The sequence below is a fragment of the Arvicanthis niloticus genome, chromosome 10 (assembly GCF_011762505.2).
Source record: "Arvicanthis niloticus isolate mArvNil1 chromosome 10, mArvNil1.pat.X, whole genome shotgun sequence".
Classification (NCBI taxonomy): domain Eukaryota; kingdom Metazoa; phylum Chordata; class Mammalia; order Rodentia; family Muridae; genus Arvicanthis; species Arvicanthis niloticus.
The window spans coordinates 37,210,338-37,498,695 of record NC_047667.1 but is presented as its reverse complement, the minus strand read 5'-3'; the positions used below and the strand labels follow the sequence as shown (position 1 = coordinate 37,498,695).

The following is a 288,358-nucleotide window of genomic DNA, read 5'->3' as shown; positions in this document are numbered from 1 at the left end:
CACTCCACCTAATTTAGGTTAATGTATTCTTTCATTTGTTCATTTTTCTGAGGCAAGGTTCAAGTCAGGCAAATTGTTCTCAAACTTGCTACATAGCTAAGGATGACCTTGAACTTCGGATCTTCCTGCTTTTTCTTCCTAAAGGCTAGAATTGTAAACATTTGCCTTCACAGTTGGTTTATAATATATTAAAGATCAACTCCAGTGTTTTTTTCAAGGTAGGAAATCCCTGTTCAAACTGATCTATATCTCCAATCTCAGACATGTTTATTTTTAGAACTCTTATCTTTATGCCTGAAAAATTAGTTACTTTTCTATTGTTGTCATAAAGCACCACTGCCAAGGCAATTTACAGAAGAAGTTATTTAAGCTTAAGGTTTCAGAAGGCTTGTTGGTGTCCATAAAAAAAGTGTGGAGGCAGAAGGCTTGGTGGCCAGAAAAGCCAATTTAGAATTCACATTTTAAACTAAAGCGCAAAGTAGAGTTTAAATGGTTTGAGGATTTGAAACTTCAAAGCCTGCTCCCCACCTTCCAGTGATAAACTTCTTTTAAGCAAGGCCATATCCCAAACAGCAGGAGAGTGAAGGGCTCTAACAAGCCAGAACATGGCAAATATATGACTGGCAGGTCTGCCCTTTCCCCTTCCCTCACGCTGGCTAACTATTAGATTACATTCCTAAAGCTAGTCCCCAAGACCTAGTCCCTTATTTGACCACTTCCTCATTCCTGAGACAAAACACCAAGGCCCAGCAATCAGAATTCATTTCTTGGCTACACTGGCTAACCTGTCCAACCAGGGCTTACTAACTCACCCTACTGCAGTCGTTCCCTTTTCTCCTTAAAAATCACACCTGCAGAAACATCTACTGGCTGCCTTTGTCCAACCCAGAGGCAGCCCACACCCCTTATTGTCCCTCCTGGGTAATAAATCTTCTTTGTGCTGAGAATTTGGTGTCTGGATGTGGTTTTTTTTTTTTTTTTTTTCCAACTACAGATACCCCTCCCAAGATACCTAGTGTTCAAATGCCTGAGCCTGTGGAGGACAGTCTCAGTCAGACCACCACACTGAACTGTGCTATTCTTGCTCCATGTGGGATTGCCTTAGCAGAAATTTAATATTATGTGAATGATTTTCAGGCAGGACTTTTCATAAAAACCAAGTAACACCTCTCTGGTCAATCCTCAATTTTTTTACGTTTCTTTGTTTTTGAAACAAGGTCTTGCTCTACAGCCCAGGCTGGTCTAGAACTATGGATCTTTCTATAGTAGGGTTAGGTCAACTATTTTTTTTTAAATTTTAGTTTCTTTTAAATTTTTCCAATATTTATTTTTATTATTATTGAAAACTTTATTGATTCTAACTGTAATATCACCCAAGCTCCTGAAGCATCTTGGGTATTTTGTAATAAATAATAAGTAATAATATAAGATTTGTGTTTTAGTTCCTGGCATACTTTCCTATTTGAAAGTGTTGAGAATACTGTATAGTGATCAACAGAGGAGAGGTCCTAAATAATATCATGACTTAAGTCTATTCACCAGAAAGATCACTGGTTCTCAACCTGTGGGCCACAACCCCTTTGAGTTGCTTAAGACCATAGTAAAACACAGATATTTTACATTATGATTCATAATGGTAGCAAAATTACAGTTATGAAGTATCAACAAAAATAAACTTTATGGTTGGAGGTCACCACAACATGAGGAGCTATATTAAAGGGTCGCAGCATTAGGAAGGCTGAGAACCACTGGGATAGATAGAGTTAGGGACTTTCAGTCTCATTTCTCAGCCTTTGGGAAGTGAAGAAGGCTTGATCAGCAATGACCAAGGATGTAATTAAGCAGTATGGTGAAGCCTTTATAAGTCCCTAAAAGAAAGGGACCTTCTAGATTGCTGGAAACCCCCAACCTCTCAGAGTTAGAATCTATCAAGAACCTTTCCAGTTTCTCCTATGCCTGCCTTATCTGACTCTACAAGACAGTGGCTTGCAAGAATGGTGACTAACCAGAGAGGTACCTGCCTTCCTCTCAAAGGAGGACTAAATCAAAGAAAAACAGTAAGCAAACAATAAAAAGCTAAACAATGAGAGTCATTAGAGCTTCTTTAGTGCAGTGTTTGAGGCAGCCAGCTATACCTCAGAAGGGATGCGACAGAGATGTTGAACACAAAATGGGTGAAAGAAAACCTAACAGAACTACCCAGTGTTCTCCAGCAGACACGTGGACTTTATGCATGCAAAGCTGAGCTATGGTACTGGAGAGTACTCTGTGCTCCTACTTCTGTTTCCAGGTCAACAACAGGACAACTTGCTCTGCATTTCCTGGTTGTGAAGGCAAAAATAGGAGGATGAGCACACCTAAAATTTCAAGCAATTGGAAAGTCAGATGGGAATTATCAGGGATTCAATGTCATCCTTAACTACACAGTGAGTTTGAGGCAAATTCCTGTCCCTGTTGCTGCTGATTCCCTTTCAATGTTAGAGAATCCACTCTGCCTTTGGTTCATAACAACAAAATAACACAAAATCATCACACACACACACACACACACACACACACACACCCCAAAACAAAGAAAGAATATCATTGAAAAGTGCCATGAAATAAATATATTTTCACAGATAAAATACACAATTGTTGGCTTGGAATGTTTTACCAACCGAATTACCCAGATACCTTGAAAGCTGCTGTTATTTCATGGAACTGTGTTAAAGTAGATACATTCTGTTCAGATTTGTTAGGAAACTTTCATATGCATCCATAGTTGACATTGTCTTCATTCTTCAACTGAACTAGGAATCAATAGCAGGTGTATAGACTTGGCCAGACACAATGTGTGGTAGTCCTGTGTCAGTGTGCTGAATCCTGGGCTTATAAGAATATACCACCATGATCTTGTCAGTGGTCACATACGCCTTCAATCCCAGCACTTGGATGACAGAAGCAGGTGGATCTCTGTGAGTTCAAGGCCAGCATGGTCTTAAGAGCAAGTTCCAGAACAATCAGGGTTACATGCAGAAACACTGTCTCAAAAAAGAAAAAGAATATATTGCCATGACTAGCACCTTTTATAATCAAAATTTTTGTTTATAGTTTAAACTAGAGAACACTTCATATAATTTACATATTTATATTTATGGGTCTATTTACACTTGGTATTGTGAAAATTATATTGTTTTATGAAACTAGATATCATAAAATTATCTATGTCTTACCCTATAAGAAGACAATAACAAAAGAGTCACCAGGTATGGTGACATATGTCTTTAATCCTAGCACTCAGGAGTCATAAGCAGGCAATCTCTGTAAATTTGAGGGCATTTTGATCCATACAGTGAATTCCAGCACAGTCAAGGTTATCAGATAGTGAGACTCTATCTCCAACCAAACCAAACCAAAAGTAATGACAGTAATAGTCTACATTTATAATCTCAACACTTGAGAGCTTGAAGCAGGAAGATTTCCAGTTCTGGGCCATCATGGGCTACAGTGGAGCACCCCCACTGTGTGTGTGTGTGTGTGTGTGTGTGTGTGTGTGTGTGTGTGTATGTGTGTGTGTGTGTGTGTGTGTGTGTGTATGTATGTGTGTGTGTGTTTGTGCATGCACGTGCGAGAGAGAGAAAGAGAGAGAGGGAGGGAGGGAGAGAGAGAGGGAGAGAGAGAAGTTTTAGCTCAAGTGATACAGTGACTATAGAATACATATAGAGTATACAGATACACTTCTGGCTTACTGCTGGTCTTAGAAAGCTAGGCAACTTAGAGAAAACTCTTGCTTGTTTGTGTATCATTTCACAATTCAAGCAGAGAAAATAGATGTTTGTAGTCCTGGCTGGACTGGAATTTACAGAGTCCTGCCTGCCTCTGCTTTCCACACGTTAAGATTTAAGGCATGCATCACCATGCCCAGCTGAGAAAAAGGAATTTTAAGATGCTTATCAATATTTCTAGAAAAGAAATCATTCCCCTCTCCTCCAAAAATACTTTTATTAACCTTACTCATTTCATCTCATGCATACATTTTCTGTAAAAGTAAACGTTTTTCAGGCTATCAAACAGTTCAAGACATTGGGTATCTTATTTTATAGCCCTGACATTAGAACACTCCCAAGGCACTTCAGCTTTTCTTCTTGAATGCCCAGGAATCACAGTGACTCACATGACTGTATTTAGAACACTGTGTGATAGCAATACCTTGAAAGGCATTTAAAATGATGGGACCTCCTTCTCTAAGCTATCTTTCCTGAGCTATGCCTCTTTCCTAAGGTACAAGAACACTAAGAAATAGTAAAGGGCCCTGAAGCTGGAAAGCCCTACCATGCTGTGTATGCTATGTACAAAGGAATTCTCCTGCAGAGAAAGTAGAGGACTGTTTATTTTAGTCTCTCTCCCCAGATTGAGCAAATCCATGCTCTTTCTGTGTGTTCTCATTTCCTCTTCTCTCTGGGGAAAGAGACCAAATGAACAAGCTCTCTCTAGAGTATCTGTGAGAAGACTTATGGTCCCCAGATAGTCATGACACAGATTAGAGTGTACACAGCAAATTTAGGAGGACAGAAACATCTGGTCTATATAACTGCAACACTCTGAGCTTTATAAAATAAAAACGAAGCAAGGCATGATGATATGCCCCATGTAGTGGGACAGGCCTGTGACATTAGTACTTGGAAAGTGGAGGTTGGAAAGGCCAAGATTCCATAGCATGTCTCAAAACAAATAAAAAACAAACAAAAACCCCAAATCAAAACCAAAACATCAAAAAACAAAAAACAAACAAACAAACAAAAACAGCAAAAAAGAGGAAAACAAAACAAAACCTCCACCACCTCTACCGCTGCAGCCACCTCCGCAGCCACCACCAGCCCAGCAGCTACCACCATTACCAGCAAAAGAAAGCTAGGGATAGTTCTGAATTCTCATTCTTTTCTCATATTTTTACTAAAATCTTTCAAGAGACTTGAAAATGTGAGTTTACAGTAAAAATCATGTTTCAGGGGCTTCTCAGTTGAAACCTTTTCCCATATCTATGGCATTCTTAGTCTCTGGAGGCAGGGGTTTCTCAGTTGAAACCTTTTCCCATATCTAAGGCATTCTTAGTCTCTGGAGGTACATACTTCTCCTTTCCCTGTTACTGCTGATGAATCCCCTGCCTTAGCTTCCTAAAGCAGGCCATGTTTAAAGGCCCTGGAATGAGGTTCCATGAGGATATTTGAGTTGTCTGTCCAGATATGTACCTTTTTGCAGAGTCTCACAGCCTGTAACGGTAAAAGTTTAGTGGAGCGCTGTGGCTTGTTCCTATAATACAAACTAATACCAACAAAGGAAAGCCATGGTGGTCAGGGATCTCCACAAAGTCAGGGTAAGCCAAGCCTGTGAGCTTAGTACGTATTAAACCTGACAGCAAGCCTGACGACCCGAATTTGATCCCTGGAAAAGCACAAGATGAACTAAGAGTTGTCCTCTGACCTCCACAATACAACGTCACATGTGTGCACACACACAACATAATAATTATTTTAATGTCTATTTGCCTTGAGTTACAGTTTGAAACAGAAAAAAAAAATGAGACCAGCTGCTTCTGACTGGACAGAACCCTTGGGATTTCAGACACCGTCACTGGTGTCTCTACTTTCATTTTTATTTACTTTTTTAGGGTGATCAAATATTAGCAAACATTTAGTTCACTTAAGAAATTGAATTGAAATAAAGATTTTTAAGAGTTGTCTGTACTCCTCGAACAAGAACCACTTTCCTAATCACAGAAAAATAACTTATTATCATTATGTTTTCTGATATATCTCATTCACCAGGCTAGCCTCAAATGAGCTAGGTCTTCACCTGGAGAACGTGTAGGCCATCTTGGATTACAGGTCCGTGCCACCACAACGAATTTCAAGCTCTAAACTGAGGGTGGGACACACGGCTTCCTACATGCTGAGCAGACACCGCCAACCTAGCTTCATCTACATTCCCTATTTTGCCTTTTAAAGATGAGGAATGTGGGTGTTTTATTTACCACTAGAAATGGGAAGAGCCAGGGCAAACAGGCTGTCTAACTGCAAAGTCTGAGCGCTGGGAACCCAGGGCACCGCCATGTTTTCATAAAGGGAATTTGCATGTATAGTGTCAGAATTGGCCTAGAGACGCACCATTACTGTCTCTCTCTAGTGATTTCAAATAGTATCCCAAATTGCTAAACATAAATACAATTTCTACTCTAAATTAACCTATCTATGTAAATTTATTTTAAGAATATTTATGGCATATAGCGCTTTGTAGGTGAACAAAGAGAATTTAAAAAAAATATTCATGGCAATTTATCCAGTTTGAAACTCCCCCAAATTGGAGATTTTATACAAGTATATTTAATTTTACTTATTTTTTTTAAAGTCAGAGTCCAGCTGGCAAAAACAAAAACAAAACAAAATAGCAACAACAAAAAACAAAACTTGAAAACAAAAAGCAAAAAACAAACAAACAAAAATCCCAAAACCAAACCAAAACAAAAACCCCAAAACAAAACCAAAAAACTCAAAATCCTAGCCTCGTGCCTCTGCGGCACCACCTGCACCTGACCCGATTGTTCAAGTTCTTTCTTTCCAAGCAGGGTCTCCTACAAATTAAGGAGTAGTTCAAAACCTCAGCAATGAGAGTATTACTTACTATAGATAAATCAAGTCTAAATAAAATATAGCATGATAGTGTTAGAGAAATTTTGCATTTTAAAGGGGAGGTTTCAGGGTGTGGGCGAAAGAAACATTCTTGCCCCGTGTGTCATTACCACCCTTTTTACTGCTCAAGGAGCAAGAGTGTTTACCCATTGGCCCCTTTTCTTAGCCTCTTTGAGAATACTAAGTCAGTGCAAGACACTCCCTCAGGAGCATACCTCTCCCTGTGTTTGTGAATGTCGTCATCATGAACATTGTTTTGGTTAATAGCCAGGGTAAAGTCACGCAATTCTACCATATCACCTACTGGGTACAATAGGGACCATGAAAGGCAAGGGAACTCCATCCGCACAGAGACCACATGATGGGAGGTCCTGAGAGAGAGAGGTAGTGATGGAGGCCCCAGGGTACAAGGGTAGCTGAACTGGCTGCTGTTGTTTGTGATCATCTAGGAATGATACCAACTGGGGCGTGAACTGAAGGTGGCTTGGTCTGTGTTCTTAATTTTGTGAAATCATGACTTTTTCTTGAGCACTTCCTGGAAATTTGGCTTTTATGTAATTTGAGCACTTATTTTTGACAGCAAATGTACATGGACCTCTCCAGTGTAAAGTACTGCTTGGGTATCTTAACTCACAACTGCAATCTGAGCATTTGCAAGTGTGAGGCAGAAGGATTGCCTTGAATTGAAGGCAATTGAAGGCCAGCCTAGGCTACATGGTGAGTTCCAGAAGTATGCTATCCAAAGCACTTTTCAGATAACAAACCACAAGAGCTGATATCCTAGTTCAGAAGATGTGGTGGGATGAATGAAAATGGCTCCTGTAGGGCAATAAAGAGTGGCACTATTAGGAGATGTCATCTTGGAGGATGTGTGTCATTTCAGGTAGGCTTTGGGGTTTAAAATGTTCAACCCAGACTAGTATCTCTGTCTTCCTGCTGCCTGTCCACCCAAATATAGAACTCTCAGCTTCTCCAGCATCATGTCTTCCTGTGCCCCAGCCATGCTCCCACCTTAATGATAATGGACTGAACTTCTGCACTTGTAAGCCAGCTCCAATTAAAGTCCCCTTATAAAAGTTGCTGTGGTCATGGTTTCTCTTCACAGCAATAACCCCCTAACTACCACAGTGGTAAGAGCACAAGTCTGATAACTTGAATCTAATGTCCAGAACCCATGTGGTAGAATGGGAAAGAGAATCAACTCTGGCAAGTTTTACACACACACACACACACACACACACACACACACACACACACACGCTAGAAAGATGGCTCAGTGGGTGAGTTATAACTCCAAGGGATCTGGTACCCTGTTCTGTCCTCCATGGCCACCTTCACCTTTGTGACATTCACTTACGACAAACACACACACACACACACACACAAACACAGAAACAAAACCAAATAAAAACAAATCTTAAAATTAAATAAACACCCCCCCAATAAAAAATGGATATAGTGATAATCTCTGCACTCAGGAGGGAGAGGCTGAGGCAAGAGGATTTCTGTGAATCTAAAGCTAGCCTGGGCTACATAATGAATGTCAGGTAAGCAAGGGCTATTCCAAAAGACCCTATCTCAAGCAAGCAAACAAACAAACACAATCCACTTACAACTTTGAAAACCAATCTATTCCTTCAGAGGACTTTACAAAGAAGGGGGGCTAAAGGAACTGCAATTCACATCTCCCAAAATGCTGACATCTTCATAACTAGAGTATGGCAAACCCAGGAGACTGATGCTGGCACAACCCACCTAGCTTACTCAGATTTGGCCACTTTCACCCACTAGTCAGAAATATATATGTTAATGTGTTTTGCTGTTGTTACTATAGAAGAAAATGGCAGACCTTCCCAGAGAGGGTACCTCGGCTGGCAAATCTGTTGCTATTTCTTCACGAGTCACTTCACGTTGTTTCTTTTATAAAGTCTCTCCTTATACATCTTTCATATGTTTTTAATCACTTTTAAATATATTTAGTGTTCTTAAAGCTATGAATAACTCAGACAAGATCATTTCCCACCCCCACCTCCCCCAGGCATGAATGTCTAGAATGAGAACACAGGAAACATAATAGTGTCAGATAAGATTACAATGAGTGTAAAAAAAATAAACACAGAGTGGGGGGGAATGTGAGGGTGGGGATGGGGTAGTGGGGGGGTAGGTGCAGTCACTGCCTCATAGAAGCATGAGGAGGGGGATGGGATAGAAGGTTTCTGGGTGGTGGGAGGAAGTGGGGTAAGGGTATAAAATCTGAAATGTAAATATTACAATCAATTTTTAAAAAGGGAAAAAAAAAAAGAAAAGTTGTTAGAACCAACATCTTTAAAAAAATGTCAGGCCCCTGGGGGTAGGAAATTTTTTTTTTCTTGGTACTAAAACTTGTTCTGAGAGTTGTATATTGCAGAATACACAGCCTTGGTGTATCTACTCATCAAGCATACTGAGCAGACCTGCCCAAACCTCCAATGTCCTGGAATTCCATCTGGATTCAGTGAAGACACAGCATCAGAGGCTTATCAACTTACTCTTCCCCTCACCCCTCTTCTAATATCTCAACGCCCTTAATCAGCTTGAAGAAGTTAAAGAAGAGTCAGCACCCCTATTCCCTGGGCTTGGGGACTAATGTGGTTAATAATGGTCTGTCTTTCTAGGGAAAAGTATTGGTTTTGTTGGAACCGGGAGGATTAGCTAGGACTTATTGCATAGCCATAACCTATTGGTAGAAATCTGTATAATTATTATCAAGATGAAGTTACAATTTCTTAAATGATACAAAATTTACTCTGATTTCAAATTTAAGGTTTTCATTGGTACAAGCTTCTTATTAATATAAAAATGAGATGAATATTGATACTCTCATGGGCATTGTGCCTGTATAACACATTTAGGAATACAAGGCTTAGACCCAGCCCTTTTTTTAACTTTTTTAACTGATTTGGGACGGTTAACCTATGAGTTAAGGGACTATAGCAAATTCATGGCTTTGAGTTTATTGTTAGGAGATTTCCCATATTTTATTTAGAAATAGCTGAGAGGAGTGAACAGACAACAGTCCAGGTTACCTTACATGGATAGTTGGTTTTCAAAACGTCAGAAGTTCATAGAATTGATGCTACAAATATTTATATATTAATGTCCATTCTGATTAGAGACCTGTCTGCTCCTGAAAGCTTCCTGTTGTGGATTCTAAGAAGAAATTGAGCATCCTTGGAGTTACGCCAGTTGTGTGGCGACAGCCACTAGGCAAGAATTGCCGCTTTCCATCTACAGACAAATTACTGTCCAGAAAAGGACACACATGCAGAATAGTCGACTGATTATATCTGCCTAGACAGAGTAATCAGCCCTTAATAATCCTGCATCACTAAGGTCTGTCAGATGACTCTGGGCCAGAAGGCTGAAGATTTGATGCTCCAACGTTCAGTAGTATAGGGGCTTTTCAGGTGTTCAGCAGTCTCTATAAATTGGCTAAGTTTTAGAAGCTATGTTTAGTGCTTCCCATAACTTCAGTTAACTCAGTCATTCTGGATTTCTGACGGGGTTGAAGACCTATAGTCTCATAGCCAATCCTGGCTATTTACTTTGAGAGAAAAGATCTGAGTAGATGGTTTTCAGCTGACATTCATTCTAAAGCCAAAAAAAAAAAAAAAAAAAAAAAAAAAAAGCCAGGATCAAAAGTGTTTTAGTTAGAAGAGATGACAGAGGTTCTGGTTAGTCAACAAAATGATGGACTGGGTATTAGGACTATCTTATACCTCACTAGTACAATTAGGAATAAGTATGCTCTAATTGTATTTTGAGAGAAAAGTTTTACTTTAACAGGAAGAGAGATATGTAGGAGGAGCTAAGTGGGAAGGAGTACTGAGAGGAAGAGATGGAGTAAGGAGAGAAGATGAAGGAGAGGAGAAGCTAGGTGATGAGAGAAAGAGAGAGGGGGCATGGAGGCAGATGTTCACATGTCTCCACCAGTCAAAGATAGTTTTTATATCTAGGTTGGGTATTGGGTTACGCTTCTGATTGAGCATTACCAAACTTATAAATCCTTTGATTAACATTTAAAAAAATTGTATAAAAGCAAAAAGGAAAGGGGGCATGGGACAGGGGTTTTCTAGGGAGGGGAAATGGGGAAAGGGGATGGCATCTTAAGTAAATAAAATATAAAATAAAATTAAAACAACAACAACAAAATAGAATTTAGATGGGAAAAGGGGAAAGGGGAGGGGGAAGAATGTAATTATAATATAATCTCAAAAAATATAAGAAATCATGCCTTGACTTCCAGTACCAGATATGACTTTCCTATTGTTGGATGGGCCTTTAGGCCAATTAGACATCTTTGGTTATCACCAAAGAAAGCCCATTACTACTGCCCCAGGGTTAATATGCCATGACAGTCATTGTTGTGACTATTAGATTTTTATTTTTAAAAATTAAAAAGTTTTAAGAAAAAAATAGATTACAATGAGCTCTATGAAGAACATTTAGAGGAAGACTTTCTGAAGAGGAGAAACATGAACTGAGATTGACTGTTGAGAAGGCGGACCCAGGTGAAAATCTTCAGAAAAAATTCTGAAGAGTGTCATCATCTTGAGAATTATTGCTAATAAAGCAAATCACAAGAAGGCCATGTGACCAGAGTAGGAAACTTGGGTGTGCCTGTGGTCTAGACATGACTTGTTAGCAAAACTCATGTTGAAATATAATTGTCTGTAAACATTATTGCAAGGTGGATAGGTGCTTCAGAGGTTTTTGGATCACAGGGGCTTTACCATTAAGAAGGGATTAATATACTTCCCTACTCCACCATGACTTAGCAAGGCAGCCATGTCCTTCCTCTTTCCACAGCCGGTTTGCCCATTTTTTTCTGGGTCAGTTGATGCATATGGGGTCAAAGCACTCTATAGAAGCTCCACAGTTTTAGGCCACTTAGCTTCCAGCCATGAGCAAATTACCCAGTCTCATGAACTCTGACACAACAATAGAAATATGACAAGTACGGGAAGAACAGTAGATGGTTGAGAAAGTCCCTATGGCATAGGATAAGAAGCTTATATGGATTGCAGTCTAAGAAGTCACTAGAAGATTTCAGACACAGGAGAGCCATGATTTGGTTGATATTTAAAACATGCAAACTCTCATGATCATAAGAAGAGTGTTTTGGTCAAAAGGAAGGATAACAGGATTGCCCATTAAGAGTCTACTGCCCTGACTAGGTTGATACTGGTGGGGTTGGGGAGGAAATCAATAGAATTCTGCTTTGTGTGGAATGCTGTCAAGAGGATAGCTTCTAGGGAAGGTATGGGAGACAAGACAAAGCCTTTGCTTCAAACTAGAAGATGCTGATTATCTAAGTAACATGAGATAATTACTGCTTGGCCTAGATGGTGCATGTCTTGTTTAGACAGATATGGAAAAACGAATGATGGCATTTGTAAATTTGAGAGGAGGGTTGCTAATTTCCAATTAGAAGTTAATTCTGAAAATATAAACTTGGGAGTGATTCTTGTCTGAACTTAACACTGAGTCTGAGTGAAATTAACATGAAAGCTATTATGATATGTTAATGTATAGATATAGCAGAGGAAGGGGGTACTCTGTGCAGATAAGAAATACCAGGAGAATAACACTGTGTGCTATGGTGTATGTTTGTGTGTGTGTGTGTGTGTGTGTGTATGTGTGTGTGTGTAAGGCCCTTGGGCTGATAGCTACTGAAGCACCAAATAAGGAAGGAGTTAAGCCAGCATTGGAGCATTATCTATAATACCAGAACTTGGGAAGCTGAGGTGGGATTGTCACAAGTTGATGGTCAGCCTGGGTTACAATACAAGACTCCCATTTTGAAAAATAACAAGACATACAGCACAAAAAGAAACATGTAGTTGGGCCATGACATAGTGCAAGCCTTTGATTCTAATACTCAGAGGTAGAGCAGGTGATATCTGATATCTGCCGAGTTAAGTTAAGCAACTAAGTTAAGTCAGGCGCTGAGTCTTGGTAGGTACACTGACATGTTGGTAAGTCGAGGAGCATGCTGAAAACCAAGGGCTTTGAAGTGGTAAAGCAAGTAATAGGGATGAGGTCAAGATGTAAGGCTAGAGGGATATTGTGGAGAAAGGTACCAGTGGGATGGAGAATGCCAAGGGTCAGCAAGGGCAACAAAAGTGTGAAACATGAACTGTGGAGCTGTAGAAATTACCAAGATGCCAAAAGCAGGGAGACAAAAGGAGCCATGTATAATGCTCTAACGATTTGCCCAGCTCAGTATAATGTTTCTGTTTGAACTTCTGTTTTGTTTGTTCACTAGTTTTTTGGTATTTTGTTTTATTTTGATAGAGTCTCACTATGAAGCCCTGGCTGGCCTGACTATGTAGAAAAGGCTGGTCTGAAGTTCACAGAGATCCACTGTCTTTTGAGTGCTGGAGTTAAAGACGTGTACCAGTATGCTGGTCTGACTTTCATTCCCCTCTCTTCTCCTCTCCTCTCTTCTTCTCTCCTCTCCTTTCCTTTCCTTTTCAATCCCTTTTCTCCCTCCACTGCTTTCTTTTGAACTTCCTTTTCATATTTTGTACTTCCTATGTAACACAAATCTTCGTCTTTGCCTTTTAAACAATAATTAAAGTATATTTACTGTGTGTGTATGTGTGTGTGAGAGACACACACACACACACACACAGAGAGAGAGAGAGATAGAGAGAGAGAGAGATAGAGTGATAGAGTGAGATAGAGAACTCATGAGAGTCAGTTTTCTCCTTCCACCATGTGGATTTGGGGATTGAACTGAGGCCATCAAGTTTGAGGGAAAGCACGTTTCCATCCTGAGCCATCTCACATGCCTGCTCTACCTTTTGTATATTATATTTACTTCTTCTAGATTAGGCAGTGAAAACACGCCTGCTGATGTCTCTGTAGTACACAGCACATATTTTAACAGTTCTTCAGCAACTGAGGTAGTAAGTAGACTCTTGTTAGAGTCCATAGGAGCAAGAGAAGAGCCATTTCTTTAAGGGACAGCCTAGAGTTTTCTTATTCAGTGCTGAGGCTAGAACCCCGGGGCCTCCTAAACATTAGGCAGCTGCTTTACCATTAAGGTACATGCCACTCTTATTGTAGATGAAAGAACATAAGATAATGGTTTAAGAGTCATGATTCAGAGATATCAATGCCATGATATAAAGAAACAATCAAACTTTATTTTCAGAAGTTTTTGATTCTTAAATAAGTATAAAAATAAGCATTTGTTCTAAGATTTTCTTTTTACATGAGTTAATTTAAATACAAATTTCTCTGAGGCACTGTAGCAGTCACATACTTAACCTGAATGTCCAGGTTCAGTCAGCAGGTTTATATTCACAACAATCATGTTGGCTTTTTTTTTAAATCAATGACATTAACAATTTTTATACATTTTTTTCTAAAGTTGATTATTTTCTGATCTTAAACTTTTAAAGCATATAATCTTCAAAATGTTTCATAATTTCTTTGTAATAAAACATATTTCTTCGTAAGATAGAGTTTTCAGTTATTTACATTAATTTCAATATTATTTTGTAATCAGTTTTTGATGCACGAATTCTAATGCCTATAGTGCTTTGGATATATTTTTTTAATAAATTAAGTTCTAACTAATTAATAAAGCACCTACAGGGCCTTCAAAATGTCTAAAATGTTAGTCTTTATACCATGCATAAGTGAGTCAACATTGGTTTTATGCAGTCTGCTTTATGTGTAAATTCCAACGGCCTAAGTTCTAATTTTAAACTTTTCAATAAAATACACTAGTTTTCTTAAAATTTATCCATGAACATTAATCTCATTATTTTTTGATTGCTTATACAGTATTTCAGAGAGGTAATCATAAAAAAGGTACATCAATTCTGACACAAGGCAAAAAGAAACACTTTTAGTAGACTTAAACATGGTTTATAACAATAATGTCTGAAAGACATAACTATCTTCAATAAATTCAGTAATATACAGTACCTCAGCTGATAATGAGATGTAGAAAATGATCATCATTATTGTTTCATATTTATTCCTATTGCCCAGAACTACCCACTAACTGACTGTTTTTAAGTAAGAAAGCAATTCTTCAGAACAAGAATGTGACTTTCTTGTCAGGAACCCCTATATTTCTAGCATCTTGGTAGGGCCCTTCCATATAATTATAAATAAAATATATTTTTAAATTTTTTTTTGCCTTTTGCCTAAAGTAATTCTTTTCCTCCAAAGGGAAGCTATATAGTAGTCCTGAGCCGAGGTTTTCCTGAATGTAAAACTTCAAGTAGAGAGAATGTTAATAGAGGTTAAAGAAAGAATGCTCCTGATACTAAAAACCCGGAACACAGCAGCGGAAAATCAATCAGCAGTTTCTCATAGTAAAATGACTACAAGAAATGGAACTAAGAGGAGCAGCATGCTGCCATCCAGGCTGAACTCATACATTGCATGGGGCCTACAGCAGTCCAGGTACCATGAGCTGGAAGACATTTCAAAATTTTGAAGAAGCTCATGAGGCCACTGGTATCTTTTGCATTGAGAGATGGACTGTTACGTCATACAGTGCAACAGAAAAACTGTTTAAAGTACAGCCTGGTGAGTCTTTAACCTCACAGCAAAAACCTGTTGAGTACCAGGCCAGCATCACATCTGAAGGATCAGAAAATTCCCTTCAGAAGTTTAACCCCAGATGTGATCTTTAATTTGGAATCCTTCTTTGTTCTTGGTTATTTTGTTTGTAGACTTTTGTTGCTATAGATTTTGCTGGCTACCACTCATAAACAAGTTTTAAAGCTCAGACCCATAGTTTAAGACAGAATAGCACAGGCTCTACCACCTTCCTATGCCAGCATTTTGACATGCAAGGAAGGTCTGATTGTCATAGTAAGTAGCTTTTCACTACTCCTGAGAAAAGAAAATCCCTGATGTATCTTAACCATTAATAACAATAATATAATTTCTACTAGTTTTGGAGGTTTATGTTTATGATAGCTGTTTAATTGGTGTGGGTACAAACTTGGCAGCTTAAGAAAGTAAGACCTTTTGAAAATGATTCAAACTCCCAATTTAGAAATTTCAAGTTATTTGTTTCAAGATTGCTTTTAAAAATGAGAGAGTTGCCAGTATCCACCTTAAATGCTCACTTAAAACTGAACTTGTACCCCTTTGTTTGATGAGATAAAGATATGCAAGATTTAAAAGAAATTCCACATTACGTGCTCCTAACATAGAAGGAGGACACGGTCATAACCAACAGTGTTGATACCTGCAGCATTTTTCATCTTGTAATAGCACTTAAATATTCATATGTCTTTCCTTTGCTCTTATTAAGCTAGTCATGAGCTGAAATTCAAGTATAAAGATATCAAAATCCATTTCCCTTCTCACTGGCTTATGCAGAAAAATGAAAGCTGTTTTTCCCTTTCACTTTTGGGTAACACATATTTAAAGTACAAACACGGGAATCTTCACAAATGTGACATTGTTCAAGAACATCGCCTTCTGTTATAGAAGATGTTAAATGAAAAAAAAGCACTCAGCATAAATATTAAATAATTAAATTAAATCGTTCTTGTAAATAAATAAATATGGTCAGTAGACTTTTACAGCTCAGTGGAACGCCTTTTGATTAGTACTGTAGGGTTAATGTCATCTAGTCTGGAGTGGGAGGCACTCGCATTGATGGTGGCTGTTTTGGTAGGCTGTGGATCTTGCACATTGAATGAAGTGAAGGGACACCCCTTCACATTATTGCAGATGAGAGACTGGATTGAGGCAGTGTTGATGATTTTAAAACCCACTTCTCCTCCGAAGGTGCTCGGCTTCCAGTATTGAGGAGAACAGATGGGATTACCCATAAGTCCTTTCAAGGAGAATGGTGCTCCAAGTTCTACCATGGTCTCCCCAAAGATAGCATCTGGACGAGGCTTTTCCACCAGCAGGGCGGGATACAGTTCCATGGCATCTATGTCACTGTAGAGGGCTTTCAATTCTGCAGCCATTTCCTTCTCTCCTGGAAGGTACCAAAGATAAGAGATACAGGTATATCAAGCTGGGAATGGCTGAAAGTAGTCCTGGTTGTTGAACACAGGCTTTCCCCTGCTCACTAGCCAACCCCCATTCCCACTCCTCTTTCTCAATAAACTGGATCCTTTCTATTTCCAGAAGAAAAAATGAGGAGGATGATGAGGAAGAGGAAGATAGTTTATCCCTTCACTAAATTCCCTCTCACCTTCTTTTTTCCCATTTAATCCTCAGTCATTTTGGAAATTTCAGAAACCATTCTCACCTGTAAGTTCTTCAAATGATGTGTAAGGCTTCAGGGAGAAGCGTTTGCGGTACTCATTGAGAGACTGGTATTTCATCTCTCTGCTCTGGTCAATGGAAGCCTTTGCCACTGCTTGTACAGCAACTGGAACATTCCTACCCCCAGCAACCTGAGTAAAGCAAATAATAAAATGAGATTCTTGGGCATATTCCTGTAGTCCTATGTCTTGGCCTTATCGCTTCCAGTCTGTAAGGAACGGGCCTTTTATGATTATAAAAAAAAATAATAATCTGATAGACAAGTCTGAATAGTTACTTCTGTAATCTATAAGATGACTGCAGTATTTTAAAATATTAGTTTTAAGATAGACAGGTGTTATTTGCTTGATCATTTTAGACAAACACTGTAGCCTTTTCAAAAACCTTCCAGCTACTGTGTTTCAAGAACCAGCAGAACACCTGACTATTCGTTTAGTGAAAGAAAAAAAAAAAAAAAAACAAAACTGTCTCTATGACAAAAATCCTAAAGCTACTGGCCAGCCAGGTGTTGCTTTTCAGGAACAATGCTTACCCGGCCAGCAATCTGTCTGGTGAATGACTCAACAAACTGAGCGAGTCCGTGTTCGAGGAGGATGGAGTTGTTGTAGAGAAACTGTTTGAAGGTATACTTCTGGTCCTCAATGTTGAAGGTGTCGGGCAGCAGGGGGTGCCAGTGATAGAGTGTGTTGAATTCAGAGGCAATGCGGTTCTGATACTGGAACTGCTGGTTAAAAAGGAGCTCTGGGTCAAACTTGAGTTTGAAGTGGTAGCCGCTCAGGTGTTGCACGTAGTCTTCGATCACTATCTTGATAGTCTCTCCTGTTGTACAAGACAGAGAGTTTATTTTCCGTACAACAAATGGTAGGTATGTTACCAGATCACATTCACTCTCCTCCTATACAAGAAGGAATCAAATATATTAGGGGGAGATGGTCTTATTCACTTCTATCTCTCTTGCTCACCTATGAGTATGAGTCTGCTGGTTTGGAACAGCCGCTCATCATCCCACTCAGGGTGCTCCTGTTTGAGGATATCACACACTCTGTTGTGCTCCCGGAGCCAGATTGTAGCATACATCATCAGACCAGGCACCAGACCAAAGACTTCCTGCCCCACAGCAAACTGCAGGTGCTCAGGGATGTGAGGAGGGTAGATCATTTCTGCCTGAGTGTCTTTGACTGTGGGAGGATACACCTCTTCACCGATGACCTAAGTCACAACAGTAATAACAGAGTTAAAAAAAAAAAAAAAAAAGAAAAGAAAAAGAAAAGCCACAATAGTTTCAAAATTTAAGTCTAAATTTTTAAACTGCAAGGGAAATACCTGATATTTCAATTTTCCATCCTTGAAAAGGCGCAGTTTATGTTGTCTGTCTAGAGTCTCACCGTAAATGTGATTTAAGTCCACCTAGAAAATTAATTATGAAGAAATTTCAATTTACTGATTTCTTACTATCATTTCTTATTAAAAGTTGGTGATTTTGTTGGCTTTAAAATTCAAAAAGTGATTTTTTAAAGATTTATTTTATATGCGTGAGAATTTGCCTGTCTGCCTGCCTGTATGTATGTATGTATGTATGTATCTATATCATGTGCTTGCCTGGTACCCTAAAATGGTTGAAGAAAACATCAAATCCCTAGAACTGGATAGAGTTATAGATGGTTGTGAATATATTTCTGTGTATGTATGCTCATTTTTACTAAACCAGCAAATGAAAAATGGAAAGCTCTATTATGGTTTTAGTAGACATGACATTTGGATAATAATAAAAAAAAATGGGCGTGATTTGTTTGGCATGGTGAGATGTCATCATTTCCTAAGGATTTGCTTTAAATCTGAGTTAAGCCTACTTACTCCATGGCCCAGTCCTCGGGTGAACCCAGGTCCTCGCTTCTGATCTGTCTTGAAAAACTGATGAGTGAAGTGCTGGGCAAAGAATGCAAACATCATATTTGAGCCTTGGGGATCAGGGATGAACTCTCTCCTTAGAAGAACCTTTTCCAGCACTTGTTTTGAATCAGGGAGCTCCTTATTTCCTAGAACATGAAAACGCTACAGTAAATATCTATCCATTCACATATTTGTTCAAGCAAACAGATGACCAATTCATGAGCGCATCCACCACAGAGAAGCACGGTCTCCAAGAGGATCACAACATTAATAAAACTGTGCTTTGAGGCATGAAGTGCCATGCTTGTACCCCAGGCTGGACCAAAACTCACTCTCTATCCCAGAATGGTCTTGAGTTATTGGTTAACCTTTACCTTAGAGATAACAGGCAATATGCTTTCCTGCTCAGACTATAAATTCAAGTTTTAAGATACTGTGAAGGGAAGACTTATTGAACAGTTCTATCAATTTCAACTAACATCGATTCTATTTAGCATAATGTACTAATGTTAAGACATTATATCAAAATGGAGATTTACTTTCATATAATAGATCTGCCCTTTTAATAAGCCTCTGTGGGTAGCCATACCAAAGACAAAACTTACAGCTTCAAATAAAGGACAATGTAAAGTCAACTTTTCTAGATACACACCCAACTCTTGATATAATTGCAACATCTGTATTTCTTTGCACTCACCTTTCACACCTATGGGAGTTGGACAGTCATCAGGTACTGGAGGAAGAGCCCTGGTGTAGTAGGAGAGGTTGGAGAAGGCTTCCCAGCTTTTGTAACCATAGTGGACATTGTAAGTTGGTGGACTGTCAATCAAATGTGATCTGGCTGCAGTTTTAAAGAAAAAAAATTATTGGACCTCATATGAAGAAGCAACAAGGGAAATGTCAATCATCATTGTATAATGTAGCAAGTACAGAGATTGGATTTCATTCAGACAAAGATACCCTGCTTTACAATGACTAAACTTTAAAAGGGCACTGAAAATACATCTTCAATAAAGCTTAGGCTTTACACAGGACATTATGCTCCAGTAGTCTTGACTTTTCAGCTACTGCTCCTCCCTGTTCCATAGCTGATGACAGATACAGTTGGGTATGACCCTCACTTAGAACTATAGACAGCTATTTTCCCTTCTGACCCAAACCCTGAGCAACCATTTGTTTTAAAGGGTGCTGTGTGTTCAGAACAATTCCTGCAAGCCCTGGGTATTCAATGAAAAAGTGAACCACACTTCCTCCACAGGAATGAAGGACAGGGGTCATAACTAGGATCCAGATTACATGTCATGTAATGACAGTATTTTAGACATTTCGGGGGGGGGGGGGGCGCAGAATGGAAAAGGTATACTTCAAGCTGTTTTGAAAAGGTTGGGGATATTTTTTTGGGTTGGGTTTCTAGTGCATAGTTTTGTTGGAGGATGCTGGAAAACAAGGGAGGGTTGTACTTACATGTCAACACATATCTCATGATTGAACTTCGCAGGAAGGGAATGTTGTTTACAATGTTCCAGACTCCCTTGAAGTGGGTCAGGATGTAGTGTACTGTGTTTGGGGTGGGCTTCAGCAGTAATCTGATTCTTGTCAGAAACTCAGCTGGAGAGAGACAAAGCAGGAGGAAGAGCTGAGCAGGCGCCCCCCCACAGGACACAAATGTACAAAATGATGGTAACCATATGTGGCCCCATTCCAAAAGAAGATAACTCAGGAAAAACTTACGTGTAGTACAGTTTTCACCGTAGAATCCAGTCCGGGTACAGTCACACTTATACTGGTCAAATCCAATGCTTATACATTCACCGCGGTTTTGACACGGGTTGGAACAGCAAGGATTTGCTATATTAAAAAAAAATAAGACAGCCCGTCAGTCACTCTTGGTTGTCTTCATCTTAACTTAAGGATTTAGTTGTGTCACTATGGGTCAACTCTACAATGATATGTTTGACATACACACATGTAGTCCCAGAAAAAAAAAGGGTCTTTATTTTAGTTAAGTCTGTCTCATCAAATGGTTGTAATGTAGAAATAGCAACTTTCTATTCTTAAGCAAGAAAAGCAGAGGACCTAACTTCATAGCTCACATCACCAACATTTTCAAAACAACTTGGATGCTCAGACTAGAATTATTAAGTGGCCCTTTCAAAATTAAAATGGGCCAACCTAGTACATTTGTCAAAATTTAGTGTAAAGAAAATCAAAGTAAACCAGACAAGTTTTAACATTTTGAACATATTTTTTAAAATGTATTCCGGATTTTCCTGTGGTCAGAGGAGATCCGACAGGTATGTAAAGCAATCACTCCTGTTCATTTGCCCACACACATGCTTTTCATAAGTATTGATCAGATTCTGTCTTACCATAATGACAACCTGTAAACCATTAAGACTGTTGGTTTTTAACAAATGAGAGTGGTTCTCTGCTCAGTTGAGTAATAGCCCACAACCTGAAAGCGGGCTGCAGTTCCTTCGGTTCAGGCTCTTTGCCAATACACAGCCTATCCCACACAGCCAGTCCCACGCTCCTAGAAAGGGGGTCTGAGCCTGAGGAGTCCAGGGGCGCCTAGGGCACAGAGCCTCTCACTCACCTGCGTGGCTGAGCGCCAGGGCGGCGCAGATCAGCACAGCTCGGAAGAGCATCGCAGAGGTGGCGGCGGCGGTGGCTGCAGCGGGAGTCAGCGGAGCTGGCGGCGGAGCTGGCGGCAGAGCTGGCGGCAGAGCTGGCAGGACACCGCGCTGAGTTCCTTCGTGAGCAGGGTCGTGACACTCCTGAAGCTCTTAGCTCGGCAGTTTGACAACTGGCTGCTAACGGGGAGAACCTGGCTTTTAAGTCTGTGAAGCGGCCTCCACGTGACGTTGTGGTGACGGCGTCTTTCCGCCTCTTCATTCCCCCAACCCGCAACAGCTTTCCCCCGTCTCCGCTTCAGCGAGTTGCGCAAGACCCATAGGGGCAGGCTTTTTACCCACGCAAATGAGAGACGAGGGAAGCCGGGAAGCTGCCCTCGGCTGCCCCAGGTGGTGCCAAGAGAGCTGCGCCGGCCTCCCCATCCCTCCAGGCGCCCCGTGGTTCACTGTGCCTGCGCCTAGGCTGGCTCTCTTTGGGGGTCTCGGTTTCCTCCTAGTCCAGCATCCAGTGGGGGCCGAGGAGCGCGAAAATGCCACAGCTTCCCCTCCCGAGATTCGAGGTCCTAACTAAGGGAATCCCCTCGCCTCTCCCCACTAGGGCGCAGTCTGACGTGCTCGCTGCTCAGAGCACGCACACAGCTACCGGCTTATTTAATTTATTCTATTTTTAAAGAAATGAGAGGGCTGTTGTCAGGGTCCACACATGTATTGATGGAGGTAGGGTGAAGTCTTTCACGGAACTGCCCTCCAGGCTCCGCAGTCCTATTGAGCCCTCGGGCACTCGCCTTTCCCAGGGACAGAGGCTGAGCTCCACTTCATCGGAATGCTAAGTGTCCACGGCATTGCTTTAAGGTATTTTCCCCCTGCTGTTTCATAGCTTTTAGCATTTTGATCAACAAAGACAAGACGTAAACTAAAAAGAATGTGCTTTCAAATGTACCTTTAAAAATTTTTTTCTGTCCATGTTTACAAGAAGGTATGTTATGGTAACGGATCAAAAGATACTAACTTTTCGATAACTGGCCTTATTCTCCATAACCTTAAAAAAATCCACTTCATTCTGAAACATTGTTTGATAAAAGAATTAATTGCCTAGAGAGGTGATATTTTGACAGTGCTGAATATCTTTCTACTGTGTTTGTGTTGGCTGGGGAGGGGGATGTGAGGATGGAGTCGTGAAAAACCAGTGAAAGAAGAAAAGGAGGGAAACTAAAATAGTCAATTAAAGTGTACGTTCTTGGCACGAATGAAGAAAAAAAATGACACAGAATCTGAAATTAAACTATGTTCTCAGTAAAGTTAAGTCAGGAAAATGGTTTGAAGGAGGCTGAGCAACACAGCAAGACCCCTGCTCAAAACAAAACAAAACAAAACAATACAAAAATGTAAAGAGAGAAGATCCAAGGTGGGGGAATCAAACCATGAGAAACGGCACTTAGGAAAGAAACTCTACCTAACACCTTACTCTGTGGAAGTCTCCCGGAAAGTAAGAATACTCGTGGAACTTTTTTTTTTTTTTTAACTCTTTACTTCATGTACATGCTAACTTGATTCTACATGAGACATGGTGACTAAAATTCCATGTCACCCAGAGCCTTTGTTCTAGTCATGTTTAATCATTTCACGCATGGCACTCCCAACCTCTTAAGCAGAGTCCTATGGGAAATTTCAACTGAATGCATGCACAGACTGTGGTTTTTTTTGTTTTGTTTTGTTTGTTTGTTTGTTTTTTTGGGGGGGGGAGACCCTTGAAGTAGTTCTTGTTTTCTGTTTTATTTTAAATGAGTGAAGTGCATGGGCTCAAACTGTAAGTTTATTAGAGCTCCTAATACTAACTTCAGCTAGGAATCATATAAAAATTCACACTCTTGACAGTCTACTCAAATCCTATAATGAAATCTTCAATTGACCTTGAACCACCGCATCCTCTCTCCTTATATTAGTTGTATACCTATTATGTAGAGAGGTATATGCTGATATTTTAAGAGATTATGGTAAAGGGTGGGGAGGAATGGTGGTATTGGCTCTTAATTCCAGCACTGAGGGAGAAGAGGGAGCCGAGGCAGATTTCTGAGGCCTGCCTGGTCCACAGAGCAAGTTTCAGGACAGCCAGCTATACACAGAAACATCCAGTCTCACAAAAACAAAAAGAAAAAAAAAAAAAAAAGAAAACATTATGAATAAAAGTGAGAGGGAAGAACAAGGCATAGAGAATAATTACCTTCAGACTACTTGAAAGTTTTAAAGACATTCAACACAATCACAGAGGAAATTCAAATAAACTATCTGTATGGTTCAGCTGGCTGACTTAATCTGCAACTTCAAATGGAAGGTAAAGAGACTCCTTATATGACAGTTACACAAGAACTCAGGAAGAAACTTAGACCTTGAAGAAGAGCAGTTTTGAAAGGAAGGCCAAATAAGGAAGTAAGGGAAAATCATCTTGTAATTGGCTGCTTTTGAGAAGTCTGGGGTGCCAGAGCACAGGACACAGGCACATTGTGAATGCTGGTTACAAGGGGGATACTAACTTTAATCCCAAAGCAAATCAAGGTGGTTCAACCTGTTCTGTATGGCAAAGCACAATGGTAATGGTGCTCCTTAGTAAGATTTTTATTATATAGCAAGTATATTGATAAACTGGGCAGAACTTTGGTGTTTATACATTTGGGCACATATAAGTGTCTGCTGTACAAAATACATCTTGTTAGCATATGAAGGCTTTTTGAGAAACTAAAAAAGGGAAATAAGGAAACGTATTAACCATCTTCCAGAACATTCTGTTGAGTTTTACTGCCCTCTTCTGCTGCTTGAATTTTCAGCAACTTTTTTCTCCTGAGATGCCAGGTAGACTGTTAGGTAGATTTTGGTTCTAATTTTATAATGTTCTTACATAATCAAACATATAGTGTTGATATTAAATTTAAAGTTCATGCATGTACTGGAAATAAATGACATTTTTTGTTTTTGTAATGGGTAAAAGGAGGAGGAAGAGGAGAAGGAAGGGGAGGAGGAGGAAAGGAGGGAGAGAAGGGGAAAAGAAAAAGAGTAAAGTGAATCACTGATATCTGGAAAATTCCCAAATAGCTGGATATCACATTACATTTTAATAACATAGGGCTCAAAGAGGAAGCTCAGAGGATATTAAAAAATATTTTGGATCAAATGAAAGTATAACTTGAGATGTTTAGAATTCAGAGAAAGCAGCACAGAAGGTTATAGCACCAAATTCATGGATGAGCAAAGAAGACTGAAAGCCAGACTTCAAGGCTCCCATGTCATCAGAGTAGAAAGAAAGATCAATTAAACTCAAAGTAAACAGAAGAACAGAGACAACCAACATTTAAAGGACTGTCAATGAAACTAAAACCAGGAAATTAATAGAGTCAGTACAAACAGGGCACTTTTGAAAGGCCAATAAAATTAATGTCCCTAGCCAGTCCAACTAAGAAAAAAATAAGATAAAAATTGACCTAATCACAAAGACTTTAGGAAGATGAAGCCATCACTACAGAAACCACAGACATTTGGGAGGATAATAAAAGTATACTCTGAACAAGAGAGACAGGGATAGAGGACTGTCACATGTTAGAAGCTTCCCCCCCCCCCCCAACAGTCTACATAGGGAGTTCAGCCCAGCCAATGTCAACATGGCAAGAAGAGATACACTATTAAAATTACTATTCACTGGATTTATGGTCTTAATTGAATGTATCAATTTCTGGTTTCCCTGAATTCCTTCTCTGTGTATATGGTGTATGTGTGTGGTGCCTAAAATTTAAAACTGAGTGTGGAGATTCCTCTTGCATGCATTTGGAGGTCAGAGCAGATTGGTCCTCTTTTGGAGGTCAGTGCAGGATATAAATGCCTTTCTCTATTGCTCTCCATCTTGTTGCCTTAAAACAGGGTATTTAACTGAATGAAAAGATGCTTTCTGGGCTAGGTTGACTGTCCAATGAGTTCTTACATCCTCCTGTCTCTGCTCTGCAGTACAGGTTACTGGTACATGATTGCCCATTTTTTTTTAATGTGGGTGCTGGAGATTCAAATTCAAGTCCTCATGCTTGCCAAATAAGTATTCTCATGCACCAAACCACCTCCCCAGCCCTTGTACCAGTTCTTTCATCTATCTATCTATCTATCTATCTATCTATCTATCTATCTATCTATCATACATCATATTATTTTATTTATTATATATGTACATATATTTTAACACACATATATGTGTATATATGTTTACATTTATTTATTTATTATTTATTTAATGTGTATGGGTGTTTTGTCTGCATGTATCACTGTATACTACTTGCATGATGGTTGTCTGTGGAGGCCAGAAGAGAACATTATATCCCCTAGAACTGTAGTTACAGAAGGTTATGAGATGCCATGTTTGTTCAGGGAATTGAACTGGGGTCCACTGGAAGAGCAGTCAGTACTTTTAATCACTGAGCCATTTCTGTAGCCCCATATACCAACTTTTTGAAAGCAAATTTTATAAAACCTCATGTAAGAATAAAACAATCTAAGGTGGCCTTTATCTACTAAACATTGAACCAATATTACCTTGCCAAACATAAAAAAATTAGGGTTATACAGGCTTGCTGGTGAACTCTACCGAACTTTTAAAGAACATGTATCACTTCCATATAATCTGTATCAGAAAACGGGAATAAACGTGTTACTGCCTGAGTCTATGAGGTCAGCATGACCCTCACACTAAAAGCAACAAGCAAACTACAGCATAGTATTTACCATGAATATCCAAAGAAGATTTAAACACGTGGGCTGGAGAGATGGCTTTAAAGATGGTACAGAGGACCAACTGTTCATCCCGATGGCTCAGGTTTGATTCCCAGGACTCACAAAACTTCTCACAATCCTCTGTAACTCTACTCCAGGTGATTCAACATCTTCTTCTGACATCTGAGGACACTAAGGACACACATGTGTTACACAGACAAAACATAGGCAAAACCACAATGCAGGTGGATCTAAAATAAATAGACTTAAACACATCATTTAAAAAAATCAAGTCAAGCAAGCAGTGTGCAAATATAATGAGCATGCAAATATCACGACTAAGTGGAATTTATCTCTGGTGTGTAAATTTGTGTCACCATCCCAAATTTATATAGACAACCTTAAAGGAAAAAAAAAAAAAGACAATAATCATACACTTGGGTAATTGGAAACAGAAGATAAATGTCTTCAGTTCTGCCAAGATATACCCCAAAATCGAAGCTAATACCATAACTGATAAGGAATTTAGAAAAGTTTCCAGGAACATCAAAACAAGACAATTTTGTCCCAGTTTGCTATTGTTTTAAAAATATTATTTGTTTGTTTGTAGATGGATACATAGGTATGTGAATGAGTTTATGTCCCTGTGTACTTCTAGAGACTAGAAGAAGATGATGCCCAACTTATTATTTCAATGCTGGGATCTAACTCCCTTCTTCATGAACAGCAAGCTTTCATAACCACTGAGCCACCACTCCAGACCCACTCCCTTGCTGCTGCTTTTAAACTGTATACCAGCCAGATATGATGCTGCATATATGTAATCCAAGCCCTTGGGAATAGAAGCAGGACAACTGGGATCCCAGTTATTCTCAGCTCATAACAAGTTCAAGGCAAGCCTTCTCAACATGATATATTGTCTCAAAAAATAAAAATAAAAAAACATAAAAAAATAAGTGTGTATGAGGTTTTGTTTCTTAACAGTAGAATAACAGAGAGAGAAATAAAATCATCTTTATAGGTATTTGCTCTTTTGTATGGAAATTCCATAAGAATCATCAGCAAAATCTTTCTGCAATGATTGGTGGGTGTAGGGGAATTTTAATCCAGCAACATGGCTGTTCTAACAAGGGATTACATCCAAAGATTACATTCAGATGGATGTCTGTGTGATCTGACTAGAATACAAACATGCCCTTAGTACATGCCTTTAATCCCTTTGGCTGGAGTATTGACACACCTTTAATTCCAAACAATGAAGGTAAAGTTAGTTTGTAGAAGGAAGCAGCAATGTTTGAAAATGGTGTCTAATTGAGAGTCAGACAAAGTGAAGAATCAGAGAAAGGTTTAACAGAATGAATGAGAGATAATATATGCCCAACTCTCAGGAGAACAGCCCAGGAAAGAGAAGTGACTTAGGAGGTACATGGGGGAAGGCAGTTCAGTGAGTACAGTTCAGTTGAGTTCAGGCAACGCAGTGGAGTTCAGTTGAATCAGTTCAGTCAAAGAAGTTCCTGCAGTGCAGTCGACTTCAGTTGAGTTTGTTCATGAGTTCCATGCAGTGTATGAGGTTCATGTAGGTCAGCAGAGGCAGCTGAAGCCAGAAAATGAGAAGGACCAGAAGATTAGAACAAATTGCCAGAGGTAGTTTAGGCCAAACGGTAATTCGGTGAAAAGCTGAGAGAAGCTAATTTGAATCAGTCAGCTTGAAGAGGGAGTTTGAGCCAGAACAGCTGAGTTGAAACAGCCAGCCATTGTTCAGGAAGAATCAGAAAGGGTGAACTTATTCAGCTGTAAGCCACAGAGTCGTCATTAGTATTGTTTTGGCTGTCATCTCCTTCAGGGAATTGGTTTAGCAGACATTGAAGGAATATTTTCCTCAGTCAAAAGTTTCACAGTCTGTTGACACCCTCTAAGGCTGGTACTTAAACTTTCTTTGTAATTTTAGTCAATGGTATAATGAAGGTTTTGGCTTGATTTCTACAACCTGAGCTCTTTGAGTGTTAGAGAGAAGATTCTCTTCCAGAGCACATTTGGAAGCCTTAAGACTGTTTATTTGGAGCCTGTCAGTTTTATCACTGAGTTTATTGTTGCCCTTCACTGTATTCTGAGATGCTACAAACTGATTAATTTTATCACAGAGCTTGTTTTTTTTTTCGATGTCAATCTATTCAGAGATGATAAAAGCAATCAGCCAGCAACATTATTTTTCTTATTTTTCCACAAATTGTCAAATTTTTGTGTACACAAAATCCATTGCCTTTCACAATTGGTAAATCAGGATAAGCACTGCATTTGTCCAGATAAGTTTGTAAAATAGTTCACACTATGGGCTATCAATACTCTCCAAGCTTCTAGAAGAGGCGTTGGTAACTGTAGTACACATTGGCAAATTGGAAAGCATCCAGATACTTTAAAAAATTCATTGCTGTACTTTCGTTGTTCTAGAGCCACTTCTGTTGCCAAAATCTGTATTAGTAAGGATTTTGTAGAGAAATAGACTGATAGAATCTATCTATCTATCTATCTATCTATCTATCTATCTATCTATCTATCTATCATCTATCTCCATCCATCGAAGGGATTTATTAGAATGGCTTATAGGCTGTGGTCCTGCTAGTTCTCCAACATCTGTCAGCCAAAAGAAACTTGAAGAAGTCCCATTGTTGTTCAATCTGTAAGACTGGATAGACTGGATGTCTCAGCTGCTCTTCAGCATAAGCATCCTGAAGAAGTAGGCTCCAATGCCAATGAAGGAGTGGACTTGCCAGAAAGAAGAAGAACATTGACAAGTGGGGAAGGAGAAAAACTTTTTTTTTTTTTTGGTTTTTTTCGAGACAGGGTTTCTCTGTGTAGTCCCGGCTATCCTGGAACTCACTCTGTAGACCAGGCTGGCCTGGAACTCAAGAAATCCGCCTGCCTCTGCCTCCCAAATGCTGGGATTAAAGGCATGCGCCACCACTGCCCTGAGAAAAACTTTTCTTTTTCAATGTCTTTTATATAGGCTGCCATCAGAAGCTGTGGCCCAGGTTAAAGATGGATCCTCTCACCTTAACAAATACAGATTAAAAGTGTGTGTTTCCACTTTTAGTTAATTTCTGCTATTTAAGGGGAAAAAAAACTCTCCCAGGTATACCCAGCTGCTTGGTTTCAGTTCATTCTAGATACAGGCAGGCTGACAATCAAGATCAGCCATCACAAGTGTAATGAGAATTTTTAATGCTATGTTAAGAGATTGATCCATTAAGAAATGTAATAATCGCCGGGCGGTGGTGGCACACGCCTTTAATCCCAGCACGTGGGAGGCAGAGGCAGTTGGATTTCTGAGTTCGAGGCCAGCCTGGTCTACAGAGTGAGTTCCAGGATAGCCAGGGCTATACAGAGAAACCCTGTCTCGAAAAAACCACCCCCCCCCCCAAAAAAAAAAAAGAAAGAAAGAAAGAAAAAAAAAGAAATGTAATAATCTGGATTTCAGTGAAATTAAAAATTTTCAGCTTTACAAAGGATGGTAGGAGAATGAGAAGAAAAACATAGGGAAAAATATTTGCAGAAAGCATCAGATTTTATCCCCCTGCAAAATGTAAAACCTCTTAAAAGTTAAATAGTCCTACTGACAAATGAATCAAAAACCTAAACAGACACCTAGACAAATAATACATATACATACATATATACATGTATATATTTGTATATATATATACACACACATACCCTTGTGTAGTGCCTCACATCTGTAATCCCAGGTTTCAGGAGGCTGAGGCCCGGGAACTACTGAGTTTCAGACCAGCTTGAACATCATAGTGATCTCAGGGCCAGCCTGAGCTACTTAAAAAAAACTTTGTCTTGAAACAAATAAATACACAAAAGATAAAAACAAATCTCTCAAGCACAGAAGATAAAAACTTAAGTAAAATGAACCATGTTATCTGTAAGAATGGCACGCACTCAGTGTAATTACAACAGCAAGGCTGCAGAACAAAGAGAGCCCCCCCTCACTGCCAGTGTGAATGAAGAATGGTCCAGCATGTGGGAGAGACTTGCAGCTGTTGCATTCTCCTTTCACAGAAGTAAACAGACCCTTACTATGACTTGGCAGCCATGTGGCTGGATATTTACCAAAAGACCAAGCTGTGCACAGATGTTTACAATTTCATTCTTCATTGCCCAGACTTGGAAACAGCCAAGACATACTTGAAAATTGGAACTATTAGACCATGGTCCTGGGGTATTATTCAGACCTAAGAGGAAATGAGATCTCATCCATGAAAAGAGAATGAAGAATCTGAATGCATATTAATTACTAAGTGAATGTGGATGCAAAATAGCTCATACCTTAAAGGGGAAAGGGATTGTTTATTCTGAGCCCAATATTCATGACCTGGTCTTATACTAACAGGGATTCAGGTTACCCTTGAATAGCCTGTACTATAGAGGTAAGTACATGAAACTATTAGCTTCCAGAACAAAGAGAGCCATAAATCCAGGCTTCTTATCTAATTGTGAGGGCCCAAAGATAGGTGGCTTAGGCAAGGCAAGGCAAGGGAAACTCTAACTACAGGTTTTAGATGTGACCTAATGATACTCCTAGCTTTGGGATTGGTGGAAACTGGGGTCCTGCTAAGAACACATTTGAACAGGCTTTATATGACAGTCAATGGTATGTTAGGGTGGTGCCCACAAGGATGGACAATGAATGGCTATTAAAAAAACTAAAAGTGGTCCAGATAACCTGTGAGATTCTAACTACACAATGGGGAAGTTCTAATTTGCCTTCATCCTTGTAGAATCAAACACAACATGGTGCCTCTTTTTCTTTTTTTTTTTTCTTGAGAACTTTTGACACCAATATGAAAGGCAGTAGTATACTACAGAATTTCAACATGTGGCTGGGGAGAAGTCATTGTGTATTTGAGAAATGGTATTTTTAACTGTAGAGTAAGCCCTACCGTGTGTGATGGATTTGGGTCCCAGTGTGTGCGTTCATTGATGACAACAGTAGAAGGACTCAGGCAGAAGTTGTTGCTAGGAGACTGCAAGCAAATAGGTACTGAGACTATCTAGCTACTCTTTATTTCCAGACCCCAAGTAAGTTTATTTTAAAATTAACTTCAGCCTATAAGTGATGCCTTCTGACGTTGGCTGTTCATTATTACTGATTGATCCCATCTCTGCATCTGTACTGCTGTGAGGAAATGCCTTCACTTAAGGCATTGCGTGTTTGTTTGCTGGCTCTTTACAATCACTGGAGAAAATCTTCAAGGTGGAATGCAGTCGTTTTAAACAGTGTCAGCTGCTTATGCTCTGAGCACAGATGGGAAGTCTATTTCCGTTTTGGCCAGATCCTCACTCTGCCCTAAGGGCAGACACTTGAAGACCGTATTCCTCCTAGGTCTCTTCTCACATCCACAAAGGACTTACCAGTGAAGCCACCTTCTCACCTCTTCTTGAATTATTAGCCCCAGTCTCCCAGGTTTGCATCCCTTCCATGATGTCAGAGCCAATTCACAGAACCTCTTCTATCCTCTTACATGACTCTCAAAAGTCACATGTCTGTCGGGCAGTAGTGGCGCATGCCTTTAATCCCAGCACTTGGGAGGTAGAAGCAGGCGGATTTCTGAATTCGAGGCCAGCCTGGTCTACAGAGTGAGTTCCAGGACAGTCAGGGCTACACAGAGAAACCCTGTCTTGAAAACACACACACACACACACACACAAGTCACATGTCTAATTTACCCCTGGATCAGACCATATTAAATACTCAACTTACTCTCTTTACGAAAACAAAACAAAACAAACAATATATGTCCATTTTGAGGGTCCTTGAGTTTTGTCAGAGATAGAAAAGGACCAGGGTCTCATCTTTGTGAGTGTGGGGGAAGGAGAAATGCTAAACATTTTTACATGTTTAAGTGCACCAAATCAACATAATTAAAACACAAACTAAGGGACAAGCAATAAAATAATGTCATGGGATACCTGAAGAGAAAAACTCCTGAGAGAGTCCTTGAATGTGTCGAATGAATGGAGCCTTTATTGACCACTGGCAGGACTGTCCCAGGCAGATTAGCAGGAAAAATGCAATGATGCTGTATACAGAAAGACAGCTCTGGACATCTGCAACAAGCAAGCCTTGTTTATAGAAGTGGAGTGAAAACAGTGAAATGGTCAGGCAGTCATCTTTAGCTCTGGATCCCATCATAAAGGAATTTAGGACTGGTCTAGAGAGGCCAGCTTTACTCAAGATAGTTTTAGCATTTGAAGTATTCTTAGGAATAATTTATGAGATGGCATAACTATAGTTTAATAGCCTACTACATTAATACATGTAAATGAATAAAAATATCAGTCTGTAAATATGTGTTGAGGGATGAGTTCTATTTCATACTAAAAATGGGCCAGCTAGATGGTGAAGGTGCTTACTACCAACCTGGTGACTTCGAGTCTGGAATACACAAGGAGGGAGTTTGAAAACCAGCTCCCACAAGTTGTACACACACATACCCATAGCTGTGCATACGAAGAAATAATAAATGTAAAACAAATATATACATTTAGTTGCTAAGAATGCCTAATTCTTTTTACTTTACCTTTTAAACCACATTCTAAACAATTTATCTAGTAAACCTATACTTAGGGCTGCTTTTGGCCCCTGTATCCACTTCACTTGCTCCAGGTATAGGGGCAACATGGCCTAATGGAGCCGACCATCACACAACAGCCTAGAGCTGTAACAATGATGGGTTTAACTACTTCATCCACCACAGCATCTGTTGAGTCTTTTCTCACCATGCTCTGGTGCTGGGACTCTACTGTCACTGTGGACTCAATGAGAGGTAAAGGTCATAGCCTGGAGATGGAGACGGAGACGGAGACGGAGACGGAGACGGAGACGGAGACGGAGACGGAGACGGAGACGGAGACGGAGACGGAGACGGAGACGGAGACGGAGACGGAGACGGAGACGGAGACGGAGACGGAGACGGAGACGGAGACGGAGACGGAGACGGAGACGGAGACGGAGACGGAGACGGAGACGGAGACGGAGACGGAGACGGAGACGGAGATGATGGAGACGGAGATGGAGATGAAGAAATAGCTGAGTACCTGAATGGTGGCTGTCAAGAAGACAGCATCCTTTGAGTGCTCTGCTGTTCCCTGTTTTATCTTGAGGTCCAGGCCACCATCCATCAAGGATCTATCCTCAGTGAAAGGTGCCTGAGCCATCGACCTCATAGAGAGGTAACTGGACCCATATACTGCCATACTAAAGTACAGTGACATCCAGGCCCCAAATGAAGCAGATGAGTAGAAGAACACCAAAGTTGCAAGGCTGTAAATGGCAAGATACACAGGTAAAACCTCAGAGTTGCTTCTTTCTCTTTGAATATCTACTTCTTCCCTTTTGTACTCACTTTGCCCTGGGCACCACAGAACTAAACAAATACTCAGCCATGCGACGAGGGCAAGTAACCAGAATTGTGGTTAGTAGACACTACTTTGGCATCCCATGCACATCTGGATCCTTAAAATACTCTCAGATCAATCTTTGGGCTGATGGTAATTAGGGGGGAAAAGTACCCTCTTCAGAGATTATCATTGCCAAAATTTTCATCTTGGATAGCCAGAACATGGATGTTTAATGTATTTCGTCATGATTCCATTTTGGTGTGAAGGTTTGCAAACATTGCTTCTCTCTCTCTCTCATCTATCTATCTATCTATCTATCTATCTATCTATCTATCTATCTATTTTTCTCTCATACACTACATCCTGAGATGTACATTCCTATTCCCTCCTCTCCTCCCAGATCCTCCCAGATCCCCCCACCTCATCTTTTACCCCAGATCCACTTCTCCTCTGTTTTCCTTTAAAAAAGAGCAGGCCTGCAGGGGATATCACCCAAACATGGCCTAACAAGCTACAATAAGACCAGGTACATATCCTCATATCAAGGTTGGATAAGGCAACCCAGTAGGAGGAAAAGGGTCTCCAAAACAGACAAAAGAGTCAGAGACAGCCCCTGCTCCCACAAGAGCACCAGGCTATGCTTTTAAATTTAGATTTTTCAATTGACATTTTAGTAAAAGCTGGCTGTGCAAATCAGCTGTTTTCACTTATAAGCATTGAATGTCATTTATTTTAGCAACGAATGGAAAAATTTTATTTACAGAAGATGTCAACCTCCCACTTGTAAGTTTCTTATCAAATATTTTCACTTAAGAATTAATTTTGAAGCCTGGTGTGCTGACGTATGTCTGGCATCCCAGCCTTTAGGGGTTTGAGGAGGCAGGAAGATAAAGAACTCAAAGCCATTCTCAACTACATAACTAGTCCTAAGTCAGCCTGGCCTATAGGAGACCCTGCCTCAAAAACCAAAACAGCAAACAATGACAACAAAAGAATTTTAAAAATTAAGAGTTATAAAAAAAACTTAGTAGGTACACTTAATAAATTTAATTTTTAAGCTATGTGGAGATAAAATATTTCCAAAATTTAATCTAAAGTAATCCTCATACATTCGGCTAACTCTTTTGTACAGTCTATATTTCTTTTTTAACTGCTATTATTGTGAAGGGGCATAGAGCACAGTTCCTGGCCTGTATATAAAGGTCAGAGGACAACTTCTTTGAAATAGAGTCAGCTCTCTCCTTTCACCTTTGTGTGGGCTTTGAGAATTGAACTCAGGTTGTCAGGATTTATAGCAAGTGCTTCTACCGGCTGAGTCATCATGCTGGACTCCAGTGTGTGTGTGTGTGTGTGTGTGTGTGTGTGTGTGTATGCATGTATATGTGCATATATATGGGTGTATGTGTGTATATATGTATGTATATGTGAATATGTATGTGTGTATGTGTGTATGCATGCATGTATGTGTATTTATATGTGTATATGGGTGTGTATGTATATGCATGTATGTGCGTGTATATATGTATGTGTGTATAGGGTGCATGTGTGTATATATGTGTGTGCGTCTGTATATGTGTGTGTGTATATGTGTGTGCATCTGTATATATGTGTGTGTGTATGTGTGTATATATATGTATGTGTGTGTATATATGTGTGTATGTGTGTATGTATATGTGTATTCATGTGTATGTGTGTATGCATATGTGTGTTTGTGTGCATGTGTATGTGTCTGTGTGTGCCATACGCATGGTATACGTGTACAGGTATACCTAGCACTCACAGGTGTGCATGCCGAGGCCAAGGGAGGACATGAGGAATTCTGCTTTACTTCTCTGCACCTTATTCCCTGGAGGCAGGGTGTTCCAGTCAGTCTAATATAACAACCCATGTCATAAAACATTATTTCTTCTTTTATATTGTTTGACAGGAAGGAATGGGGAGGGAGGGAGGGAAGGAGGGAAGGGTAAATGACAGCATAAGCATTTAATCCCTTTTTTCTTTGGCATGGCCACTCTTACACCAATAATTGTTAATACAGAAAAAATAACTGGTATCAACTGTTTGCTGTAGTCCACTAGCCAAAGACAACAACACTGCAGTGCCTCATGATCATTGTTTTCTTCATTAAATTCACAGCACTGATAAGTATCAACTGCTGAAGGAAGGCATGCTGGGGGGGATTAAAGGAACCTTCTCTCTGACAGAAGTAAGGCCACACCCCTAGTGAATTGCAAACAGAAAGTTTAGGTATTTACTGCTTTCTTTTGCCTACACTGTTTAGTAGTAGGAACCTGTGTGGTTAGGACGCTCTGTGTTCAACTTCAGCTAATGTCTTGTTGCTTGGTCTGGGAAAAAGTACCTGAGTGCTTTGTGTTCTAGTCTTCTGGTTTTTAGTGGGACTAATGTAGGACAACACAGGTGAGACACCCAGAATACTTCTAGCCATACAAACTTCTCATAATTGTTGGGTGTTAAATGTATGTAGGTATTAAACACTAACAACAGATAACAAATATTTTACATTTTGGTATCTAACTCCTGTGTGAGGCAACCCTGTATATTTAATTTTCTTAGGGGGAAGGTTGACCACATCTTTTTCATTTTTTTTTTAATTTACTTATTTTTTTTTTTTTTTTGTCGTAATGAGGACCAAACACAGGGTTTTCGAATACTAGAGACCACTCTACGACTGAATTGTATCTCCAGCCCCTCCCCCATGTGTGTATTAATGTCCTTTATATTACTGATTTGGGAATCAGGGTAGGTTTCTCTACATGAAATATCTACACACTAAATATTTAAGTACATATGACTGGTACACTCTTAGGTAGCAAAGATTTTGGTGCTTAAACCTCATGCTGTTAAGAACTTGGAGTCATCTTCCTTTCTCAGTCATCCGAGTGCTGGTGCAAGCTGCCGTGCCCAGCAAAGAGGAGTCTTTTTTAAGACAAGAGATGTAAAACATCAATTTAAGCCAAAGAATGCATTGATATTTTGAATATGGAGATGATGATGCTCAGTGCAGAGAAGCACTTTTCACTGAGCCTGATGACCTCATCTGATACACACACAGTTGAAGGAGAGAACTGACTCCTACGCCAAGGTGAGCACACACACACACACACACACACACACACACACACACACACACACTTTTAAAATGTAAAAGTAAAACCAGATGTGTTGACATACTTTTAATCACAATTCTTGGGAGGCAAAGCAGGGAGATCTCAGGCCAGCCAGTGAAGGCTACACAAGACTGTCTCAAGATAAAGAAGTAAGAAAGTAAGAAAGAAAAAAAAAGAAAGAAAGAAAAAAGAAAGGAAAAGGGACAAAAGCATGTGAATGTAAAGTACATGATAATACAAAGTTTAAAGCTGTGTAGTGGTGGCACGTGACTTTAATTCCAGCACTTGGAAGGCAGAGGCAGGCAGTTCTCTTGAGTTTGAGGCTTACAAACATCCAGGACTGCACAGAGAAAACCCCTCTTGCAAAACCAAATCACCACCAACCCAACCCAACCCAACCCAACCCAACCCAACCCAACCCAACCACACAAAACAAAAAATTGTAAAAATCAATAATCATTACAAAACTGAAAACAATACTAATTAATGAACTAATTATATGTTACATGTTTTTCTTGCAGATTTTGCTTCATACTATACATTTTAAACATTTCTTTTTCTTTTTTAATGATTTTAGGGTAACTCTTTAAGAAACATTGTTTTTGAGGAGGCTGGGTCACACAGTGTAGCCCAGGTGCTGACCCTGAATTGTCTTCTATTCCCTGCCTTGTGGTTCCCAGTGCTGGGATTACAGGCATACACCACTATCCTTTCCAGAACTGGGTTTTGTAAAGACAGGATCTCACCATGACTTTCTCACTGGCCTTCATGTAGACAAAGCTGGTCTTAAACTCTAGCGGGCCACCAGTTTCTGCCTCCTGAGAGCTGGGAATAAAGGCATGCACTATTATATCATGCCTTTTTTTTAAAAAAAAAAAAAATTGACACATGGTTTCCTGTAGCCCAGGCTGGCCTTGAACTTGCTGTATAGCTAAGAATGACCTGGGTTCCTGATCCTGATAAAGTTTCAGGCACGTGACAAGATGAGCAGCTGTCAATAATAGTTTTTTCAATGATCAGATATTCTATTTTGATCCTTCCTTCCTCCATCCCTCTTCCTTCCTTCCCTTCTTTCCTTCCTTCCTTCCTTCCTTCCTTCCTTCCTTCCTTCCTTCCTTCCTTCCTTCCTTCCTCCTTCCCTCCCTTCCTTCCTTCCTTCTTTCCTTCCTAAAATCTAAGGCAGTCTCCTGTAGCTCATTCTGGCTTTGACCTCACTGTATAGCCAAGTATGACCTTGAATTCCAGATTCTCCAGCCTCTTCCTACGAAAGACACACATCACATTCCTTCCCAAACACTCTCATTTTATCAGGTACTTTACAGATAAAGACACAAAGGCATGAGAAAAGTCACGCAATTTGCCTAAAGTCAAACTGAAATTTGAGGCAGATAAGTATGAAGCCTTCATTGTTGAGCTAAAACCAAAGGACAAAACCATCCTGCTTCTGGCTCCAGAGTGCTGCGATTACAAATGTGAGCCACCATCCCGGCTTAGTTACTTCTTCCTCTACCTCCTCTCTACCTCCCTCCTTCTTTCTTCCCTTCCTTTCATTTCTTTCATTTCTCTCCTCTCCTCTCTCTCTCTCTCTCTCTCTCTCTCTCTCTCTCTTTCAGTTGGGGTATTTTGGGGTATTACTAGGCTGGCCTTGTATTCTGGGTAATGGATGATGACTCTGAACTCTGACCTTTCCTTCACTTCCTAAGTGCTAAGATTAGAGACATGAGCCTGGTATAGGGTTCATTGTTTTCTTTTCTTAGTTATTCAGTTCTTAAGAAACCACAGTACCTGACATTAAGGTAGTAGATGTATGTGGTTATTTTATTCTCGATGTTAATGGAAAAGTCCCTGTAGCATCCCTATGAGTATGATGCAATTTGATCTTGAAATAAGCTATCTGAGAAAGACCCTCTTCTTCCAGCTATCCAAAAGCTTTATTAACTAACCAGCGGGCAGTTAATGTTAATTTCTTTTGGCATTGTACACGATTAAATGGCTTATTTCCTTTGACCTTTTAATTATGTTCATTATACCAATAGATTTCTTAATGCTGAAAGCACTTTTTTTTTTTTTTTTTGGAAAACCCCTATGAGTCATGGTGAATTGATTTTTTTTTTTTTTTTTTTAATTTTTGGTGTCATTCTATCCTACTAAGCAATTGTCCGCTAACATTGATGGTCTTAGGGAAGATGGCTATGTCCTGGATTTCATGTGTTTTCTTTGTTTGAGACATGGGTTTGTTATGTTCCCACATTTAGTCGATTCTCTGTAGATCAATGTGGCCTTCAACTCATTGTACTCCTCCTGCCTCAGCCTTGAGACTGCAGTTTTAGATCATCTCTTTGTCAGAATTTGCTACTACAGTTCGTGTGTTAGCCTGAATCCTCATTTGGAAGAAACAAAAACAATTTCCAGCTGATGAAAATGGATTCAGACCAAGGGTGTATCTTAGGATTACTGTTACTGTGATGAAACTGTGTGACCAAAGCAAGCTGAGGAGGAAAGGGTTTATTTAGCTTAGGTTCATCTACTGCTCATTGTTGAGGTAAGTCAAGACAGGAATTCAAACAGGGCAGGAACATGGAGGCAAGAGCTGATGCAGAGGCCATGGAGGGGTACTGCTTACTGGCTTGATCCTAAAGGCTTTCTCTCCTAAAGGCTAACTCATCTTGCTTTCTCATAGAACCCAGGACCACCAGATCAGGGGTGGTACTAGCCACAATGGTCTGGGCCTTCCCCCATCTGTCACTGATTAAAAAAAAAAAATACCTTATAGGCCTGCCTACAACCTGACCCTATAGAGCCATGTTCTCAGTTGAGGTTACGTCATCTCTGATGACCCTACCTTGTGTCAGGTTGACATAAAATATCCAGTACAAGTATGGCACTCACAATCTCAGCACTCTTGGATCAAAGGATCACTGGGTTGAATTGGAGGCTAGCCAGGACTATAGGACCCTGTCTCAAAAAAAGAAAAGAGAAGAAAAAGAAGAAGAAGGAGATGGAGGAGGAAGAGGAGGAGGAGGAGGAGGAGGAGAGAAAGAAGAAGGAAAGGAAAGGGAAGTAGAGAGGGGGAAGGAAAAAAGGAAGACATTTGGAAGTTCATGGGAATACAAAAAACTAAACTGGGAGGAGGTAGCACACTTAGGATCTTCCTCAGTGTGAAGACCACAGTGTTTTTGCCACTACCAATCACCACACATTTAGGCATTACTCTGTCAGTGCACCCAACAGAACCCCATGGTACCTCAGAGCTGTGACCTCTGCTGTCTCTGGAGACCAGAAATGAATACAAATGATTCATCTGTCAGGCCGCTGGGCACAAGCTCTGATCCTGAATGGCTAACTGATTCTTACTGCGTGGTGACCACATCTGACTTGTGGAGCCTGAATTTTTTGCTTAACCCTAGGTGCAAAGAGTCGGGGAAAGCAAATGCCTCTGAGCCACTGATCTGAGGATAGGAGAATTCTTTATTCAATGTGGATGGTTCAAGTGTTTGAATACACCAGACACTCAAACACAGGGCAAACTAGGATGGTTTGAAAAAATGAGGTGGAGGAGTCTGAATAATTTGTAGGGTGGAGATAAGTTAAATATCATTGGAGTTATTTTGTTAAAAATATATCCCTCTTACTGTGTGTTTGAATGTATTTTGAGCCTGCAAGCACACATGGAGATCTGAGGACAAATGGATGGAGAGAGTCAGTTCTCTTCTCCTTTCACCAGGGCCTCATCTCAGGTCCTCAGGTTTGGCCACGAGTACCTCTATTCATTTTGAGTAAGCAAGTAGTTTGTCTGTGAAGCTATAATAGATATTTACACTTCTTTAGGAGCTAGGCCTTTGGCCACTGGCTCAGTTTTCCCCCCTAATAATATACATTCGTCTGAATTTCTTGTTTAATTTCTTTTTTTAGTATTTATGTTTCTAAAAATAATAGAGATTTCTTTCAGATATTTACCTTTTTGAGTCAAGTGGAACACGAACATAACTTTGTTCATGACCTTGGAGGAGAGAGGTGGCTACACCCAGACTGTCCTCTGGTTTTCCATTGTTTTGTGGGGACTTCTGCTTTTTGTATTTGATTAGCCATGTTAACTAAGGGTTAGCATATTAATTAGTTTTTGCTAATTCACTTACAAAAATAGTGCATGAACTCACTATTTTATTTATTTTCACCCCATTAGATTTGGGGAGACACACACACACACACACACACACACACACACACACACACAGAGGCACACACCCCATACATAGAAAAATTATGGAACCAGTTCGTGAAAAGTATAGGTGTTGAAAAATCCTACCATACATCCTGTGTAAGATGGAGCACAGAAGCCTCATGCAGTGGTACATATCTTTAATCCAGGCATTTAGGTGGCAGAAGCAGGAGGGTTTCTGTGAATTCAAGTCTATGCAGAGAGTTCCAGAACAGCAGAACTACAAAGACAGTTGGAAGTTTCTGGAAATATGAAAAATCAAACTGGGAGGAGAGTAGGCTGCCCACTTAGGTTCCTCCTCAGCACGGAGACAACCTTGCTCTTGCCACTGCTGGCCACCACACATTAAGGCATTACACTGTCAGCTCACCGAACAGAGCTCCCATAATACATTAGAAAAACAAAACCAAAGATGGAGACTTGCCAAGACCTCCAGGGTCAAATTGGCAGAAGTCCCAGCTCGTGAAGGGGAGAGGGCGTCCTCCCTCTGCATTCTCTAGGAGAGAGGGCGTCCTCCCTCTGCATTCTCTAGGAGAGAAGGTGTCCTCCCTCTGCATTCTCTAGCTGGGCTGTCCATGTACTGGATGATGGTCACTCAAATACTGAAGGCAACTGTTCTTAACTCAGCCTGCTGACCCAGATCTTAAGCTCTTCCAGGAAAACCCTCCCAGACACACCCAGATATCAGGGCATCCCTTGGCACAGGCAAGCTGGTACATGAAATGAACCATCTGTCAACTTGTGCTTTGGTCCTCCCTCCCTCCCTCCCTCCCTCCCTCCCTCCCTCCACCTCCTTTCTCTTTTCTTTCTTAGACAGCAACTCATGTCACAGGCAGGCCTCAGACTCCCTATAGAGTGGAGGATGACTACTATGCCCAGTTCGGAAAATAAACCTAGGGCTTCGTGCAAGCCAGGTAAATACACCATTGACCATGCAACATCCCCAGCAGGCTAGAGTTTCTTTCTCCCTTTCCTTACATCTTTCTTTCTTTGTATCTTCTTCCTTTCTTCCTTCCTTCCTTCCTTCCTTCCTTCCTTCCTTCCTTCCTTCCTTTCTTCCTTCCTTTGTTTCAAATATGTTGTTTATCTTCTTTCTATTTTTTTTTTAAATTTTGCTATTAGTCTTGTGCTAAATTGCTGGGGTTTTTTTGTTTTTTTTTTTTTTTTTACATTCATATATTTGAATTACATTTTTCCTTGTTTATTTGGTTTCTTGAGACAAGGTCTGATATAGCCCAGGCCTTAAACTTGCTATACAAGGCACACACATACCACAAAATAAAGATTTTAAACATAACTTTTTGTAGTATAATGGCTCTAAGATTATGTTTGTGTGACTAGTATCTAAGAACCATAATTTACTGTTTAATTTTTAAAATATTTTCAAGAAGCATGACTTTTTTTATCTAACAAGAGTCTACCAAGATACCATTATTTACAAAGATTTATGTGTTTTATTAGCTATAGATTATTTTAACAATTAAATATATGCATATACACAAAGCAATTAAATCCAATGTACTTAAAGCATGGAAGTAAGGTGAAGTATACAATAGATTTTTACAGTTTTTCAGATCTTGTGGTGATTAATCTCAATTATTCACTTGATAAGGTATGAAATCACCTTGGAGATGGGTCTCTGAGCATACCTGTGAGGAGACAATCTTGACTGAGTTAACCAAAGTGACAAGACCTGACCACTGTAGATGGTATCATTCCTTGGGATGAGTTCTAGGATCCACATAAAAAAGAGAAAGTGAGCTGCACTTGGAAATCCATGTCTCTCTGAATCTGAGTATGGATGCCACATGACCAGCTAACTACTCTAAGCACTGACTACTCTGATTCCCCTGCTTTCATGGACAAGACCCTTGGACTGTGAGCTGAAATAACCCCCATCTCGCTCAATTGCTTTTGTCAGAATGTTTTATCACAGCAACAGGGAAAGGAAGTGTAGCCTGGCATTTAATTTATCAGCAGTAAAGGTTACTGGCAATTGTCCTTTCTTATCAAGCCTAAGTCCGAACACATGCTAGACAAGCACTCGCCTTCCAAGTTGCCCTCCCTTCATTTTTCTGTAATACTTCTGTGGCATTTCTCCCCAGCTCCCAGTTTTCTTATTTATACTTTAAGGGTCTTCTTTCCCTCTACCAGTTTGAGTTTTTCTCCAAAATGGCCTTTTGCTATCTTTTCTCAATTTTTTTTCTTCCTATGCCCAATTGTACCCAAATAATGCAAGCACTCGAGTTTCTATTTGGATGTCTTATCTGAGCTCCAATGTCAGTATCTGAAGGGCTGCATTATGTCCTTTGTACATTTCAGTGATAAGTCATATGCAGTATGTCCAAAATAGATGTCGTGTCAAACCCCTCCTTCCTCTTCCCTCATCTAATCTGCTTGTCTTTGGTTTCCTTTCCAGTAAATTAATCATACCTTTAAGTATCTGTATAAAACAATGAAAGAATCATAGCATGATACTTTCTTTATTTTATTTTCAACTATTGCATTTGTGTAATTTCTCTTCTCTATACTACCTGAATCAAGCCATGATCTCACTTTGTTACATCTTCTCTTCTTCCTTCTGGTTTGTTCCCCATTTCATCACAAGCAATTATTTTTAGTGAAAACTTGACAAACCGTCTTTGGCTTAAAACTCTTGAATGCTTACAGATAACTCTAGGATAACAGGAGAAAAAAAGTATTATAATCATAATACTTAGGAGACTGAGTCAGGAGGTTTATCAGGAGTCCCACGCCAGTATAGGCTTCAGAGTGAGACTCTGTCTCTAAAAGTAAAATAAGGAGCTAGATAGATGGCTTAGGGACTAAGAATACATGTTCCTCTTATAGAGGATCTTTTATGTCCCAGCAACCACATGGTAGCTTGTAACCATCCATAATTGCAATGCTAGGAAGTGATCCCAGGTTCTTCTACAAGATCAGCAAGTGATCTTAACAACTAAGCAATCTCTCCACCTCCATTTCTACTATTTATTTATTTATTTATTTACCAAATGAACAATTTTCAACCTTTAAGTATCTGTATAAAAGAATGAAAGAATCTCAATTGTAACTCCTATGTAGTTGTATACTTTTCCCTTTCCCTTTCTTTTAAAGGATACACTTATTTTTAATGTATGTATGTATGTATGTATGTATGAGTGCCTGCATGTATGTGCATACACCATATGCCTGTCAGACACCTGAGGAAGCCAGAAGAGCATATCAGATCCCCTGGAGCTAGAATTACAAACAATTCTGCTACCATGTAGGTGCTAAGAACCAAACCCAGGTCCTTTCAAGAGCAATAAGCATTCTTATTGCCTGAAGCATCTGTTTAACCTCTGTATACCTTCTTAAGGGTTCCATGATAGTTGTACTTTATATTATTGTGTGAATACTAGAATGCATGCTTCATGAAAAAGACCCTCCTCAGTCTAACACAAAATTCTGTAGGTATCCAAAGCTGGCTTCAAATATGTAGCTACCCTCCTAGAAGCCACTTCAGTGCTAGCTTTGTAGGAACCTCTCTCTGCATATAGAGATAATCTTACTGGAAGAAGTTGAGCTGTAGAATCTTATGTTTGAAAGTTACATTGGCATAAGACCATTAGGGAAGAGATGATTCATGTCAGTTCAATGGTCAGTATTCGGAAGTCCAGGCTTGAGAAATAAGTAAACAATGGTGGCCCTTAAAAAGATATCAAATATCTTCCACAATGCTGTACATTTCCACTCTATTCATCGTGTGTTGCATTAATCTGAACCAACAATTTATGGTTCAGAAGCACGTCATTGCCATAATTGCATTAACTGTAAAGACAGTTCAGTGGCAACATGCCACGGCCACAGACAAAGCAAACCTGTGGATAGCATAGTATACAGTATAGCAGATTGCAAAGCTTCAGGCAGACTTAGATGAGGGTCTGGCTCTCTGGCAGTCTTCTTTAGCTTAGGAAAAATAACATCTATCTCCTAGTGCTGTGGTGAGCAGTTGTTATCAATGTAGACTGAGTTTCCTTCCGACCAATCACATTTATAGAAACCAGGTTTTTGAAGCTCTCCATGTGATAGCTGGTACAGAGCCAGTGTTTTCCATCTCTGCCTTCTTTGTAACTGTCTAGTTCACTGAGTCTCCGGTTGGGCCAGTGTCTTCACTAATCAGTCATTCCTCAGCATTTCTGTTGTACACAAACATTAATTTGTCTAAGGTCCTAGAAGTAGTGGGTTTGGGAGATAGAGTATGAATTAGGTTTTTATAGATCTTAAAGGTCTTTTTTGATGTAATATCAATATCTCCAGTCATTCAAAAATATCTCTTTTTTTATGTTTTGCTCAAGTTCTGTTTCTAGGATGATATGGATGCCTTTTTCATCCATGCACTCAGGAACATGGGCTTGCCTGTGTGATGTGAGCAGCTCTGGCTTCTGGGTAGAAAGTCAGGATAGTCTTATCCCTAACATCTTAGCTTCATAGCTCTGTTTATATGTCTGGATTTCAGCTTTTCTCCCTTGAGAAGCATAGATGATACACAGGATAAGAATTTTTATATGAGGCTTATAGTGATAATTAGAGAACCTGATACAGAAGACAGTGTGAATATAAGTTGGCTGGTGTTACACCTCAGCCCATGAAATCTGTATTTGCCTAATTCTCATTCATTTGGGAAGTAGTGAGAAAGGCATCGATGTTGAACAAAATGATAAACCCAAACAACATGCATGGCTCCTAATACATAATTCCATTCATACTGCCATCACTCCAGTACAGGAATAGAAAGAAGAGCCGAACATGTAGCTCAGTTGGTTGAGTGTCTGCCTGGTGTACACAGCTGGTGTCTGGTCTTTGGCACCATCTAAATCATACATGGTAGTACATTCCTGTCTATCCCTCAGGCAGTGGAGGCAGAGGAATCAGAATATCAAAGTCATCTTCAGCATCATAAGGGCAGTGGAGGCTAGTCAGTTGAGACCCTGTTTAAGCAAAGCAACACAAAATAAAAAAGTAAACCAAATACTTGTGTGTGTACACACAGTTTGGTTTAGTTTAGACTTTAGTTCAGAGTTTTCCATTCTTTCATCAACAAACATTTCTAAAGATGTTACTGAGAAACAGATTATTTAAAGAAATATAGCAGACTATTTGAAGGAATGTTTAAGTAGATCTTCGAAATTCACTACATACTGGCCAACTAGTCTCAAGAGACAGTGAACAACTGTAATCCCAGAATTTAGAATGAATCAAGAGGCTTGTTTAGAGTTCTAGGATATCCTAGTCACCTATACTAAGACTTATTCTTAAAAACAAAACACAAAACAGGCAGTGGTGAGTGGTGGTGCACATCTTTAATACCAGTACCTGGGAGGCAGAGACAGGCAGATCTCTGAGGTTGAGGTCAACCTGGTCTACAGAGTGAGTACCAGGACAGCCAGGTATATACAAAGAAACTGTCTCAGAAAACAAATAAGCAAACAAACACCACACACACACACACACACACACACACACACACACACAGAGAGAGAGAGAGAGAAAGAGAGAGAGAGAGAGAGAGAGAGAGAGAGAGAGAGAGAGAGAAATAACCACACCAAAGTAACAAATCACCATATACCAATATACCACTCCCTTTCAAAGAGCTAAGCAAAAAGTAAGATATAAAGCAAAACAGTAATTTAAAATTCCCATTGTGTGCTGAAATAAGGAGAGGTAAGGATGCTTTATCTATGGCAACATTAGCTGATAATCAAAAGCACAAACCACATCCTTCCTAGAAAGTGAATGCAGAAGGAAGTGAGCTGGGAAGGGAGTGGGCAGTGAGCATTTTATATTAGCTGTTAAAGTACCAACACTATATGCTCTGACAGAGGTACATCTTTGACTAAGATTATCATCATTTTGCTAGGTGGTTAAGAGTGCTTGCTGCTCCTGGAGAGAATGTAAGTTCCTTTCCCAGTACCCACCTTGGCTGGCACACAATTGACTGTAATTTCAGCTCCACAGTATCTGACACTCCTTTGGCCTGGTCAGGCACACACATGCAAATTCTTGTACACAGATACATAAACACATAAATAAATAATGTAATAAATCGTTAAAAAGGAAACAGTCTGGTGTGGTGGCATCCGCCTTCAATTCTAGCACTCAAGAGGCTGAGACAAGCAGATCTCTGCAAATTCCAGGCCAGTATGGTTTGTATATTGTACTAAAGTTCAGGCCAGCAAGGGCTAAACAGTCAGACTATGTCTGAGAGAGGGGGTTGGGGGGAGAATCTTTCTTTTGTGGTCTGTTTAGTGAAAGAATCAGTTTGATGGACTTAAAAGGATTAGAATCCTCTCTAAAGAAAGCTGGTTTTGCCAACATTTCTAAGAATATAATCTGCTTATGAAGTTTAGAGCTATGAAATGTTTAAAGAGACTTCTTTTTTTAAGCTTCAAATCTTCTTACCCACTAACAGTGTTTGTCAAGGTTCTCTAGAGAAGCAGAATTGATAGAATGAATACACCCCCTTCCCCCCACACACAGGAGAAATATTACAGTGCTGTACAGGCTGGGGTCCAGCTAGTCCAACAATGCTTATCTACCAACGAAAGGGCCAAGAATCCAGTGGTCGTTCAGTTCATGAGGCTAGATGTCTTAGCTTCTCTTAGTATATACAGGGACCCTGAAGAAGTAGATTCTAATGTCAGTGAAGGAAGGAACTTCCCAGCAAGAGCAAGGGCATGCAAGCAAGGAGTGCAAGCATCCTTCTTCCATTTCCCCTTCATAGGTTCTCACCAGAAGGCATGGCCCAGATTAAAGGTGGATTTTCTCACTTCAAACGATATGAACTAAAGTTGAATCTTCACACTTCAGATGATTTAATTAAGAAAAACACCTGACAGGTGTGCCTAGCCACTTGAGTTTTAGTTAACCCCAGATGTAATCGACCACCGCCACGAGTAATCATCTCACCAACACAGCATACAACCTTCTGTGACCATTTGTAACTCCAGCTCCAGGGGATCTGACACCTCTGGCCTTTGTGGTCACTTGCACTCGTGTACACATACCTACATGTAGCCACACATATCTGCACATAATTAAAATTAATGAACATAACTTTTTTTTTTTTTTTTAAATGCTGTTCTTGGTGGCGCACATTTGTAATTCCAGCTCAAGGTTGACGGAAACATTAGGCCAGTCTGGTCTTCAGGGAGCTAAGGGGCGGCCAGTACTATACGGTAAGAACCTGCTTCAAAAGATCAAACCCAAACAAAAAGTAATTTTCATTGTGTATGAAATTTGTTTATTTATTATTACCTCTACAAAATCTATCCATGTGCTATTATTGTTTAATATGGTGAGAAATATTTTCCAGGGTGGGTAGTTAAGATAGGGTCTCACTTGACAGGGGTTCTGGTTAGTCAACAAAATGATGGACTGGGTATTATGACTATCTTGTACCTCACTGGTACAAATTGGTATAATTATGCTCTAATTGTATTTTTGAGAGAAAAGTTTTATTTTGACAGGAAGGGTGATATGTAGGAGGAGCTATGGTGAGAGGAAGAGAAGGCCTAAGGAGAGGAGGAGAAGAAGGCGAGGAGAAGCTAGGTGATGAGAGAGAGAAAGAGAGAGAAAGAGGGGGGGACATGGAGGCAGATGTTCACGTGTCTTCACCAGTCAAAGATAGTTTATATATCTAGGTTGAGTATTGGGTTACACTTCTATTGAACATTACCAAATTTATAAAGCCTTTGATTAACATTTAAAAAAATTGTATAAAAGCAAAATGGAAAAGGGGGCATGGGATAGGGGTTTTCTAGGGAGGGGAATTGGGGAAAGGGGATGACATTTGAAATGTAAATAAAATATCCAATTAAAAAAAAAAGATAGGGTATCACTGGCTAGCCTGGAACTCACTGGAATATCTAGGTTGACCTTGAACTTTTGATACCTTTTCTGTTTCTGGCTATTCAGCATTGGGACTGGAAGTGTGGATGTATCATCATACCTGGTAAAAGAGCTGGCTTTGTGTTGGTTCTGGCTTTGTGTTAGTTGGTAACTGACTATTAAATAGTGTATACCTTTTATTTTCATTTTTCAGTTCTCTTATCTTGGGGCATGTGGGTGGGCATGAGGGTGCCATTACGGGATCCTGACTGGCTTGGGACTCACCTTGAACTCACAGGGATTTACCTGCCTCTGTCTCCTGAGGGCTGTGAGTCTTTTCACAATCTTAAGAGTTGTGCAATCTTAAGAAATTTAAGAAAGAAGTAACTGTTAATCATAATCTTTTTTTTTTTTTTTGGTAAAGTGATCATTCCTATAAAAGAATATTTTGAATATTAACTTTTATGTGAAAACTACCTAGTTTTTTCCTCAAATAATGTTTGACCTGGCCAGATTGGTATTGGTGAGTGGACAGGGGGAAGAAAGACCTTGCAACATTGAAGATTACTCAAGTCTTTATTTCAGAGCATGAAATAAAGACTCTAGAAGGAACTCAAAGGCAAAAAAAATGTACTGCCCAGGTACAGTTACGTGTACACAGTCTCCTTATTCCAGCTTTCTACAGTCTCAACACTAATCCTCATTTACATTTATATATCACCCTTCCTGTTGAAGGTGATAAAGCCTTAGTGGGTTATTTCATGAAGGCTCTGCTGATAACACTAGAGCTCTTGTGAGAGAAACACAAGAGCTTGGTAAACTACCTCAGCCAATAAAGATGCCTGCTACCAGACCTGACAACCCAGAGTTTGGCCCCTGGATCCCACATGGTGGAAGAAGACAAGTGATTCCTGTAAGTTATCTTCTCACAGGGTGTGTGTAAACACAGACACTGGCAATGTGTACTATTTAGACACACAAACACACAAACACAACAAATAAACTGGGGGAGGGGGGAGACAGAAGGAGGCAGGGAAGAAGGAGAGAGGGAGGGCCAGAGAAAGGGAGGAAAAAACAAAGGAGATTCCTGACCCTTTTTCCCCCACAGAGAAGACATCATTTATGAGCTAGGAAACAGGAACCCTCTAGAATGTAAAGTCTACATGCTGAATGTTGATCAGAGGCTTCTTGTCTTCCCGAAGTAGAAGATGTAAACTATTATTTGTCCTGGTAGTTTTATCAACTTGACAGAAGCTAGAGTCCTCTGAGAAGAAAATATCAATTAAGAAAACACCTCTATTATACTCCATATATGGGGAATTTTCTTGACGAATGACTGATGTGGGGAGGCCCACATCATACTATACTGGGTATAGTGCCATACCTGGACAGGTGATCCTGGGGTATATAAGAGAGCAGGCTGAGAAAGCCAGGGGAACTAGCCAATAAGGATTATTCCTCTGAGACCTCTGCTTTAGTTCCAGCCTCTAGGTTCCTGCCTTGAGTTCCTGTCCTGACTTCACTTATTATGGCCTATAAATTGTAAACTGGAATAAACCTTTCCTCCTCATGTTTACCACATCAGCGAAAAGAAAACACTCCCAATGTTTGGCTTGTTTGTTTGTTTTCATTGTTGGCTGGTTGGTAGACTGGAGACATGTTCTCACTCTGTAGCCTAGGTTTGCCTCAAACTTGTAAAAACTCTCCTCTTAGTTTTAGGTTTACAGGCATGTTTTATGGTGTCTATGTCTATGGCTGAGGATATTTCTTTTAGGATGGTATTCATTCCTTCTATGACAAAGGACCACTTGGAATATTTATTTAATATTAAGTTCTAGAAAAAAAATTCCCTAAGCAGTGTTATAATTTTTCCATTTGGCTACAAGAGTCCCAAAATTTATCCCATATCCCTTTTAACTTGGTCAGTAACTTTTAGTCAGATGTGAACTCGGAAAAATGTGGATTTCATGACTACTAGGGTTTGTGATTATTTTTTTTAATTTTTATCTTCTGAGAAAGGCTGTCTCTATATCTATCCATAGGCTCCCAAACGACTTTATTCTCCTGAGTACCAGGATTACAGGCCTGCAGCAATATGTCAGCCTGCATACCTGACATGGCATACTGTTGAATTAATGTATACCAGATTTTTATTAACCTGGTTTGCATTAAGTAATTTGTTTCTTTAATATAGTGTTTGTTTGTTTATAAGTTTGTTTTAGTGGCTTAGGCTGGATTTAACTTTTACTATGTAGCTGAAGATGACTTTGAACTTTTGATCTTTCTGCTTATACCCTCTAAGAACTGGGATGATAGGTTTGTGCTTGCCCTTGCTTTTTAAATGTCAGTAAGAGACTGAAACATTGAAAGCAACGAAGACTTATGCTTAAACACATGAAAATATTCTAATTGGGAGGTACAGCATTCACTAGCCTTTGCCACAAGAGTAAGCTAGATCTCTGCTTTATTTTTTTTCATATTTTATTCTTAGGATTTGGTACCATTCTTATTACCAAAATGCTTACTCTTTGGTAAATGTATAAGTCACACAAATTAACTCTAGCTGAAAGTAGCCCTCACTTTACCCATATTGAGTGATAACTCATTATCTCTATGAAGAGGCTGGTCTGTGTTTTTCCATCCTTATTTGAACATGGTGAAAACTTGTAAAATGGAAAATTCCAGATCTCGAGAATGTGTTTAAAGAACATTTCATTAATAAAAATCATGTACTTTTAGTAATGTTAGTTATAAACTTATTCCACTGACATGTTCTCATTTTTGCTTTGTAAGTATGGAGAGTATGTTTAGAGATTTTAACTGGGCATGGCAACATGCATCATAATCACAGCACTGGGGAGACTGAGGCAGGAAGATCATGAATCTGAGGCCAGCCTGGGATTTTGCTTAATAAAAGAAACTCCACAGCCAAAAACAGATTAGCAGTGAATGGGGTGGTAACTGACATCCATGCCCTGGAGATTTGCTCATATCCTATTCAGATTTCTTCAGTGTGGTAGAGTTGTGGTGGCGTTGCCTTCTGTCTCACTTCCTGCCATTACCTTGGCTCCCACAGGACTTTACTTAAGGATTTTTGGTCTTTGTTTACTTGTATTTCTGTTAAGAATCTTTTTTGTGTAGTTGATTATGAGAAGTTCAGGCTGATTTGGTACTCATCCCTGGACTGGCCTCAAACTCATGGCAATCCTCTTGTCTCAGCTTCCTTAATGCTGGAATTATAGGAGTTGATCACCACTTTTAGTGTCTTGAGAATCTATGACTTCAAAAGTCTCTACAAACACACACACCTGCTTATCTATAAGATGGTGCTTATGAAAAGAACCTTGGTTATTGAATGTTTGTCTCCTGAAACTCTTGTTTCCTTTTGGGTTTTTTTTTTTTTTTAAAGGTCTTGGTATCTCTTCATGGGTGACACAGGATTTATTTTGTGGGTCAGCCTGGCCTTAAACTTGCATTAATATACTTGCTTCTGCCTCGAGTCCTGGGATTACAGAAGTATACCTCCACCCACTTGGCTTAATAAGGGTATAAAATGCTTTTGAAGCCCTTAAGAAGTCATTGCAATAACCTAAACTGCACCCAATCTTAAATGGAAATTTGTTTTTAATGCATTGTTTCTCAGTATCCTTCCTCTGAGTTAGCATTTCATTCACATTTTTGAGGAAGGTTGGCCAAGAACTAGAGGTATTTTCTCTCAACTTTTTTTTTGACATTAGAAAAAAAACCACTATGTAGCAAAAGTCTTACAAATGTAAATTTCCAGTTTGTTCACTGGTCTATGATACATCTACGAAGCATTTACTTGACATCATCCACTGCCCTTTCACCTACCTCCAACTAACGCAAGAATATTAATTCTTTAAACATTCAATTAAAATGTCAAATTGTTATGTTTTCTTCACTGCCCCCACCTCCTCTTTTTTGATACCTTTTTCTTTTCCTTTGAGACTGTCTCAGGCTACCCTAAACAAAGTCAAGAATGACTCTGAACCTCTTAATTCTCTTGTCTCTGCTTCATTAATGTTCCTGTGTTGGAGACTGACCCCAGAGTTTTGACAAGTACCCTACTAATTGAGATATATCTCCAGTCCATCAATAGATGTACTGATAAAAGTTTTGATTATTGAGAAAAAATTTTTTGGTTTGATGTTGTTTTTTGACAAGATCAAGCTATATAGGCTAAAACTCCACTTGTAGCCCAAGTAGGTCTGTATCAAAAACTCTCTTGATCCTCTTGTGTCAGCCTCCTGAGTGCTGAGATTCACAGCTCTTTGCCATATGTTAACCATATGTGGTTAGTATTTTATACTAGAGACTAATGTAATATTGTGGCAATTAACTTTATAGTAGTGACCAGGAAGAACTGAAAGGGGATGGCACTAGAGATGAATGATTGTCCCAGAAAGTGTGAACATAGGCTGTATCACCAGCAAATTGACAGGAGTAGAGATATAAATGTAAGACAGGTGGTAGGATTGCACGAACCAGGGAAGGACGAAAATGGCAGATACTTGGTATAATATATCCCTTAGGCAGCAGACTAGATTGCAGGAGGAAAGTTCACTCTTAGTTTGTGGGAAACTTGGAAGAAGTTTCATCACATAGGCTGCTTCTAAGTCAAATACACAAAGCTTATTTGTTCATTCTCTGAATTTTATCTTAGGCTTTTCTTTGAGACGGTGTCTCACATTTTTAAGTCAAGTTACATTCAAATTCACCATGTAGTCCATGCTGGCCTTGAACTCTTAGGAATTCTCCTGCTCCCCGGCCCCCCCTGCTCCAAGTGCTCTGTTACTGGAATGAGCCACCATGCTTGACTAAATCGTGGTTCTTAATTTTAGAGTAGCTTCTTTCTTTAAGAACATTTAACCAATATGTTAGTAATTTCACTAACATATTACTAATTGGTAGTTAGTAACTACCAATATGTTAGTAATTTCACTAAGTATTCCAAATAAAAGACAGAGAACTGGACAATATATATATATATATGTGTGTGTGTGTGTGTGTGTGTGTGTGTGTGTGTGTGTCTATATATATCTGTGTACTGACTCTAGGATCCTACATATGCTAGACAATACTCTACCACTGTGCTATGGCCCAGTCTTTCTTCACTTTTATTTTAAGACAAGTTATCAAAAATTGCCTAAATTGGCCTTGAACTCAACTTAGTAGCCCAGGCTAGCACAGAGCTTTAGATCCTCCTGCTTTGGCTTACTTCTTTGTTTGTTTGTTTGTTTTATTTTTGTTTTTATTCTTTTTTATATAAGTTCTCTTCTGATAGCCTTTGGTCCAGATTCAATATGTAGACCAGGCTGGCTTCACACTCGTAGTAATCCTCTGCTTCATCATGCTGGGACTGAATGCATGAGCCATCGTGCCTCACAGCCCTGGCAAGGTGCAAGTCTAAGATGACCCCTGCCTGGTGACTCAATCCTGAGACCACTCGTGAGATGATCTCAGATACCCCCAGACCCCAGGCACAACTCAGATGAATAAGACAACGGGGTAGAGAAGGAAGAGAAAGAGGGGCAGAAGGATGTGTGCACCATGAAGAAAGGCAGAACTAGAGATGCGAGGCAGTGAGGAGCAGTCTGTTGTGAGTAGCTGGCAATGGCACTTAAAGCCACGATGAGGTCCTGGCCTGTGCTGCCACCAAGGGCCATGTCTGGGTCCTTGGCTGTGCAGCAGCGGGGGTCTGTTACCACCAAAGGCCAGGTGGATATTTCTGGTCTGGGCTGCTACATGGGACCATATTGATGTCTGAGGGCTGTGCAAAACTGGCTCTACCTCTCACCTAGGCATCAACGGAGAGCTGACCTTATCCCTCTCCAACTGTAGTACTTGGGAGAACAGCCACACACCTCACCCAAGAAACACACCATAGAGCTGGCCCTAGTTGCAGGAGTCGCAGGTGCGCTGGCCTCAGAGTGTAAGAATGGGAGACCTAGCTCTGCCATGGAGTGCCATGAGCAGGTGAGGGAGAGGTGCCCTCCCGCTCTCACCACCTGCGGCAAGTAGGAGAGCTGGTTTTGGGGTCATGAGAGTGGAAGAGCCGGCCTTGAATCTCACCGGGTTCAACACTTGGGCTGTGTACCTCACCTGGGCAGCACAGTAGAGATGGCCCTGGTTGTGAGGATTGTGGGTGAGCCAGCGCTGAGGCATGTGATCTGGAGAGCTGGCTCTGCCCCTTGTTGGTTGGAGTGTTGGATGTTAGATAGGCTAGCTGTGTCAGTGCTGGAGAGCTCACCCTGGTGGTATGGGTGCTAGAGACTTGGCAGGCTGACCAGCTCAGATACCACCCAAACCCCAACCCAAGGCTTTGATTTGACTGTGTTCACCCCAACATCTACCTATATAAACTGCTGGAGTACAGAAGGGTCCAGTCCTACAAATCCCAACCTGCAGGATCTCCATGACACAAGCCAACAACAGAATACCTGAGAGAAGTCCCAGTGAGGAGCCAGCATTAAAAAGAAGGTAGAGGCCAGAGGCCTCAAACCAGACCTATTGCAATGAACATTTGCAAGCAATGAAGTGTGGATAAAATGTCTATTGTGGGCCACACACTAAAACACTGCAGCTTCTACCATGAAATTTTATTTTTCTTTTGGAGGGAAGGTTGCAGGGTTGAGGGCAGGTACAAGGGAAAGGGGAGATGGGTGGGATTTGGGTACATGGTGTGAAATTCACAAAGAATCAATAAAAAGTTAAATAAAAAGTCACCCTTATTATAAAATTAGACAGAAATTATATAAACGTATGTATTTCAACTGGTAACATAAAGCAAAAGAAAAAAAAATAACAGAAGGAAAATGGGAGCAAGAGAAAAATCGATTACATTTTCTTCAACAAAGCCCCAAACCCCTTTGTGCAGAGTAAAGATCACACCATAGTTTGCCATCTTTATCCTCAAAGAATTCTAATGGAAGCAACAATGATACCAGGCATTGTACGTTCAAGTAGTTAAAATTACGTCCTGTTTTGGATGAAGACATTTGAGTGCCTGACATTTAATAGCATCATGGTAGCATCTGGGGACATAAAAGATGTAATGAAGAGCCATGTAAGGATTTTGGAGTCAGCTCTACACTGGACAAACATCATATAAAACTGGTAGTGACGCTGGGAGTGGTGGCACAGCCTGATATCCTAGCATTTGGGAGCTGGAGGCAGGAGAATCATAAGTTCACGGCCAATCTTGGGTTACATAGTAACTGATGGCCAATTTGGGCTAGGTCATACCCCCTTTCAAAAGACCCAAACTAAACCAAAACAACAATGAGGAGAAGAGAAAATTGACTCCATACTCTATGGTAGTAGGGGGATTAGCTTTGTGTTTTCCATGGCTTAAAAAGCAAATAGAAAAAAAAAAAAAAAGATGGATTGCTAGCAGCAAGATCTGCCTGAGGATTGAGAGTTCTGACACATGGAGTCACTGACAGATATTAGGCACTCAATAGCTGGTTCTTAGAATTGCCTGTTTCACCATGTAGAAATTAGGCCCAGTCAACAAGTATGGGTTTAAATAATTTTCTCTGCCTACATGATAGGCCATAGCATAGATTACCATTGTGCAGTATAACCTGTATTGATATAAATTATCCACACTCTACCACTGGTCATGCCAAGGGTTATCATGACACATAGAGTGAATCATAAGGACCAGTCTTGTCATGCAGGTACAGAAATGATTTAATAATTGGAGTATGAATATATTTCTGGCAAGCTGAGAAAACTTGGGAAGCCCCTCCCAACCACACCTTACATGGCAACATTTTGAGTGATTTGTGACAGTTCCTTTATTTCTGGTTTGCATGGTGTAATGCCAGTGAGTGATGGGCAGAACTGAGAAGGGTGGTTTATGCTTAGAGGAGTAGAGACTCTCTACTTCCTTAATTCCCATCTGTGTCTAGATTTATATGGTTGAATTTGGGCTAAGTTCTTTTTTCTCTTTAATTATTTACTATTCTTTATCTACTGCTTAGATTTAAAATATAATTATCTAGTATTCAGATAATTAATTCCTGGCCTAAGTTCATCTTCCAGATCACTCTATCATATTCTTTCCAACATGCAATGCTTAATCTTTTCGCAATACTCTTATCCAAGGCAAGAATTAGTCTTTCATCCATCTCTGCTTAAATTTTTCTCCAAGCTCTGGAAGATACTGTTTTCCCCACAGCTTTCCCTGTGACCCACAGTAGGAGTCTCAGCTAGCTCTATACACCACAAATGCATCCTGACTTCTTGTATGTGATGGATGGATTTTTGGAGCAAAATCCCCTGTTGAATATACGCTTGTTGAGAACAAGGTATGTCCAGCATTCTGCCTTGATCCACTTAGAGCTTGATAATGCTTAAACAAGTGAATGAACGAATAGTGAACAAAGAAGATGATGACAAGGTGATTGTCCTGTGAGGTGGACTCACAAGAATGCAGGTAGGAGGAACATGACCATCCTTTGATTGATTCACTCACAGCTAATTAGCTGTGGCCACTGGTAACCATGGAAAGTGTGAGTGGCTCTTGGAATATCAGAAGTATAAAAATAATCAAGTTAACTGTATTAGTAAGAGTACTTGAAATGGACAGAACTAGGGTATGTGTGTGTGTGTGTGTTAAAAATTTTTTTACAGGCTATTCCAAGTAATTCAATGATAGCTTGTCTTCAGACAGAAAGGTCATAAAATTGGCACTTATAAGTCGCACTCTGTTGCTGGAGTCCTGAAGTTTTTTAGAGAGGAGCTAGTCTCTAGTCTCCATTGGAATCTTGAAGAAGTGGGTTCTAATACCAGTGAAGAAATGCTTCAGTAGCAGGATGGATAACTGCCAGGGAGAGAGAAGGCAAGCAGATAAAAAGTAAATCTTTCTTTTTCTATGTCCTTTTATGTGGGCTGACACCAGAAGGTCTCCGGTGGATCTTCCAACTTCAAATGATCCAATCAACAAAGTCCCTCAAAAGAGCATGCCCAGCCACTTGAATTTTAGTTCATTACAGATGTAATCAAGTTGACAACCATGATCAGCCATTGCATTAACTTAGCTTACAAAACAAGATGTTAAATATATGTATTTAACTTGTATTAATTATCTTACACAAATACCCTTCTCCATATTTAAGAGAAAACAATTCTAGAAGTAGGCTAAGTCTACCAAAGTGATGGGAAATATTTTTTTGATCTTTGAATTTGCCTAAGGTTATTCATTTTAGTGCTTTTCTTTGTGTATTTTTCTGTGTATTATGAATTGTATTTATAAGGTATTTGTTGCATGTCTGAAGTAGTTCATTACTAGAGCCTCCATTGGTATATGGCGTAGTCTGTCTGTCTTTATTTCATTCTCTCGTCTCTTTCTTTCCTTCCTCCTTCTCTTCCTCTTTATCTTCTTCCAATATGATCTCACTGTGTAGCCTCTGCTGGCTTCTACCTTGAAGTTTCAAGCTGATTTTTATATAAAGGGGAAAAGAACAGAACATTGGGAGGTGTTTAGTAATTACATACACTTAGAAGAATGAAACCTTTAGTAGCAATGATTAATTCAATGGAAGCCATCCAATTAAAGTCATTCACACTGGAGTATAAAGTGTCATTCTAGACTGCGAAGTGCTTGAACAAAAATGCACACATCCATCTGAATTCTTGGCTCCTAAATATAAAATTGGCATTTAATAAATGTTTGTCGAATCAGTGATGCATGAGCAAATGAAAAGGTGAAAGAATGAACTCTAGAATTTCTTGCTGATTCCAGAATTGGAAGGGGGCACACCTAATAATTAAATACAACAATAAGCATCAACTCTAACCCTTGATTGAAGTTTCAATTCAGGATGTAATAGGACCTGCTTCAGTGAATTTCCCAATGGCTTTTTAGAGAACATGGCTTGTCTTAATAGGCAGAAACTTCACTTTTTACACTTTCCCCACCAGCCACTCCCACATCTTCTAGTTGCTTAGAGACTGTTGTTCCTACCTAGGCACAGTATGACTTGGGGTCAGTGATGACTCAGATGGACACCCCAAGGTGATTCACAACAACATGCTGCACCTGGGTGATCCAGCCTACAGAATCCTTCTCTAGTTCTGACATCCACTTCTGTCTAGAAGGTGAACTTTCTTAAATCACAGGCATGGATAGAATAATTTGTTTATTGCATATGAAAATTGGCTTACAAAATTTTCATCTTAATATGGAAGTCTCATAATTTTTTGTTAAAAAATTTTAGGGTCATTAGTGAACTGTTATCCTCAACTATCATTGGATACCACTGGCCCTCCATTGTTCAAACAGTCCTCTGTGTGTAGGAGTACAGAAGGAAATTCTAGACTTGAGAAAATTCAAGGAAATGTAACATATTTAAAAGAAACACATTTACTGTCTAAAATTATCTTGGTTTGGTTTGGATTGCTTTGCTGCCTTTTTGTTTTGTTTTGTTTTTGTTTTGTTTTTCTGTTGTTTGAGACAGGATCATACTATGTAGCACTGGAGTATAATTCACCAGCTAGACCAAGCTGACTTCACACTCCTGGGCAATCTTCCTGCATCAGCCTCATAAGTGTTGGGGTCTCAGATGTATGCCCCATGCCTGGCTAACAAGCTTACCTTGACATTAAACACTAAATCAATGTTTCTATGGCATCTATCTGTGATTGAAACAGTCAGAGAGATCTGAGGTGTTTCTGCATTCCCAAGAAGATCAGCATCTCCAGGACTTTGGGTATTCATAGGAGGGCCACATGTTACTATCATTCGGTTGCCTTAGAATTGTAGATCAGCTTACCTTCTCCATTGCTGGAATTATGGTGTGCACCACCATGCCCACATTCTGGATATTTTTATGAGTAGTACTAATAAACTTCCAGGATATTGACCTTTTGTGCCAAGTGTGGGAAATGTCCTGCTACCTTGACTTCTTTTGCCTGCTTATCATGTTTTCACTAGTCAAAAACAACCCCAAACCCCTAATATATGTATGTTTTCTTAATTATATGTTTTCCTCTTGTACTAGTGGAAGAGACAACTAGCTGACATTTTCAGTGTTCTTGAGTTCCTTCCTCTGTTCCTTTTTCCCACCTAGCCTATCCATAGTTACATACACTCAAGTCAGTTTTTTACATAACAGAAGAGCATTCTGTTCACAGTCTCATTTATCTTCTGATTTCTTTTCCATCCCATGACACTTCACAGAATCATGCTGTTGTCCCTCTGTCTGCCTCTCTTGAAAACACTTGGACTAGCCTAAGCAAGGCAGTGTTCCAGTAACTATTACCAAATATCCCTCAGGGTTTGTTTTTACTGCCTAAACCAAATAATTTCATATTTATCCCCATTTTATGTCATCTCTTCATGTTGAATCCCTTCATGTCTTCTTGAGGTTTTTTTAAGTAGCAATATTGCCTCAGTTGTGTGAGGTTGCTAAGGCAGCAGGATGGCTATGACTAGAAGCCAGCCTAGTCTGTATAACAAGTTTGAGGCATGCCTGGGCTTCATGGCAAGAAAACCAACCAACCAAAAAACAAAAACCAAACAACAACAACAACAAACCTGTCTTTTAAAAACACAGAGATGTGTATACATAATTTTTATAAACTAGCATAACTTAACCACAGTCAACTTAAAAAAAAATCCATACTTTTTTCTTTTCAAATATCAATTGACACCATATTTGAGGGAAGTGATCACTCTTCCTTGAACTAGTGAAAGCTCTTCTGGGATAAAATAAAAAGAAGCATAGGAGGACTAGCTAGCTGGACACACAATAATTATTGATTCATCCCTTAATGACAAAGACTAATTCTCGAGATTGATTTAGGAGAGAATTATGACCGAAGTAAGTCACAGGGACAACACTGTTTGAAGGTTGCTCTTGACTTTCAAATGAGTGTATGAAGAACTGATGTCTAAAACTCAGACCCATCTTACTAATGAAAAGGAGAGGCAGTCAGACAGTGATTTACAACATGACTCTGGAGTCTGATGTTCAAATCCTGGCTTTCCAAGATTATCATCTGTGGTTGGTTGAAGTCCTGAAGACAGAAACCACAGATGAAGAGTGTTATTTATTTCTTGATTTATAAGCAGTTCATAGCCATGCTATTGCCAGATGAACTCCTCTATATCTCAAGTTTCATAGCTTAATAAGTAAGCAATGATGGCTCAACAATGTAAATTGAACAACAGAGATGTCCTTCTGAGCTCCCAAACCACATCTAAATTGGTTGTTGCACAGATGTCTCAGAGACTACTGAGTTTGATGTTTTCATACCTATGCTTATTGGCTCTTACCCTATTGACTTCCAAGCAGTTCATCTGTGCTCTTTTTTTAATGAATGTTCCACCATTTGCCTAAGTTACAAATTTAGGTGTGAACCACTTTCTTCTGTCCTTCACCCACACAGAACCAAATAAATAGTTTTGTATTTCAAATTTCAGGAGCATCCTAGAGCCCATGCTAGCTAAAGCAGTGTGAACAAAGGAGAGAAGGTAGAAAGAGCTTAGGTTGAGGAGCAAGATGGGGCCATATCACAAGCCCCTTTTCTTTTTCTCTTAATGAAATGGGAAGCCATGCAGCAGGAGAGTGATGACACCAAGCATGTGATCTGTCAGCAAAAGACAGAGAGAAGGACACAAGTGAGCGGGCAAATTAAGAAGCCATTAAAATAATACAGATGAACTGTGAAAGTAACTCTGCATATGTGTGGTGGAAGTAACCTTTAATCCCAGGGTCAGGAAGCTGAAGCAGGATCTCTGAGTGAGGCAGGCCTGGTCTACAGGGAATTCCAGATTAGCCAGAGGTGCACAGTAAGACTATCTCAAGAAGAAGAAAGAGGAGGAGGGGAAGAAGAAACAGAAAGAAGGAAGAAGAACAGAAAAAAGAAAAGGATAAAAAGTGTCCCTGGTTACTGGTGATGTCGATAATAACTCTAGTAGGGCTACATTGTAAAAGAAGAGTATGTAATTTATTAATGAATTTATATGAGATGAGAGATAAAGAGAAGGGAGCAAATGTTACATCAATATCAAAGTTATTTTTTTTTCATTCTAAGTAACCTGCGATATGGAGTTACCACATGAACAGACTTTGAAAACAAAAATACACAGAGGGTGGATGTTACCATTCAATATAAGAACTTCATTTTAATAGGGATGGGGTAAATTTAGACAAAGTCTCAATTTGTAGCCCAGACTGGCCTTATATAGGCAAGAATCTCTTTCAACTCATGATTGTCCTACCTCCATCTCCAAAATGCTAGGTTTATGTGATGAACCATGATGCTTGGACATAAGTTTACTTATGAATGTGTTGTACAGTGCCTATTGGTTCTTGAAGTAGGAAATTGAAATATGACTTTTTTTTTTTTAAAAAAAAAAAGAGTATTTATTTAATGTATGTGGGTACTCTGTCACTGACTTCAGAAACTCCAGAAGAGAGCATTAGATCCCATTACAGATGGTTGTGAGCTACCATGTGGTTGTTGGGAATTGAACTCAGGACCTCTAGAAGAGCAGCCAGTGCTCTTAACCACTAAACCATCTCTCCAGCCCCTAAATATGACTCTTTAATGGGTAGTTCTGGGTATATGGAGAAGATTGCACTAGAAATAAAATTTGGAAGTTGTCTAAATAATTCTCAACATATGGATCAGATAGAAGATCATGAAACTGGATGCAAAAATGATGGATTGAGAGTTGAAAGAAAGGAGAAACCATTCAAAGACTGAGCCTTAGGTACATCTCTGTTCCTCATTCTAACAAATGGAACTGGGTGACACACATGGAGAGAAGGCTGGGGAGATGTGGTTAGCAACAGCAGGAGGGCAAAACACAGCTTAGGGAGGATGATGGTTAAGCACTAACCAGTTGGCCTAGCACTGGGTAAGACAATTGTGATCTATGCTGCTTAAATTCAGTTGACTTTAAAGGCTGAGTTTAGAGTCCACCTCCTCCTATGATCCTGATTGCACAGAGTTGGAGTGAGAAGCTTTCAAGATATGCACTAGCAGATCTACTATTTTGTGTTCATCCTCATGTTTTGAAATAGTTTTTCTACTTATCTGAGTGTGATTGCCAGGGTCTCTTATGCAATATCTGGCAAGGAGTAACAGAGTAGAGACAGTATTTACTAAACATAACTTAATTGAATTGTCTATGAATTGTGCCAGAAGTAGTTCAACCTTTCCAGATTAAACACATACACACACACACACACACACACACACACACACACACACACACACACGGTGGATAATATCAGGGAGTAGCCAAGTCTAGCGAGTATCATGATTCATCCATTGATGACAAAACCTCAAAGTTTCGCCTCATTTGGTTACTTCCGATTCAGAGCAGCTTGTTAGAACAATCCGAAATGAATACCTTCCTAGTGGAATATTTAGGTGTGGCAGTTTCCTGAGGGCAAAGAACAGCCCAAAGCTAGCTAAGCAAATGAGTGAGAAATTGTCATTACTCAGCTATGCCCACCCCAGTGAGACTTTATCAATGGACAGCTTGTAATTTTCCTAAACTTTTTATGGAGATGTGCATAGCTCAGTTATCTACAGCTGCAAAACTTGGATGAGTGATAGCAAGACACATATATGTATGGTTGAATATGTGCCACGGCACACACATGGAGCCAGTGGACAGTTTGCAGGAGTAAGTTCTCTCATGTGTGTACCCTGTGGGTGTTCTGCTGTATCATTCTCCACCATGTTTCTTTGTGACTGTGTCATCACTGACCCTGGAACTAGATTAATGACTAGCAAGTCTCAGTGATCCTCCTGTCTCAGATCCTCATGACACTGAAATCATGGGCAGCATTGTCCATGGGTACTCATGTTTTCACTATTGTAAAGAATGGTCTTTCTTACCCATCAATGTGTCTCTATAGCTCATCTCTTGCCCATGAGTCCACCTCTACATCCTTCCTTAGCTTCCCTATAGATGAGAGTAAATGTCTGCTTTTGAACTTTTATATAGGAAGTTAGTTTTATTTTAGCAATAAGCCAGTATCATATGGATTACAAAGAAGGCTTTCTTGTAAAAGCATTTTCAGGCCCAGCAAGAGGGATTATTTAGGAAAAAATAACTTGCCAAATAAGTCTTTTTCTTTCCTGTTCACCTCATGTATGTCCAGTCAATATGAACTGAATAGATAGGGAATTAATAAATACAATCTCAAGTGATACGCAAAATAAAAATCTTTTTAAAAATTGGGTATTATATTTACATTTCAGATTTTATCACCTTACCCCACTTCCCCTCACCACCCAGAAACCTCCTATCTCATCCCCCTCCACCACCCAAAACCCTCCTATCTCATCCCCCCTCCTCATGCTTCTATGAGGCAGTGCCCGCACATACCCCCCCCCCCAACTTCCACCTCCTCATCCTCACACCCCCCCTCAGTGTTCAGCCTTCATGGGACCAAGAATCTCCTCTCCCATCTATGCCTGACAAGGTCATCCTCCCCTACATATATATCTAGAGCCATGGGTCCCTCCCTATGTGCTCCCAGGCTGGTGGTTTAGACCCTGGGGTGCTCTGGTTGGTTGGTATTGTTGCTCTCCTCATGGGGTCACAAACCCTTTCTGCTCCTTCAGTCTTCTCTCTAACCTCTCCACTGGGAATCCCTTGATCAGATCAGTGGTTAGCTGTGAGGGTCGTCCTCTGAATGTGTCAGTCTCTGGCAGACCTCTAAGGAGACAGCTATATCAGGTTCTTGTCAGCATGCACATCCAGCCTTCCACATCAGTGTCTAGCTTAGGTGACTGTACATGGAATGGATATCCAGGTGGAATGGTCTCCATATGGCCCCTCCTTCAGTTTCTGTCTCACGTTTTGTTTCCATATTTGTTCCCTTGAGTATTTTTGTTACTCCTTCTAAGTAGGACTGAGGCATCCCCACTTGGTCTTCCTTCTTCATGAGCTTCATGTGGTCAGTGAATTGAGTCTTCACTATTCTAAGCTGCAAAATAAAAATCTATAGATGTTATTATTTCTTCCAAAATGTGATTGCTGTTACCAAGAAGAAATGAGAAGAGGTCTGGAAAGATGGTTAATAGGACTTGATGCTCTTTCAAAGGATCTGTGATCTGATCCCAGAATGCATTGGGAGGCTCACCACCATTGGTAAGTTTGGTTCCAGGGGATCTGACACTCTATTTTATCCTCTGAGGACACCAAGCACACAGTGGTACCCCCACACATGAAGGCACAACACTTACACACATTTTAAAAAGTAAAAATGAATGAAATGAAATACTAGAGAGTAATATATTTTTATACCCAGTAAAATTTGAAGTAAGCTCTTAAGAGACTTTTTTTTTTAACTTTACACCATCTATTTCTTACCGTTTCCTCCATGTCATTCTAACATATCTCCCTAATTTCATATTGTGTTTTATTTTACTTCTTGATTTCAGAAACAGGGCTAACCTAAACTCTCTCTATCTGTCTCTGTATGTGTAGACATGAGTCACTCTGGCTACAATTTTATTATGAACATACGCTACTGAAAACATCTTCAAAACCTTGAGCTTATCTAGGAGTGGAATTTTACACATATAATCCAAGTGCTCAAGAGAATATGGCAAGAGGATTACTATGGCTTGAAGCCATTCTAGGCTACACGAGGCCCAACTTAATATAAACTGTATGATGTTGAACCTGTCTGTACCCTTTCTTCTTTACTATTACTCTTCTCTTACGTCAAAGTTTTTCTCTACGTACTGACAGCAAATAGCCTGTCAGATGAGAGGAAGTGTTCTTGACACAGAGCTTCATAACTCAAGACAAAGTTTGGCAACTTGACTTCTATGGCTTATCATTGCTACAGGAAAATTAAGCAAGATTTCCTGGGTAGGTTTATTCAAGAGTATGGAAAGGGGTGAAAGACTACTTGAGGGTGAGAAAAACTTCTTGCAAGCAACAACTTAAGCAAGGGTCAGTGTTAGTCTCACTGGTGACATATTTCTGAGGGTACAGGATGACAAGTGCCATTTTGCCTCTGGGATGGGCTCCTTACACACCATATATGCTAAACATAACCCTAACATAACCCTAACCTAACCATAACCCTAACCTAACCATAACCTAACCCTAACTTAACCCTAACCATAACCTAACTCTAACTCTAACCCTAACCCCTATTTAATAAGGGAAAAATGAGCCAAGCAACCTAGAATGAAGAACATAATCAAATGGTTGACTAGTACCTTTCAAATTGGTCATGGCTCTTACAAAGATAGAAAGAAGGAACTGTAACAGACAAGAGAATACTAAAGAGTATTGTAACACATGGTGTGTGTGTGTGTGTGTGTGTGAGAGAGAGAGAGAGAGAGAGAGAGAGAGAGAGAGAGAGAGAGAGAGAGAATAATGAGACATCTCATCAGTCCATCTGGTAGAACAACTTTCTACTCCAGATCCCCCTACTTCTATGTCCACAAGTGCTAGGATTACAGGCATGTACCACCATCACTTGTGGTGTATACTTAAAATGGTATGTTTTAACTTAAAAAAATTTTTAAAAAATCAATCCAGATAAAATCTACTGGCTTATCAATAGATTAGGCGAATCAATGTACACTGTTCTAAGATTGTACAAATTAGTGAGGCTTTAAAGCTCAAACTTTGCCCTTAGTTAATGAGTATTCTTTCTGCTACGTCAGTCTTTTTATTTTTATTTTCCATTAGATGAGCATTCAGGAGAGAACAATTATGGCTTTGAAAATTGCTGCTTTGCTGCTATTTATATTCATTAACTGCTAAACACCCAAGGACTGCATGCCTCAGGGAACTAGGTCCATGGTAACCAAGTAGACCGGTAAAAGGTTTAACAAATCAAACTTTCCACTTCTACTTCCCTTGTAGGAAGTTTATTAACATTTACAACCACCATGATCCTAGAAACCAACACTTATTAAAAATCCATTTTGTGAAGAAATACTGCCAGCTTCATGTCAATTCTTGACATTGGAGAGACTAGTCGGCAGGAGTGCGAGCTAGCTGAATGCTCAGCTGCTGGAATTGTGTAGACTTTAATTTAGGAATAACCACAACAATTACTACTTTGTGAGAAAGCTAAGGTAGCCAGAGCTTTTCAAACATTTCGAGACATCTTGGAAAATCTTGTCAAAATAAAACAAAACAAATCAAATAATAATAATAATAATAATAATAATAATAATAATAATAATAAAACTCTTGCTCCTGTCAAAGTATTTTAGAAGTGAAGGTATTGGCAGCCACATAAAGTGGTCAGGCTTTAATGATAAAGCCAAAGTCTATTGTGCCTGTTAAAGCAGAGAAAATAAAACTGTTACCCTCATGTTCCTGACACAAAACAGCACATCCAAAATAGGTACAAAGATAAATTGTCATTGGGTTTAAAGATGGAAGACACTTGAGAAAGTCATTAAAGCCTTGAGTTTTCTTTGAACTCATCTCTAGCAAATGGAAGAGAAATATAAATCCTCCAGGGCATTATTAAAATGATTTTATTAGATAATTTAAAAAATGCAATGTGCCTTAATTAGTATTCTATTGCTGTGAAGAGATACATGACCATAGCAACTCTTATAAAGGAAAGCATTTCATTGGGGCTGGCTCACAGTTTCAGAGGTTTAGTCCATTATCCTCATGGTAGGGAGCATGGGGGCGTGCAGTCAGACATGAGAACTCCACATTTGGATCTGAAGGCAGCAGAAAGAGAGAGACACTAGGACTGGCTTGGGCCTTTGAAACACCAAAGCCCATCTCCAGTGAGATACTTCCTCCAACAAGGCCACACTTCCTAATCCTTTTCAATGGCATCACTCTCTAAGAATTCAAATATATGAGCCCATGGGGACCATTCTTATTTAAACCACCACACAAAGCATCTAGAGATAGAGAGATGGATGACTTAGTGGTTTAGTGTGTTTGTTTCTCTTACAGAGACCCCAATTTCATGCCCCAAACCTAACATTACGCTGCTCACAAGCATCTGTAACCCTAGCTTCATCAGAATCTGAAGTCCTTTTCTAGCCTATGAGGGCACCTGAGTGCACGTGACAGACAGGTGGACAGACAGGTGGACAAGCAGGTGGACAGACAGACAGACAGACAGACAGACACACACACAAAAATAAAATAATTTTTTATAAAAACAACCCACAAAACATCTGCCAGATATTCTTCCTAAATAATATTAGGTAGTAGATGCAAAAGAACTGAAACAAATTGGTTTTTACAGCCATTTCTGGTTATTTTTTTTAACCACTATAACCACAAAGATACAATACCAACAAATAAATAGTGACAAGCTGACTCAACTGTGGGCAGAAACATCCATTCTTAGTTTTTAAGGAAATAGAAACAAATGACTCAGTAGAAACCTCAGTTTTCACTACTTGCTTTGGTATACAAAACTGTGGGTTCCTAAAGACATCAGATTCTAAATATTTAACTACTGCAGCTCATTTAAATTAGTATCTCCATGCAAGGGTACAAGTCCAAAGTGGGCATTTTACTTTTTTTCCACTTGTACTACAAAATATAAACCAATGCCTTGTCCTTGAGTGTATTTGTGTGTATGTGTATCTGTGTGTATGTCTACCGTTTTTTGAGGGCTTGAGGAGTTTTCAAATATTTGGCAGTTAGAAGATTTTTGTCCCCCAACCAGATGTTCATCAACTACTTCCACAAATTTGTACTTATCAAGATTAAACTGATTTATGAACAACATTTATCGATACACAACAAGTACCCTTACTACAAAAAGACATGCCTCAGTAAAATTTTCCTGGAAAATTAGTTCCCAGCCCAGTGTGGTACTGCACTCGAGAAGACGCTGCACTTGGAAGACTGAGACAGGAGGATCCCTGAGTAGGGTAGTTTGAGGCCAGCCTGGGAAATGTCTCAATTTATATTTCTACAAAATGCAACAGGAAATACCATAAAACAAGTATTCTCACCAGGAGAGAAAAAGGAGTTCTTAGTCCTGATAAATCTAAGATTCTACCAAGTTTACAAAAGTTGCTACACTGGTGGCTTTATATGAAGAATTTCAGAAAATTAAATTTTTGACTGTTAAGTATGGCAAATCTCACCTATGCCACAGATGAGTTGTAGGTAAATGAAAGAGATTTGATAGGTTTGGACTGATGAATGGCCAGGATTGAACACATGAAAGGAAAGCAACACACACACTTAACAGACAAAAAATATTCCTGAGGTTTAAAGAAAGATTCAGCACCAGCACATGCCATGCACAGCAAAACTCTCTCTCTCTCTCTCTCTCTTATACACACACACACACACACACACACACACACACACACACACACAATTCCAGCAATAAATACTACTTTTGATCAGCATGTATGCCAGCCTTTAAAAGTGAAATAGACTTTGAATAGACTTTGTTATCTTATGTTTTCGTTTTTCTTTTTAAGATTTACTTATTTTTATCTTATGTGTTCAGTGTTTTGCCTTCAGGTATGTCTGTGCCATGTATATAGTACTCTCTTGGCCAGAGGTGTCAGATTCTCTTGGAACTGAAGATACAGATAGTTGTGAGATATCATGAGGGTGCTTGGAATTGAACCTCTGTAAGAGCAGTTAGTGGTCTTAAAAGCTGTGCTATCTCTTCAGACCCACATGTGATTTTACTTCTAAAACGATAACTTGCTGCAAACTAAAAAATAATTTTCCCAAAGTAAAATCCTTTTTAGTATGATAGAGCACATTATTTTCAGCACTTGTGGTTATGTTGTATTATTTCCTTTTATGTGCCATCTAATTAATTTGTTTATTTTTTTAATCTTGGCATCAAAGCCAGGGTCTTGAACATGCCAGACAAGTGTTCTGCTACTGAGGTACATTCTTAGACATATGGGATATTTTATTTAGTTATTTAGACAGGGTGTCTTATAGGCTGTCCTCCAACTCATGTTTTAGTAAAGGATGATCTTCAGCTAGTACTAGGATTATAAGTATGGGCCAGATTTCACTTGGTTCGGGGTGAGCAATATAAACACCAACCCAGCTATTAAATCCTTAATCTCCAATGCTGACCTACCTACCTGTGTAGTGTGGCACCAGGCTTGTAGGAGTAACCAATCACTAGCTGACTGGATTTAAGATCCACTCTATGAAATGAAACCTGACATTGCTCAGATATCCAAGAACCTGAGACTAGATAGGCCATGGATCTAAGAGAAAACAAAAAATGATTGTTCTGATAAAGCATAATAAAACAAATAAAAATCCCTAACCAACTAACCAACCAAACAAACAAATATACAAAACAACAACAAAAAAAACCTCTCAAAATACTATTACATTTGTTTTGAGTTGCCCTTCTACAGTCTACAGCTGGGCACGGGGCTTTGCCTTAAATGGGGTTTATGTACCTAGTGAGACTACACTGGAGAAAGCTAAAATTTCCTCTATGAACAGTTGTCAGTAGGAGATAACTTCTTGATTAGGGATTGGGGGAATCATAGTTCCCTCCCCCTGTGAGTGCTGGATTCTCATCTGTCTTGGACCTATACAGCCCCTGTGCATGGTGCTACACTCTCTGTGAGTTCCTGTGTGCATCAATCCTGTTCTTTCTAGAAGACACTGTTTCTTTATCAGTACTGTTCTTTACTTTTCTATTCTGGTTTCTGATTTTGTGTTTTTATGGGTTTTAGGTGTGTGCATCTGTCTCTACGTGTACGTGCGCTTAATGAGCATTTTCTTTTCTTTTTTCTTTTTTTTTCTGTTCAGTTCTGTTTTGATTTCTCATTGCCTGTTTATTTTTTAATGGGAGAACGAAGGCATGGAGCTGGGTGGGTGGGAAGGTGAGGAGGACCTAGGAGGAAGTAAGAGAGGGGAAGCTATGATCAGAATGTAGGGTATGAAAAAATATTTCAATTTTAAAAAAGTAGACTAGGTTCCCCCAGAGAAAATCTCCCTCCCTCTCTCAACCTGCTCTTCTTATGATACCATAACTCCCTATCTTTCTATCCTCAGTTTATCCCTCCGAGCCTTTGAGCTTTTGATCATAAGGATTGTAGAAGGTTTAAAACTCTCCATAACTTCTTTATAGCTGAACAAGGGCACAGGCACTGCTGCCCTTTCAGCAATCAGAAGACAAGATCTAAGGGAGGCAAGGGAAGATTGGCGGAGCTGGAAAATCAAAGTATCACCATCCAATTGGCTTTTAAATAATGTCACATATTCTTCCAGTATGGCTGTTAGTTTATCTAGAATCATATCTGGCTTTATAAGACAGCTGTACTCATCATATCCCATAGACGGATGGCAGGACGAATCTAGAATCTCTGTCTTTTTAGCCTTTGGTGTGTCTGTGTCCTTCTTATGGGAAATCCAGATGCTGGTTGTTTGTTGGGTGTCCCATTGTTGTTGTTTTGCTGCATCCATGGGTCATCATCATGAAGAATGATGAGCAAGGACTTCAGAAAGGCAAGCAAAGTTCATTGAGAAGGAAGGAAATAGCTATCTACAGCACAGAGGTCACTTGAACACAGGTTGCCCTACACTGAACACATTGAGTTCTTAGTAGCTCAAAATCTATGTTGTTCCTGGCTCCGAATGTATGCTTTGTGAACATAAAACCATGTATTTTCCTTTAGTTTCTAAATATTGAAATCTAGGTTCAGCCTGGATTCACACATGTAGATGTAATAAGAAAGTACTTAACACAAAAATATTCGTTTTCTGTGTTAAAAACAACCATAAATTTAAGAATTTGGTAAACATATGACAGAAAGTATTGGAAATTTACCAAAACATCCATAGTAACTCAAAGATTGTTTTAAAAAAATAAACAAAACTCAAGCGCTTGAAAGATGGTTCTGTAGTTAAGAGCACTTGTTGTTTTTACAGAGAACCTGGGCTTGAGTCCCAGCACTCACATGGCAGCCTACAATTATCTGTAACTCCAATTCTAGGGGATCCATTCAGGTACCCTCTTCTGGCCTCCATGAGCAGCAGGGCACACGTTACAAGATATGTAGGCAATTTATTGTATAGGCATAGAAGGGCTTGGTCAGGATTAAGCTAGATTAGGATAATGCCAAAGAAAAGGGGAAGATGCTTAAGAACAGGAGGCGATCCAGATGTGGTGGTCTCTTTAATCCCAACACTCAGGAAGCAGAGGTTAAGGGATTTCTGCACGATCAACACTAGCCTGGTCTACATAGTAAGCTCCAGGATAACTACTTGAAATGCCATTTAGTATTTATTCATTTATTATCTTAAGACATGGTTTCCCTGTGAATCCAAGATGGTTTCTAATACTTTTCCTTATACATATATACATATGTACCAGGGTTACATAGTAAGACCTTATTGCAAAAAAAAAAAAAAAAATCATCCCAAACCAACAAACAACAACAATAATAATTAACTGTGGTGATTCATTCATCCATTTACTCAGTGGAAAATATTTATTGTCTTTGGAATACTAGTCATTGAACTAGTTGGTAAGTCGCAGAAAAATGACTGGGAAATGATATTTCAAATAAGTTACCATGATGCGTAGTAATAGCTACACATATGAGCAAACATGTCCTGAGTTTCATAACACACACCAAGTGAATGGCCCTTCTTCCCCTTGTCCCTTTGTCTCTTTTTTCCTTCCTTCCTTCCTTCCTTCCTTCCTTTCTTCCTTCCTTCCTTTCTTCCTTCCTTCCTTTTCCCTTCCCTTCCTATTTTACCCTTCCCTGCCACATCTCTCTTTTTAACATTGGTTTGAAAATTGGTTTGAAAACCTGGCTGTAAATTGAGGTCATGTGAAGAACTTTAGAAAAAAAAAAAAAGTCTTGGTAAAATTGGAAGTGGTGGTTTGAGCCTATAATTATCATGATCAGGAGGCTAAGGACCACAAATTGATGACAGCTTAGGGTACACAGAGAGGCAGTCTATTTCAAAAAGAAAAAAAAAACAATCAAACAAAAGGAAAGCAGTAGTACTTGGGGGAAGAAGAGAAGAAAGGAGGAGAGGAGAGGAATGAAGAGAAGAGGCTGGGAGGAGGAGGTAGAGAAGAAAGAGAAGGAAAGAAGAAAAAGAGAACAAAGGAAAAAGAAAAATGATGAGAAATAAAGGAGAGAAAAAGACAGAGAGAATGAATGTATTGATGTTTGGTTCTCATACTCAGAGATTTATAGTGAGGAATAAGGGTTAAAAATCATCTTGTTAATTCCAAGTAGAGGATCTTGGAAATGTTGCGTGAAATGACTTTTCTTGAAGGTTCTCTGTGGCTCAATGGAAGGAATTTTTAGTATTCTGTGGCAACAAAATCAAGGCAGGGTTATGGTCTTTCCTGGAAGTGATTTATTCACTGGGCTTTGCAGCCACTGTGCTTAGGAATTCAATAAAACATTTTAATATTATTTGTTTATTTATTCATTCATTTATTTATTTTGAGACAGGGTTTCCCTATGTATCTCTGGCTGTTTTCCAACTTGTAATCCTCCAGCTTCAGGCTCCCAAAGTGCTGGGATTGTAGATGTGTGACACTGTCCTACTTAATGTCCTTTAAAAAAATATCAGGAAAAAAAAATCAACAGATTTTTAGGTAGAAGGTAATTTTAATTTTTGGGTGTAGCATTAGCAACTAGTTCATGCCATTTGTTCATTATAAGTGTTCCTGAACACTTACAATATGTTACAGCTATTTAAGTGTTGGCTAGTTGCTTCCCATGTGACTCCTGACAAGCTGAGTTAGGTTTTCATGCATGATTAGACTCTGTCATAAATTCCTAATACAAAGTAGGCGCCCCAAAACATTTATCCAGCAGTCAAAGTGTTATCAAATATAATAACACAACAAATGTGAACTATACTTTGGGACAAAAAGTCCAATGAACTAATAAAAAATTCTGGATAACAAACCTCCTTGAAACAAAGTTAGGTCCCCTCTCAAACAATTCATACTTCAAGTAAAACTGAGACTCAATAAGTCCTCATGGATCTCAAAGAACACTTTTCTTTTAGCAGTTACAATGGATGTTTCTCTAATAGGTCTCTAAAAGGAGCCATCATCATAAGAACTTCTAGTTTAGAGATTCGAAGTAACATGTGCTACCTTGGCTTTCCTGATGGATCAGCCTTGGCCTCACATCTAAAGAAATTTCCATGTCAATCAATCTTTTGGAGATCAATGAAAACTTTTGTTCACACATGTGTTCAACAGAGTTGTCTGTTGACATTTAAACATGCTTTATCTTCAGTATGATCAGGTAGACCAGTATGACCTGGCTATTTATTTGTATTTTCCATGAAGCACTGAGGTCCTGTGTGCTGCTGTTCCAGCTGTGACATTTGTGAAAATGCTGGTTCAATTAAAAAAGGAGATCTGAGTTATTTTTAATCTAGGGGCTATTTTTAATTTAGTCCCTAAACAGTAATTAAATTAGTTGAAAAAAAATCACCCACCACAATCCTGTTCTTTCCTTTCTTGTTTGGAGCACATGTGACTCTTTTTATCAGTGAGGCTCCCTTCTCCTCCCTAGACATTATGTTACCAGTCTCTTCAGTGCCTATTTAGCTTTGGGTCAAAGATGACCTCAAAGATAGCAAACTAAAATTGAGAACACAGCAGCCTTCCTTCACTGAGCCAAGAATCTCATGCATGTGTTCCCATAGAAAAGGGGGAAATAATAAAAGAATCAATCAGATCAAATAATAGAAAGAAGATATCACAGGAGGGAGAGATTGGGAAAAATGGAAAGGCTTTGGAAGATACAAAGGGAATAACCTGCTGGGTTTGCTATTGCTGTCCATTGTAACCCATGTATTCCACATGTGAAGGCAGAAGGATTGAGCGCTCAAGACCTGTGTTACAGAATGAAACCCTGTCCCAAGCCATCCTGAACCCCAAAAGGCAATATATTTGGATGCTGGCATGATAGCCATTGTGTCAAGCATGGAATTTTTAACTTTGAGGTTTCAGCGGTAGTTTGTAATTTCTCCAGGCCCAGCTCTGTAATTGATGAGTATTTAGAGCTGGAATGTTGTCTAGAGGTATTTTCTGAAGTGAGATCCGGTCAGGGTAAGCATTGAATGTGAGCACTGAAGTTGTCAGTTTAAAATAAACACAAGTGCCAGTGGTCATGTATTATGTCAATGGTCGTGTATTATGTCAATGGTCGTGTATTATGTCAATGGTCATGCATTACGAGAAAATGACTCCAACAGAGGCAGGGAACAGGGAAGGGTCCAGTGGATTCTTGAGCAGAATATTGTGTATCAATGACCTGGGAAATCAAGACATGGAAGTCAAGAGGGAGCTTTCTATTCTGTCTCAGGAAGGAAATAGAGCTCCAAATATGAACACTCAGCTAACAAACCCTGAAGATGACACACCCAGCATGAGGGTGCTCCAGTGGCGATGGTCACTTGGTACAGTTAAGAGCACAGGCTAGGAGCAGATGCTTCATGTTATTAAATTACTTACTTCTGTGTTTCAGTTCACTCAGAAGTAGAGCTGGAGTTGACGGAGACAGTGCCCACCAATTTGTGAAAATTAAATGAGTTAATGTTACTAAAATGCCTAGTGGTTGATATGTAATAAACTACTCAGAAGTGGTAGGTGTGCTTATTTCCAGATACAGACACGGAGATGGTCACTGGCCAGTCTAAACTGTTTCACCTCCGTGGTTCCAGGACTTTTCCATTCCAGCCACGTTAACATCAATTCAATAACAAAACTTCAACTCTTAGTCTTGTCTTTACCACCCCTGGCTCAAGGTAATTATATGATTTTATTATATTAATTCACGTTAGGAAAATAATTACTGTTGATTTTTTGTTTGTTTGTTTCTTTAAACAGGCCTTACTATTTTAGTCTTAGTGGGCCTGGGACTCCTCATATAGCTGAGTGTGCCCTTCCCAGCCTTGAGCAGGATGAATAGACCTTGCTTGCCACAATGGACCTTAACAATCCAGGTGGAGTCATCCTGGCTCTCAACTAACTTCCTACAGGAATTTAGAAGAATAGATGGCTTGCTGAGCCTACTTTACAACATAATCCACCTAAAACAAATTTAGGGTGATCCTCCTACCTAAGTCTCCTGAATGCTTGGGTTAAAGGTGCATGCTACCACACCTGTCTAAAATTTAAGGATGATTGTTTTTAACCATCGACAAAGTTTATCAACTTAACACCCTGAATCCTGGGTCTATAGAAGGCTTTTGGCTACTAAGATTTACTCTGTTGGAAACTTCTGGCAAGTAGAAGCAATGGACACCACTCCAAAGGATGTGTAATTTCAAAATTGCTTCTGAAGAAGCAGAATCTATGTACTTGACCAGCAAGTCTGCCAGATCCCATTTCTTAGGTTCAGAATTCCAAATCCATTCAGGAAACAAATAGCTGAATATCAACTGCATCATCAGTCATATGGAAGGGGCTCCTTTCCATCCCCCTCCTTCCCTTCCATACATGCCATATACTCCAAAACATACACCCTGACATCTGCAAGCTAACTTTGTGCAGAAATTGTTGCTGAGGACATAAGGATGTACCGTCAATCAGTTGGGTCCTGGTAAAACATAAATTACTTTCAGGAGAAAACACAAGGACTACTTCTAAACTATAAGCAATGTTTTAGAAAAGCTAAAAGGGAGAGCACAATGTTGTGATAAGACTTTACCACCTACAGGCTTGAATGAAGTAGTAAAGGGTGGATGGCATTCTAATGAAATCTAATGAAAGATACTATGTACAGGAGGCTGCTTAAAAGGACCATGACTTTCATCGAAGGAATGCAGTCAGCTTGGGGCAGTTTGGCAGGGGAGACACATGAGAGGAAACTGCCCTTGTGCCTTTTGTAGCTCTGCCAGTGCCTCCTGTGGGCCAAATCCATCCAGGACTCATACAGGAAATGCATTGTATCTGGAGGTGCACATTCCAACCTCTTTCTTTAACAGTCAAGGAAAATTTTGCATCCTTGACACAGAAGAAAAAGTTCCATTAACAAGTGTACCGCTTTTATAAGTGGATTATAGCAGTTTGTCACATTCCCATCTATGTCTAAATCATTTGTATAAGTAGTATTGAGAACATCTGAAAATCCCAGGAAAATCAGAACTAGGGAGGCTGAGGTGAGAAGATTGTTAGGTTTGAGTTCAGCCTTGGCTACACAGCAAAACCATCTCAAAATAAGAAAGGCATCATGGTACAATCCTGGAATCCCAACACTCTAGAGGTAGAGATAAAGTCACTACCAAGTTTGAGGTCAATCTGGTCTCTATAGCCAGTTTCAGGGCAGCCATGGCTACATAGTGATACATGATCTAAAAAAAAAAAAAAAAGCTGAGCCTGGGCCTGGCTCCACAGGCCTATAATTCCAACATCTGGAAGGGAGACACTGGACCATCAAAAGTTAAAGGTCAGTCCTTGTAACCTGACTTTGGTCTGGGTTCCTTTCTCTACCACCCTACTCCACCCTTATTCCATGGTTCCAACCCCCAACACTAGGTAGGAGAGAAAGAAGGCTACAGGGAAGAGGCTTAGACATCCTTAGATGCTTTCTGCTGAGTAGGGACCTGGAGATCCTTGGGGCAAGTTTCATCTTCTCTGTTGGGATATCCAACTTCTCATCTCTTTGCACAGGACCATTTAACAAACTTCAACACCAGCAACCAGCAACCAGCAACCAGCAACCTACCAGAAACCAGCAGTAGCATCAGGATAAGGAGCAACAGCCAAAGCCCATCTCAGGCTCTATCATTTATATACCATTTCAAGAGTCTCTAGAATTCCAAATGTCACACACTTGCAGAAGCTAACTGTAGCTGGTAGAATCATGTACCTGCTCAAGCACGAGACAAATCATAGTCAGCTGCTGTGGACAATCTAAAGCAGCCCCATAGCCCCACCTCTCAACATTTTCCTATAACATTTCTGTGTTTTTGTTTTTTTGTTTTTAAAGAAACCAAAATTCTCACTACAAATCTGAGATACTCACTCTGTAACTAAGGTAGTTTTGAACTTGTGATTCTCTTGCCTTGCCCTTCTTAATTTTGGATTTACAGTGTACACAGCTTCACCTGGCCCCAGCTATGTTGTTTCTAGCATTTCTAACTGGTCTATACTCTCTCTGGTCTATCATCTTTCAACATGCCCAATCATCCATGGAGCTTCATGTGTTTATCATGTTCAGTGGGTGGGCCCCATGTGCCAGTAAGGTTAAAACAGTGTTTGCATTTTGTTGTTCTGTTTTACTCGTTGCCTGTCCTTCTTCCATCCCTTTCTTCCTTTATTTTTGATAGGGGTCCCGTGGTGGTTAGTGTTAATTGCCAGCTTGGTAGATAGTTGTGTTTGGCCTTTGTACATTTCTGTAGGACGAATCTTGAGTATATTAGTTGATGCAGTAAGCCGTGCCCAATTCCCTACCTTGGCAGGGATCTTAGACACTGTATGCAGAGAAAGGGAGCAATTATTCTTCCTTTTCTCTTTCCTGATTGTTGGGGTGTTGTCACTAACTGCTTAAAGCTCCAGTGGCCCTAACTTCTCATCCATAATGGAGTATACGTTGAACTGTGAGCTAAAATAGACCCTTCTCCCTTAAGTTGCTTTTGCCAGAGTACTTTGTCATAGCAAAAGAAAAAGAAATGAAGTCTCATGTTGAGGCCTAAGCTGGTTTGACTTCAAATTCATGGTAATCCTCCTACCTCAGCCTTCTCGAGTGCTAGGATTGCAAATTGCATAACCATAATCAGATAAAATAGTGATGTGTTAGTAACTGGCCGGGTCAGTGCCCACACTACTGGTTCATGAACATGTTATTTTTAATATTTATTTTGTTTTTATTTTATTTGTATAAGTGTTTGCTTGCATATATGTATGTTCTATAAATTCCAAATACTCAGGGAGGTCAGAAGAGGGTGTTTGATCCCCTGAAACTGGAGTAACAGATGGTTATATGCTGCCACATGGGTGATGGGAACCACACATAGGTCTTGAAAGAGCATTGCTTTTACCTGCCGAGTCATCTAACCGACCCTAAGGACATGACTTTAAAAAAAAATCATCTTGTATCACAAATGAACTAATAAAAGTTAGATAAATACTAGTTTATTGGCTTAAATTATTCTGCTGGTTCAAGATGCACAATGACATTGGTATAAATATGAGAAAACCGCAAGAAATAGTTCACTTATGAAGATACAGGGATGGCCTATAAATATCAGTATATAAGAAAGAATAATTTACTGGGCATTATGGCTCATGCTTTAAACCTGAGCACTTGGGAAGTAGAAGCAGGTAGATCTCTGAGTTCAAGCCTAGCCTGTTCTACAGAGTAAGTTCCAGGACAACCAAGGCTACACAGAGAAACCCTGTTTTTTTTTTTGTTTGTTTGTTTTTTTTTTAAAGTCAAAAAAGTATAATTTTATATTTATAATAAGTGATGAAAAGTCAAATAAGTTATTTAATAGTGCCATGTTTAAAATTCTGAGTGAAAACTGTAAGAACAAAAGTCAATTACCAGGGAAATTACTTCTTTACTTATACATCTATGTAAGTAAAGTGAAGTCTCATTGTATATTCCAGATTGGCCTCAAAGTCACAACCCTGCTACAACTTTTTTTTTTTTTTAATTTTAGGCTCATAGGCATATACTACCATGCCCAGCTGTTTCTTATATTTTAATTGAGGTTCTTTTTAGTTTTTTGTTTGTTTTTGAGACCTGATCTCACTCTGTAATCTAAAATATCCTGGGCTCATTCTGTTGCCCAGGCTGGCTTTGAACTCATAGAGCAACCTGCTTCTGCTTCTAAATGACCAGATTACCAGTGTACCTCCCTCTTCCCATTTATGCAAGGCCTTATGTAGCCCAGGCTGGCTTCCCATCTCTAGGAAGTCACAAATGGCTTTAAACTTCTAACCTTCCTCACCTGTCCTAGGATCACAAGAGCACACCATCATCATGTACTTTGAATGGGTGTGTTTTATTGGACAACACTTAAAGTTATTTCAAACTTTAAAAGACACATTATCCTGACACCACCTCCTGACCCAAGTGCAGTGAGTTGTTAAACGTCATCATCTCTACTGGTACAGTTTTAAAGTTCCATGTTCTGTTGGCTTAAGAATGAAAAAGGGCACATTGTTGACACCATTCTTCTCTGCCTAGTTTCTTCACTGGGGAATGAATAAAAGGTCATGAAGACTATGAAACCCTGTTGTGAGTTCATTGTATGGAGCCTCTTGGCCCTGAGACTGGAAATCTCTTAATTCATATTTGACTTTATTCATTTGGACCAAGAACTTTGGACCTTCTTCCCAGGCTCTGTCTTTTTGGACATTGTTCATTTTTCCAGTCTTCCTTCTGAAAAGATTCACGAGACATTGTGGGTGAGAAGATGATATCCAGAAGGTAAATATTTGCCACCGGAAGAATCTTTAGACACTCCTGTCAACTCAAGGCTTCTGTAACCACATCCTGCTTCTCCTACAAGAATAGAAGATGTTCCATCTGGAATCCCCTTATTCACACTAAGATCAGAGTTGAAAAAAGGACAGGACTGCCTTTATTACTATGCTGGTTTTATGGGGACTGTGGCTTCCAAGATAAGGAACATCTACTGGGTCCATTTGTTTTTCCTGATGATAGTATGGTCCTGGGCAGTCAGCTTGACACAAACCAGAGTCAAAATCAATATACATCTTTTAAAAATGTATATGTACTCTTTGATGGCTTGTGTAGTATTGTCCTTGTTTCTTAGGTTAAAAAAAACTTTTTGTTTTTTTCTCCTTTATTTTTTTCTTTTAAGAAAGGGTCTTCGTTGGCTAGCCCAGATTGGCTTTGAACATGATATATAGCTAAATGTGATGATTTGAATAAGAATGTCTTCATAGGCTCAGATGTTTGAACATGTCATACAGAGTTCTCTAGAGGAATAGAATTTATAGAACATATATTGTAGATTTATTAAAATGGCTTATAGCCTGTGGCCATCTAATTCAATGCTTGTCTACCAATGGAAGGTTATCAGTAGTTGTTCAGTCCATGAGGCTGGTTATCTCAGCTAGATTTCAGTACATGCCAGAATCTGAATTCCAGTGAAGGAATGTTCTTCTCAAGAGAGAATGAAAGCAGGAACTTTCATTGTTTTTCTGAAATGTAATGTACAGTATAGTTCATTATAATTCTCTTTATAGCAGGTTATATATGCTGTACAGCTGTATACAAATATATTATAAGCCCTCAATTCTATGCACCCCTTTAGTCCCAGTACTTAGAAGACAGCAAAAGTGTCTTCTATTTATGAGTTTTATGCCAACTGATCTACATAGCAAGTTCTAAGCCATTGGGGTTACAAAGTGAGACCTTGTCTCAAGGGGCGGGGGTTGGACTTAATCTGTTTGAATGTCAGAGTTTAATAATTATGTTGCTGTTTTAGTTGAGGTTTCTATTGTTCTGAAGACAAACCATGGCCATAGCAATTCTTAGAAGGGAAAACATTTAGTTGGACCTGGATTACATTTTCAGAGATTTTATTTCATTACCATCATGGCAGTGGGCTGGCATCTGGAGAAGCAACTGAGAATTCTACATCCAGCTGGTAGAAGAAGTGAAGGAGAAACCCTTCCTCCAACAAGGCCACACCAACAAGGTCATATTTAGTGTCACTCCCTATGGACCTGTGGGACTAATGTTCATTCAAACTACCATAGCTGTTCTCTGGCTGTGAGGTTAATATAGCTTGACCATTCTATTAGCTACTTAAAAATAGGCCTAATGATTGTCAAGATTTTAAAATGTTTTGTATTACCTTGTAAAACTGCAAAATTATCCAAGACATAGAAACTAGAGAGTGAAAAATCATTAATCAGTTACCTAAATAAAGCATTGAGGGTCTTCAATGGTTAGTAGGAGGAGGTACTTGCTGTAAAGGTTGATGTTCAACTTGAATTTAGTTTCTGGGGTTCAAAGGTGGAAGGAGAGAGCCAATTCCTGACGATTGTCCTCTGACCTCCATATACAGGTTGTGGTGTGCATGTATATCCATACACACATAGGAAAAATAAATTTATAAATAAAATAGTTTATTGAAATTTATACTTAATATTTCCCTTACCTTCTATTCAAATTTAGGATACCCTGGCCTACCAGTAAAACTCACTGGTTCCACTAGTCATCTGCCACAGCTTACTGGTTCCACTAGTCATTCAAAAGCCTACTCCCCTGGGGATGACAGTCCATCAGAGATGACATAAATGTTGTCAGAGAAAACAATCAAGTCCAGACTTTAGACCTTAGTAAGAGAACTTTGCTGACGTGACCAGTTTCAACCCTTTCCTCATTTTTGATATTTTTCTCTCTGGTTGGTCCTCTTGGATGTCTATGTGGACATTTGGAAAACAGCTTACAGGGAGGAAAAATGCAGCTCCATGCTGTCCTTCCGCACCTACTGATGCTGAAATTCTGTGTGGACCAGACTGGAGGATGAGAGAAGTCACTGGCTAACTTCTGCTATCCAAGGGCACTCTGACCGGAAGAGAAGACAGAGCAGAGCAGGCTGTTAATGCACATTGGAATTCCACAGGATTCCAGAACCATGAGCCGATGGTTTAGTAACTATAACAGTGTTATCAAACACAAACATACAAAGCTTTCTTTTCCAAAATGAGTCTACAAACACAAGGATTTCCCCCCCTGGGCTGTTTCCATCAGGGAGAACTCTGATAGGAGGCAAAGTCTAAACAGTGAGTGGCAACACAGAACAAGACCATGGAGACTGAGCATCATGTCCTGCATGATCCCTTTCCTTCCAGGGACTGACTAATTTTATGGCTGCAGTGACTCATCTCCACCCCCATGCCTCAGTTTACAAAAACACACTTGTAAGATACCACCACCAAAACAAATTATAGCTTCGTTGACCTCTGTCATTTGTCATGAGGCAGTCACACAAGAAACATAGCAGACAAGATATAAACCTTTCAGTCTATCATAACTTTGAAGAAGTGTTTACAAAAGGTCAAAAAGACAGGCAGTACCTCAGTGCTGCAGCGTCCAGTGGAAACTGATTCTTACAAAGGTTGGCTTGGTAACTTACATTATGTAATCATGTAATTATGTAATCCTGCCACTAAACAAATTCGTGCAGGAGGATCTCCTTGAGTTGGTAGCCAGCCTGGGCTATATAATGAGTTCCTGAGTCCCAAGCCATCCAGAGATAAGAGTGAAGCCCTGTTTCAAAACAAACACAAAACTCCTAATTAATCAATAGAAAAACAAATAAAAGAGGGAGAAAGAAAAGGAGAAAAGGACAGAAAAAACGAAGAAAGGAATAGAGTGATTGTAGAATAGAAAGGAGGGACTTCCTGTGATGGACAGAAGTGTCCCAAGATGTGTGACAAGCTCTGAATTCTATGCTTATAATGTGTTATTGTTGTACTAAGTTACCCCTCAATAAAAAACTTGACAGTCCTGTGTCACTGGGAGTAATACCCAGTCCTATCCAAGGCTTAACATATCTGGCTCCTTGTTTCTCCTGCACCACTTTGCTGGTCTTCCTTGGTTTTTACTGTCTTCACTTCTTAGAAAGAAATGTGCCAAAGAACTTCTCATGGTGTTCTGGCTGATTCTCACCACTTCCATTGACTCATGGTGACTGTGGAAGCCTTACGGTTTCTGCTGGATAGAGCACTGCTACTGTCTCATGTTCAGTGTTTGCTATTGGACTGGACTGCCAGCATCCTGACAATGAAGAGTAAAATTGCCCCCAAAGAATTACTTTTAAACAGGTCCACAAAACCCTTTTCCTATAAACCACTTTTTCCCCCATAGTTGAGCTAGAAGGGAGGTTGAAGTGTTCAAGAACCCTAAATAAAGTAGGTTTAGAGAAAAATCTAAGCCTACAGCTAGGTTTCCATTACCAGGCATAACTTCCCTCTTGTTGAGTGTGTCTTAAGTCAAATTCAAGAGCTGTTGGTTACTGCCAAGGTATGGATTATAATGCCATATTGATCATTGTTGTAGGTAGTAGGCATCATGGCTGGGGAAGACTGTTGGTTGATTCTCTCTTTGGAAGCTTTCAAGGTGCTTTCTAGTACCAAAAAATCTATCCCTCAAGAAGGAAACTTACAGGTCAGATCAGCTCAGGGGCCCCTGGACCCTATGTCGGGAGTGTATGGTGTTTCAACAATAACAATAGGAAACTTACCTTCTATCTGTATTGAAAAACCAAGGGCAATATTGATAGCCTGTAATGTTTTGGAGCCTCTCAGGCAACCCTGAACAACTCAGAAAGGAATTCTCATGCCAGGTGTTGCAGTTTTTGTAATCTGGTCTTTGGCTTTTTGAAGGAGCAGTGTCAACTCAGATTAGAAAATTTAATTTAAATTATATTTGTTTATTAATGTATTAGTGGCTTTTGTTACTAGCATTATTTCTTATGACTTTTTCAGACATGCTTACTGTTATTTTATTGTCTCTATTTCTGTCCTCTAACTAGCGACCCCCCAGTTTTCATTTCCCTCATCAGATCCATTATATCTTACTGTCTTCCTCTTTATTGCTCCCCAAACTTCTGAGCCGAAGCAGTGGTTCCTTACTGCTTTCCTGATTTCTGCAGTTCCTCTAAAAAACACAATCCCATCTAAGGGTTTTCTTGTGCATCAAAAGGATAATAATCAACAAAACTACTAACAACGGACCCTGAAGTGGATGTGGGGGAAAGGGAATCCTCATTCACTGTTGGTGGGATTGAAAATTCTCAAAATCAGTGTAGAGAATTCACAAGATTCTAAAAATAAACCTACCATATGACCTAACTCTACTCCTTGACATAGGTCCAAAGGACCCGACATTCTACTCCAGAGATACTTGCTCAGCCAGGTTCACTGTTGTCCTATTCACAATAGCCAGGAAATGAAAGCAACTTAAACATTGTTCAATCAACATATCGATAACAAAATGCGGTACATATCCACTATGGAATATGATTCAGCTGTATGAAAAAATGAAATAAGGATGCTTGTAGGTAAGTCTATTTCACTATTGATAAACCTACCTCAATGACATATGATAACTTTTACATAAAAACGGTTCTGAAACTTAACATGAATGATCTTCCGCAAATACTTCACTTTCCCTGTTTCTTGGATTCATGCTGTATAATGGGTCTATTAGACTAGGCAGTCCATGGCTTTCCCTTTGAAGATTACCAACCTTGGCCAAAGGTATAATCCTCAATAAATCATCATCGACATCTCAGGTACTGCAAATAAGAACTTGATGGTAGACACCAGGAATCCTTTTGAAGCCTGGAACTTTAGGGCTAGGGTCCCTGGAGAGAATTCTGTGCCTCTCAGGGCTATTGTCTTCCATGCTTGAACAAAGAGCCCTTTGACCCCATGGATAAATGTGAGGAGAACCTGACATACATGTGGGTCTATTCCAAGTACAGGCTGGTCTCTCTTGGGTAGTCTGTTGGAGTTCATCAGGGAAGATATCCTCAGGGCACCAAGTCTGCATAAAGCAGGGCATCCCTGTACAAGTCTCTCTCATGTTCTGCTCCACCTTGGCTCCAAAGGGGGCAATTCTTGGCCTCAACTTAGCCTGAGGACCTGAGCAGAAGCTCTTCAAGCATTGGTTCAGTCTTCCGGATGTTTCAGTACGTTTTGTACTGAACTCCCTAGTAGAAGTTTCCATGTCAGCACTCTTGAGTCACTCCCACACAGCCTAGGCTTGCTGTGTGAATGAGACATGGTCTGAGCACAACCTGCTCTGTACTACTACTTGGCTTTCCTGTCAAGATGCCCCAAGCAATGCACCATGTAGAGGAAAAGGTGGAGACCTTTGCCTTTCGGAAAGAAATTACCCAGCTCATGTCTCTTATCATCAATACTTTCTGTTCCTCAAACAAGGAAATTTTCCTTCAGGAGTTGATCTCTAATGCTTCTGATGCTTTGGACAAGATTTTGCATGGGAGTCTAAGGAACCCTTTCAAGTTGGACAGAGGGAAAGAGCTGAAAATTGACATCATCCCTAACCCTCATGAGCACACACTGACTTTGGTGGACACAGGCATTGGTATGACCGAGGCTGACCTCATAACTTTGGAACCATTGCTAAGTCTGGTACAAAGGTGTTCATGGAGGCTTTCCAGAATGGTGCAGACATCTCCATGATTGTACAATTTGGTGTTGGATTCTATTCAGCCTATCTAGTGGCAGAGAAAATGTAACTGTATGATAAAACATTGCCTCTATGTAAAACATGGACATTTTTTGTCTTAGTCCCCGCCCCCCCAAATACAATTCAGCAACTTTTTGCTAGCATTTACATTGCTGAGGTATTATAAGAAATGATTTCAAGTATACAAGAGGATGCACATAGCTTCCATGAACCTATTATACCAACCTTATATAAGGGGTTTGCATACACACGGATGCATTATCTGCACAAGTCTTGTAATCAGTTCCTGGAGGATACCAGGTGGCAAGTCGATAACACTTTGAGCTAATTTGAGACCCTCGATTATTACAGACTATTGAGACTTTGGAACATTACAGCATATTTTTATTGCTAATTGTTATTGTTCTAATTTATAACTTTCAGACTCATATAAATAGAGGCAGTTCATTAAGAAAGAACAAAAATCAGTCTCCTGTTTGGAGTTGGCTAGTGGAGTGGGCTGGAAAAGCAGACACTTGAAGACATTATGTGTGTGTTAGAAAAGAACTCAGGCTGCCCTCAAATTTCTGATCTTTCCTCCATCTCCCAGGTGCTTTTATTTATAGGCATATGTTACCATGTCTGACTTTTACTACTGCTCTATAGTTTCCAGAGCTCTTGCTCAACAGCTCCATATAAAGATAACTCTCGGAAAAATAACATTAGAAATTAATCCTTCTAGTGATACAATTTTCTTGTCTTTGCTGGTTGAGACATGGTGTCACTATACTCCAGGTTGATCTGGAACTTGCTGTGTAGACTAGGCTGCCCTTGCACTTAAGAAAATCTTCCTGTCTCATCCTCCCAAGTCCTGAGATTATAAGCATGATACACATTTGTCCAACTACTTAATCAATTTTCCAGATTATATAATACTGACTTTTCAAAAACAACCGACCTTAAAACTAAACATGTTCTTGTTTTGTTTTTTGTGGGTGTCATCCATTAAAAACAAGTCATTTCCTGTAAATATTTCCCCATCTTTCCTATGCCTTGGGTTGAACCCAGATTATTTTGCATGCGAAGCATACATTTTATCACTGGATTGGATCTCTTCTGAACTTGTAAGAGCCTATTTGACTGATAGATTTGAACACAGATATCTTTTTAGAAAGTTCTGTTCTCTATCTTACCCAATTTTTCTTCTTGTTAGCTACTCACAAGTATGTACCCTCGGGGTACACACTCCCCATTACAAAACCAGATGAGCTTCTCTTGTTTGAAACCAGGTCATGAAGTTTGCAGGTTTGCGAAGTCTTAATGATGGAGAGGGGCACTGACAGACTCCTGTTAGACACTGATAAGATAAAGCCTTAAGATCTTACTGTTGTCAGCGGTAAGAAGGTAATTGGTTAGGCCATTTGCTTGTTTTAGTACTTAATCCTCCATTGTTCAGTTCTTTATGAAATCAGGGTAATGACAGGGTTCAGCTGGCAGTGGGATTATTAAAAGGCTAAACACATACCTGTATGAAGTACTTAATGCCGTGCCAGGGTTACAATAAATACTTAATAAACATTTGCTGTTATACTTCATCTGTTCTCTACCTCACAGAGAGAAGCCTGGTAGACAAGCAAAGCTCAGTTCCCAATCACAGAAGATGTTTCTGATTGCTGCTCTCATCCACTCCTGCCTCAGCACCCTAGCATTCCTCTACTCTGGGTCATCAAGCCTCCACAGGACCAAGGGGCTCCCCTCCCAGTGATGCCCGCTAAGGCAATCCTCTGCTACATATCCAGCTGGAGCCATGGGTACCCCCACCCCCACCCCATGTGTACTCTCTTTGGATGGGGGTTTAGTCCCTGGGAGCTTTGGGAGCAGATATTTTAATATTATGGACATTTTTGCTTGTTTAGAGCACCTGACTTATTCAACAGTAAACAGCCAGCATCTGGTATAGTGACTGCATCTTAGTTGACAGCCAGTATTTCTGTATTTCATGTGAAGGGAGAGCACTTTTCTGCAATTTGGACTGTATGGAGACTTTATGAAGGATGATGGATTCAAGTGAATTTTGAATAGAGTTTAGAAAAGATGGTCTTTATCTAAGGGAGAATGGCCTTGCATTTTCTTTTTTTCCCTGTTTTTCTTTCTAAATTTTATTTTGTCTTTAGTTTTAGTATCTGGATAATACAGAGTTTTCAAAGTAAATTTGGAAATATTTCTTCCCTTTTAATGGACCAATTTAAGGACTTTAAAAGTTTGTTTGAGGGGTTGGGGATTTAGCTCAGTGGTAGAGCACTTGCCTAGCAAGCACAAGGTCCTTGGTTCTGTCCTCAGCTCTGAAAAAACAAAAACAAAACAAACATAAGTTTGTTAGAACCAAGTAGTAAATCTCTTGGTTTTTTTCTCAGGGTCTTAACTGTATAGCAGACCTGGTTGGACCAGAATTTGCTATGTAGATCAGGCTGGCCCTGAACTCACATATATATGCTTGCTTTTTTCTCCTTGGTCCTGGGCTAATAGGATGTGCCACAGTGCTGGCTCGTTTAGGGGTTTTATATTGTCTTGCTTCAGTTTAATAGGTTTAGAAAATTACATACTTCTAAATGTTTTCAACTTACTAGAACATAAGTTCAAAATACTGCATAATGATTTCCTGCTTTTCAGTGGTATTTGTTCTAATACTCTTTCTTGCCTCAAAGTATGTTAATTTGTTTCTTCTCTCTTTCTTTTGGTTAGTTGGCTAAGAGTTCAGTCAATCTTGCCTATTCTGTCAAAAAATAAATTCTTTGTTGGTCGGGGCAAGGGATCCCATAGACACTAAAGCAATACAAGTTCTTGCCATTACTTTGCTTGCCCATCATCAGAACTTGAGGGTAAGATGCTATTGCTAAGGACACCATGTAAAAGCATGAAGCTTTCCTATAACTGCCCTTGCTTTACAGTAATGACATGGAGATCTGGTATATCAGCTTCTTATACTATAACTGGGCAGATACTAAGCTATTCTAACCAAGCTATGCTGTCCTGGCCTACTTTCCAGCCATGTGTCCCATTACCTGCTAGCTTATTCTTGCTCTGGCTCATCCTGCTTCATTCATGTCCTCATGGTGACTCCATGGCAACTCTCTGGACCCACTCCTTGCTCCCCCTGGCATTTCCTCACTGGGATCCTTAGTCCCCTCTTAACTCTCCTCCCAGTTATAGACTGGCTGATCAGCTCTTTATTAACGAATCAGAGATGACGGAGAACAATTTTTACACAACACTGAGACAGGAGGACTGCTACCAATAATACATAATAGGGCAGTTGCACACTAGAATTCACAGATGGTATAACTCCATGCACAAAACATACAAAAGTTAAAGTTTGTCAAAATTCTAGCATGGATCGGGGAAGGACTCACATAATCACACCCTTAGTCGAGACAGGTCCTGGTAGGTTGCCCATGCTCCAGTGAATGGCTCTATATCCATACACATACTAGTATCATTATGGAGACTCAATTGGGTTAAAATTTTAAAAAGTGCGTAAAGTTGGTAGCATGAAATGGTGGTGAGGTGAGTATGGGAAAAGTTAGAGGGAAGAAAGTGGGGGTGAATTTGATGAAAATACAACATATTCTGGTTTGAAGTTCTCAAAGAATATACTCAAATGTACTCAAAGATCAACTCTTTATTTTCTATGTTCTTTGTATTGTTCTTTTAGTTTCTATTGCATTATTTTCAGCTGGGCTTATCACTGTTGTTGAGCTTTAAGAGTTATTCTAGTAGAAGCCTGGAAGACAGTAGCACCACCAACAAAGACCATGCAGGCCTCACTTAAGAGACTTCAGAGGGAAGTAAGGACTTTAACAGCAGTTAGGATAGAGGTTCTTCATTCCTGGAATTTCAGCAAAGAATCTGACTGCCTTCTGCCCTTGTCACTAGAAGTTGCCTGACTTGAAACTAAAGAGTAATGGACTAATTTTTTTGGAACAAAGGAAATTTCAAAACAAATAATGTTAAATCTATCACGTGTTGTTTCATGTTGTATTAACTTTTCCTTCTACTAATTTTGTGATTTGCTTTTTTATCTTAAAATATCGAGGTACACCCTTAGGTTACTTATTTAAAGTCTTGCTTATTATTTATTTATTAATTTAAAATAAAGATTTTTGTGTAGGTTAGGTTGGTTTCAAACTCAATATCTAATTTCACCTAAAGGAGCTGTAACACTAAGAGCTGTAACTCAGAGAAGCCTCCCCCCTCCTCTCACCCTTACCTCCACCCTCCAACCAACAGCACTCACTCCCAGCTGGACAGAGATCCTGATCGTTCTGGTTTCCACTTCATCTTTCCAGCCCAGTGTGCAGCAGAGTCTGGACAACCTGAGAGAGAGGAAGCAGTGGACCTGGAACCAGAGCTGCCTTCCCTGACCCCAACACCCACATCAAAGCAGGATTTAGCTAAATGAAAGATTCAAGACTGAAGGGGGTCATTTATTCTCTCTCCATCATTTCAGAGAGTCCAGGCAACATGCAGTGGAGGAGTCCCTGCAAGACTGCGAGACATCTTGCTGTTAAAGTGAAGCCTCCTCTGCAATGTAGATACCAAGATTCTGGGGATATCAGAGAGAGCTGCATTTAAGGAATTGAACCAGATCAAGAAAGAAATTATGTTGCAGGCAGCAAAACTGGAGGTACTGAACTGTCGTGGGAGATATTTGAATCTCCAACTCAAATAGGACTGGTCAATGAAAACACAACTCAGTAATTATGAATATATTCTGTAAGCCTAGATTGGGCAGATACCCCTACAATACTCAGTTCCCCTGTTTTCCAGACCCTGCATTTGTCCTTTTACCTCCTGCTTCCCAGTCATCCTCCTCTGTCATCCTCCGTTGTCTTCTCTCTCCTTTCTTCCCAGTCGTCATCTTCTCCATCATCTTCCTCCTCCATTGTCTTCCTCCAGCCATCCTCCCTCTCTCTGTCCCCAGTCCTTATTTCTCCACCTCCCCTTCCTCTGCCCAATCATTGTCTCCAGCCTTTATTTTACAAATTAAGATGGGCAGAAGGTTCACTAGAAATCACCTGTGTAATGACTCACACCTCTGCAGTCCTTCACAGGAAAGGGGAATTAGTATCAAAATACAAGGCCAGAGCTATCCACAATACAGAACCATCTAAGTTAAGGTGGCATAGGGCATGTGCCTACTGGAGTTGGTGTTTTCACTGGTGGTTCTGGTCTTTCCATAGGGAGTTTTCCTCCCTATGCCCTCCCGCTGCTTGTTTTGCAATAGCAATGTGTCTGTGCCATTATATATTAACAATATGCAATTTGCTTTTTAATTTTACAGGGGGCTACAATCAAAGAGATGATGGATTTTTAAACTGTGTAGAGACTATGAAAGTCTATGGGGAATTTTGAAGTTGGACTAAATGTATTATGATTATGATATATATGAAATGTATTATATATATGAAATGTATTATGTATTATGATATGATCATGAGATTATAAGGCAAGGGAATAGTATGTAGTAGTGGTTTGAGTAAGAAATTTTACCCATAGGCTCAAGTATTTGAACACATGGTCACCACTTGATGCCACTGTTTGGGGAGGTTTAGGAGGTTTGGCTTTGCTGGAGAAAGAATACCACTAAAGGTGAACTTGGAGAGTATATAACCTTGTCTGACTTCCTGCCCACCTCCTCTCTGTACTTCACATTGCATTTGGAGACATCAGCTCTCAGCTTTCTGCTGCCAAGCTTGCTGCTTGCTGCCATTCCTCTACCCTGTCATAATGGACTCTTATTCCTCTGGAGCCATAAGACAAAATAAATTCTTCCTTATGTTGCTTTTGGTCATGGTGTTTTATCACAACCAAAACTCAAACTAAGACATACCCTATAATGTAATGACAGCAACTTCCTAACATCTGCCCCTTATGTGCTAGAATTACAGGCATGAGCCACCATACCTGGTTGATTCTTAAGATTTTTAAAATTATGCTATAAATATTTTTGATGATTAAAGTATATTGTTCAATCTTGTGTGTGTGTGATTATTTTCACTATTTCTCTTGCTGTTGACATCTAGTTTCATTTCATTGAGATCTGATAAAATGGAATCTCAGTTTTTTATATTACTACTTATTAAGACTTCATTTGTACCTTAAAATGTGAACCATTTTTAAGAATGGTACATGGGTTTCTGGTTCCTCAAATAATTCGAAAAATATATTTTTCACATGATAGATTTATTACTTAGGTTATTATAAAGATACCTGCATGTATGACAATATCCAAATGGCCCAACTATAAAATCAAGGAAGGTGACATCAATGGATATATATCATATATATATATATTATATACACATACACACAATAAATATACACACATATGTATGTGTATATATGTATAAGTATGTATGTACTATATATATACGTATATATAATTGATATATATATATATATATATGCTGCCATGCTTCCCGTCTTGATGATAATGGACTGAACTTCTGAACCTATAAGCTAGATGCAATTAAATGTTGTCCTTTATAAAAGATGCCTTGATCTTCATGTTTCTTCACACCGATAGAAACACTAAGACAGACAGACAGATAAATAGATGTGTGTATGTGTGTGTGTGTGTATAATTTATATGTATCACAAGGAACTTTCATTCAGACATAAACAAGACTAACATTACATTGCTCACAAATGACTGAAATTTAAGATCATCATGTTAAGTAAAATATACCGGTCCTACAAAGGTAAGTATGTTTTCTCCCATATGTGAAATTTATTGAGGGAGGGTAATCAAACAAAAGAAATGGGAGTGAAAGGAGAGTACTCAGGAGGAAGGGGAACAGGAAAGGACAGAAGGAAGAAGATAAGAAGAAGCAATAGAGGGGTGAGTATAATCAAAGCATATGCACATGGAAATGCCACAGTAATTTTTAAAAAGATATTTAGTAGAATTACTCATGATGAGCAGCTGCCAGGACTTAAATTTCAAATATACAAAAGAATGACAACCCTTGGAAAATTCTAGAGATAGTATCATTCAGGTGTGATGAAGGAAATATTTAGGGTTCTGAGACAGGAATAATACATATCCTGGACTGAAGACAGGAAAATGTGACTGTAGAACTACATGGCCTTAGAAAGAGAAAAGACCAGTCACAATGAACTTTTCCATGTCTTAACAGTAGTGGAAGAGAGCCAACGAGATGGCTCAGTGGGTACAAGCTCTCGTTGCCAAGCCCTAAGACTTGAGTATTGTCCTCTGATTGCCACTCAAAGTAAAGAAAGTAAGGGGAAAAAGTAGTGGGTGAATAATCCATCAGGCTGCGTGCTGTGTTCACAATTCAGATTTGAGAAAATTAGTAAAGCCAGTTTTCCCTCCATGTATTTACTAAGCTCTTCTACTAGGACTGAAATCTTTAAGTGACATTCTACATATACATACAAAGCAACAGCTTCAAAATTTTGCTTTTTTGTAACTATGAGTTTTATCATAAACAGGGGATAAATGTGTACGGAGTGTGTGTGTGTGTGTGTGTGTGTGTGTGTGTGTGTGTGTGTATGTGTAGGTGTCCTGATTTTGAACTTCCCTTTTATAGCTACCTCCTCCTGTGTGGAGGACAAAAAAACCATTGACTTATTTCCTTCTTTATGTTGAAACTGGAACAGGATGAGGGTGTGAGAACTTCGGATCACATTTTCTCTACTTGTTACAAAAACTTGGCCTGTTCATCTACACTTTCAGTTTCTTATTTCTTTTGTGAAAATACCTCATTTCTAATCTTGAATAGGCACATTTTTGAAGCTTGTCACCATCTATTTGAAGTTTGGTCAGGTCTTTCTGTTCTCTGGTAATACTTTCCAAGCCAAACAAGCTTTCAAACTGTCTCTAAAGATAAAAGACACTGGGTAGTGGTGGCACACACCTTTAATCCCAGCACTTGGAAGGCAGAGGCAGGTGGATTTCTGAGTTCGAGGCCAGCCTGGTCTACAGAGTAAGTTCCAGGACAGCCAAGGCCAGTCTCAAAAAACAAAAACAAAAACAGAAAAAAAAAAAAAAAGAAAGAAAGATAAAAGACACCCCCTCTCTTGTCTCTCTCTTCTTCCCTCTAGCTTTCCTCACTCTCTCTTCTTCTTTTCTTTTTACAGGAGTTGTCCTTTTTTAAAATAGTTTATCTATGCAAGCTTTCTTCATCGCTACCCATATAAAAAACCCAATCAAACAAACCACAAAATCAGTGCTCAGTAAACACCAGCAATTACTTTTGCCACCTGTCTACCCACATTAAAACCTAGAAACCCTACCTGTCTTCTTGTTTAATTCTGAAGTACTGTGCTTTCTCTTTCTTGAACCCTAGGAACTGATTCCCAGTCTCTACTGTCTTCTTGCCTAGGCCAGTAAGTACCACTCTTTTCAACCACTTAACACCTTAACTACTGCTCCATGCCAGTGACTGACCTCTTGTGACTCCAGTCTCTAACTGTATCTGTACACATTTTTGAAAATAAGCAATTCTCTTCATGTCTATTCTCATTCCATATTCAATAGATAAACACCTCCATCCCAGGGAGTTAATAAAGCTTTATAACTTTTCCCAGCCTACTATATTTCTCTTCACTAGCCAATTTTCATCCCATATAGTAGCCACAACACCCACTTTATTTACTTTAGAATGGTGCCTTCTAAGAACTGGTTTTTATTATTAAATTTATAGAATATAGATGTTCACACAGCACATGCATAACACTGTCATAAACTATACTTGTGTATGTGTGTGTGAGTGTATGTGTGTGTGTGTATACAATTGGGTGAATGCCTTAACATTCATTTGATCCACTATAGATGAAAGAATCTAGATTTAAGAAGGCTGTGACTCTCCTATAATACACTGCACATTGTAATATTTGATGAATGTATCAGATGCTCTAGATTGCAAATCCTTCCCTCCACAATGTGAGGACAATTACTATCCCATTCAGTAGCTACCCTAACAAAGCTAAGAGATACAGGGTCTATTTGTAACATAGCTCCTTCTACACAGAGAATAAAAGAATCGGATTTCACCTATATGTGGTGGTGTACTTGTGTAGTCCCATCATTTGTGAGATCCTGTCTCAAATGAACATAATAACCAATACTAACATAAAATTAACTTCCAACATAACTAATTTTTAAACCAATTTATGTTATGAATTTCTGAATGCTATAGATTCTCTCTCTTTCTCTCTCTTTCTTTCTTTTGACATGGTTTTTACAATGTGTTAGAAGACATAAAGTAGAAGTTAAAAATCTAGCAGTCATTTTTCCTGAGATGGATCCACCTTGGATTATAATCTGCGACAGTTTGCTCCTGTAGACAAGGAGAGTTTCATTTTAGGAAAGATTCCTGTTATCATTATGTTTTTTCTACATATATATATATATATATATATATATATATATATATATATATATATCACTAGGTATTAGCACACCCTTTTGAGCAGATCTTTGCAGAACAACAAAGATGTACTGTCTTGTAGTGATGCTATATAGACAAATAGATGAATTTCTTAATTCTTAATGATGATCCTATAAGAATTCCTAAAATTATAGTAAATACTAAGCTATTTTCTGATAGTCACAACTGCAAAGAGAACTTAGCCAGTCTTCAGGTTTCATGAGTTAATTGGTTCTGAGATAGCAAGCAAGCATCTACTACTCAGAGCACATTCCAAGAGGTTGCAAAACCATTAACCAAAGAAAGGGAACTAAGGGCTTACTATAGGTGCAAGTACAGAAGATAAAATATTGGCTGGATTGTCTATACAAAACTTCACTAATAACATAGTCACAAAAATTATGTTTTTTAACTCTCCATGAACTTGTAAAGCTGGTGACAGATGATGAATGTTTAGCCAGATAATTACTTCTAATGGATATGCCTGCAAACATTCTCTGTTGTAAATTTCTTATTCAATTTATGTTTGAACTTCTAGTGAACTTTTGCAAAATAGGGATGCTTGAAAAAACCATGTGATCTATTTTCCTAGAAAAGGTATGAAAGACTAGGAAAGATTACATTGGAAGATACACATTGGAAAGAAAGCATTGGGAGTGAGGCACTGGGAGCAGAGCACTGTTACACCGGAGCAGGAGGAGAGAGCAAGATTAGAAGAAGGGCGCAAAGTAGAATAACTTAGAAATTATAAGCCAACATAAAAAATTAAGAGAACAATATTCAGAATGCAGAGGGAAAGAGGAGAAGAAGGTGCAAAGAGAGCAGAAGGAGCAGGCAGGCTTCTTACAATGAATAGAACAGGTCATTTCTTAACAGCAAGGCCAGCTTAGTCTTACTAAGGAGAACAAAGCTTCCTTCTTGCAGACTTGGGTTTAATTCATTTAGCAATAACAGGGTAGAAGCCTTTTTCTCTATGCAATAAAGATTGGAGCTCATTTTCATTCAGAATGAGTGAGTTCCTTTCTGCACTGTCACTTGGTCTTTTGCTCCGTGTGTGTGTGTGTGTGTGTGTGTGTGTGTGTGTGTGTGTGTGTTTAAGTATGTAATTATGTGAAACTATGAAAGCTGGGCCCAACTGGCTTGAATGGAGATTTATGATGTGCATGCACAGATCTGTATATGAATTTATATGAGTTTAATCCATATTTGCTTGTGTTAAAGTTTTTCCTTCTGTGAGCATGACTCTCTTCCTTCCCCTGGTTCAATAGAAGGTTGTTGCTCTGAACTTTCCCCTAGCCTGACACGTGAGAAACATCTGGACAAGAGGGAAAAGGCTGGGCAATTTAATCCATTACTTAATCCCCCGCTGTTTTAAGATGAGGTGCTAACGCCAGAGACCCAGAGACAGCAGCTTTTCACCTCAGAGGAACTCAGACAGGAAGGTCAGCTACTGCAGCAAAGTGACTTAGACCTAAGATAGGTAAACATTTTATTATCATACATCAACCTTAAGTATCTTGTCTCAGCTGACATTCTTTCTCCTCAGTTTACCTTCAAGACAGAACCAAGAAAGAGGAAGAGGCAGAGATGTCTGTCCTCTGGCAATAATGTAGCTCTGTCTGTTTTAGAACTTGCTATGTAGACCAGGCTCAGCTCTGCCTCCTGGGTTCTGAGATTAAAGGCCACACCATCACACACAGCAAAGAAATACTTGTTAGGTGGAAATTAATTCCCTTCTTAGTTAATCTACTTATTTACGATTAGCAGGCAAACTCCTTGCCTTCCTGAAATATGGTCTGAGTTCTGGGCACAACTGGTTTTGGCAAGTTTGGCAATCTTTAGCACAAGATGAGAGCTGACTAAATGGGTAGGTGATTACAAGCTGGCTTCTTTTTTGTTTTTCAGGAAAAAAAAAAGTCCTTAAGGAATCTGCCATATACAAATGTAAATACCACTTTATCTTCCAAAAACTAATGACTTCTAAAAAGCATGACCACTTTACCCTTTGGGATTCTTGACTCAAGTATTTTTCTAACTCCGTGAATTACTGAGTACTATCTTCACATCTTGGTATTTCATTTCTTGGAAATAATGGGCCCACTAATTTCAAAGTGCTTTTTCAAGATAAACTAAGATTATTTAACAATGAATACATTGTTTCATCTTTGGGACTAATAACACATACAAACATAAAGGAATCCCCTTGCTCCTTCCAGCTGATTTAGGAGATTTTGAGTTACAATCTATTTTAAAGAAAGTTTTTACATGTAAAGAATATATCGGACATGAAAAGAATGCTTTCAGAAATTTAGGATTATAAAATAACTTCGCCAAAACAAGAAGTTTGTGGAATTCTGCCAATAAAAATTCTAAGTTTTATTATTAATTGATCTATTTATAACATGAATAAACTTGACAGTACAAAAATAATTTTAAGAGAAATTTAGGGAAATCTATTAGGTAAAATATTAGGACACTTGATTTTCAAGAAAGTAACCTTGAATGTTATTATACTAATAAATTGGTTTGCTTTTTTGGAAGAAGAATAGATTGGCTATTTTGAAGTCCTACCAATGTTATTCATTCTCCCTCCCCCTCTCCCTCTCCTCCCTCTCCCTCTCCCTCTCCTCCCTCTCCCTCTCCCTCTCCCTCTCCCTCTCCCTCTCCCTCTCCCTCTCCCTCTCCCTCTCCCTCTCCCTCTCCCTCTCCCTCTCCCTCTCCCTCTCCCTCTCCCTCTCCCTCTCCCTCTCCCTCTCCCTCTCCCTCTCCCTCTCCCTCTCCCTCTCCCTCTCCCTCTCCCTCTCCCTCTCCCTCTCCCTCCCCCTCCCCCTCTCCCTCCCCCTCCCCCTCTCCCTCCCCCTCCCCTCCCCCCTCCCCCACTGTGTGTAATTTGATTGAGATATTGTCTTACTCTGTAGCCTAGGCTAGTGTGTAATTTGATTGAGATATTGTCTTACTCTGTAGCCTAGGCTAGGTTCAAACTCATGATCATCTTATGTTTCAGGCTCCCAAGTAGTAGAATTACAGGTATGAGCCTTATCTTGTTTTTTCTACTTTAAACCATCTTTTCGTTTCTCCCAATTTGTTTATTCCACTTAGTGGCAAACATATTCAAATGATTCAACTATCAAGCAAAGCACCAAAAGAAAAGAAAAGAAAAGAAAAGAAAAGAAAAGAAAAGAAAAATCCCCTTGACCTCACCTCTTCCTCTGGCCCCTTTCTTTTATCAGCCACATTTGCTTATTTGATTGGCAACATTTCCCTGCTTTCTGCATCTCTTTATCATTCGATTTTAAGCCTATATTTGTGCTGACTTGGTTCTATCACATAATGATGGCTTCTCACTGACATACCCAGGGGACACCCTTTATCTCTGTGTGAGCAATGGGTCCTGCTAATGGTGTCTGCAGTTCTTGACTCACTCTGACTCTGATATGATTAAAACTAACCGCACATGCTTTTGACTTCTAGTCTGTTTGGGAACAGGGAGCTAGATAATTGCTAAGAAAACAGCATGTTTAAAGAGACTAGGGATTGGAGGACAAACTCTTACTGTCTCTGTCTCTTTGTCTCTCTGTCTCTCTTTGTCTCTGTCTTGGTCTCTCAGTCTCTCGGTCTCTCTCTCTCTCTCTCTCTCTCTCTCTCTCTCTCTCTCTCTCTTAGACTTATTTTTCCAAACTATTATAATCTTAACTATCTTAAATATCACCATGGGGCTGGTGACCCAGTTCAGTAAGTTGGAGCACTTGTCATCAGGCCTGAGAACCTGAGAATTTACCCTCAGGAACCTACATGGTAGAAGGTGAAAATGTGGTGGGGGGTGGGTAGAGAGATGGGTCGGACTATTCTTCAAGAGGTCCTGAGTTCAATTTGCAGCACCCACATGGTGGCTCACAATGATCTGTGACGGGAATTACCCTCTTCTGGTGTGTGTCAAGACACAGCACTCATATATATAAAATAGATAAATATTTTTAAATGTTAAGGAGGAGGAGAAGGAGGAGGAGGAAGAGAAGGAGGAGAAGGAAGAGAAGGAGGAGGAGGAAAAGGAGGAGGAGGAGGAGGAGGAAGAGGAGGAGGAGGAGGAAAAGGAGGAAGAGGAGGAGGAAGAGGAAAAGGAGGAGGAGGAGGAAGAGAAGGAGGAGGAGGAAAAGGAGGAGGAGGAGGAGGAAAAGGAGGAGAAGGGGGAAAAGGAGGAGGAGGAGGAAGAGAAGGAGGAGGAGGAAAAGGAGGAGGAGGAGGAAAAGGAGGAGGAGGAGGAAGAGAAGGAGGAGGAGGAAAAGGAGGAGGAGGAGAAGGAGGAGGAGGAGGAGGAAGAGGAGGTGGGGCATCAGCAAGTCTGCACAGCAAGTTCCCCAAGTGTCAGGACAACATAGTGGGAGTAAGGATGATTTCATTAAAGGTTTTCTTTTAGCTGGGGGTGGGAGGGTGGGGGGTTGGGGGTCGTCTGGCCAGAGGTCTTTCTTCTGCCACTTAACCCCTTGGTGATTTGTTCTCTGTTCCCTGTGCTGCAGCTGCTTTCTTTGCAGTGTGGCTTTCTAACCTTTACCTCTCCAGAGATGCTCTCCATGCACACCCCTGAGGCAGAAAGGACTGCAGAATGGCTCATTTGCCTTGAGAGTTATGTGGACCTTACTCCTCCCTTTGTGTCTGTCCACACAGAATAGGATAGCAGACATATTCTGGCACCGATCCAGTCCTCGGTTTTCATTATTTGCCAAGCTCTGAAAAAAAATTGGGGGCTGAGCCTGTTCTTTGGCTTTTGGGATTCCCTCTGTGATTTGACTCCATTTGAAGGAACCTGAGGAATGAGCCCAGTGCCTCAGGCTCTTCTGCTGAACCAGCAGCAGTCGGTTGTCTGTTAGAGCCGCAGGCAGCCTCTCTCTCACCACTGATGCTATCTGTAGTCAGGTGATGTATTCATCTGAACCATTTTCTGATTTTTCATCTTTGACGTTAGCATCGTTTTCTGCCTGCGTAAGTGAGCCACACCTGCCTGCCTCTCCAGCATGTAGCAAGAACCCGCAGTTCTCAAAGAATGCCACATACCATTAAAAGTTCCCCATCTTACTTCACCTGCTGTCCTTCAGGGTGATGATGTCCATGGGGCTATACTTTTCTTTTTTATTGTTGCTTATTTTTGTAATTTAATTTACAAAATGATATCTCTTAATTAGAAAGTTTCTCCCTTCCCTTTCCTCCCTCCAAACTCTCGCATATATACCCAGATGAACTACATTGGCTAGCTGTGATTTCTTTATTTCAGTCTCTTCTGTTTTTTCCACATCATTTTCTTTTTCTGCTTTGCTCGCCTGCTGCCATGTCTTTCATTATCTGTTTAACTAAAACCCCAAAGAGCTGCTTGTGGTGGTGCACACCTATGCTCCTAGCACTTGAGAAGTAGAGGAAGCGAGAGATCAGAAGTTCAAAGCCATCTTTGACTACATAGATAATTCAAGGCCAACCTGGGATGTGTGAGATGTTGGTTTGAAACAAACACACACAGAAACAGTAGAGTAGATATTTGGGAGACTTTTTCTGTTCTCTGTTTTTATTAGATGGACTTCTAAATCCAAACAGCTCAACATGCTGTGTAGAAGGGAGGCTTCTCCCAGAGCCTTTGATAATCTCTTCTTGCTTCACCCCTGCCATGTGTGGCTGGCTCCCAGCAATGTGTCTGGGAGAAGCTGTGTTACATGGAGGGAAGTTAGCAGTGCGCTGAAGGCCTGCCTTGAATATGAGTGGATGAGCATGAGTGACGTTACTGTTATGGGAGCGGTATGGATAAGGTGAGCCATTGTCCTTTGAGGGTACATAGGTCTCAATACCTGAGCACATATATGTTCCTCTCAAGTCCTCACTGTTATGGGCTTCTTTAAAGTTTCTTGCTGGCTTTAACACAGAAGACTTTCTATATCACTCACAAAAGCCTTATTACCTGAACCATGTTATTTTTATTATCCTATCAATAGAGAATTGCCACAAAACCACACAGAAGCTCTGTGTACCTTCCTCTGTGGAAAGAGAGCTTCATGCTAGGCTAACAAACACAGCTCCCAAATTGGACAGGTGGCCAGGGTTGATTGTTAATTGTTTCTTGCTGATGATCTAAGTATGACTTCTTGCAGCCAGAACTCTCAACTAATCAAGGACAGTTTTCTATGCTGCCATGTTTTCTATGTGCTGTGAATGAGTCCTCTCAGCTGAGAAATCTTAGTAATTCATAAAACAGGGTGATGAGACTTGAATGTGGGGCACAGCTGCGCTGAAGCCTTGCCTTTTGGAGCTAGAGAGGAATCTTTGAGGTTATGTAGTAAAGCCCCTCATTTGTGGATGAGAAATCTGAAGTCCAGGGGAAGTTGTGAGTAGCTCCAGGTCATATAGAAAGCTTGTGCCAACCTTGAGAATCAAGGCCCATTGTTTTTGTTTTTGGTTTTTTTTTTTCTGAGAGTCACTAGTTCTCATACTTCCCCATTTCCCTTATTGCACTTCCTTTGAGGATCTCTGTGGTCTTCATGGTTTCAGGACCCTAAACTCTAGAAGCCATATTTATTCTCACTCATTGGAGAGTAAGAATTGCAGTCAGATTGGTACTGTGGATATCTTGGGTTTGTATTTAATGTTTTTAGGATAATGGGCGATGTAGTTCAGATGGCAGAGGACTTGCCTAGCACGCTGGAAGTCATGGATTAGATCCTCAGTCCTGTAAAATAGGCACAGTGGCACAGGCATGCCATCCCAGCACTCAGGAGATGGAGGCAGGAGATCAAGATCATCCTTGGCTACTGAGAGAGTTTGTGATTCGTCTAAACAACTTTATCCCTTTAGGATCATTTTTATCATAAATATATAAACTGTAGAGAGTCACTATATTACACCAAGTACCAAACACCTGATCTATTTTGATGTGCTGTTTTTGTTTTCTGTTGTCTACCACTGCAAGCTTCCATGTTCTTTTTGCAGCATCTTGAAACAAAATTAAGCAAAAATCAGCTAAATATTATAAAAATACTCATGTCAAACAGCAGTCCTTGGGTGTAACCCTAATTACATATAAGGACCACTCAGTGATTGGCGCCCTTTCTACTTTAGGGTGGGCTGAGGGAAAACATTCCTATTTTATCTTCAGAGGATATATTTTGGAAAGAATTCTTAAAGGTGTGTCTTTCCCAGTGTTAGCATTTTATACTAAGAATTTTGAGTGATCACAAAGGGCAGTTGGAATGGAGCAACCCTTCTGGTAAGCAAACAGGACTAGCCTGGGTTTCTCTGATTCCTGTAAAGAGCCTGTGTCTTTTGAGAGGACTTAGTTTTTGTCCCCAGAAAAAAAATAATAAACTTTAAGAAAATTGGAACTGGTCCTGTAGCTGGCTCACCTGCAAACACAGTGGACTGGTCCTGTTAACATCCTGCTTTGAAAGGGAATTGGGGGAGCTAAACTTTATCTTTTCCTGACAACTTTCTGCTTTTGGCAAGACCACGTCACTGCCCATGCCCTCAGGACCTCTGTCTTCTTCCATCAATAAACAGGCCTTTCTGACTTCGGCTCCCAATCTAAGCAAAGCTTCAATTCAGCTTTGGCAACTCATCTATGGAGCATTTAAACATTGTCATTTCTCATGCTTTTCGAAGCAAATTCAAAAAATTTTCTCTCACTCTAAAGTTTATTACAATTTATCAGTTTTGTCCACCTTCCCAGAAGGGACTGAGGAGGCTCACATCTACCAAAAAGTTCTTCATTCATGCAGACAGAGATCTGCACACACAAGCTGCTCCTGTTGTGCCTGTTCCTTCTCAGGCAGTTCAACTTCCTGTTTCATGTACATCCTCATAGATGTACTATACTTTGCAAAGCTGCTTCTTCCGGAAGGGAGTCCTTACATAGTAGCTTCTCTGTGGCTACAGGGTCTCACTACACAGTCCAGGGTCTTCTAGCTCATAATTAAAGAATGTGATTATAGGCGTGCACCACCATGCCCAGCCACTAACCAGTGAATCTGGCAGTGAATAAAATCTTAGTATAATATATATACAATTACAACCACCTAGACAAGGTTATTAGGGTGGCAGAGCCAGGAAATTGCGTAAGACTTAAAATCTTGTTCCCAGAGGTTCAAATCCTCTTCCTAATAGTGCATTTTATTAATATCTTAACCCTCTTAATTCCTATCCTAATAGCTATAGCTTGTTTCTTAATAAACATTAAGAAAATTGGAACTGGTCCTATGGCTGGCTCACCTGCAAACACAGTGGACTGATCCTGTTAACATCTCACTTTGAAAGGGAATTGGGGGAGCCAAACTTTATCTTTTCCTGACAACTTTCTGCTTTTGGCAAGACCACCTCACTGCCCATGCCCCCAGGACCTCCGTCTTCTTCCATCAATAAGCAGTATTAAAGTCCATGGACAAATTAATTGTAGTTCTAGATCCATACTTTTCAAAACTAATACTAAAAGTAGTATCTACATCACCTCCCAAAATATTTGGAATAAATGTATAGGAGTTGTATAACACTGTTACACTAATACAATAAAATAGTAGTGAGATAAATTAACAAAGTCCTTAACATATACAAAGACTCAATATTGTTAAGATATTCCATGGCTTCCAAATTCCCCAAATCCATGTACAGAGTCTCCAGTTTTAACTACAAGATATTCTTTTAAAACAAACTTTCTAAAAGTAGAAGTTGATAAGGCAATTATAAGATACATATAGAATTGATTCAGGAGACGTAAAACAGTTTAATTGTTTTACAGGGTGATTCTGTAAACTGCATATCCCTATGTAAAAAGGAGTTTTGACCTCTACTTAAAGTCACAGATGCTGAACCATGGCCACAAATGTTAATGCCTAAACATGGGACTGCTAGGTAAAAGAAATAAAGGAAAATAATTACAATTGTTTGCTAGGAAAGTATCACGTTTTTAGAAGAGACAAGTAAAGCTAGCCACAGAAGAATGTGAAGGAGAGTCTTTAAAACTTTGGCTTAGCAGGAGACACTTTGAAGAAGAGAGACATGTAAGTCCACCTCCCCCTAAATACTTTCTGTGCATATTTTAAAAGAACTAGTATTCAGAATATATAAAGAATTTATACATTCTATCTTGAATGCTTGCGTTAGAGTCTCTCCCAATTTTTACTTTTCAATAATAAAGAAAACCATTCCAGTAGAGATGTGAACCAAAGGCTTCAGCCTGTACTACACAAAGAGCGATCCATGAGTGGATAACACACACACACACACACACACACACACACACACACACACACACGAAAATATGTTCCTGCCCTTAGTCTTTAGAAACCCATATTAAAGTATTTGTATAAAATCACTTCACAGACACTACAAAGGCTGAAGTAAAAAGGCAGGGCTGGGCATTAAACTTAGTTCCTGGGATACTTGCCCTGATTTGAGTATCAGCATCTAATAAACCAGGTGTGTTGACATACATGCAAACCTATAATTCCAGAACTCTGGAGGCTGAGATGGAAGGATTAGTAGCTCAAGGCTAGCCTCAGCTACATAATACATTCAAAACTAGATTGAATTACAGGAGTCTTCTTCTCAAAAATAAATAAATAAATAAATAAATAAATAAATAAATAAATAGAAAGAAAGAAAGAAAAATGAAAGAAAAACTTAAGTGTTACATGCTGACAAATACATAAAACAAATGAAATTTGTTTTTCTTGGTGTGAGTATAAAATAGTTCATTTTTAAAACTTTGTTTGTTTGTTTGGTTATGTTCTTAGTTTTTACTCTGTAGCTCAAACTAGCCTTGAACTCAGCAATCCTCTTGTCTCTATCTTCCAAGTGTTTAGATTATAAGCATAGGCCACCATAGCTATCTTGTTTATTTTGTTTGAGACAAAATTTCCCTACCTAACCTTTTAATTAATTTTAAAAGTTGAGGAATCTGGAAATCTTAAACAAATATTTCCCTGTAATCTAGAAATTCCACTCTTCAGGTTTTATTCAAGAGAAATTATAGTGTGTGTCCACAAAGGTTTGGATGAGAATATTAACAATAACTTAGGCTAGAAAAGCCTAATTCTGGAAATAGCCTACATTGACCTCAGTGAAAGACTAGATACATAAAAATATATGTAGAAGAAAGAAACTATAGATAATTATGATAATATAGTAAGCATCATACAGAGTAATGTTATACTGATTAAAAACACCTATTTGAAGCCAGGTAGAATAGAAGAAACATGTTATAGAGATAAAAAATCAGAGCCAGGCTGTTCTAGGGCAGGAAGACATTGGCTAGAAAAGGGAAAAACAGAATTTTCTGGGGCTGTTACTCCCATGTTTCAGTAGGACATGGGACATATGCATTTACCTGTTTAGGTTGTGTTGCTTTGTTTTGTGACAAGATTTCCTAGCTTTGGCTGGCCACTTAACTACCTTAAGTCTCTAGAAATGACCTTGGGCTTCTGTTATTCCTGCCTTCTTCTTGTAGATGATGGAGATACAGTTGTGTGTCACACATCAGATAATACATTGTCCCCTTGGGACCTCAGGTTTTCCTGTCTTTCCCCTGGAGAAGATTAATGGGGAGCAGAGGATGACTGATTCCACGATGGAAGAGGATTTAGAGTCTAGCCCCGTGAGTCATGGGAAACATGGGGATCACTCCTTCCACATTGTTTTCTGACTGCTAGTCTGTCATTATGCACTAACCTCAATTCTCACTCAGCAAACTTCCATGACATTGCAAAATATAATTTCCCAGTGTTATTCAGGGACAGGTCATTGAGTCTTTATTGCTAAGATGCATTTCTTCAGATTCCATAGATTACTGTCATTTTACAGCCAAAATTCTCTTTGACGTGGTATTTCTTCTGCCAGAAGTTTTAAAGTCATAGACTAATGTGTAATGTGTGGTAAAGAATTTCTCTCTCTTTTTTTTCCCTTAAACAATTCGCTTATGTCACTTTCTTTTTGACTCAATGATACACAGAATAAGTGCCTGGCAAACTTCTTGTTTCCTAGGCTACAACCAAATTTTACTTTAGTGTTCTATTGTGTTTTCACTATGGTTTCCATGTGATTTTCTGTTCATTGTCTTGAGAGTGACTGAATAATACTAATAAGTAACTTGTAGGCCATAGAAACTGAGACCTTTGCAAACAGTGTATATGAATTCTAAAGTCTTAACATCTTTAATTTTCTGCAAATGAATTTTAGAAAGAGGGAAAGAATTTTCATACTTGTTATGACTTCTTCATGAATATGTTGAGTAAAGAAGCAGTTTCTCTTCCTTACTAGGGACTCTCAAATGAGAAAGCAAAGTGTAGAGGATTTCCTGTTTTCTGAACGTATTCCAGGGTGCTAGTGTGTGGCTTGATGCTTCCATTTTGAGTATGTGAGCAAACAATTGGATGGAGACATGGATTATTTTGGTTACATTAAAAAAACAAGCAAGCAAGCAAACAAACAAACAAACAGGCAAATGAGTAGATTTTAGTATAAACTCAACTTCCTGTGAGAAGAGAACATTGTTTTAGATCCTTGACTCCTTGACTTCTGGTAATTCTTTTCCTTGTGAGTCCAAAGAGGAAAAAAAGTATATCATTAAGTAAGCTCAGGCGTAGCTGGACTCTACACATGACCTTTAGGAGGGATTTGGCAGTGAGTTTGGAGATGCCTGAAGCTTAAATCTCTTGAGAATTGTACGTTTGAGTGCATGAATTTTCTAGAGGCATGTTTTCCACTAAAACCAAACATGATACTTATGTTTTAATATTCATGTATCTGGCAGCCAAAGCCTCATGAAACTTATACTCTAGTACTGACAAGTCAGGTTGTCATCATTCCTCCTCAGGAAGCCATCATTCCTTGTTTTAATTTCTTCTCCATTCCAGGCCACTCCCCTATGTTAAGAATATTAACATTTGCTGATTGTCATAGGGTTTTACTGCTGTGAACAGACACCATGACCAAGGCAAGTCTTATAAGGAAAACATTTAATTAGGGGTGGCTTACAGGTTCAGAGGTTCAGTCCATCATCATCAAGGCAGGAACATGACAGTGTCCAGGCAGGCATGTGTGCCCATGCCCACAGTGATACACTTCCTCCAACTAGGCCATACCTACTCCAACAAGGTCACACCTCCTAATAGTGTCAGTCCCTGGGCCAAGCAAATTCAAACCGTCACACTGATCTATTATATTTATTTGTATAACAATTTTATAGAAATATAGTTAGTGTGATACAAAATTGTGTTTTTGGATATATGCAACCACTATTACAACCTAAATTTAGAACATTTAAAGCACCCATAAAAGGAAGCCCATAAAACTTGCTCAGTCCCAAATGATACATCTACAACACAATCCCTACATTTAAGGCTCAGGGAACGACCTTGGGAAAGGGGATAGAAAGATTGTAGGAACCAGCAGGGCAGAGACTCTACTGTAAGATTGTGTCTTCTGGATATGACAGGGGAGATACATGCATGAAATCTCAGCAATATGGCTGCTTAAACAAGACCAGAACAAAAACAATATCAGTTGACATACTACCAACACAGATGGGGCAAATCTCATGGGGTCCTATCCCTAGATGAATAGCTACAGGCAAGTAAAGACAACTGAAAGAAGAGTTATTTTTCCCCCATGGATGGGCCCCTAGATGATTATCCAATACCAAGTGGTCAGGCATATTAAGCTACATCACTAAATAGAAACACTGCATGAAGGAATCAGTTGCTACCCATGTATGCCAACATTTGTTATTGCCTGTCATTTTGACAAAAGTCATAATATTGAGTGTTCAGAGGTGTCTCACTCTCACAGCACTCACCTTTATTAATGGCCACTAAGTATCATAGGTTATTTAATAATTTTACATATACATACTTTGGAAAGATGTCTATTCAAATTCTTTATCCATTTGTAAATTCATCTTCTTGACTCTTTGTTATTGGATTTGTAACATCTCTATATAATGCACACAAATGCTTTATCTTGTAGATGTATTACTTACAAATAAACACATTGCCACCATTTTCAGTCTCACAATCTCTCCATTTTTGATCACTGTGAGACATTTCTGTGTGGAAAGTCCAATAAATGGCTGCTCAGCCCAGGTAGAGTTCAATGACAGAACAAAGAATCAGCCTACAAATAACTTGGCAAATCAGTCAGTTGGCTTGGCTTACTGACAAAGCACAGGTTTGTAAGCATACATTCATTACTCGCAGGAATACGAGTGACCTCAAAGCAGCCTCATCACAAAAGACTCTCATTCCAACATGTATGAAGTATTCCTATTGTGGCATACGGAGGAGTCCCCTCTTCAGTTAATTTTCCAAACTGTATCACCTTCTGGGTCACTAGATCAAATGGAGCTTGGGTAGAATTACATATATATAGCTGGGGGAGAGGTGTAAGAATTAGTGGTTAAAATCTCAGGTGAAATTGTAATGACCTCCCACTCTCTCCTTCCATGAAAAAACACCCACAGGGCACATTTTGAGAGATGTTTGCATGTAGTCTAACACACTAATGAAGAGATTAATGCTGTTATCCCTAGATGACAATGCTCCATGGCAGTGATAAGCAGCTATTATGAAATATGCATAGTTTCTGAGATATACTCTAGACATAATCAACAAGTTGAGAGGTAAAGTATCTGGTTGTACCTAATCTCCCACTGAGTTTGTGTCTTTCTGCAAAATGACAGTACTTCTGAGATGTCTTTGGTACCCTCAGGTGATGCTTAGAGTTCTTCTGTATTATCACTAGCATTTCATCTCCTGTTTTTAGAAAAATATCTCTCAGGTACAAACCATTTTCTCTTTTTTGAAATCTGCATGGTTTTTTAAAATATTATTTAGTTTTTGACAAGTTAATTGAATGCTTTTTAGTGTGTATATGCTTATATCAGCAGTTCTTAACCTGTGGGTTGCCACCCCTTTAGGAGTTGCATATCAGATATTCTGCATATCAGATATTTACATTACAATTCATAACAGTAGCAAAATTACAATTATAAAGTAGCAAATAAAAATAATTTTATAGTGTGTGTGGAGTCACCATAACATGAGGAACTGTGTTAAAGGGTTGCAGTATAGGACTGTTGAGAATCAATGGTCTCTATGCAAATATGCACAGGTACCCTTGGATATTTGAAGAGGGCACTGGATTCTCTGGTGCTGGAGTTACAGGAGGCTGTGTGAGCCACCTAATGTCCATGTTGTAAACTGAGCTCAGCTTCTCTGTAAGTATACAGAATACTCTGTAAGTATACTCTGTAAGTATACAGAATAAGTATATGTACACAGAGTTCTCTGTTATTCTCTTGCCACCAAGCCATTCATTCATTCATTCATTCATTCATCTAATTTTTAAGATGGGTCACATTCTATAGCCCATTCTGACTTAAAACCCAACCCACTAAGTAGCCTATGCTGTCTTTGAACTCATAGTTATCCTCCTGCCTAAGCTTCGTGTTAGGATAACAAGTGTTAACACCTGTATTCACCCTTTGATCCCTTTATGTAATTTCTAGGATGCTAGAAATTCAATAAACACGTTTTGAATGCTCTCATGCTGTTTTCTAAACTTTCATCTCTATTGTTTGTTTTTTTTCCATTCATACCTGAATACACTTGAAATCATATGATTTTCTATTTATTGTTCATGAAAAGGCCAGTGAAAAGAATCAGACCCTGAGCTCCCAGAATTTAGACAGTGCTCAGTGAGGCACACAGATCAAAACTAATGATTTGTGTCACTAAAGGCACAGGACTCTGATCCAATTTGTCAAGCCAGAGCCGTGTTTTCTGAAAAGAAGTATTTAAATGACTTGAAGACCAACTAGAATTTATTAGGTGAAAAGCATGTGGGAGATATTTTGGGAAGAAGAGATACTGGCATGGCCCTTTAATAGAAGGGTCATGGTGTATTCCAACTCTAAAGAAAGGCAATGAGCTTGAGGAAAGAAAATAATAAAAAAAAAAAGTAGTAGGTGTGAAATTTGGGTCTAAAGCAATCTGACACTAGTCAGAGAGGTTCAGAAGTTAACTAGTCTCTGTTTTATAACAAGGCATTACCTTTGAAGAGTCTGAAAAGAAAAGAGGTAACATCATGAAGTTGGTTTTATCAACAGTTTATAGAGATTGATGTGTGAGAGTCAATTGAAATGACCAAGGTCTAGATGAATTGGAGGGGTAGTTTAGAAGTACTGTCAAGATGCTCGGGATGGAAGATGTCAAAGGATAGGATATGACAACCAATATATATTATATTCACTGAGAGAGGTGATAGAAGGGTGGGACAAAGATCAAAGTTTTAGTGTCAAACTTACTACATTTGTAGTACTTTTTAGATGAAAATGGAGATTTCACGTAGAGTGGCTGATACATGTATCATATATAAATTTAAATTTTAAAAATGTTAAGAGGTCAATAAAAGAAAAAGTTGTGGCCTACAACATGTAACTAAGTGGTAATTTTCTACTTATTTACAGTAAGGGATGGCCTTACTGTAGGTCTTACTTATGTAGTAGACTGGTTAAACATGATAAATTATAAAATTATATTTTATGGAATTATCAGTAAGAGTTTAAGAACACATGAAATATTCCAACGTAACACATATCTCCTTTATAAAACTAGATTAAACATGTCCCTGTTTTCTAAATCACTTTGATCATGGCAGTAAATAACTCCTCCCTCTATTTTTTCTTTTTTCGAAAATTTTTTTATGATGTAGTTTGGATATTTTGCTCATGAGTTTCAGTGTGCTTAGGGTATTTCTATGTATTTGATTTACAGTGCTTTTTATTGTTTTATAAATTTTTCGAAAAGTTTGTAACTTGCTAGTGAAATTTCATAATCACAAATAGGTCACAGACCCTTGAGTTAGTGATTTGAATTTCTTAATGCCGTGAACCAAGCAAATATAGTTTGTGTCACTCAAAACCCTCATGGTGGCATTACTGTCATGCTCATGGCAAGTCAGCCCCCAGCTGGCTTCCTGGTTTACAAACATCCGTAAATATTTGGGAGTCTCAGAAAAGAAATGGTCTCTCTCAAGTGATTATTTGTGGGAATGTGAGTAGGAAATCATAGCTCATTGAAATGATGATAACATTTGGATCTCAGATGGAACTTTTGACAGTGTCTGACTGTATCAAACTTAGAAGGACAGCCTCAGAAGCCAAATGCTGATTCAGTTAAGAAACACTAATATAGAGCTCTGTGGAGTTTTAGTATTAGGTGTTTAAAGTGATTATTTTATTCTTTATAAATCACCCCAATTCATAGACTGTAGGAGAACTAAGAGATCTCTAGAGTCTGTGTTTACATGAGTTAGAATGTCTTTCTTCATCCATTAAGAATCACTACTCTGCCAGGCAGTGGTGGCGCACGCCTTTAATCCCAGCACTTGGGAGGCAGAGGCAGGCAGATTTCATTTCTGAGTTTGAGGCCAGCCTGGTCTACAGAGTGAGTTCCAGGATAGCCAGGGCTACACAGAGAAACCCTGTCTTGAAAAACAAAAAACAAAAACAAAAAAAGAATCACTACTCTTTTATTCTACTCTGCCACTGCCTCTACTTAACCTCCAAACTGTCTCATCAAATAATTCTTGGCATCACCATTGTTATTTCATTCCTTCATATAAAAATTATTAGTTTTTGAGGCTATCTCACATAGTCTAGGCTGGTCTTGAGTTTCCACTGTGGTTGAAGATGAAACCTGCACTCCAGGTCTTCCTTCCTCTCTCTCCCAAGTTCTGGGACTATAGATATGTGTCACTGCACTCTACAGAATGTATATTTTTAATGCAGACTCTTCTAGGAATGGTAATTAATAGGAGCTCACTTACCCAAATGCACTTTGCAGTCATTATAGGAACCTCATAATTTCCCGATACAAGGTCATGGCTAGAAAAGAAATAGGAGAAAGCTATACTAGAAAAGAGGAAAGATATCGTAAGAGAACAATATCGAAAGACTTGGGAGTCTGGACACAGTTTGCAAGTAGTAGTCCTTAAAGCAAGGCTTTCTCTTTTTCTCACAGAGAATGCTTCCAACCAACTTTTGTTTTAAGGATTTACTTATTTTTGTTTTATTTATATGATTGCTTTGTCTGCATGTATGTGTATCCCACACGTCCATAATAACTGATGCTCACAGACATTAGAAGAGGGCTGTGGAGGTTTGAATGAAAATGACCCCATCAGCCATTAGCAAGTGGCACTATTAGGAGGTGTGGCTTTGTTGGAGGAAGTGTGTCACTGGGGGATGGACTTTGAGGTCTCAGACTCTCAAGACAGGCTCAGTGTCTCACTGTGTCTTCCTTCTGCCCGTAGATCAAAATGTAGACCTCTCAACTCCTTCTCCAGTACCATGTCTGCCTGCATGCCACCATACTTCCAGCCATGATGATAATGGACTAAACCTCTAAACTATAATCCAATTAAATCTTTTTCCTTATAAGCTTGCTATGGTCATGCTGTCTCTTCTTAGCGATAAAACTCTAATGAATATAAGGGATCCTCTAGAAATGGAGTTATAGAAAATCCATTAAATAGATGCTAGAAATGAATCCACTCCTCATAGGCAGCAAGTACTTTCTGTTAGTCACTGAGCTATCTCTCTATCCTCACAAGTGTCCTTTAAACATCTTGTCATTTTATTGCTCCCAAACCCCCAGTATTAATAGATAAAAATAAAGAGGAACATGGTGGTACAGTCTTGTAATCCCAGAACTTTGTAGGGAGAAGCAGGAGGATTAGAAGTTCAAGGTTAACTGTGTCTACACACAGTGTTCAAAGCCTGCTGAAGCAAGGTAAGGTGCTGTGTCAAAAAAACACAGCAAACAAAAACAGAATCAAGTATAGAAGTACAGATAATCTATATGTAAACATTTCTCAAGTATGACCTTGAAGGGAACACAGTTCACATTTTCTAAGAACAGATCCATTTGATTGAGTTTTTATTGTGAGGGAGAATCAGTCAGATAACCAAAACTCCTCCAACTATCTCTTTTTCTAAGTTGATTTGATAATAATGAAAAAATTTTAAGCTATTGAGATGTACATTTTTGGCATCTATGACACGAGAAACATGCTCAGGTCTTCAAACATGGAAACACTAGACTAGGAAGTAAAATAAACAAAGAAGTACTAATCTGGGACCATTAATTATATTACTACTAAACCATAAAAATTATCTCAACTGTTATTAGTAACTATTGAACTAAATGTTTAGGGGATCACCTAATTACTTTCAACTCTGGAAGTTCTCCCAGTCAACAGAGTAAATAGTTTATTGTTGCTGAGTCATAGCATAAGGCTGAATCAAGTTCTGACCTGCTTGTTTTGGGTTTTTGAGACATGGTCTCTTTCACTAGACTAGCCTGGCCTTAAAGTCACTGGTAGCTAAGCGTGACCTAACATTCCTAAAGGGTCATCAAGAAGACTCAGTGGATAAAGGTGCTCACCACTCAGTGTAGTAACTGGAGTTCATTCCCCAGAATCAACACAGTAGAAGTAGAGCCAACATCTCCATGTTGTCCTTTGACCTCAACATTTGTGCCATGGTATCATTCATATTCCCTAAGGTTCTTTCGAGACTGTATTTAACAATTATATAGTTCAGTCAAACTGTCGCTTTTCCCTCTTCCCATTCAGCTAGAGATACGAAAGTGTTTAGTGTCTTGTTTGTCAGTTCAGGAAGGTCTCAGAGCTGATGGCATACTTGATCTAAACAGATAATGCACTGGAATGCATTGTTAAGGTGTCTAACAAGAAGCACAAGTCAATCAATGCCTGCAGGATTTTTAATGAGTCCAGAAATGCAATTTTATGTACTGATATGTTTGTAGGTATATTTAAGGTCATTTATCTAGAGATAGGGTCTTACTCTGTAGCCAGTCTCACTCTGAACTCATAGAAATCCTCCTGTCTGACCCCCTGAGTGCTGGTGTTATTGATGTGGAACACAACTGGATTCATGTAGACCTTAAAAAAAAAACAACAAACAAACAGTAGTCCTTGCTGTAAGTTGGAAATGGTCATTGCTGTGCTTCTCATCAAGAAGTGTCCATGTCCTCTTACTCATCCTCTCCATGGAAGGTCACACTCTTAACCTTGACTCATCTGTTCACTTACCCATTCAATCACTTACTTAAAGTGTGTTTTCAAGACTTAATGAAGTATGTACTGTAACATAGGTGCTGTAATATACAGGAGCTTACCTAGAAACTAGTCTGCCTTACCCAGAGTTTTCTCATCTACCGGTCTTCCACATTCAGTTGCAGGGCTGGAGATTTTACTTCCTTACTTGTATTAGACTTCTGTTTTCCTTTCTTCTACTCCCATCAAAGGCTAAGCACATCACTGCTTCTCGTGTAGGCTTTGATGCTCTGGAAAACAGACAGGGTAATTAGTTCTGAGCCAGCCTGTCTACAGTGATGCTCTATCTTTGAATAAATTATCCTAAATAAACCTAAAACAGTTGCCAACACAGAGTCAGTGTAATGAGGTCAGGGCTGGTGTGCTTTTGGTGTATATTGTTCTCTCAAGTTTTAGAGACAGGATCAATAAAAAGGGTAGACAGAGAAAATGAAAGCATTAGCCCAGGAATGTTTTGTGTCAATGTTTTTTTCTTTCATTTTACTTCATTTTATTTTCTGTTTACTGGTTACAATTGCTTTTCAAAGAAGGAACCATCTGCATGTTAAATTGGTTGCTCATAGAAGTAGAGGTACCTATGCATGGTGGCTCAAATGAGAGTAGACTCATATGTTTGAATGCCTGGTCTGCAGTTAGTAGAGCTGATTGGAAAGTACTAGTAGGTGTGACCTTGTTGGGGGGGAAGGTTTGGCTGTAGGAGGAGGTGGGCTTTTGAGATTTCACTCAAAGAGAGACCGCCAGGCCCAGTATCTCTTTATTCCTTCAATGTTGCCGATCAAATGTGAGCTCTTACCTATTGCTCCAGCGCCATGCCTGCCTGCCTGCCACTACACTTGCTGCCATGATTACCGTGAAACTGCAAGCAAGTTCTCAGTTAAATGTTTTCTTCTAAAACTTTCGTTGATCATGGTGTTTCCTCACAATAAAACAGTAACTAACATACCATGGATGAATTTCACTACACCTATAAATATTTTCAGCCTTCTACTTTCTTTTTTAATAGAAACAAGAACCATGAAAGCCGGCTCCTAAACAGGGACATGGTGATGAAGGAGAAGTTAGAGACATTCCAAAGACAACCAGCCCTGCTTCTAGCTGATTGTCATCACGTTCTAGAGAAACACAATCGACTTATATGTGTTTCTCTGATACAGCACTATTTAAACCAGGCATGAAAGAGACTCTAAGAGACTCTAAGTACATCATCAAATATACTTGAAACTAAAAAATCAAGCCTCCTTCCTTTTTTTCAAATTACCCTGTAAACTCAAGTATTGATGAAAGCACTTTGAAGACCACATTTAGAACAAGGGAGTTACAGTGAGCAATTATCCTGAGTGAGGTGTTACTGTGTGTGTGTCTGTGGAAGTTGGGAATCCCCAAACAGGATATTGAGGTGTAAGCAGCTCCCATCCCCCCACCTCCCCCCAGGGAAAGAGAAACAGTCCTGGTGTTACTGTTACTCTTTAACCACCCAGAAGCCTTGAAAGAACAAGGTAGGGCATTCAGAAACCTAATGAACTATGCTGTACATGTAAATGTTCTCAAGACTTCTTTTCCAAGGCAAGGCGGGGTTATGAATACAGTCACAATTTCAAGGGCACACAAGGTTTTTCCCATACAACTTTGTTTAATATTTTTTAAAATCCTTGTATCTACACTGAACTCATTTAACAGCAAATTATTTATTTTTATTTGCTTGTTTTGGTTTTTGATGCTTTGATCTTATGTAGTGCAGGCTAGACCCAAACTCAGTATATAGCAAAGGATAACTCTTGTCTCCACAGCTCAAGTGCTGGGACAAGAGTGATGTTTAATTCCAAGGCATGATCCCTTGGAACTGGAGTAGCAGATGGATGTGAGCTGCATGTCAGTGCTAGGAATTAAATCCAGGTCTTCTAGAAGAGCATGTACCCAGCACTCTTAACCACTGAGACATTGCTGTAGCCCATGATAAAAATTTTACTTCAATACAAATACCTAGAAATACCTCTGATGCTAGAATGTGAACATCACTCGATCTCTAAGTGAGCTGCTTTGTTAATGTATAAGACACTGATTTGTCATTGAAATCATTGAAATTCCATTCAACACTCTATGCTTTTGCAGTCTCTGTTGCGTTATCTCCAGTGAATAGACAGTAAGATATACTACTTATGTTGCCTTTGTGTTTGTATACCAATCATCAGGTACAAAGTTAGGTTAAAGAGAACTTTGTTTAATATAGTTGGCCAATATTTTGGGGAAAAACAACCACTGCTCAAAACCCGACAAATTATCTTAGAAAGTGACTTATCTAGAAAGTGATTGCTAAGATTATTTTAAGAGTAAAAATAACTAACCTGTGAAAATTGCTTTCACTCTTAACGCTGGAGCAAAGATCAAGTAGGCCAGGAACGGTTCAATTATTTTTATGTATTAATTTATAAGGCATAAAATGTATGATCAGTTTGCTGCTTCCATTTCAGCACACAGGATGTTAATGTGGAATGGTAAACTCCTAGGGACTTGCAGTGGGAGTGATGGGGAAGCAAAGTATACGGGGCCCCAGGCCAGGCAGCACCAGTCAGTTTCTCACTTTTATTAGTATGCAAAAGGAAATAAGGATCCCTTTATTATTCTTAATCATTGCTCTCTTTTTTTGCCACTTATAATTTTTAGATTAAAAATGAATGGAAATCTGCAACTGGCAGGGATGAGGAGGTTGGGGCCATCTCCAGGATGAGACAAAGACCTGGGATAAGGGAAGCGCCCAAAAATCAATGGGAGTGACCTTAGCTGTGACTCACTGCACTGGGGATATGGAACCTCAAGAGGCTACCTCCTGTATCTAGGAAGGAACCCCAATGGAGTGACAGAGACACCAACCCACCTATAAAACTTTCAAGCCAAAATTTATCCTGTTTATAAGAAATGCAAGAGGGAGCAGAGACTGAGGGAATAGCCAATCAATAACCAGCTCAACTTGAGACCCATCCCATGGGCAAGCACCAGTCCCTAACACTACTAATGATACTCTGTTCTGCTTGCAGACAGGAGCAAGTTGTCCTCTGACAGGCTCCACCCAGCAGCTTTCTCAGACAGATACAGACACTCACAGCCAAACAGTGGATGCAACTTAGGGACTCTTAATGAAAAAATAGGAGGAAGAATCGTGGGCCTCACAGAGGATAGAAACTCCATAGGAAGACCAACAGAGTCAATTAATCTGGACCCTTTGGGTTCTCAGAGTCTAAACCACCAACCAAAAAGCATACACAGGCTGGACCTAGGCCTCCCTGAACATATGTAGCAGATGTGCAGCTTGGTCTTCATGTGGGTCCTAACAACTGGAGCGGGGTCTATTTCAAGAGCTGTTGCCTGGTTGTGGGATTCTTCTAGCTGGCCTACCTTGTCTGGCCTCGGTGGGAGAAGAAGCACCTAGTCTCACAGAAACTTAAAATGCCAGGGTTGGGGGGGGGGGATGAGATCCCCAAGGGGGCCCTACCTGCTCAGAGGAGAAGAGGTTGGGGGTTGGGAAAAGGATTGTGGGAGAGAGTGACCAGGAGGGGGAGGGAGTGAGCGGGATATTAAGTGAATAATTAAAGAAATAAATTAAATTAAAAAAAAAAGCTTTGCTTCTATATGTGCCCAGCCAAACACTTTAAATTCTTCTTTTTCTTTGTTCAGCCTCCTTCACGTCATCTCTACCCCTATTGTCCTCAGACATAAGAGCATCTTGGTACCACATTCTGTGACCATGTGAGCCTTAGGCAGCTTCCCATGTGTTAGGCAACTATGAAGTATGAAGTATTTCGATCTTACTACAAGATTGGAGTTCCGTAGAAAATGACCTCATCTGCTTGTAAATAGCTCAACTTTTTTTTTGTCTCTGAGTTTCTACGGGAGCACACTGCTCTTTACCGCCCGAGAAGCTTTTTCTTTTGTTCCTTTTGAGAAACGTGAGAGATGTGATCTAATTAATCATCCTTAAAATACCAGCTATATTGACAATGAGGAATAAACACCTTTGCAAAAGATGCAATAACATTTTAAACAGGTCTCAATAGCAATACACTGATTTCCTGCTGACTGTTTGAAAAGTAGTTATGGAAATATAGCATTAAATGGAAAAACTGAGGAGTCTCAGGTGGGTGAGTTCCACCTGAACACTTGGCCTGTGTAGCCATTCTGCAATTAGACTTGCTTACTGGGTAAGAAGAAGGGCTGGTGAGGCGACACCCTCCTGCTGACCTATTGGAAAATGCCTGGCTCACTGACCTCCACACAGGTCAAGTCTCTGTACCTTTCCCATTCGTCACTGTGGTGGTTGGTGAAACATGCTCCTTTACTCATGGTCTCAATACAAATTAATAATTATAGGAAAGTTTAGAAGGATTAAGATCTTGGCCATTCTTATTCTCCACTATTAGCTTCCTCAAAAGCTCTTACAATTTAAATACAATTTAAACAATTCAAGCCCTGAATGTGCTTTTCTAGAATACCACTATGTCACCAGCTCCACTTTCAGAGTTACTCAGGATGATTTTATGACACAAATTTCATATATACAGAAAATTGAAGATAAGGATAATAAATGTTTAGCAAGCATTTAGATAAGATGGCCTGTACTTTATGAAAACAGTTTGTTTATTGGTTAGGCATCATGATTAATGGTGGCTGGCATACATCAATGTCAACATGCAGACTAAACTTTTGTCTTGTGGTGTCTCCCATTGGTTACTACCCCAGACATTCCTGTCTAGGAAGTTCCGAATGATCCTTGAGCTAGTTCAGAATTTTCCTCTAAGGAAAACAGATATGGGACCCTCTTCCATCTCCTTACATGCTTTCCTTAATTCTTGAAAGCCCCCTAATGTAGTGATTTCTATTATACACCAGTTAAGAAAGTAGCAAAGCAGGATTATATAAGGATTTTAAACTAAAAAGGTATAATTTTTGCTACTAAAAGATTAAATCTTCTGTTAACTAAAGGGGTTAATATTAAAAATTATGGAGATTTCATTCTATTCAGCCCCGTAAATGTGAAGATTGTATTATGCCTTGTCAGTTAACATCATTCTATATTACTTTTAAAATTTTTTCTGTGTATGGGCATTTTGCCCATACTTATGTATATATATATACACTGTGTACCATGTACATTCTTCGTGTTCTTAGAGGCCAGAAGAGGGCATCAGACCACTGGAACTAGTGTCAGGGATACTTACATACCATGTGGGTACTGTTTACTCTGACCTGCTGTCCTTGCACTAAGGTAGCATGGGTAAATTGGGGTGTGACTTTTTCATTAGTCATTTGTATTATTATCAGACAGTGTTGTAAACAATAAACCTTGAAATAAGAAGACTAATTTCAAACTCCATTCATGGGTTAGATAATTCAGATCATGCCATAATTTTGTAGCTGCAAATCTTATGTATCAATGAATCTGTCAGTAGCATGTATTTATTATCACAGATTACTGTGGACACAAATGTGAGAACAGTAAAACTTCATGTATCTGACATGGTTCTACAGAGGAGAAAACCTATAACATAGATGATAGACAGGTAGATAAATAGAAAGAAAGAAAGAAAGAAAGAAAGAAAGAAAGAAAGAAAGAGAGAGAGAAAGAGAGAAAGAGAGAAAGATAGATGGTAGATAGATGATAAATGATAGATGTTAGATAGATGATAGATAAATACATGATATATACATGATATATAAATGATATATGATAGATAAAAAGATGATATATAGATGATAGATAAATGCTAGATAAAAGGTGATATATTGATGATAGATATGCATATAGATTATAGATAAATAGATGATAAATAAATGATAGAGAGATAGATTGTATATATATGATAGATAGATAGATAGATAGATAGATAGATAGATAGATAGATAGACAAACAGATAGACAAACTGATACTAAGTGATTTCATATGGTAATTGATTCAGTAATGTTGAAATCAGGAAGATCCCAAATTACCATCTTCAAGCTAGAAAAATGGGAAAGGTAGTGGGGCAATCCAGCCCATGAGCAAAGGCTTGAGCAATAGGTTATCCTGGAGAGTAACTTCTGTTGGGGGTGAAATGTCCCTCAAGTCAAAGCTCTTGTGAGCCAAGAGTTCCAATATCTTAAGGTGAGAGATGGCATGACCCATCTCTGGAACAGAAAGTTCATTATATTCACACCACCACTTGCCATTTTCTTTTATTGAACATCACACTGGTAAAGATGCATCTTTTTCACTCAAACTCTTGATGCAGATGATGACCATCTCTTGAGACACTTTTGCAGACTTACCCAGAGATAGTGTTTACCAACTAACATGGCATTCCTAAGCCTAGTCAAATCAACAACAAATTTACTATCACCCTATATAAGAGTGTTTGTTATTAATACTATCATTAATGCCAATGCTTCAGAGTCTTATGTGTAAATGTATTTTTATATTCCCAGTAGTTTATGAGATATTGGAGGAATATGTTGGGGTCATTATTTTTTGTAATATGCCTGGATAAGCAGTATATAACTTTGTATATACTTGAATAAGGCATGTTGAATATATAGATGAATTTTTATAAAAAGTAAAACTAGGAGGGCTGTGGTAACCCTTTGCTGCTTCTTCTTCTTCTTCTTCTTCTTCTTCTTCTTCTTCTTCTTCTTCTTCTTCTTCTTCTTCTTCTTCTTCTTCTTCAAACATTACAGGATAGTGAGGAGAGTAATGTTGTTTTCAGTGAGGAGTTGTCTCACAGCGAATAAAATAGTCATACTACTGAAATCCTGTGGGCCACAAGAATTTAACAGTGATTCCAAGACAAACCATTTGTAGCTCATTCACTTGAGAATGAGTCTGAAATTATTAGGAAAAGATTGAGCCAAGGCAGAAGAGAATTAAATATGAATCAACCAGAAAAATAAAACTACAGTAGAAAATAAGTCCAGCTCAATGCTGGGAAGATAGCTTGCCTCTTACACAAAAAAACCTATTAAAAGTCCAGTCTGACATCATCTTTATATTGAAACTAGTATTGATTCAAATCAGAAATTAAGAGCATATGAGGTACTGTCACCACGCTGAGATTAATAAATCCCACTGCTTGCAGAGTTCTAAGAAGTGCTATGTAAATCCCAACAATATTCTGACTTAAATCAGCATGTTACAGACAGGATCACACCCGTCATTTATATATTTTGGGAGAGTTTTACTGTGTATCCCAGGGTATCCTTGAACTCACAGCAATCTTCTTTCCTCAGCATCCTTAGTGATAAGAATACAGGCATGAGACACCATAGCAGCTCAGGTATCATTTCACTCTTATCTAATGAGAATGTACTAGGTAAGGTTAGGAATAAGACTGAAATAAGCTGACATGGACAGCAATGTAGCTCTTGCATATTGTCAGTACCAGAGTTATGATGCAATTATTTTTTAAAACATTTACTATTTGTCTTCTGACCAGCAAACATGACACTCTGATAAGTGATAAGAAAGAAGTATGCCGGCGGTGGTGGTGCACGCCTTTAATCCCAGCACTCGGGAGGCAGAGGCAGGCGGATTTCTGAGTTCGAGACTAGCCTGGTCTACAGAGTGAGTTCCAGGACAGCCAGGACTACACAGAGAAACCCTGTCTCGAAAAACCAAAAAAAAAAAAAAAAAAAAAAAAAAAGAAAAAAAGAAAAAAAGAAAGAAGTAATAATCACTAGTTAGTGGGAATAAACATATGTATCGTATAAAATAAAATAATTAAAATCAACAGTCTAAAAGGTTCAAATTGGTACAGCCTGACTAAATAAGCAACAGCGAATCATTATCCAGGGCTACCATGGGAAGATGGTTAGGGAAGGCCTGAGGCACTTTCCTTAAGATGTTGAAGCCCTTTCCAGTTCTAAGCAATGACCCCTGTAAAGGCACAAGGACAAATGGTATGCCCTTGGGAAGGATGACAATTAGATGTTAGCTGAAGTACAGGTTGCATTAAGAGTTGAAGTATAGAAAATAACAGGTGACTTATTTGTGGGTGTTGGGTCATGGGCAAGTCTTGAGGTTTGAAGATTACAATGTTGGTAAAAATAGAAATCTACTGAGTCTGGGAGTCTCAGGAGCAGGAATCTGTGGTTAGAAATCAATTGGGAGAATATAAATCCATCTGTTCTTTCTTTAATCTCATGTCTGCTCATCACTTACACATGTCTCAGACTGTTCTGTGAACTATGGAGCAAAACAAAGGATACTCTGAATGTATCTATACACATAGTGCTTATGCCCCAGTGAAAGTAGTTACAACACACAAGAGACAAACAAATGACATAATCACCAAATAACTGCAATGAAGAAAATGAAAGTAAATGAAGACAGAGAGACAGACACACAGAGAAAGAGAGATACAGACATGGGCACAGGAGTACATGTGCGCACCCCCCCCCACACACACGGAGTACTTATTTGTTTGCTTGTTTATTAAGACTGGCCTCACTTGCCTTTGCTCCCAAGAGTTAAGAGTGCAGCTCAGCTATGAGATTTTTTTAATTATTATTTTTTTAAAATTTGGAGCTAAGGGAAGGAGAATGGAACCTCTCTTCAGTGACATCCCTATTCATTCTTGAAGAACTTATTGATAGAATGCTTTCTCAGCATGCACAGTTTGATTCCTTCAATTAAAAAAAAAAAAGTAGGTAAAGCTGAATAAAACATATGCAACAAAGAAGAGGAAACAGGAAGTCACAGAGAGATGGATACAATTATATTATTATAAAGACCTAAACTAGAAAGCACAGCCTCAGTCCCAAACTGACATCTGGTCCCCTAACCCATAGGAAATTCTACTAATTTATGTATGATGGAGTCCTCAGAGCTATGCCTCCACTCACTTCCTCTTTATTTGAATTCATATTTGCAGTCATATACTTAGGAATGTGGTCTTAGTCTAGTGGAATGATTACCAGAAGACAGACAAAATTCAAAACACCAGAGAGGACTGGAATTAAGGAGGAGCAGGCAAGAAACAGGTGTCCAAGCAGACAAGGTATGTAATGAGCACAAAAGGAAAGACCCCAGGCGCTTAAACTTCCTCTTAGGTAAAAAGACAGTGTGTGGACAGAGCTATGAGGACCATGTCATACGTACATTAAGTAAAAGTTGGAATTAGTAAAATTTGCTATGGGCTGAGAGTCTAGACATCAATTTGGAACTGTTGCTCTGCTTTCTGGTTTATATCTTTTTAATAATATAATTCTATCCACCCATGTGACTTTCTGTTTCCTCTCTTTGTTGCATATATTTTACTCAGTTTTGCCTACCTTGTTTTTCTTTCTTTTGGTTTTTTTGTTTTGTTTGGTCTGTGTGTTTTGTTTTTGTTTGTTTTTGAGTCATAGGGATCAAACTGAGCCCTTTGTGCTTCTCTCCTCAAACAGTTTAGAAATGCTAAGGAGATTCTTAACGCAGAGTACATCATCAATCTCACAATTACATGGCTTCACATGGCTTTCCTTCTGAAATAAGGTCTCATACAGCTAAGATGCTCACAGACTCACTGCTGAGGTTGGCCTTGAACTCCCAATCTCTTGTCCCCACCTCTGAAGTATTAAAATTACAGACGTGTGATGAATATTCTTACTTGAGATGATTTCTCATTATTAATGTTGCCACGCTGTAAAGACTAATTTACCAATTAGGGGTTAGATGTGACCTTAGTTAGGTTTAGAATGAGGGCTCCCTCCACAAGGCATTTAAAGCATTTACTCAGTTTTGCCTACCTTGTTTTTCTTTCTTTTGGTTTTTTTGTTTTGTTTGGTCTGTGTGTTTTGTTTTGTTTTTGTTTGTTTTTGAGTCATAGGGATCAAACTGAGCCCTTTGTGCTTCTCTCCTCAAACAGTTTAGAAATGCTTGGTCTCTAGCTACGGTGTTATTAAGACTGAGTGGAATGTGAGGGCTCCATCTTCATCAATGGGCTCAACTTCACTGCATAAAAACAGCATCATTATCCCTCATCTCCTCCACCCCCCATTCTCTGTCACTGTCTCTTTCTTATTGAAGTTTGGTGTTTTGTTGTGTATTGTAAAGCTAACAGCAGGTCACCAAGACCTGGTTGCCCCAGAGACAGAGTCTGCAGGTAGACCCAAGTGACCCTATGTGACCTTGTCCTCAAGTTATTTCTGATTGGTAAACAAAGATGCTGATGAGTAATAACTGGGCAGACGAGACAGAGGCGGGTTATAGGATTCCCCACCTTGGGAGTCTGAGGAGAACCTAGAAGGACAGAAGGAATGGAGGAGAAGCCACCATGGGTTAGGTGAGTCATGAAAATGTGGCCCTAAGGGCTGGCCAATTGGAGTTAAGAGCAGCCCAAATGAAACATAGTAAGTACAATTTGGGGCTATAGGAAAGTAGATTCTAATAGCCTAGAAGATATCTGGCCAGCTCTTATGCTATTTAAGGCTTATTGTAAATAATAAAAGTTGTGTGTCTTTTATTTGGGAACTAAATGGCCAAAGTTAAGTAGCTATGCTCCACTGCACCCCAGCACCAGGAAGTTCTGCTTCACTACAGGACCAGAAACAATGGAGCCAGCTGACCATGGACTGAAAACAAAACTCTTTTTTTTTTTTTTTTTTTTTTAAATAAATTGTTTCTCTTGGGCTGGAGAGATGGCCCCGAGGATCCAAGGATCAGAGGACTGCTTGCTCTTCCAGAGGACATAGGTTCATTTGTCAGCATCTCCACAGGTGCTTACAGCCATCTGACTTCCACTCGCAGGGCATACAAAAATGTCTTCTGGACGCCTTGGGCATGCTAGAGGTATAAAGACACGCACATAGGCAAAACACCTATGAAGATCAAATAAATAATTAGAGAAATTAACAAAAACCTATTTCTTTAGGTATTTGTCAAAGCAGTGGACAGATACCTAAGACAATTTTTTACCTGTGGAGTCATGGAGCAGAACAATGACATTAGGTAAAAAAAGGGAGAGAGCATGCAGGAGAAGCTCAAGTCTTAGTGGAGATGGGATAACAAAGAGAGAATTCAGTAAAAGACTCTTGGATTATAAGCCTATGATTTTAAGCTAAGAAATTCAGGAGAGCAGCGATATCAACAGCCCCCCCCCCCCCACACACACAATTGTGTGCAACCAAACACTTAGCTAACACCTTAAGGAAGGTAGATTTATTTTGGCTTACAGTTTGAGGAGATACAGTCCATCATAGGAGAGGAGCCATTGTGGCAATGTATCTGTGCTGGTAAGAACATGTGACACGAGTGACAAGGAAGGAGAGAAAGGGAGATGCCAGCCCTCAGGTTGTTTTCTCATTTCCAATTTTTTTTTTTTCAGGCTGAGATTACAGCCTGTGGGATAATGTCGCCCACATTCATGATGGCTCTGTCCCTGCCAGTGGTTCCTTCTAGGAAATATTCTCAAGAACACACCAAATGTCTATTCCACAAATGTCTTAGGTATTTTTGATCCTAATCATATTGATAATTAAATTTACCATTACAGCATCGAACTTGAGGAAGAAGTAATGAATTAAAAAATGAAAATTAAAAAGGAAAGAAAAGGCCATGACTCCTCTGAGGTGTGGTTAAGGAGAAAGTTTATTGTAGAGATGTGAGAGAACCTCACCCGAGGCAGGGACCTCTGGGAAAGTCCAGAGTGGATGTAATTCTGAGCTGGGCCATGTGAGGAGAGGGGGAGGGGAAACAGGGGAAACAGGTGCAACAACCAGGAGGCCCAAAGGTACAAAAAGAGCAGGCAACCAAAATGGTTGCATTACACAGGGAAGAGCAGCCTAGCCCCCTGGACTGGAGAGTTCAGGGTATGCCAGTCAGGAGAACCCTGTAACAGGTAGGTACTGAAGGATGCCTGGAGAAACTGATGGCTAGGTCTGCTTGGATATGTTAAATAGGCATCTTAGCATTTGTCCAGGGTTTGAAGCCTAATAAGAACTGACTCCCACACATTTTCCACTGACAATTACACATATGCTTTGGCATGTTTGTCCCACCATACACAAATAAATAAATGTAATAAAATTTTTTTTGTTTTTTGTTTGTTTTGTTGTTGTTGTTTTTCTCGAGACAGGGTTTCTCTGTGTAGTCCTGGCTATCCTGGAACTCACTCTGTAGACCAGGTTGGCCTCGAACTCAGAAATCCGCCTGCCTCTGCCTCCCAAGTGCTGGGATTAAAGGCATGCGCCACCACCACCCGGCAAAATGTTTTATTTTTAAGTCCTGGAAATTGATGAGTATAGATCAGGGTGTAACCCTTGCAACCAATACTTCAGTTCCTCCTCACTTGTGAAATAAATGTTTTCTTTCTTTCTTTCTTTCTTTCTTTCTTTCTTTCTTTCTTTCTTTCTTTCTTTCTTTCTTTTTCTGTTTGTTTGACACAGTATCTCTGTGTAGTCCTGGCTATCCTCAAACTCAGAGAAATTCTCCTGTTTTTGCTCCTAGATGCCAGAACTAAGCCTTGCAAGAGCATTTTCTTATGGTAATTTGAAGAGTCACTGTCTTCTTTAAATGTGTAAGATTTTGTAAATCAAAATCATTTCCTTTATTTTTTCCTCATCCCTTTATCTCTTGTTATTTCAAGATGATGCCCCCCCCAAGATAATTATAATATGAATGCTAGGTATGTTACTAAATAAGGATTATTTAGATCTCTTCCTTAGGTTGTTCAAGCTGTATGATTAGGATTACAGGGTCTGTACATGCTGAGGTTGTCTCTTGGTTCAGTAGCTTTCCTCAACACAACTACTTGAGTTTATTGTTCTCCCAGTTTATTACCATCCCTATAGAATGGAACTGGTCTGCTTTCTGCTGTGGGTTGCCCCACTACAATCATACATTGTTAGAATGTTCCTTCTGTTCCTCGCAGTTTCAATCATTTTACTACAATATGCTATTCAGAAATGATTGGAGAGTCCTGCTTTCTTCCATCAGCCAGTTCTAGCATGTGGTATAGTCTATAAAAATCCTAAAACCACAATAGGAGAAAGATCAGCATATCAGATTATGTTAATTGTGTTAAGAATTCAATCCCAGTGCCTTATCTTAAAAAAATGTTTAAGCAAAATTAGAGAACACTATGAAGCTACGCAACAGGAAGCAGTATAGGAACTCATGGTCTGTGTTATATGCAGAGGAGAGGGTCTCTGGCTATGGGGATATTGGTCAATCATCATGTTCCATTTTCTGTTAGTTGATATGAGTTATTGGTTTAAAATATCCAGACTACAAGTTAATAGAGAACTGTGCTAGTTGTTTTTTATTGTCAATTTCATACAATTTAGAGTCAGTTGGAAAGAGGGAACCTAATGGAGGAATTGTTAGTTGATGTGGGAAGACCCAGCCTACTCTGGATGGCAGAATAGATTTTTGAAATAGTCCAAGGAATAATACAGGATGCTGAGCTTCCAATCTGAAGCTACTACAAGTAAAGAAATATCAAGAGCCTGGTCCTTAAGGGCCTTGTTTTGTTATACAGCAAACAAGAACCCCCCCCTGCCACATACACCAATCATAGTGTGATAAGCTATGTCCATAGCTCCTTGGATTACTTTGTTGACAAGAGGTATGTCTTAGTTAGCGTTTGCATTTCTGTGAATAGACACCATGGCGGAAGCAACTCTTATAAAGGACAACATCTAATTGGGGCTGGCTTACAGGTTCAGAGGTTTAGTCCATTATCATCATAGCAGGAAGCATGACAGCATTCAGGCAGACATGGCACTGGAAGAGCTGGACATGGCATCTTGATCCAAAGGCAACCAGGAAAAGACTGTCTTCCAGAAGATAGAAAGAGGGTCTCAAAGCCAATACACATAATGACACACTTCATCCAACAAGGCCACACCTACTCCAACAAAGCCATGCCTCTTAATACTGCCAATTCCTGGACCAAGCATATTCAAACCACCATAACATGGGATAAAGCTTGGTGTGATTTAGGGAAGTGATTGCTTAAAAGAGAAGAAAACAAGAAGCATTTGGTTAGTTTTCTAACCAACCCCTTTCAATGAATATACATTTTTTTTTTAGGTCATAAATTTCTTAATAAAAAACAAAAACAAAAATGAGATTGTTTATAGAAATATTGGGCTCACTGGTGAATCATTAAATTGTATTATTAACCTCTCTTTGCTTAAGTCTACTCAGCCTTCACTGCTCAAGGCCTAGCCTTCCCAGACAGTTGAAGAAGGATGGTGCCACATCTTGCTGGGTCTACATCTCAGCATCTGTAGTGTTCCTGACCAAAAGCAATATGGGCTCTGCAGACTAGCTTGAGATCCCTTCAGTGTGGTAGTGACTTAAGTCATTTACAATTTATCAGTTTTTTGGTGTGTGCCTGGTCCCTTGTTCCGCGCCCCTTTTTGAGTCCCCTTCGCCTTCGAAAGAGACACGTGAGGCAGTGTTCGGGTAGTTACTACAGTGAGGCTTTATTCTTGTATCAGCAGAAGCGGAAAAGACCCAAAGCCCGGGAAAGGCACTGCTATATGTACCCTAGAGTGGCGTGTTCACTTCTGATTGGCTGTTCACTCATCACCCCATATTATGCCCCGGGATGGGCAGTGACTTTGGTGCGCTTTTGCCTTTTGCACCTGCGCAGTTAGTTGTTTACTTGTGGGAGCACATGATGCCCGTGCCATCTTGTAATGGCGAATGTTGTCACACTCACTGCGGCTCCTAACAGTCCCTCATGGATACAAGGCAGATTTAAATTCTGGAAATTTTGTGTAGCATGTTTGACCTCCTGGCTAGACTGGACCCAGGTGGAGGTCAGTCTCCACTCAGAATAGATACCACTCATCAAGAAATGGAGTCATGAGCTAATGGAGCACTTTAGCAATTCCAGAGTGCCTGCTGAAACTACGTACCTGGTTATGGAGGCGCTTGAATTTTGAGGTTTAGAGGAATTTATTCTGATGACAAATTAGTAAAGCCATCCTGTGTTCACTTTATCAGTTTTCCATTATATCAGTATTCAGTAAGTTGATAATAATATGACAATATTATTTTTAAAAAATTTTCTTTTTTAGATTTATCTTAATTTGTTGTGTGTTTGCATGAATGTATGTATGCACGTATGCTTGGATGCATGTGCCCATGAAAGCTAGTAGGGGTGTCGGCTCTCCGTGAAACTGGAGTTGAAAGGCAGTTGGGAGCCACTGTAGGGATGCTAGGAACTGAACCCATGTTCTCTGCAAGTGCTGTTAGCCACTAAGCTGTGTCTTCAGCCTCAAGTGTCATGCTATTCATAAAGACTCTTAAGAGTGCTCTAGTGACAAAATAACAGTGGGAAAACAAAATATCTCTATGGTTGTCTGCCTGTCCTTTCTTGAATGGTAAGACGTGCTGTTCCTTTACCAGAGATAAGCATGCTGCTTTCCCCTCTGAAGCCCGCTGTTGCCTCTTGCAGTTGACATTTCTAGTCAGGTCTATTGAGTAGACTTGCTCTGAGTTCAAGTCTCCAAATTCTACTTAGAAGGTCCTTTGCCTTCCTGCAAGTAACCCAATTCAGCCATGCCCGTTTTGCACATTAGGATGGAGTGTCTTACAGAATGTAGACCATGTGTCTTGTTCATAAAGAGCACAGTACCTGGTATTCCCACTGCCAGCTCCTAGGGATTGAACTCTCAGCCATAGTCATGGGTTTTGTGCCAGACAAGAGTTTAATCTTATAATACTATGTTCATTAACTTCTTACAATGAGGGAGGGGGCAGGTATGCTAGAACACTGAGTTTGCTATCATTCTTTGCCTAATTCCTTTGAGGCATAGTGTCTCCCTGAACCTGGTGGGAACCTGTGTTGTTTAGCTAGGCTGGCAGCCAAGAAGCTGCGGCACTTCTGTGATCTCTCTGCTCCTCGGCACTGAGGTTTCAGGTATACAAGCCTGTAGCTGTATATAAACATCTGGCTTGTTGTAGGGGTGCTGGGATATGCATTCAGGTCTTCGTGGTTCAATAGTGAGTAGTCTTAACCACTGTGCCATCATCTCTCAAGCTGCTGCTTCTATATTCTAAAGAGTTACAAGGAGAGGTCCCTGTGAGATGAACCACAGTCTTACCTCTGGATTGTCTTCATTGTGTGTTTTAAACAGCAATGTAAAACTCTTTTGATATATGTATAAACTTAAAGATCACCAAGTCCAAGCAATAACTTCTGCTGTGTAAGCTTTTAAAATTTCTTTGGCCATTGTAGCTTGCTTTGTTTTGTGTTATAGAATGAATGGTAATAATTATAGTCTTAGAAAGGGTATTTAAAACAAAACCTGGTTTGTAATGCCAAATATTCACACTCAGTTTTTTTTTTTCTTCATAATTTTTACATGACAGAACTGATTCCAGCTAAGATTAAACTCTTTACTTGTTTGGGCATAATTTTTTAATGTAAATAACATCTTAAAGATAAAAATCTTAAATCTTAAACAGGATGTGGTAGTGCCTGTCTGTAATTCCAGGACTCGCAGAGTGGAGATGGGAGGGTCTGAGTTCAAGGTCTGTCTGAAGTATAGGACTTGGTCTCAGCAAATTAACAAACAGACAAAACCATAAGTCATATCTATTGTGTAAGTACGTACCAAGTATGTGTAAGACATCAAGTTTCTAAGTCTAAATTGAGCCTGAACTGTGGATCTTATGTTAACTAACTTGCACACTACGGAACTGCAGTTAACGTCAATCTAATTTATGACGCCTCGGTTCCACCCTGATGTGCCTCCTCCCACTCAGGCCCTAGTGCACTATGCCTGCTTGACTGTGCTCACTGCTCCCCTTGGTGTATCCTATTCCCATCTAATTAGCTGTCAAGTAGTCTAACTACAGCAGCCCCTGCAAAAGCTCAATGACACCAATGTCACCAGCCTCCAAATTCAGAGCAGAGTGTTCTAAATAACCCAGAGCATCTCAGTCTAGGTCCAGATCTAGATATCTGTTAAGAATTTTAAAAACCTGACCTCCAACGTACATTTCTAATGTTGCCTCCAACTCCTCTCCTGTCAGCTCTGCTGTATGCTAGAGAGCCCTTTGCACTGCTCTGGGGTAGATCTGATCTCCACTTTTGTTGTTTCTGTTTACCCACCAAATTCCAACCCTGGCTCCAGGATCCCCTTTGGATTTCTGATTTAATTTAGCCCTTGTTTCTTCCTCTTTCACTTCAGTGTTTGCTGTTCAGGCTCTACCCACACCGCCCAGGCCCAGCCCTCTCCTTCCTCCCCTCCACCCCCCAGCCCTCCTGTCCCCACTGTTTACCTCTCCTTATTCCCCAGCCCTCAGCCCCCCCCAACCCCTCCCTTGCTCCCTTGCTGGAACTCTCATGTACGTCTTTCAAATTTCATGGGCCAATTTAGGTTTCTATGCAGACACTTCCTAGTTCTTTTGTTGGAACAGTCCTCCTGTATTTGGTTTCTTCCTCCAACCCTCAGCCAAAATGTCACATCCTTAGACAGGCTTTCCAGGACCACAGTAGTTTCCGAAGCCCATCTTATTCTTATCTAGTAGCTTTCAAAGTCCATCATCTAGGATGTAGGTCCACGAAGACATGACGCCTGTCTGTCCTGTCTGCTCTCTCTCCAGTACCTCCTGGAATGCCTTTTCACTTTACTCCTTTGCTCCCATGGATTAAGGAGGATTGTCTACTGATTTAAAGGTTGTTCTCTGCTAGTAACCCCACAGGAAGCCACTCAAAATAAATGATTTCCCAACAATCTGCTTTCCCAATAATCCCACATCAGTTGATGCATAAGGTTTCTGAACCAACACAGTAGTGCATGAAGAAATATTTAACTTAGCGGTGGCAGCAATGCTTTTCTTAGTGGGCCACCAATAGGAAAAACAGTTGGATTATTTTGCTAATTTGTGTGTGTGTGTCTGTGTGTGCAGGGCATGGTGTGTATATGTATATGTGAGTATAGGCACTTCACTTACCTGGAGGCAAAAGGTCAGTATCTACTGCCTTCCGTGGTCACTTTCCACCTTATATATTTTTAAAAGTTATTTTATTATTTCTGTCACTTATGTGTGGGCGTCCTAAAAGACATCAGATTCTCTGGAGTGGAGATATAGGCAGTTGTTTACTGCTCAACATGGGTTCTGGGAAACTAGTGACAATTCTCTGGAAGAGCAACAAGGGCTCTTGAGCCATTTCTCCAACCCCTCCTTCTATTATTTATTTATTTATTTATTTATTTATTTATTTATTTATTTATTTATTTATACATGATCTCTTACTGAACTGGAACTCACCAACTCAGCTAGATTAGCTGACCAGCTAGCCCCAGGGATGAATCTACATGATTCTACTCTTCCAGTGCTGCCGTTGCACAAATGAATTGGCATAATACGGATTTGAGGGATCAGGACCCAGACCCCCATGCTCCCTTGGCAAATACTTTAGCAACTGCATCATCTCCCCAGACCCTCATTTAGCTTATTTGGAGCAAGTATGATTCTTTCATTAAGTAAATGTTTCACTATTTATTTTTCTATGTTTATATTTATTAGTATTAAAACGGTGTTTATTATGTGAACTAATATACTATTTAGTATATTGCACATGTGTGTGCCCATGTGTACCTCTAGAGGTAAGAAAACAACTTTCAAGTGTCAGATCTCTTATTCCACTATTGTGTGGGATCCAAGAATCAAACTCAGGCCAACAAGTCCCCCTCCCCACTCCCTTTCTATCTCCCTTTTTCTGAGCCTGGGTCTTATTATGTAGCCCTGGTGGCCTGGTACTGCCTATGTAGACCAGACTGACCTACAACTCACTGAGATCTTCCTGTCTCTGCCTCTGTCTCCGGAGGGCTAAGATTTAAGGGTCGTCCCATGGCCAGCAATTTTTGGAAGAAGCGGTTTACAGTATACTTTTATTGCAAGTTATCTTAATTTTTACACTTCACCTACAAAAATAAATGGGATAATCCTGGACTTTGAAGCCACGTGATAAATAAAATGAAATAAAGTCCTGGCATGTGATTATCTTTGTAATTTGGGTAAAAATCAAATTACTTGCTTTGTGGTGTGTCTAACTGAAGAAAAATGACATGTACGTAAAGAATGAGGATTTTTCAAAGTAGCTGTTGAGGCCTGATTATGTATTTGAGAGAACAAACAGTAGAGTGTTCCTGAGCTTGCAGGCAGAGGTGTTATAAACACACATATAAGAATGTTGTTATTACCTTGGCCCTAGGCAACGGAGGTGCTAAAGAAAAACCTTCTAGTGACATCTTTCAAGGCCCGGCTACTTGAGAAATACAGGAAATTTACTCAGAGATAATTCTTTCTACTCAGAATTGCCTCAACACAGAGGCAATGAGCTTAGACTACACACTGTCGTCAGTGCATTTAAATTCCAACAGCATAAATATTTTCAAAACCCCACAGTGCCTGGAAGTCCTTCTGTGAGATGAATAATGGGGTTTGTGCCCATTTTGACAGAGTCACTAAAATTGGAAAGACATTTGCTGCACCAAATTTAGAGGGATCTTGGAGAGCAAAAAACAACTTGTGAAATTATTGCTGCAAGTGGATAAGAAGGAATTAGGGCAACCTAATTCCTAATCCAACTGTTGCCGAACACGACTTATGTTTTCTACAGTGGATTGCCATGTTTATTTTTATTTTAACTGTGTGAATCTTTCTATTCATACCACATAAGCTTGTACTCTGTGAGAGAATGGAGGAGTCAGACACTTTACTTGTGAATGGGAAAGGAGCCTTTAAATGTGTAATGACACGAGTTGCTAGGTATGGTGGCATGTGGCTTTGATCCCATGGAGGTAGAAGCAGGAAAGTCAGGAGTTCAAAGTCATCTTTTGCTAGCCAGTTCAGTTTGAGTTCAGCCTAGGCTACATGAGAGCCTGACTCCTACATCAAAAAGAAATAAATTATGAAATGAGAAAAATCCCTCCTTGGTTTCTGCTTCAGGTCCTGCCTCCAATTTTCTGCTTTGAATTCCTACTCTGACTTGATGGACTGCCACCGGGACCTGTACCCCCTAGTAAAACTTTCCCTTCAAAAGTTGCTTCTGGTCGGAAAATGTTATCCCAGCAGTAGAAAGCAAACTGAGAGAAAAGAAGGAAAGAAATGCTTTAAAAAAATATTAATTAGGAGATGAGTGAAAGAGTTGTAAGGAGGAAGGATTACGATAGTGACTGCTGTTGTTACAGCAGAAGCCCTGTCAGCTTTCTAACCAGGGTACTTAGAGTAACAGGGTTTCATGAATTCTCAAAATGTCTGTTTGCTTTGAGATATGGCATCACTATGTAGCTTAGGCTGACCTCAAACTCATAGGCGGTTTTGTTTCTACTTCCCAAGTGCTGGGGCGTCAGGTGTGAGCTACCACGCTTGTAAGGGATACAATACTTTCTTCACAAAAACGTTATTATATGCTTCAAATTGAATTGCAGACTTGGGATTCTGCCTTATCTGTTGTCGTTTCTAAGTCAGAACTTATGTATTCTATTCTTTGAAGTGTCTTAAACAACTCAGAGGTTTTAAGTTTGGGGAGAAAAGCTAGAACAGGTTTGTTTGTTTTTTTTTTTTTAAAGGTGTCCAGCATTGTTCAACTGTAAAATGTATATGCATTTTGTACTTGGGGTTTGTTTTAAACTTCACTTTTTAAAGACTAAAAATCTCCACATATTCATTATCTTTTCAACTTCACTTTTAGTCTTTTGGACAAAAGAGGAAGTAGTGACTGCTTAAGGGCAAGCAGCAGTATCACACACACACACACACACACACACACACACACACACACACACACACACACACACAAGCATGCACACGCATACCCCCAGAACCAGTTAGGTCACGTCTTTTTAAAGCATGTTTTCATGCACACCCCTAGGACCAGTTAGATCATATGTTTTTAAAGCATATTTTCTGACTTCAAAGGCCTGTTTCTGAAAATTAAACATGGACATTTAGAACGTTAGTCTTCTCCAGAGGAGCTCGCTTGAATTCCACCTTAACATCCACAGAGACCAGCCTACTTCTTAGCCCCTCCTACCAGCGGGAGAAGACTTGAAGCAAGTCGGAACTGTGAAGGGCTCCCGACTGACAGAGAGCTAGAAGGCACAGAGAGAAGTCTGAGGATTCTCATTTAACTCTGGGAACTGTAAGCGATGCATTTACTCTCCCTGCCTGCTTCCTCTTGCACTTTCTGTAGCTATCCGTGGGCAGCTTCCTAGTAGGAAGGCAGCCACGCGTGGTAAAACCTCACTTCGTCCACTCCTCAGCTTTTGGGAAAGGTTCACAAAGCAGGCTTCAGTTTCCTTCTAGCTGATGAGGATTTAATTTCCTGGGTCTAAGAGAAGATTGGAATAAACATATAGCTTGTTTCCTTCAGTGAGTGCTGGGAAATTGAGTCTTTATAGAGAAGTGAGTTGGTGCGCCTTTGTGTTCCACGTGATGCCACCTAGTGATTCCTAACTCCTGGATATGAGTTGAAAGCTGCTTGTCAGTGAAGGTGTTTAGGGGCAGATTGGTGACTCATTTAAATTTTAATTGATAAAAAAAAGTCATGTATGCAGAGAATTCCCGGGTATTTGATGGGTTGCTGTGTGATGTGACAGACAATACTGAAAAACTAACCGTGAACTAACAAGCATTGCTGCTCTCAGGTTTTGGGTAACTTGTTGTGACAGGAGAACAGGTCAAAGCGTTTTTGGAAAAATACTTTATAAAGTTGCAGGCTTGACGTTTGAATGTGAATACCCTTTTAGAATTGGGATTCAAAAGATGGAAGGGGGAAAGGGACTTGGTTTTGAAATAATTGACTTAACTTCTTTATGTCTTTTACCACTTGTAATGATTTCAGCCTTAAATACATATTCATCACTTCAGACACTAGGTTATGAAAAATGTTCCTGATGTTGGCTAGTGGTTTAAACTGCTTTCACTGTAGGCCAGTGGAGAGCATTAGAGATGTCCCACCTAGAAGGGGTGAATTCTAGTGCTACATTTGGGATTTTAATTGGGGAAATGGGTATATTTTGTGTTGCTTCTGTTTGTTGGATACATTTGAAATTGCAGTCAAAGAAATTCACAGGCAGTTTAATGAAATAAAGGCATTGAGTCTGAAATTATATCCCAGCTATACTGAGACCTTGCCAGTGAAGCTGGTCTCTGTTTTCATTGAGCTCAGGAAGAGTTAAATTTTAAATTAAGCAATAGTTGTGAAATGCATAGAGAAGTTTAATGGCCTTCTCTCAAAGTTTTACCAAACTTCCTCTAAGGAAAAGATATTTTATGGGAAGAGATACGGTTTCATTTTAGCTGTATAAGTTTTTAAATGGCATCTCATATTTAGTTTTAAATAGAAAAAATAAAATTATGAAACACATGTCTTAGCCTCTAAGGTTCATGTCAGAGAGTTAAATTGTCCTGTCTTTAACCCTTGTATTTCCTAGCGCTGCTACTTAGAAAGCAGAGTCCTGAGGCTGATTTTGATTGTTTAAATATTAATAAACATGCTTGAGGAGTAAAAAAAGAGGAAGACAAAAGTTGCCATGTTTGTTTTTCCTCTCCTTCTGTATATTACTACATCCCCCCACCGTATGTCATCATGCTGGTTGTATATATATTTCTCTTTCTCTCTTTCTTATCGTTAGTTAACTCCTTTACAAACATTTTGAGAACTCTGGAGTTCTCCTAGGATAATGAACACATGCTTGTCCAGTGCACACAAAGCTGAAAGGAAGAAATTCACACATTTGCCAAAGGGATGGAGTATTTCATAAACCTTCGGGCTTTCTGATAATTTATCAGAGTTAAGCAGCAAAGGATTCCAGGTGTGAGTCAGAGCTGCCCCCTGTCAGACTGAGCATCTCACAGGGCACTTGTTCACTGAGAGGAGTGCCAAGCACCCTACTGCCACGAAGAGAACCACTTCCTAGAAAGCCAGTGACCTAGATTCTAGACTCAAGCCCAACAATAGTCCCATGAAACATCAGGCCTATCATTGTCTTCAACTTTTGACAAGTTTTTGTTTAAACACAATAAACATAGTGGCGAAGTAGATGCAAGTTTTTGATTGGATCCTGAAGTATGTCTACATATTCTACTTTTGCCCTAACATTCTGAATTATATTTCCCAGATTGATTGCGTGTTTCAATATTATTTTTATTACAAAGGTAATTCATACCTGTTGTCAAAAATCTCGTTAAATAATAGAAAAACTGCAAAGAACAAAATAATATATATATATATATATATTCTCCCCTAAGGAGCTAATTACTTGTAAATGACCTTTGCCTATTTATTTACTTCTTTAGTATTTATTGATTATCTAGCATGCATTAACACATAGAAAAAGAATCCACGTATTTTCATTAATTTATGCTTTTACACATTTTCCTTTATACTGTATAATTACTCAAAAACTCACAAATTTTGGAGTTAGATTTTATATGGCATTCTCCCCTGACTTATGATTTTACTAAAACATCTTCTTTTTATAATTGCAACTCTATATTCATCCATATTTTTAGCAAATGCTATTAAGTCTCTTCTCTGAGTCAGATATCATATAGGAGGTGATAGCCTATGAACTAAAGACTATGACTCTTATCATGAGCTGTCTTCAGTCTGAGGATGTGCTGAACTGACCAATCATGGATGATTGAATATTTAGATTGATTGTAAATATTAATCTGGAACCATTATATTAGTTTGTATAGTACAGTATGATTCAACCTTACAAGTGCATTTCTAGATAGCAATGAGATTATAAACCACCTAGTTACTTCATCTTCATGTTATTTTTTTTTTAGCTGTAAAATAGGAATTAAAAATAAAATTCAGTGGGCTAACAGTTCTCAAAATATTTAATAAAATGCCACTGAGTACTAGGTGCGCGTCACCATTTTGCTGTGGAGGAGTGTATCCATTCTTACGTAGCTTGAGTTAGTTTAAGTAGCTTAGGGATTGGAGTTTGCCTAAGATAACGTTGAATGGTATCATACAGAATAGGCAGAGACTCCAGTCATTCAGACACCTGCTACAGAAGTGTGCTACCCTATACAATTGTACATCTTTCTTAACCAAGTTTGCCAAATATTCAGAATGGTTACTTAGAAGGGGGTACCTTTTGATGTGACTTTAGCATTTTTTTTCCCCTCAGTGTTAACTTTCTGCCTAACAAACCTGAAGAGCTACAGTTCACATTATCAAAGATCTTCTAGAATGTCCATAGATTTTGGAGCATGCCATGGGTCTTAATGATACAGATGTAATTCTAAGGTAGAAAAATCCTGTAGACACTCTCTTCCTCATCTTTTAGAGAGTTTGTCTCAGTGTTTCATGAAACTTCCCTTCTCAATGGATGGGAATGCACAAGAACGTGAGAGAAAATCACATTCTCATAGACTCATAGTTCACCAAAATTAAGGAAATGCAAGAGAATTCTGAGAAGATGCCTCAAGACTTCTGTAGGATCTTTCACTGCAATGGAGATATACAGGCTTGCTTAAGAGAAAGTAGGGCAAAGGCCAAGAGCTGGTTATATGATGGTTGCTAATAAGAAAGTTTGTAAAAAAGAATGTCCACATTTGTCCATAGTCAACTTTGACCGACTCATCATCTTCTACCTCTTGACTATTGGGGTAACAAAGTTGGTGAATAGATCATGATTCTGGGGTTCTTTTCAGAGAAGGCAGCCAGCAGGGAAGATATTCTTCTGATCTTTTGATACCATCACCTGTGTGTGTGTGTGTGTGTGTGTGTGTGTGTGTGTGTGTGTGTGTGTTGCGGGTGGGGCTGCAGCATGTTTTTGCTCCTCTTTATGTGTAGACCTCAGTTAGTGTTTCTGTCTGTGACTTTTAATCCACCCATAGCAATCTTTAAATACAGTTTCCTTCTCTTCTCAAACAAATATAAATACTTCAGTGCTGGCCTGGTAAGCAGTTTGGAAAACCTGCACTACCAGTTTAATCACTTAATTAATTCAAATATCTTTAGAGAAACTCAACAAATGCCTGTTGAGTGAGCTGGGATTAAAGACAGTAGACTGGCAGACCTTATCTTTCTTTTCTCTCTCATTAACATGTGTAGCTGTGAACAATTTGCTTAGTCTTTTACTCCTTTGCTTGGCCTTGGAGTCTACAGGCAACTTTAGCTATTTTAGGTAGAGTAGGTTTTCAGTTAGCAGAAAGTGTCCATAATATGTCTAATTTCTGTGTCCTTATCAAATGAAAACACAACAAAACTCACGTGTCTACAAGACTCAACTTGTATTTTCTTACTCATTTGTTTGTGTTTATGAGTTTATTTTCCAATCATTTAGTTTGAAGAAAAATGAATTCTACTACTGTCTCCTATTTACACAGTGCTAAATGGTTTATAGGAAGCCTACATAAGAACTTCATTCTTAAATGAGGCTGGTATCACAGCCAGATAATCCCAGCTACTTAGGAAACTGACACAGGAGGTTAGCAAATTCAAGGCAAACCTGGGCTATGCCTTAAGTCCCTTTGCTTGCCAAGCATTCAGTAAACTGTAGATTCTGTCCCCAATACTGAAAAAGAAAACAAACAAACAAACAAACAAACCAAGCAACACAAAGAGAATAGAAAATTCCACTTGTTTTTGTTGATGTTGTTGTTGATAACTGAATTATCAGAGCAGTCACTACTGTTGGCATTTACAGATATGAAAAGAGAAATTTGGGGAAAAAAATCAAATAGCTCTCTATATAAGGTTCTGCCCATGGCATCCACCGGATGACCGGATGTACTTTGTATACTATTTATTAGAACAGCCAAGTTGTTCATATTCTCTGTTTTTGATGTGCTTTATTTGTGGCTTCCTCCAGCTGGAGTTAACAGAAAAACTGAAAGGGGAGGCTCAGCTCAGTGCATGGTCCCCAAGGCCAGTCCACAGCAGCTCAGTTGCTGTGCCCTTGCCACCTGCTCACTGATTGACAGGACACTGCACCAACATCTCTGAATGATTAAAAAGATTAGTTTCTGATTTGTAATGTCAGGGATTTTGAACTACTTAGAACTTTACATAAGCACATGGTGCTTTAAAGAAAATAAGACAACCCTGTCTCAAAAAAAGAAAAAAAAAAAAAAGAAAGCATATGATATTTTATCAAATCTATAAAATAGACATATTCAAGACTGATTTAATTATGAATCATGATAAGAAATACCTATTTAACCAAAGGATTTATATCCAAGTGGCAACAGAGAAAATCCTCCGACTATTTGGAGTCTTAAGGTTCTTTCCATTTCTGATTATGCTGGACAGTATAAAGCACCTGCATTCACCCTTTGTAGAACGAAGTAAGAAGTTTCCTTTCTTTTTAGCAATCTAGAAGTTTACAGTCAAGAAGATAGGTGCTTCTTCTCAGGGCTTATAAACTTCAATTATAAACCATTCTCAGTATGAATATGCATGACTTAGTCATAAGTAAGAGCTGAGGCCTGTAGGCTGGGTGCAACTCTGCCTCTAGAAGCATTCAGTCAGCAAATAGCTTCAAAATTTCAGCCTGTGAATTGGCACACTTCCTATTTGCACCACAATTCATGCCCATAGCATTGACAAGATAAGCAAGTTGAATGCAGTCTATAAGCAGCAAACTGGTTGTTAACTCCTGGTTGAAATGTATTTCCTTGTTGGATTCACAGATCTGTAGTTTCAGAAGATACTACTTGTCTGGGGTCGTCTCAGGGAAGAAAAAGTGTGTCTTAAATTTTTAGGTTCTGATGTTTATTTATGGAAACAAAAAGGCAATTGATTTTATAGATTTTTTTAACCTGTATTTTATGCAATATTTTGAAAACATTGAGAGAATTAATTTAGAGAAATTGTGTCAGAAGTTATAAAAAATGAACTTGGAGGAAAAGGCATTAAGATGTATACATGCATAATGATACAAATCATTCTACATAGACTCTTTCACCTATAATTATGATGTCTTAATAACTATGAACTACTCACTGTGTCCATCATAACCTCAAATAGCTTTCCATCTCTTTCTCACTCCACTGTCATAAAGAAGAAGGAGATTATTTTATAATCAACTGAGTTTATGAACACAGATTAAAGAATAAAAACCTGGTATGCTTATAATTCATGGAAGAGTGTTTTACTCATACTGTACAATGTACATGTCCAAATAGCAACACCTTCTAAGTATTGGTAGAGACCTGATTCTCAGAAGTTACACTAACACACTTTATGAAAATTTGTTGTAGCAAAAATTATAATTTAAATACATTTCTTGAAATCAAGAGTATAGAGGCATGCCTATAATCCCAGGTAGATAAATCACAAGTTGAATGATTACCTAGGATACAGAGTGAGTTCAAGGTTCACTTGGTCAATTTAATGAGGTCATGGCTCAGAGTGAGTAGGAAAACAATAGGGTTAGGACATAGCTTAGTGGTAGTGTATTTGCTGAACCCTTGCACAGCCCTCGTATCAAAACAAAAAGGTTTAATTTAAAGCCACTAAACATCTATTATAATCTATTTATTTCTTGAGCTATCAACAACCAGGGGTTTAAATTTAAAATATGCAAACATTTACACTATGTAAACAGAACTTCCTCTCTCCTTAGCATAGTCTACACTGATGCCTCTCTCTTATCAGTGGCAAATGATGAAATGGTCAACTTAAGAAAACTCAAGGAATGAGTTTGAAGTGCATACAATGAGGGTAGCATGGCTCACACGGGCTCCTGTCAGAGAACAGCATTTGTAAGGAAACCTGCAAAGAAGCAACCATAAAATCAGATGAGAAATGGGCTTAGGGTAATGTGGGAGCTCAGGAAGGATGATGGTTCCAGAGGAAACAAAGGTTGGGTAGGATGAGGGTGGAGGGTTGGTTTCTATATTAGAGAAGGTGAGGGTGGAGGTTGTTCCCGATCTTCCCCAGGTCTGTCTCAGTGCAATGATGGAGACAGACTAGAGGAGAAAGCAGAAGTGCAATAGAGATGCCAGAAGCAGAGGACAGGGCAGATCTGAATACAGCAAGAAAAGGATCCTTTCTAGAAGGATCAGGGACTGGTGGAGATTGTCTTACATTTGCCCATCAGATAATCTGATCGAAGATAATGTTTGATGATTCAGGGAAGAAAATCTTTGCCATCAGAGTAGAGTCCTTGAGGGGGTAAGGAGGTAAAAAATCTCCCATTCAGAGTCACGTACACTAGGTCTATCCAGAAAATGGAAGGCTACCAATTCAGTGAGGGATTGTCACATCTAGGACAGTCCTAAGATAAGTATAGGTTGGTGAGGTCCTGGAGGGTGAGAAGGAAGTCAAGTCACTTCCATGAGTGGAGATGCCTCTTCAGGTTCTGAGGCTGGGAATCTAAAATTCAACCATTGCTTGGTTGGGTGGTGTCTCTGTAGCACTTGATTTTAGAGTGAGTGTGTTTTCTGTTTTGCTTTTTTTTTTTCTCCAAAAAGGAGAAGGAAAGAAAGATGCAAGGGAAAAAGAAGAGAGAAAGAAAGAAGGAAAGAAAGAAAGAGAAAGAAAGAAAAGAAGGAAGGAAGAAAAAATTGAAAACCTTGAAAATAAAACAGTGAATTCAGTAAAAAACCTCCAAACAGTACCAGACCTTAAAAATAAAACACCTCAAATAAAAATACATAGAAATCCAGGAATGTTTAGGACTCAAGTTCTTTAATGCAAGTTAGTTAGTAACTGGCAGGGTGTGTCATACTTTGGCTTGGTTTCCAGTAGGCAGGAATGGAGCCTTTGTTCTTCTCAAACCCCTGTTGGATTCCATGCCTCTCCCTGTCCATGTTAGGTCTGCTTCTACACTTCATCGAATCTTAATGACTTTTGACCTGTTCCAAGGGCCTATGTGTTCTGGAATCTGTTTTCTTCATGTACCAATTGGTAAAATTGTGGCTGAAGTTGATTTGAGCTCTGAGTCCTGTTTGCCTCCTCCCTGGCTCCTGCTGGTTTGCTAGCGATGTCCTTGTGTCCCACTTGAAGTGCATAGGCAGCCTTTTGTCTACTACTCCAGTTTCAGAGGAAAAATTAAAAATATATTATTATTTTAAGATAGGCCTTTTTGGCTGGAACTCAGTATTTAGATCATGTTGGAGCCCCAGCTTCTCCCTGCTGGGATTACAGGTGTGTCTCATAACACCCGACTCTCAGAGTGTGGGTGTATCTGCTAAGATAGTCTAATATTTGATTACACTGATGGAATTTTACAGTGCAGGGTTGGGAGTTAGCAGGAGAATCCTTGCCTGGCATGTGTGAGACTCTGGGGTTTATCCTACCCAAAAGTACCACCAAAAGCAAAAGCAAATCCAAACCGAACCATTATCATATTATGTTCGAGACAATTAGTAATAAAATAATAACCAAAAAGAGAATCTCAGAGTCCTACTATTAGACTGTACTTTTTTCAATCTGACTTTTTTCTTTTCTTCTTTCTTTCTTTCTTTCTTTCTTTCTTTCTTTCTTTCTTTCTTTCTTTCTTTTTAATCTGGAAGTCATTTTTTTTTTTTTTTTTTTCAAGCACTAGAGTCTTAGGGAACAGCTGGCTATCATAAGCAAAGTGACAGGTTCTTCCTACCCATGACAAAAACAATATTATTGAAATATTGACTCATATATTTCTTCAAAGCTAAAAATAAATCACATTTTAAAAAGTCCATTAGCCATTTTCGTAAATTCATAAATTTTGTAACTAATTAGAATCTTCATCTGAGGGGCTCAAGCTGTCTGGCATGTAAGAGGAGTAGACACACTGGTCAGAGACTGTGAGATTGTCTCTGGCCTTGCAGTGATTAGCTGTAGTGCCCCATGCTTAGGAACTCCTTCCCTTCCCTTCCTTCCTCTCTCCTTCCTTCCCTCCCCCTTTTATGACATGAAATGAAAAGTCACTTTATGCTTCCCTCCTGGTTCTGCCCATGTTCCTTAGGTTATGGCTTAGTTAACAGTCAGCCAACTTCCTCATCTGTAAAGCCAAGGAGACTGTCAGACATTAGTTTTGTTATTTTTATATATATTTTTAAAAAGTATTGGTAGAAGCTGAACTGAGACCCTAAAGATTTGATTAAGACCTCTGGTACAGCTTTCTAGCTCAGGCACAAAGTGGGAGGAAATATACAGATGATATTTGCTAGAACTGAATTTTAGTAATTTTAATCATCTAATTCAAGCCATCTATGTATAATATTCAAGGTGTAGTACAAGAGCATTATGGTATCTGAAAAGGACAATGGCACAGAGAGAATGCATTTTCTGTCATTTTTATTCAATATAGTTCTGCTACCATACTGGTTCTCATCATAATGGTTTCCCTTTATAATCTGATGGTTTTATTAAACGGATTTAACCTCAGGCTGCGTTGAGGAGTTCCTTTTTAACCTTCTCTAGACTGCCACCAGGTACCACATCCAAAAGGTGATTAAGAATCATCGAGAATACTTCTCTCAAGTACAAACTTTATCTTTACAGACACCTTCATCCTGCAAAAGACTGAGTTTGTTTCTCATTTCAAAAGGGAATTGCCATTCATAGTATCTAGAAATAGATTTTTAAGATTTCTTGCATCTGAGAAGAAAATTGTGTCTTTGAACCCATTTTTCCGTCTTACACAATCCTAGACCCTAGGACTTGTGTTCTCGTGTTTAATGGTTAAACTTCATCAGCTCTGTGAAGCACTCCCGCAAGTTTGTACCCTTATAGTTTTTAGTTCAGTTGTTCCACTTAAAGATCCTGCTAACATCACGTTTTAAAGTACAAACAAGATCAGCACCTCAAATTTTGAAAATAGTTGCTGATCCCTGCTGATCGAAAGCCAAGTGCAGAAATTCATTTAGAACGAAAATGGCTCCCAGGAGGCAGTTCTCATCAGATGGATTTCCAGAAGGATTTGCCTGGACTTTGTCTTAGAGAAAATATGGGGCTTTCCCTGCAGGACAAGCTTTAGTAAATCACAGGTAGAAAACAAAACAAAACAAAACAAAAAACCAAAACCTGTCAGTTAAAGACCCACTGGGTCCTGCTGTGAAACACAAGAGTTCCCAAAGGGCCATATTTGCAACTTCCAGTCTACAGAGAACACACAGCCTTGGTTTCAAAGCACACCTGACTTCTTGGCACACAGGACTTCTTAGCACTTTGTGCCACTTTGTTTGATGCGTTTTAAAGGGTTGACAGTGATCGAATCACCTTCTCAGTTCCTATAAGGGGGAAGGCAGAACAATCTACTCCATATTTTCTAAAAATGAATGTTGAGTATTTTCCAGACATCACTATAAGGTTATTCCACTATTGGTCTGATTGACAAGAGGAGTTTTTCAAAAAACAATCTGTGTAATATTCATAAGCAAACAGCTTATAACTGTGATTCAAAAACAGAAAAGTCTAAAAGATGAAACAAAGCATGAAGTCACCGTTCATCAGTAACATGGGGAAACTCAGCTACTAGTTTTTCTTAAGTTCATTCATCAAGTGTACTCTACACCATCGAACTAGTAACTTGGTGGATTAACCTACCAACCAAGCTAAAACGCATATATTTATTTCACCTTAATTTTGATTAATTTTTAAAATCCTTAAGGAGTAGAAAGAGTGAGAAATGAATATACAGCTGTCCAGTAGCTAGGCTAGCTTGTCTGGGCTTGTCTGTTTCTTACGGTGCAGCACAACAATGGCTGGCATAAGAGCATTCCCTCCAACTTCAAAAGTTCATGACTCTAAAATTATGGCCAGAATGGCCATTTGCTTAGGTGAAAAGATGGAAAATGACACCCAACATGAATGTCAAGGAAAGAACATGAGAAAATTGTCTTGGGGACTGGGGCAGTTTGCTTTGTTTGTAATGCACTGTGAAACTGGGCTGGCCAGTTTGCTTACTCTGAAATGCACAGGTTGCCCTGAGTGAGTGTTTCCTAGTGGCAAGCTGGTGTAGGAAAATCCTACAGGGAAGCAGTAACTAGTGTTCACTGATGTGGAATGCTGAGGGCTATGCATGGGAGCTTGCTGAATGGTCAGGTGTGGTGGCTGCCCCAGGGAAATGGTGAGTGCTGCCTTCTAACCAAAACTCTGGCTCAGCTTGGGGTGTAGGACTCAAAACAGCTAGGCTTCATTGCATGTCTCATTCAGAGATTAACACCTTGGCATTCACAATTCATTCTCTCATTGCTGGAGTCCGACTGGTATGCCTATGTTATTGAAGAGTGTTTTAAAGGGATGATTGGTTTTAAGAAAAGATCAGTCAGATGGGCCACAATCCAGCCAGACAGATGTTCTCCTAACAGAAAATTTGAACACACAGAGACACATGGGGCAATTGGGAAGAGGGAGGGGACATATGGGGACTGCATGAGAAAACGAGCACTTGTATGTAACAAGGGGTGCTGAAGACACAAACCAGCAGTGCTTTGATTTTGGACTTCCACTTTCTAGAACTGTAAGAAAATGAATGATTGTCACAAATCTGTAGTCAGATTTCCTCCTTCCTTCCTTTTTTCTTTGTTTCTTTGTTTGTTTGTTTCTTTTTTTCTTTCTTTCAGACATGACATTTCTGGCATGTCACCAAGGCTTTCCAATAACTCATTTCTTCTCGTGAAATTAATTTCCAAATGTTTCTGGATATTGTGTCTTTTAGAAATTGTTTATTTTGTGAGCATGTGTGTATATGTAGACATTCCTTGTGTTCAACAGCTGTGTGTGCTCACTCTTTTTCCCTCTCTGTTTCTGCCTCTGTGTCTCTGTCTCTCTCTCTCTGTTTCTCTGTCTCTGTCTTCTCTCTCTCTCTCTCTCTCTCTCTCTCTCTCTCTCTCTCTCTCTCTCTCTCTGTGTGTATTTAGGTCAGAGTACAGCTTAGGGGAGTTGGTTTTCTTCCTTGCACCATGTGGGTCTGGTCTTGGTTATTGAACTCAAGTCATCAGGCTTGGCAGCAAGTGCCTTCTCCCACTGAGTCATCTTGCTTGCCCTTTAGAATCTTATTTGCCATGTCAGAATGATATAGAAATAAAGAATTGCTACCGAACAGGTCAGGATTCTAGGGCTGGCTACGTCCTGTTAATGTTTCATCCTACTTGGGAGAGATGTTTTATACAGTATGGATGTAGAGTTTGCCCGAGTTCCAGTTGTCAATTTGACCAGTCCTTTGGCCTTCTAAATCCACTTTGTTTTAATCTCAAAATTGTGAATAATAATTATTATCTTGTTAAGAAAACTAAATGAGGTAGTACGTATATATTACTTAATTAATAAAGTAGCTGGAGAATGATTAACGAGTGTGTATTTAATCTTATTATAACTTGTTATGCACTGTTCCATTGATATCCCTGGGAAGCCTGCTCTTTCCTTAAGGGAAGCAGGAGTGGATCCAAGGTGGAGGGGAGCTGGAGTAGGGAACTGTGGGGGATGGAGTGGAGGGAGGGGAAACTGTGGTCAGGATGAATTTATTGAATGAGAAAAGAATAAACAAAGAAGAATAAAAACTTCAAAGTATTTTTTTAAAAAGTAGACATTAAGTGAAATCAATTTGATCAATCACATACCTATCTCAAAAATAAAATTTAATAGAGAAAAAAAATTAGTACTAAAACAAGCAGCTGCTTAGATACCCAGTGGTTTGTTGTTTTAGGTTCTATGAATAGAGAATTCCCTTACATTAATTCTCAGTGCATAGTTCATTTATAGTTTGGGCAGTTTTCTTCAATATACCATGAAAAGTACTCATTTGCTTATTTGTCTTTTATCAAGAGCAGTTAAATAATTGCTCCTGGCCCAAGTAGAGGACCCGGGGAAGAAGCTGAACTCTTCGTGCTGTTTAGAGCTAGGGCCACCACTGTGTAATGAAGTACAGAGCTTGTGCTGAGCTATCATGTAGAAACACACAGGTCCGGAGCTAGTAGATATATCAAGATTGCTTCCTCACAAAGCATTTTTGCAGAACATTGAGTGGTGGGCAGACAGCTTCAGGGACAGCCACAGCTGACTGGGATCCTTAGCACTGAGGCTTTCCTAACATTTCCCTTCCCCCTTCCTTCGGATCTTGCTAGTTTGTGCTTCTCTGAAGTTCTATTTTCAGCCAATAGACTGTTCCTTCTCTGAAGCCATGGTGTGTGCTCTTTATGTGGTTTGAGTTTAGAGTGAACTTTAGGAAGGCACATGTGAGTGATTAGGAAGAAGCATAAGAGACCTAAAAGAGAAAGCAGGGAGGAAAAAAAAAACAGTTCTAAAGGAAGAGCATGGGTTCTAGTGCATGGCACCAGGTGCCTCATGGTGATGTGCTGGGTAGGCTCCGCAGTTATGTGCCTGGGTTGAGAAAGCCACCTAGTTGATAACCTGTGTTTCAGAGTCTGGGAATGTGCACTTACATCCCCAGGCTTTCTGTGCTGAAATAAATGTGGCTTGGGAGACATTTCTTATACATGCCTTTTTTTTCCTTTTTAATCTTTTTTTTTATAGGATATTTTATTTATTTACATTTCAAATGTTATCCCCTTTCTGGTTTTCCCCTTTGCAAACTGCTTCTTTGAGGGTGCTCCCCCCTACCCACCCACTCCTGCCTCCCTGCCCTGGCATTTCTCTACACTGGGGCATTGAGCCTTCACAGGACCAAGGGCCTCTCTTCCCACTGATGCTCCGCAAGTCCATCCTCTGCTACACAAGTCCATCCTCTGCTACATAGGCTGCTGGAGCCATGGGTCCCTCCTTGTGTACTTTTCGGTTGATGGTTTAGTCCCTGGGAACTTTGGGAGATCTGGTTGGTTCATACTGTTGTTCTTCCTATAGGCTGCAAACCCCTTCAGCTCCTTCAATCCTTTCCCTAACTTCTCCATTGTAGTCTCCATGCTCAGTCCAATGGTTGGCTGCAAGCATCCACCTCTGTATTTGTCAGGCTCTGGCAGAACCTCTCAGGAGAGTTATATCAGGCAAGTACTTCTTGGTGTCCGCAATAGTGTCTGTGTTTGGTGTCTGTATATGGAAAGGCCATCCAGAGCCTGCCCCACCTGGGGATCTATACATGCCTTTTAAAAAACCTACCTTTTTATTTATTTGTTTTGAGATGGGATTTTATTATGTAGCCTTGGCTCACCTAAAACCCATTATATAGACCAGGCTAGCCTCGAACTCAGAGACCTCTCTGCCTCTGCCTCCTGAGTGATAAGATTAAAGGCGTGTATCACAATGCCTGGCACAGTCACCGTTTTAATTCCCATTGCTCTTTTTTTTTTCTCTGCTTGTGGTTAATAGAAAGCTCTGGTTCGCCTTAGTTTAAAAAGAAGCATCATTCATACAGTTCAAGAGCAGAACTTCAGTAATGCCTGAGTGGTTATGCATGTCTAGAGAGGATGCTGACAGAACCCAGAGCCAAGTTCTTTTGTTTCCAAAGTACCCTCTTAGCCACCATAATGGAAAAAACCTTGGTTTGAGCTGGCATTAGACAGGTCAGTGGCCCATTTTTTTTTTTTTTTAACTTTTTAAAGTTCTAGTGAATTCAAAATGTAAGCACTTCATATGTTCTACAAAAACTTAATGTTGAGCATTTAAAAGGCACAAGATCCTTGTAAGAGTTGCTCAACAAACTGGTCAACTTCAGGCTTCTTAGAACTCTCCATAGATCCTACCGAGTTGAGGCACCTCCTATAGGGTTGAGGCAGCTTGGGAAAGCATCAGTTTTATAAACAACAATATGTTATTTTTATTCATTCATTGGATTGTAGTTGGAGTTGACATACATTGGCTCATTTTATCCAGTGCAGAATGCATGGGGGATCAGGACAGGAGAGGGAGCAAGCTCCATTTGGCTCCATCTGAGAAGGGTGTGCTATGTTGTGAAAGCTCTTGTCACTACCTAGGAAATGGACTTCCTGTCCTCCTTGCCACCAGATGCCATGGTTCTAATTATACCCTGTTCTCCCTTTGTTACATCACCCTCTGCAGAGAGACAGAAATGACAAAGTACTTCAGGGCAGACTTTTTGTTTTTATTCACTTTTTTCTGAGAAGCCTGTGTTGCCCCAACATGACTAAATGGGTTTTGGTCACAGCATACGATATTAATCACTTATTGAAAGCCAACAGAAGCAAGTGTGTGTTGGGAAGTGTATCCCAGTTCTGAGTATTCCAGAGGTTTCTAATTATAGAGCATAGGGGTGGGGCATGGGGATGGGAAAAAGACCAAGACAAAACAAAAAACAAACAAACAAAAAAACCCAATAACCACCCCCCAAACCAACCAAACTATGAGGTTCCTATCTCTTACTGTAAGTTTGCAAGATAGTCTTTACACAGGAAGACTGGTTGTTTAGTGTAGTTAGAAGAAATGAGGGAAAACCCTCCCATTTTATGAACAGTCATTATAACAGTTGTGCAACTTAGTTGTAGTAAGATTTTTCAAGACTGAGCTAATTGTGGGGGTAAAGGCATTTTCCTAGTGTTTACTATGGATAGTTGGGTAGAGATGTCTTAATACCACAGAAACCTAAGGTATCTGCTCCCATTACTCAGACACAGGAGGGGAAAAAATGGGTGAGAAGAAGCTGATTCCTAACCAGAACTACACAAGTGGACTCACTGACAGTAACTAAGCATGATTCTGTCCTGAGGAAAGTGACTGTATCCTAACCTGATTCCCGTAGGACTGCTTCATTTCCTGGAATGAAAACTATACATATGAATGAGGTCTATTGACATTTCTTTTTTGAGACAGAGTCTCACTGTGTAGCCTTGGCTGACCTTGAGCTCACAGATCCATCTTCCTTTGATTCCAGAGCCCCGAGATTAAGGGCAGGCATCACCACAGCCCCATCACATGTACTGTAGTTTAGAATAAACTAGAGATAATTAGGATAAGAAATCCTTAAAGTGCTATACAGAGTTCTCACATGCCTTTTACTAAGGTTCCCCACTGTATGCTAAACAAAGCACTTGCTAAAGCATGACAGACTTTGTTTATATGTTTACAAGCCTTTGTATTACTCAGGCTGAAAGCCATTGCCTTTCACTGGAGGACAGATCCACGTACATAACATGCTGTTTCATTTTTGAGAACTTTTTTTTTTTTTTACTATGTAGTTGTTCTTTATTATTAAGTTTTCATTTGTGCGTGTATTTCTTGTTATTTACTTATTTTTAGGTTTCGATTAGCATGTGCCATGATGTGATATTTTCAAACGTGTTTCTAATACATTTTGACTACACTCACACATCATTACCCTCAGTTCATTCCAGCTTCCACTGATTCTTTTCCCTTTCTGACTAGTTTATGGCCACACACACACACACACACACACACACACACACACACTTTCATGTTTTATTGGTTTCTGATTTTTTTCCATGAACCAATGAAATTCATTAGGGTTACACCAAGTGCAATTTAATAGGTTATTTATAAAAGCATGAACAACTGACCAGTGGTTCTACCACTCAAGGCAATTTTTTCTTTAGCACCCACTAAGTTCATCTAGGTCTCTAGAGAGAGGCTGGGGCTTGTGAAACCCATCCTGCTCCAGGACATGATATTGTGCATCCCCATCTTGGGCATGTCCTGCGCTAGTGATCTCAGATACTGAGAGTTCAGGAGGATGATGACCCTGCCATGTCCAAATGATAGCCTTCCACACCACTATTCCCCTTTTAAAATTCTTTTCACCCTCTGGTCTATAGTGTTCCTTGAGCCTCTGGGAAAGGTGATATAGATGATTGTGCATTCTGGGATGCCTTATTCTTAGTATTTTGACTAGTTGTCAGTCTATACCATAACCTCTATATCCTGCAAAGTGAAGCTACTTGATCAAAACTGACACTGGTACTATTTATGGGCAGAAGCATAAATATTTGTAAGACAATTTGGCAAATGATCACCTATATCTACATCTACACCTACATCTATATTGATCTATATCTAAAGAACAGACCGAAAAACCAAAAAGCAAGCCAGGGTATCCTCCTCAGTAAAGCCTGTGATGTCACCGACCACTGGCTTTTGATCACGATTTCAGTACCAGACATGACTTCCCTCCCTCTTGTGGAGTCGACCTCAATTCCAATTAGAAAGTAATTGGTTAACGGACAAGTCATGCCAATGTTGCACCATTTTGCCTTGCAGGTTGGTAATACAACATGCAGGGTCTATAGCTAAGAATGTTGATGATAATTATTTCCTAGCAGCCCAAGAGCCTAAATAGTACCTGTGAAAATTATGAAAACTGGCTAGCTGGGATGAAGAATCACTTCCAGCTTGAGTTCTCTAGTCTTGTATGCTGTGCCTTAAGCAATAGAAACTTATGATTTACTCCTGGCTGGCAACCAGAAGCAGATACAGTAGCTCTCAGGGTTCTCTCTGGCCAGGCTGACCTTGAACCTATAATCCTCCTGACATAGTCTACCAAGTGCAAGTATTATAGATGTGTGATGCCTCATCTGGTTTCACATTTATTGTTGATAGAGATAGGGTTGCATTTCTCTCTGTCATTGTGGTTTCTGTTTACCTACATCTCATTTCTCTATGTACTTATTTTTAGTCTTCTGCTCCTCGTACTTGGGAGCTATATTCTGGTGATCTATTGTGTTTGTTTCATTTTGGCCTAGTGGTTCATTTAAATAATTTTTGTTAGTATTTCAATGATATTTAAATGAGTTTGTTAGTTGTAGGAATTAAGCTACATATATTCATTTATTACACTCTTCATCATGTGAGTAGTAACTTATTCTTGTAAAATAGTCTTTCCCTGTAGTGACAATACTTCTTTACTTATTTGGCTATTGCTGTTACATGTATTATATCTGCATGTGTTACAAACCATGTTTTTATAAACCTCATCCTCCTATAAAATGTAGGGATAAAACTAAGACGTATATTGAGTCTGATATTCTTAATTTCTTCTTATGGATTCAGATCATCTGTTATCTTTCCTTACTCCAATATTTATCACTTCCCTCTTCTTTTTACTATGTCCTGTCTCCCCTCCCCTGCCTTCCCCTCCCCTCCCCTCCCTTCCCTTTCCCTCCCTTCTGTTCCCTACCCTTCCTTTCCCTTCCCCTCCCTCCCTCCATCCCTCCCTCCCTTTCTCTCTCTCTCCTTCCTTGTTCTGACCCCAAGATCTCATGCATGTTAGGGAAATGTTCCAACACTAAGCTGCATTTCCTGTCCTTTAATAATTTTTAATTAATGTTAAGTTAGCATGCAAAGTAATGGGTTTCATCATGACATTTTCATTTATGAGTCATTTTGTGGGCTCATTATTCCCTTTCCTCGTATTCCTTCCCAGCTGCTTCTCTTCTCTCTATCAGTAGTGCTCCCCCTTTGCCTTCCTTTTTCCGTATTTCATAACATCTCTTAGTGGTCCCTTCTTTCCTTTTGCTGACATCAAACACACCCTTATAAACACACACACACACACATACACACACACACACTTTTAGATTTAGGTTCTGCATCTTTTATTAGTTTATTAGTATTTATCTCACAACAAATTCTCCCTGTGTTTACTGCTATGTCGATGTGTGTAAATACAATGAAAAGCTCTGATTCCCTGCTGTTGCAGATCCTAGCACCACACGGGGTGGCTCACAACCACCTGTAAATACAACTTGAGGGCACCTGTACTTAAACATGCACATACTCTCACACAGACACAAACATATACACATAATTACAATTTAAAAACAGATAAAAAATATAACACAATCAACAGAATAGGCCATTGTGCTGATATTCTGTCTGTTTGTATTTCTGAAAGTTTGGTGGCTCCATTTTTCTTGGTGTACAGCTTGATTCTTTCAGTACTTTGAGTATGTGGTCTGCCTGCCTTCAGGATGCTGTTGGTTCCAAAGAGAAGCCATTTATTTGTTGATCTTTAATTATTGCAAGCATGAACAACTTTTATTTTCTTGCTCTTAAAATTATTCTTTATTTCTTTGAATTTCACCAGACTGGCTATGTGTCTAGACACCAGTCTTCTTTGTATTTATCCCACTTGGAGGAACTGAACTTTATTGATAAATTTTTAAATCAGAATCATGGGAATTTTCATCAATATTTGTTGCCATTTTTTTCCTTCTCTTTCTCCTTGGAAAGTTTTGGTATTTGATTCACATTGTTTTTGTTGTTTTTTAATTGTTTATTTATTTGTTTTAAAAACCTCGTCACATTTTATTACATTTATTACATTTATTTATTTATTTAGAGTGTTTATGTGTGTGTTTGCCAAGGAGCTTGTGAAGAGGATGTCAGACAATGTGCAGGAGGAAGTTCTTCCTTCCACCATGGGGGTCCTGGGATCTGAACTCAGGTCCTCAAGCTTGGCGGCAGTCACCTCTACCAGCTGAGCCCTCTTATTGGCCTTCTTATTACTTCTGAAAATGAAATTCTAGGTTGCATATCAAGGTGTAAATTTCACATGATGTTGTCTTTTGATTCTGAAATGTTCTATGGGTAAGTTATTGGTATTGTTGAGTTGTTTTAGTGATGGTCCTCAACTTATTCACAGATGTGCTCTATAGCGGTCAGCCTCAGGAATGTTTGCTCAGGTTACTCCTCTGTCCCCATTGTTGTTTTTTACTTTCAGTGATCTTCTCCTAGGCTTATTCCTGGGTTAGCATGGCTTAGTTGTCAGCCAGTGCTTGGCAAAGGTTTAGTTAGGGATCTTAAATGAGTAGTACATCTCTCCTGTGACATTTGACTTGCAAGTGGCTTGAAGAATGCTTTCTAAATTCAGGCAGCTTACAAGTCTCTGCCTACATTTTCCTCCCCGCCTTTAGGATCCTCACATGGTGTAACCTTGCTCACATTCTTTCAGCACATCAGAAACACACTGGACCTTACCAAGGTCTTTCTCGACCAACCTTTCTCCAACTGTCGTGTTGGAGATTGTATCTGGAGCCTCACACATAGCTCTTGTTGCCGTATTTAATTTTCTGGCTGGTCTATTGTCTGGTTTTCTTGCTTGTCTCAGACAGTGTGGATTACATTATAGTATAAGATGTATCTGGTGTTTGCATCTGTGATCTTTGGTTTCTCTGACAACTTCTAGGGTGTGGAATTTTCCATGTTCTGTCCAGTACCAACCAGCAAGGCAGCAGAGCTGTGCATTCTCAAGGCTGAATTGCCTTGCTACTTAGAACTTCATGATGAGAAACTGGGGAGGGTAGGAACAGCTTATTCCTAAAATGCCAAAGGTCTCCATTCTTTCTGGCTCTTGGCATATTCGAAGATATGTTGTTCATATGTCTTATGTTCTTCCATTGGTTTCCAGAGTTATTAAGTGATTATTTGTGACATGTCTGCTTTGCCAGTGTTTCTACAGCAAGAACTTTTCAAATTCTTTTCTCTGCTGTTCTGGAAGTTGGTCTAGCTTGACATTCAACCTTCAAGTGGAACTTTTAGCCAAGACCCTAGCATATTTTTGTTAATATGAAAAAACACTATAACTGGATTATTTACTTTACATAGTGTGCATGGTTTTTTGTTGTTGTTGTTTGGTGGGTTGGTTTTTGATTTGATTTTGAAATACAAAATCTCATGTATTACAAACTGACTTCAAACTCATGTAGCTGAAGATGACCTTGGATTCCTGAGTCTCCTGTTTCTATCTCCCTAGTACTAGGATACAGATGTGCATCATTAGTCTATTTGGTTCTGGGAATTGGACTATAGATATGATAAGACTATTTGACTTCCCACCTTGACTTCCTCTTAATGATGGGCTGGAGCCTAGGAGTCTTTGCTGAATAAACCCTTTCCTTCTCTAAAATGTTTTTTTTTTTTTGTAAGTGTGTTTTGCCACAGAAAGAGAAATGTTAAAATATTAGATCTAGGGAAGGGAGGAGGAAAGTCAGTGACCCACTTTCCCTTCCTGCAATAGTATCTGCTTTCCATTCTAAATGGACCTGGCATCTAAACCCATGAGTTCATTATTTTTGTTCATTGCAAAAGTTAACGGAAATCTTCTAAGGCAGCTTGAAATTTCATGAGAGCTGGAAAAAAAAATTGAGACCTGGGTGGAATTAAAGAAGACAAGGAAAAGGAAGTTGTTCTAGGACTAAAGGATTAATGCCATGAGTCATGTTTGTCTAATATCTGGTTATCTTGCAGTTCTTAGCGCTGTAGCTTTAGAGAAGTGGAGACAAGGAGAAATGGGGGCAGACTTAATAATATTAGTTGGATCTAAGTACATGGTATATATATATATTTACCAAAGAATAATATAAACATTAAAGGGAAAATATTAGTTGGATACTTAATCTGTTAACTATCTCAAACACATTTCCTGCCAGGGAAGCGTCGTCCAGGTCTGGCTGGAGGATGTGGTTTTGGCTGATAGTTGGATGGTGAACACGGTAGTTATGAATGGAGTTACTGGATGGGAAAAGAGGAAATCAAGTTGCTGATACCAGGCTTTGGTCCCCAGCAACAGATTTCCTCTAAATGAAGAGTCATCTCAGTTCTTGTGGAATTTTCCTTCTTCCTCTTTTTATTTTTTAAAGTACAGACTCATTTATAGCATCTTTTTGCTGTTAAATATAGTTAGGCATGAACAGGAGGGCCATTGAAAGGGTGTTATTGTGAGAACTTCCTATATGCACACGCTTGCCATTATTCCTAGTTCTGTCCATCATCCATCCTCCATTGAACACATCTTTACCTTGAGCCCACTGTGTTGTAGGCGCCATGTTGTAGGCATACAAAACAGCTGCAAGGACAAGGTGAACACGGTCACTGACTTTATAGATCTGGCTTTAGTTCCATAAGGGAAGGCAGACATGTTGGAAGGGGAATTATAGGCTTGAAGACGTAGAAAATACAAACAGAATCAGACATGCTCTGAAGGTCACAGAAAACTTCTCTGTGGTAGTGACCTTGAAGCTGAGTTCTGAAACTTACGTCTGTTTTTAGCTGGTGTACAAGTGCTTCCTACCAAGGCCAGCAAGATCTAACGCTGCTTCCTTTGTAACCTCATCACCAACCATTTTTGCTTTAGTTTTTTTTATTTAGCAGCCACAGGACCTTTCTCACTTCCTCCACATGCCGGCTGGGAACATTATCGTCTAAGTCCACTCGTCCACCCTCTGTGGCCAGCCCCTTTCTCAAGCCTAGCTTTAGGAGACACTCATGTTTCCTGTTGGATTGTTTATTTTCTGATTGCTCTATAGAATATAAGTTCCTACAAAGATGAGCAGCTATCTCAATTGTTGCTTTACCTCCGGGACCTTGGAATATGATTGGTAAACAGTAGCTAAATGTTCTACTTGAATATTTGTTAAATAAGCAGATGATCAAAGGAAGTAGGCTACATTGTTGCATCTGAGAGGACATCCTGCATTTGGAGAAAGGAACGACAATCAGTATGGTTGTGAATAGAAAAGAGGAGAGAAATGGGATGCGAATGAGAATGTAGATGAAAATCTAATCTTGAAGTCTCTTAGATCAGTGTTTGTCAAACTGTTGAGAGTTGAGTCATGAAACAATTTTGGTGGACCACTCTTAGCATTTAATCAAATGGGACAATACAAATTCTGTACGTTGTTCCTAGTGAAAGTATCACATTAAGCTCACTTCCATAGTTAATTCATACATGTATGTGCACACGTATTATGGTATGGTAGAAAAAAGTTTTCTTGTTTTAGCTTGAAGTAAATAAGTATGAAAGAATCATTTACAGATCGAGTTAAGAATCTCTGGTTTTCGGCTATAAGACTAAAGGACTCATGAAAAATATTTTCATAGGGGAGAAAGATTTCAAAGTGCCCTTCAATCAAAATATATCAATCCTAGGAAGTGGTCCTGCTTTTAGTAACATAAAAGCATTAGGTGTTGTACAGCACTGTTGCAGGAACCTTTCCTGCCCATTGTATTTGCAGTAGAGCTTTGTGATTGGGCAGTAGAAGAGGTGGGTGGAGCTAGGAGTTGGGAGGAGGAAGGAAAGAGAAAGAGAAGGAAGACAAGGAGGAGGAGAGGAAAGATGGCAGATGTTACCCTCATGTCTTTAGCAGTTAGTTATTCATATCAAGGTTAGGAAATTCTAATTAGGTTTACAATTTCAATTGTGTGGGCATCTTGTGTATTGAGCATTTGCTAATATATACATCCACTGGGTAATCTTTAAGCATTAAGAGTCTTCATTCTACTGGGTACCGCGAGCATGGCGGATATTGTCTGGGGTTGAGCCGAGCATTATGAGGGTGGCAGAGTTGGCCCAAGAGTCATGCTTAGAGCCACAATTCTGACTATGTGAACCATGTGAACCACTCATGGAGCCAAGGCCAGAGCTCCCGGGCTGGCGCCTCTGCTACCGTTAGTGTGGGAACTTAGAGCGGTAACATGGCGGAGACCAGGGATAGCTGGACAGCACCCCTGCTTTTTCCAATACATCCCACTACACGGCACTATGTTGTTCTTTGCTATGTCTACAATCTCTAGGTTTCTGGGAGGTAGGAGCTGTGCCTTGCTCACTGAATCTGGTGCCTAACATATGCTCGCACTTAGCAATGACATAGGGGTTGCATGAATGAACAGATTAGTCTACAGAGAAATGTCTATGTTTTTCTAAAGCTGCAGTTTGTGAATTGAATAGCTATAGAAGTCTGCTGGCCACACACATGCAAGGCAAGAATTCTACCACTGAACTACACCATAGCCCACCTACAACTTTTATCATGAATAATTTGGGTGAGAATACCAGTCATAACCTTTTTTGCTTTCATAAATTCCAATATGGATCCCATCTATTATAACAACAAACCAAACATTAAACATTAAAAAAGAAAACAAAAACATAGCAAGCATAAAAGACTACCAAAACAAAACAAAACAAAAAGTGCATTTTGTGTTAGCCAACTACTCCTGGCATGCAGCCTGTCCTGACATGTAGTTTATATACCCAGTGAGATTCTATTGGAGAAGACTAATGTTTCCTTTCCCAGAAGGTATCAATTGATTGCAAATAGCTTCTTGGTTAGGAGTAGAACTCTGTGTTCACTTCCTCTTCTCAGGGCTGGGATTTCTGTCTTTTTTTGAACCTGTACAGTTGTTACCATTTATGTTATCATGGCCTCTGTGAGTTTTGGCCTTATTTATCACTTATTTGTTACTTTAAATTGTAATTGTGTATATGTGTTTGTGTCTATGTGAGAGTATGTGCACATTTGTGCTTGAAAATTCCGGAAGACAGTGTTGGATCCCCACGAAGCTGGATTAGCCTCCTGGTTAGGAATTAGCAGAGTGAGAAAGGGTTGCAGTTAGTTTATCCCTTCCAAACCTCAGGTTGGCTGTTAGTCATTCTTTCTTAGTTTGCTTTTTTCTTGTTGTGATAAAGACCATGGACAATAGCAACTAGAGGAGGAAACAGTTAATTTGCTTTCCAAATTCATGTTACAGTGCATCATCTAGGGAGGCCAGAACAGGAATTCAAGGCAGAAACCCCAAGGGAGAAGCTGAGGAAGAGGCCTAACCTTATATTAGTTTATTGAGAGAAAATCAGAATGATGGTTTGGATTCACTTTGTTTAAAGTTGATTTAAAATGCTGTATGCATGCTGAGCAGAGGTGATGCAGCCTTTAGTCCCAGCACTTGGGAGGCAGAGAAAGGTGGAAATCTGTGGGTTTGAGGCCAGTCTGGTCTACAGAAGTAATTCCAAGACAGCTAGGGATACATGGACAAAACTTGTCTTGAAACAAACTTGCTTTGTGCAGCCTTATAGGAATACGTGATAAGCAGGCCCATCGATATAGCTTGCTAAGTTAATATGCTCTATCCCAAGCCTGACAACATGAATTCGGTTCCTGGAACTCACGTTGTAGAAGAATGATTCCTATAAGTCACCCTTTGACATTTACATGCATGTGGTACACTTGCATCGATGTACATATAAACACTTACAATGCTCTGTTCTCTCTCACTCACAAATACTCTCTCACTCATAAATGTAAAAAAAATACATGAGTAACGGATAAACATAATTATGTGTAAGTTGGGCATGATGGTGTACTGTTTTCATCCCAGCCCTAGGGAGGTGGAGATAGAAGAACCAAGAATTGAAGCTCATGTCCAGGTATATAATGTTTGGGTCTTCTAAGCCCTTATCCATTCATGATGAAATATTGATGAGCTTGGTATTGACAGGTAGTCACAGCTGCTGTGAGCTCCTGAGTACAAGAGCCATGTCATTTTCACAAGACAGTGTTTTGAAGTATTCATTTCCAACCTTCAGCTCTTAAATTCTTTCTGCTTCATCTTCCACAATGTTCCCTGAGCCTTAGTGCCAGGGATTAATATAGGTGTTCCATTTAAGGCTAAGAATTTAACAGTCACTTGTGCTAGCACTTTGACCAGTTAAGAATACTGGAGGAACTGAGGAGGTTTGCAGCCCTGTGGGGTGAGCAACAATGTCAACTGGCCAGATCCCCCCAGAGCTCCCTGGGACTCGACCACCAACCAAAGAGTACTCATGGCTCTGGCTGCATATATGGCAGAAGATGGCCTTGTTGGCCATCAGTGGGAGGAGAGGCCCTTGGGCCTGAGGGTGTTTGATGCCTCAGTGTAGGGGAAGGCCAGGGTGGGAAGATGGGAGTGGGTGGGTGGAGGAGCACACTCACAGAGGCAGGAGGAGGGGGGATGGGATAGGTAGGGGTTTTCAGAAGGGGAGACCCAGAAAGGGGAAAACATTTGAAATATAAAGAAAATATTCAATAAAAAAGAAAAAGAAAAACAAAAACCAAACCAAAACAAAACAAAAGAATACTGCCTATTATGAAAGGAAATCTGACAAAGTTTGAGATTAGCACTGATATGTAGGTGTAAACAAAAATATTTAGAAGTCATTTTTCTATGCTTATTTAACAAAACAACAAGAGTAGACTCCTTCCTAGGATGCATGACTTTCCTAGCCATGGGTTTTGACCAGGTTGATAGTACCAGGCATAAATTTTCTCCTGTGGAGCAGGATTTAAATTCAACCAGAAGAAAGCAGTTGGGCAACATTTTAACAGTCATGCCACTATTACACTGATGGATACATCTTACTTGGCAGGTTGTCACAGCTGTGTAAGAGCATTGGTGACTTTTTTTTCCTTCAGCCGACTGCATAGCTCCTTTCGGCCTTATGAAAATTACCCTTCAGTGAATAATTTTATTTTAATTTAATATGAGTGAATTATGGAACGAGAATACTTTTTATATTAAAATACTTTCATGGTGGTGCATGCCTTTAATCCCAGCAAACAGGAGGCAGAGGCAGGTGGACCTCTGGGTTCGAACACAGCCTGTGCTACAGAGCGAATTCCATGACAGCCAGGACCACATAGAGAAATTTTGCCTCAAATAAATAAGTACATAAATCGATCAATTAATAAATAAATTGGAAAAATATTTTCACTTAACTGTTTCCAGTTAAACTGGAGGCTTAGAAGTTAAAAAAAATAAAATTTTATCACCAAAATTCAAATTCAATATGAATACATTTTTAAAGATTCTTAATAAATACTGAAGGTGAAAAAGCTATTACTTTATCATTGTGAATTTATATAATGCTAAGCAACTGAAAAAGCAAAGAATATGTGCTATTTAACTGTATATGGCATAATAATTTTAAAAAGAACTTTATTCTTTTTAGTTAAGCATGTATGTAAGTGAGTGTGGGTTTGTACTAGTGAGTGTAGATATCCTTGAAGGCCAGAGGAGGGCTTTGTATGTCTTGGACCTGGAGTTTGTGCTGGTTGTGAGATGCCTCATGTGGGTGGTGTGAAGTGCACCACGATCTCTGCAAGAGTACTACTGTTAAGTGCTGAGCCATCTTTCTGGTCCCTCAAGAATAATTTTAATTTTTCTTAAATCCAAACAATCTCTCACTATATACCTGACAAGTAGAAGTAAACCAAAACAAAAATCTTTAGAAAAAAATTGAACAAATCGATGTGGAAGTTAAATGGTACCATCAAACTATGCTTAACACCCCCCTGTAAACTGTGCGTATGTAAAATATATACACTGATAAGTCATATAGAGAGAACTCAGTCCACCTGGTCTAATCCTGTAGATTTGCATATCCTAAGATGTCTAGTCACCTTTTTTGTTTAATCTTGGAACTGAGTCCGGGAGAAAACTTAATGATAATGATTGCTTCTTTTGTAGGCTTCAAGAAGCTACAGTACCAGAGAAGACCTGGGAAGTGTGGGCATTCCTGCAGCTGGGACCAAAATGTCTTTCATAGATCCTTATCAGCATATTATAGTAAGTGGTACATTCCTTCTGGGAGAGAAACTGATGTGCTCCGTGTGTGTGTGTGTGTGTGTGTGTGTGTGTGTGTGTGTGTTGCTAGTAAAACTGAATTTTTATATTTCATGAGACTTGCTGAGAATCACACGGGGCCACAGGATTCGAACTCGGAGAGTCAGGCACAGTCCGCCCTCTGGTGGCAGGTGCCAAAGCTGTGAGCCACCATACACTCACTGTAAAACTGAAATATTAAACTACTCCTTGAATTTGTATTATACTCACAAACATCATGTGGTACACAAGACCAGGCTGCATTACAAAACAAACACGTGTCTTTCAATTGCTATAAATCTTCAGAGAAGGAGGGATTTAGGAAAATAGCAAAATATTTGTGACAACACCAAACTTCTTGAACGTAGTCGCCTGTGACTTCATAGAGAAAGGACAAATGGATTCCTGAGTTTAGAACTGTATGTTGATATGTGCCCCCAAGGTAAATAATTGTATAAACTTTCACTTAGCTAGAAAGGCTAAACAAATTCTATGGTTGGCTAATTTTTAGTGAAGAGTTGAATAATTCAAATTTTATTCACTGTGATTTTCTATATTTCATTGAAAACATACAGTCTGGCTTTGATTAAAAACCAAACCAAGTCAATAACAATAAGAGAGATGGGGGGGGGGTTCCTGTCTGAATTCAGCACTTGGGATTCATTCAGTTAAATTTCAGTGGACTCGAGATAAATTTTGTGAGTATTGATGAATAACCTATAGCCTCATTTTTGCTTACTGAAACACTGTTCTTTTATTAATTCTTCCCTAGTTAGCCTTTGTTTTCCTGCGTGGATTGCAAAATTAGCATACTATAGTTTTTGTAATGTTTTCTTTCTTTATATTCATAACTCATTTTTTTTATTTTATTTTTATTTTCGTTTTTCTTTCCCTTTGGTTACTTCTTAATTTTTTTTATAATCCTCCCTCACCACCTCTCTCTCTATCTTCTTAATCTTCCCCTTTTTCTCTATCTCCCCAGTTTCCCTTCCTGCCTCTCCCTGTCATTTCTCTTTCTCCTAGACATGCATTGCTAAGCTAGGCTTGATGAAGTTTTACATATGTATTCCACTCAGGAATCATCATTTAAATAAAAATATCCACTGTGAATACTCCCAAAGGTTGGTTCATGTCTCTTGTAGTTCATAAATCTCCTTATAGAAAACTTGTATTTACATCTAATGTCATGGGTAAATTTTGCTCCCCACCCCCCCCCATTTCTGTAAACATCTGTATTCAGAATGATTTTTTGGTGGTTCATTCAAGTTGTTGTGAATAGAATTCCACATGTGTTTATTGTTGTGTATTATTTTATTAATTTCAAACTATGCATTCTACTGATAGCCATTCTGTATTGCTATAATTTAGACAATTATATATGTGTGACTTGATTTATTTTTCATTCCTATTGGTCTATTAGTCTGTGCTTGACCCAGTATGAAACTGCCCCAATTGCAAAGATTTGAAAGGCATATATATGTTATCATAAATCTTTCTGCTTCTTCTCCAAGAGTAAAAATGATTATTTTATTTTTACTCCTGAATCTTTATATTAATTTTGGAAGTATTTGTCAACTCATGTGAACATATGCACTTACACACAGACACATACAGACATACATACTCTTCCCTTCACTCCTGTAATGATTTGACAGATCAATATCAATTAATATAGAGGTTATATGACAATGAATAATTTTTAATTAATTTAGTAATATGTTGTAGTTTTCTGTAAGACTTCTTATATATACATGAAAAAACATATGAGTATTCATATATACACATATATATATATAACATAAATATACATATATACATTAACACACATATATATATATATGCAAATTTATACATACAATATATATTCCCTGATTTCTTAGGGTTATTGTAATGGTATTTGTAAATTTTATTTTTTAAATAGTTTTTTGGTGGTTCAAATGAGAATGGCCATTATAGGCTCATATGTTTGAATGCTTAATGCTCAGTTGGTAGAACTGTTTAGGAGGTATTAGGAAGTGTGGCATTGTTGGAGGAGGTGTGCCACTTGGAGGTTACAAAAATCCAGTGCCTCTCTGCTTGCTGCCTGTGGATCAGGATATGAGCTTTTAAGCATTACATCTGCCTGCCTGTTGCCATGGTTTCCACCATGATGACAATGAACTAACGCTCTGAAACTGTAAGCCAGCCCCAATTAAATGGTTTCTTTTATAAAAGTTGCCTTGGGCATGGTGTCTCTTCACATCAATAGAACAGCAACCAAGACAGTGTTGTCTTCATATGAAAATATAATTGATTGTTGATCTTTTGGACAACCTAGATTTCTAGATCAACCATTTCTGTGATTTGTGAATATTACTTGCTTTTTAAAAATAATTTTGATTACTGAATATTAACTATTCACTTGTTTGTAAGAATAAATCACAGTGAAAATTTAAAATATTACATTAAATATGACCTCTCAAAACTTATGAGGTAAGATAACGGCTTACAAACAAATGAATAAACAAAACAAACGTTATGAAATTTTCCATTTTTTTCTCAGAAAATGACTCATTACCCTTGGAGTTTAAAAAAAATATCCACACTTTTTTTCTACCACATATTGGCAACAGAGGGCCACTGTCTATCCACAGAAGTGAAGACTAGCCTTTTATTAGAGAGGTCAACCACATGGATGTGCTAGCATGGCCTATTGTGAAGAAAGGATCTTTAAAAATGAATGACACCTTAGGATGTCTGAAATGTGGACAGGCATCTTTCCAGATTATTGCAGTAACCTTGGGGAAAATACCTACCAGGACTGGGTATGTAATCCCAAAGGTAGTATTGTGCTGGTACGGCTGGCTGGTATTCTTAGTTACGTGCTCAGGAGCATTGGGCTCTACCTCAGCTGGAATGTAGAATATAAATAGCATCCTCTGTGGTGTCTGCCTCACAGAGTTCTCATAAATGATACATTACAGTGTGCACAACGTGATTCTTTTACAATGTAAAAAAAAATGAGGATATTTCTAGGACTTTAAAAAGTAAGATGCTCCTCCTGGCAAATATCTATGAAAGTGACTAAATTGTACCTATTAAAGCAAAGGACTATGCCCACATGTTAATAATGAGTCTTACTATTAAATAGTTTAATTGTGAATACTAATACAATCTAGTAAACTGAGGAAGAGGAAGTCTAGTATATCAGGCTTCTTCAGTAAACAGAGCCCATGGCAGCTATTAATTAATTAACTATAATACTGAAGATAAGCCCACAAGATTGCAAAGTCTACGAAGCCACATCACTTGCTTTCTCAAGACAAAGACACAGAAGATGTGACGGCATAATTTAGTGCTAGTATAAAAGCCTGTCTTAATTTCATTTCCCATTGCTGTGATAAACTACTCTAACAAAAGCAAATTAAAGGAGAAAGGGTTTGTGGGGGTCATAATTCCAGATTAGCAGCCCATGATAATAGGGAAATAAAGATGGAGCAACCTGAAGCAGTTGGTCATATCTACAGTCAAGAGCAGAGAGAATGAGTGCATGGATGTTTGTGTTCATTGAATTTTCTCATTCAAATAACATAATTAAGATAATCCCCCATAAGACACCTCCACAGGTCAACTGATCTGGACAGCCCCTCTTTGAGACTCTTATCTCAAGTGGTTCTAGTGTGTCAGGTTGACAATTAAGATTAACCATCACAAGGCTTGAGAATGAGGGGGAACTGTTAGTGTTAATTTCAGTCCAAGAACTCATCATAGATGAAATGAGACTTCTCAGTTCAGAAATCAAGACAAGAAAAAGAAGGCAACCTCTATCTTTTGTTCTGTTCAAGTTCTATCAACAGATTGGGTGATGGCTATCCTATCACAGTGAGGAGGGTGGTCTAGTTTAGGTAGTTTATGAATTCAAATTAGAAATCAGGGTAAATTGATTGTCTCATGATCCACACTAGCTGATTCTTTCCTTGTGCCCAGGTCTGGCCGCAAGCCCTCTTTTTGTAGAGAAAAATGTAGAAATTACAATTAATATTTAAATTTTTGCTTTTGTAACATGGAATGTATTTTAGAAATCTATTGGTTATCAAGAGTTTTAGAAAGATACTCATTTTTTTTTAATTATGTGTCTGTGTGAGTATGAGTATGTGAATGTGAGCTCAGGTATCCAAGATGGCCAGAGGTGTTCAGTCACCAGGAGCTGGAGATAAGGTGGTTGTGAGCCATCTGATGTCAGAGCTGGGAACCTAATCATGTTTCTCTGTAAGAGCATGATGCCTTCTTAACCACTGAGCCATCTGTCCAGGCTGAGGCTATCAACTGTTATCTTATACTTCTTAAGTTTCTGCTTAGTTCTTTATAAAATCTCCTCAAGTTTTGTTGAGTTCCATTCCATGTGGTTGTGGTCCTATGGACTTCTACTTCTTGAGATTTTTTTTTTAAAGGCCTCATATAGTGTGGCAAGAATATGGAGAGGTCTATTTTTGGCTTATTGTCTTGGTGTTTTACCTCTTCATGCTACTAATTACTTCAGAATTTGTGCCGAGCATCATGAAGACATCTAACTGTAGAATTATTTCTTGAGGACAGAGATTAGTCTGCTTCTATTAGATGTTGTTGTGTTAACAGTTTCCTCCAAGATTGAAATGTTCTGTCCTGTAGGGATGCTCCTTAAGCAGGAAGGTAAACAACCCAAAGTAGGTTCAAGAACTTCCAGCTTCCTGGAAGGAGACTTAAAACTAGAGTAACTTCCAAAAGACCTTCTCCAACCTGTTGAGCTGCTTGCAGGCTGTGCAGAGTGCTCCAGGTTTCCAGCTTTTGACAACTGTCACCCATGTTGGGTGGGTTTCGGTAATGCTTTGATACATTTCTGCTCTTGTAAGGGACCTGGCACTGATATTCCTGTGGTTCCAGAAAAACTCATTGGTTCACTGTGAGTTGGACTGTGGTGGCATCTGTACTTTGGTCTGTCATAGAAACCCTGTCTGGGGTGAGTAGATGTGTTTGTTGTATCTTCCCAGGAAAAGTTTTGTCAAACATCAGATGCCTAGAGAAAGTGATAGTCTGGGACACACTGAATCCTAGTTTCATGATGGTTGTTTTCTGGATGGCCTGAACTGCATTAAAATGTTCTGCCAGTGCATGGGGAAGCTTTATATTTTATTTCTATGGTACACATTGTGTAGTTTCTTTCTGTTCTGTGTTTTGAGATAACCTGATGGCTGGGGTCAGATTTTCTGTGCAGCTGTGTCTGATACTGAACTCACAATATTGAACTTCTGTTTCTATCGAAAGTGCTGGATTTTTTTTTTTAAAATTGTATTTCCCCCATCAGTTTATTTCAGATTTTAATTAGTTTGGAATGGTATTTCCAAACATCCATACAGCATGTATTCATCATATCCAACTACCCATCCTCTACCATCCACCCCACATGCCCCTCTGAGTCCTCAGTTGTCAATTGTTTAGTGTATCCATGTAAGAAAGTCCATGTGCTTCTGCAAGTATGAGACAATGGTGATCACTCCTTTACAGAGAAGGAACATGATGGAGCAGTACCCACACTGCTTACTTCTCCTACAGTGAAACTGCACATCAGGAAGTGAAACTGCAAATAAGCAAGAAAGGTGAAGGTAATATCAGGGCAGAGGTAGGGTTTTGTTGTTGTTTGTTTGTTTTATAAACAGCTCTGAGATCAGTTGGAGTTGCTAGTTGCTGATCAAAGATCACTGTCTCTCTGCTCAGTAGGAAGATTCTGCCCACCCCAACTGTAATAGCATCGTTAGTGCAGCCTTTAGGTAAGGTTTTGGTTAAAGTGCATCTATTTACATGTAGAATCTATCTTCTTTCCCACCTGATTCGTTTTAGGTTAGTTTCTTTAGATCTTTTAACAGTAGAAGTGTAAATGTAGGCAAACCATCATACTGACTTGATCTAGGTTGGTTGACCTTGTCATTGTTAATCATCTTAGTTACCAGTGTCAACATAATTGTACTGAATCAACTGAGTACACTGGCTTTTTTTCCCCTATTGTTTGGTAAATTTTAATTCACTATGGAAAAGATTAAGGATGAGGACAGACACTCAAAGTAAGGTAATTCTAGACCTGCAGGCAAGGCTTAATCTTGGTGACTAAGTCAGAAGATGGGGCTTAGATTTGACATCTCAATAGAAATACAGCCAGCTCCCGCCTAGCACGGTCCTGAGTCACTGGTTTCTCTTGGAGAATGTTAGTTGTGGAGTCAATGTCATTTTCTTTGGCGGCATCCCGGAGCCATAAGCAGCTGTCTATCATCTGAGTTGGGACCCAACCCAGACTAAGCTCCTTTGAAATGATATGTGATATTGGATACTGGCTTTGAGATGCCATGACAAGACATTCTCAGACAATATGGATAATCATTTGTTGACAATGGACACCTTTCTCCAAGAGTGCAAGCCCTGTTTGCTTTACCGCTACTCCCTTCTTTACATTTACGACTCTAAGAATGAGATAGTGAACACCGGGATGATACTGTTTAGGAAATAATAGAACATCTGAAGACTTTTTGAGTGTTTCTAAAGTCAATGGGAAAATCAAGAAAGTGGTCAGTTTGGTCTTATTTCTTATGAGGAACACAGGAGTGTGTTTTATTTGTTGTAATGAAGAGGAATTGAGACTGATAAAAATAGGCACAGATTAAAATGGAGGTCTGCAAGGGTCAGAGTGCAGAAACAGGACATTTTCTAAAGTAGGAAACCATCTATTCTCCTTCAGTAAGTGGAAGCCATCTTAAGTACTATTGGTTTGGCTTTATTCTCTATTCAAGCAAGGAATATACAAAGAAAACACAGGGGACAGCCATACTGAAATCTAAAAATGGTTTACAATTTATGAAAGATAACTCACCAATAAATCATTTATCCTAACAGAATTGGACTTTATTGACCTTTAAATGAAAGTACTAATACATGGGGCTGGAGGGTCGGATCAGTTGGGTAAGAGAAGTTGCTGTTGTTCCCAAGTACCAGAGTTTGATTACCAGAGTTCTAACACTGTAGCTCACAACCACTTGTAACTCCAGTTCCAGGCAATCCACCACCCTCTTCTGGCCTCTCTGAGCAGCCCGCCACAGATGGCATACACTCACACATATACAGAAATAAAAAACAAACTATTTAAGATACTAAAACCTAATGTAATTTATAGTAATACATATTATTTTTGTAAAATCTGTTATCCATAAAGATGTCTCATGTCGTCAACACTAAGGCTCTGGAGGACCAAATGGCGGCATCTTAGTAGAATGCCTTGAATTTGATGAGTGCTTAACAAGCCCTTGTGATGATGATGTTTTCTTCTGTGCTTTATTAAGACACTCTTGATGTGAATATACTTGCAACAACTTAGAAGTGAAACTAGAGATAGATAAAAGTATTGCTCATAAGTTTCATATTACAGGGGAATGTTAGACATTGAATATTCATATGCTATTACATATTCAAAGACAGATAATCACAGATCTTTGGCAGGTAAGCAAGCGTACATGTAAGAATAATTTTGTGTGTGTGATCTTTTTAATTTCTTTTCCTTCCTTCCTTCTTTTCTTCCTTCTTTCCTTTCTTTATTTTTTTTTCTTTCTTTTTTCCTCCTCCTTCCTTCTCCTCCTCCTTCCCCTTCCTTTTCTTCTATTTCTTTCTCTTCTTCCTCTTTCTCCTCCTCTCCTTCTTCCTTTTCACTCCTTCCCCTTCTTCCTTCCTTCTCCCTCTTCTTTTTCCTTTCTCCGTTCTCCTCCTTCCTTTTTCTTTTCCCCATCTTTTTTCCTCATCTTTCTTCCTCTTCATTCTCCTCCTTCTTCCTTTTTCTTCCTCTTTTCTTTCTGTTCTTTAACATAGGATCCCATGAAGGCTAGCCTAGTCTAAAGCTCACTTTTATGGCCAGGGCTGGCTTTGAATCCTTATTTTCCTGTCTCCATTTCCTGGTGCTGAAGTCCTAGCAAACATCTATAATAGTTAATTTTGAAGTCTCAAACTGTGTTTTAATGATATAATATTTTAAAAATAATTTTATATTTTATGTAAGTGACTTTCAGGTTAATGGACACTTTTGCTTCCTATAGAATTGCTATCCCACCCATCATTATACTTCCTTCCCATTCATCCTCTTTCCTCATTACATCTTCCTTCCCCTCCCCTACCCATGGCTGGTTTGCTTTTTCTCCCTAGATACCAGCCTCTTCTGCTCTTGTACCACATATATCCCATTACCCTCAACTTTCTCCACTTCTCTTAATATCCCTTTCTCCTGTATTGTGATCGTTTGTCTAAATATATGTGTTAAATATGCAGGGAGATAAAAGCAAGCATCTATGCTTACATTTACATATAAAAATTTAAGCCTAAGTTATGCATATGAAAGAAAATTTAATTTTCCTGTTAAGTTTGAATCATTTTACTTGACACAATGGCTTCTAGTAACATCCATTGCCTGCCACATTCCACTATATGGAACAAATTTGCCTTGAACTCACAGAAATCACTGTTTTATTCCTTTAATATGGAGACTAAATGCCTGCAACACCACACCTGGCCTGGTGTTTTCAAGGAAGGAAGTTTGTTTGTGTATCATTGCTTTTCTTTTTCTCATTTTGTATTTTCAATTTTATTGATATCTGATTTAATTTTACTATTTTCTGCTTATTTTGTATTTTAACCTGTTCCCTTGTTTGTTTCTTAACATGGAGGCTTAGTTTACTTATTTTGAATTTTTGATTTCCTTTTAGTCAAAGAATTGGATACTACAGATTTCTCTCTAAGTTGGACAAATTTTCCTAATTTGTATTCTAATTTTCTTTTATTTCCTGCTATTTGTGATTTTCTTTTAGTATTTCATTGACTCACCTGTTATTTGTGCACTTGCAAAGTTTACTATCTCCATGTATTTGAGGGACTTTGTAAATCTTCTGTCCTTAATTTTTAGTTCATTTAATTTTATGTGTTATGAAAACATTGTTGTATTTCTGTATTTTAAGTATATTAGGGAGTGCTTATTGTTAGCTTTGGTGGATGTGGCACACAAGGTTAAGAATTTTGTGTCCTGATGGTAGATGACATAGTCTGTAGATATTTATTAAACACAGTTAATTGACTGAGCTCTGAGGTAACTATGTCTTTACTAGTTTTGTGCGTGCTGTGTCTGTTACTGGTAGAGGGCTGTTAAAATCTCCAGCTGCAATAACAGATCTTTCTGTTTTTGTTTTGTTTTTGTTTTTGTTTTTTTTTGCTCTTATATATTACATTTGCCTCATGTATGATCTATTATTCGACACATACATATTAAGAATTATTGCATCTCCTTGAAGAATTTACTCCTTCATCCTGAGTAATACTCCACTTTATTCCTGATCATTTTTTCTTGCCTTCATGTTTGATCTGTTTGAAATTAGTATGGCAAGCCAGTTTTCTTTTGATTAATGTCTGCCTGGCATATCGTTCACCATTTTTTACATTTATAGTGGGCTTACTCCATATAGCTAGTGCAACTTAATTTTAACACACACTAGAGAAATGACCACTGTTTAAACAAATGTTCACAGATGCACACACACACACACACACACACACACACACACACACACGAACAATTAAGAGTGGAGCAAAGATACTATTGAAAGACCTGGAACTTCAACAGTCCTTATAAGAAACTTTACAATGTAGCCATAAACAATGACATTCTCAAAGAACTCCATCAGCACAAGACAGGGTACTAAGAATTAGCTTAGTGCATCAAGTGCTCACTGTGCAAACATGAAGATCTGAGTTTAGATCCCAGCATCCATATTAGCTGTGCACAGCAGGAGTAAACATCTGTAACCCTAGTACTGGGGGGTGAGTGATGGAGACTAATAGATCCCGGGGACTGATGGGCCAGCTTTTTTTTTTTTTTCCCAAAATGGATAGCTCCAGGTTCGCAGATAGACCCTGTCTTAAAAAATTAAGGTGGAGAGAAGGTTGAAGAAAACACTAGATACTGGCCTTTGTCTTTCAGTGGTACATGTACAAGTAAATACACTCAAATGCAGGTGTGCACACATGCATACAGAAAACACAAAAGACACACACACAGAGAAATACACGTGGCCAGTAAATCTGGAAAACATTTTCAACATCCTTAGCTATAATGGTAACAATCCTGGCATCAATGTGGACAAAGAGGAACCTTGATTAACTACTGGAGGGAGTGGAAGCTTGTATAGGCGATACAGAAGTCAGTGTGGAGACTCTTCCGAAAATTGAAAACAGTACTGGCAAATTACCCAGATCTGCCATGCTGGAGTATATATCTGAAAGACTTTACATCCTACCACAGGGAGATTGCACATACACATTTATTGCTGCATTCTTCACAATAGCTAAGACATGGAGGCAACCAAGATCTTCGTCAAGAGATGAATGAGTAAATTGTGTTACATATACATAAAAAAGTTTTATTTGGGCATAAAAATGAAATAATGACCTTTGCTGGAAATTAGTTGAAACTGAAAATAACTATGTTACGTGAAATAACCCAGGCCCAGAAGGACAAGTACCCCATGCCTCTCATGGAAGCTAGCCTTAAATTTATGCACAAACACGTGTGTGTATGTGTGTGTGTCTGTGCGTGCATAAGTCTTGAAAGTAAAAGGGAAGTTATCAGAGGGGATGAAAAGCTTTTGAGGGAGGTGGGAAAAAGAGGGTAATAGTTTGTATGTGCCATGAGACAGAAGGGAGGATACTGGTACTGAAAGGAAGGGGGGCAGACAGAAGTTCGTGGAACAGAGGGGGAGGCTTTGGGAGAGGAGAATGAACTAGGACAGAGTATAATGACATGTGTGTTTAAGAATGCCTTGATGTAGCCAGACAGTGGTGGCACATGCCTTTAATTCCAGCACTTTGGAGGCAGAGGCAGGTGGATTTCTGAGTTTTAGGCCAGCCTGGTCTACAGAGTGAGTTCCAGGACAGCCAGGGCTACACAGAGAAACCCTGTCTTGAAAAACAAACAAACAAACAAACAAACAAACAAACAAACAAACAAAATGAGTAAAAAAGAAGAATGCCTTGATGAAACACATTACTTTGTGAATTTATTTAGCTTAATTGATTTGATCCCTGGCACTGCCTAACATGAACTGATAGAGACACAGGTCTGTAGTCATAGCTATTCCACAGGCAGAAGCTGGAGATCCAGGATGCAAGTTCAAGATCAGCCTCAGATGGCTAGAGGCCCACCTGGGCTACACAAGACCCTGTTAATCTGTGAGTCTGCCCCGGTTATCTTTTAAGCCTTCTGCCTATAAATTATCACTATTCCATAGTATGGCCATTATCTCAGATTTTTAAAAATTAATTTAAAAAGGTGTTTTATTTGTTTTATATATTTGAGTGGTTTGCCTGCCTGTGTGTTTATGCATCACATGCATACATGATGGCCACAGAGATGAAGGCCTCTGAGACACCAGGACTGGAATTGCAGGCAGTTGTAGGTTGCCATGTGGGTGTTGGGAATTGCAGCAAGCACTTGTAATTGCTGAGGCATTCATCCAGCCCCCAGCTTTTTATTTTTTAAATAACTGTAGACATGTTATCTTCCAGGCAGGTATTTTAATATTAACTGAAGTAGATTTCCATAATCTAGAAACAAACAAGGAAAAAAAAAAAACCCTGAACCTTAAATATCTTTCTTCCTTTTCTTTCTTTCTTTCTCTCTCTCCCTCTCTCTTTCTTTCTTTGCTGCTCTTAAAACTATGTAAATTCCTACTTCCCTATTTGTTTTAGTGAGTAAGGTTGTTAGATATCTGGTTTCCGTTTTGGCCAGGTGTTTAAAGACCCTCCTCCCTGTTCATTTTATTATGTGCTTGCAGACTTCCAAGCTATTACAAAACAAAACACTGTTTCGAACAGAGTTTATAACAAATGCATTTAAGTCAATAAAAGTAGTTCATTTGTCATTGCTTTGGGTCCAGAGGATTTTGACCCCTGCCACAGGAATGTCATGCAGAAGACTTCTGGTGGGTTCTGAGTAGCAGCAAGAGAAGCAAACAAGCCTGAGTGTTGTAACCTTCTTGCTCCAGGTTCACCTCTCTGAGCAACAACACTTCCTTACTCATAGGACAAAGCTCAATTGTGCTCTGGCTGCCTGCATTTCCCTGCCAAGTAGCAAAGACTGCCTCATACTCAGAGTCAAGCTCTAGTGACAGCTTAAGGCAAGAGCTAAACTCTTCAATGATACTGTGGTGGGTGAAAAGAGAGAGTGGAGAGAGGGACAAACCCTAGCATTGCAAAATGTTTCTGGTATGTATGTACTGATTTTCAGCATGCCTATTCTTAATATGTCTCAGGGAAACACTGAGATTCCTTAGGGAATATTGATTTTACATTTCTTATTATTTGATTTCTAGGTGGAACACCAGTATTCCCATAAGTTTACGGTAGTAGTTCTACGAGCCACCAAAGTAACCAAGGGGACCTTTGGCGATATGCGTGAGTACTTGATCTGTTGTGCTGTTGGAGATGGAGATTATATATGTCTCAGGAGGTGGAGGGCTTACTGTTCACTAGCTTGATTCCTTGACGAGCCAGGGGTGTTCCTTCCTTAAGTTTATTTGTTAATGATAATAGTTTGAACTGTCCTGAGGCTGTCATCTATCAGAATGGCCATTTACTTTGTCTTTACATTAGCTGAGAGCAACTGCAGTCGGACAACAAAATGACAATCTCGTGACATAGCTCTGTGGAATTCCACGTTCTCTTTCATCCTATTTGGAAAGGGTGCTGAGTCAGGACTTCAAATGGGCTGCCTCTGTGAGGTTTTGTGCTTACAGGATTAAAAAGTGCAGTGCATGGAATTCTTCTGCCTCTGAGTGTTTATTATGTATAGGATAGCTATAGAAACTGGTGCAGGACAGCAGCCTGGGGATCATGTTGCATTAACTTGTTGGCTGTCTCCTTCGCCATGCTCAACAGCACTTTTCCTTGTTCGTCTGAGAAGGCCAAAGCTCAAGGGTGTGGAGTGAAAAGAAAAAACAATGTGTAAATATGGTGCTGGTGGATTTGTAAGTGTTTGAGTACTGCTATAATCCAGGAATGGGTGGCTGAAGAGGCAGACGTCTTGGAGAAGGAACAAAAAGCGTACATTTAAAATAGCCAGACACACGGGCAGCATCTTGCTGCCCATTACAGAAACACACTTGTTTTGTTTCTCCTTGGCCCTCATATCACGCTCAGCAAAGACTTGTGACACCAGGTGTGTGGGGATTTTCGCCACCAGCAAGTAAGCAATTGATTGTGAAATAGAAATCAACAGTGTCTCTTGCAACTCAATTCAGTGCGACTGATCTTGGCTGTGGCTAATTTTGGATCACACGGGACGGGACTGAGTTTCTAAGACTTCTATTCTCTCCCCACTTACAAGCGTGTTGTAAGCTCCTGCTTTTTAACTTGGACTTCGGATCAACAGGTGAATGAGTAGTGCTTCCTTAGTTCCCAATTCATTTGCCAAGAAGACAGCCCACGGAGTTCAGAGAAATATTTAACGTTTATCATTTTGTTATGGAGACATCTGTAAGGCACTTAAATAAAGAGATAGACCTAAACATGGTGGCAAATACCTTTAATTCCAACATAGTGAGTTCTAGGAAAGCAAGGGCTATGTAGAGAGACTATCTCTAAAAGGAGAGAGAGAGAGAGAGAGAGAGAGAGAGAGAGAGAGAGAGAGAGAAAGAGAGAGAAAGAAAGAGAGAGAGGAAGAGAGAGAGGAAGAGAGAGAGACAGAGACAGAGAGACAGAGAGACAGAGAGACAAATTAGGGTGCAGAGTTCCCTGGCTTCTCCCGGCATCACCCTTTGAGAGCCTCTCTAGTTCAGCAGATCTGATGGTTTTTCTAGTCCAGTCCTTTGGGGGTTTTATGGAGACTACATCATGTCTCCTGCTGATAAAACTGGAATCCAGCAAGGCTTGTCTCCTTAAGAGTTTTTCTTGACCTGTCTGGACATAATCGTCCCCTCCAGAGTGTGAGGCAAGCCTCTTCTGGAATCAGTGGCATCTTATGACTTACTGTTGCACTAGACTGGGTGGCCGAAGAGTTTCTGGACGGTCAAAGGGAAGAATAATGTCCCTGTGATCTGCCTCGAGGGTGGGAAATGCTAGTTTCTATGGCATGTCTTGGAGAACAGGTCATGATCCAGGAGCCGTGGAGAAGAACAGAATGTGCTTGATCACAGCACATCTGCAGAGTGACTCTGCATGGTGGTGAGCAGGAGGAATCTCAGGCAGAAGGAATCTTGGGTGGAGACTAGCAAGCATAGGTTCAGCATTGCTAGTAAGTAATAGAAACTAGATGGGTATGCATGGCTTGGATAACAAGACCTAGGGAACCCAGGGCCTGGGAGGGAGAGCATTGTCTCTGTGGTAGGAAGAACTGGATGGCATTGAAGTGGCCGGTCAAAGGATGGAGTTTTCACTCAAAATGTTCTGACAACAATAGATTAGATGTTTAAACAAATGAAGTAGTTTGGTGGAGAATCAGGACATGTGTTGTTTTTAATAGAACAGGAAGGACTTGTTCTTGCTTGAACTATTGATGAAAAGGCTGAGAGAGGGGAAAGTTAAATACTAAGAAACAATGTGGAGTCTGAACCCATGCCATCAGTGAATGCAGAAGAAGCAGGAGGTTGGTGGATGTCAATACTAAGAAGAATCGGGCTAACTCTAATGGTGTTGGTGGCTAACATAACGGCAATGTCTTCCAAACTAGTCAGCCCCACTGCTTTAGATTGTTGAACATTATGCTTCTGTCTAGCCTGCCTAATCCTACTTGTCAGTGTTGGTCTTTTATCCTTATTTGACCTTTCACAATTCTTCGACCTTCTGTCATTTAAAATCAGAATTTTCTGTGAAAAAAAAAAAAGAGCATATACTGGATACACCGCCATGTCAACACTTACCACTTCTGATATTAGCAACCGTGTTCTGGAGAGACCAGCAGCTGCTTTGTTCTTGGCTGACTCAGAACCCTTAGTCAAAAATCCTGGGAGTGGAACGGGTCAACCGTTAGATGAAAAAGCCTTTCTTCCTCTTATGAAACCCTGTGCCAATAACTTGCCAGCCATGCAAACAATAGTCCTGATTTGACTTTTACAAATATGGCTATTATCTCTTAGACAAAGCTGCAATGGTCCTCTTCCATCAATGCTCATTCTGTTGTGTAGGGACAATGGGTGTGGCTACGCTTGGGATGCAACTCGGACTCACTGTGCATATGTGTGTATCAGATAGAGCTGTGTGGACTCTGATAGTCTAGACTGACAGGAAAACCTCTGATAGTTTCACCTAGTGTGGACTGGGTTCCTTTGGAACCTGAGGCATTTACTGTAATTACTCCAGGAAGTAGACTAGCGAAAATAATGCTGGGTTGATTTCTGGGCCTACAGTGGACTTGACACAGGTTAGACCATTGGGCTCCAGATATGCCATTTTAAAAGTAAAGGGTCTGTGGGAGGAACTGCCACTGAATATAGTTGAAAGGCCAGAGTCATGGCTCAATGATCAAGTGTTTATTTAGTCAGTGTTCCCAGGACCTCGAACACCTGAAGAGCAGAAATTCCCCCTATTCCATCTGGTTATTTTACATATGTGAGTGCTTTGCCATTGTGTATGTAGGTGTCTGTGGAAGTTAGAAGAGGGGGGTCTGGTTCTCTGAAACTGGGGGCCCTGAGAACCAAACTTGCAAAAGCAACAAGTGCTCTTAATTGCTGAGCCATGTCTCCAGACCCACCCTGTTTTAATTTTATGCCGCCTACGTGTATTTAAAAAGTAAATATTAGGTCTACATGCTGGTAAAGAAGAATGATGGCTAGCATTTTGATTATATGATTCTCTTAAAGAGGTGGGGCTTCTAGTGTCAGGTAATAGTGTGACAGAGGTAGGGATACACAAGGAGAAGGAACAGAGGGAACAACAACAAGAACAAAACCCAAACCAAACCAGCATCACCACCACCACCACCACCACCACTACCACCACCACCACCACCACCACCACCATGCAAACAAAGTTCATGGCAAGTTTGCCCAAAAAGGGAAGGCAATAGCCAAGGCCAAGGCCTTACTTTTTCAGAAGCTACAGGAGGCTACACTGAGGAAAGCATAGGATCCTCATCTGAGGTAAGTGCTGATGAACTGGAGCTGTGCAAATTAACAAGCTAGCCAAATGTAGCAAGCTTGCTTGCACTAACTCTTAGGAAACAGATCATTACAGGAAACTATCAAAGTATTTGAAAACCATAAAACTTCTACAAACACTAAGACCCAGAAAGTCAAGATAGCAGAATTTGACACCCTGTTCTGTTTTCTAGTGTCTAAATTTAAAACAAATTTCCATTAAATTCTCCATGTAGGTAAGTAGGGAGAGGACGCTACTGTGTTGCTTTTGCATGGTGGTCTTTCCCAAGGAGACTGCATATCAGGTAGCTGTTTCTGCCTTTGAATATGCTTTTCTTTTTAGATAATACTAACTCCATACTTGTTTTTATTTTATCTACTGGTGAATTATCCCATTCTTTATAGCTATACTTGGCAACAGTCTTATGCGTTGCTTAAATGTCATAATAAAACAGAGGCATCCCATAAGCTATGTTTTTAGGGATTATGACATAGCTCATAAAATAACTGAACAGCTGTTGTTCTAAATGAGATTAATGACAAGGTTGACCTTGAATTCACCATGCAACTAGGCTGGACTTGAACTTGGTATTGTCTTCAGTCAGCCTCCTTGCTGCTGGGATGACAGGTGTATGCCACCACATCCTATTCCAAACGGACATTTTAATCGTAACTCACCCTCATTTGTGTCTTTTTGCCTCAGGGTTCTGGGTCAAACAAGAACAACATAGTTGTCGGTCTCTTCTGGGCATGGCTGCTAATCTTAGAAGTATTACATGTTGACACTACTGTGTATTGTTTGTACCTCATGTCCCAGAATCAACCACATTCTTCATCAATGTGGTCAAGGTTGATAGAAATGCAGTTTTGAAGTTCAAATGTGCACCCGGTTAAAGATCATCACCATACTCTCATTTCCAAAATAAGTAGTTTGCATTAAATTGATATACTCTTACTTTTGAAGTCATAGTCAGTTATTTTAGATGTGACATGTAACAAGCAGCATCAACATATTTGTTGGGAGCTGAGTGTTGGTGGGTATGACCTTTATTCTTTGATTCTTCTAACAGAAGTTGTACCTGTGAGGGATGGCTACACAGGTGGCAGAATTTCAGTAAGTTCCCCCTGCGTGGGCAGTCTTTATGGGAATTAGAAAGCAAAATAAAGGTGGTAATGGATTTATGGTATTTGTTTTAAAAAGTAAAAGCAGTAAAAACTAAAAGCACTTGGAATTTTATTCTACTATTCAATATTGAATCTATACACTTAAAAAAAATGAAGACAAAAACAGAAGCATCCTGCCTCCTGAAAGTGCTCAATGGATCCTTCATACCTACATCATCTACTTCTGAAGCTTCTGAATCTGAATCTGTATTTTTAATATTTAATACAATTTCCTAGTGATCATGTGACTATTAAGATCCTATAAACATGTTCATATCTCTCTTAAAGTTTTTTTTTTTTTCTGCTTAAAGGTCCTCATTAAGTTCTGTTCTAGAAGACTGACAGAAACAAATACAGAGATTTGAATCCTGCATCACAATTTCATTCTTCGATCCTGAAGTTCATTAGACTGGAACCATGATTAAGCTACGTTACTAGTAGCAAAAATGAATTGTTTCTTTTTATTGCTCCAAAGACCTCAGTGCGAAATCAAAGTGAAGTGGCCACCTTTTTGTCAGGTCCTATATACACATGAATATTCACAAGCACCTAAGTACTGCATCCCCCATCCAAGGGATTCCTAGTGCCGAATGTGCCTTCATTTTAGTTTGTGATTATATCATATTTGCCTGGTATTTCCTCTGCTTTTAACCACTGCAACATTATAAACATTGTTTTATTCACCTCTGCAAGTAGCTTTGGTTGAGACAAGGCAAATCTTGTTAAGAATGTGTTGTCTGTGCAAAATTTAGATAAATTTTTGCTATCATCATTTGTACAAATTGCCAGAGAATATGAAGTACAAAATCAAGTTTACTATCAGAATACAAATGTTTTTTGAGGATTTGTATGTATGTATGTGTATGTACTGTGTGTGTGTGTGTGTGTGTGTGTATGTCTGTGCCCTTGTGGTGGTTAGAAGATGGTGTCAGATGTCCTCCTATATTTATTCCACTTCTTCCTTTGCAGCAGGTGCTCTCTTAGAACTCAAGAGCTTGCATTTTCTTGGCTAAGCCTAAAGCCAACAATCCCTACTGATCCTCCTGTCTCTGCCCCTCTCGAGCATGCACTTACAGATGTGTGCAGGAGACCTGATTCCTTGTATAGTGTTGTTCTCAGCTTCAGGTCTCAGGAATTCTCAGCAACTATTCTTCATGGCTGAGCCATTTTGTTAGTGCCATGGAAGAGTTTTGAAATATTTAGACCACATGCCTTCCTATGGAAATTCATGGCATGCCTTGTTTGTACTAGCTTCTAAGAAAAGAAATATTCTACAGCTTTACTTCTGCCTTCAAGGGAGATGCTCACTTCAGAGGAATCAGCAACAATTCTGAACTGGTACTTAAACCAATGCAGAACAAACACCTATGACATTCACATTCCAGAAATAATGATCAAAAGGCCTTTAAAATCAGTTTTGACTACATGTCCATGTACATAGTGATTATTAAGCATAAAATATTTGCAAATGCTCAGTGAGTCTTGAATCATGCTGTGTCATATATTTTGCACTCCAGTGATCAATCATTCTTAACACATCAATGAGTAGTGGTGTGAATATTTATTTATGTTTATACTCAGGGAGAGCTACACTCAATTAGCACACTTCTAAGTCACATTAAGGTTGACTCTAGGTTTGTTCTGGTCAGTTTGACACAATCTGGGGTCATCTTGGAACCACTGGACAGGTGATTCTGGATCATATTATAAAGCTGACTGAGCAAGCCATTGTCAGCAAGTCAGTAAGCAACATTCCTCTATGGCCTCTGCTTCAGTTCCCACTTTTAGATTCCTGCCCTGACTTCCCTTTGTGATAGACTGTAAATATGAATTGAAATAAGCCCCTTCTTCCCCAAGTTGCTTTGGTCTTAGTCTTTAACAACAGGGGGAAAAAAAAGAGCAAGTCCCAACTCATTAGAGGTAAGTGAGAGGAGTGTGGGTTGTCTTCCTTTTTCTCTAAGAAACTACAAGAATTCTAGGTGTTCACAATTTCCTGTAATGCAGAAGGAAGGCCTGTAGCAAGCATTGGTTATGACCATCATTGGCTTCCATCTTCAGTTCCATGGTTTTATGGATCCCGGTCTTCTGCTTTTGACAGGAAATGAAATACCCCTAAGGGAAGACTTTTTGTTAATTTGTGACACATTAAAGGGAACTTCTGAACATCCATAGGATAATGATGCTGAGTCCAGACCCATGACTACCCAACAGCCATTAGGCCTCACACAGTGGATTAGAAGCATAGCTTTCCAACTCTTTGGAATGCAAGAAAGTTAAAACTCATGTGAATTTCAGGAAACATTGCCATCTTTTTCACAACCAGTTTTAGAATTGTGTGTGTGTGTGTGTGTGTGTGTGTCTATGTGTGTGTAACACATATGTATGCTCATGTGTGTTAATGTTTTGCATGCATACCACAGCACTTATGTGGAGTTATAGAGGTCCACAAGTGTCAGTTATACCTTCCACCTTGTTTGATCAGCTCTCGTTCATAGCTTCAAACCCAGGCTACCTGACATGCAACCTTCCAGGAACTCTCCAATCTTTGCCTTCTTTCTCACTGTGGGGACATTACAATACTTAGTGGCATGCCTGACTTTATGTGTTCTGAGGATCCATTCTTACATCATCATGACTGCACAAAACGGTTTTTGTTTTGTTTTCAACCTACTGAGCCATCTTCCAACTTACCCTTTCCAGTCCTGTTTGTAAAGCAGCAACCTGAATCCGTCCTTTAAGATCACCTAGTTAAAGCCTCTTCAAAGGATCACAAGTCCTAATAATTCCCAGTCACAAGCACCATGTTTCTGGACAAGTTACCTGCCCTCTCTCTGACTTTGCTTACTTTGTCTTAGAAATGTCAACATTTGAGTTAGCATAAGTTAAATACTTATCTGTGTGCTCGATACACTGCTTGTTGTTGTGGGACTGTTTCCTGTATCCACATAAAAAGACATAAATACTCTCAAACATCTCAACTAAGAGCGTAAGGAGTACTGGGAAGATAAATCAAATTGATGAGCCTCTCTTCATGAGCGATGCTCTCTTTACTGCCCCAGTGAGGAGAGGATTGGAAAAATAACTTTATGTTACTCCCCCAATCCAGATAATAAATGTCTGTGTTATTTCTGTCCACATCTTATTAGAAGTTTTCTGAAGCACACTGTACAGAAATTTTTATTAGTAATTATGTACTTTAATTAAAGAATTTCAAATCTTATTCTTTGTAACTGGCCTTGCTCTTTCCCATTTGCTGCCCCGACCTGTGTATTTGGTAAGCTGTTTCTCAAAGGTCAGCCTTTAAGTTATGGCTAAATATGATTTTTTTTTAAAAAAGAGTTTACTAATGTCTTTGGAATGTTTTCGAGTCCACCCAAAAGTTTAAAGGGCTCTAAATCCAATGAAATTATTTCCCAGTGGTCATTTCATAGGAGATAATTTCGGGATGAGTCAAGTGTCCCATAACATGTTTATCTCACATGCCTTCGCTCTATGTGACAACGAAGAGAACGTGTTAAGCATGGAGAAGTACCAGGTGCTAAAGGGGAATGTTTTCCTCATCCGCTCACAGTGTCACATCCTATGTAAGTTGTCAAATGACTTTAGGAGGCCATGTGGGCATTTTCCTCTGCACTTAAATTTGAATAGGGTGTGTGTGGTGTGTGTGTGTGTGTGTGTGTGTGTGTGTGTGTGTGTTCATTTAAATCTTTGGGGTTCAGTTAACAATACCGTTGTGCATTTCAGTAACCTTGGCTGGTTGGAATTTCACCCAGTTTATGGAATTTTACCCCATTTATTCAACAGAGTAAACAGAAGTGTGTATATGCGTATATAGGTGGCATCGAAGAGAAAGTTCATTATCAGTCCCAGTAGGGACCCCCGCACACTGTCCATGTGCTGCTTTGAAGTCTCAGCCACCATCTACTCATTTAGGTCCTCATCACCCCTGTCTCACACAGGAGCATCCTTATGTTCCTGCTTTTTTTTTTTTTTTTTTTTTTTTTTTAATCTATACTTTGAAAGCCCAATGATCAACCAAATGAGGACAAAAGCTTAGTTTTTCAATTCTCTCTTAAGGTTGAATTATACTCAGTCTTCTTGGCATGTACTAAGTGCATTCTTTTTTGCTGAAAAGGTTATAAAAGGCTGTGATTAAAATGTAAAGAAAGTAAATTTAAAAATGAGTTTAATTTTTCTCGTTTCCAAAGTACTTTCTTAAAGTTTCTGTGTCAAATAAAATAGCTCTATGACTCTACAATTTTAAACATTTGCATAAAAATATCTACCATACTCTTTTTAAAGTTTTAAAGTTTTTTTTTTCTGAAAATAAAAACTGTTAAGTTTTTTAGAATTGTGTGGAACTGGAATGGTTAATTAATTACTGAGATATAGTTGGAATATCACGAAGCATTATGTCTCCATCTTTAGAAGTAGTTTTCTGTTTTTACATCTCCTTGATATATCAAAATACTTAAAGTTTTTTTGTTTTTATGTTGTTGTTTTGTTTTGTTTTGGCGAAGGCTGGGTCTTGAACTCTATATGCTGGGAATATAGAACATCTTATCCTTCCGTCTCTACCTCTCAAGTGTTGGGATTACAGGCATGCACCATCGTGTCTGGCTTCAGTGATATCACTGAGATAAAATTTCAGATAAAATTCAAATGCAAACTGTAATAGCGACATGGGAATTTTAAATTTGGAAAGGAAATATGAAGGAAAAATAACTAAGGCTTATTGTAGCAATTTTCTTTTGTCCTTATTGGTAAATGCTGAATATCTCCATGTACTCAGGGCTTGCCAAGTCCCTTGACAAAATAAGAGAAACATCCTATCTGTGGCAAGTAACTACATTGAATATGGGTTTTCCACCAAAGAAGAAGCTGTGCAGAGCCCAGAGCCAGCACTCTTGTATATTGCTAGGTTCATGTGTCCACTGTTTGTCAACTGTGTGAACTGGGGGAAGCTGATCAGCCGTTTCATGTCTAGTCTCCATCGACTGTTAAGTGAAGTGACAGTTATATCTTCTTCTCAGGTTCCTTCACAACATGACTATTTGTCAAATAACCAAAGAGGCTGAACAAAGTTCTCAAGACTTTATACTTCATTTTTTCCTTTCTGTGGCTTTCTGAAATGTGGTGGGGTTTTTGTTTCCTTGTTGTTGTTGCTTTTTTATTTTTTATTTTTTGGAGATTTTTTGGAGACATGGTCTTATATAGCCCAGATTGGCCTAGAATTCACTATGTAGCCAGGAATGACTTCGAATTTCTGATCCTCCTGACTTCCCTGAATGTTGAGATTACAGGCACATTCCATCATGTCTGATTTGGGGAGTACTGGGACTTAAGTGAGGATCAAACTCAAGGCTTTGTACAGTCTGGGCAAACTAAGGTTCTTAAGTGTGTGCAGCAAGCACTTTACCAATTATGCTGTTTCCCAAGACCTAAGAGTTACTACAAAAGTATTTTTTTTGTTTTTTTAGAAGGTACCATAGAGACTTAAGTAAAATGGCCACACAAAAGCAACAAGAGTTAAATTCTGTTGGAGATCTGCAGCTGCCTTTTTTTTTTTTTAATGTCTTCTGTACTTTTCCCAGTTCATTGGTGTTACCTTTCAGTATTTGTAGCCATAATGATTCCAGTTCTTAGCCCTCTCTGGAGGGAGTGTGGGCTGATACCTATAAACACCTACTCTGATGAATTCCTGTTGTAGTAAGGAACTATTCAGGGAGACATGGAATTTGTTTTTTGGTCTTTCTTTGAAATACAGATCAAATACAAATACACTTGGAAGAAGTGGCTGGCACTTATTTGTTTTGAAATACAAATTAAAAACAATGGGGGGCTATATTAGGAGAGTTATAGCATGTTAGTGAGGAGAAAAACTGGGACAATATTGAGCCTATAGTGAGGGTCACCTGTTCCTCAGTGTCTCTCATTGTTAGATAACCATTTATGATATTCATAATATTCTTGTCTATAAATTTCAGTAAGTGTGTGTGATAAAATGTGTACTTGTACACACACACTTGTATAGACTAGAGGATGAAACAGGGGTATCCTCTATCACAGTGTGCCTCATTTCTTTGAGGCAATGTCTCTCATTGAATATGGAGCTTATGATTTTAGGTTAACCTGGAAGCCTGTAAGCTCTAGAGATTCTCTACTCCCATCCACTTTTAGTCTCTGCCCCATTTGGTATGGAAATACGGGGATACCAAGAACACACCAGGCTTTTGATGTCAGTCCTGGGATTCAAAGTCTACCCTCATACATGTGCAACAAGTATTGTTCACCATTGAGCTATCTGTTCATCTGAGTTGAAGCCTATTTCTGAATGATCTTGTTTGACTCAGTAAATGTCCACAGGTCTGTGTTTTTCTCTGTGGTGGGAGTAGTTATGTCTAATTAGTAACATGAATCATTGTTGGTTTTCTTGTCTGTAGATGTATATATACTAAGCTTGGTGGGAAAAAATGAATTTTAGTTGCCAGTTTCATCCTATAGGAAAGCGGTCAATTCTCTGTCTAGGAAATTACCAACTAAATAGGAGCATGAAGAGAAGACCTCATTCCCTTTAGTCCCAACTCTCTGCTCTTTGGACTCTTTTCTTGAACATTCTTAGGACAATAGCGGTGGTGAGGATAACTTTTAACTTTCAACATGGAGAGAAAACAGTGATGTGTGCAAATCTGAGGTACAGGTCTGCTGTGTTAGAACAAAGATTTCTGCCCCCAGTCTGCAGAGGCAGATTGTTTGAAATGAGGGGGAATTTTAGTGTGAGCTTTGGTTTTACTGTTAAAGACCAACAACAGCACTGCAGTGTGTAGTAGAGGAAGAGTCCCGGACCACAGGGGAACCTGGGGGTGGTTGGTGAAAGGCCTTTCTGGTTTATTTTTGTCCGCTGACCATGTTTAGCCATGGCTTTGCAGGAAGTGAAGTTAAACACTGTGCTTCAGAAATACAACTGTGTGGTGTCATGAAGAGAGCCTGCTGAGTTAGCCACTGCAGGATTAGGATTACATTATGTCCATGGTAACTTGATGCTTGGTGTACTAGGGTGGCAGTGTGAATGGAATTATTACTAAGGAGCTAGATGAAAGTTTCATTTCTAAGGTGCAAGAAACAAAAACTGTGGAGAACATTGGATGTAAAAAACTCAGAGGGAAAGAAAGCAACTCTGCTTTCTAACTTCTGCAGCTATACATGTTGACGTCACAGAGTCATAAAGGAATACCAGGAAAAACTGCACGTTTTACATCTAGTTTTTGTTTTGTGTTGTTTGTAGAGAAAGGAAGATGGAAAGGATATGGGTTTGGTTTCTGCATACTGAATAATTTTCAAGGCCATAAGAACAGATTTACAGCCTTATAATGGAGATAGGCAGAAGATGTGGATGAGAGAGACACCAGTATTCTGTGTAAGCCAGAGCCCTTGAGGGACAGTTAAAGAAAATTTAGAGGTGACTTGTCATGACTGAAAAAGAAGGAATCCTTCCAAAATGCCTTATTCAGTAGTAAGGCACTTGTAACCAAAGACTCCACACCTCTCATGTCTGTACCACCCTTCCTTGCACCCCTGGGGAAAAGAAGTCATGCATCTTGCCTGCCACTTAAACCTCAATCAAGATGTTTAAGATCTGAGATGAACTATACAATAGAAGCATAGAGAGATGCAAAGAGGGCATAGTATGTACTTGAAAGTATTTTAAAGGTTTATTTTTAATTAGGTGTGGGGGGAGGCATGTGACTGCAGGCTTGTGTGGAGGCCAAGAGAAGCCCTCACACCCTTTTACACTGAAGTTGCAAGCTGCTGTTTTATGTGTGGCCTAAAGTGAGTGCTTAGAACTAAGAACGGAACCTGGATCCTCTACAAGAGTAGTATGTGCTTTTGACTGTTTAACCATAACTCCAGGCTCAAATTATATATATTTAAGACTGTAAATAACTGTGAGAACATCCTTGAAAATTATTCTATATGTCAATAGAAACAAATCTTCCAAATTTAATGGTGGACAAAAAGCACCAGACTCAAATTATATACTGTGTGCTTGCTTTTGTTTACATAAAAATGAAATTGGGCAAAATTATTCTACAGTGATAGAAAGCAGGCCAGAAGTCATTGTTATAATTGTTTATTTATTATTTTGGAAATTCATGGTTAAATGGTGTTACTGACCATCCTGTTCTAGGGGATGTGGAAGCCACTCAGCTAGCTGAGAATAACAGTCCTGAAGAGACTGGCTATTCTCAAAGCTTCTGGGGCTCATTATACCAGATTGCCATGGTTAATTATCATAAACATCTCAAAGAAATGGCTACATTCAGAAACATCCACAGGCATGTCTTTAAGCAAATTCGTACTTAAGTTTTCATCTTTCTGCTTTGGGGATAGTTGAAAAATATTTAAATATCAGCCCATGACCTCAAAAAAAATTGCTGACCATCATATCTACTTTACTTCATTCTTGGAGATGGTTTTCATGTGGATACTTGAAAATGAATCAAATATTGGACAGAATCAGCAGTGGTTAACGGAACTGTGCCTTAACGATGTGTGGCAGAATAATTCCCGCCCAGAAGGGCAAGATAACATTTGTTACTTTCTGTATGCCAAGCGTTTATAAGGGCGTTATTACACTGCTCTTGTTTAGTTTATTCTAATATTGTGTCTTAAGTCCTTGGTTTTGAAAGGTGTGTAAAACAGTCACCTGATTATATTACTAAAAATGAAAATTTCTAAACCAATCTGAAGATTCTGATGAGAAATGAAGGGGGCGGCATTTTCTTTCTCTCCTTACCACCCTCCCTCTCTTTTTCTCTTTCTCTTCTTTCCTCCCCCTATTTCATTCTCCTGTTGTTCCTATGTGGTTCTGGGATGAACTCAGGTCTTTGCTCATTCAGATGAGTCCTCAGCGATCCCCAGTCCCAGTTTGCATTTTATACCCACCACTGCAGGTGATTCTGGGAAAATCACCAATGGTCTCAAAAAAGGGAAACAAATTTTTAAGCTCTCTACCACTTATGGTAAAGCTGACTCTGCATTTTTGGGAACCCCTATTTTTGAGATCTTTGGCATTTGTTTGTTTGTTTGTTTTTTGTGCCTCATCCCCAAATCAGTAGATTACTCATCAACTTTATTCCAAGCAAGGAATTTAGATTGTCTTGGGGTAAAGTGGAGGAGAAAATACAATAAATTTTATTTAAAAAAAAAATAGAATTATGAGTTAAGGAGCTTTGCTCCTTCCTGTCATGAATCACACAGTCCGTGACCTGGATAAAGCTGAGTGACAGATGGGACTGTTATGACTTCAGGCAGGCGCTCCTTAAACTCTTAGAGTTTATGAGTAAGTTTCAGAGCCCTGGAATGGTGAAGCTATTTCTGGTGCATGTAGCTTCATGTCATCTTTGTGATAATAAAAATGGTCTTTATCCTACACCCCCATCATTTTTGTTTGTCAAGATGTAGCTAAAAGGATGAGATGCAAGAGAGTTTCTGCCCACACATATTTTTGCTTCATTACTTCTTTAACTGGAAATAATTTAGGTGTTCACTGGTTACTGATAGAGTGGTTCAACATGAATGAATGGCCTTGTGAGTATTAATTTATAATGAAATATACAGGGGGTCCTTTTCTTATCTTGCATTTTATTTATTTATTTTTAAATGAGTTTTTAGGAAATGCTCTTAAAACATTGGCCTAAGGTTTTTTTGCTGTCAAAATGGGCTGATTTCCCTTTGCACAGATTCGAAGTGCGCTACACTTCCATCCACTATTATAGTTGTTATAGCATGGACTTGAACTTTAAAACTCATACTTTAAAGTTTCCTTTCATTCTGGAGACTCTCCCAGGAATACAGTGTCTCCTGGCTAACATGATTAGAAGAAAACGGGACTACAAAATCACAGTTTGGAGCTGTGAGTAGTTCTCCATCTGAGAGTTGCTCCCCTCAGCTCATCAACTTTTGACATCTTAACTTTCAAGTCTCTTACTGAAGAAACAGAAACAACAAACAAACAAAACACCAACCACCACCACCACCACCAAACATGTCACTCTTTTCAAGCATTTTAAGCTATTCACTCTGACTTTATTTAAAAATAAAATAAGTACTTGCAAAGCAAAGGGATTGAATTGGATTCTTTTTTTACAAAATAGTTTTGATACTTTGACATATAAAGACAGACCAGGTATCTTTAAATATCACTTTTTCTTTCTTCTTGTCTAAGTTAAACTGTTTTAAACAAAGGCAGGTACTGAGGTCATATTGTTGAGGCCTTCCATTTGTAATTGCTACTTCCTGTTTCTATCTGGTATCTTCCAAGGATCTTTAGCTTCTGCTTCCTTTCCTTGTCTGCTCTGTGATCTCTCCCTCTTCTTCCTGCAAGGCTCACAGGAAGGGATGGAGAGATGACTGGATGGTCAACAGCACTTGTTCGCATAGAGAGCCGGGGTTCAAATGCTAGCACCCACATAGTAGCTCATAATCAGCCTTCACTGCAGTTCTAAGGGATCTGGTTCCTCTTCTCACCGCATGGACAACAAGGACACATGCAGTGGGCTTACATATAAGTAGGCAAAATGCTCATAGATATCTAAAATAAATATTGAAATGAAATAAAATAAAGACATCTGTGATCAAAGACTCAAATATCAAGTCTCATATAACAGTCTCTCCACCTACGACTTGACCTGGTTTTTGCATAACCATTTGGGTGAGTGAGCAGGGAGTCACCAGTGTGGTGTATCTGCTTGTCTCCCATTTATCTTGCTGTTAAAATTAGACTCTTTGTTTTTGACTCACTTCCATAACTCAAATCTACAGTTTAGGGCTTGGCTCTTTATCAAAGCCTAAGTACCTTTTGATAGGCAACCCTGGTCTAAGATGAACTTGAAAGTGCATTGAGTGAATGAATGAATGGATGAATATTGATCATCCACAAGCTTCCCCTTCCTGTATAGCTTTTATATTCCAGAGTGAGTTTACTTTACTTCCTACTACTCGCCCCCCATAGTCTGGAGTGCTATATCTCTGGATAATTGTGTAGAGGAAAAGGAGTGAGTTGAGGGGGGCAGAACCACTTCAGTGCCTTTCTCTTATCACACTTCATGGCTGCCTAGCTGTTCCATAGCTCTTCTTGCCTGGTCTGGGAAATATATGTGCTGTTTTAGATAAGTTTACCTGTGTCATCAGAAGCTGTCCCATATTGGTGATGTCAGCTAGAGAGTGCATTAATGCATTAATGGTGAAGACCACACCTTACCTGCTCATCGCTGGTTTAGGAATTGAGATGAGTTTTTACAAAAGCTCTGGACACTTATATGGCACACTTGCTTTGAGACTTGCTGTCCTTGCCCAATGTCACATGAGTTCTGAGGTAGAACATTAAACATAAACCAGTTCTAAAGGCCGTTTTATTGTAAGGGACCTTTATATAATTAGGACAAAAATAATAATTAATAAAACAAACTGTGGGCAGTGTTTCAAAAAGTATGTGAAGAACATTGGTTATGTTATTTGGTGTGATGATTATGGAAAACAATATATATACATACACACACATACGTATATATACACACACACATATATATATATACATATATATATATATATATATATATATATATATATATATGGATAAACTTATTTATTTGTAACTGCAACAATACTGGCCTTATGTAAGCTCTAGATGCGGACTTATATGACTTTCTGGCTTTTTCTCCCTTGATCTTCCTCAAAAGTCTTGCTCTTTGCCGTCCAGCACACAACCGTCTATTCACCACGCTGGCCCAGAGTTGATGGGCTGCCAGCCGGAAGCTCATCTCATTGAGTCTGCTCATCCATAAGACTGCTGCCTCTACCACCCTTTCTTTTCATAATACATCTTTTAAAATACTTTCCTCCTCAGGAGCCGGGCTGGCCCTCTTCTTGCTGTTTAAGCAGCGTGAGTAGTGAGACATCTGCCACTGTGTGTAGGGTGTGTTGTCAGAGAGCACGATGCAGTTATTCATGAGGGGTTTGGTGCAGACCATCATTAGATGTGTTGTGGAGAACATCAGTGATCCTCATTCTGAGTATAACACAGGGTCTTAAGTGAAGCTCCTGAGGTTCAGTTGTAGGGCACAGAACTGTTTCCTTCCTTAAATGTGAGAAGTTGTAGGGATCAATTTGGTAGGGATCAATTTTAGTGTTGGTAGTAAGATAGCTCAGTTTATTCTTTTTTCCCCTCTGGTAAGGCTTTCTCTCCAGTTCTTGTGCTAGTTATCCGGAGTGATGCCCATTGCTTGGTGTTGGCTGAAAAGACGTTTATTTTCCCTTATTTCTTTGCCTACTTCTCTTTGTCCAGATCTTCTCTTCATGGAAATCTGTGTTTTATGATCTCTCTCGTATTTCTCAGGGACAAGCTGTCATTAAGGCTGCAGCTGACGTAATTAGATGACCCAAGTTCAAGATCTTTCTCTGAAGCTTAGCTGTAGGTCAGAGGATAGATTGCCTGAACACATGTCAGTTCCTGTTGATTTCATCATATGTACTAAAATATAGATCTTATTGTATTGTGATATGAGATTTAAATGAAATAAACGTGTATCGAAAACAATTAATCAAGAACAATCACTTATAATTATTGGTGGCCACATGGAAAAGGTCGTGTTAAAGACAAATGCAGATCTTGTATTTTACTGTGGCAGGTTTTATTTGACAGATTCTCAAAGCATGAAGGGAACATATTATGATCCTTGGCCTCAAGGTATTTATGGTCTTATAGGAAAAGACAGATGTACCATTTCATACATACAATAAAAGTACAAACAGTGGTATAAGATTATCAGAGGAGTCAGTGGACTCATGGAACAGAAAAAAAATCACCATTTATACTGTTTGAGTAACTTAGTTAAGTATAAACATGATAGGAATAAGATAAAATACCTCCTTTATATGCATCTCTTTCTTTGTAGTTAAGGGAGCGTACATAGGCATGACTCAGGTGGACTTTTATGTGACATAAAAAGGGCTTTCATTTTTTTTAGACATCTCACTTTAGCTTGAGCAAATACTGCCACAGTAAAGATGGGCTGATGGGTAATATGACTGCTGCATCCTAGAGCTGCCCAGCCTAATTTCAGGATGCCTGCGCACTTTGGAGAAGATGAATTTTCTTTCAGCAGCAGTATTTTTTTCTCACAGTGCTGTTTATTATGGTGTTAGGTAAGCAAAATAAGCAAGATGATTTTTCTAATGTAGACCAATATGAAGATCTTGGATTTGTGATCCTGTTACCATTATAGACCTGTAGTGAGGTCACACTACAGAGTTAGGTGAGCAACGTTCTTCTCCTTGTGGGGTAGCTGGATCCAGCAAGATGCTGGCCTTCCAAATGGATGAATTTCTGAATAGATTGCTTTATAAATGATTCTTGTTCATCTCTAATAGAACGAATGGACAGACTATGTAAAAAGGATATCACCTTGTGATGTTCTGTTGTGTGTTATCACATTTTGACTGGAAGTGAATTAACATCTTGCTTTAACAAAAAGGTTCAGACTGTGAGTTACATTTTTGTCTCCGTTTCTTCCATTGATTTCCATAGTGGACACTCCAGATCCTTATGTGGAACTCTTCATCTCTACAACCCCTGACAGCAGGAAGCGAACCCGGCACTTCAATAATGATATAAACCCTGTGTGGAATGAGACCTTTGAGTTCATTTTGGATCCTAATCAAGAAAATGTTTTAGAGGTTAGTAAATCATCTTGGGGATGTGAACAATGCTCACTGCCATGCAGAGAGACATCAAGTCTCTTCTGCACTGACTTCTTTCACCTCAAATTACTGTGGGTGCCTGTGAGCTGGGTGCCATGCTTGCTGAGCCTCTGGATGGTGTGCATGGGGTTATGTGAGTATTCAGGTAGAATTTTAGGATGCTTGTGCACTTTAGAGAAAATGTAGTTTCTGTTCTAAAGATGGGAATTCTTTAAAAAGAAAAACAAAACAAAAAACAGAATACAAATACTGTCAATTGCTCTTAAGGTCTATTTATATAGATTTTAAAAAGTAGTTGTATTGATTTTTCTGTATTTCTTTTATATATTTCAAAATAGCTAATAATATTCCATTTTTATAAATATTGGTCAGTCAGAAATATGTAAAATCTATTGCTTTGAATAGAAATGTAGTATTAAGAGGGAAAATACAGTATTTTGTGTATTAATTATTGAGAATTATGGGGGAATGTGTGTGTAGCTTACTTCTCTAGAATGGACAAAAATTAAAAACAAAACAAAAACATGAGCTCCTTAAGGGACTATGAAATATTATTTTAGATAATTTTAAGTTAAATTTTGAGCCAGATTCTTGCTGTATAAACCTAGCTGACATGAAACTTGCTTTGTAGAGAAGACTGGCCTCAAACTCCAAATATCTGCCTGCCCTGCCCCCTTGATGCTGGTATTAAAGGTTTTGTGTTACCTTACCTGGCCTAGAACTTTATATGATAAGCAGATTTTTTTTAAAAAAAAATACTTTATTTTTAAATTTTATGTGTAGAGTGTTTTGACAGTATGTATGTTTGTACATTATGTTCATGCAAGGCCCACGGAAGCGAGACAAGGACATTAGATTCCCTAGAACTGGAGGTACAGACAGTGTGACATGCCCCATGGGTGTGGGAAATTGAACCTAGGTCCTTTTGGAAGAATATCTAGTGCCCTTAACTGTTCCACAATCACTCTTGTCCTTTGTGATAGACATTTCAGATAGTGCTTCTAATGAGTCTGGGAAACTCTTTATGTTCTGCTTTGCTTTATAGATCACACTGATGGATGCCAATTACGTCATGGATGAAACCCTAGGCACAGCTACATTTCCTGTATCTTCTATGAGGGTGGGAGAGAAGAAAGAAGTCCCTTTTATTTTCAACCAGGTAAGTAGCAACAGAATCACATCCCTCTCCATGTTTCATGTGCATCTATTTATTTTAAAAAGTTGGGCTTAATGTTTGGAAATTTATATTTCCTTATAGATTTTATCTTTCATTCTGTTTGTTCCTTTGTCTCCTGTCTTTACCTTGTCCTCTCTGGTTATTTTTTGGGGTGCTGTGGCTTAGAGCCAGGACCTTACACAGGCCACGCAAACACTCTACCATTTGCCATATCCATAGACAACTGTACTAAATAATCTCTTCTTGTTAAATATATACACCTTGAGTAAAGTGATAAATACTATGAGGCATTGATATTTTGTGGTTCCAAAGAATAATAGTAACATTAAACATCAATTTTGGACTCCATTGAAGGGTCTGTTAGCATTTGGGATAATAAGATCTTGCAAAATGCAAAGTATTTCAATACTGTGTGCTACTTTGTTGGAAAATGTATTTATTATTACTACTATAAACACACATGTTTACTGTTGATATATTGCTGTAAATTAAGCATCTCTAAGGAAATAATTTTGGGTCAAATCATTAGGCCCCAATCAGTGAAAGATCAGAAGGAATACTGTTGGGTTATTCTTATTATCTTTGTACTTTCATAATTGTCACAATTTGATAGTTATTTATGAAGGAAAAAGAACTCGGATAAATTATTTGTTCAGAACAAACTCACTGTATGTTAATGTATAATAAATGTATAAGAACCGAATTAGAGGACCTAGGTGAGACATGTAATTGACTGGTGGGCTAGTTAACACATTATATCATACCAAGGGGAACACTGCTTTCACTCATCCTTAGAATGACTTTAGGTCCCTCTACTCACACAAACTTCTCCCATAACTCTGAGCTGTCCCATACTGCTCGTCCTATTGCAAGCTCAAATAACCTCTTCCCATTTGATCTTCCATGATAACTATCTGTGGTATTTTCTAGCAGTAACTTACTCATACTACCCAACTTAAAATTTTCCACTGGTAAATAAAACTATACATACTAAAAAAGTAAAATACTAATTAGATGTGCCTGCAGAGTCAGTCCATGACTTCCATGCACACTATGGATATGCACTTCTTAGAAGTTAACTTGCAAACACAAGGTTCCTTGAGTAGTCCACATGATCTGATCACCTAGAGACTGAGAACTCACATCTGTGCATTTCCATGGTCCTTTCCCTACATTGGAGGGCATGTGTTCTATGCAGTACCAAGAGATGCATGGGTTACTTTCCTGTGGATAACTTTTAACTTAGTCTCATTCACTCATTTTATAAACATTTATTGACTACATTTATTGATTACATTTATTGGTATACATTTATATAGTACAATGTATCAGCCATTTTACTTGTACAAATCATATAAGGAATAAGATACAGGGAGTTCTCTCCTCAATTGTCTTCCTCTGAGATAGAGATGGTATTGGAGTGGTAATAGGAAGTGGAAGGAAGGGTGTGTGTGTGCGTGTGTGTACATGTGTAATAATAAGAAATCACCATTCATTGAGATAAATATCAGTAAGTTATGTATAAAGTTTAATTAAAGTTCTTATGAGAGAAGGCACCAGGTGATTTGACCAGTTTGAATAGTGAACATAGTGATTAATACCTTGACATTTAACACTATTCCTTTAGGTCTTTAAATTCTTTATCATCTTTCACATCATGGAAGTTTAGTTGTTTCTTTGTGACTCATCTTATGAATCTGTAAGCTAGAGATAATATCTTATAAGGGAATTATTATGATAACTATACATATTAAAATAAAATGATCATATAAATTTATTTATAACTTGTACTTTGTTGCATAAAATATAAGCTATACATAATTTTGATAGTTTAAATATTAATACTATATAGTATATTCCATATTAAGTATGCAATGACAATTAAAACATAAATAGTAAGCATGCTATATGCAGTATGCATACAGTGCTGGCTAGAACTGTGGCTGGTACATATTAAGCACTATAGATGAAGTGCTTTGCTTTTGGTACTCTTTGACTTGAGGAAAGGGTAGTGTTTCAGGACACGGAGATATAGCTTTGAGCATTCTAGACATAAGCAACTGCAAAAGTACAGTCTTGAAGGAAGAAATCAATATGAGACCTGGTGAGTTAAAGGTTTGCCAGGTCCATGGTGGTGAGTGCTGGAGCAAAGAGCATGGAGGTGGTCAGAAACAACTGAAGGCTCACTCTGCCTGGGATTTTAATAAAGATTTGTTGAAAGCTTTGTAAGCTTGGATTAGTCTTTCCGAAAACAGTTCTTTTATTCCTCCATCTCTGATCCAAGAACTGATTATGTAGGGAGATATTATGGAGAAAAAATACATTTCCTTTCCCTCTGTCATTTCCTATGGTTAAGTTATATAACTCTTGAGTTCTGAAGAGACTGTCTACATTCCTGAATTGAGAGTAGGTTACACAATTACTTCCCTTAGTGTGTCTGGGAAAATAGTTAGGCCAAAAAGCTTTTCTTCATTGCTTTTCTCTCTAGAGTCTTTTGAGGTTTGTGTTGGATGTCAGCCCTTTCAGTTGATGAGCTTGAGCGCTCACTGGGAGAAGGAAGATTGGCAGGTTGAGTGAAGGTCTGGGCTTCTTTCTTGGATCACATGGGAGAGCCCCATGAAAGCCTTGCCTTCCTCTTCATTTCCTGAGACAGAATCTGCCCTAGGTGGGTGGCTTTCTGTCTGTAACACTCACAGACATGTAAGAGAGAATGAGTCGCTAGGGAATGCTGGGAGAGCAGAGACTTAAGTAAACCTTCCCGATGATTATGGCAACATGATATAATAAGAAGAGCACTTGGCTTTGGTGAAAAAGCACAAAAATCACAAGCCAAGACATTACTAGTCGAAGCTCTCTCAAACTTTTGGCATTGGAAAGTTAGTACTGACGCAACCAGAGTGGAGTCTATGGCCAGGACACAGCTGGTGAATCAACAGGAACCTCCGATTGGACTTGGGCTGACTCCCAGGGACAATGCTGGCCATTTTGTGGTAGAAACAGAATTTGGAGTCTGTAATCTTGGTTGTATTGACATTGTTCTCCTTCCGGATGTTTGACTTGCCGTTTGCTTTCTCTGAGTCTCACTTTCATCCTTTAAATGAGGGTTTAGATTGGATTATTCTAATAATCCAAGCTCCTCTCTCCCTTAGTTCCTGTGACTACATTTCCAAAAGTACCTGCAATTCTTCCCATGTCACAGACATTAAAAATAAAACCAGCAAGGGTAAAGCTATTTCATTTGCATATTACATAATTTCAAACTTCTGACTGTCAGTGGAATGACAAGCTTCAATATGAGGAGAATGTGAGGGCTTACGGAATGTCTGAAACTTACTAAGTATTAGAGAGGCAGAGATGTCCATGCTCAAGAACCAAATGATCTGTGTGAAAAGTAGGTAGTCATGTGTACAGTGCCAAGTGATACGTGAGGATTTGTGTGCTCCCTGTGACTTGCTTCATAATGAACAAAGAGCAGGTGGCATGGTGGGCAGGATCCTAGTTCCAGAGACTCATTCTCGTAAGGATGCTAACAGGCCACCACATAATCACTCAACAGCAGCTCGTGATAAACACCAGGAAGAAAATTCCACAAAGCAAGATAACAGTGCTGGGTGTGCCACTGGGCGTGATGATACTTGCCTGTTACGAGCACTCTGGAGGCTGAGGCAGGAAGATGAGTGAGTCTTAGACCAGGTTGTCCTACATACCCAAATCCTGTCTTCCAAAAGGAAAAACAAAAGGAGAGCTGCCTCAGTGAGTAAGGGCATGTGCTACCAAGCCTAACAACTAGGTGACACATTTTACCAAGAATGACATGGTGGAGGGAGAGTTGTGACTTTTCTAAGTTACCCTTTCACCTTCAGTTAAAAGTGCTTATGGCATGTGTGGGAGACTGCATGCACACTATATACATGCACACAAAATAACTTTAAAATATAAAACAACAAAGCCCCCTTCCCAAATAATCTGATGGCCTGACAGCACTTGGTGAACACCTAAGTTTATAATTCATATAGCTAGGGAAGAAGGCCTCTGTAAAGCAGTCTAATCTGAGCCCCCCAACACCAAATTTTATTATGACATTTTTCAAACATAAAAAATTGAATGTTTCTACAGCAAACAAGTGCGTGTGCCTGCTATATGTTTCTTCATCTCTTCATTCATCCATCAGGTAACTCCCTTTGATACATTCCTAAACGGATGACAGACGGCAGCATGTTTTACTGCTAAGCACTTCAGTATTAAGTGCCAATCAGGAATTATATAGGACCATTTTAAGTGACAGTTGCCTAGTACAGAAAATATGTGTATAGAGCTAAAGGATTAAACCGCCCATTTATTAATTCTTTCATTTCACAAACACTGTCGCATTCTGTCATTAACCTTCATCTGCTGTGTTTGTATGTCACCCAACCCCCATCTATTCACAGCTAACCAACGAACACCCAGGAATGTGCAGTTACTTCTCCCACCACTGATTTCAACCTTGAGCAAACAAACAAGTGTTCTCATCTTTCTGCAGCTAGTATTCTGCATACCAAGCCAGACAAAAAGCAAGTTAAACCAGGGAGAGATGCTCACAGTAGTAGTAGGAAGAAATGCTCCACAAACCAGGGAAGATTAAAGGGATCTGTGTGTGGTGGAGAGGGTAGCAAATGCCATCCTAGGAAATGTGGCTGGGAAGAGGATCTTAGAGGCTGAGGGCAGAAGATATCCAAGGTAGAAAGACCTTTACTATGGTTTCCATGTATCTTCTTGGGATTCCAGGACTTGGGAATGTGTGGATAGCAGTGTTGTTGATAGGTGGGGATTGGAGCCTTTAAGATGTGCGGCTTAGTAGGAGGTATGTCATTGTAGGTGTTACCTTTTGAAGGGATTGATGCTGACCATTCTTGGAGTTGAGGGATTGTTAAAAGAACACAACTGGTGCCTCTACATGTTCTGGTTCTCTGCCTTTGACATAATCTCTGCGAGTTCAAATTGTTGCCATACCATCCATCATGAGGCATTCATGGGGCAACCTGATTTGGACTTTCACCCTTGTTTTTTTTGTTTTTTAAACAGCATACATAGCTTCTATGGTTGTAAGAACAGAAAACTGACCAATACAGTCTAGGAGCCCAGATTGCCTGGCAAAGTACCTGTGAGAAGGGGATGGCTCCAGAATAGAAAAAAAAAAAAAATAGAGAAAAGGGCAAGAGACTCTGTCCAAAAGGGAATGAAGATGGTGGGTTACAGCCATTGTGGATAGCATGGGCATCAAAGGCTAAGCTTATCCTTGAAACAAAGGTGTGGCCATAGTGCCTTGCTAAAGGGATATAGGACAGTTCTCATAAGAATTACCAGAAAAAATGACTGAGGGAAGCCATTGTCTTGGATTGGCACAGCAAGTTCAAAAACATGTTTCTAAGTAAGGCTCATGAAGAGAGAGTTGATGAATGAAGAAAGAACAGGTATGAGGACTCAGGACACAGCACTACTTAGATTTGAGATGCAAGAATTGACATAGCATCTTCCAGTATGAGTAGTGACTCACAGCAGGTTTGTTCCCATGTAACAGGAAACTGAGAGCAAACAAGGTTAGGCTTTTTCCTAAGAAAGGGTTAGCAAGGTCAAAGTTACCATGTAAAGATACCTGATGTTGAGATGTGTGTCAAAAAGATGGATGCCCTAAGAGTACAGCATTTCTCTGGAAAGCAACTGGAATGGGAATGGAAGGTGATAGGCAGAGAGGTGAAAGCCTCTGTCATCAGCTCTAATGTGTAAGAGTTGAGTCAAGCAATTTCTTAGTAGAGGCGAGGGCTGCTGAGTTGGAAAACAGGAATTGCTGTTTGAGGTTCTTCCTTAGAGCCTCAAATTTATCAGTCTCAGAGCTGGGTCCCCAGTTTTTGGTACAACTGGAATTTCTCAAGTCAAGATTAGGTTGTATTGTTGTCCGAGCTTAGAGAGCAGCGTAGCTTTCTCCTGAGAGCACCACACCAGTTGACTGATAGCATCTGGGGCAGCTTTAGTCTCAGAGCCGGGGCCTTCTGCTTGTTGGAGTTTATGACTTGTGACTGATTAGTTTAAGAGATGGTAGACTCGTAGTTTTTGCCCCATAGTCTCATCTAGGAAGCAGAGATACATCCAGTACCCACATCTTTAGGATTGTGGTTATGGTTAAGCAGGTTAATACTGGGAATGTATTCATATAATACATGGTTCAGCAATCACTAGATAAATGTTAGATATCCTCATTGCTGATCAGATTCAACCAAATGTGAATCACGTGCCTCATGAAACTGATTTAGCTGGATAGTAAACATACTTATCTTCATTGACGTAAAGGCATTCATTATTCAAACACAGATAGAGTTGAATTCAACAGCCATTTGTTTGAAAACGATTCAGACTACTCTAGTCGGTTATTCCTGAATTTATCAAACACAGTTTTTAGGTTATAACAGACAATTTTGGTTCAAAAGATCTAGGTCAATGGTTCTCAACTTTCCTAATACTGTGACCCTTTAATACAGTTCTTCATGGTGTGGTGACCCCAACCATAAAATTATTTCATTATTTCATAACTGTAATCTTGCTACTGTTATGAATCATAATGTGGGGATGGAGTGATGGCTCAAAGATTAAAAGTGCTGGTTGTTCTTCTAAAACTCCTGAGTTCAGTTCCTAGTAACCATATAGTAGCTGGTAACCATCTGCAATGAACCATCATGTAAATATTCGTGTTTTCTGATGATTTTAAGTGACTCCTATAAAGTTCAACACCCAAAAGGGCAGTGACCCACAGGTTGAGAACCACTGGTTTAGTTCCTTCATAAGTTATTTGGATGGGTATAAACTAGCCCACTTCAAACAAACCACGGAAATGCTACAGTTTGGAAGCCAGACAGAAATTATACTTCATTATTTTTTTGGATAAAGTAAGTTTGTTTTGGCCAATACTGCAGCCTCAGGTTTTCACTATGTTTTAATTTTCTGTCTCTATTTGGAAGTTAGCATTATTGCTTAAAAATAGCCATGTTTCATGCCTCTGCCACAGTTGTCTAATTTTGGCTGATTGCTTTCATTGTTGCTTAGTCATGATTCTGACTTGAAATGAATTCTGTGGAAGAAATAGCAGCAAAATGTTAAAACAACGGGAGCTTTGCGTGTTAGTTTAGGAATCAAACACCTGTTTGCATCAGGGTGATTTCATTGAGGAACTATATCTCATGTGAAGTCAGAGACTCTAAGTTAGGTAAGTTCAGGAGATAAGGTAGAGTTTGGAGGAACATCAAGATACTTCAGAGGCCCCAGGTCATGGTGTTCAGCATGATTCTGGCTTTACGGTGTATAGAGCATTGATCCGTTAACTAGAAGTCTTAATTTAAATATTGTGAATTCTTTTCTTTCTTTCTTTCTTTCTTTCTTTCTTTCTTTCTTTCTTTCTTTCTTTCTTTTTTAAATGAACACTGGAGATAGAAACCGACACTTTGGCATGTTAGGCAAGGATTTTACTAAGAAGTTGTAGCCACAGATTTTAAAATTTGTTTGCCACCAATGGGAGTATACTGCTCTTATTCTCATCCCATTATATCATCAACAACAGATACAACAGCTTACAGAAAACTGTTTTGCTAATCCAAAGTGAGCTGGTGGGTTAGGTACATTCAACCCACTAGATTTATAATTCCTTTGTCCTGATGGGTTTATCAGCACACAATTTTACATCAGTGACATCACTTTGTGTAAAGTCTGGGAACCACTGGATAAGATGATGTGCTGGAGAGTTTTGTGGGAAAATTGACCCAAGCTAAAGTCATCTGAGTGGAGGAAACTTCAATTAAGAAAATGCTTCCATAAAATTAGGCTCTAGATTGTGCCGCGCTTCGACCCTGACCAGCAGGAGAATAACGGCAGCACGACCGGTTTCTTCTAACAGTGGTTTACTTAGGAATTCTTAATAGCACATGGAGAAAAATGGTGGAAAAACCCCCGAGACATCCAGGTCCGCGGCTTATATCCACTACTGGGAGCCAACAGGAGACTGCCACACTTCACCCAGCCATAGGCCCAGCACTGCACACGCAAGATCATCCCATGCACAAGCACGCCTCAATGCCAAATAAGGAGTTGTTTTTCTCAAAGCACTTAGGAGCTCAGTGCCATCTTTAGGTGTGGCTCGGGCAGCCCCCAACACTAGATGAACCTGTAGGGCATTTTCTTAATTAGTGATTGATGACAGAGAGTGCAGCCCATTGGGGGTGGTGCCATGCCTGGGCTGGTGGTCGTGAGTGCTATAAGAAACTTGACCAAGCAAGCCATGGGGTGCGAGCCAGTGAGCACTCTTCCATGATCTCTGCATCAGCTCCCACATCTAGGTTCCTGTCCTGTTTGAGTTCCTGCCTAGACTTCCTTTAGTGATAGACTCTTACCTAGAAGCATAAGCTGAAATAAACCCTTTCCTCTCCAAGTTGTTTTTGGTCATGGTGTTTCAGTACAGCAATAACCATAAGACAGATGTCAAGGACATCAGATAGTTGACTATGTACTAGTATAGTACAAAAAAAGGTCAAACAATTCCTGGCATTAAGAAAGAAAACATTTTATATTGGATAGTAGACAGTGTGGTGAAGTGATTCATCTCATATCTTCATAATAGTTAACTTTTAAATGACAAGGTATTTTAGAATTTTTTTTAATTCTTGCTGCCTTGTATTAGGTAGTAAGTTCTATGAAGGAAGTACAACACAGGCAGCTGCAAGCCGTAGTAGTATAGTACCTGGACACAGTTTGGATAATTTTGTTTATGTGAAAGGTTGAAAACTTGGGAATTGCTTAGCTAGGGCTAATGAAAATAGAAAAGTTTAACAGACAAAAGCTAGAGAGACCACAGAGACAAAAGCAGCTTGTTGACAGTGTTCTAAGGAGCCTGGGTTATCCAGCTCTTCATAATTCCCACTGATGGCCACATTTGATAAAAGGTTAAGTTGAGGAATTGTAAGGTCATAGAGAACAAAGAGGAACAAGCCACAGGAAAAAGAGTGTAGTTTCTTCATCTTTCAAATCGTTAAAGATTGCCTAGGGTATACTCTGGATGGCCATTGTCCTGAGTTCTTGACTAAGAGAAGATACTCTGTAGGAAATACTAATTTTATGATAGTCAAGTGTTATGTATTAAAAATGCTATTTCTGAGTGTCCCCTCATTGCTCCTGTGATGCCATTTGCACTGGCTGAGTTACAGTCCCCACTCGATGTTCACAATACCTTCTTGTCAAGATCATATTTTGTTCTTCTCAGGGTAGCATTACAGGCATGATATGGAAATATGACTCTTTCTAAAAGTGACTCGTTCAAATTTTCATTTTATTATCTTACATGGGTCACGTAAATACAAATATACTTAAAATATCATTGTTGTTCCTTTGACAAATGTGCACAATTACTGAGTCTACTTGGGCATCATTTACCTTTGTTTCTGTCTAGAAGAAATGAGGATGAACAGACCAGGGATCAGAATTCAAAATAATGATTTATCAACAGAAAGCAAGTATTAAAGTATGGACATAGCGTGTTATAAAGTATTTGAAGAACTCTTTACCAATAGGAAATTTTTGTGGATCTTTCCAGTGTAATAGATTAAAAATACCTCATTGTTACCAGACACTGTATTTGCTTTTTTAGTTTCATTCTTTTGACATATTCAAGAGCACCAGTGGCTTTGGCACATTAGACATTATGTTAAAGTTTGAAATGTTTTAAACAATAGTTTCTCTACTCCAGTTGCCTTTGCTTTCTCTGAGTGAACATGTTCAACAGGAGATATCAAAATTCTTCTCCACCATGGAACGCAACGAAGAGGTTTTTAGTTTCTACAAGAATGCATAATTGGTGCTGCCTGCTTTTTATATCTCTGATTTTGAGAGGAGTTGGAGTTTTGATTTGTTCAGAAGGGGCTAATGGTGCAGAGATGTCTTGGAGATTTGGTTCCCTTTTCTTTCTACAGTAGTGTGTGGGAAGACGCTTCAGTCATTGGCTAATACCTCACAGGAAGTACATATTTTTGTAGATGTTTTAGCTGAATGACATGTTCCAATACATGAAGAAGATGCAGAGATCATGAATATCAGGTTTCACTGCAAGTCTGAACATAGTGCATGAAGTGGAGAGGCAGCTAAAACTTCCTTCTGATCCTCTGTCTTCTGCTTGGGCAACACAAGGAAGTTAGAGGATGACCCATGACGAGAGCCGTAGGAACACATCCTGAAATGTTCCAGATGACAGAAACATCCTGTGCCTGGTTTTATGCTGCCTTTACCTCAACATCCTTGTCTTCTATCTAGAATCAGACTATCTTAAAAGGAACATGGACATACATAGAAGAGTATTCTCCTGGGAATATAAATATAGCCCAAACATGGCATACCCAATTTTAGTTTTGTTTATTAAATCAGTGGAACAGTGAGGCACTAGATACCTTCAAGCATTGAGTATATCAATAATGACATTGCTTCAGGAACTACCAGTTGGAAATTCAGCTTTTTATTAACTAGTCTCATGAGGTACACATTGCAATAGTGCATTAGAGTTTATTTTGTATAATTTATACATGGAGATTTTGCCCTTTGGAGAAAAATACACTCAGTTTAGTCTTAAATTAATGGCAACTTTCATGTATTTCTTTGGAAAAACGGAATATACAGCCAAGTATGATGGGACAAGGCTGTAATTCCCAAGCACTGGGGCTAAGGAGAAATTACCAGTTCTAGGCCAGCTTAGCTTATAGAGTGAGACCTTGTCTCAACAAACAAACAAACAAACACCCAATACCAGCAACAACTACACAACAGAATTTGTGTTGCCGATGCCTGATTTATCTTACTAAATATCCCTGATAAAATTATTCAGTATAGAACCTTTTCCAAGTCCCCTTTTGGAAAGATTTAAGTTGAAATTTCAAAATGTGAAATTAGGCATAATATCTTGGGATGTGGTCAGGCAATACTCCCATTGATACATGCTAATTATTTTTAAAGCCTGCCAGTTTGGACTAATATTGAACCACAATTCATCTGGACATGTATAACTCATTTTGTCCTAGAATGTTTGGAATATTTTTTATCAGCTACAAAAGTAATATCTACATATTTCGTGAATTAAGGTTTGTAAAGTTAGGCAGAAGAAATGTTTTTGGGTCAGACCGCTCCAACATTTTATATCTATTAGCAAGTGTATACTTCTTAAAAGAACAAGATTGTCTAATGTACTTCACACACATGAACATTCACTCAATATTCATTTGGAACTGATTACCCATCAGATTACCCATCAGTTTCAAATACTATTAGTAGTATTTGGACTCGTAGAAGAAATCTATTTAAGTTCAGTGCACTGAGACAAAGTTTTACATAGTTTTATTATCTTTTACTTATAAATTTCATCCTGAGAATCATCTATGAACTCATCTTAAACCTTTAAAAAGCTCCTACTATTTTGTCTTCTTCCTGTACCGTGAACCCCACAGTTAACAAATGTAATGCTTTCCAGCATCATTTGATGATTCTAAACTCATGCCCTTCACATTTCAAAAAGCATATTGTAGTTCTACTAGATAGTAACAATTGAGCACTCACTCCGACCTATGTTCTTATGGTAACTGGTACAATAAAAGTAATAACATAATTTTAAAATTGTGCAACCACTTTCAGGACATTGTCCCACTAGTTCTTGTGACAGTCTTAAGGGACATTATTCAGTACTGATATCATGGGTACTAATGTCAGAGGTCTTTCAATACAGCAGAGAGTCAATACAGCCTCTCTGCAAAGGCAACTTTTTATAAATTTTGGCTGTGTGGATATTAGCCTCTCCCTTTAAGTTAAACAAGATTTGTCTAACTAACAGGATATGGTTTGGTTGGCTCTCAAGTGAGCCTGAGAAAATGAAACCTGGATTACCCACATTGCATTGGTAGATGCTTTTGAAGCCTGATGGGTATTCAGTAGGCATGAGTATTCCAGTTCCAGCCCCATTGCTTGGTATACACATGCATAACTTCCTCCAAGGCTTTCTTTAGTTTCTTTGCCATGGTGGATGTTGGATCTACAACCTAACCAATTTCCCAAAAGTACAGTCAACAGGAGTGTACCTTATTATTATTATTATTATTATTATTATTATTATTATTATTATTATTATTTGACTTTTTATTGATGCTTTGTGAGTTTCATGTTATGCACCGCAGTCCCATTTGTCTCCCTGTCCCTTTGTATTCATCCTTCTCCCTTGCAACCTCCCCCTCAAAAGAAAATAAAAAACAGAACAACAAAACAAAGCACAGAAAACATCTTGTAATAGAAGAATGGAAGCTGTAGTGTGTCACAGTGTGTCCCACAGTACACCCCCGTGTCCACACATCTTCACTTCAAATGTTCACTGTAGTGAGTCATTGGTCTAGTCTGAGGCCTCTGGCTTCTGCCAGATCCTCATCAGGACTGCTCTTGGTTATCCTGTTGTTTCCCTCTGTCATGAAGATCCTGCAGCTTCAGATCATCTGGATGAGGCCTGTCTCACACTACAGCAGTTCATAGATGATGCAGATTTGGGGATGGCCCAACTCAAAGACCTGGAAATAGGCCTAGGTCATAGTTGGTCTGGTCAGCCCTCTGGCTCTCTCACATCTGCACCTCCAGGTCAAACTCCAGAACTGCCCTGGTCAGCCCACTCAATGCTGCTGCTGGCAGGAGCAGAGTCAGCTCTCCCACTGTCATTACCTAGGGGTTGACTCACCTGCACCTATGCCACCAAAGTCAGTTCTACTGTGCTGGGCAGTTGAGACATGATGCTCACTCTCACAAATGCTGCAGGTTGCAAGGGGTTGGGCTGGCTCTCCTTCTGGGCCAGCTCTCCCATTGGAGCTGGCTCGCCCAAGCCTTCACCATCTTGTCAAACTCCACTGTGTTGCCCGCTCTTTCAAGTGATGCTGATGGCCAGGGGCAGAGCCGGCTCTCCCACTCTTGCAATCACAGGGCCAACTCTCCAACCATTTTTTTCTCATTTTATGAATAATAATTATGGAACTGAGTACTTTGTTTCAATGTAGCAAGAAAACAACAAAGCAGAGCCATTTCCTTTTTAAATGAAATTACCATTTTTTGACAATTTCACACACACACACACACACACACACACACACACACACACACTACATTTTAAATACCTCTCCCCATTCACTCTAATCTCCCTTCCACTCCTGCTGAACACCACCATCATGTCCTCCTCCTTCATCTTCCTGTTTTCACTTTTTTTTTGCTTGTTTTTATAACACAGTGAGTTGAATAAGAGTTGCTTGCAGGAACATGGTTAAGAGTTTATTTACTGGAACATGGGTAACGTACCAGTGACTATTGAGGAAAATGATTTTCCAACCATTACCTGTTAATAACTCCTCAAGGAAGGGTGGAGCATCATGAGTACCCCTCTCGTCTGTGATGGAATATTGAGGGGTCCCACCTTGTACAGGTCTTGTAGAGTTAACCATAGCCTCTGTGAGTTCATATGTGCCATGACACATGCAGAAGAGTGTTTCATAGCACACCTACCTATCTTCTGCCTCTTACATTCATTCCAACCCCCTTTTGTTGGTGTTTCCTGAGCCTTGCAGTAGGCAATAGAGATGCTCTATTTTGAGCTGAAGGCTAAACACAGTCAGTTATTTTTAAGAGTTTCACTAGTTATGGGTATTTTCATTAACTGTTGCCCACTTCGAGCAGAAGCTTTTCTGACCAAGGCTGGAGAACACTAATTTGTGAATATAAACAAATATTTAGAAGGCAGTTTGACACCATGTCCAGTTAGTAAAACAACAGGAATAGATTTTACCCCAGGCCTGTGACCTCCCCAGCAGCCATGAGCTTTTGAACAGGTTTACAGGATGAGGCATGAATTCTCTTTTGTGGATCACATCTCAAATCCAATCAGAAAGCAGTTGATCACCACCATAAGGTCCATGCTACTAATCAGGCAGAGGTAATTCTAATATTTGTTAACATAATTTATTGTGTAGAGATATATGACTAACAAAAATGGACAAATCTGTTTATAGAGAGATTTGTGTCCAACTTTCACTTTTATTTTTCTTGGTTTAATCTGTCACTCAAATTTTATTTTGACAGTTTGTCTTATATCAAGCACATCTGTTTTATTACCTCATATAGTTAATATGTTCCTTTTATAGGTCACTGAAATGATTCTGGAAATGTCTCTTGAAGTTTGGTAAGTTTATTTATTTACTCAGATAAAGAATATTAAGTTATATCACTAAAGAAAATGATTGGTGGCCAAAATAATTCCTAAAGTTTTGAATACATAACAGTATCATTATAGTCTTTTTCAACTATCTGCTCATTTAAAAAAAAAACAAATGGCAGAGTTGTACATTTTGTTGTCTTACTTTTCTAACAATTTGGAAGCTGGCTAATATACAATGTGAGTTGGCCACATTTCTATTGGTATTCTAAAACACCATGACCAAAGCAACTTATAAAAGAAAGACTTTGTTTGGGACTGAAGGTTCCAAAGGGTTAGAGTTCATGATGGCAGAGCAGAGGTAGCAGGTAGCAGGAGATGTGAGCAGCAGTTAAGAGCTCATATCCCTATCTATAAAAAAAAAAATATAGAGGGCACACTGGGAGTGACACAAAAATGCAAACCCTGTCCCCAGTGACATTCTTTTCACAGCATCCTAATTTTCTCCAAACAGACACCAAATGGGGAGCAAATATTCAAGTACCCAAGACTTATGAGGGACTCACCTCCACTACATGATGTATTGGGGGCTCTTATTTTACCTAAATACCACTTTTTTGAGAAAAAATTTAATTTGTTCACATCTAAATACATATTGTTAATCTTTTTTTCTTTATTTGAGCTCAGCCTTAGATCATTGCTTGACATAGGACACAGACTGGTTCAAGATAACCATCATGTTGTGTTCTTGTTTAAGTTGTTTCCTGGGAAATGGCTTGAGAGAAACAGTTGCCATGTATTAATGCACCTTTGGGGGAATTAGGAGGGTGGATAATATAAAACAAGGCTTCTGGGAACCTTGGCTCATTGACTTTTCTGTTTTCCACCATAGCTCATGCCCAGACCTACGTTTCAGCATGGCACTGTGTGATCAGGAGAAAACTTTCAGACAGCAGAGGAAAGAGAACATAAAAGAGAACATGAAGAAACTTTTGGGTCCAGAAAAGAGTGAGGGGCTTTATTCCACACGTGATGTGAGTCTGGAATTTTAAATGTTATTACAGTCTGATGATAATCTTCTAGTATTTTCTCTGAATATATCCCTCAATATGGTCGTTATTTCTTCAGCTTTTGGAGTGGGATAGTAGTTCAAAAAAAAAAAAAACTTTCAGGAAGGTCCAACTGAATATTGATCATATTTGATAAGAGTTAACAGCTATAGTAATTATTTCTAATTTGACTTCCACAAGTGTTAGTTCCCGAGAAAAGCTGAGAAGAAATCACAGAAAATTCCCCTCATGTGATATTCACACATATGTATATTCACCCAGTCTTAGAATTCTCTAAAGAAACAGAACCAAGGGTGTGGAGAGAGAGAGAGAGAGAGAGAGAGAGAGAGAGAGAGAGAGAGAGAGAGAGAGAGAGAGACAGCCATAAAGTCCTGTGATATGCTATATGCAAGGCAGAATCCCAGGGAATACAGGGATACAATTTAATCTGACTCCAAAGAATTTGATACTATAACTATGAGTCAAGGGCTATAGGCCTAAGAATTCGGATGGTTGGGGTAGTGGGATGGTGTTGTTGGTATCATGCCTTAGAGACCCAAGGCCTGAGAACCCATTGGGATAGGTATCCAAGGGCAAGAAGAGGTGGATTTGTATTGAGCCATGCCTGTTCACAAAGAGAACAGACATTATTCTTTATATAGTCCACTGATTTTAACAGTAGACTTCTTGGAAGCCACCCCCACAAATGAATGCAGGAATACTGTTTTATTAGCCTGCTGTCTGGGCACCCCTTGACCCAGTGCAGTTAACACAGAATTTACCATCACATTCTTGAACTGTTAATCCTCCACATCCAAATGGTAGACTTGTTAACATCAACAAACCTGCAGTTGATGTAGAATTGCTCAAAGTCCACAGTTTACGTAAGCTTTTGTAGTTAACGTACATTTTATAGGTTTTGACAAATGTGTAATGACCCATGTCTACAGACTCAGGGGAGATAGTTTTGTTATCTTGAATATCCGTTGTTTTCTACCTACATAATGCTTCCTCTCACATAACCTCTGACATCCACTAGTCTTTCTTCTGGAAGTCAGATAATGTGAAGTCTTTTCAGACTGGCTTATTTTATACAATAATAAAGTAAATTTCAGCTTGTTCTACATCTTCTCATGGTTTAATAGCTTCTTTTCTTTTTAGAATTGAGCAACCTCTGCTGTGTGGGTATAACAAAATTTGTATTCTCTAATACAGGTTTAAACATTTTCCCCTTTATTTTTATGTATGTGTTTTGTTTGGGTGTCGTGTCTGCAAGTGTGTCTGCTCACTGCACTTATGTAGCTCCCATGGAGATAAGAAGAGGGCTTCAGATCTCCTGAGACTTGAGTTACAGAGTGTTTTGAGCTGCCATGTGGATTCTGGGAATGGAAACCAGGTCCTTTAATAGAGCAGCCAGTGCTTTTAACTGCTGAGCTTTCTCTCCAGTCCCCAATACAGTTTTGTTGTTGTTTGTATGTTTTAAATAAGGCATACAAGTACTATTCCTTTAAGAAAAACCATCCCCAAGAGATGAACACAGAAATAAGGTTTTCTTAACTAGCTTTCTAACATTCTATAGCTGATTGAGTTGCATATAAAAAGAAGAGATTCAAAAAGTGTTTATATTTCAGAGGAAAGAGCTTTAAAAATTAACAAAGTAGTCAAAATGAGTTCTACTTATCAAGAGTTCAGAGTAAAAGAATTAATAACAGTTATAACAGTATAATATTTGAATTTAACTTTAACTTTTTTGTTTAAACGTCAGTGAATATTCAGTAATATATTATGTAACCCTCTTAGGGCCATTTATCATTCACTTATCTATCTATCTATCTATCTATCTATCTATCTATCTATCTATCATCTATTATCAATCATTCTCATCATCTACTTAATACCCTGTATCCCTCTCTTCCTCTCAATTCTATTTGTCTATCTTTATCAATAAAATCTATAAAGATAAATTACTATAGTGATGAAATTTCTTGTTAGTGGTAGATCAGAAATTCTTGGTTTATTTCCATTAGCTTTTTCTGTGAACTGAATATTTTAACTACCATAATTTTGTTCATTAAATTCATAAATAAGTACTTACACACACGCACGCACACACCAGAATTTCAATATAAATGAGAATTAATAACTGAGTAAGGGCAACAGATGAACACCCACATGCCACAAGATGTCAGGTTTCCAGCTATATTTTCAGAGAGCCATGAGGTGCAAGGACAGTTGCTAATGTTGGAGTGCCTTTGACTTCAGTGGAGCCAACTTAACAGAAAGATACAGTGATGTGACTTAGGGATTTCTGCCAGAAGGAAATGAAGGGGAGAAGTGAAGCCTCCACTTAAATTTCTATTTTAAAAATTGCAGAGAACTAATTCTCTTTAATTGTGCATCTTCTTTGTTGGCCTGACAGATCTTTTGAAGAATTTATGACAGGTTATTTTGTTTGGTTACTGGTATTTGGAGAAATTACAATCTTAAAATGAGCATGTCACTCATTTTGTTTTGTTTTTTCCAGTTGCTTTTAATGTAGATAACAAGCTTTTCACCAGCAGTTCTTCAGCTGCTTTTTGTTTCTATCTTTGTTATTGTTAGACCATTAGAACCTAGAGATTATATTTCAGGTTGTTCTGATTTCTGTCATATAACACTGATTGAAGACAGCTTGCTAGCTCCTGGAGACCTGGGTGGCAAGGGTAGGTTCTTTACTCGATGACTTTAAAGCCTTGTTTGACAGATATTTAAGGAAATGAAACTAGTGTGTTAAGTGAAGCGATGTGGAGGGATGCTGGAGTGGTTGGGAAGGTGAAAGAATACTGGCCAGACCATGTGGAAGGAGCATGCTGGAATGAAATGGAGGTTTTCTATATTCATGGTCATTCCCTACCCCTCAGAAGATCCTGACTGATAATCCCAGGCTCCCAGTCTAGCTGTTGTTTTAGTTACCTGCAACAATTTTATCTTTTACTTCAACTTTCTCCTTACTCCATTTCCAGCTAGTAACTTAGCTCCTAACCAAAGGCAAGTCAAAGTCCAGAGCTAAGAGTTCCATAAATCAAAAGTAATGCACTTCTGTCTTAGGTTGGTAAGGCTCTTAATAACTCTATCTGGGAGTCCATTTTCAGTTGCAAATGTACTTTGGCTGCCAACATGTTGATGTTGTTTGAGACAAGCTTTAACACAATGGGCAGGAATAAACGTATTCTCAGGACAAAAAGGGTTAGCATGATCAAGCTATATATGCCATTCTTGAAGCTTTACCAAAAAGAAATACTGACCTCAGGCTATGGGGAATTCTTTCAGCAGAGCAGTATTCTTGAAATTCATAAGCTCACTATGCAAAGTTAAAACATCCAGAGAGGTGGTGGAATTATGCCAAATACACTGCAAGTGTCTTTAAATTTTTTCCTAATTATAATGACCACCACTGTAAATTTTAGAACTATCCAGAATCCAGTGATATTTGGCATGACACTCGAGATGGCTCCTTACCCTTAAATTCTGAACCTCCTTCCAATAACTTGAATAGGATAAAGAGCATCATTCCATTGTTCCAAATGCCTATCTAAATCCTCTTGTATATTCAACACATTAGTAAAATTTATTGCTAAATGATTAATAAAAGTAGCTGTCTTAATTCTTGTGTCAAAGCACTTTCAGAAGCAGTGATGCTAGCAATTAATGTAATTAAACCTGTTATACCAACAATAATCAAGCCCACTACCCTCTTAATTCTGCTTAAAGCCTGATTCACTTCTTCCAGTACTTGCAAGCTTTTTTTCTGAATACCAAGGTTCTCTGATATTCAGGGCAATAAAACAAAAGCTGGTTGATAGACCTTCATAACTGACATGGCAGGTTTCAACACACTAACACAATTAGAAAGTGTATAATCAATACAACTTACATTAAATACTGTAGAAGAAACAAAAGTAATTTTAACTTGAAAATTAAAAGAGCTTACCATATGTACTAACACCTGTTTTAAATCCAGATCCTGTCCCAACTTTATCTCTTGCTAACATAACATCATAGAGAACTGCAGCTAACTTCCAAATATGTCTCTGAAAATATCCAGAACCAGACTTCCAAATGAAGACTGTTATTTTCAATATTGGATTGATTTCTAGTCCATGATTGAGTCCAAATAACTGGTCATCGAAAAATACAAGAGTCATTATAAGTTCTCTTTTTGATTCTCTGTTTCACAAGGTCTAAAAACTTGAGGCAAGGCAGCTTGTTCCATCTGGGGTATAGATAAACAAAGTTGGGTCAGGAACATATGTCCAATACAGCTTCCCAGTCACTCATTGTCAGGGCACTCAGCAAGCTCACAGGTCAGCATCATTCTTTGTCCTGGCATCAGCATGTTTCACCCGTTATCAGAGGGCAGCCACCATGCTTCTTCAGCATCCTGCAGAATAAACAAAAACATGCCCTCTTTCCCATATTAAATACCTGATCCAGATCATGCCTTATGCCAGTAAGTGGATTCTTCCCTTTCACAATAGAATATCCAATAATAAAAATAAAGTTACCATCTCCCAACCTAATAAATAAATAAATAAATAAATAAATAAATAAATAAATAAATAAAAAGAAAAAAAGAGTTCCATAAATCTTTCTTTTCTAAGTTTTGGCAATGAGATTGACATGCACCACCTCTGCCTTTCCTTTAGTTTCTCTCCTACTTTAATAAGGGAATTTCCTTTTCTTTCAAATGCAAAACCACATCAGCTCACAGGCCTTTCTTAGGAACCAGGATATGTTAATTATGTAGGCCTTTTCAGACCCTTCCTCATCTATGTTGTCAGCTTCCACTTGAGTATGAATCTTTTATACAAAACTATATGCATGCTCTTCATAACCCACTTTGCACCTTTTCATGTTTCAGGCATCTGCATTCACTGTTCTATTGCATCAGTTCCCTAACAGATGCTCAAAGTGTCTTCCTCTGCCTTTCCCAACCACACAGCTGCCAATGTCCTCCTGGTGTTTGAAACGCTGCCTCTAAAGTTTGCAACATATACTTCATCATGGGTCTTTGATTTTCTTATCCAATCTCCTTGTTCTCATCTTTGATTTCATCATCAATGAGCCTCAAAGAACTCCCAACTTCACATTCCTAATATTGAAAACACCATCATTATTCCCTATATCTCCTCCTTCTCATTTTCTGTCTGAATATGAGAATTCACATTGATCTTCACAAAAAATGAATTTGATTGTGTTATACCCTCCTTTTGCACCTAAAGTTACATTGTTTGTTTTTTTTCTGAATCTATCATGATTTTGCCTAGAAGTACTTGTATAAATATTCATTTGATATTTGCTTTCTCCATTAGAATATAAGTTTGATGAGAGTCATGCACTGTCTGTGGTGTCCACTTGTGTGTTTCTAGTACCTAACACAGCTCCTAAAATACATTACTCAGTAAATATTTTATTTGAGTCAGGAAATACAATTTGGCAATAGTTGACAACATTGCATTTATGGAGAAGTAGAATAGAAGAAAGGGAGGAGGAGGGGGACAGAAAGGAATATCAGGTTTCCAAAACAGAGGGACACCAATGTCTGGATGGTAATGAAGAGAAAAAGGTTTAGATGAGAGGATTAGACTCTTAAAGTAGACACATCTGTGGGCCATATGAGTATGGATTTCCAGTGGTAATTTATTCTTGGGGATTCAAAGGAGTAGTTGCTGCTGCTTCCTCTGATCCATCATTTCCTAGTGGAAAAAACATATTAAATCTTCCTAGAAAAATCAAATTTGGCTTCATATTTGCAAATGTAGCAGTATACTAAGTTTGTTTTTTTGTTTGTTTGTTTGCAGTAGATAGATAGTGAGGTAATTCCTTTTCTCAAAAATAGTAGTCAAAATGTGAATTTCATGTATTTCAAGATGGCTTCTAGAATTCTGGTTTGACACTTATCTATCCTTTTCTCTCTTGTCAAAAATAATCAGCTTAGACATAATGCACACCACACCACTATATGATCAATAGTGTCCATTCCATAAAACCAAGATTTTTTATTATCATGTTAATCTTTGTGTCTTTTAGTCTGTTCTTCTGTTCTCTATAAAGATCTTCACATTCTCATCAGTATTTCATAGGTACCCTCTAGGTATGGGAGAGTAGGTTGTTTCCCTGAAGAACTGTCTTAAGTAAATCACAAAGTAAAGAATGTCCCATCCTGCTCTTGTTTTTAAAAAGGAGACAGTGTTCAGTGCGGGACTTGATAAGTTTAAATCTTGAGTGATCTTAGGCACACACTGTGTTACTTGGGCTTCAGCCATAAAATGGAGATGATATCTCTCATAGAAATGGACATAAATGGCTAGGATGTATCCAGTAAAATGTGCAGAGCACATTGTAGTTATGCAATAAAATGGTTCATCATAAACACTGTTGGGAGTTGTTGATTGCATAGCATCCTGTGACAATAATTGTTAAATGTAATATCCTCAGTTTCCTGCCTAGAGAGTGAGCTAGTCAAATAGTTAAGATTTCTAATAGTCTACAAATTTATGCTGCTAAATACTCAGCTTTAAAACAACAACAACAACAACAACAACAACAACAACTACTACTACTATCACTACTATTGTTTTTGATCATTTGGATTAGAAATCTTTCTGAATCATGTATTTTCATGTTCAGATTGGATGGATTTGGGCTTTCTCATGTTGGTAACCTTTGAAGTCAGCTGCTATTTTGCATGCCCTATGTGCCCACTTGAAACAAATTCTTTAAACCATCACATTCTCTTTCATCATTGTTGCTGTCAAATTTAAATCTGATAAGCAAGCTTGTTCTTGGAATAAAGTCTCTAATTTGAGTAACTGTTCCCCTGGTGAAAGGCTAAGGTGAGTGTCTATGAGTAAGATATCCAAGAGTTTTGTTGAGGAATGTTTGGCGTGTTAGGATTGTTCAGAGTCCATTATTTTAAATCTGATTTTGATCAGATAAAAATTTGATATTAATTTGTGTGATAAAAATTAATCAGATGAAAACTCAGATCTTTTGCATGAAGTCAGATGTTACTGTATGGTTTCTTTGTTCCTGAACATTGATTGGGGTCTACAATTTGGAGTTAGAAGGGTGGAGAAATAAGATCCAACCTTCATCATAGAGTTACAACACAGATGCTTTTCTTTAACAGTTATTAGCAGTTATTGTCACAGGGTACTCTGCAGTCAACAACAACCCCCAACAGTGTCTATGACAGTTTTTTTTAGTGTATAACTACTGTCTCAGCCATTTGTGTTCATTTCCTAGACTCTGTGAGAGACATCATTTTCATTTTATGGCTGAAGCACAAGTAACACAGTATGTGTTCACATTCACTCAAGATTTAAGGACTGTGTTTCATGTTAAACAAATCACTGTGGACAAACCAGAATTTTCCTTTGATAAGGAACATTTTAGTCTAATGCTTGAGTACTAGAACCTACACCAAGTACATTTTCATCTGCTCAGTTTACCTTTCCAGACTTAACAAAGGATATCCTACACTGTCTGCCCTGAAACATTCTCTAAGAATTAATAGAGCGAGAATCAATAGTGCAAAGTGTCACTTGAGAATAAAGAGGAAGTGAGAGGGAGAATGTTCTAGATGAAACATACAAACAGGGTAACATTATTCCTAACAGCTCACGAATCTTTTCACGACCCACTTCAGAAGCTGTTCTGTTCTGCCTTTCTTCCATCTGTTATTTTCTCTAGTCTTTGCCGTATTTCATTCAGATATGAAATACGATAATTGAGAACTGGGGATGCATAAATGAATACATGTATGAGAAATAAAGATGCAGGACTTAGGGGCAGGTGTAGATTTATGGTAAGTCATGTTGCTTACCTTAGCCACAGATTACTCTCTGTCAGTGGGTGGCCCTCATCCATGAGGCTGGAGGACAGACTAAAACAAAAAAGGGTAGGCTGCCTAGTCAGGAAGGACTTTGTACCATCAGCTTTTCTGGGCCTGGACCTTGCTGGTCCACACTGCAGGTTTGGACTTTCTATTCTCTCCAATTGTGTGAACCACTTTCTTATAATGAACATCTTTCTCTATAGACACACATTGCATTGGTTCTGTTTCCTTACTGAGCCCAAACACAGTGCCATGAAAAAAAATGCCTTTTGTGATGGTTAGATCCTGGAGACTATTAAAATGCCAAAGCCCTTAAGCACCACAGAGCTTTCTTCTCAAAGGAAGGAAATCAATCGCATTTGCAAACACATACATCAAGAGAGATTAAATCAAAATGGGCCTTTTGGTAAAGGCAAGTTCATTTCCTATAATCATGCCAGAAAGTATGTGGAATATTTTTGGACACATTTATATACAAATATTAATGATCTTAGATCCAAATATAACCTAAAACTTAACATTTCTTATCTGATTTTCTTCAAATAGCAACCAGGACTAACAGATGCACAAATTATTTCTCTGGATGTTATTTCAGAAATGACTTTAGAAAACTATTTTAGCATCTAAATTTACTCTTCATGTATCAGTTCTTAGAGATTGTAACAGGGAATGCAGTGTAGGATGCCCTTTGGGGGAGTCTGAAAAGGTGAACTGAGCAGATAAACTCTTTCTTGGCATAGTTTCTAGAACTCAACAAAATCATGCTGATACAATTTGATGTTATACATGAGTATAAAATACAGTTTGCCTGTGCATCTGGGGATTTCTCTCTATAAACACCATCCTTTTCTGTACCAACGGCAAAGAGGAAGGAGCATGGCTTTTGGCATTAGCTGTACCTTAGCTTGAGTCTTGGTTGTTATGGAGTCTATATTGTGGGCTCTTAACCCCTTTCAAGTGGAAACACAAACGGCTTCTTTCCACATGTCTGTTATTGCTAGCACCAGATCTGTTACACTGTGTTAAAGATTCTCCCTGTAAACATCCCTTGAAAGCTAGCTGTTTGCTTAACTGTAGGTTTATCAGCTGTGAAACTGACAAATAACAATATGCTTTTTAGACCTTTATGGGATATTTGAGAGACCAAATGAATCAACGCCCTGAAAGCAAAAAAAAAAAAAAAAAAAAAGCAAGCTATAGAGTATAGCAGCTTGAACAATCATAGAGCTTGGTTATGGGTGGTATTATAACTATTATTAAAATAATGTTTTCCAATCGGCTATGATTCTTGATTTTTAAGATGAAACACATTTTTGGATTGTGCTCTCTTTTTAAAAAGTTAAGTTACTTATTTACTTTATATCTTGATTGAAGCTTCCCCTCTGTCCTCTCTCCCCAGCCCCTCCCTCTCTCCAGCTCTCCCTTAACCTTAAAGTTGAAACTGAAAAGAAATTAATCTATAGTTTCTGCTGTTTGTACATTCTCTGTGTTGTTTCATTTTAGGTGCCTGTGGTGGCCATTTTGGGTTCAGGTGGGGGTTTCCGGGCCATGGTAGGATTCTCTGGTGTGATGAAGGCGCTGTATGAATCAGGGATTTTGGATTGTGCTACCTACGTTGCTGGTCTTTCTGGCTCCACATGGTTAGTATACATTTTTAATTAATTTGAACTTTATTTTTCTAAAGGTTTATAATTTTTCTATCTCAAACATTAGGAAAGGAGGATTTAAAAAACTGAATCTTCATATTACTGAAATGTTACAGTGTGATGCTACTGCCAGTGTAAGAATGTCTTATAATAAACATTTATATCTAGTTAAGGCTTTGACTATTGGTTTACTCTTTAAAGGCAGTTTTGACTAACATTGTAGTTAGGGCATAAAATAAAAAGGATAGCCTAGTTGAAGATAATTTTAGATAAACATGACAGTAGTGGAATAGTATACTCCACCCATAATTAATTTAATCTGTCTATAATTTGCTGATTTGGAGTCCTCCAGAGACATGTCTAAGTCTATATGATTCACTGGGTATTCATCTTTCTCTTTAGGGCAAATAGAAAAAAAATGCAAGATGCTATAGACTACAGAAGAAGGAAAATGGCTCTGGGCAGCACAGATATAGTAGGCTGCATTGGTTCTTATTTAACTAAATATTAAACTTATCCTTTAATTCTATTTAAATTCTCCTAAACTAGGTGGATAGCTATGACACTCATATGGTTAACACTTATGTCCTGCAGAATTACCATTTTGTGACTAATACTCATAAAACATTTTCAGAGAAACACTACATAGTTTTTGGTGTGCCCAGCCCACTGAAAAATCAAACAGATAGCTGAACTTTTACTGGTGCACACCTTTAATTTAACAGCTCAGGAGGCAGAGGCAGGTGAATCTCTGAGTTTGAGATGAGCCTGGTCTACAGAATGAGTTCTCGGACAGCAGGAGCTACATAGAGAAACCCTGTCTCAACCCCCATCTCACCACCCTCCCAAAAAACCAACCCCTTCAGAAAGAAAGTCAAATAGATGGTCTTCTTCAGAAATCTCAAATAAATTGTAATAAGATGTATTTATTACCTTATAACATGTGTCTCTGGTCTAGAAGGGCAATTTAGTTATTTAGCCATTAACAAAATTCATGTGTCATTCTCTTGTAGTTTTTATGTTTAGCATTTTTAAAGTATCTGTGTCATTTCATCCCATGAAGTGGATATTTTTATTTCTTAATTTTTAATTTTTAGCTAAAGAAAAATGGACTCACAGGCCAAGTGATTTTTTTCATCTCTTTATGGAGCAGCTTTAAGGTCTATATTCTAATTTTTGGCACTAAATTATAATCTTCTCTTAGAGAGTTGTACATGTGCTATGATGTTAGTGCCATGTTCTAAGCACTTGAGCCAACCACCTACTTCTTACATATTATATAGAGTTTCCTATGTAAATAATCTAGAGTTGTTGAATTTTTTTCCCTAAGTCTTTTGAACCAGATTCTGTGATTAAATAACCAATAACCCAGGGCCACATTTGCCACTTTCATTGTACCCTCAACATGATTTATGTCTTCTGACGGAAGGGTGTAGCCCATCATTATTCTTTCCCTTGAAGGAAAGAGCACGCACCTGCCTGTTCAATGAGTAATGTGGTGTAAACACTTGGACCCTACAGTTCAATCTCTTACTTAGTAATTTTGTTATTTGCCTCTGCATGGTTTTCTTCACCCAATATTTATTAGATCCTTGGTGCCTTTTACTGACTACTGAAAGAAGTCTATTCTCTTAAATGCACCCAATAAGTGATGTCTAGGCCTTGAGTACCGACTTGGGGAAGAATCATGTACTTGTGACATGGGTTAGACCTGTAGTCATTGCCTTCATCATTGATTTGGGCAATCTTGTCTTACATGACCTTGTCAGGAACCTGAGAACTTGTCATATGAAATGTTAGTTTTAAATTTATCCATCCTCATACAGACATGATGTCGGCTCTACCCCTTTTCATTTGAATCTTAGCTTTACCATCTTTATTTCATTTTCATGAGTGACCTTCAGTCTTTAAAGCTTTGTAATACATGTTCTCTCACATATTTCTCCATGTGTGCATATTGTATAGATCTTCCTTTATTTCTTTGGTGGAGTTAGGAGGTAAGGGCTGTGATATGTCAGACATACTGTCCTTCTTTTAAGTTCTATGTCATCCCCTCCGATTGCTCTCTCGTCTGTGTCTCCATTATTTACTTACATGGATTTCTCCTTTATGCTAGACCTCTTCCATGACCTCCATGTGAAGGACAACACAACAAACTTCAGAAATTTCACAAACCTTTACCACTTAACCACTTGAGCTATTGTAACCAATAGTTTAATTTGTAGAGTGCTGAGAAAAATGTGACAGACAAAGAAAAGAGGAAGAAAACTAATAGAACCAGCAAGAATCCCTGAGAGAGGAGACCAAAAGGAAAGATGAGTCCCAGAGCACAGGGAGAGGAGAGCTCTGGGAAACAGGCTAGCCTGAGTTTGGAAAATGTTTGTGGTTTTAATTTGGAATCACTTAATTCAGTTAATTGATATCATTTCAGTCATGAAATTACATGAAACAAAGCAGAAGCTCAAATGTGGCAATGTGAATGCTTGAAAAACATGGGTCAGAAAGGAGAAGAAAAATGGACAGTCATTGTTTGAGGAGACTACAGGGCTTCCTTTTTTTGTTTTGCAAATTTATGAGACTTGCATATTGAGGTAGGTGTCTGAGGTGCAGGGAAAAGCACAGAGAGGTAGTAAAAAGACAGGAAAGGAAAAGGTCATAAATCACAAACAGAGAAGATTTAGAGAGAGAGAGAGAGAGAGAGAGAGGGACAGATCGCAAGGTAGAGGGCATACACAGGGAGAGATGAACTATGAAGAGGAAGCTGGGGTACAGGAGTGGTGAGGGCAATTCTTGTTAATGATTATTCTTTGAGTAAGATAGATAAGAAAGTAAAACAAAGAAGTCAGAAAGACTTGGAAAAACAATTTACGCTTCATTGCTCTGTAATGCTTCATATTCTATGGAGACATGACTATAATTTGGCAGAAATGAGATAGGACATATATGTGTAGTAGCCCTGAACCTCCCAAACAGTTTTCTGTGGTCACAAAATTCAGTTTCAGGTTAGACAAAGGTTCTCTTTTGACTGTAGCTACCTTTACAGTACTTATTTCTGAAATTATTTTTTGATGATTCCTATGACTCATGAAATATAAACTCGGGAGACTTGGCATGAGTAAGCAAGGAGAGTCATGATGCTGATTCTGTGTTCTCTTGCCTAGGCTGTTGACAAAGCTCTCTCCCACAGAGAAGCTGTTGTCTTGTAGCACTGGGTGAGGCTATATAATCTTAATTACCATATTTGTTCTGGATTACCCTCTAAAAAGAAATCAAAGTGTGTCTCTGTCTATAGGCAAAAATAATAGTGGCCTTTCAATTAAATTAGCTAACATTAACCTTGAGAATGAAAATGTTCACTAGCATGGTGGATTCCTAGAACAATGTGGACGGTCTTCTTAAGTTATACAGAATTTTGGTTGAGAAAGAGAATTACTTTGGCACATTTTTGATATAGAAAGCCTATATGTATGCACCCAAGGGTTCTAATTCAGCAAAGCCAAGGACGGGTACTCTAATGCTTTGAGTACCAGTATGCACGGTGGCCTATAGTATTTGAAGATAGGGATTGCATTGAGTTTTTATGCTCTAGAATAATATAGCATTGAAAAATTCACACTTAAATGATTTTATGTAGAAATAATGAGGTTTCTTCTATAAATAAGTTGAAAGTTGTAATTAAGTACTTACAGATTTTTACATGAATAAATATACGACCATTTCTTTCATTGATTTATATATGTTCTGCCAGAGACACTCTTTAAAAACTTGATTGATATAATTAGGATCAAAATTAAGGCTTAAGTGTGGAATCATATCTTGGAGTGACATGTGTGAACTTCAGGTGTTCTTGTATGCATAAAACTAGATATATTTAGTTCTGAGTCAATCCAAGAAGAAAAAGAAAGGCATTTAATCTTAAAGTGATTCATAGAAAAGTTGATTGCATGTCATTCTATTTTTAGCTACCACTCAAGCCAAAATTCAAATCCAAGTAGACAATGATATCATGAAAAGGATGTCCAGCTCACTCTGATGAATTTTAAAGAATATGTATTCATACGGCTGAACAATAAAGGCCATTAACTTGGAGCTAATAAACTATTCAAGGTTTTTGTGTTTTGTTTTTGACACTAGAACTTAAATTCCCAAGGAAAGAGCTTCCTGAGAAAAATGGAAAGTAGAGAGAATGAAACTGAACAGCTCTACTTCTTCTTCCAGAAGGATAGTGGCAGAGGGAGAAGGTAGCCCTTCTCCATGGGACCAAGAGAGTGTGGGCTCACATCACAGTACAGTGTATGCATTGTATTCAATACATTGCAAAGGCCTTTCTCTGACATGGACAGTTGGAGGTTTTCATCAACCTTTAGCTGCTGAGGAAAGGCTTTTCTTAACTTTCAGGAGGGACAGAATAATGTTGAGAGACATAAAAGGGAAGAGGGAGCCTGTAGATCTTGCTTGAGGCAAGCCTTTGGGAAGAGTACTTGTTACAGTTTATATTGATTCATTCTCAGTTCAGCTAAATATAGATGGAGAAGTTGTATTGCAGTGTACATGGAATTTGGATAATTATATCTGTCAGTGTACAGTAAGGAATGATGATTTTCAGTGACAGAATGGCCACATCAAACCCTTTTCACTTGGGTTTAAAAAAATCATTCCGTGACTCAACTGCTCCCCGGTGTGAAGCCTTGCTTGTCTTACTCACATTTATCCTGTCTCATCCAGGGAAAGACCCAATGTTCCTTATTATAACACAGACTAAGTTTGGTACATTAAATATAGAAATAAAAGAAAGAGAAATGTAGTTTGAAGAAAAAAATGGATGCTATAATAACATTTGTGGACATGTGATACTTTAAAGAAAAGTTTCCTAGACTTCAAAAACAGGCAATCAGTGTGACGGTAAATAATACACATTTTGATAAGTTACAGGCATCTATGTGGAGGTAAAATTATTCTTAGTAATTTGTGTTGATTTTTTGTTTGGGTTGGTGTTGGGGATTTAACTGAGTCTTATACATCCTAGCCAAGTGTTCTACCACTGAGCTAAATTCTTAACTATTCTTGGTAATAGAACAAATAATTTCTTTATGAGGCCAGTCATAAAGAATGAGCTATATTTTGAGTATTTTCAGAGCTGAGCCTGTTAGTCTCAAAAAGGTGATTTATTTTCAAATATTTTGATGTCCTTAAATATAAACCACTATAGCGACATACGCATTTATTAAGGTTAACAGTGTTCAGAAATTTGGGTTCTTATTGATGTGTATGAATCATCGTGTAGATTTTTGGATAATTACCCACGTACATGGAGACTGTATTTTTAAGTGCTCTATGTTGTATTTTTATAGTTATTTGATGATTGTACTAACCAGAGTTCAGGGTAAGTTTTTGATGACGTATCTGTACCAGGTGTTGGGGGAGTTAGAAATTCAGTTGATATGATCAAAACATTTCAGTAGTTTTTCTTTTTTGTTTTGTTGTTGAGCATCTGTTTTGTCTGTGATCTTTCATTTTTATTCACTAAAATAATTTATTCACCAATTTATTTTTAATCTATTATTTTCAGCTTGTTTATAAGAAACTCTGCATCCAAGTGGACATTCTAATTGACTATTTAGTGAGAATAGTTTTGTTAGGTAAGGTCTAAGATCTTGTAAAGTCATTAAAATCTAGAGCCTACACTTTGGAGGCATTGGGAGTAGCTTTACAAGTTCAAGGCTAGTCTAGGCTGCATAGTGAGACCTCATCTCATAAAGCCAAACTAACCAGACATGGTGATGAATGTCTTTAATCCCAGCCCTTAAGAGACAGAGGCAGGGGTGAGTTTGAGGCCAGCCTAGTCTGTTTCTTAAGCAAGACAGCAAAAGCTACATAATAGAGAAACTCTGAAAAACAAAACAAATAAATAATAACCAATCAATGAAGAAAAATAATCAAGTTTCCAGAAGATCGGACATGTTTTAAATTCTAACTCTCTTTTATTAATCGATTACATGGACATCTTACAGAATGATTAATTCTTTCTTTCCTCATTTTTAAGCTAGAATATTTGCAGGCTCTTTAAGGCAAGAGCTAGGAGTATTTAATCCAAATAGTGCCTAAAACACAGCAGGTCTCAGTAAGTTAGGCTTCCCTTACTAAAGAGAATATAAGCCATGATGATGGACACAGAGATGAAAACCTGTCCTATTTTATGGATTTGCTTGTGTGGAATGGTAGAGTGTCTTCCAGTGTACTTTGGGCAGTCAAGGCAGTAAGCTGTTGCATATGTCAGATTATCTACTGCAATTGAAAATAGCAATAATAAACATTTATTTTCACAGAAGAAGGTCAGAATTTATTAATGGAGACAGATAAGGAAAGAATCTCTCCGTTTGATATCTACAGTACTAGAGATTTGGGATCATAGCAGAGAGGCTAGTAACAGAATGATTCTTATATGCTTAATAAATAAAAGGCTTACAGCAATTTTTTTTATATCACTTGAAGTGGCCAAATATCTGGTGGCCAATAGGCGCCATCTGGCAAGACAGCCTTATTCTCCTCCAGGCTGTTCGACTTAGGTTCATATCGTTAAGAATTCAGAATTCTACCTGGAGCACAGTTTTGGATTTTATATAGTTGGCCAGTGCACAATTTTAAAAAGAGAGAAAAGAGAAAAAAAATAAGGAAAGAGTGGAGAAAGAAAGAAAAACATTTGTCACAAGTGCCAAACATCCATAGTAGCAGACAGCACAGTTTCTCCATGTAGATCATACTCATGGAAAGAGATTATCCAGTTCCGGACGGCTTTTACATCCAGAAAGGTCAGTTTACACATGACTCAAAAATGTTGTCATCCATGACCAGTAAGTATGATAAGGACAATCATTCTTGGCCGACTTGTGGGTAGTAGGTCTGGCTATCCTTTTCTGACAACTATGAAGAGTCTCCATTGCTCTCCCAAATGTGGTTTCCCCTAAATTGCTTCCAACACAGAGCAGGTCAATTCCAATTACAACTTTGTTTCTTAGATAACTACTACTTCCAACCAGATGGAGAAGTTAGCTAAATATATTTACTGTTCTTTATCTTGTGGTGAAGAACGCCTTCTCTCTTTGTAGACCTTCTAAGGAATGCTTGTTATCTTTACCGATGATGGTTTGGTTTATTTACAGGTACATGTCAACCTTGTACTCTCACCCTGATTTTCCAGAGAAAGGTCCAGAGGAGATTAATGAAGAGCTAATGAAAAATGTTAGCCACAACCCTCTCTTACTTCTTACACCACAGAAAGTTAAAAGATACGTTGAGTCTTTATGGAAGAAGAAAAGTTCTGGCCAACCTGTCACCTTTACTGACATCTTTGGGATGTTAATAGGAGAAACACTAATTCAAAATGTAAGTCATCATCAAATGATAATCCCTTTAACTGTAGTAGGCAATGTAGATTAATGATGTTTGACCTTGAAGCAGGTACAAGACATTTTGCAGAATCTACTTTGCTCACCTTATTTCTTCAATAGTGTATGTGCTAACCATATTGTCTCTGCCAGATGTCACAATTCTTCACTGCAAACCAATGCTCATCAACTAATTTAAACAATTGTCAGTTTGACATGTCCTTTGGAAAAGTTAGATTTTCACTGTCAATTCCCCCTTGAGTGGTAAGATAGTAAATAGAAGTATTGTTATGTGATGGTGAATACAAGTGATATTAAAAGCAGAAAGGAGGAGATTTTCTCTCATCAGCAGATAAGCCCATGCACTGTTCTCATCTCGTCAGGGGTGTGAGTTCAATACCCAGCAACTATGTCTGGTGGCTCACAACTGCCTGTAATTCCAGTTTCAGGAGGAGCCAATGCTTCTGGCCTCTGTGATCACTCTCACTCACATGCATGTATCCACACACATATACATATGCATATTTTATTTTTGTATATTCATATTTTAAAATGATAAATAAAAATGGTAGAACAACACTCTTTGCCTAGTAAGCGTCAAATAAGAAAATAGATCATAGGAAAGAAATGTACTTGATGTGTCACCAGAGGGTGACATTTTATCTGAAGATAATGCAGGGGAGATGGAACAGCCTGTGCCAGGGACACCAGCTGAGAGAATTATTTCCCGGCATATAGCTGCCAAATCTTCCTCCACTTCAAATGTTGACATAGTCCCCAGAGATTCAATTGTTTTAGAATACAGACATCTTTTTCCACGGAGCCTTATTTCTGTTGTCTACTTAAGACCACAGATTTCCAGAAATAATAGAACTTCATTGCATTATAAAATGCAAATGATTTGCTTAGACATATTATTTCAAATAGCTTTGATTTGTGTCCATGTCTATGTATTTAAAGCCATCTCTTTCTTTTTTATGTATATGGACAGAGAATGAGCACGACCTTGAGTAGTTTGAAGGAAAAGGTCAATGCGGCCCGGTGTCCTTTGCCTCTCTTCACCTGTCTCCATGTCAAACCTGACGTGTCAGAGCTGATGTTTGCCGGTATGTTCCATTTATCACAACATCCCTTGAAATGGAGATTTCTAATGGCTTTCTCTACAGACAAAGTCAGAATCAATTTTAGTTGCTGATTATAATACATTTTCTGTAACCTAAGACAGTTTGAAAATATAAAAAAAAATTAAGTTAGATGATTTTTCTGGTTCAAAGTGGGTATCCCATCAAACTCTATCTCATGCCCATTTAAGTCAGAGAACTGGAAAGTACTGCTGAAAGAAGTCAGTTACTGAATGGTCCCCTTTTTGATGTCTGCAGATAATATGATGTCTGGTATTCTTAAGCCATGTTTATACTTGAGACTGAAAAGCAAAATGCCTCACTTCTAATGAGTAAAGTTCTACTTGTGTCTTTTATAGCTTCAGTTCTTGGGTACGGTCAAAGTACATCATGTCTCTGGGGACTCCCATCTGCATTCAAGCACATTGTAGAGATGTCATGGACTGGTTGTAGGGACATACAGCTCATTCACATAACGCTCTTTAAAAAAAACAACTATGGATTAGCAGATGTAAATCCATATTCCTTTTATAATTTATGACTCTCTCTCTCTTTTTTTCTTGGCTACATAGTCTTATGCAAGAAGTAGTTTATAAAAAAGTGATTTGTTCACTAACATATACATATTTATTATGATGTGAATCAAAATGTTTATTGTGCTTATAGCTTCTAGGAAGCACTATTTAAATTTGTTGTTTTAATCAACGTTTAGTGGATCATAGAGAGGTAAGTATTTTTAACATTGCATCACAGGAGAGCAAGTAAAATCTTAGGAACACCGTGTGATTTGTCTAATCATCCTGAGCCCAGTCCACAGCGGAACTGAGAGCTGACTTTGTAAAGCCTTAATAACCTCACGTTGTCTGATTACTGACCTTGTTGGGAGGCAGATTTGTCAGGTTCTCGGGGTGACCCCTCTCCCTTGCTACAGCACATTGTTCTTATATATAAGAGTATGTCATTTCTTTGGGTAATTTTCAGTAAGCATCAATGAGACAGAAAAAGTCTACACTTATCTTTGGATATACTGCCATCAGCTTCGTGTCACCTACATTCTGTCATCTCTTAATAATGTTTTGACAAATGCCTGTGATAAAATATAGAAAATACTTCAATCAATGGCAAGCCCTAATTACATTTCTGGCACATTTTAACAAATTTGAGTGTTCTATGAAAGTTGCATAAGAAAAATCAGTCTTTGAGATTTTAAAGACAAATAGCATTTTGTATATAAAGGTGAAGTTAGTTACTGAGCTGTCAGTGGCAGGAAGGGAGGCATGTATCTGGAGTTAGCATGCATGCCCCAAAGCAACAAGAACAACAGCTTTGACCAGGATGTCATTCATCCAGGAGACTTAAAGCTATATCACATAAGGAAATCAAGTGCTATGATGATATGCAGCCCCCTCTATAGATATTCTTTTGGGAGAGACTTGGAATTTTGGGGACTTGCTGATACCTTAGCATTCACATTCTAGTGAGAGCTTGGAGCATCTGGATAAATCATTTTTTACCCTGTAAGCATTGAGGTGAGACCAGAAGAGCATGACAATTTAATTTGTCAGCTTTGGCTTCTATGCTGAAATCTCTCTGGCAGGTTATTTAATTTCTCTCATGCTTAGTTCCCTCACTGTTTTAAATATTACTATTCATTACCTTTACCATGTGGAAGAAGTTATAATGACAACTCCTGGTTTATGCATAAAATTGACAGTTATAGAAACACATATTTTGTTATTATTGTTACAATAACAGAATGGCCTTTTTTCACAGTGCCAACTATCTTCTCTGAGATTTTAGTTGACAGTTGCTGGCAAGGAAAACATTAACTACAATAAGAATAAGTAGTTTTGTGGAGGCTAATGGCACAGCTTCCTCTTTATTTTGGATCTGAATAAGTCTGATCTAGAAATGACGCTCTGAGATGCTACATGCCATTAACCTTGATTGCTAAGCCTCTGAGATAAGGAGGGTCAAGTTGTGTCTTCCATTAGCTATGGGAATCTCCTACTCAGATAAGATGTTCTGAGTTGCATATCATGACTGTTCAAGTAGTTTGACTCAAGTAATTAGCAAAGAAAGAAAAGAAAGAGAGAAAGGAGAAATAGTGAAAATACATCTTCTGCTTATTGCTTGAAAAAAGTTTTTCATATAAAACCAAAAGGCTGAAATAGGCAGTGAATTATTTTTTTATAATGATGAAGAACCCAACCAGCTAAGAGAAATCTTATCAACAACTGTGCTTCATAAATACCAGAGAATGTTTTTCTTCCTTCTTAGAATATCTTTAGATGATTTTTCCTTTGGAAGGTTTTCAACAAACGAATATTAGTGTTTAAATCATTAAAGCTTCTGACTCCTCCACTGTGTTCCATGGCTAAGATTTAAAACTACATTTAAGATTTTCCCAAAGGATAAATAAATTACACATACTGAGTATGACTTAGGGTTATGGATTAGGCATCATGATAAATTAATCAATTTTGAGACGAGATCTTGCTATGTATCTCATGTTACCTGCCTTTAATCTCCAAGTTGTTAGGATTACAGAGGTATGCCACCATGCCTTGTCTTATGCTAGCTTTTATGATTAAAACAATAGTTTTGAAATTTATTGCCTTTTCTCCCAAAAGTATAATCTTATTGAGGACACAAAACTAAAACCTGGACAAATTAACAATGTACATCTAAAATATAATTGTTGGAGTATGTAGATATGATGTAGGATAACATCGTATATCTTTAGTATAGCTATAACAATGCTTTATGGGGATGATTGAAATAGGATTCAAGTTTGACTTGGAGGCAAGAGGCTTCTTTGAATAGGAACAGCATGAAAATATTTAGAAAAGAGTCAAAGGTCTATTTTAGGGAGTCACGAAAACTCTTAAGCTCCCCATTCTGGAGCCCAGGACTTATGCACACCCTGGTGTAGACTAAATGTCCATGAGAGAGACTAAATGTCTGAAAGTGCTAAGCTCAAAACAATTTGCTCTTCAGCTGTCTTTACTTAGTTTTATGATAATGGGAAATAGTTATTGTTTTGAAGCTAGGCAATTAAATTAGTCAGTTAGTGTTTTTTTTTTTTAAGTTGTTTGTTTGTTTGTTTTGTTGTTGAGGGCCTAGAAAGATGGCTCAGCTAAAAACACTTGATGTTCTTGGAGAAGATCTAGGTTAGGTTCCAAGTATGCACATGGTGGCTAACAACCATCCTCACTTCCAGTTTCAGAGGAGTCTGTGCCTTCTTCTTACACCTATGGGCACCAGTCATACATGTGGTATATGTACATACATGTAGGCAGAACATTCATATCAAATAAATAAATAAATAAATCTTTAAAAAATGTTTTCAAAGCCCTTTGGTAACTGGAAAAGAAAGATGGTAGAAGAAGAGATGTTTCTTATTTCTACTTTCAAATTGAATCACTATGATGAGATCCCAAGGCCAGGGAGACAGTTTAAGAAAGAAACAAGTAGGAAGATGTTCAAGGCCAGTCTCTTATGATGACAGATTTCACAGTCAAACAGTTTTCAGCAATCGGTGAATCAGTCACTCAATAGCACAGTTGTCTGGGCCGTGATAATGTAGTTTTCCAAATAAGTAGGAGAGGAGGGAAGTTTTTTTTGTTTTTGTTTTGTTTTTTTTTTTTTTTTTTCAGACAAGGCCAGTGGGAAGTGATGATGGAAGATCTGAGTGTAGTCCTGAGCAGGAAGTGGGAGTGAGCAGATGGGGGTCCAAGAGCAAGGCTGAAATTGAAATGTATGAGTCAACAGCTGGAGGGCTGGGGCTGAATAACAGGAGGAAGCCTTCAGTGAGGAGTAGAGGGGAGATCTGAGCTATTCAACATGTCTGTCATCATGATGTCCAAGCCAATAGAAGCAATTAAGGAGGGATCAATCAAAGTGAAAGGAAAGAGGAAATTCACATGAGGTCTCAAGACAGTATTTGAAATGGAAACACTGACACAGGAGTTTGCCAGGAACCCTCTGCCTCACTGCCTCACCAATGCCATATTATTCAGTCTAAAACAGGCCTCCGTCAGATGTAGAGGCGCCATTAAGCTTGGATTTGAATGAACCATGCTATCTCATCACAAGTATGATTTTACAACTTCCTTTTTGAAAGAGGCTAGTATTCTCCCCCCTTGAGTAAAGAGTACAGGTGGAGTAGTTTTTTTTTTTCTTAAATGATAATGTTCTTCTTGGACATTCAAATGCTTGAAAGTTAAAATCGTGCTCATAGGTGATATGGTTCATTATCCCCATGGAGTCTCATAATCAAACAGCCTGGTATTTGTCAAACCGGAGGGGTCACCATTTGACTGAGATAACTAATACAGAAAGAGTGCCCATCCCCCACAGTGAGTTCAGATCAAGTATTACTACAAAACAATCATAGAAAGGCCTGTGATTTTTGTGATCATTTGCACTTTGGTTGTTGAATAATATATTTGAGACAGTATCATCTCACAAAAGTAAATAGAGAAAATCATGGGTGAGATAAGATTGGGAGTTGAAATGGAAGTACATCATGATGCTGGGGCTTTATAGAGAATTCCTAATAATGACCTCAAACTCAGATTGAAAGAAGCCATGTAATTGCAGAAGGGAACAGTGAGTAGAGGAGCCTGTGGAAATGGTCTTGATTTCCGAGGAATAGCAAGAGGGCTTGCATGGTTAGGGTGTGTGATAGAAAAGTTGGTGGGAGAGTGCTCAAACTGGCCAGATGGAGTGTAGGCTGCCTTTCAATTCACAGCATAAGGAGGCTTTCAGTTGGTATTCGTGTTCTGTGGTTTCTATTTTTCCATGTTTATTTTGATCCTAGTAGGTGGAAATCAGGATGGCAAATGCTGAGGGAAAGGAGAGGGTTGTGACATCTTAGGAAGTCACCATGGAGACTCAGGAAGAGGGCAGAGTACTCTGTAGTGCCGTGCTGATTTCTATGGTGATGATGTTATATTGAAACATCTCTGATGATAGATCATATAGCGCATGAGTTTTCAGATGTGAGTCAAGGGAGGCCGTTATAAACGATGAAATGAGGAATATTAGTCCTGTGAACAGTGGTGCTAAGAAAGGAAGCCAAAAGAAGCAATAAGTATGGAAAGCAAGAGTCAGATCCCAGACATCCTTTATGGATTCACTAAAATGTAGATCACGATTAGACATGGTGGTGCCATGGGCAGACCACAAATATTGCAGTGGCTGCAATATTAAGTTAAGTGAGCTATTAAGATATGTAATGGCTTCCCCTATGCTTCCTATAGTTCTTAATTCACTGGGACTTTATCTTACAAACCATCTACTGATTTTATTCATGTTAAGATTAGGGAATTAAGACCGGAGGAGATAGGTGGTTTATTTAGGTTCTGAGCACAGTGAGCCACAGGGTAGGGATGGATCCCAGACGGTCTGGTTCTACTGCTTCTGTTGTCCAGTGCACCTTCCTGTTCCTGGTTTGATGTATTGCTAAGAAATCAGAATCATATTTTGGAATTATGGTTAGGACTTTAGAACAAATGATTAACAGAAAAATGTTGAATAAAGGTACTGAAATTTCTTCCCCATTTTGTTAGAGGTTTGATTTCCTAGAAAATGTTTGACTTCCTTGGTCTTCTTAATAGATTTTATGTCTGAGTTAGACTTCTTCATTCAGTTTTACAGTCCTACATTGAAGGTGGGGTATGCAAAAGAAGTCTGAGTTTTAAATAGAAAAAAGTATTCATTTTGTGCTGATCAGAAGGGAACTTTTCATATGCCTTTTTCTTTGATTTTCTTCCTCAGTCACTACACAGTGTCATATACATAGTAGGGGTTGATTAATTTATTAAATAAGTGAAATTAATCATGGTGCTGTTAAAACCGTTGTTAACTATGTGTGACTATGTGTGTCACTATGTCATTTTTCTATTAATGAAGTGTCTTGTTTCTAAAATCCTTTTAGATTGGGTGGAATTTAGTCCGTATGAGATTGGCATGGCAAAATACGGTACCTTTATGGCTCCTGACCTATTTGGAAGTAAATTTTTTATGGGGACAGTTGTAAAAAAATATGAAGAAAACCCCTTGCATTTCTTAATGGGTGAGTGATCAACTCCCCCTTCTTCCTCCTTCCCTCTCTCTTCCTCCTTCCCCTTCCCCTCCCTCCTTCTCTCCCTTTTTCTCTCCCTCCCTCTCTCTTTTTCTTAACTGTTTTAAACCTGGATGCATTTTAAGTTATGTGTTTCTCCTTTATTTTAGGTGTCTGGGGCAGTGCCTTTTCTATATTATTCAACAGAGTTTTGGGAGTTTCTGGCTCACAGAATAAAGGCTCTACAATGGAGGAGGAATTAGGTATTGTAAAAGGCTTGGGGCAATGAAAAGCTACACCGATAATTAACTATACTGATAAATGACACACATATATGTGGAGAACATTAAATCTTCATAAGGACTTTAATTCTGAATTCATCAGTAACTTTGTTGAAACAATTTAAATAATTCCTAAAAATCATGTCCAAGTTATAGAAGTACTCTTATGGCATTGCAGTTGTGAAATTTACAAAGACCACTCATTGTTCCTATGGATAGCTTGTACCAGGACGTCCCCTGTTCTTCTCTAGCTGATCAGATAATACTAATTCACACTAAAAGAGAAAAAAGTAAAGGCAGATAAATGAAGTCATGTCTTGTAAGCTAAAACTAATGGTTTTCTTTAAATCAAACATCCTACAATAATCCAAAAACGAGTGTTGAAGATCTTTAAAAGGTAGACAGCCTCTATGGAGAACTAGTGGCTTATAGTCGTTATTAAAATGGTACTCTAGCAATATGTTTTCCTGGATGAATACATTTGACTTAAAAGGGGGGAGGGGAGGAGTATGGATTCATGACTTGCCCAAAGGCTTGAGATGTATGTCCAGAAAGCACTATGTTTTGATGGACTGGGGGAAGAAGCCATTGAATACTGAGTTAGAGTTTTTGGGACAGGGATACGGATCCATTGATGCAGGCTATCAAAATCCTGCATTTGATCCCCAGGACCATGAATTGGGTGTGGGATCCAAGCCAGAGAACTCCTCAGGATACATGAAATCCTGTCTCTGAAAGAAAACCAACAAATAAGAATAACAAATGAGTGAATTTGGGTTAGTGTATCAGGGATCAGGGCTACCAGTCAATTACTTACTTTTTCCCCCCTTTCCGTTCATGAAATATCACAGGTCTGTTTGGAGAGCACAGAATAAAAAGAATAACACTTTTAAAAGAATCAATTCATTTAAAAATGTGTTTCTGTAAAAGGTTTACTGTGCTTTTTTTTTTTCCTAATATGTGGCCTTTGGCTATCATTGGCTATAGCTATTGACATACATAACAAAGCTTTATGTGCAGAAGAGAATCTAATTGTAACATGGCATGGAGTGTTGTCCTTCTGAGTAGTACTGTTTCTCCTCCTGAGAGATTTTCTTTCAGTTGTTGATAGTTATATGCAACTTGCAAGGGTCCATTAGTCTTCTCTTTAAGAGTATCATTTGTTCATTTGGATCATTCCTAAGTAAGTATTGAAAAAGTGATGTTTACCATTTCACTAGGACCACCTATTTCTAGATACACATTAAGTCAAGCAGAAAGGGCAGTTGTTGCTTGTAGTACTTGCTGTCTTCCAAGCATCACTAAGGTAAGGGGCAGGCAAAGTGGGTACCTTCTGGAACCTGGGGTGATCTTTAATGCTGAATCACAATCTCTTCATGGTTAAAGGATAATCAAAGTGTATAGAGGAAGGGCTCAGAGATAGCCTCAGTGGTAGATAACTTATTTAGCTTGGGCAGGGCCCTGAATTTTATCCCCAGCACTACACCAACAAAGCATTAAATCCAGTTACCCACTGGAAGATCATAAGATGACACCTAACCTGAGTTTTGTTTTGTTTTCTTTTCTTTTCGAGACAGGGTTTCTCTGTATAGTTCTGGCTGTCCTGGAACTCACTCTGTAGACCAGGCTAGCCTCTAACCTGAGTTTTATAGAACGATCTGGATTAGCCTGAGCTAAAGTGTAGGGATGAGGTAATCCTGCTTGGTTTATTTTAATGGCATCCCAGGTGGATGACCTGTTCAGCCTTAGCTTTATGGAAGCCACTGAGTCTTTTCTGAATCACTCAAGTCTTTTCTGAATTACGTGAAGGATTTTAAAAAGAGAAGGGAAAGCAGAGAGGAAGCCCACGCTGGGTGGCCTGCTTCCTGTGTTCCTTCTCTGCTGAATAATCCTGATAACTCAGGTTAATTATTATTTTTTTTCCTCCTAAGGCAGGAAGAGAATAGGGCTGAAATTACACATCAGAAGGTGGGCGAGACAATGGCCACAGGCCAAGGAAAAGGAAGATGTTTACAGCGCACAGTGCTGAGAAATCTCTGTGAAGAAGTCCCTTTGGGGCCAGCAGTCTGGCCACTGGCTGTTTTATGTCAGACAGAGGGCAATGGATATTGTGCACTTGGGCTCCACTGGTCAGCAGGAGGCATGTTGCCTCAGATTATGTAAGGGTTTCCAGAAATGAAACTGAAGAGGTGACTGAGGGGACTCAGGACTTTTGGGGACTGCTTCCTCCATTGACTGAGTGGGGTTTCCCTTTTTAAGGGGCACCCAGAGGGGGCTTGTTTGCCAGTTCTGTTACTCTACAACCTTAGCAAAGACTTTTAGGTGAACTGGACCCCAATTAAATAACTTTAAACGAAACTTTACTTGCTCAAAGAGTTTTTTTTTTTTAATGTGCGCAATTTTGCTACGAAAATGACTATGTAAAGATATAAGATGTGAGTTCAGATAAAACCACTCAAGCCCTGACAACATCCTTATAAAGAAAACAATGCAATTTTCTTAAATTAGCATACCGAATCCAACCAAAATAGAACATAATAGAAACCATAGAGACAGGTAAGAGAAAATGTTTGAGGAAAGAAAAGAGCGTACACACCGCAGCAGAGCCACACAAAGTATATGACAACTGGGATGGTCTTTTCTTACTATACTTTTGTTATGCAACAGAATTACTGCTGTCACAGTTATGATATATGAAAAGAACAATCATTTTAGCTTTTGAGTATTGTATTTTGTTGAATTTTGTACTTATAAGCAATGCCAGTAAAAGTAAAATTTAACCTCTCAGGAATTGACTAACCTTTTCATTATATAACTGTCCATGCACCTCTCATTTATGTGGGTTTAGCAAATACAAGGAGAGAAATATAGAAAGCCCCCTGCTACATCCCTGTTTTTTTTAACTTATATTTTCCCTAATGGTTCTGTGAGTAAAATTGCTAAATTTGGATCTAGTGTCTTGAAATTGAATAAAAAAAAAACTTTTCTATTTGTTAGCAAAGAAGAAAAAAATAAAGGAACTATGAAGAATAGTTCACATGAACCAGCAGAAAGTCCGTTTTTCTGCAAATAGCAATCACAAGAATAATTGTCAGGTTTCACAAATTAGATGCATTTCCCCTGGGAAAAGGATGGTGAATTGTGTACCAGCCTTTACCACTATGTTGGTGTTAAGGATGTACAGTGCTTCCTGGCTTTTCATAGCTGGTCTTAGTATGCTTTGGGGAAAAAACACAAATTATTCACATATTGGAAAGCGACAGATGGTTTTCAGTGTTGGCAAAAATCAGAGGTTAAATGAAGTGAGTACATGTTCTTCGTGTTCTGGAGACTGTCTAGTAGATCACTTGTAGATCTGGTTTTATCCTTTATTTTCCCTCACAAACACTACTTAAAAATATAATCAAGCAGTCATTAAAGTTATAATGAACCTATAAAAGACTAGGAATTGATAAATTTACACCAATTAATTTTGTTGGCTGGGATATTATTTTACTCAGTGATACATTTTTAAGAACTAGAGAATCTGATAAGTGTCCACTCACAACACTAAGGTTAAAGTTCCATGTGGACACAGTAATCCTCCTTCTCCAGTTTTGCTCAGATCACTTTCTTGTAGTTAAAAAGGGAATGAGACCTAGCCTCACCACATAGCCCTGATTTGGAACTGGATTTGTCAACCAGGCTGGCCTTGAACTCACCAAGATCTGCCTGCCTCCACATTCTATGTGCTGAAATTAAAGGCATGCACCAACACTGCCTCATCTGCCTCGTAAATTAAGTTGTGAATTTTGATCCCCATGATACCTCAATGATTTTGTCTTCTTCCCGTAGAAAATATAACAGCCAAGCACATCGTGAGTAACGACAGCTCTGACAGCGATGACGAGGCCCAAGGACCCAAAGGTGAGAGAGTGAGAGCTTCTGGAGGGGTGTGGAGGGAGGAGGGGAGAGCAATGTCCAACCAACCCATCTCTACTTCTCTACTCACTGATGTTCTAAGTCCTGAAGTGTCAGCATGGGGGCTGTCCATTGGCAGACAGGACTGTTGCATAGGACAGGAGAGGCAACTGCAACCACATCTTTCCCTTGCTTTCAAAGCCTCACATATATTTGCACTACAGCAGATGTCTGTCTGAGGTGGTGCCAATACTGAATTCTGTTCAAAGCCCACTCTTAGTATGGAAAGTGGGATTGGGGAATACGTTTAGTGACTTTAACGCTAGTGATGATATTTTCATTTAGATAGTCATTTAACCATCTAAATGGTCTGCCTGTCAATGTCCTCCTTAGCTTTCTGTTATGGTCGGTAACCCACCTCTAAGTAATAACACAGTGGTGAAGTGTGTCAAATTATCAAGACTTGTTGCACATTTGACCTGTGGGTATCAGAGATTCATTTTGCATTGGGACATGGCAGCTAGATATCAGTTTGGTGTGGGTCACAGTAGTTAGCAGGATATTTGAGATGAGGATGAAGGTGAAGAGGATGAGTAAGGACCAGAGATATTTATTGCAGCATGGTATTTGTTGTTAATGAAAACAATGAGGAAATTGTATATATCGACAACAACTTTCCAACAAAAAACGTTTATAAAAACGTACACAATAGCTCAAACACACACATACATGCACGCATGTGCACACACAATGAAAAAGCATTTAGAACTGGAAGAATTTACTCTCATTTGAATATGACTATCTAGATTTTAGAAAGTGGAAGACTGTTTTTGTCCAAAAAATAAGATTCTCTTTTGGGAGCCAGGCTGATCTATGTCTTTATAAGACAAGTTTATGCAGAGCACAGAGCAGTTACCTCACCACAGGATGTAGCTGCACATGGCCATGGCATAGGGAAGAATGTGCTGTAACTTATAAACACACACACACACACACACACACACAGAGAGAGAGAGAGAGAGAGAGAGAGAGAGAGAGAGAGAGAGAGAGAGAGAGACAGAGAGAGAGACAGAGAAACAGAGAGACAGAGAGACAGAGACAGAGACTAAAAATAAGAAAAAAACCCAAAAGTTAAGAAGCAGCCTCCCTTCTGGCATCTAAGCCTTTAGCAGGGTGGAGCCAAGCTGGGGTTCGGTCCTGGGTTGCCGATTTGCCCAGTAGCCCTGCTTAATGGCTGAAGCTTTGGAAAGACCCCATCCTGCAAGAAACAAACCTTAATGCTAAAGCATTCATGTAAAAGTTCAATTCTTACATTTTGCTAGTTATTCAGACTTGCATTTTTAATTTGTTTTCAATGAAAGAAACAAACCAGTACAAAGGGGTCGCATGCCCCATGTCCAGTACTTTGTGAATAGTTAGTGGAGACCACGAAGTGAACGTAGCTGAGTGTTACTGAGTAAATCACACCAGGGACCAGGACACTGAGTCACGATTCAGCACTAGCCAGTTTTTGAGGCTGAGAAGTTCAAGAACTTTGAATTTGCTGTTTTTGTTTTAGTTTTAAGTTAGGGACAATGTGAATATTTTTTTTTTTTTTTTTTTTTTTTTTTTTTTTTTTTTTTTTTTTTTTTTTTAGACCTTGCTGTTCTTTTAAAATAAATATTATGAGAGCCATCTTAAGTTCCATAAAAGGTGAAACAGATAAGTCATTTTGGTAAATCTCCTGCCCCATTCTCTCCCAGAAAACCTCCCCGACTACAACTTGTTCCATCAGGCTTCTGCTACAATGAGGCCCTTCAATGGACATGTCATGGTCTCTCTGAGCTTGTTTTCATGAGAGCTCCCTCAGGGGATTATACCCGGTGTGGGTGGTGTTGTGGGGAATATGTAGCACTATAGAGTCACATGGAGTCGTTTGTTTTACAGTTCTCACAATCTCTTTACCTAACCATCCCTCAGCTGGGGAAGACTAATTCCTTTGCTCCTTCCATAGTGTTGACTCTCCTGGAGTGGCATACAGTTGGAAGCATAGAAGTTGAATATAGATGCTGATCTCTCAAAACACACAGGGTGGTGGTGGGTGTAGAGAGTTATCCCGGCAGTTAAAAAGCACGAGCTGCTCTACCAGAGGCCCCTGGACTGCTGTGGCACTTTACAAGCCTCTGTAACTTCGGTTCCAAGGGATCTGACGCCCTCTTCTGGCCTTCTCAAGCAATAGACGTAAATGTGCAGACTAAGCACCCCCAAGTACAAACTAATTTTTTAAAAATTAAGAAAAAAAATCCATTAACGCACAGAATTTTATGTAAGTGTGTATATTTATTCACATAGGTCGTAGAAGTCAGAGCAGAAGGGTTTTGAGTAGGTGTTCTTTGACACTGAGAAGATTATGCTGCAGTTTGCCTGTTCCCACCTCGAATCTAAGGCCAGCCACTTCCCTGAGATCCAAACCACAGTAATCCTCCTTGTAATCCTATGTGATTCCCTAATGAGGACTGAGGCTGGGAAGGCTGGGAAGGAGTTCCTTCAAACCCAAACGTGGAGAGGATTAGAACACAGTGATGAGTCCTTGCCTCGGCTTGACATAAGCATAGGGTTTAGAGGAGGAAGTCATTTGTCATAGCTTCTCTGGACCACTGGTGAATTTGAAAACACTTTATATCATTTGTTTAAATTACAGAGTTTTAAATCCCCAGGCTTTATAAGCAAGGGCAAAATAACAGGTCATAAGATCATTGCATGAGAGTGTTTATTTATCAGCCGACATATGGTGGGTCTGCTGTCCTGCCTAGCTTGTTGGATGTTTAGCATCCAATGTTTATTAAGCAGAATACAGACTCTTAGAAAAAGTTGAAAAACATAGGTGGTAGTATTAAGCAATATGGGACCTCTTTGTGTGTCTGTGTGTCTGTGTGTTGTGTGTGTGTGTTGTGTTGTGTGTGTGTTGGATGCAGGAAAGCTAAGGAGAGGGAGAAAGGAGAAAATTGTTTACATGAAAAACTTAAATAGATCAAGAGGTTTCAGTGAAGAGTACAGACTGACCTTGTGTGTAGGTAAAAGGTAACTATGAGGAATTGAAAGCAAAACAGGACTGGGCAATTATTTTATGCAAAGAAGCACATTGCTTGAAAGCCCTAGAACTTTAGTTTTAATTTTGGTGACTAACCATGTAAAGCTAATAATAACAAGAACCTGTACATTTTGGCATGTGTGTACATATTTGGCCTGTGACATATTCCTTCACTTCAGGCACCGAGAATGAAGACGCTGAAAGAGAGTACCAAAACGACCACCAAGCAAGTTGGGTCCATCGGATGCTAATGGCCTTGGTGAGTGACTCGGCTTTATTCAATACCCGAGAAGGACGCGCGGGGAAGGTGCATAACTTCATGTTGGGCTTGAATCTCAACACATCGTATCCACTGTCTCCTCTGAGAGATTTCAGCCATCAGGATTCTTTAGATGATGATGAACTCGACGCAGCGGTAGCAGGTACGTACCCAAACGTAAGCCATGCAAGCTACTTCAGGACATCTTTATTTTTTCTTGGGAAGAAGCATTTTAATTCCGGTCAACATTTAATTAGACTCAATTTTAAGAACATTGACTTAAACTATTATTATTATTATTATTATTATTATTATTATTATTATTATTATATTTATATTTATATTTATTGAAGAAAAATACATTGGATGGGAAATGGCCTAGCCATGCTAGTATAGAAAATATTCTTTGAAATACTTTCTTAATTGGTCGGAGTTTTCTTATAGACAACAGGAAACCTCTTCCGTGATAATTATAGAGTGTAAAGTAGGGAAATAAGTGTTTCCAGAATTGTTCCAAGGATGAGAGAAGCAAGTGCAATGCTTCCAGGAGTGACTCCAAAAACACCAGAATCATTCCCTAAACGCCTCCACAGTCGTGCCTGGCAGCGGAAGGAGAAGAAGCTCAGCTATGTCTCATTTCCTCCTTCCTATCCCGTGGGCGGGCCTCTTTGGAAAAGGCCAGGTCTCTCTACAGATGGATCTTTGAGGATGTGATGAACGTTCTCTAAGGCTGGCGCCCCCTTGTGGTGACAGAGAACATGCAGCATAGGGGTTGGAGTGGACCAGTTTGCAGTGTCCATCTGGACAGGAAAAAGGCCTCTCCAGTTTTTAGACGAGATTAGGAAACTTTGTTGCCTGGTAAGAATCTAGTCACTTTCAGACTTGTCCCTAAGCCAAATCCCCCAGAGTAGTAACCTTTTATTCTTCAGTTCCTTGTGACTTACAGATTAAAAGTTACGCTTGCCTTGCTGATAAGTAATATGCGATACATCTTTTTTATGGTGGTCTTAAATTTTCTTTTCAATCACACCATCATCTTTCCATAGTTGTTCAAATATCATTTCTTAATCATCTCTATATTAAGGTCATTACTAAAGATACTGTAAAACTTTAAAGCAGATACTTAAAACAACAACAAAACCTCACGAAATTTTCCTATTGCCTTTTAAAACTATCACAGGTTTCTGAATTTGTTGTTAGTCTCTAATTGTTTGACTTTAAGGGGAACAAACACTGCATTTTGTATTGTGTGCATGGCCTTAAGCTCTAGGATATGAGTTACTCTTAATTATACATATATCATCCCCAAATCTATGCATATTAGCTGTATTAAAAGTCTAATTGTGATAAAGTAAGTTTACCTGAAATAAAAATGGATTAAAACACAGTTGGTTGGCATTATTTTCCTCATTTTGTGATATATGCTGTCTTTCTTGACTGCCCTGTGGTGAGTGCTTCTCTAGAATCCTGTGCTTTATGGTGACTGGTGACGGGCTCAAGCAAATTATACTCACAGCTTTTAGAACTACAAAGAACCTTCAGCTATTTAACTTTCTAGACAAAGAATATCAGAGAAATTAGTTCTGTTATCTTTGATCCAAAGGGCTGAGCCAATCTGGGCTTGGGCCACAGGTCTCAGGGTCTGGCTTCTAAGTCTTCCCTCCATTACACACCAGCCCCTGTGGTTTTATTAGTCATTGTTTTGCTGATGTACGAATGGAAGTTTTCTTGGAGTATACTTTGTTTCATCTCTTTTTCAGTATCATTTTGCTAACACAGTTCCTCTGAGATTTGCATAGCACGCATGCTAGCAAACTCATGCCACATTTTAAGAACCTCCTGGCAGTTTTATAGTATCGATAATGCTTTTATTTGTCAGTGTTAGGACCAGAAGAGAAAGCACAGAATTCCCAATTAATTTTTTTTTAATATTAAACAATACATTTATGTGTATATAAACAACACAAAAGCATTTGGGGCATATTGAGAGTAAGCAATCATTTGTTACTTAAGTGAGATGCTAATTGCAGGGGCCACTCTGTATTTTTATTAGTCAAATTTGATGACTGTAGGAATTATACCTCCTTATTGCTCACTTTGTGTTAACAGTTGTTCAGAACCCTCACCTGGTCTCTTTCCTTAATTTCTTTCTGCATTCGTACAGAGTTTAGAAGCACTCGTAATGTGCTTGGTCCTCAAGATTCATCAGACAGCATGTTCAATATGACCATTGCTGCTGTGAAGATTAAATGCACTTTATAGCCTTTCCTCCAAGAGCTGATTCACGGAAGGATTTCTCTATTTCAGCTATAATAACACTAATAGGAAAGAGAAAACCAGCCATCCTGATCCTGAGGGAGCTCTAGCTCAGTGAGGGCATCGCTATACCCACGTGTGGTGAGGCTGGGGTTTCCTCTTTCTGTGAGTTTGGAGAAGACTCGCTGTGTATATCACCTTGTCTTATTCCTTTTTTCCTGAAAACAAAATAAAAAACAAAAACAACAACAACAACAACAACAAATACTTGTTAGGAATTTTAAAAAATAAAAGCATCATAAGGGGCTCTATGTTAATCATCCTAAAATATTTATCATATGCACTCAATATTTGTTCTTGAGACTTGTTTTAGAGTTTTAACATTTTTGTTATCTAGTTATGTGTCAGTGTATGTGCCCAAGGAGGGAAGACAGATGTTGACTCCCTGACGCTGGAGTTCCAATTGTGAACTGCCTGATGTGGGTGCTAGGAATTAAACTTGGGTCCTTTGCGGGGACAATTTATGCTCTTAACCACTGAGCAATTTCTCTAGCTTCAGTTTTTGAGATGCTTTTTGACAGGTTCTAACGCAAAGTTGTTTTCAGTTAATGATATTTGGAAAAAGGTTTATTTTTACATCTCAGTAAATGCTACATTAAAATTATTTTAAAAATGTATTTCGTGTTTACTTTATTGAAATATATAGGTAAAAGTTCTAATCAGTTTAATAATGTGTTCAAATGTATTGTTTAGATACCACCATTGCTAAACATAATGTGTATTAGACTGAATTTGCTGAGATTTTTAGTGCCTATCCAGATGAGGGCTTTACAAAAATAAACCTTCTTCCAGCCATTTATAAGTTTTGAAAAATCCTATGTTTAATGCAAAAGCTAAAAGGTTTGTCACAAACTGTGATCACCTTAATTCAAAAGTTTATTAAAATTTCTGTTTATAGCTCAGTGCATAAAGTCACTTACTGTATTGTCTGATGCCCCAAATGAAACCCCCAAGACTCACATGATAGAACCAACTCCCTCAGATTGCCTTTGACCTCCATATGTGGACCATGACATGTGCATGATCTCCTTCCCCACACAGAAAGAAATAAATAACTGTAATATAGTGTAAAACAGAACCCCAAACCGTTCCATATTGTACAACTGAAATGACACATTTAAGATAATGATAAAATACTCCCCCTTTAACTGCACACATTCTCCAGGCAAACTAAGAAAAGGTAAAGGCTTTTGTCCAATCCATACATTAATATTGGAAGAAGCTTATATCTTATTCTACGGAAACTCTGCTCATGTACATTATTGAGCAGTGCCTTAAACCAGTTTCTTAGTCTAACATGAGAAAAGGTGCAGTATCTCATACCTATGACTTCAGCTTTCAGACATTTTAAAACAAGATTAAATTATAAAAACAATAAATTTTATAAATTATAAAATAATAAAAATCTCCATATTAGCTTACCGTAAAATAGTTAATTGTCTGTAGAAACAAATTTTGGAGGAGTTATTCATCACCCATGTGACTTCTTTCCTGTTTACTTTGTGTTTATAGTGTTTACTGTGACACACATTATCTGGATTAAGAAGTCGACGTGAGATAATTCAGGCCAGAGTTCAATACGCAGATATCCAAATATTTGTCTGTTGTAAATTGAATCTATGTGATGGACTCATCAGATACACCTTAACTCTTTAAGGGAGAATTCTCAAGTTGTGGTTCACTACACCTTTTGGATTGAACAACCTTTTCATGAGGGTCATATATCAGATATCCTACATAGCAGATGTTTACATTAAGATTCATAATAGTAGCCGGGCAGTGGTGGTGCACACCTTTAATCCCAGCACTTGGGAGGCAGAGGCAGGTGGATATCTGAGTTTTAGGCCAGCCTGGTCTACAGAGTGAGTTCCAGGACAGCCAGGGCTACACAGAGAGACCATGTCTTGAAAAACAAAAACAAAACAAAACAAAACGATTCATAATAGTAGTAAAATTACAGTTATGAAGTAGCAACAAAATAATTTTATGATTGAGGGTCACAACATGGAGAACTGAATGAAAGGGTTGCAACATTAGAAAGGTCATAATCCACTGCTTTAAGGAACTGTTACAGGATTATAACACAGTGTTGTTTCTGAATCTGTCAGAGAGCCAAGATTAACTCACTTACAAGCTTGGGAAATCTGTATGCTTTTCAATCATGGGAGGATGTTTCCCCGTTGTAGCCTAAAACCAACTTTCTATACATTAGTAGTTGTTACATGATAAATTGATCCTAAGAGTACAAATATACTTTCAAAACCTGATCTCCCCCACCTTTTCCTTATAACATACTGGGAGAGCCTACTGAGTTTTGGGGTTACTATGACAGCTTTAATACTTTCAAAGCCAACTGACATTTGAAACCCAAGCAGGCCTTTTAATAGTTGGATATCTTGACTAATTAGTTGGCACAATCCATAGTTTGTTGTAAAATAAAAATGAATGGGTAGCTATTGGAAAAGCTTACTGTGGGGATTAAGAGGCCCTTCACACAAACTAAACTGCTGTTACTCCCAGGAATGACAAGGAGAATAAGAACATGCCATCTACATGGCTGTTCCTATAAGGTATTCAATTCTGACTTTCTGAAATCTGTTTGATCATGACAATCTTATTTTGTATACAGAACTTTTGTTAATGATTCACAATCGTGTTCAGATGGCCACTCAATAAAGATTGCTCAGTATCGGTTTATTGGGAGGCAGGACAGTTTTACTCAGTGCCATAGGAACCCATCTATACCATGCTTACATCCTCAAAGACAATCTTTGGCTTAAGAAAGGGAGACAGATAGTTTTTCTGACCTGGTTTGATGAATCTCTTAGCTATAACTGAAAAAGAAAACACTGGGTTTGCAAAGCCAAACGACTTATGAAGTCTTCTTGTGTTTTTATTGTAATAGGAAAAATCTCTGCAGTAAACAAATGCTTAATGTTGTGTTTACTCATGATCAAATGCTACTGGTGTGTTGTAATAGAGCTTGAAGACATTTGTGGGTCACCTCTGTGTACTCCAGTGGGTGCCTTTTGAGCCATCTACTACAAATGACTTCAGTGTTCTTGATTGTATGCTGGTTTCTCCTTAGCCTTTGTTCTTTTACGTTGTCAGGTCTTTGAGGCAAGGGTTCTAAAGTTATTAAATAGGCAATTCCAGAAATATTGGATGGTTCTGTTACAGATCAAGGATGTCATCTCAGAATGGACTCCCCTGGTCATGGACTAGGTGGATGCTCACTCCTCCCTCAGCACGTTGTCATATGATACTTCTGCCATGGTAGTCCTCACTGTCCCGTCCTGTCAGTGTATTTACTTACGTGGCAGTAGCCTCATAGCATCTCTCAGTGTTTACTCAGCTTTCTCAGTCCCCAGACTTGTGCCTGAATGGAGACACACAACTTGTGCTTATGGAGTGTGCGGTTTAGAGTTTTATCTTGGATCCTTATCTTGTAGTATAATGTGTGCTCAGTCCAGACAGAGGCAGATGGATCTGTTCAGATTCTGCCTCTTTCTCAGATGTTTCATTTTATAGATGGCTTTTAGTTTGTTTCACCCTTCGTTTCTAAATGTCCTCTCCTTTGCCTCTCTGCTACAAATATTGAACAAGATGATGTCTGAAGAAATATTTTCAAGTCGGTTAAGACACTGTACTGGGAGATAATACTATTAAAGCACCATGACTGGTGTCAATACCAGGGGCTGAGCTAAGTTCTCCCCTTAGCATCTTATTTAATAATTGCTTTTGTTTTGATAGTATAGATGAAGAAACTAAGACTTAATGCTATTCATTTACCTACATTTGTTAAAGTTAAACCTATTCCTGATTCGAACAAAGCTGGAGGTTCTAACCACATGATGCTTTGTCTCTAATTTACAATAGACACCTCTGTATGTAAACTAACATCAAATGACCATTTAATTCATTCTTCTCTTGCTTTTCCTTTTTAAAGATCCAGATGAATTTGAGCGAATATATGAGCCACTGGATGTGAAAAGTAAAAAGATTCATGTTGTAGACAGTGGGCTCACATTTAACCTGCCATACCCCTTGATCCTGCGACCTCAGAGAGGCGTGGATCTCATCATCTCCTTTGACTTTTCTGCAAGGCCAAGCGACACCAGTCCCCCTTTCAAGGTAAGGAGGACAAGAATATATCCAGGGTGCACCCCACAGTGGGCTGGGTCCCTTATATCAGTTAAGAATCAATCCAATACCCATATGCCACTTTGATCTGGGCAATCACTCAATTACTACTCCAAGAAAGGATGAACTGCACAGTGGGGCTGGGTGCCTGTTATGGTTTGTATATACTTGAACCAGGTAGTGGCACTATCAGGAGGTATGGCCCTGTTGGAGTATCTGTGTCATTGTGGGCATAGGCTTAAGACCCTCATCCTAGCTGCCTGGAAGTGAATATTCTGCTAGCAGTCTTCAGATGAAGATGTAGAACTCTCAGTTTTGCCTTCACCGTGCCGGCCTAGATGCTACCCTGCTCTGCCCTCGCCTTGATGATGATAGACTGAACCTCTGAGCCTGTAAGCCAGCCCAATTAAATGTTGTCCTTATAAGACTTACCTTGGTCATGGTGTCTGTTCACAGCAGTGATACCTAACTAAGACAGTGCCCTTATATCAGTTAAGAATCAAGGCAATACCCATATGCTAATCTGATCTAGACAATAACTTAATTAATAGTCCCTTCTTAGGTGACTGTAGGATGTGTAAAATCAACAGTTCAGTCTAACTGTGGCAAAAGTTAACAGTTCCTAGGATGAAAAGTGAATAATATTTAAAAACATTAATATTCAAAATATGTTATTATTTGGTCTCTTTGAGGCTGTTAGGAGTATTCAACAAGAAAACAGGAATTGGTAAGATAATAGCAAGTTCTGTGCCTTGTAGAAGATCAGGACACAAATATGTTGATTCTCCCTGGAGTCAGGGAACAGGGAAGTGAGTAAGTGAGTGGCATGCAAACTGCCCAGACGTGACTGTGAGCACGTTGGAAAGATCGGGATGCTCTGACTGTGACCGACAGATAGTAAGCCCACAAAAAGAACTCCAGGGAAAATTTTAACACTGGAAGGTAGGAAATGGAGGCTTGGTGGAGGATTTCCAGCAGACAAATGAAATCATGAAATTGGAATCTTAGGATGATTAACCTGAGTTGGCAGATGGAAGGCAAAAAGGTTAAAGTTATGACTTACTGTAAGCCCAGCCTAGGATAATAAAATCTTGTACTATGCAAACCACAGGCAGAACCTGGTGACCTATGAGGGACAAAGAGGAGGTAGGTCCCAGTGATGACTCCAAGGAGGTGGTACTGATGGTGGGAGGCATGGGAGTATTCATTTAAAATTCATTTAACCAATGGGAGTACAAAATATTAAACCTATCACTTTATAAGTCAGAGATTTTCTACTGAATGAGATGAAACTACCAAGGAGTTCCAGGGTACCACTTAGTAACACAAATAAGAGAAATACTTTTTAAAAAGTTTTAAAATGTTTCATTCTTATGATTAAGAAGAATATATACTTAGTAAATACATGAAAAAATGGAATATATCTCAGCCATTTCTATATAAAAGATGCTACTGTTTTGACATCTTTTCCTCTTCTAATCCGTCTTTGATGGTATGTGTGCATGTGTGTGCATGCATGTCTGTGTGCAAGTGTGTGTATTATATGTATGTGGTACACTCACATGAGTGTGCAACACCCCAACATTTATGCACACATGAAGGCCAGAGCAGTATGTTAAGTATCTCTGTCCACCTTATTCCTTTGAGACAAAACCTCGAACTGAACCAGAAGCTCACTATTCTTCCTAGGCTGCATAGTCAGCTAGCTGTCAGGTCCTTCCTGGCTCCCTTCTCCAATTCTGGGGTCACAAACATTTGCGGCCATGCCTGAATTTTTATATGAGTGCTGGAGAATGAAATCGACTCTCAGGCTTGCAAACTAGGTGCGTTTAATCAGGGGCCATCTCACCAGCTTCCAGTTTCTCCCCCCCCCTCTCTGTGTGTGTGTGTGTGTGTGTGTGTGTGTGGTGTGTGTGTGTATGTGTGTGTGGTGTGTGTGTGTGTGTGTGTGTGTGTGTGGTGTGTTTGTGTGTGGTGTGTGTGTGTGTGTGTGTGTGTGTGTGAGGTGTGTGTGTGTGTGGTGTGTGTGTGTGTGTGTGTGTGTGTGTGTGGTGTGTGTGTGTGTGGTGTGTGTGTGTGTGTGTGGTGTGTGTGTGTGTGTGTAAGTATGTGGGCTTATATGTGGAAGTCAGAGGACAATTTTGAGAGGTGGTTCTCTCCTTTCTTTATATGGGTTCCTAGGTTCTGACTCAGGTCATCAGACGTTTAGTCACTGAGCCATCTCACTGGTTCCCTTGACTGTTTATGAGACTAAAATATAGACACCATTTTCTTTAAAGTGTAGAGTAAAAGTGAAGGTGAGCAATTCCATCATTGACTGGGCATGTGCCTCAGTTGGTAGAGTGCTTGCCTGCCATGCATAAAGCTCTGGGTTCAAACCCTTGGGTTCATAAAATCTGGGATGGTGGGTACCACACAATACCAGCGTTTGGTAAGTGGAGACAGGGCTATAGAAGTTTAAATCACACTCAGATACCTGAGTTCATAACCAGCGTGGGTTACAGGAACCCTATTTTTAAAAGAAAACAACGTAAAAGAAAGGAAAACACACAGCCACTGACTTCATTTTTTGTTAATTGATACGAGACATGTTTTCTAAGTATAGTTAAATCTCAGATTTTATTAGGAAGCGATACAGGAGTGAATGTCCTGGCTTTTCATTGATTAAAGGCAATAACAGCCATGTTATTTATGTTGTAACTGGTCTTCAAATGTAACAATACCATTATAAGTGATACTGCTTTCTTTAGAGCAGATAGGACACACTGTTGAAAAAACAAACAAACAAACAAAAACCCAAATCTGGTGTAAAGAGTCTTGTGATTCCAAAAATTATTCCTATTAGTTTTTCCAAGAAAAGCAGCCCTGTGTTTCGTTTTTCTTGAGTTTCGCTTTTATTACTCATTTAATAATGTAGGTATAGACAGTGTTTGTTTGACTTTCCATTTAAGGCCTACCTGTCCATAGCCCCTGTGGTGCTTGTCCCAGTGGCCAGAGAATTCATGAGTAAACAGACTCTGAGTTTAGGGGGAAGGCTGCTGTGGTTTTGCTTGAAGGGCAAGTCATCTGGGGTACAGCAGAACTAAGTGTTGCTGCTGGAATATTTTCCTGTATTTTACGAATAGACTATTTCAAGTCATTTTGTCATAACTTGTACTATGTTATATCTCGTGCCATGTATTACACATGGGTCTAGCTAACTCTTTCAATGTTCCTTTGTATGATTCATGACCAGAGGCCAGCCACAGCATTGGGTCTACTCTGCCAAACAGAAGGAAAAGGAAGGAGCAGTAAGGGGGGCAACGGACAGAAGTATCAAGGGAAGCTTGGTGGGCTGTACTTCACACGGATTAGGAATAATGTGTGTGTATTTGCTCAATTCATCTCCATATAAGTCATTTGGGGGACCGACAAATAGAACAAACTACTCTGTATTTATCCACATTAGCCTCATTTGTTTGTTGGGTTTGGCTCTTGGTATAGAAGTATCCTGCCTACAATTTACTTCTTCACGTGTATCTCATCATAGCCTATAAGAACTGACACTAACCTACATGCCTAGTGAGGGGAACTACCCACCCAAGCTGGCGCAAGAGACAGATCTGTAGACAGCAATGCACCCTGCATGATGGAGTGGTCTGCAGAGACACATTCGCCTCGGTTTGCTTTGTGAAAGGCAGCCCACCATACTCTGCACAGCATTGACTGTCGTACCTGCATGTTTACCTCTCAGATTACTTTCTCAGAGTGGTTATTAAAAAGTGACATCATACATAGGGCTTAAAATTACAGACGAGCATTGTGTCTCAGTTCTGGGGTCCAGCAGTTGAGCAGGGTATGAGCAGGGCTGTGTTCACTGTTAGGATTCGTGGTAGAAATCTGTTGTCTTTTGTGGGTTCTGGTAGCTCTGCACATGCTTTGCAACATGGTTTGGGGACCTTGGTCACTACCTCAGTTTTTACTTGATATTTTTATTTATGTCTCTCTTCATCTTTTATTAGCAAAACTGTCATTGTACTTACCCCCTACCCCACAATTGATGCTGATCACAGCTCAAGAGACTTAATTATACTGTAAGGAGCCTTCTTCTGGCCAGTAGGATGACTCAGGGGTAAAAGGGCTTGCTGCACAAAACTGGGTTTTAGCCCCAGATCCTAAAGTGGAAGGAGAAAAAAATGACTCTGGGAAATTATCCTTGACTTACACACATACACACATACACACACACACACACACACACAGACACACACACACAGAGAGAGAGAGAGAGAGAGAGAGAGAGAGAGAGAGAGAGAGAGAGGCACACACATATACAGACACACACACAGAGTAATAGCATTATAATAGTATGTTTTTAAAGAACCCCTTTCTTTAATAAGATCATATTTACAAGTAGGTATCTAGGTTTTAGGTTTACCCTTTTAGAGCCTCCATTCTGTCTACCATACCCATTTTAGTTGCTGAGGTCAGATGCATTGTGATGAGCACGTATATCCAATACTAACTTCCCCAGGGATAGTTTTTCAATTGTATACCCAGCTTTTAATGGAGCACTAACTGCCCAAGTGTTAGCCCCTACTTAACTGCTTTATGAGGCTCCAGAAGTCTAACCACAGCAAGTTCCTTATTAAAAGAGATGGTAACCATAGCCACAAATAGTAAATTCTAAGTGGTAGTTCTGTCTGTCCATTCTGTATTAGTTCCTTTAACACTTTTAATGATTATATTGCTTTAAACATTATATTATTTACATACTATCAGGTCATCTATCACCACAATCTTAAAAATAGGCTTTAAATAATGACGAAATTATAGGGTAGTAAAAATATATATACTATGTTTGCGTACAGATGAAAATCTCATTTCTGTTGCAGAAAACCAATTTATTATTTATGTATATGTCTTTATAGAGAGAAATACATTGTAGGCCCAAATTAATTAATTGGAATGCATATGCCCTTTTCATTGTGTCTGGATATATTTCTGTTAAAGCATTTCTTTAGCAGAAGTAAACCACTAAAGTGATTCTCAACCTTCCCACTGCTATGGGAAGTTCCTTATATACAGTTCCTCATGTTGTGGTGACCCCAACCATAAAATTATTTCTGTTGCTACTTTATAACTGTAATTTTGCTACTGTTATGAATCATAAATAAATATTTGTGTTTTCTGGTGCTCTTAGGCAACTCTCGTGAAAGGGTTGTTAGACCACTCACTCCCAAAGGGGTCACCACCCACAGCCTGAGAACTACTGTGGTAAATTTTTTAAGATTGTTTTATTTTCAAATTATGCTTTGATACTCAAACAGGAGTATGGGCATTTTTGAAAGTATCGCTTTGAAAGAGGGTTCCCCATTCTTCATTCAGTAAGAAGCTGTGAGCTTAAGATGTTCAAAACACATCTTGGGTCATCAAGCAGCCACCGACTCTCTGTTGCTGTGATTTGATAATCAGGCCTTTTGCTCACTAAAACGTCTTTGTTTTAATTCGTTCAAATTGGGGGCTTTACTCACAGTCTGTGTCATTGTTTCTGTCTTACTGGAGAGAAAGGAGACATCAGGAAGGAGACGTTTTTTCCATCCTGTAATCATGGCCCTCGTAGTTGTCCGTGTTTAATCTTTTCCACTCTGGGATTGGAGCAGAAAAGGGAAAGTTTCCATCACTTCCTGATCCCAGCGTAAGTCTGTCCAGCTAAAAATAGCCAGACCTCTACCACAGCCCATTCCCTTTCCTTCTGTCTCCACACAGTCACATGTCATTTGGTCATCTCCTGACTCACGTTAGTTAGTAAACACTAGAAAGCTGCTTAGCCTGGCCCGCACGCAAGCGCCTTACTGTATGAGCCATGGTCTGACTGCGATGTTGAATAATCCGGGATGAATAACAACCATGGGTAGTGCTAGGCACGAAATAGCAAGAGAAGTGCGGCTGAACGGGGCAACGGGGAGGAAAGAGGAATGAGAAAATCTTCAGGAATCTCAAACGAGACACTTTACATCTGTTAATTTTATTTTACCAAAGCAGAAGCGTATCCAGAGAAAACGTTTTGTGAAAGCAGCTGCTTTTGTATGTATTGAACCTCTTTTTCTCAGATTTTATTTCTTTGTACATTTTGGGAGAATTGATCAGCTTCAAGTTCATGACTTTTTTAAAAAAAAAATTCAAATTCCTTGAATATTTAGGATTTATATTTCTTATTTTATTTAATTTTTGAGATTATAATTAAATTATTACCCCTTCCCGTCCCTGCAAACCCTCCCATATGCCACTCCATGATCTCTTTTGAATCTAAGGGAAAGACCAGGAGGCCTTAACATGACAAAAAGAACTAATTACTGGCAACTTCAGAATGATGAGAGTGGAGAAGTAGTCTTTCCTGGCGAAGGGCACACCAATTGCTTACCCAGTGCCTAGTGGCTTGCCCTGAAAATGTGCAAAGGAGTACCGTTATACAGACTGATCAGTTCTCTTTAGGGACATACCTTTATATACATAAACACATATGCATTGAAGTTCACGACCTTTCTGAAGCATGAAGAGAGAGTGAAAACTGTTATGTTTTCTGAATTCGGAGTACCAGATTGAAATGCTTGCTGTCCACCCAAGCTTTTCATATCTCATCTCTAATCCCCACAGCTATGCTCTGAAGATGAGAGCAGTGATTGGTTTCATCTTGCAGAGGTAGAAAGCAAATCGCCAAGAAATGGAAAACAGTGAAGCACAGGGGAGATGCGCTCAGGAGCTGGTTATGTCGGGGACAGCAGTAATGCTTTAGTCCCCATGCTATCCTGTAGCTCACAATCCCCACAGTGACTTTAGCAATGTCACGTGGTATATTTTAGGCCTTCTCACATGATTGATGCATGGTGGCTCTGGTGTCTAGGCAGCTGGTCTTGGATCATCTAGTTGGCACATGTCTGTTTCAGCTGGGCTTGTTATACTGTAGATCCAGGTATATGGCTGTCTTCTGCCTTCCCTACTCTCCCAAACTGTTAAACTACTTTCAGTTGTCTCTCTCATGGACTTAAACCCATCAAAGCTTCAAATGCAGGCCCTCTCTTAAGCATATGGCATAGTGAGAGGCTCAGTAGTATTTATTGTATAAGTTAGCAGATAAACTGAGGAAATAGTCAAGGCTTATTGCTAAGTCATCTGGAAATGTGTAACTTTTCCATAGCATCTCTGGTGGTTTTGAATATGAAAGATCACTTTATTGATATCCCTGACCTAACAGGATCTACATGCTGTACGACTGAGAGCCTTTAAACTACACTCACTATTTACCCTCAGCCTGGAATGATTAGTATTGACTAAGTCAATATGACAAGAATAGCTTTAAAAAAACACATTTTTAGTGGTTTGCCCAAAACTTTGTCTCTTTAAACATCTTCTAATATGGTTCCTGCTTTTCCTCCTTTCTTTTTCTTATGTTTTCTTTTTTTCTCTTCATCCCTATTTATTAATTGGATATTTGTATAGCTTTTACTGTGTAATAAATGGTGGTCTAAATAATTCATTTTATTCAGGTTATTTATGAACACTCTGTGTTCATAGCTGGGAATATTAAATTCAGAAACATGCCACAGGCTACAGAACTGACATTTGGACTCAGGCATTGTGCCCAATCTGTGGTTTTATGCCATGGTGCTTTATAACCATTTATTTATTCTGGCTCCTGAGACTACATAGAAAAAGAAATGAGGCCTACTTTTTCCTGACAACTTTTCACATTGATTCCCCAGGAATCATTCATTTACAATTTGTATAGTGTGTGTGTGTGTGTGTGTGTGTGTGTGTGTGTGTGTGTGTGCATGGTGTAAGTACACGTTCATGTTGTGTGCATGCATATGAAAAGGTGGTGGACATACACATACCTACACCCGTGTGTGGAGGTCAGAGGTGGATATCAACGTCTTCCTCAGTTGCTCACCCTCTATTCTTTCAGATGGAGTTTCTCACTGAACTCAGAACTCAGTGACAAGATGCTTTGCATTTCCCTTTCATAAGATGAGGCTAGAAATGCTAATTTAGAGGTGTGTAAATATTATATATTCAAAAATAAAATTTAAAATATGCATAACTTTATTGCAAATTTAAAAATAAAACAAAAGGAAACATTGTTTGAAAACCAATTTACTAGTAATACAAAATCCAATGAAATAGGAACATCCAACACCGAAAGCTCTAAACTCTAACTGTGTTTAGTAGCTGTTCAAAAACAACCTGCAGTTTTTAAAAGTATTTTCTCTATAAGCAATCTTACCAGCTATGCAAGAACTCATCGTGTTGATACTGAAGTTAATGCGGAACCACACCTGAGTTTCAGGTTCTTAGTAAAAATAATCTCATTGATATGTTTTTTTTTTTTTTAACACGTTGATTGAGATGACAGGTATAAAATCTAGTAACAGGGCATCTTAGTATATCCATTGCCATGATGAAACTCTGTGACCAAAAGCAACTTTGGAAGCAAGCATAGGATTTAGTTCTTTTTACAGCATGTAATCCATCACCCAGTGAGTTGGATCAGCATCTGGAGGCAGGAACGTGGAGGCAGGAACTGAGGCTGAGGCATTGGAAGAGTGCTGCTTGCTGGCTTGCTCAGCTTGCTTTCTTATATATCTCACAACTACATAAATATGAGTGGCAACACCCACAGTGAGCTAGACCTTCCTCCATCAATCACTCATTAAGAAAAATTCCCTGGTTATGGAAAAAAAAACCTTGTCTAGAAGAAGAAGAAGAGGAAGAGGAAGAGGAAGAGGAAGAGGAAGAAGAAGAAGAGGAAGAAGAGAAAGAAAGGAAGGAAGGAAGGAAGGAAGGAAGGAAGGAAGAAAGAAAGAAAGAAAGAAAGAAAGAAAGAAAGAAAAGAGAGAAAGAAGCTCCCACATGCTTGCCTACAAGCCAGGTTTACTGGCGGCATTTTGCCAATTGTGGTTCCCTTTTCTCAGATAACGCTAGCTGTGTTAATTTGACAAAACAACAAGACACAGGGTTTTTCCATTCTTCACTGTAAAAGTCATTAACCTCCCAAGACTTAAAACCCATTCACATAGTTATAAATATTTTGGACCATTTATCTTTTTCTTTAGTAAATTCTTATTCAAATCAGTTCATCAATACATTTGTCAGATGCCTGCTGTTTAGCCAGTAAGAGCTGAGAACTGATGTAATGGTACTGGGGTTGTTTAAAGAGTCATTTTCACAGATATTGGAGATTTGCACGGCCCTTGCACACAGTGATTTTTTTTTTTTTTTTTTTTTTTTTTTTTCTTAGCAACTGCTAGCCGATAATGGATGCAGAATAATGGGCAGAGCAGCTGAATGAATGAAGACTGAACATTTTTAAATGCATCTTTCTCTTCCCTGCAGGAACTTCTGCTTGCAGAGAAGTGGGCTAAAATGAACAAGCTCCCCTTTCCAAAGATTGATCCTTATGTGTTTGATCGGGAAGGATTAAAGGAATGCTATGTGTTTAAACCTAAGAATCCTGATGTGGAGAAGGATTGCCCAACCATTATCCACTTTGTTCTGGCCAACATCAACTTCAGAAAGTACAAGGCCCCAGGTATGTTTCTGTAAAATTGAAGTCTGGCTGGCAGGCTGACTACTATTAAGCTGTTGATACTATTACACTGAGATTGTCCCATGAACTATGACTATGAGTTATGTGCCTCTTACCATGACAAACAGCAGTGACCTGGGAGACCAAGCCCTTTCTTCTTTTTTATCCCAAGATTTTGTGTTTCTTATAATAAGACACCGAAAGATGAATGTCAAGCTTAGCTAAAGTTGATAGGACATCGAACCGGCGTTTTGGGTTTGATAGGTGTCTAATTCATAAAGGATGTTTTAAATGGTTTGACTTTCACCTTTGTGAAATCATGAAAAACAAAATCATGGAAAATGCCTCAGGAATATTAATTGATCACAAAACTCTCTAAAAAATATGCAGCATATCTGAAGATTTTGGGCTGCCACAATGTATTTTAGAGCACAGGATATCTAGTTCAAGAAATGGTTACTCTGTTTTCCCATATCTGGAGGAGTAGGTGGACTCTAGTGCATCCTAAAAGATACTCGCTAACAAAAGAAGCATCCCATCCAAGTACTAACCAGGCCCAACACTGCTTAGCTTCCGAGAAGAGATGAGATCCGGTGAATTCAGGGTGGTATGGCATTCTTAAGGCTTTAAGTGCTAAATATTTCTCAAGCCAGAAGATTCAGTTTTCCAGTTTGTGAATGGAAACACCCTCCCCCCCCCCCATCGTGGGTGGTGTTGGGACATAAGGAAGTTGTTTCCTAGATTTCTCAGAATGATAAAGAAGAAGTGAGAGTGGACTGGTGAGGCAATCCTCATCCTGGAGAATGAAGGCTGGCTGGCATCTTTCGTTTTCAAACTGGAACCACAGTTTCAAATTGAAACCCTAATTTTAAACTGAAAGCAACATAGATAATATTCTATTACTGGTAGTTCTTGGGAAGAAACCAAGAGGTTGGTAAGTCCAGGGACTTCTGATGGTTGAATAGGATTCAATGTTTTGGTTTGGATTTCCCCAGAGGAAGATTCTCAGGACAGGCTTCAAGTGCAGATGCTTTATTTGTAAGGGAGGTAGGAAGTGATACTGGGTAGGGACACAAACAACATAGCACATGTTCATACACCAGCTACTCAAAGAGGAACACGACCCATCTGGGAAAGTGCACTAGGAAGAGCACCCAGGATATAGGGTCATCCTTCCCACCCACATGCTAGCAGGCAAATAAGTTGGGTATCATCCCAACTTGAGTGTGGCTGACTGGGGAATAGAATTATTTTTTTAGAATCACAGGCTTTCTGATGATTCTCAGTGCTGTCTCCATGCTTGTTTGTATGTTTTGGATTTTTTAAAAAAGATTTTTAAAAGCAAGATGCATATTCTTTTTGGCATATAGGTGTTCTACGGGAAACCAAAGAAGAGAAAGAAATAGCTGACTTTGACATTTTTGATGACCCTGAATCGCCATTTTCAACCTTCAACTTCCAGTATCCCAATCAAGCATTCAAAAGGCTACATGATCTGATGTACTTCAATACACTGAACAACATTGATGTGAGTATCTCCCACAGCTGGTAACATGAAAAATCACTAGCCTACACAGGAATTCAGTAAGAAGACAGGTAAGGCTCTGAGGTGAATTTTTTCATTAACTCTAGTGGACACTAAAGTTGCAAATAAGGACACCACTGTCTGTGGCTAATCAGAACCCATACTTTACATACTTTATACATAGTTTGGTGAAGTAAGTGTTCTTTCCATATATATATATATATATATATATATATATATATATATATATATATATATATATATATATTTGATATATTGATATATATTGTATCCATTTTATGATAAAATAATTTATGAAAAGAGGGAAGTGAGACAAGAGCAGTATATGGGCAGGAGCATGTAACCAAGAATGTTGTTATTGAAGAAGTCAATTACAATGGGGTAATGTTTTCAAAATATTTGGTTTTCATAGCTCTTGGTAATGCTGCCAAATACTCCAACCTCCTGTGTTTCAGCCTTTGAGCTAGCCTGTGTGCTTTGCGAAAGAAACTTCTGAAGCAAGTCTTTCCCTGCAGTATCAAACATTCTTATCACTAGCATATCTCGTCCTGGAAGTCTTTGTGAGACTGCATAGTGTGAAATGCACTGGTTTAGAGTGCATGTTGTGTGATTGGGATCATCAGCTTGTGGGCCCAAATCAAAGCATCTAACCAACGATTATCACCTAGGAAAACTGAGCTCATTGGGTTTTGCACATTAGGAAAGAAGATAAGAAATGAGAGCGAATTGGGGTGGTGTATCACGTGTGATTTGGTGTCTATTTGGAGATTATGAGTGATTGTGGATTATGAATTATGGAAGTCTATTATGAAGAATTTGAGAAGAACACATGGCTGTTCTGTTTCTGTGAACCTAACTAGATTTGTGCTAAAGGACAACTGACATACATCAGTGTGCTTGCTTTTTAGTTCGTTTCCCTTGAGACACTTAAAGGCAGGTCAAATGCGATCATGACATGGTGGCCATAATACTTAAAAATCAATGCAATTTTGTTATCATAGGAAAATATTCCTAGAAAACTAATTCTTATAAATTCTAACATTCCTTCTTTTTGCCCATATTTCCCAACATATGACTAATATGTAATGTACTTACCAAAAGTTGCAACACATTATTTGTTTAACATATGCTTAATAAATCTTACATGGGAATGCTTAATAAATCTTACGTAGGAGTAAATATTTAAAAACCACATGCTGCCTTATTTCTGTGGGAATGGTTAAAACTTAAAGAAAATAGAGACATGAGTTTTATAACACAAGAAAAACAGAAAATTTTAAAATAAAGTTGTATTTTATGTTATTTAGATTTCGTTTTATATAGGTATGTAGGAGGGGACATGTGAGTACAGGTGGCCTTAGAAACCAGAGGTATCCAGTATCCACAGAGTGGGAGCAACAGGCAATTACGAAGTACCTTAAAAGGGTGAGAGGAACGGATGTCAGGCCTTTATGAAATCAGTATGTGTTCTTAATTGCTGAGCCATCTCTCCAGTCCATGAGTAGGGTTGTGTTTTATAAAGCTTAATGATACTGAAAAAAAAAAGATAGGTAAGGAGATCCTAATATTCTCTTTTAAAATGAATAGACTCATATAATCTTTTGGGTAAAAATATATTAAATTTGATAAATTATCCTTTAATGAAAAGAACTAAAATTGTAGGGATTGTAAATATCCCCTTAGAAGTAAGCATACTCACATATGTATTTTAAACAGCTACATTTCTCTTGCTATTTTCTGTTCCCGTTTATATTAAACCCAATAAAACATTTGCTGTAATTTTATAGTTCTACTTACATACTTTATAAGTGTTCCTCAAGGTAGTTTATTTGATGCAGACATGAAAACTGTAAAGCCTAAACAAAAATAGACTGATATCCAAAACAATCATCCTGACTATAGATCAATAAACATTGTGTCTTTACAAACTAACTAACTATATAATATATATATAATGTATAATGTATAATATAGAATATAGAATATAATATGCAATATATAATATATAATATACAGTATACAATATGCAATGTATTATATATCAAATATCAAATATATAAAATATTTTATATTTATAATATGAGAATTTTACACATCATATTTTTATGACAGCCAGTGTTACCCCCAAACTCTTCCCAAATGCATTTCCCAATTCCATCACATCCAACTTTGTATCTCGTATTTTTATATGTCAAGCCCTTCAGTTAGTGCTACCTGTATCCTCTTGGCTACGTGACCATCTATTAGAAAGAGTAATATCCTTCAAGCAAACAAAACAAAACAAAAGAAAACAAAACAAAACAAAACACTCTTCTGTCAGTTACCCGTAGCTCCTGAGCTATAGCTAAAACTTCATAGCTAACCCCCCGACCCCCTCTATATTGTAGGATTATTTTCTGTTTTTAGCTTATACAGATTATGTGCTTGGTATCATAACCACTGTGAGTTTCTGCATGCAACCACCCCCCTTTGTGTAAACCAACATTTTTTATACCTTCTCCTAACATTTAGGCATGACATTTAGAGACAAAGATAGGAGTTTTATAGTGTTTTTACATAAAGGATAGGTCATGTCTTAGTGATGTTTTATTGCTGTCATAAGATGCCACATCCAAGGCAGCTTATAAGAGAAAAGAGTTCATTGGGGCTTACTATTGCAGAGGATGACTCTGTGATGGCCATGGCAGGGAAACATGGCAGCAAGCAGGCAGGCATGGTACTGGAGCATTAACCAAAAGCCTATAGCTTGAGACACACCCACAAGGCAGAGAGAAAGCTAACTGTTGATGACGTGGACTTTTGAACATCAAAGCCCACCCCAAGTGATACACGGACTTCCACAAGGCCATACAATATGATCCTTCCCAAACACTTCCACCCACTAGGGAACAAGCCTTCAAATATATGAACCTATGGGAGCCTTTCTCATTTGAATCACCAAGGGCCACTTGTAACTGAACACACTACTCAAACTTCTGGAGGTTTGGGTTCTTCATCTTGAAAGCAAGAACAATAGGATTCATCACAGGGGCAGTGTGACTATGAATGTGTAACCAGGTAGGGCATAAAAAATTCTTTGCAAACAGAAGCCACTTAGACATGATGATCTTAGCTATGTATGACAGTCTCCTAATGTCCTGAAGTGCATGAAGAATCTACAAGAAACGATGAAAGTGTTAAGGATTTACCATATAAACAGGTTGTATAGATGGCGACAGTGTAGGCATTAAGTAAATGTTTTAAATTAATGAATGTAAGCCTTTTCCTAAATTAAATGGCCATTTGACTTACATTTAGGTGGATATACTTGTGTGTGTGTGTGTGTGTACATGCGTCTTATTCTATTTTTACTGATATCTTATTTCTTGACGACCTCTTGCATTGCATTTACTCAAGAATAAACACATTTTATCATAAAAATTATTGGTAAGTGGTGATGCACAAAAATTATTCAAGTCTTGCTGTTTGTGATGCAGTAAAGTACATTAAATTCAGTTGGTTAAAGCCTCCCATCTGAGTGGGTGTAGGACAGAGACTTACACGTAAGCAAAACTGCCTGTGCCTCTTCAGAGTGGTTTTTCATGTGGCATAAACTGGAATAAAACAGGATGTAAAGTTGTTACTCTACCAAATCCTAAGACAGTTTTCATCCCTGTGGTCAGAGGCACTTGTGGCTTAAGGTGTATTCTCGAAATTTGTTTTCTGATCTGGTTTTGGTCTGAAATGGCCTCTGCATATCCAGCAGCTGGGAACTCCTGCTGATCCTCCTCTGAGAATCAGAGTGCTGTACTTCTGCTTTGGCTCACTTTTTGACAGCAGTCTGGCTTTTTCATTAGCATCACTTTTCTGTACTTACTCAGTCCTCCCAAATTCCTTTACGATGAACACTGCTGTGGTGTTTTTACCGTTAGGGAATTTTGTGGGATTCAGATTTTCTTTTCCTTATTAGAAACTCAGGGTATAGTGACTTGGACTGGTGGACGTGTGGTATGTGGTATATAGAGGCTTTGGATCAGACAAAATTGTGTGTCTAGTCATTGCTCAGCTGTCTCTTAACTGGGTGACCTTGAACTGGTAGATTATTTTCTTCTTTTGTAAGGGGAAACAGTGATGCATTTTATAGGATTAGGGGTTTAGTTAAAATAACTTAAGGACTCAGGATATAATAGGAACTCAGGAAATTGAAATAGCAAATATAATTAACAATTGTTAGTTTTTATATTCTTTTCTACTTATAATTTTAAATTATGAACTCCAAAAAAAAAAGCATGACATTAATCTTCTGTACTCTGGGAATAGTGATCATAATGCCTGGCACCTCAAATGAATATACAATGTATTTTCAGGTATTTATTTTTATAAGTCATTGATTGCTTGAGTATAATGAGGGTAAGAATAAAAGTTGCCTCTGGTTGTAGATGGAGTTGTTGATCATGAAGCATGTTTACAGCACATACCTGCCCATGTGTCATGTACACTTAGAAACCATCGCTTTGATCTGGAGGGAACATGTGTTTGAAGGACTGTTTTTACAGTACCTGTTGACTTGACTTGTTTTCCATTCTTATTCAGTTATCAATTTAGTAGGCAAATTCAGGCACATTCTATGATACTCTTATACATCACTCAGTTCAGTACTTGCCAGTGTGCATCATCATCCGCTATTGTTTTTGTTAGTTACTTCTCTTGTTGATTGTGTGACAGAAACAGGAGATGTTTGTTTTGGTTCACAAGTTGAGGGTATCATCCATGATGGTGGTGAAGATATGACCACAGGATCAGGAAGCAGCATTCACAGTCACAAAGTGCTGAGGATGACGGTCCATGGGATGACACTGCCCACTTCTGAGTTGATTCTCCCCACCTCACTTAACTTACCAGGCCACAAATATGCTCAGAGATTTATCTTGTAGATGATTTTAGATTGTGACAAGATGGCAGTTGCTGTTGACCATCATAGTGTTAAAAAGTACGTGTTAATCAGAAGGAGGGAAAGGACGTGTCTTAAGTACTAGTAGTTAACTTTTAGTCTAGTGGCATCTCATCATCACAATTGCAATGGCTAGGTACACACTGCAGTTTTTGCCTATGCCAAAGATAATCTGCAAGTTGAATATTCTGATCTCTTTTATTCGGCCTGCAGGGGAGGGGAGACAATGGCTCCTCTTGCTCATCACACACAGCCTTGGCCAATTCCCTAAACAAAACGTAGATCAACCAGAGAAAATCCTCACAGATTCATCAGAGCATGGTTCTATACAATATGGGGTCCTTTAGAGTGAAGATTCAGAGTTATAAAATGAACTACCTATTTTTTTTTCAATTTTAGGTTTTAGGGTGCATGGACAGACTATAGAAATATAATTGTTTGAATTGAATGTGCAGGGTCTAATTCTGAGAGGAACCCATAGAAGTCTGTCTGTTTGAATTGTTTTCTAGTCTTTGTGTAGCATTCTGTCCTGGGTATGAAGCAGGGTGTTTTAAAGTGTGTGTGTGTGTTGGGGGGGGGGATGTATCTTAGGATGTGCCATCACATGGGGAAGAACATTCCTTTATGACTGTTTCTATGGCAGGAAAGGCGGGGAGTGAGGCCAAGACTTTCTTTCAGAGTTTGGGCTTAGACAGTGAGAGTTCTAATGTCTATATTCCCTTTTAGGGAAGAGACCCTACTTGCCCTGGATTGTCTGAGGGAGGGCTAGAGAAAGGACTAGGAGACAATAGACAGGAGAACATGTTTAAGGCTTTTTTGAGACTTTCATTCGAGGGTGTGTTTTTCTGAACCCCTGTACCCCCATACTAATCTGCCTTTCATGCTCCACATGACATCATCCTATCTCATTTGTATATTAGTTCAATGTGTCTTTATTATTAGCTGTGCCAGGCACCATTCAGGGACACAGAGACACAGAACACCCAAAGAACAAAATGCCCAGGCTTGCAATCTTATCACTCAGGCAAGAGGATTCTAAGACAAGAGGATTCTGAGTTTGCAGCCTGTACAAATAGGGAGACTCTATTTCAGAAAAAAAGAGAAAAATATAAATACTTAATATTAACCAGATATTTTCTCTTAAATATTCAACACTCAAAATTATGCTAAGAAGTATGCTAAGAACATGATAAGAAGTATGATGGATAGATGGAAGTGTGTGTGTGTGTGTGTGTGTGTGCATGCGCGCACGCGTGTGTTAATTTATATGCACAGGAGTTGAGTGATAGATTAACTAGGAAAAATACCAGAAGCTATGGTTTTAGAGTGGGGATTGGGCTTAGGTCATAAATATTCCCTACTCTTTTTTCTATCAGCCTTTTCTCCCCCAAGTGGCCTTATTTCTTAGCATTCTACACGCACTTTCTTTTCCAACCAAGCCAACTAGTTTCCATGTGTTTCATATGCCCTCCGTTTACCACAACATTCCATCCTTAGCTTTATATGGTTATTCATGGAGAAAATTGTTTGCCCCTTCTACTTACGAAATCATGTGTGTTTAACTCCAGTTATAGTTTCCTCATGGTTTATCCTGGGCATTTATTAATTTAGAAAACATTTGTTATATGCTTTTCAGAGTCTCAGTGCTGAAATTAAACACTAACACTTCCAGTTTTCATGATATTTCAGACTTACATAAAAGCAAACATTAGCCAGGAAACTCACAGCCATTTTTATGAAAATCATAGTCATTTCTTATACTGGTAACTTTTTAAATTTCTCTCTGAAGGTGTGTCTCCTCTGTAAGGATAACTTTCTCTCTTGGATTACTGTTTTCATTTGATACTATAAGCATTTCACATTTGTCTATTTAGATAATTCAGTTGGATGCCTCCAAAATTGTTCATTTTGATAGAAAGGAGGAAGATCTCATTTTCCAAGTGTTAATTTTTTTTCCTATTTATCTACCCATAAGGCTGAAGAATTAAGGGAACTATTTTAAAAAGGAAATTGGAAAGTTCTTGAATGGGATAAGCAGTGAGGATATAGAAGATTAGCCTACAAGGGTTATTACTAGAATAAACCTGGAACGGATGATTTGAAATCCCATGGAGGGATAAAAGCAATTATATAAACCCTCTAAGATCATTCCTGGTTTAAAAATGTTATAAAGATACAAATACTACATAAGACACATCCAGATATTCCATGTAGCATTCTAAAAGCTTTACAATTAGCAAGTGATTTAATACAAAGTTTTTCTTGGTATGGAAGCATTAGGTTCCCAGGGCAGCAGTAGACTGTCTTATAAGGAAGCAGAAGCCTACTCAGTGGTTTCCTAGTGTTAATATGCCACCTAGTGGTTCAACTTGCACATTCTTATCCCAAATGATTTGGATTTTTTAGTTATAATGGCAAAGACTAGATTTCATATATATATATATATATATATATATATATATATATATATATATATATATATATTTCATATCTCACTAATTTGTGATACCAACATTGCTAGTTTTTCTGTCTTCTTTATTTTCTTATAGTGTTAATATATTGAACACATGGCCTAATATACATTAGGCAAGTAGTCTACCAATTGAGCTAAAAGAAATCTTGGTCTCAAAACTCTGTTCTCTCTCCCTCTCCCCCTCCCTCTCCCCTCCCCTCCCCCTCCCCCTCCCCTCCCCCTTCTTCTCCCTGTCTTTCTCTCTGTCTCTCCCCATTTCCGTCTCCCTCTCCCCTACTTTGTGTGTGTGTGTGTGTGTGTGTGTGTGTGTGTGTGTGTGTGTGTGTGTGTGACAGCCATTCAAGTGTATTATTCCCTGGGTCTTTTCTGTTCTAAAGCATTTTGGTTGGTTTGTTTTACCTGGTGCTTCCCTGCACCAAGGGGATACATCTGTGGCTGGTCTGAAGGAGCAGAACTGACTGGTAACATGGTGGCAAGCTGGAATCTAGAAAGATAGAGACTGTTAAAAGTAAATACAGAAGGCCATTTAATTAGGAAGATTGGTTTGTCAGTTCACACAGTGTAATGAGCCTGTTCTTACCCACATTGATTACTTATAAGCTTTACAGCCTCCTAACTTTCATCTCACAGAGTTTATAAGCAATGGTATGAGCATATGTCTGTTGTAGAATGTTTCTATGTGACAGTCACTGTCCACAGCACTTCACAGCAATACTCTCCAATTCCCAGCACCCAAGAGTAACCCAATAATGTTATTCTTGTCTTCAAGAATCAGGGAGTAGAGAAATGGGTCAGCAGTTAAGAGTCCTTGCTGTTCCTGCAGATGCCTCAGGTTATGTTCCCAGTACCCATGTGGCAATATGCACTGTCTGTAAATACTTCCAAGGCATCCGACTCCCTCTACACACTTCGCAGACACTGCAAACACATGGTGCACTTGTATGCAGGCAAAATACTCAGACACACAAAATAAAAATATGTAAACCTTTAAAGAAGAAGAAACAATCTGAGGAGTTTAGGCTAATTTCCATCTATTCACACAACCTGGACATGATTGGGCCAAGGAGGCCTTTGACTCAAGTCTTTTTCAATAGATCTGAAGCACAGAATTAGTTATGTCTCTCTTATGTGTGGGGAAACGGACTCTGCCAGCATGCACTTAAAAGACTCTGTAATATTTGAGTCTGTTTCTACAAGCAGAGACTGACAGCGTTTTTTTTTTTTGTTTTTTTTTTTTTAACCATATCAAAGACTCAAATTCTTCTGGATAAATTCTTTTTTGTTGTTTGGTTTGGTAATGTGACAGCATACTTAATTAGCCACTCTGGAAGAAATAGAACTTTCTGCCAATGGGTGTGATAAGAACTTGCTGGATACTGACCACATGTGCACATAACTGAGTCCTCTATCTAGGCACTGGAGCATACTTGCTCAGTGACCTATGGGGTTAGGAAAAGCCCTCTGTGTGTGTCTGTGGCCAGATGAGACACTTGAAGTCTGAGTGGGAGGAGGACAAGAGCCTTGAACTTTTTCAGCTTTCCAAACCTTCGAATTAACCGTATAGAGTTGAAAGCAAACAATCATGCTTTAATCTTATGTAACAGTCTCATGGAGGATAAAGGGGGCTTTGGAGTGACCCTGTAAATTGCCGCTGCCTCTACTGCCCCTAGTTTACCATCTATTTTGTCGAAAACACTTGGAGGGAGGTTGAGGTTTTTGATGTTAATCCGACTCTAAAACAGTAGCAGAGTCATCTTGCGCTTCTTCTCGCACTACTCCCAACGCAATTCCCCAACTGCTGTAATGACTCTGTCCAAATCCAAATTCCCCTCTCTCCTAAAATTCCTAACAAGGTTAATTTCATACAAGAAATGGTGTATATTACCTCTGATCATCATCAACTTGGATAAACATAAGGTAACTCTGGGTGGATAATAGCAAAGTGTTTTACTGGGGCAAATCACAAAGTATGGGGTCACACTTGTTCTCTACTTGTTAGTGAGAATCAGGAAAACTCTCTAGCAATGCCTTCTCTCTTCTCTAGGGGACATCTTCCTTTGTTGTGGTCTCCCATCCCCTCTTTAACTTTTAAAACACAAATTATCAATTTAGTATTTCCTTTCCTATTATGACTTCCTAGTGAAGGATTGATGGAAAGTAAGTTTACCTTACTACAATGATTTTATTCTCAATGGTATTCCTAGAGTACTTCTTCACAAGAGTAGAGTAATGAGATGAGATCTTGTGCAATCTATGCACGAAATATCATATTTCTCTCAATAGACTTTAAAAGGGAGACACACACACACACACGCACACACACGCACATACACACACACACACACACACACACACACACAAAGAAAATAAAGGAAGAAAAGAAATGAGGCTTTTGTTTTCATCCAACAAATGTTGTTTCAGAGATTTATAGCTGTGTTCATCATTTATCTTCTGTGTCTTTTGGCAGGTGATAAAGGATGCCATTGTCGAGAGCATTGAATACAGAAGACAGAACCCATCTCGTTGCTCTGTTTCCCTCAGTAATGTTGAGGCAAGAAAATTCTTCAACAAGGAATTTCTAAATAAACCCACGGTGTAGTCTCTGTGCTCGAATGATCAAGCCATTTGAATTCCATGACAACTGGAGTTCAGAACACATTAGAGATCATCTTACTATAAGAAGAGACTGGCTGCTACTCAGAGTTGTGGGGATTTAGCCATGTGTTAGGTGAAAATGGTGTTGATTATGCAATACTTAGCAATAGTTTCTGACAGTATGAATTTTTTGACATAAGTGTATACTGTATTTTAAACATTCCTCACATTTTTTACCTGTGCTTTATATATATATATATATATATATATATATATATATATCTTTTTCTTTTTAAAATATTTAATAGTTTAACTCAGTAAAAAGGGCTTCCCATTGCGTGTGAATGTCGTGAATGTCATTCTGAACTAGATTTGTTCATGCCATGTTACAACACTATTTTTATTTAAATGTTGATATCTACACATATGGAATAAATACTTTGCTATACAAATTACCAGTAGAAACTTGAGTCTTTTTTATCATTTAAAAATCTTTCTCTATGAGTGGCCTTTATATGACGCGTGTGTATGTGTGCCTATTTATATGTGTGATTCCAAGTGTGCCATTATGTGTGTGTGGAGATCAGAGGACAACTCAATGTTAGGCCTTCCACCCTGTGTGAGACAGGGTTGCTTTGTTGTTGTCACTGAACTGTGTAAGCTAGGCAGCTGCCCTTGATTTTCTAGGGTCTGACCTGTCTCTGCCTCCCAGCTCACCACAGGGTGCTGAGATTGCAGCTGCGCAATGCTAAGGTTGGCTTCTCATGGGGATTCAAACACAGCTCTCTATTCTTATGTGCTGAACACTACTCACTTTACTCCTAGCCCTTGCTATTCTTTGAAGAAAGTATTTTACTTTTACTATGAAAGGTTTTCAGATTCACTGATTTCAAGCAATGCAATTGTGAAACTTAGAATCTTCTTAAGTTTTATTTATTTAATTTTTATATTATATATTATTATTATTTGGTTTTTCAAGACAGGGTTTCTCTGTGTAGCCCTGGCTGTCATGGAACTCACTCTGTAGACCAGGCTGGCCTCGAACTCAGAAATCCACCTGCCTCTGCTTCCCAAGTGCTGGGATTAAAGGCGTGTGCCACCACCGCCCGGCAATTAAGTTTTATTTTTAATTGTGTGTGTGTCTCTTTCTCTCTTTGTATGTGCATGTACATAAATACAGGTGCCCACTGATGCCAGAAGTATCAAATCTCATGCATATAGTTAGAGGTGGTTGTGGGTCAATTAACATGCATGCTGGGAACTGAACTCGGGTTCTCTGCAAGAGCAGTATGTGCTCTTCAGTGCTGAACAAGCCCAGTGAAACTTACATTTTAATCTTTGAATTCTTCAGAGGAAAAGTATCTATAATTTGTTCATTGTGGCATTGATTGGTATTCATTTGTATAAAAATGTCTGGTGACATTTTTATACAAATGGTGACTTTATTCCACTGAAGGTATCCTGGACCACTCAGCCAGAAGAGCTGACTCCATAGAAATGGTGAGGGCTGTGCCTGGCTTAAGTCAGTGCTCTGGGACAGCCTGTACTGGAGGCTCTTGGTTTCAGGAGCAGTTGGATTGCTATGATTCAGAGATAACCTTCTAAACATAACTTCTTCCTCTATCTCCTCTGCTCTCGGTCAATCTTTTTTGAGCTAACTTTAAAATCTCTGTTCTTTTGTTCTATAATTCTCTTTCCTCTTATATTCTTTCCTATGAGCAATGACAAAAAGCAACAAAGAAAAAAATGATAGATTTTTAAATTGATTTATGCAAAAGACAAAGGAGTAGACATTATACCTCCTTTGGCATGCTGTAGAGTCTGGGAGGCACAATATTGATAAACACAGGCAGAAATGCTTGTCGTGGGCACTTCAGAAATATTTTAGCTACTTTTATATCATTATGCAAAATACCTGCCATAAATAGTATAAAGAACGAAGGATTTAGATTCTTGGAATATCATGCTGGCAGGAGCTTGCCACCCAGGAGGGCACTCACCTCATGGCAGAAGGTAATAGAAAGACTCTCAGGATGAGATGTAGTGCCAAGAACATATTTCGGTGGCCTTGTTTCTCTACCCATCCCCCTCTGATATTTTCAAAGTCTCCAAAAAAAAAAAAAAAAAAAAAAAAGGTCATCGGCTATAAATTATCCTTATGTGAGCCCTTTTGTGGGATGCTTCCTATCTGAACCATAATTAGTTTTATTAACCAACAACAAACAAGTGGAGTATGTCACAGCATGATAAGCAAAGAATGGAAAAGTTCTGAGAGCTGCTGGACATGTGAGACTTTAAATGGGCTTTGGGTATTGACTATGTAAAAGGACAGGAGAGCAAGGATGTGATGGAAGCATCCCTGATGATTATGGAGATCCCTGATGATGATGAAGGAGACTGAGCACAGTGTGCTCTGCAGTGCAGCCTCACACGTGCTTTGGGAACCAGGAAAGGGCTGAAGGCCCAGCGTAGAAAACTTGACAATACTGTTTATTTTAAAACAATATTATGCTGCTGGAAATCACATCAGGGCAACATGGTTGTTTGTGTTTCTTTTATTCTGAATATCCCTGTGAAGGATCCAAGCGAGATAGTTACTAAACTTAGCTAAAATTCCTCAAAATCATGTCGGGCCTGGGGTCTTCTGCTGTGTGGTCTTTATGGCACCATCTATGGAAGTGAATGGGGTGAACATGTGAAAGATCACTGTGTGTGAATGCATAATATAGTTAACTACAATAACACCGGTTTCTTGTTTAAAGGCAGCTTTGTCAATTTTCTGTTTTGAATTTCCTGGAAAGCCGATTTTATTTTAAAAGAGAATACATTGATGACATACTTTTAAAGGAGTAATTGTATATTAGGATATCTGAGACGCTAATCAATATGAACTTCAGTGATGAGCAGATATCTTTTCACTACCTGTTAAGACACCTCACTTCCAGGATCATCTTGTGTAAGATGCACTACCTGAATCTAGTCACAAAGAGATACCAGACAAAACCAAACTTGGGGACTACAGAAGATAACTACTTCTCTGAACTGTTAAAACAGGAAGTCAAGGGAATGTTGAAGAACTTTTTTTTTTTTAAAACTAAAGATATGTGATGAGAACCATGTGATCCTAACCTGAGTTCTTCGGACTAAGGATGTCATTGGGACGATTACTGGAACCTGAGTGTGCATCAGAGGCTCTGATCACAGTCATGTAGTAAAGCTGACATCCTGATTTTAAAAAGGTGTTTGAGATGGCAGTTCAGGCTACCTTCAAATTTACATTGAAGTGCAGGCTGACCTTGAGGTTGCAACTGTCCTGCCTCAGCCTCCCCAGTACAAGGATTACGAGATAAATACCCTGGCTTTGATGGTTGTACTGTAGCTTTCTAGCAAACTGCCCGTATTTTAATAGATAAGCATTATCCAGATGACCAGGACATGAGGCTGACAACATACTTCTGAGAGACACAGAGAGAGAGAGAGAGAAGAAAGGAGAGAGAGAAAAGAGAGAGAGAGGAGAGAGAGAAAATCAAACATGGGTTTAAAAGTGTCACAATGGTTCAAAATATTGGCAATAAAGTTTCAGTCAAAGGATTCTTTCAAAAGGGATTTACATCATTATTCATTACATCATCACCTTGTCCATATTCGTAGTATTCTCTTTAACCAATTTTTCTATATTGAAAAAGCCCTAAGAAATAAATCATTGAATAACATTTCCACAGGATTTCTCTCAACAGCTTTAAAATACTTTGTGTGTGTGTGTGTGTATATATATGTATTATATAAATATAATTTATATATAAATTATATATAATTTATATATACTATATACTAGTCTCTGTGTGTATTTGTGTGTATACATATGTGTGTATGCATATGTAAATATATGTATGTATATGTATACATATGCAGCTTCATTCTTCATCAAAATATTGCAAAAGAGTTTCTAGGCCATATACTAACATTCTTCTCTTGTTGAGCCAGGCACCCACAGTTCAAATCATTGTCAGCACTAATGTCTTCCATATTTTTACTAGGATCTCCCATTAAACCCCACTTAAAGCATTCTACCACTTTCCAAATATGAAGTTCCCAAATCAGCATTTCTTCAAACACAAACATGGTCAGACAGTAGTGTGTGTGTGTGTGTGTGTGTGTGTGTATGTGTATGTGTGAATGTATGTGTAACAGTAAACGAGAAAATTGTCCTTTTTTGTTGGATTCTGAAAAGTGCATGTTTATGGGCATTTATTGTTTATCATACTTGTAAAAAGCCATGTTTGGCGTGAATGACTATTATTCCTTCAGGTACCCTTTACTAAGTTGTAAAACCCATACTTCATGTTTCATGATACTGACTGGATTCTTGTGGGAATTGCTCTGACCTGATAACATTGGCTTGAGTGGTTATTACAGTCTTGTTGGAAACCTATAACCATGATTAACTGAAGTGGAGTACAGAGGTCATTGTATCTCAAGATGGGGTCATTCCCTTATATCTTTCATGGTCCAATATTCTATGTTAAGACTTCAAATAAACCTACTGTGGTGGTTTGAATACGCTTACCCCAAAGGGAGTGGTACTGTTAGGAGGTATGGCCTTGCTGGGGGAAGTATGTCGCTGTGGGAGTAGGCTTTGAGACCCTTCATTGGGAGTAGCTGCCCATGAAACAGTCTGCCCCCAGCTTCCTTTCAATGAAGATGTAGAACTCTTGTCTTTTCCAGCACCATGTCTGCCTACACGCTGCCATGCTTCCTGCCATGATGATTGTCAGGAGCCATCAAGGAGAAACTAAAAGCTAGCAGCTGATCTTGCTGAGCTGGTTCCACACATTGACTGTCAAAGTCAATGACAGCTTTGTCTCTCTAGGCAAGGCCAAGAAGCATTTCATTTTAGGAAAGAATCCTGCTGTTAATATGCTTTTCCTGGCTCCCAGATCTGAGGCCTGGACCAGACCTCTGCCTGGTCTGCTGTTGTGTGGACCCCAGATTCAGCCCAAGACATCTTGGAGGCTTTATGGATCCCACAGCCAGCCTAGGTAGGAAGACCCACACACTGCCCTGAGCCCATAGCTGGGTGCTGTGAGCTCTTAGATTCCAGCAGATACCCAACCCACCCGCCCCCCCCCCACCTCCGCCCCTGCGGACTAGCACTCTCCTTCCGCCCCTCTCCCAGATCTGAGGGCTGGATCAGACCTCTGCCCGGTCTGCTGGTGTGTGGACTCTGGATTCCGCCTGAGACATTCTGGAAGGTCCACTCAACCCAGAGCCACAGAAGAACAACTGAACTCAGAGCGTCAGACAACATATCCTGAGATATCCTAGAGGAGACACTGCACCCAGAACAGCAGACACCTAGCTGGACTGCTACCTTGGAGGCACCATATCCTGAGGCATCCTAGAGGTACCACTGTACTCAGTGCAGCTGGAAAAGATCATAGAGACATCTGGACCCTGAGGAGATCAGACACAAGCTAGATAACTGGAAAGGCAGGCTTCAGTCAGAGACAGCAAGTACAGGCAGCACTAGAGTTAACCAGATGGCAAAAGGCAAGAGCAAGAACATAAGCAGCAGAAACCAAAGTTACATGGCATCATCAGAACCCAGTTCCCCCATCATAGCAAGCCCTGAACACCCCATCACACCAGAAAAGCAGGATTCAGAATTAAAATCACTTCTCAAGATGATGATAGAGGACTTTAAGAAAGACATAAATAACAATCTCAAAGAACTTAAGGAGAACAGTGGTAGACAGATAGAAACCCTTAAAGAGGAAACACAAAAATCCCTTAAGGAATTGCAGGAAAACACAACCAAATGGGAGAAGGAATTAAACAAAACCATCCAGGATCTAAAACTGGAAGTAGAAACAATAAAGAAATCACAAAGGGAGACTACCTTAGAGATAGAAAACCTAAAAAAAAAAAAAAAAAAAAAAATCAGGAGTCATAGACACAAGTATCACCAACAGAATACAAGAGATAGAAGAGAGAATCTCATGTGCAGAAGATACCATGGAAAACATTAACACAACTGTCAAAGAAAATTCAAAATACAAAAAGCTACTAACCTAAAATATACAAGAAATCCAAGACACAATGAGAAGGCCTAACCTAAGGATAATAGGTATAGATGGGGGGAAGACTCCCAACTTAAAGGACCAGTAAATATCCTCAACAAAATTATAGAGGAAAACTTCCCTAACCTAAAGAAAGAAATGTCCATAAATATACAAGAAGCCTACAGAACTCCAAATAGCTTAGACCAGAAAAGAAATACTTCCCACCACATAATAGTCAAAACATCAAATGTACAAAACAAAGAAAAAATACTAAAAGCAGTAAGGGAAAAAGGCAAAGTAACATATAAAGGCAGACCTATAAGAATTACACCAGATTTCTCACCAGAGACCATAAAAGCCAGAAGATCCTGGACCAATATCATACAGACCCTAAGAGAACACAAATGCCAGCCCAGACTACTATACCCAGCAAAACTGTCAATCATTATTGATGGAGAAACCAAAATATTCCATGACAAATCCAAATTCACACAGTATCTCAACACAAATCCAGCACTTCAAAGAATAATTGGTGGAAAACTCCAACACAAGGAGGGAAACTACAACCTAGAAAAAGCAAGAAAGTAATCTTCCAAGAACCATAAAAAAGGTAGCTACACAAACATATCTCCACTGCCAATAACAAAAGTAACAAGAAACAACATTCATTTTTCCTTAATATCTCTTAATATCAATGGACTCAATTCTCCAATAAAAAGAGATAGACTATCAGACTGGATATGTAAGCAGGACCCAACATTTTGCTGCATTCAGGAAATGCACCTTTGTGAAAAAGACAGACACTACCTCAGAGTAAAAGGTTGGAAAACAATCTTCCAAGCAAATGGTCCCAAGAAACAAGCAGGAGTAGTGATTCCAATATCAAATAAAATCGTTTTTCAACCAGAAGTAATTTAAAAAGATAAAGAAGGACACTTCATATTCATCAAAGGAAAAATGTACCAAGAGGAACTCGCAATTTTCAACATCTATGCCCCAAATGCAAGGGCACCCACATACATAAAAGAAACTTTACTAAAGCTTAAAGCATACATTGCACCCTACACAATAATAGTGGGAGATGTCAACACTCCACTCTCAGCAATGGACAGATCATGGAAACAGAAACTAAACCGAGACACAATAAAACTAACAGAAGTTATGAACCAATTGGACTTAACTGACATTTATAGAACATTTCATCCTAAAACAAAAGAATATACCTTCTTCTCAGCACCTCATGGTACCTTCTCCAAAATAGACCATATAATTGGTCACAAAACAGGCCTCAACAGATACAAAAAGATTGAAATAATCCCTTGTACCTTATCAGACCACCATGGACTAAGACTCGTCTTTGACATGGACAAAAACAACAGAAAGCCCACATACACTTGGAAACTGAACAATGCTCTACTCAATGATAACTTAGTCAAGGAAGAAATAAAGAAAGAAATTAAAGACTTTTTAGAATTAAATGAAAATGAGGACATATCATATCAAAACTTGGTGGGACTCACTGAAAGCAGTACTAAGAGGAAAATTCATAGCTCTAAGTGTTCACAAAAAGAAAATGGAAAGAGCATACACTAACAACTTGACAGCAAACCTGAAAGCGTTAGAACAAAAAGAAGCTAGTATACCCAAGAGGAGTAGACGGCAGGAAATAATCAAACTCAGGGCTGAAGTCAACCAAGTTGAAACAAAAAGAACTATATAAAATATCAACAAAACCAGGAGCTGGTTCTTTGAGAAAATCAACAAGATAGACAAACTATTAGCCAGACTAACCAAAGGGCGCAGAGACAGTACTCAAATTAATAAAATCAGAACTGAAAAGGGAGACATAACAACAGAAACAGAGGAAATTAAAAAAATCATCAGATCTTACTACAAAGGCCTATACTTAACAAAATTGGAAAATCTGGATGAAATGGACAATTTCCTAGACAGACACCAGGTACCAAAGTTAAATGAGGAGCAGATAAACCATCTAAACAGTCGCATAACTCCTAAAGAAATAGAAACAGTCATTAAAAATCTTCCCACCAAAAAACGTCCGGGGCCAGATGGTTTCAGTGCAGAATTCTTTCAGACTTTCAGGGAAGACCTAATATCAATCCTCTTCAAGCTATTCCATCGAATAGAAACAGAAGGAACACTACCCAATTCATTCTATGAAGCTACCATTACACTCATACCTAAACCACAAAAAGGTCCAACAAAGAAAGAGAACTACAGACCAATCTTTCTTATGAATATTGATGCAAAAATACTCAATAAAATTCTCGCAAACCGAATCCAACCACACATCTAAACAATTATTCATCAAGATCAAGTAGGCTTTATCCCAGGAATGCAGGGATGGTTCAATATTCGGAAATCCATCAATGTAATCCACTATATAAATAAACTCAAAGAAAAAACCACATGGTCATCTCACTAGACGCTGAGAAAGCATTTGACAAAATTCAACATCCCTTCATGTTAAAAGTCTTGGAAAGATCAGGAATTCAAGGCCCATACCTAAACATAGTAAAAGCAATATACAACAAGCCAGTAGCCAACATCAAACTAAATCGAGAGAAACTTGAAGCAATTCCACTATGATCAGGGACTAGGCAAGGCTGCCCACTCTCACCTTACCTATTCAATATAGTACTGGAAGTCCTAGCTAGAGCAATTAGGAAGAAGTCAAAATTTCACTATTTGCAGATGATATGATAGTATACTTAAGTGAACCTAAAACTTCCACCAGAGAACTCCTAAACCTGATAAACAACTTTAGCAATGTGGCTGGATATAAAATCAACTCAAACAAATCAGTAGCCTTCCTCTATTCAAAGGATAAACAGGCTGAGAAAGAAATTAGGGAAATGACACCCTTCACAATAGCCACAAATAAAATAAAATATCTTGGAGTGAATCTAACCAAGCAATTGAAAGATCTGTATGACAAGAACTTCAAGCCTCTGAAGAAAGAAATAGAAGAAGATCTCAGAAGATGGAAAGATCTCCCATGCTCCTGGATTGGCAGGATTAACTTAGTAAAAATGGCCATCCTGCCAAAAGTAATCTACAGATTCAACGCAATACCCATCAAAATTCCAAATCAATTCTTCATAGAGATAGAAAGAGCAATTTACAAATTCATTTGGAATAACAAAAAACCTAGGATAGCGAGAACTATTCTCAACAATAAAAGAACTTCTGGGGGAAATCACCATCCCTGACCTCAAACTGTACTACAGAGCAGTAGTGATAAAAACTGCATGGTATTGGTACAGAGACTGAGAGGAAGATCAATGGAATCGAATTGAAGACCCAGAAATGAAACCGCACACCTATGGTCACTTGAACTTTGACAAGGGAGCTAAAACCATCTAGTGGAAAAAGGTCAGCACTTTCAACAAGTGGTGCTGGCTCAACTGGAGGTCAACATGTAGAAGAATGCAAATTAATCCATTCTTATCCCCTTGTACAAAGCTCAACTCCAAGTGGATAAAGGACCTTCACAAAAATCCAGATACACTGAAACTAATAGAAGAGAAGTTGGGGAAGACCCTCGAATATCAAGGCACAGGGGAAAAGTTCCTAAACAGAACACCAATGGCTTATGCTCTAAGATCAAGAATTGACAAATGGGACCTCATCAAATTGCAAAGCTTCTGTAAGGCAAAGGACACTGTCAACAAGACAAAATGGCAACCAACAGATTGGGAAAAGATCATTACTAATCCTACATCCGATAGAGGGCTAATATCGAATATATACAAAGAACTCAAGAAAATAGATGCCAAACAACAAAATAACCCCATTAAAAATGGGGTACAGAGCTAAAAAAAGAATTCTCAACTGAGGAAACAGGAATGGCTGAGAAGCACCTTAAGAAATGCTCAACATCCTTACTCATCAGGGAAATACAAATCAAAACAACACTGAGATACCACCTGACACCAGTCAGAATGGGTAAGATCAAAAATTCAGGTGATAGTAGATGCTGGCGAGAATGTGAAGAAAGAGGAACACCCCTTCATTGTTGGTAGGGTTGCAAGATGGTACAACCACTCTGGAAGTCAGTCTGGCGGTTTCTCAGAAAATTGGACATAGCACTACCTGAGGACCCAGCTAAACCACTCCTGGGCATATACCCAGAAAATGCCCCAACATATAACGAAGACATATGCTCCACTATGTTCATAGCAGCCTTATTTATAATAGCCAGAAGCTGGAAAGAACCCAGATGCCCTTCAACAGAGGAATGGATACAAAAAATGTGGTACATTTACACAATGGAATATTACTCAGCTATTAAAAATAATGAATTCGAGAAATTCTTAGGTAAATGGATGGAACTAGAAAATATTATCCTGAGTGAGGTAACCCAATCACAAAAGAACTCACATGGTATTTACTCACTGATAAGTGGAGATTAGCCCAAAAGTTTAAAACAACAAAGATTCAACTACCAAACCACATGAAGCTCATGAAGAAGAAAGAACAAGTGAGGATGCCTAGGTCTTTCTTAGAAGGAGTAACTAAATACCCAAGGGAGCAAATATGGAGACAAAGTGTGGGACAGAATCTGAAGGAGAGGTTGTATGGAGACCATTCCACCTGGGTATTCATTCCATGTGCAGTCACCAAAAATAGATGCTGATAAGGATGTCAGGAAGGGAAAGCTGACAGCAGCCTGATAAGGCTGTCTCCTTAGAGGTCCCCCAGAGTCTGACATACCCAGAGGCAGATACTCAAAGCTAACCATTAATCTGATCAAAGGTTCCCAATGGAGAAGTTAGAGAGTAAACTGAAGGAGCCAAAAGGGTTGGTGGCCCCATGAGGAGAGCAACAATACCAACCAGCCAGAGCTCCCCAGGGTCTAAACCACCAGCCTAGGAGCACATATGGAGAGATACATAACTCCAGCTGTATATGTAGGGGAGGATGGCCTTGTTGGGCATAGGTGGGAGACGAGGTCTTTGGTACCTTGAAGGCTCAGCACTGAGTTGGGGGGATCTGAGGGTGTGGAGGGCGATTGGGGGGTAGGTGGGTAAACACCCTCATAGAAGCAGGAGGAGGGGGGATGGGATAAGGGGTTCCTGGGTGGTGGTGGGAATGCTGTAAAGGGATAAAATTTGAAATGCAAATATTATATCCAATAAAAGAGGGGAAAGAAAAGAAAAGAGGTTAGAACCAACATCCCTAATAAAATGTCAGCCCTCTTTAAAAAAAAAAAAAAAACTGTCTTGATACTAAAATTTGTTTTGAGAATTGTATATTGCAGAATGATCAGCCTTGGTGTATCTACTCATCAAGCAAGCTGGGCAGACCTGCTCAAACCTCTGAGGTCCAGGAATTACATCTGGAGGCAGTGAAGACACAGCATCAGAGGCTTATCAATTTGCTCTTCCCCCTACTCCTCTTCTAATATTTAATGCCCATAATCATCTTGAAGAAGCTAATGAAGAGTCAGTGCCCCTATTCCCTGGGCTTCGGGACTAAGGTGGTAAATGTTGGGCTGTCTTTCTAGGGAAAAGTAGTGGTTTAGTGGGAATAGAGAGGATTAGCTAGGATTTATTGCATAGCCATAACCTATTAGTAGAAATCTGTATAATTATTATCAAGATGAAGATATAAATTCTTACACGGCATCAATTTATTTTGATTACAAATTTTAAGGTTTTCATTGGTACAAGCTTCTTATTGATATAAAAGTGAGATGAATATTGTTACTTTCATAGGCATTGTACCAATATAACACATCTAGGAATACAAGGCTTAGACCCAGTCCTTCTTTAACTTTTTTAACTGATTTGAGATGGTCAGCCTGTAAGTTAAGGGACTATAGCAAATTCATGGCTTGGAGTTTATTGTTAGGGTGTTTTCTATGTTTTATTTAGAAATAGCTGAGTGGAGTTAACAGACAACAGTCCAGATTACCTTACATGGATAGTTGGTTTTCAAAACATCAGAAATCCACAGAATTGATGTGACAAACATTTTTATATTAATGTTCATTTTGATTAGAGACCTGTCTGCTCCTGACAGCTTCCTATATTGAATTCTAAGAAGAAATTGAGCATCTTTGGAGTTACTCCAGTTGTGGTGAGACAGCCTCTTTCCTTCTACAGACAAATTACTGTCCAGAAAAGGACACACTTGCAGAATAGTCGACTGATTATATCTGCCTAGACAGAGTAATCAGCCCTTAATAATTCTGCAGCACTAAGGTCTGTCACATGATCCTGGGCCAGAAGGCAGGAGAACAGATGCTCCAACTTTTTGAAGTACAGCGAGTGTCCAGGTGTTCAGAGGTCTCTATAAATTGGCTAAGTTTTAGAAGCTATGCTTTGTGCTTCCCACAATTATAGTTAACTCAGTCATTCTGGATTTCTGACGGGGTTGAAAACTTATAGCCTCATAGCCAATCCTGGCTATTTACCTTGAGAGAAAAGATTTGAGTGGATGGTTGTCAGCTGACATTCATCCTAAAACCAAGGAAAAAGCCAGGTTCAGAACTAAGTGTTTTAGTTAGGATAGATGACAGAGGTTCTGGTTAGTCAACAAAATGATGGACTGTGTATTAGGACTATCTTGTACTTCACTGTTACAAATTGGCATAATTATGCTCTAATTGTATTTTGAGAGAAAAGTTTCATTTTAACAGGAAGGGTGATATGTAGGAGGAGCTAAGGTGGGAGGAGTACTGAGAGGAAGAGAAGGAGTAAGAAGAGGAGAAGGAGAGGAGAAACTAGGTGATAAAAGAGCGAAAGAGAGGGGAGACAGGGAGGCAGATGTTCATGTATCTCCACCAGTCAAAGATAGTTGATACATCTAGGTTGGGTAGTGGGTTACGCCTCTGATTGAGCAATACCAAACTTATAAAGCCTTTGATTAACATTGTTAAAAAATGTATAAGTGCAAAAAGGAAAAGGGAGCATGGGATAGGGGCTTTCTAAGGGGGGGGGATGAGGAAAGGGGATGGCATCTGAAGTGTAAATAAAATATCCAATAAAAAAAGAAAAAATGCTTTTCCTGATATTATTCAATACATATATAGAAATCACTTAGATATTAGCTTACCTTTTTGAGGAGCTCTTTGCAGAACAACAAAGGAGTATTGTCTTGTCATGATGCTATATAGACAAATAGATGATTTCTTAATTCTTAATGGTGATGCTATAAGAATCCTTAAAATTATATTGGTAATTATTAAGCTCATTTATAATAGGACTGCTATTAAATCTTTTCTGATGTCAAAACTGCATTGAGAACTCTGCCAGTCTTGAAGTGTCAGAGTTAATTGCTTCTGAGATAGCAAGAAGGCATCTACAACTTAGAGTACACTCCAAGAAGTTGTAAAACAAATAAGCAAAGGTCATAAAAGGGGAACTTATTATTTACTATAGGTGCAAGGACAGAAGATAAAATAATGACTGGTTTATCTATACAAAACTTCAATGTAACTTAGTTATTGTCTTTAACTCTTCATGAATGTATAAAGCTAGTGACAGATGATGAATGTTTAGCTAGATAATTACTCTTAATGTTTATGCATGTAAACATTCTCTGTTGTAAATTTTGCATTCAATTTATGATTTGAATTTATGTGCAAACTTCTGGTGAACGTTTTACCATGTGACTATATATTCTGAAAAATATATTAAGTGGTGAGGACAAAGAGAGGAGACAGAACTGAACTCACGAAGACCTGAGATATAAGTTTATAGCAATGGGAGTAATGGCATTGGAAGTAAGGGCATTATGATTGTTACATCAGAGCAGGAGGAACGAACATGATTAGTAAGAGAGCAGAGAGAACTTTTTTGAGAACAAGAGAGAACTTTCTTGAAATCTTTTTAGAGAGAATTTTTTGGAGGATAACTTTTATAGAATTTTTTATAGAATCTTATAGAATTTTTATACAAATTTTATAGAATTTTGGAGAATTAAGAACATACAAATAAAAGCTAAAACCACTTTTTCAACTTGTCCCTTTGTCATGGTTAGGGTTTTACTGTTGTGAACAGACATTATGACCAAAGCAACTCTTATAAGGACAACATTTATTGGGGGTGGCTTACAAGTTCAAAAGTTCAGTCCATTATCATCAAGGTGGGAACATGGCAACATCTAGGCAGGCATGTTGCAGGGGGAGCTGAGAGTTCTACATTTTCATTTGAAGACTGCTAGAAGAATATTGACTCCCAGGCAGCTAGGGCAAGGATATTAAAACCCATACCCACAAAGCCACACCTACTCCAACAAGGCCACACCTCCCAACTGTGCCACTCCCTGGGCCAAGCATATACAAACCATCACACCCTTTTTCTTCCTGGGATTTCTACTAGCAGGCTGGAAGTTAGAGCCAGTTAGCTTAGTTCCTGCAGAGATTGAACAATGGCTACTTTACTTAATCCCCTGCTGTTTTATGATCTGGCCTCAGAGCAACTTGGGTAGGTCACCTCCAACATCAAAGTGACTTAGACTTAAGATAGGTAAATATTTTATTATTAAACAGTAACCTTAAATGTCTCACAAGACCAAGTCCTGACCCTGCTGATGCTCTTCCCCTTCCACTGCCTCAAGAGGAACCATGAAAGAAGAACTGGGCTGCTCCCACCCTCCACAGATGATAATGGATTGAATTTCTCAAAGTGTAAGCCAACCCCAATTAAATGTTGTCCTTTATAAGAGTTGCCTTGATCATGGTGTCTCCTCACAGCAATGGCAATCCTAACTAAGATAGAAGTTGGTACCAAGGATTGAGGTATTGCTTTTCTTTGAAAGAATGTGGATTTTAAGACTTTGGATTTGGAAAGTGATAGAATGCTTTAAGTGAGGTTTAATCCTAGTTAGGAATATGGAAGACATTGGTGCTGAGGATGAGTTGGACTGAGGGTGAGTTGGGGTCTGGCTCAAGAGGCTTCAGAGGAGAGGAATATTAGTATGGGGCCTAAGGACTGTTTTGTGTATTTTGGTGAAGAATCTGGCTGTCTTTTTGCCCTTGTCTAAAGAGTCTGCCTGAGGTTAAGGCTAAAGTGTAGAGAATCAGATTACTTGCATCTACAAGGAAAGTCTAAGAAAAGCCCAGCATAGGCCTTGTCCTCTGGTTTACTTTCATGAAGAACATTTTGATTAAGTGTAGCAAGCTTAGTAAAGAAAAATACAAATTGAATGGGCCCAAGAATAAGTGGGCACCAGAAAATCAAATGGACTTGAATCCTGTGTTTATGGAGATAAACAGATTATGGGATTGATGACCTCATGGCAAAATTCTATTCAGCTATGCTTATTGTTTATGCTTTTGAAATTGAACAAGGGATAGTTATATCTAGATGTTATTATTACCTTCTTATTGCTTTCATTTGGACTTATAATATGAAATTAAATTCAATTCAGCAATAGAGGGCATACCTGTGATCCAGATCTTGAAGCTGAAAGACACAGGCTTTTAATCCAGCTCTTGAGAAATAGTGGCCATGAAAAGGTTAGGTCCATGCCTTTAATTTGAACATTCAGGAGACAGAGCCACGTAGATCTCTGAGTTCAAGGTCAATCTACAGAGAAAGTTTCAGGACAGCCAAGCATAGGCAGTGAAGGAGTTGGAAAACAGAAAGTTGATGATAATGATGTATAGAACAAGCCCCAGCAAGCATCAGAACTCAGCTTTTTTTTTCCATGGGGCTCTAGCTTTAGAGTCAGGAATGGAAGGGACTACTGGGGCAATTGATGCTGGTTAGTTGGAGCTAAGAAATTAGCAGTGATTAAGAAGAGATCAGCATAAGTGAGGTGGAATCTTCTGGGAAGTGTTTTCAGAAAGCACAAACAAGCTGTGTTCCAGAGACAGCCAAGGTTGTACATTGTGCTGCAGCTGTACTTGGTAATGTGTACAGACAAAGAAAAAATATGGAACTCATGAAGTAACAAATGACAAACACACAAACACACATTGCTGTTGAGGATTGTTCTTTAAAACTAGATAACGTGGAGAATTTTCATGATACATCAGCCTTTAGGCAGAATATTTAAAAGATAAGCAGAATTGCAAATGGGATTTGGGAGACAGGTTATTTCTCTACTGAAATGAGCTTATTTCCTCCTTCTGGATTCTGTATTTTTCAATGCATTCTAACATTACTTTAGTGATTTGGGACACTGATTCACTGATATATTAGTTTAAGAAACTCTAAAACTTCAAAATATTTTTAAAAGTGAATTGCTCATATGCTGCAACAAGCTAAATTTAATCAGATGAAACAGAACAAACCAAACAGGATATTCTGCACTGAAATCTAGTGACCCAAGTGGGCGGCTGAAAGGAGATGCATAGCTCATATGTGAAGGTAGACTTCAACTATAATGCCTAAATGAAAATGACTTCCCTGACCTCTGTGACCAAACACTTGAGAAGAACAAATTCTGGCTCACAGTTTGAGAAGGAATAGCTCATGATAGTGAGAAGTCATGGAGGGTTGGGTTTAGTGACACGCCATCATATTGGTAGCCTAAAAAACAGATGAGTCCAGCCCCCAACAGCAGACTCTCTACCTCAGAAAGGTCCCATGATTCCCTAAATGTACTACTATCTGGGAACCCACACATGAACCTATGGAAGATATTTCTCATAAACATAAACAAGGGCTAGAAGCAAGCTTAGAAAATTTTAATAAGATTATTCTGTGGAATAAGAGTTTATAAGGGAATATTTCAAAACAGAGGTGATGGCATTATGATAGTCATCTCTGAATAGTTTGATTTGCTAACACATTCTTTATGTTGCCTCTCTCCCTTCCAGAATTCCTGGCAGACACACTCTTTGAATCATGTTCAATGATGAATCTGGATAAACTTTCATTTCCTGCTCAGCTTGGTCTCACAGGTCAGTCACACATATGCATCAGAATTGAGGTGGTTTGAAAATTACTTCTAGGTCTCTTATGACGGTGGGATTAGATAATGATACAGTTCCAAATAAGGAAATATTCCTACTGGTTAGATTATTCAAAAGTAAAATGAAACTCATGACTAATCCCTTGCCCCAGTGCTTATCACTTACGTAGAGGGTGTGACTTCAAGGGATCTACTTACTGGGTGGGAAATAAGTCACAGTCTAGCTGATTGCTTGGTACTTTCCAACCAAGAGTATAAACTTCTTCAGTCTGGTTTGTAATTTCAAGAGGGTACCTGTTACAACATAGAACTGTGTCCATGAAGGCCCAGGGTAGAAACTGCTTTTGGTAGATTTCCATCCATTACTGGATCCTAAAACCCATTACACAAATTAAATTTGTAATTTGAATACAGCACCTGCTTTGAGCTAGGGAGTTTATTATTACCCATAACTATTCATAATGTATTAGCCTAAGCTAATTTCTATGTGTCTGTACTGAGTAAGGACGTAAAAAAGGTGATAAATAAAATGCCTTAATACTGAAAATAGAGTATAGATATTTTATGGCTGAACAAACCCCCACATCCATTGCATATTCGACTTTTGGCTGATTTCTTCCACCCTCAAACTTTCCTTATGTTTCTCACCATATCCTTATGATTAATTGCACTGTTCTCACTCTTAATTCACTAGTTTAATTTTCTCTGTTGGCTTGTTTTTCTAGAGACAGGTGTGCTCTTGTCTTCCAGTGTGCAAAGCTTCAAACGCCCCTCTGCACAACTGAACATGAGCCCCTCTACTCCCATGACCACTTGATGACAGTATAATAACTCTGTGCTCAATTTTTCCACCCCAGGAAATAATAAAACCAATATGAAGACTGTTTGCTGATCTTTAATCAGCCTAACTGTTCACTCAGTAAGTACCTAGTTTTGATGTTGCCTACTTCATGTTACTACAGCCACAGATATAAGCATTATAAGCACATCCATGGTGATAAAATTCATTGGCCCTTGAGACTCATGATAGAGTTGAGATCGAAGACATGACTCTATTAGCCACAATGCTAGGGGAAAATATCACCAGTAGGTCAATGGTCACAATATGGTAGAAGACTCGACCCTTGTAGGTGTCACTGCGGCTTTTTTCTACTCCTAATCCAGCTTCGAAATTGATCTCAAAGTGCCCTTTAAAGCATGTAAATTTCATATTCAGTGCGGTGGCTTAGTTGGAAAAAGCCCTTGGCTGGCATATCCAACAACTTGAGTTCATTTCCTGGAATCCATAGTAGAAGGAGAAAGAGAACAGACTTAGGAAAGTGCAAGTTTCAGAGCCATGAGTGTAGTCTTGGGAAGAGTTCCTGCAAGAGGGAAGTTTCTAGATTCAAAACAAAAGGGTTTTCTTTTTTTTGTTGTTTTGTTTGTTTATTTTGTTTTGTTTTATATTTTATTTTTCAATGAAAATTCAATTGCCATTTATTTATTTAAAAGTTTTCAGTGTATTTTCATTCACTTCAGGAAAAAGTCAAGACTCCAAGGAGACACAGATAGTTTGCTGCTGTCTAGCCGTTGTCTTCTCACTGTGATCACTCTCCCGCTGACTTAGTTAGGAGTTTCCATTGCTGTGAAAAAAAAACACCATGACCAAGGGATGGAACTCCTATAGAAGAAAACATTTAATTGGGGCTGACTTAAAGTCTCAGAGGTTCAGTTCATTATCATCATGGCAGGAAGCATGGCAGCTGGCAAGCAGGCTGGTGCTGGAGGAACTAAGAATTCTACATGTTGACCTGAAGGAACCCTGAGAGAAGACTGTCTTTGGCAGGCAGCCTGGAGAAAGGGTGCCCCTACA

At 38.9% G+C, this 288,358-nt stretch overlaps 2 protein-coding genes across 3 annotated transcripts; one reads left to right on the top strand and one right to left on the bottom strand.

Moving 5' to 3' along the window:
* Positions 1-13,841: 13,841 nt before the first annotated feature.
* On the bottom strand, positions 13,842-21,666 carry Ptgs2 (prostaglandin-endoperoxide synthase 2). The gene is made up of 10 exons (XM_076941312.1): positions 21,460-21,666; positions 20,595-20,711; positions 20,328-20,471; positions 19,561-19,704; positions 18,828-19,009; positions 18,297-18,380; positions 17,936-18,182; positions 17,506-17,792; positions 16,957-17,104; positions 13,842-16,680 (listed from the first exon to the last, which is right to left on the bottom strand). The coding sequence occupies exons 1-10, from the start codon at positions 21,509-21,511 to the stop codon at positions 16,271-16,273; spliced, it is 1,815 nt and encodes a 604-aa protein (XP_076797427.1). The 5' UTR covers positions 21,512-21,666; the 3' UTR covers positions 13,842-16,270.
* A 113,920-nt stretch (positions 21,667-135,586) lies between these two features.
* On the top strand, positions 135,587-270,016 carry Pla2g4a (phospholipase A2 group IVA). Of its 2 annotated transcripts, XM_034513674.2 has the most exons (18): positions 135,587-135,744; positions 162,700-162,798; positions 175,236-175,317; positions 193,747-193,895; positions 194,965-195,078; positions 209,313-209,350; positions 210,216-210,357; positions 219,755-219,891; positions 227,058-227,280; positions 228,274-228,388; positions 234,348-234,485; positions 234,644-234,736; positions 238,589-238,660; positions 241,904-242,146; positions 248,249-248,433; positions 257,815-258,010; positions 259,378-259,535; positions 269,424-270,016. In XM_034513674.2, exons 2-18 carry the CDS (start codon positions 162,766-162,768, stop codon positions 269,553-269,555), a joined length of 2,250 nt encoding a protein of 749 aa, XP_034369565.1. In that variant the 5' UTR covers positions 135,587-135,744; positions 162,700-162,765; the 3' UTR covers positions 269,556-270,016. The 2 variants fall into 2 exon arrangements, with proteins under 2 accessions (XP_034369565.1, XP_076797426.1); XM_076941311.1 differs by lacking the exons at positions 135,587-135,744; positions 162,700-162,798 and adding an exon at positions 174,983-175,128.
* Positions 270,017-288,358: the final 18,342 nt, after the last annotated feature.

Bases quoted from the DNA above. Each gene is read 5' to 3' on its own strand.
- Ptgs2 (XM_076941312.1), bottom strand. From the start codon at position 21,511: ATGCTCTTCCGAGCTGTGCTGATCTGCGCCGCCCTGGCGCTCAGCCAC. The intron at 19,010-19,560 runs GTGAGTGCAAAG...TTCATGTTCTAG, and splicing joins AACTCCCATAGGTGTGAAAG to GAAATAAGGAGCTCCCTGAT. The intron at 17,105-17,505 runs GTAAGCATTGTT...TGCTTTACTCAG, and splicing joins CCAGACAGATTGCTGGCCGG to GTTGCTGGGGGTAGGAATGT.
- Pla2g4a (XM_034513674.2), top strand. From the start codon at position 162,766: ATGTCTTTCATAGATCCTTATCAGCATATTATA. The intron at 234,486-234,643 runs GTGAGTGATCAA...CCTTTATTTTAG, and splicing joins CCCCTTGCATTTCTTAATGG to GTGTCTGGGGCAGTGCCTTT. The intron at 248,434-257,814 runs GTAAGGAGGACA...TCTTCCCTGCAG, and splicing joins ACACCAGTCCCCCTTTCAAG to GAACTTCTGCTTGCAGAGAA.